This window comes from Hyperoodon ampullatus (assembly GCF_949752795.1).
Source record: "Hyperoodon ampullatus genome assembly, chromosome: 5".
Classification (NCBI taxonomy): Eukaryota; Metazoa; Chordata; class Mammalia; order Artiodactyla; family Ziphiidae; genus Hyperoodon; species Hyperoodon ampullatus.
Window position 1 is genome coordinate 86,812,294 of NC_136918.1, and position 288,358 is coordinate 87,100,651.

Consider the following 288,358-nt stretch of genomic DNA (forward strand, 5'->3'; position numbering starts at 1 on the left):
GGATTCAAAGAAGAGTCTGGGGGTAAAGTTTAAAATAGAACTGATTGTTTTTGAGAAACATAGCATGATAATTTCATCCAGAATTTGAATGATGTTAAATTGCTGTATTTAAAATGTCTATGTCTCTTTTTATAATTTAAAAAATTTTCATGAACTTGAAGTTTATGATGTCCTTTGAGATTAGCTGGCCTGGCCAGTTCAAGCACTTTCTAGAGGAGTAGGATCATGGAGTCCTTCTCAAACACTAAGAGGGGTGAGGAACTGGCCCTTTCACAAGGTGACCCCTTCTTTGGGGGGGCAAGTGTCTCATTATTAGAAAGATATTTCACATTTTAAATTGAAATCTGCCTCTCTTCCACTCACTGCTGTGAGTTCTGCCGTCTGGAGCCGTAGGAATAAACTTAATCCTTCTTCCACATGACAGCCTTGTAGGGATTTGAAGGGAGCTATGACCCTTCAAGAATTTATCCTAACTTTAAGTAATGAATTTAGAAGCAATTAGAACATACCCTTTATCCCATAGAGCCCAAAATATTTATTTTAAAGCCATTATAGATGATATCTATACCAGACAATTTGAGTGTTACATTGCAAATCAGGCTATACTCTGACTGACTCCTAACTCTAGCCCAGATCCAATGAATGACATTAGGTAATTAACCTCCCCAGGATTACAAGATCGCTGTAAGGATAAAAGGGGGGTGGGAGAAGAATGTATTTGAAATTGTATCAGTATTAGAAAGCATAAAATGTTATACGACCAGATATTATCATATGACTATATTGTTCAATAGATAAAAAGTAAAACATGGCCCATCAGCCAGGTTTTAAAAATATCTACAATGCCCAGCTTCCACCGTGAGAGACTAAACATACAAACAGACAATGCGCAGTCCATGTATGATGACAGACGCCCGACCCACAACCTCTGCAGCAGCCAGTCCAGGAAGCCAAACCACAAACTCTGTAGCAAATGGCCCAGAACAGTCAGGACTTGGTCAGTGACTGCCAGCTTCTCCAATTTTTGCTCCTGCTTCCAACTTAGGATCAGTCAGGGGAAGCCAAATATGTTCTACAAACCATAAAATGTGCCTGCTTCCAGCTTCTCCATGCCACCAAGATCCAATCAGAGCACTTCTGAAAACCTTCCCTTTTTTTCACTATAAAGCTTTCCTACTCCCCTGCCTTTAAGTCTGCCAAACACAAGTGGTGGCTTACTATAGCAAGCTCTGAATAAATAACTTCTGCTTGTCTTCCTTGGGTGGTCCTTGTTTCCATAGTGTTTCTGAAGGTCCCATTGAGATGTTGTCTGTACTGCCTGTCATCACGGACTCCAGCCTTCAACCAGGTGCAGTACCCACTGAGTCCACTTATAGGCGTTGACATGGTAAGTCAGCACTGGGTCTGAACTCTGCCCTTTGCTTTGAGTTCTTTGGTTATCGAGTCTCAGTTTGATACCCCGGTTTCGTTATTGGTTCCCATTTGTTCAGCATCTCTGGTGGAGTCAGGTCATTCCTTTTTTATCCTTTTTTTTTTTTTTTTTTGCTCTCTTTTCTACTTCTGTTTTATGTTATGTCATCTAAAAGTGTTGTTTATCACAGAGTAGAACACAGGCATAGGCCTTTTAAGCTCTTTGTTTAAGCTGGTCTCACAGACCAGTATGGTTCTCACTTGCCTGGCATTCTTTTGGACATATGTTGCTTAGCCTAGATAAGACTATCCTTGTGTTTCAATTTTTTTTTTTTTGGTCCCCAGAGTTTGGTTTTGATCCACAGAGAGCTTCCTCTCTGGTTCTACACCTGCCTAGAGGTGTAGCTTGTTGGGTCTACATTTGGAGGCAGTTACCATCACACTGGGGGCTCAAGACTCAAAGTGCACAGCATCACTTTCAATGGACTGTTTGTTGCCAGCTCTTATGGGGTCAGCTAAGTCTAATTCGTCTCTTCCTTCTGGAAGAACTCCTACTTCTTATATGTTGACTCATTACAGTTCTATTCTTGCACCTTGAATTCTTGTGTTTCAAATGGCATAACTTCCCCAAGGATGATCTGGGCCTTCAGTGGCCACTGTGTGGAACACTGGGCTTGAACAAAACTGTTCATTTGAGAGGTGCCTTAAAAAAGAAAGAGAATAAACTTCGACTCAATGGGCAGCATTTTTTTTACTGGTTTGCAGACACCTTGAAATGAAACTCTGTTCAAAATTGCTTCACTAAAAGATTCTTTGGTCAAAGCTAATGAACAATTAGCAAACTTAAACAACAATCTAGACTCATTTCCATAGCAAATCCTCTGCCTCCTTGTCTTCCAGTTGCCTTCCTGTAGCCAGTTCCCCCGTATCCCGTCCCCCTTATCTCTCTGCTCTCTTCCCTTCTGCCCACCCTCCTTCAAATTCCTCTTGTCCAGACCTCCTACCTTTTGTCAGCAACTCTTCTAAAACCCTCAAACGCCAGTTGCCTCTAAGAATTCATCCCTCCCATAAGCTAGATATGCAGACAAGCATAAAATTTAAACCTTGGACCCAGGGGGAATTAAGAGCTGTAATGAAAAATTTCTGTAAACCCAGGCAACACCAGCAAATATTCATGGAAGAATTTGGAATTCTTTGGATACATATGACCCAGGGCTACCTGACCTATATCAACTTGTACACATTGTGATCAGAACCTCAGATGCTAAATCCTGGATGGCAAAAGCTGATTGGACTGATGCAGAAAGGGACCTACAGGATCCCTCTTTCCACAATAAACCCCAGGGTCAAAAAAAGCCCATAAGATAGGTCATACGCTCCTAAAAGCCACACCTGAAACATTTCCAATAAAAGTTGATTGGACCATAATGCAATCATGCAACAAACAAAAAGATGAAACTATAAGAGATTTTGGGATAAACTAGAAAATATCTTCAAACAACACTGATCTTTCTACATCAACCCCTGCCATTGTCGTTCAGCCTCTTCTTTGGAGTAAACATAGCACACAGGTAGGTATTTCAGATAACCCACAGATTCTTCTTTAACTACAATCCTTGGGTCTTTGACTGAAAAACATTCCTTCCTGCTCTGCGATACCACCCCTACAAATTTATTATGGAGAGATATACTTTGCAAATGGAACTGTAATATTAAATGCACACAAGAGGGGCTATTTCTGGTTTCAGAGGACTCACCTATTCATAGTCAAGTTGTGTCTGCTCTATATAAACCTCCCCTTCTCCACTGTATTTGGTGTATACTCCCGATGAAGATCTTGACACTACCTGACTCTCTATGGGCTAAAGTTCCCATAGGAATTGACATAGGAAAAACAATTGGAATGAAATCTATTAAAGTTCTGATAGATCCTACCAAACTCTTATCCAAACTTCCCCAAAGCCAAAAGCTAGAGCAAAGGAAAGCCTCAAATCTATGGTCCAGGGCTTCATATCCAAAGGCCTTTTCATAACCTTCACTAACCCTTGTAACATTCCTGTGCTGCCAGTAAAGAAACCAAATGGACAAGGATACTGACTTGTTCAAGATCTCAGGGACATCAATACAATTATTATCACTTTCTTTCCATTAGTACCTAACTGAAACACTATGCTGTCATCAGTTGTTCCCCACATCACCTGCTTCACTGCAGCAGATTATTGCTCTGCCTTTCTCAGTGTGCATCTACACTGGGGCTGTCGATACATTTTTGCCTTCAACTGACTGCATGACACTCTGTGGACAGCTAGGCTCTAGCTGCCACTGCAAAACTTGTTGACGCTTCTGCTGAATTAGTTCTGGGCTCCCTGCTTGAACTTACGGTTCCATGTGGGGTAAAGACAGAACACACACTTTTTTTTTTTTTTGAATTTTTAAACTTTATTTATTTTTTTATACAGCAGGTTCTTATTAGTTATCCATTTAATACATATTAGTGTATATATGTCAATGCCAATCTCCCAATTCATCCCAGCCCCCATGCCACTTTCCCCCCTTGGTGTCCATACATTTGTTCTCTATATCTCTGTCTCAATTTCTGCCCTGCAAACCGGTTCACCTGTACCATTTTTCTAGGTTCCACATATATGCGTTAATATACGATATTTGTTTTTCTCTTTCTGACTTACTTCATTCTGTATGACAGTCTCTAGATCCATCCACGTCTCTACAAATGACCCAATTTCATTCCATTTTAGAGCTGAGTAATATTCCATTGTATATATGTACCACATCTTCTTTATCCATCGTCTATCAATGGGCATTTAGGTTGCTTCCATGTCCTGGCTATTGTAAATAGTGCTGCAATGAACATTGGGGTGCATGTGTCTTTTTGAATTATGGTTTTCTCTGGGTGTATGCCCAGTAGTGGGATTGCTGGGTCATATGATAATTCTATTTTTAGTTTTTTAAGGAACCTCCATACTGTTCTCCATAGTGGCTATATCAATTTACATTCCTACCAACAGTGCAAGAGGGTTCCCTTTTCTCCACACCCTCTCCAGCACTTGTTGTTTGTAGATTTTCTGATGATGCCCATTCTAACTGGTGTGAGGTGATACCTCATTGTAGTTTTGATGTGCATTTCTCTAATAATTAGTGATGTTGAGCAGCTTTTCATGTGCTTCTTTGCCATCTGTATGTCTTCTTTGGAGAAATGTCTATTTAGGGCTTCTGCCCATTTCTGGATTGGGTTGTTTGGTTTTTTTACTATTGAGCTGCGTGAGCTGTTTATATATTTTGGATATTAATCCTTTGTCCATTGATTCGTTTGCAAATATTTTCTCCCATTCTGAGGGTTGTCTTTTTGTCTTGTTTGTAGTTTCCTTTGCTGTGCAAAAACTTTTAAGTTTCATTAGGTCCCATTTGTTTATTTTAGTTTTTATTTCCATTACTCTAGGAGGTGGATCAAAAAAGACCTTGCTGTGATTTATGTGAAACAGTGTTCTTCCTATGCTTTCCTCTAAGTGTTTTATAGTGCCTGGTCTTACATTTAGGTCTCTAATCCATTTTGAGTTTATTTTTGTGTATGGTGTTAGGCAGTGTTGTAATTTCATTCTTTTACATGTAGCTGTCCAGTTTTCCCAGCACCACTTATTGAAGAGACTGTCTTTTCTCCATTGTATATCCTTGCTTCCTTTATTGTATATTAGTTGACCATATGTGCGTGGGTTTATCTCTGGGCTTTCTATCCTATTCCATTGATCTATATTTCTGTTTTTGTGCCAGTACCATATTGTCTTGATTACCGTAGCTTTGTAGTATAGTCTGAAGTCAGGGAGCCTGATTCCTCCAGCTCTGTTTTTTCCCTCAAGACTGCTTTGGCTATTTGGGTCTTTTGTATCTCCATACCAATATTAAGATTTTTTTGTTCTAGTTCTGTAAAAAATGCCATTGGTAGTTTGATAGGGATTGCATTGATTCCATAGATTGCTTTGGGTAATATAGTCATTTTCACAATATTGATTCTTCCAATCCAAGAACATGGTATATCTCTCCATCTGTTGGTATCATCTTTAATTTCTTTCATCAGTGTCATAGTTTTCTGCATACAGTACTTTTGTCTCCCTAGGTAGGTTTATTCCTAGGTATTTTATTCTTTTTGTTGCAATGGTAAATGGGAGTGTTTCCTTAATTTCTCTTTCAGATTTTTATCATTCGTGCATAGGAATGCAAGAGATTTCTGTGCATTAATTTTGTATCCTGCAACTTTACCAAATTCATTGATTAGCTCTAGTAGTTTTCTGGCAGCATCGTTAGGATGTCTTCCGCAAACAGTGACAGTTTTACTTCTTCTTTTCCAATTTGTATTCCTTTTATTTCTTTTTCTTCTCTGATTGCCATGGATAGGACTTCCAACGCTATGTTGAATAATAGTCATGAGACTGGACATCCTTGTCTTGTTCCTGATCTTAGAGGAAATGATTTCAGTTTTTCACCTTCGAGAATGATGTTTGCTGTAGGTTTGTTGTATATGGCCTTTATTATGTTGAGGTAGGTTCCCTCTATGCCCATGTTCTGGAGAGTTTTTATCATAAATGGGTGTTGAATTTCATCAAAAGCTTTTTCTGCATCTATTTAGATGATCATATGGTTTTTATTCTTCAATTTGTTAATATGGTCTATCACATTGATTGATTTGCATATATTGAAGAATCCTTGCATCACTGGGATAAATCCCACTTGATCATGGTGTATGATCCTTTTAATGTGTTGTTGGATTCTGTTTGCTAGTATTTTGTTGAGGATTTTTGCATCTATATTCATCAGTGATATTGCTCTTTAATTTTCTTTTTTTGTAGTGTCTTTGTCTGGTTTTGGTATCAGGGTGATGGTGGCCTCATAGAATGAGTTTGGGAGTGTTTCTTCCTGTGCATATTTTTGGAAGAGTTTGAGAAGGATGGGTGTTAGCTCTTCTCTAAATGTGTGATAGAATTCACCTGTGAAGCCATCCGGTCCTGGGCTTTTGTTTGTTGGAAGATTTTTAATCACAGTTTCAATTTCATTACTTGTGATTGGTCTGTTCATATTCTCCATTTCTTCCGGGTTCAGTCTTGGAAGGTTATACCTTTCTAAGAATTTGTCCATTTCTTCCAGGTTGTCCATTTTATTGGCATAGAGTGTTTTGTAGTAGTCTCTTAGGATGCTTTGTATTTCAGCAGTGTCTGTTGTAACTTCTCCTTTTTCATTTCTAATTTTATTGATTTGAGTCATCTCCCTCTTTTTCTTGATGAGTCTGGCTAATGGTTTATCAATTTTGTTTATCTTCTCAAAGAACCAGCTTTTAGTTTTATTGATCTTTGCTATTGTTTTCTTTGTTTCTATTTCATTTATTTCTGCCCTGATCTTTATGATTTCTTTCCTTCTACTAACTTTGGGTTTTATTTGTTCTTATTTCTCTAGTTACTTTAGGTGTACAGTTAGATTTGTAATTTGAGATGTTTGTTGTTTCTTGAGGTAGGATTGTATTGCTATAAACTTCCCTCTTAGAACTGCTTTTGCTGCATTCTATAGGTTTTGGGTCATCGTGTTTTCATTGTCATTTGTCTCTAGGTATTTTTTTATTTCCTCTTTGATTTCTTCAGTGATCTCTTGGTTATTTAGTAACGTATTGTTTAGCCTCCATGTGTTTGTGTTTTTTACGTTTTTCCCCTGTAATTGATTTCTAATCACATAGTGTTGTGGTCAGAAAAGATGCTTGATATGATTTCAATTTTCTTAACTTTACTGAGGCTTGATTTGTGACCCAAGATGTGATCTATCCCGGAGAATGGTCCGTGTACAATTGAGAAGAAAGTGTAATCTGCTGTTTTGGATGGAATGTCTTATAAATATCAATCAAATCTATCTGGTCTATTGTGTCATTTAAAGCTTGTGTTTCCTTATTTATTTTCATTTTGGATGATCTGTCCATTGGTGTAAGTGAGGTGTTAAAGTCCCCCACTATTACTGTGTTACTGTCGATTTCCTCTTTTATAGCTGTTAGCAGTTGCCTTATGGATTGAGGTGCTCCTATGTTGGGTGCATATATATTTATAATTGTTATATCTTCTTCTTGGATTGATCCCTTGATCATTATGCAGTGTCCTTGTCTCTTGTAACATTCTTCATTTTAAAGTCTATTTTATCTGATATGAATATTGCTACTCCAGCTTTCTTTTGATTTCCATTTGTATGGAATATCTTTTTACATCCCCTCACTTTCAGTCTGTATGTGTCCCTAGGTCTGAAGTGGGTCTCTTATAGACAGCATATATAAGGGTCTTGTTTTTGTATCCATTCAGCGAGCCTGTGTCTTTTGGTTGGAGCATTTAATCCATTCACGTTTAAGGTAGTTATTGATATTTATGTTCCTATTACCATTTTCTTAATCGTTTTGGGTTTGTTTTTGTAGGTCCTTTTCTTCTCTTGTGTTTCCCACTAAGAGAAGTTCCTTTACCATTTGTTGTAGAATTGGTTTGGTGGTACTGAATTCTCTTAGCTTTTCTTTTCTGTAAAGCTTTTGATTTCTCCATCGAATCTGAATGAGATTCTTGCTGGGTAGAGTAATCTTGGTTGTAGGTTCTTCCCTTTCATCACTTTAAGTATATCATGCCACTAACTTCTGGCTTGTAGAGTTTCTGCTGAGAAATCAGCTGGTAACCTTATGGGGTTCCCTTGTATGTTATTTGTCATTTTTCCCTTGCTGGTTTCAATAATTTTTCTTTGTCTTTAATTTTTGTCAATTTGATTACTATGTGCCTCAGCGTGTTTCTCCTTGGGTTTATCCTGTATGGGACTCTCTGTGCTTCCTGGACTTGGGTGGCTATTTCGTTTCCCATGTTGGGAAGTTTTCGACTATAATCTCTTCAAATATTTTCTCGGGTCCTTTCTCTCTCTCTTCTTCTGGGACCCCTATAATGCAAATGCTGTTGCGTTTATTGCTGTTCCAGAGGTCTCATAGGCTGTCTTCATTTCTTTTCGTTCTTTTTCTTTATTTTGTTCTGCAGCAGTGAATTCTACCATTCGGTCTTCCAGGTCTCTTATCCATTCTTCTGCCTCAGTTATTCTGCTATTGATTCCTTCTAGTGTATTTTTCATTTCAGTTATTGTGTTGTTCATCTCTGTTTGTTTGTTCTTTAATTCTTCTAGGTCTTTTAAAAATATTTCTTGCATCTTCTTGATCTTTGCCTCCATTCTTTTTCTGAGGTCCTGGATTATCTTCACTATCATTATTCTGAATTCTTTTTCTGGAAGGTTGCCTATCTCCACTTCATTTAGTTGTTTTTTGGGGGTTTTATCTTGTTCCTTCACCTGGTACATAGCCCTCTGCCTTTTCATCTTGTCTATCTTTCTGTGAATGTGGTTTTTGTTCCACAGGCTGCAGGATTGTAGTTCTTGCTTCTGCTGTCTGCCGTCTGGTAGATGAGGCTATCGAAGAGGCTTGTGCAAGTTTTCCGATGGGAGGGACTGGTGGTGGGTAGAGCTGGATGTTGCTCTGGTGGGCAGAGCTCAGTAAAACTTTAATCCACTTGTCTGCTGATGGGTGTGGCTGGGTTCCCTCCTTGTTGGTTGTTTGGCCTGAGGCAACCCAGCACTGGAGCCTACCCAGGCTCTTTGGTGGGGCTAATGGTGGACTCTGGGAGGGCTCACACCAAGCAGTACTTCCCAGAACTTCTGCTGCCGGTGTCCTTGTCCTCATGGTGAGACACACCCACTCCCTGCCTCTGCAGGAGACCCTCCCAACACTAGCAGGTAGGTCTGGTTCAGTCTCCTGTTTGGTCACTGCTCCTTCCCCTGGGTCCCGATGCACACACTACTTTGTGTGTGCCCTCCAAGAGTGGAGTCTCTGTTTCCCCCACTACTATCGAAGTCCTGCAATCAAATCCCTCTAGCCTTCAAAGTCTGATTCTGTAGGACTTCCTCCTCCTGTTGTCGGACCCCCAGGTTGGGAAGCCTGACGTGGGGCTCAGAACCTTCACTCCAGTGGGTGGACTTCTGTGGTATAATTGTTCTCCAGTGTGTGAGTCACCCACCCAGCAGTTATGGGATTTGATTTTATTTTGATTGTGCCCCTCCTACCATCTCATTGTGGCTTCTTCTTTGTCTTTGGATGTGGAGTATCTTTTTTGGTGAGTTCCAGTGTCTTCCTGTCAATGGTTGTTCAGCAGTTAGTTGTGATTCCGGTGCTTTCGCAAGAGGGAGTGAGAGCACGTCCTTCTACTCCGCCAATCTCCACACAACACTTTTAAGTCAGTCAGTTAACCTCTTATGAATTTCTGTTGCCCTCTCCCTCTCACATTACTATTAACTGCACAACACCCTCAATTTTGCCACTCTCTTGCCCTTACCAGAAAGGGAACCTCACAATCGTCTTATTTCAGCTAGGGACTTTCTGTACCTCGCTCAGCTTTATTAGAGAGGATTCTCCCTTTGAGAATTCTCCCTTTGAGAATAGTATTTGTTGATGGGTCATACTTCAAAATCGAAACTGGAGATTATCATGCCATCGCTAATGCTATCACTAATCTCAACTCTCCATTACAGGAGAGTCCTCTACCTGAGGGAAAGTTAGTCCAGATGACAGAATTTATAACACTTATTAGAGCTTGTCAACTAGCTGAAGACCAGAGAATAAACGCATATACAGATAGCAGGTATGCTTCTGGAGTAGTACATGCTGCTTTAGAAACAAAAAGTTTCTCTCACTTCTGCTGGAATCCCCATCAAAAGTGGACAACAAGTTAAGAAATTTTTAGATGCACTTCAACTTCCCAGTGAAATGGCTACTGTAAAGATTGAGGCCCATGGTAACAGAGACAAAAAGATTAAATGGAAGTTAAAGGAGATGCTCTAGTAGATCATTTCGCCAAACAAGCAGGCTTAACCAAGGTTATGATACTAACTAACCCCCTAAAAGACAAATCTCTGGATTGAGACAAAGAAGCCATTATCAAATATCCACATCAAAAATCCAGCCCATGATTTGGAAAAGGAAGAATGGAAGAAATGTGGTGTATACTTCACTTAGATAATCCTTGAGACTCTCAAGATGACAATTTGGTGGCACCAGATGATTTCAAATGGATATTAGCTGAATTTCTCTTTGAAACTACGCATCATGGTGAAGACATATTGCTTACTATCTTAAATCAATGTTGGTGGGAAAACTTTAAAAGACAGCTGAGATTATTTTGGGGACATGTGTTACTTGTGAACAACGTAATCCTGGAAAAACTGTAAAGATGAGGCATGGCCAGGAACCAAAGCCTCCAGGACCCTTTGAACACCTTCAGATAGATTTTATCCAGCTCCCACTCTCCATGGGATTTATTTATTTTTAGGATGAGTTACAGCATTTTCTTGCTGAAAATCTTCTTTGCTGAACATTCTTTGGAGTCTCTAAAAAGCTGCTTGACTTTGTGTTTCAAATCTGGGGTATACCAACTTTTATATCGAGTGACCAAGGCATACAATTTACATGAACTACTATAAAAGAACTTTGTAAGGCATCACTCTTTCTCAAAAAGTATGCTGTCCTTACCACCCACAAACTTCTGGAAAGATGAAAAGAACCAATGGAATCCTTAGATTAAGATTAGCAAAACTTTCAGAAATTCTTGAGCTCTCTTGGCTAGAGGTACTCCCACTAGCCCTTTTGGCCACATGTCTCAGTGACACATTGGTTATATCCCTATGAACTGTTAACAGGAAGGCACATACTTTTAGAAATTTCACCCCTGATATTAGACTCTTTTCTGCTGCATGCAGATGTGGCAAAATATTGCAAGTCCTATAATGGACACGTTAAGGCCAGCTTCACACAATGCTTCTTAAATTGGCTCTTCCTGATCATCAACTAGGAAATTTCATCTATTGGAAGAGACACTGGGAAAAACCTCTCTTGAATCTCACTGGAAGGGACCTTATTAGGTACTGTTAACAACTGTTGAAATACCTTTCTAGGCCCAAGATGGAGCCACTCCTGCCTGGGGTGCCACATTTAGTAAACTGAAACTTAGATAACTTTCGCATCCCTTTAAATGCTCCACTTGACCAGAAATGCAGTATATTTAGTCGGTCAATCCCCAAATGCAAGTTAGCTCTTGGCCTTCTCACCCAAACATGGTTGACAGTGGGGTCCCAGCCAATCAGATATTTTCTGTTTTTCTCTTTCCTTTTCTTTCTTTATCCTGTAAAAGCTTCCTTCCTTCTACCCCATTTTGCAGTTCTCCAAAAGGAGATTGTCTACTTCATGAAGTGTTAAGTAAAGTTTGTTTGTATCACCAAAGTTGTCTACTTTAATCATTTTTAACACAATAAATATATTAGTGAAACTTCAGTAAGTCAATTTTTTTTTTTTTTTTGCCGTACGCGGGCCTCTCACTGTTGTGGCCACTCGCATTGTGGAGCACAGGCTCTGGACGCGCAGGCTCAGCGGCCATGGCTCATGGGCCCAGCTGCTCCATGGCATGTGGGATCTTCCCGGACCGGGGCACAAACCCGTGTCCCCTGCATAGGCAGGCGGACTCTCAACCACTGCGCCACCAGGGAAGCCCAGTAAGTCAATTTTTGACTTAACTTTTCACAGCTAAATAAACAACTCAGAGTTCCATATAACTGGAAGTCTACTCCAGTAGGGGACTTCAAGCTGAGGATTATCACAGATCCTTTAGAAGCAGCTGATGTTTGGAAATAGACAATGGACTGAAGACCTTTGGAATAAGCACATGGCCTTGGAAAATGGACAGATTCCAACTAAGACATTGTACCAGGACCCCTGTCTAATTGTTGTTTTGTTTTTGGCTGACTTACTGATATTCTCCTTCTCTATTACTATATAGATCACTGATGTTTTCTACCCAGAATGCTCCCTTCTCTCCTTTTCCCTCCTCTTTATTATAATTGTTGGATCAGAACATAGTCACTCTTCTTAGATTGTCCCAGATAGGACCCTCTGCCCTCAGCCTTACTGACTGTTGGATATGCCATTCATCATTGGATTCTCACAGTGAAAACGTATAGGCTAGCATCAAGTGAGATCACAGAAAACTATAGCCAATGGCTATTCCACTTGCACCTACATGGACAAACTACATTAAACACATTAACCTGTGACTCTGCTAGTTTTCCTTCTCCCAGAGAAAGAATCAATTAGTACAATCTATTGATCAGACCCCAGGTAATTCTAGATTTGAATTCAACAAACTTTGTAGGGTGATGGGCCAAATACTTGCCACTTGGAAGAGACTAATAGAGATCTAAGTATGTAAGTTCTTGGTTTTGATTTCATTTTATGATAAAATCTTTTTTCTCGGATCTCCATGTGCCCCTATAGGCTACTACTTTCTTTGCAGGCAGAACACATAGTCTTGTTTGCCTCAGACTAAGATTTTATCCAATTTAGTAATAGCATCCCAAGACTTCTTTATACACCTAGACGTTAATTCTATAAACTACCAAGGATGGAAATTCTGGCTCAGATGCAAGCTACAAAAGGAGACCACCCTTGATTGTGCAGGTACTCTACCTGGAGGAATTGCTGACTCATTGTTTATCCTAATAATCAGAGCAGTCTTCTCAATGGTGAGAATTATACAAATACAAAAGACTATAAGATGAAGTTATCATTAACTTTGGCAGAAGTTATTAATGATACTACCTAATCTCTAGAAGGAATAGAAATCAGTCTCAACTCATTGGCATGAGCAGTGGTGGACAGTTGGATTGCTCTTGATCTCTTGTTTGCTAGTCATGGTGGTGTCTGTGACTGAATATTCAAACAGACAATGGGCAGATGATATATAACAAGAGAACTTGACCCACAATCTCTGCAGCAGTCAGTCCAGGAAGCCAAACCATAACCTCTGCAACAATCAACCCAGAATTGTCCTGATTTGGTCATGTTTGCCAGCTTCCCTATTTTTTGTTCCTCATAACCAACCAGAGATCTATATGATTTATATCCCAGTTTAGGTATTTTTACATTTCAAAAATCAGAATATATAAAAAGTATGATTCTTGTCATAGTAGTACTGAAGACGAATCTTCCCCATATTAAAAAAAAAATCAGTGTCATAAAAAATAGAAGCAGTTGTGGAAACAAAGACTACTGACATGAGAATAAACAGAAACTATTCAGTGTTTGATATAGGAAGGATCATCCACCATCACTTGCATTTGGCGGAGACTCAAAGACAAGAGGGGAGTAGGAAAGGTTTATAAAATAAATAAAGGGAAGACTTCAGAAATACTCTGATGAGAATTTGTGATGGGGGATCTGGAGGTGGACTAAGCAGAAGTAGAACATCTTATGGCTTGGGGAGCATATCTGGCTCACATTTGGACTGCCCAGAGAAAACTAAATAAATAGCTTTCTTGAGGTATAATTGACATACAACAAACTTCACATATTTAAAGCATATATATCACCTGTGTTATAGACACACATACTCATGAAACCATTTTCTACATATCCAACATCCTCTAAAGTTTTCTTCTTCCTTTAAATCTCTCTCCTACTTCCTCTCTGCTTCCTTTCTATTATCAAGCATCCAGTGGTCTGTTTTCTGTCACTACATTAACTTTCATTTTCTAGAGACTCATAAATGGACTCACACAGTATATACCCTTTTTAAAATTTGTTTGGCTTATTTCACTCAGCATAATTATTTTATTAAATGAGTTTTGTTAAAATTTTGCTAAGAATTTTTGCATCTATAATCATGAGGGATATTCGTCTGTAGTTTTCTTGTAAACTTCTCTCTGATTTAGATATCAGGATAATGCTGGCCTCACAGAGTGAGTTGGAAATTATTCCCTCCTCTTCAACTTTTTTGAAAGAGTTTCTGTAGAATTGGTAATATTTATTCCCCAAATGTTTGATAGAATTCACCAGTAAAGCCATCTGGACCTGTACTTTTCTTTGTGAGAAGGTTTCTTTTTTTTTTAAATTGCAACTTTAACTTCTTTAATAGATATAGGGCTATTTAGGTTATCCACTTTTCCTTGAGAAAGTCTGGTAATTTATGTCTTTCAAGGAATTTGTCCATTTTTTCCTATGATGTTGAATTTATTACTATAGGGTTGTTCAAAATATTACATTATTCTTTTAGTATCTGTAGAATCTGTCACCTCTCTCATTTCCAATATTGGTAATTTATATGTAATTTTCCCCTGATCAATTTGTTTATAGGTTCATCAATTTAATTAATCATCTCAAAGATTCAGCTGTTAGTTTCATTGGTTTTCTCTATTGTTTTTTGCTTTACTATTTTATTGATTCAGCTTTAATCTTTATTATTTCTTTCCTCCTTGGATTTAACCATTGCGGTCAGAGAACATAGCTAGTATAACTTGAATCCTTTTGGATTTATTGAAACTTGCTTTATGGTCCAGATTATTGTCCATCTTGCTAAAAATTCTGTATACATATGATAAACACTTGTATTCTGCTGGTTGTTGGAGTAGTATTCTATGTATGTAATCAGGTCAAGATGGCTGATAATGTTTTTCAAGCCTATTATAACCTTGCTGATTTTCTACCTACTTGTATTATAGGTTATTCAGGGAGGGGGATTGAAATTTCTGACTATAATTGTGGACTTTATTTCACATTGCAATTCTATCAGTTTTTGCTTCATTTATTTTGAAACTCTCTTATTAGGTGCATAAATGTTTAGAATTGTTGTATACTTTTGATTTAATGACCCCTTTACCATCATGAAATGATCTTATTTACCCCTGGTAATATTCTTTGCTCTGAAATCTACTTCATCAAATATTGATAAAGCCACTTCAGCTTTCTTTTGATTAGTGTTAGCATGATATATCTTTTCCCATCCTTGTACATTAAACTTACTTGTGTTTTTATATTATTGATAAATGTGTGTCTCTTTTTATAGGCAGCAATTTAAAAAATCTAATCTGACAATCTCTGCCTTTTAATCGAGGTGATTAGACTGTTTGCATTTAATGTAATAATTGATTTGTATCTATCATCTTGCTGTTTTTTTCTATTTCTCTCATCTGTTCTTTGTTTCCTTTTTTTTTGCACTTTTCTGCCTACTTTTAATCAACTATTCTTTGTTATCTCTTTTATAATATCTCTTTTTAAACATATCATCTCGTTTAGCTGTAATTCTTACTACTTTAGTGATAGCTTTAGGGTTTATAGAATACATCTTTAACTTGTCACGTTCTAACTTCAGGTGATTTTATAACGCATCAGAATAGTATAAGAGCCTACAACAATATATTTCCTCTGGACTTTATGTTATCGTTGCCATGCATTTTGCCTTTACATATATTATAAACATCACAATACATTTTTAGTATACTTGTTTAAGTAGTCAACTATCTTTTAAAAAGATTTAAATAATAAGAAAAATAATTTTGTATACTTACTCCTGTAGCTATTTCCAGTGCTTGTCGTTGTGTAGATCCAGATTTCCATCTGATATCATTTTCCTTCTGCTTGAAGTACCTACTTTAACATTCCTCATAGTGGGGGTCTGCTGGTGATAAATTTTATCAGTTGTGTGTGGAAGCATATTTATTTCATCCTCATCTTTAAAATATATTTTTGACAGATATAGAATTCTAGGTTGACAGGTATTTTTCTTTTAATACGTTAAGGATGTTTTACTGTCTTCTTGCTTGCAATAGTTCTGATAAGAAATATGATGTTATCCTTATTTTTGTTCCTCTGTAATGTCTTCCCTCTGGCTGCTTTTAAGAGTTTTTTCTTTATCACTGAATTTGGTTATTATGTACCTTGATGTAATGTTCTTCATGTTTCTTGTGTTTGGATTTTGTTTAGCTTCTGGAAGGCAGGTTAGTGGGTAAAGATGCTGACAGGAGGATTGAATTAGTGATGAGAGCTTATGGAAGTTCTCTTCAGATTGCTTCAGTGTTGTCAATGAAGTAGGGAGCAAGGTCACTGGCTGAGACTGAGGACAGAGGAAGAGATGTTGAGCACGAGAGAAGGTATAAAGTTGTCATTTGGGAGGGTAGGAGAATTAATAGAGCAGGGAATGGTACTGTGGTCTTCAGTCATTTTTAAAGGCCCACTTAAAATTAGTGATCATGAATTTAAAGTCAGCATGGCTGAGTGTTTTTCTCCTTCTAGTTTTATCTGGAAGGGTTCAGGCACTTAGTAAATACAGTGTTGAAATAGCCAGGATTGTGGTTTTGCCAAGTTTACAGTAACTCAGAGAGGGGCAGGGAGTTGAAGATGTATGCAGGGGATGATTATATTGACTGACCGTTGAATATAACTACATTAAACTTCCTCAATCAGAGTGGAAACTATTAGAAGGCAGTTCTTTGCACCTAGAAGGTGTTGAATGTGTATTTGCTGGCCCATGTATGGTTATGTCTTAACAGTAGAAAACCAGGACCTGAAGGAGGTTGTATTATTGGAGCAAATTAACTCTGTTTTCCAGTGAAATGCTCTGTGAAGATCTTAACATGGGATATGCAGCTTTGCCTGTCTTGGCTCCGCCCAGTTAGGGCAGCCTTCCTTACACCAACACCAGAGGTACTGGACTTCTTCCACTCCCTTGCACTTGCCACACACCTTTGCATATGTGGCTTCCTCTGCAGGAAGGCTTTACCTGTCCCTGGTAATTTACTCATCCTTGCTTTTCAGCTTTCCTAGTAATTCAAATATTCCTATAAGTTTAGTATCTAGTTAGTATGCCTAATTGTTAGCACTTGTCAGAGTTTTAATGTGACATTTGTATTGTTGGTAACTGTTTGCTATTACACAGTGAGCTTCCTGAGGACAGGGACTTCGCCTGTTTTTAGACTCCGCTGAATATAACATAGTCTCTGGCACATTGGTAGGTAGCAATAAATATTTTTTTATATTATTTTTTTAAAGAAGATGTTGGGGGTAGGAGTTTATTAATTTATTTATTTATTTTGCTGTGTTGGGTCTTTGTTTCTGTGCGAGGGCTTTCTCTAGTTGTGGCAGGCGGGGGCCACTCTTCATCGCGGTGCACGGGCCTCTCACTATCGCGGCCTCTCTTGTTGCGGAGCACAGGCTCCAGACGTGCAGGCTCAGTAGTTGTGGCTCACGGGCCTAGTTGCTCCACGGCATGTGGGATCCTCCCAGACCAGGGCTCGAACCCGTGTCCCCTGTATTAGAGGGCAGATTCTCAACCACTGCGCCACCAGGGAAGCCCAGTAATAAATATTTTTGAATAAACAGAGGTGAAAGCAAGTGTGACATGTTAAGTTTGGTGTGGGGAGCAACATCTTGCTTTCCGAGAATTCACAAGAACCTGGCTAATGATACATGCCTACCCTCCAAAGCTATGTCCGGAACCCTGCCGACAGGTGGCCAAAGCAAGACACGCAAGAGCCTTTCTATCTCATAGCGTAAGCCAGATCTTGGGAGGCGCCTGCGCACTGGCCTCGCCGGATGTACGCAAGGGAATGGGGCGGGGCTCCGGTAACCTAGGCAACATCCCGGAAGCGGCGGGCTGTGTTAACTTGTGGCCGGCCGGGTGGTTCTGGAACCTGGAGTTGTAGTCGTGGTGGAGGCAGCAGTCAGGAAACTGCAAGGCAGGTTGCGATGACGGGGCGGAGGCCTGCAGCCCGCCCCACAGAATCTTAGGGACCGGGGCTACAGGGCGGGGCGAACGGTCGTGGCGTCTTCCTCTCTGTTCCCTGGGGATCCAGGCGCCTGGGTTGAGAATCCTTACTACAGAAAGTGCACCCGCGACTCCATGTGTTTTGCGAGTGTGTGTGCGTGTCAGGATGCCTGTCTGGGTGTGTTTGTGTCTAGCGCGCTCCCCCAGGAGCATCCTGAGTGTGCGCGTGCGCACCGCTTTCGGGCACTTATGCGCAGAGCTAGAAATTGGGGTACCCTAATGGAGTTTTCGAGGAATTTCCGGTCTCGTGGGAGAGAGACAAACTAGCCGGGGTACCTGGGGACAGGGAGGGTCATTTAAGTCGATTTGAAGGTTAGGAAAGGGTTTATCAGGAAGGCCCGCCTGAATGAGTTTTGAAGAGTGAGTGGGAGTTAACCCCGTGGAAAAGGGAGTGGAAGTGTGACGGGTGTTCCAAGCAGAGCGTAAGGAACGGCTGGAACGATATGGGAAGGCGAGAGCTTTGTTTTAGGATGTGTGGGAGATGTGAGAGGAGAAATGACTGCAAAGAAAGGTCAGCTGGGCCGCACGGAGCGGGGAGAGTGTCTTGAGTGCCCAGCTGAGCTGGATTCCTCTCTGCAGGGGAGTGCTGTTAAAATCGTTTGAGGAAGGAAGTAAAGTTTTGAGAGCTATCCTCTATCCATATATCTGGGTAGGAGTGATTGGAGGGATAGTGTTTGGAAAGAGGTCTTGTTTCCCTTTGATCAATTTTCCACTAGCCAGAGTGGTTTTACTAAATCCCATCGTAACTGACCTTGCTTAAAACACTTCAGTGGCTTCCTATAGGTCTTTAGGTTAGTGTTCAAATTGCTGTGGCTCACAAGGCCATAATCTGGCCTCTGCCTTTCTTTTTTATCCTTTTTCTAGCCTTCCTGCCCTCTCACATCTTTGTTAGTCAAACTGAACCTCTCAAATCCTTTGTAAGTGCCCTCCCCCGACCCCGACCTGGAGCATTTTTCCCCAGCTTCTAACTTTTAGTCATAGTTCCGCTCTCAGCTTAAATATTTTTGGGTGAATTAGAGGGAGGAGGTGGCCTTTACCCACTGTGTAGAGTAAGTTAGGTATTTCTATGACAGGTGGCCTTTTCTCACTGTGTAGAGTAAGTTAGGTATTTCTATGACACTGACTTTACTTCCAACGTTAGCCTTTTATTGCAATTTCTTATTTAATTGCGGTCGGACAAACTAAGCTCTGTGAGGGTCCAGAGTTATTCTACTTTCTTGCTGTATCTGGTGCCAAGCTCTTGGCAGGTACTTTCAAAATACTTGTTGAAATAATAGATGGATGATGAAGTGGGAGAGCGAATGAGTGAAAGGAAGATTAATTAGGGGAAATAATGAGAACCTGGACAAAAACATTCATAGTAGAGATGAAAAAAGGGGGGACATGAGAGAGATGTTTGAGGGAAAGAATGATGAATAGATTCTGGTATCTGATTAGCTTTGAGACAAGAAGGGAGAGAAGGTGATGCTAAGGTTTTAAATTGGAGCAACTGGAAGAAAGGTAATTCTGTACTTCAGTGTTATTCAGCAGACATTTACTGAGCAAGCCAGTTATATATCAAGAACTAGACATTGGTGGGGAGGGGGCATGGATGCTAAGCTGTATATTGGCCATACTATATTTGAGATATTTGAGAGATGTGCACAGAAGCCGGTTGGAAATGAGCATTAGGTGTTTTGAGGAAAGGTGCGCATCCTTGATTTGGGACTAACTTTCACAGTGTATTTGTGTTCCCAGTACATTGATAGCTTTGCTCAAGGGAGTAGGTGAGATCACTAAGGGAAGATGTGAACTCCCCTTGGTGATCTAGAAAGTAAGCTCCATGAGAGCTGGTGCCATATTAGACTTGTTTACTATTGTATCTCCAGTGCCCGGCCAGTGCCTGGCATGTGGTAGACTCTCAAAAACAATTATTGGACAAAGAGAGAGGGTGTCCAATGGAAAGAAAAGACTGGGATAGAACTGAGTGAAGATCCTTGATTACATAGTATGTGAGTATTGTCTTAACCTGAAAAGGAGAAAAGAATAGGAGAGAAACCAGGAGAAAGAGTGTCATGGAAGCCAAGGGAGGGGCGAGCTTCCAGGAGTGGGCGTCTCTAGAGATGGAAAGGGCCTGAGAAATAAGGGACCAATAATTTTAGCAATTAGGAAGCTATTAGTATTTTAGATTTTCTCCCAATGCGCCTAGATTTTCTGGGTTATGCTAATGTTATTATTTGACATCTTGGCACTGTAAACCATCAGACTATCTTTATAGTCTCACATTTCAGCATGTAAACTATAGCTCCCTTATACCTGGTTCGTGTAAGTGGCACAAAATCCCTTCGTTAGACCACGAAGTCTGATCTTTGGTCAAGAAAAATATGGTCACCTTTACTGGTGATGTTCAAGAGAACACTTTTCAGTGCATAGGTGGTTCCTGTGTTATAAAAGTTTGAAGTATAACTGGGGCTTAGTAAATACAAGTGCTTAAATAGGCCTCTCCTTCATGAAGTTTGTTGGTGAAGGGAAGGTCAGAGATGGGATGCCAGCTTTGTTACACCATTGTGAACTTAACCTTTGCATACTTCAGATTCAGGGATGATTTTTCAGAATTGAGGCTGGTGGAAAAGTATAATATTTTAAATAACTTGAAATAAAGTATTTTAAGAGTAACATGAGTTCATTGTAGAAAGTTTGGAAAATATAGAACCAACCAGAGACAACTTAATTCTAGTAATGTTTTCTAGAATGTGCATTATTATAATTAGTCGTAATTAGTCAGATCTGGTTTTGAGTGTCAGCTCCCAGCTCTGTGCATTATTATTTCTGTGACTTTGAGCAATATCTCAAAAGCCCCAGTTTTCTCATTTGGGAAAGGAAGTTAATAATTGTTGCTGACATAATCATTAGTAATCCTTAAGTAGAACTTAGTATGTGCTAGGCAGGGGTTCTGAGCACCTTGTGCATTTAATTAGTTCCGTTTTACAGCTACTGGCAGAGCTGGGATGTGAACCCAGACAGTCTGGTTTTAGACTGTACTCTTAACTACTGTGCTCTAGTGTGTCTCAGGATAGTATGTGCCTCATCGGGTTGTGGGATTAAATGTGAAGCTTTTAGCACAGGTAAGTGCTTTATTAGTATTGTGTGTGTATTAATATCATGAGAATATACTGTATGTGCAGTTCTGTATTCTACTTTTTACACTGAACTTTCTATGTATTTTCCTATATTCTTCATAATATAATTTTAATGAATACATAATTCATCATTTAGGTATACTGACACTTTATGATTCCCCTTTGTTTCTGCCAAGTAAATCGAAGATCTAAGTGGTTCAAGAGTAAAATACATAAGAAAGCTTTTTTGAATAACCATTATATTTTTCCATATCTTTTTTTATAACAGCATTGTTGAGATATAACTCACAGACCATAAAATTTAGCCCTTTAAAGTATACAGTTTAGAGTTTTTTAGTATATTCAGTTTTGCAACCACTATCACAACTATCTAATTCCAGGACATTTTCATCACTGCCAAAAGAAACCCTGTACCCATTAGCAGTGGCTCTCCGTTTCCTCCTCCCCCCAGACCCTCCCAACCACTAATCTACTTTATGTCTTTATGGACTTGCCTATCCTGGACATTTCATATAAATGGAATCATATAATTTATGACCTTTGGTGTCTGACTTCTTTCTCTTAGCATAATATTTTCAAGGTTCATCCATGTTGTAGCATGTGTCAGTACTTCATTCCTTATTATTGCTAAATAATATTACAGAATATGGATATACAATATTTTATTTATCCCTTCTTCAGTTAGTGGATATTTGGGATGTTTCCACTTTTTGTCTATCAAGAATAATGTTGCTATGAACATTCATGTCCAAGTTTTTGTGTGGACATAAGTTTTCAATTCTTTCGGCTATATATGTGGGACTAGAATTGCTGAGTCATGTAGTAACTCTGTGTTTAACGTTTTTAGGAACTGCCAAACTGTTTTCCAAAGTGGCTATGCCATTTTGCATTCCCGCTAGTGATATATGGGGATTCTAATTTCTCAACATTCTCTCCAAAGCTTGTTATTTACATCTTTTTGATTATAACCATCCTGGTGGGTGTGAGGTAATATCTCATTATGGTTTTGATTTGCGTTTAATGACTGGTGATCTTGAACATCTCTTCACATGTTTATTGGCCATTTGTAGTATCTTCTTTGGGGAAATGTGTATTCAAATCCCTTAGCTATTTTATTTATTTATTTTTTCTTTCTTTTTTTAAAAAAATTTAAAATTTGTTTTTGGCTGCATTGGGTCTTCGTTGCTGCGCGTGGGTTTTCTCTAGTTGCGCCCAGTAGGGGCTACTCTTCATTGCGGTGCACAGGCTTCTCATTGTAGTGGCTTCTCTTGTTGCAGAGCATGGGCTCTAGGCATGTGGGCTTCAGTAGTTGTGGCACATGGGCTCAGTAGTTGTGGCTCGCGGACTCTAGAGTGCAGGCTCAGTAGTTTTGGTGCACAGGCTTACTTGCTCTGCGGCATGTGGGATATTCCTGGACCAGGGCTCAAACCTGTGTCCCCTGAATTAGCAGGCGGATTCTTAACCACTGTGCCACCAGGGAAGCCCCCTTAGCCATTTTAAAATTGGATTTTTTGTGTTGAGTTGTAAGAGTTTTTTATATATTCTGGATACAAGTTACTTATTAGATATATGATTTTCAAATGTTTTCTCTCATTCTTTTGGTTGTCTTTTCACTTTCTTGATGGTGTCCTTTGAAGCACAAAAGTTTTAAATTTTGATGGAGTCCCAATTTATTTTTTCTTTGGTTGCTTGTGTTTTTAGTGTCATTTCTGAGAAACCATTGCTTAACCCAAGGTTCATGAAGATTTATGCTTATGTTATCTTCTAGGAGTTTTGTACTTTTAGCTCTTACATTTAAGTCTGTGATTCATTTTAAGTTAATTTTTTTACATGTTGTGTGGTAGGGGGTCTTACTTCATTCTTTTTCATATGAATATCCAGTTGTCCCAGCACCATTAATTTAAAAGATTGTTCTTTCCCCATTGAATTGTTTCTTGGCACCCTTGTTGAATATAAACTGACCATAAGTTTAAAGTTTTGTTTTGGACTCTTGGTTCTATTCCATTCATATCTTTTAAAATGGCATATATGGCTCTGCAATTTACTGTGAGACCTTCCCAGTCAGTTAACTCTTTGTCCCTTAGTTTTCTCATCTGTAAAACGAATAACAAATAGTAAATACTTCATGGGATTAGTGTGAGGATTAAAGGAGATAATATATGGGAAGAGTTTAGAACAGTACCTGGCTTGAAGAAAGTACTTAGTAGCTAATTCCATCATTATAACCACCACCGCTGTCATCATCATCGCCATCATCACCATCACTATGATAACACTTAAATGTTATTCTCTAACTTGTATGTGACTTATCTCCTTTGCTGGATTGTACGTTCTGAAATTAGATACCATGCTTAAAGAGTGGATGTGGTTGCTAAGAGTTATAGGGCCAATTCCTGAGAAACACTTGCATTTAGTCATCTTTATTCACAGTAGACTAAATGATTTTTTTAAAAGATGTACTTAAGGAAAATACTAGAGTCTTTGTTTTAGGATAATTTGGAGTAAGGGGGTCAGCTGGAAAATTCTGTAATTATTTAGGTGTTAAAGAAGTTCTGGAATTGGAGTCATGTATATGTGTTGCTTTTTAAAAATCATATATGTATCCTCAAATCCTAGTGTTCAGGCACTGTGAGTCTTTTTCTAATTTTGTGTGATGTTTAGTCTAATGTCCTTAGCATTGTATTTTAAAAGTGCCAAGCATGTTGGCCATTTTCGTATTCTAGTTTAGTATCGATAATCACCCCCATTTAGTATTATGTGAAAAATATACTAGAGATCGTATCATAACTCATTCATTCTCTAAAATTTAGCCACCTTTATTTTAAGGTAAGTACGTATGTGTCTGGTAGTGATTTTGAGGGTTAGATGCTTAAAAAAGAACCCCAACTGTCTCTTGCTCTCCTTCTCTTACATTCACATTGTTCACATGTGATTGACATTTCCTCTATTCATTGCGAATTTGTGTAACAGGTGACAATGCTTATGACTGCTGTCAGATAGATCTCTGCTTTAGGTCATACTTGCTTCATTCCTAGGGTTCTTTATTAATCACATATATTTAATTTGGTGATTTGAAACCTCTTTTATCATAGTTATCAATATCAACTTTCTAATAATTACGAAGTGAAAGAACCAAGTCTTTTGGTAGCCTGTTCCTTTCATTATACTTAAAGTTCTCGTCTGATGTTTTAAAATTTATTTTCTTAGATATCTTTTTCCCTCTCTGGTGATGATTAATTATTAGTTTTTCATGTATTTTTAAAATTTGATATGATTATTACTCCTAGATGTCATTTGTCAGAGTGAACCGTTACGGTCCCCGTGGAGGAGGAAGGAAAGCACTGAAAGTAAAGAAGAAAATGTCAGTAAAGCAAGAATGGGATGTAAGTCTAGGTGGGATAATACATGGTATAACATTACATGGAAGGAATAAATGTGATGACCTTAGTCACTCAGGATGGTGCTCTGAATGGGGCTTAGCATGTGATATGGTGGAATGGGTTTCTGGGCATGTTATTGGGTTGGCCAAAACGTTTGTTTCATTTTAAGTAAAAATAAAAGACATTTTTCATTTTCACCAAGAACTTTATTGAACAACGTATTCATTAACCAAATGAACTTTTTGGCCAATCCAATATCCTAGGTCTTGGAGGGAAGAGCAGATGCCTTTGGGGAATTTTTATGTTGAGGCTATAGCTCTACCTCTTTTTAAGAACTGAAATCTTGGGGCTTCCCTGGTGGCGCAGTGATTGAGAATCTGCCTGCCAATGTAAAGGACACGGGTTCGAGCCCTTGTCTGGGAAGATCCCACATGCCGCAGAGCAACTAGGCCCATGAGCCACAACTACTGAGCCTGCGCGTCTGGAGCCTGTGCTCCGCAACGAGAGGCCACAACAGTGAGAGGCCCGCGCACTGCGATGAAGAGTGGCCCCCACTTGCCACAACTAGAGAAAGCCCTCGCACAGAAAGGAAGACCCAACACAGCCAAAAATAAATAAATAAATAAATTAATTAATTTAAAAAAAGACAAGAAGGGAAGGGATTTCCTTTCCCTTCTCTCCTTAAAAAAAAAAAAAAAAAAAAAAAGAACTGAAATCTTAAGTGGGTGGGGAGTGTGTTTTTAAAAAGTCCCCCACCTCTACTTTGAGAACTCACTGCTTTAAGGTAACTCTAGTTAACCTGAAATCTGAAATTTTGGGGTACATATTTTAGATTTTCCCATAGCAACTTGTGATATCATAATCATGCGAGTGGCATTTTTGACTGAAAAAGTGGGTGATCCTTGCTCTCTTACCCTTCAAATTGTTTTTTGCTCATCTCCAGAGATTTGTCAATTTCAGTACAAAGGTTCTCGTAAGGTGTAAGACAGGTCTCAGGTATCTGAGACATGATCCCTGGCTCCTACCCTGAGTACCACTTGGCATTATCACAGGGATTTTTATCTTTTGGAGTTGGGTACTTTGGTTTGGACCATGAGACTTTGGGTACTTTTACTTTCTGTTGTGAAGATTAACTGGTCAGGGACTAGTTTGGATCTTAGGGATTCTTTTGGACTTAGAACCTTCTGGGTTGTGGCCAACCACCTTAGCCAGGTATCCTGGGCAAACTGACAGCCTTAGAAAATGGGGCAGGGGGATTTCTCTATGTTTAGATTGCTTTGTTGCCATGTGATTGGCTATAAAATAGTATAAGGATATGACTCTAAGGTAATGACACTGATTAAAAGGTGAAAAAATGCACCTTAACATTTATGTTATCATAATGTTAACATTATGGTATCATGAAAAAATGATAACATAAGTTGTCCCCTTCAGAGTGGTTACTTTGGGAAGTTCCATATTTATTTTGATATGCTGCTGTTGCTCAAAACATAATTGAAAACCATTATTTGAAATTGCATTCAGAACCTTCCTCATTTACTTTATATTATCTCCAGTGGTAGAAAAAACTTTGTTTTCTGAAGGTAGATGGAACTTGAAAGTAGTTATAGGTCATTTGGTGTGAATAGTAAATGAGGAAGGAGAGATCAACTGAATAATATTGTTTTGATGAAAATATTGAGGCATTTTCTGAAATGGCTTGTAAATTAGATTTAAAGGCAATTTCAGAAGAAAATACAGTTGACCCTTGAACAACATGGTGGTTAGGGGAACCGACCCTCTGCACAGTCAAAAATCCACGTATAACTTTACAGTTGGCCCTCTGTATCTGTGGTTTTGCATCCATGGATTCAGCCAGCTATGGATCGTGTCGCACTGTATATGTATTGAAAAATATCGACACATAAGTGGACCTGTGTTCAAACCCATGTTGTTCAAGGGTCAACTGTAGTTTTAAGCAATAGTAGTATAAATGAAATTATATTTTCTCCCATGAAAACTAATTCCGAGCATATCACTTATATGCCCGAATTTTTATTATGATTATTAAAAACAATTCTCGCGGATTCCCTCATGGTCCAGTGGTTAGGACTTGGCACTTTCACTGCTGAGGGCCCAGGTTCAATCCCTGGTCGGGGAACTAAGATCCCATAAGCCATGTGGCATGGCCAGAAAACCCCTCCAAAAAACAAAAAAAACCCCAATTCTCATGATCTTAGCGTTGTATCTTGTACTTTTCTAAATCAACATGGAAGGAATAACAGTTTTAGTATATAAAAGACTTGAGCTAAATACAAACTATGGCCGAAAGGTTAAGTCTTTGAATACATCCGAAGCTATTTCACTAGGGTCAGTTCTCTGTATTTCTCTTAGAATTAAAAGTCTACATTGCTTTTTTCCCTGCCTTACCAAATCTGTATAACACAATGGCTGAAGTCATTTTGGAAAGGACCAAATTGCAGGGCTGCTACTCAGAGCTGTGCAGGCTGTGCACTGCACAATTCCAAGGGGCACTATTTACATGGCCTGTGATATCAACGGAACCACCTGGAGTTGTGCAATGTGGAAGCCCTGCCATTTGGTTTAGTGCCTTTTTACTTGAGTGACTGTTTTCACATTTTATGAAATTATACAATACCCTCAAAATTTGTCTCTCTGGTTATGATAGGTCCTATGCTTAAGGTGTTGGCATGGGCACAAATTGAACCTCTCTGTAGTGATCACACTTTATATTTTAGGAATCTTTAGAGTTGCCTTGTTCCATGAAATATAGTTCGAAAACTATAACTTTAGTTAAACTAACTCATTTTGAATTATGTACTACCCGGTTGTTTTCATTATTTTAATATAATGTATGCTTGCTTGGTGAATTTAGTGCTTAATTTCTGTGAGACACTTAAAAATAGTCAGTTATTTTCTACAAGACACCTAAAAGTAATCCATGTTAATATTTAAATTGAGAATTTAATTCTCAAGGTAAGACTTTTTGGTCTCAGGATTTTGAATCCGTTTTCAGCCATTAAAATTCAGCATATACTAATATTTTGTAAGAAACCTTTTGCTTTTTAAAGGAAGTTCATCTTTTTTTTTTTTTTTTGCAGAACACTGTAACTGATCTAACAGTTCATCGGGCAACTCCTGAAGATCTGGTAAGTTTACTATCGAAAGTTAAGTCGTTTGTTCATGTTCTTATTTGATATTTGATACTTGATACTTCTAACCTACAGAATAGAAACCAGAGGCACTTCTTGGAAGTTGTTCAGTTATTTTTAATCTTGCTTATGTCTATATAAAATCAAAAAGCATATGTCCTGGCCTTCCTTATTTTACTTAGGCACATCAGTTAGCATGCATTAGAATTTCATTAGATAGGTTTGGTTTACAGTTCAAATCTCTCTAGTCCAGTATTTTCCTGTACACATTTATCATCTTTTCCTATCTGTAGATATCACTAGCATTATTTACCATTACTTCCCTATACAAACATACATTATAATTTATTTCTTGAACATGCCACGTACATTTCCACATTTGAGCCCCACTTCATGCTATTCTCTTTACTTGGAACAGTTTCCCTACCTTCTTCTCCTCCTGTACAAATCTTACTTTACTTCCTTATCCTAGTTCAAGTTTTACTTTTTTTTTTTTTTTTTTTTTTTTTTTTTTTGGCGGTACGCGGGCCTCTCACTGATATCGCCTCTCCTGTTGCGGCGCATAGGCTCTGGACACACAGGCCTAGTAGCCATGGCTCACGGGCCTATCCGCTCCGTGGCATGTGGGATATTCCCGGACCGGGACAGGAACCCGTGTTCCCTGCATCGGCAGGTGGACTCTCAACCACTGCGCCACCAGGGAAGCCCAAGTTTTACTTTTAAAAAAAAAGCTTTTATTATAGGTTTGTTTGTTTTTTTAAACAGCTTTATTAAGATATAAATCACATAACATAAAATCTGCCCTTTTAAAGTGTACAATTCATTGCTTTTTAGTATATTCACAGAGTTATGCAACCATCATCACTTTCTAATTTTATAACATTTTCATCACTCCCCCAAAAGTAACCCTTTACCCATTAACAGTCACTCTCTATGCCCCACCCCTCCAATCCCTGGCAACAACTAATCTGTTTTATGTCTCTATGGATTTGCCTATTCTGGACATTTCATATAAATGCAATATAATATGTATTCTTTTATATCTGGCTTCTTTCTTTTAGTGTAATGTTTTCAAGGTTCATCCATATTGTAGTATCAGTACTTCATTCATTATTATTGCCAAATACTATTTTGTTTACGGATATACCATGTTTTATTTATCCATTTATCAGTTGTTGGACATTTGGGTTGTTTCTACTTTTTGACTGTTATAGATAATGCTGCTATGAATATTCATGTGTAAGTTTTTGTGTGAACATACGCTCTTAGTCTCTTGGGTGTATACCTGGAAGTAGAATTGCTGAGTCATATGATATCTCTATATTTAACTTTCTGAGGAACTGCCAAACTGTTTTCTAAAGTGGCTACACCATTTACATTCTTACCAGCATGTATGAGGGTTCCAATTTTTTCACATCCCTTGCCAGCATTTGTCATTGTCATCTTTGTGGTTTTAGTTCTCCTAGGGGGTATAAAGTGGAATCTCATTGTAGTTTTGATTTGCATTTCCCTAATGACTAATGACATTGAGTATCCTTTCATATATTTATTGGCCATTTGTAGTATCTTCTTTGGAGAAATGTCTCTTCAAGTCCCTTAGTTATTTTAAAATTTCCAGAGGAAATATGTGACAACTATGAACTGGGCTTGATGAAGAGAGGGACACAAAAAATAAAATTGGATTATTTGTGTTTTTATTGTTGAGTAGTAGGAGTTCTTTATATATTCTGGATATGTTTCTTATCAGATATATGATTTGAAAATATTTTCTTCCATTCTGTTGATTATGTTTTAGCTTTCTTGATAGTATCCTTTGAAACATAAAAGTTTTAAATTTTGATGAAGTCCAATTTATCTAATTTTTTTCTTTTGTCACTTGTAGCTTTAGTGTCATATCTAAGAAACCATTGTCTAACCAAGGTTCACAGATATTTACTGCTATGTTTTTGTCTAGGAGTTTTAAAGTTTTGGCTCTCATGTTTAGGCCTTTCATCCATTTTGAATTAATTTTTGTGTATGGTGTGAGGTAGGAGTCCAGCTTCATTCTTTTGTACATGGATATCCAATTGTCTAAGCACCATTTATTAAAAAGACTGTTCTTTTCACATTGAATTGTCTTGGCACCCTTGTTGAAAATCAATTGTCTGTAAAGATAAGGGTTTCTTTTGGACTCTCATTTCTATTCCACTAATCTGTATGTCTATCGTTATGCTAGTGCCATACTCTCTTGATTATTGTAGTAAGTTTGAAGTCCTACTCTTTGAAGCTGCGTAGCAGTTGCTTTCTTCTCTGAACTGTTGTACTTACTACCTACATAAGGCATTGAGTATATGCCATCTAATCCATGTCATTTATCTTTATATGCATATGTCCAATCTCTCTGGGCAGATTATTAATGTTTTTGAGAGATAGAGGCCATATCTTATACGTTTTTGTGGGCCTAGGAATCTAAATCGTAGTAGGTACTCATTAAATGTTTGTTGAGGATAATAATGATGCCCAAATGACTTAAAATTTTTTATTATGAAAAATTTCAAACTCATGTGAAAAGAGCGACAAAAGTATAAAGAACTCCCATATACTGTTCACCTAGATATAATAGTTATGAAAATTTTGCCATACTTGTTTCATTTATCTTACCCTTTGCTTCTTCACTGGAGCATTTTAAAGCAAAGCCCAGAGGACATGTCATTTTGTGCCTACATATTCAGTTTGCATTAAAAAAAATAGATATTTTCTTATATAACCACAATGCCATTATCATGCCTGACAAAAGTAACACTAATATTTTGGTATTACCTAATCCCAATCCATATTCAGATTTCCCTGACTGTCTCAAGAATGTCATCTTCATTTGTTCTTTGTGAATCAGAATCCTTACATAATATTTGGTTGTTAGTCTCTTAATGGACTGATTTCATATTTACATGGTGCAAACTCAGTAGTACATTTTATCAGATGACATACAAGTTTTGTTCATATTCATAGTTCTGAATACTAGAGTGCTTGTAAAGCCAATATCTGCTTTTGTTCCTTAGCCACCTTAGTGAACTCCTCCCTTCTAGCTCTTAAGCTGTGCCTCATATCTCTGCTTCTACTTCTGGAATTCCACTTCCTTGGAGTACTGCATCTCCATGGACCCACTTCCACATGCAGCCATTACAGGGCTATAAAAACACTGCATTGTGAGCTCTTGGTGATGTGAATATCATGGAATGGGTGTGCCTTTGCCAGAGATGACTTAGTGGATTTTGTGCCTTTTATGTCATACTCAGTCTGTGTGTGTGTGTGTGTGTGTGTTTATAATTGTACATGTACACACATATGTAACTGAAAAATTTAACAGAAGAATTTTTTTTAAGTTATTTATTTATGGCTATGTTGGGTCTTCGTTTCTGTGCGAGGGCTTTCTCTAGTTGTGGCAAGCGGGGGTCACTCTTCATCGCGGTGCATGGGCCTCTCACTATCGCGGCCTCTCTTGTTGCGGAGCACAGGCTCCAGATGCGCAGGCTCAGTAATTGTGGCTCACGGGCCCAGTTGCTCCACGGCATGTGGGATCTTCCCAGACCAGGGCTCAAACCTGTGTCCCCTGCATTGGCAGGCAGATTCTCAACCACTGAGCCACCAGGGAAGCCCCAACAAAAGAATTCTTAACTTTTATTATGTGCAATGTGTTCTTAATATTTTCTATTCTATAGTCTATTTTATTTTTTAAAAATGTTGGTTTTGATCCACTAATTTATTTTCCCACCCATTAAGTGAGTACCAAGATGCAGTTTGCAAAACACTACTTTATTGGATAGTCTTGTACAAAAGAAGTAGAAATTAATATTCTTTCATTTTGTGTTTTAGCTAGGTTTACTAGTTTGTTTTATTTATTTATTTTTTGGCCATGCCACGTGGCTTGTGGGATCTCAGTACCCGACCAGGGATTAAACCCAGGCCACAGCAGTGAAAGCCAAGAATCCTAGCCACTAGGCCACCAGGGAACTCCTTAAGTCTACTAGTTTTTGATACTTCTTTTTTAAAAAATCATTTTTGAAAATTTAGGAGATGGTGAAAATTTTGTGAATATATATATATATATATATATATATATATATATATATATAAAATGTACTTATACTGGACTAGAAAAAATAAAAAAAGATGAACTAGGTTAGGTTGTCCTACCATCTGAATAGGCAAGTTCTTTGTTCCTGAAACATTCTTTTATATATTTTTTCTTCCATATAGATCCGTCGTCATGAAATACACAAATCGAAGAATAGAGCATTAGTACACTGGGAGCTCCAAGAAAAAGCTTTGAAGAGAAAATGGAAGAAGCAGAAACCGGAAATTTCTAATCTTGAGAAAAGGAGATTGTCTCTCATGAAGGAGGTAATGCTAAACTGCATCATCTGTAGAGTTAGAAAGAAAAGAAGAGGTAAATAGGTGTCTCTCTTTTTCCGCGTATATGATTAACATTGGACAGACTCTAATCATTATCGTGTCCTTACGCAGTGATCTACAGGTAGACTTTGGAAAAGGGAGCAGAGTGCCGATTACAGTCTAGTTTCATGATTTGAATTCCCGCTCTTCAGCTTACTAGCCAGGTGACCTTAAATTATTAACTTCTCAGCCTGAATTTTCTTATCTTTAAACTGGAGTAACAGTATTTGCCTGACTGTATTGTTACGAGATTTCAGTGATAAAATATTACTAAAGTGATTAGGACAGTCCTTGGCACATAATTAGTGTCATATATATATATATATATAAAGCTGCTATAATTATTTTTCTCAGTTCAACAGCGATGCTGTTAGATTACTTTGCAAAAAAAAAATGTGTGCTTGTCCAACAAATTAGTAAGGCACTTGTCTTTGGCTGAATCTTTTGTCAGATGTAGGGTGTTTGAATAAGTAATCAGAGTGGGTAGGAATAAATAATATGGAAAATAAGAAGAAACTACAGCAAAACCCTTCTTTTATTTGGGCTGAAATCATTGTAAAAGAAATGCCTGTTTTCTTCTTGTTCACTGTTGGAGCTTATGGCACTTGGCTGTCTGGGTGACCTTCTGCTGCAGCTTTAAGTCACATTCTGTCTTTTGAGGAATTTGTTAGGCTTCTTAGTGAAATATGAAAGTCATGAGTTTATATATCATGAGGAAGAATTATTTCTCCCAAATAAATGTTTACATGAGCTTGTAAAAAGAACAGTGGATTGAGAGAGAATGGTTCTTTAGAGGTACGTATCTTTTGGTGATCTTAGGCAAGTCACCTACATTTAAATGTTACGTGGTAATTCTCCATGAAAGGCCTAAGAACACAGATCTGGCCAGGGAAAAAGGCAGCCCCTTTGAGGTGACTCTGGGCTTTTGTTTCCCGTCCCTAGTGACCCCTGCTCATGTCCTGAATCCCTTATACCTTGTAGATGTGGTAGAATTAGGGGTTGAAGAAGAGTGGTAAGAGAGGGTGAGTGTAATTTCTCTGCCTTCTTTCTGTAATGCGGCTTCCTCATGCTCTAGCGTAGTGTTTATCAACTCTGACTGATTCTAATTTCCATTTTAAAAATTCCCATTAAAAAAAACCAAACAGTATCTGGACTCAGACATATTTATACTCAGGTATTCTAATTCAGTGGATCTGGGATGCAGCCCCACTTAGGTATTCTTAAGACAGTTGCTATGTAATATTTAATATTTTGCTAGGTTTGAGAACCTCTGCTATTAGTGGGATTTAGGCATTTCCATTTAACAACATATTTTGGAGGTTTTTCTATGTCAGTATTTAGAAATCTACCTTTTCTTTTTTAATGGCCAAGTAGTATGTGGATATACCACAATTTATTTATCTAGTGCTTTATTAGTGGACATTTAGGATGTGTATCAGAATATGGTATAAGCATCTGGAAAAAAAAAAGACCCCAGAATATACTGGTTTAAACAAAATAGAAATCTATTTCACTTTTATGGAACAGCTCAGAGATACATGGTAGTGGGTAGGGGGATCTCTGGTCCTTTATTACAGGGCTTCCATGTCTGAGTTTGGAGTGGCTGTTCCAGCTTCCTTCAGATGTTTCCCAGGCAGCATGAAGTGGGGAAGAGAATGCATGTTACTCCCTTTACGTATCACCCAGAAGCTCTGGCTTCTATCCCATTGTCCAGAACTTCATCAGGTGACCACTGTCACCTGCAAGGGTGGTTGGGAAATTAGCTATGTACTTGGCTAACTTGGGAGTTCCACTGTTAAAGAGAAAACAGAAAGAAAGGATATTGGTGGATAAGTAGCAGTGTCTGCCACTGACAGATTATTTCCTGCCTTGTCACTATAAATAATGTAATGAATATGTTTCTGAGTACATGTATAAATATATTTGTAGGATAAATTCTTAAAAGTGGAATTGCTGAGTCAAAGCATTCATACATCTATTATTTCAGTATTGCTATATTTGTAATGTCTGTGATAAGGTATGTGAGGGGAAGGAAGAGTCCTCCTTGGGCATATCCACCTAGGTTTTATCATTATGTGTTAGAGCTACCAGGACCTGTCCCCCAGAAGCTGGGCTCCTAGATTAACGTAAATTAAGAGAAAAGCTCTTTGACCAGCATAATCTTAGATTTCATTTGCTGTATGATCCACTCATGCCATGGGAATCAAGCAAGTAAGGGTCCAAATCCAAATCAGAGAGAGAGTGGCTTTGATAAAGATTTTGTAAATTTTAAAAGTATATTAACTAACCTAGTCTCTTTGTACTTTCCCAATTCTGTCTGGTTTTTATTACCAGAGAGCAAAACTGCTAGCGTGACAAGTTTCTAATAATGGTTTTGAAGGGACCTTGACTGATCTTTTGAAAATCCAAGATGTATTCTGTTGTGCTCTTCGTAAGTTTGGTTTTGTGCTCTGCAAACCCATCTGGGGAAGTAATATATACAGATGGGCCTGCAGAGATTGATTTACCTATCATGAGGATGAGTTTTATCATAGAAGAGTGATAAAGAAATCCAGAAAGAGCAAGAGAAAGCCAATGCTCTGACCTCTGGCCACTCAACCTGTCTGCCCCAAGGAGCCTGGGCAGGGACTAGCAGGGAGAGGGCTGCAGGGAAGTGGGTTTTCTGGAGACCTCACTATAATTAGTATCAGGTCTTGATATGATAAAATTATTCCTCCACAATCTGCTTCTTTCAATTTATATCTCTTCATTTTGATAGCAAGTCAATACCTTTTTTAAAAATAGTAAACAAAACTGCTGCTAGGAAATACATTTTGTAAAATTTTTCTAGTATAAGTGGTAGATTATAATGCTCCATTTACTTTCTTTCCTAAACTCTGATTGCATGTGCTACAAGATGGCTAACCAGGGATGAAAATTTAAGTTGTAACAACATTCTCAAATATCTCTAGAATTGTATACAGATTTAGTATACAATTTTGTATCTCTTGACAGGGCCTAGGATGCCAGTCTGCTGACTCCAAATGTGCTCTTTGTCCTGTGCCATTCCAAAACTTACTCTTTGTGGAGAGAACAGATTCAGGACTTTATTCTCACTAACAGAGCCAGCCAACCTGCTTGGCTTTAGCAGGGGAAGAAGGGGGAAAAAGTCAAAACGTGACTCTGGTTATTTTTCTTCATGTCCTAAAACAGTAACTGAGGTCACATTGTATGCTTGTTTCCATGGTCTAGAGAAATTCTGGTAAGGGCATTTGTTACCAGATGTTTTGATTTGAGTCAGTGTTGGAAACTGGAAAATTTCCAATTTTGACACTCCTTTCAGCCTAAGAATGCGATCTGGTGGTGGTGGGTGTTGACTTGCTTTCACTCTAGCCTGCACATCCTTGCTTGTAACTGGGAAAGTTCTTAAGTTGAAAGCGTATAATCAGAGGCGCCGCCATATTGGTATTTTTTGAGTTCTCATTTCTCCAGGATAAAATTCAAGCTTGTTTATAAATGCAGAAGCATCACTTTTTTGTTTAATGCCCCCAAAGTTGTATCTCACGTCGTATTTTTTAAGTTGTGGGTCATGACCCATTAACGGATTATGAAATCACTTTAGTGGTTGAAATACCAAAGAGTCACACATCTGAGTTTATGGCTCAAAGATTCATGTTTAATCAGTGTTTTTCAAACTGTGGATCACAACTTTTTAATGGATTGTAAAATCAAGTTAGTGGGTTGTGACCATCATTTGAAAAAATAGAATAGAAACGAAAAAGAAAATATCAGAGTGGTTATCAAAGAGTAAGTTTAAGCAAAGCTTTTATTTTGGTGTTTGTCTACATTTGTGTGTGGACTGGGTCATAATTTAATAATGTATTTCTTTGGATCAAAGCCAAGCATTTGAAATCCACTAATTATTATAATAGCTCCATCTACTGGTACTTAATGATATTGCCGCTGAAGGATTTGAGATGATTTTTAAGCTCCTGCCTTTGTATGGACTTTTCCTTTGTGATTTATTAAGTATATATATTTTTTCTGAATAATAATAATTATCACTAACATGTGTCTAGATTCTTTCTGATCAATACCGGATGCAGGATGTATTGGAAAAATCTGATCATTTGATGGCTACAGCAAAAGATCTGTTTGTTGATTTTCCTCGTAGGCGCACAGGTAAAGTAGTCACATCAAACAAAAGTTTCTTTATCTTATTCATCATAGCCCACACCTGGCTATTTGAAAGAATTTAAAATCTTTTCTCAGGCATCATATTATTTCTTTCACATGTGTTCTAGGGTGGATAGCATACAAGAGTTGTTAGACATAGATTTATTACAATTTATTTGCTTTTCACTAAGAATATTAACTATTACAAATTACTCAAGTTAAGGAAAGGTAAATTGTTATTATTTACTAAAATATCTTGTGAAATGTATAAGATTTCATAATTTAAGGTATGATTTCATTTTCAGCTTATTAATATTAAATTACCATATAATTAAAGTATCTGCTTTGTATGTAATTTGAGTGAAGCTTAATTTGAAAACTAAAGCAACTTCAGTGTCTCTCTAAAAGGAACTTTGCCTCTTGTGAGATGCACAGCATTATTTACTTTAATGTGTATATAATCTGTTGTTTACCTTAATCCCTAAAAACAGATCATTAGTTTTTAGTTTAAGGTTTAAATCCTGGCTTGGCCACTCACTAATGTGACTCTGTGCCTGTTGCTTCACGTCTCTGAGTTTCAGTTTACCCATATGTAAAATAATGATACTAATAACCTCATAGGATTTTGTGAGGGTGAAACAATTTAATATATGTAAAAGCATTTAGAACAATGCCTGGCATATAGTAAGCACTGTTTAAGTGCGAGTTGCTATTATTATTATTTAAGATTTTCATACGATAATTCAGACCTATGGCAGTGTATGGTATGTGTGAAGTCAATTTAATTAAATGAAACAAAATCATCATGACATTTTCCTTCTGCAGGGTTTCCTAATGTAACAATGGCTCCTGATTCCTCTCAAGGTCCCATTGTGGTAAATCAAGACCCTGTCACCCAGGCCATCCTTAGTGAATCTGTTATTGAGCCTCAGGTAACGTACTTTGCTCACAGCCATAATGCTCATGCTGAAATTCAGTTTAAGTTGATGTAGATAGGTATAGTGGTAAACATTTCAAAAGCTTTACTATCTAAATACCAAGTTGTGGTTGCTAGAATTGTTCTTACTCAAGTATAGTGCACGTACTGTGAGTAATGCTTGTACTAAACAAGATAGGACTAGATAATAATAGCTAACATTTATTGAGTGCGTACCTAGGAGGTAGTTACTATTATTATCCCCATTTAGCAGATGGAAAAACTGAGGCTCAGAAAAATTAAGTAAGTTGTCCAAGATCACATAGCTAGTTAGCATGAGAGATGGCATTCAAATCTAGGCTGTCTGGCTCCATAAGACTGTGTCACCCAGAGATGTAGAGAACAAACGTATGGACACCAAGGGGGGAAGTTGGGAGGTGGTGGTGGTGGGATGAATTGGGAGATTGGGATTGACATGTATAGTACACACTAATATGTATAAAATAGATAACTAATAAGAACCTGCTGTATAAAAAATAAATTAAATTAAATTAAAAAAAAAAAGACTGTGTCACCATCTACAAATATGGAAACAGCAAGAGAGTCTTTCCACGTCCCACTTTGGAGTCAGGTGAATCTATGTTCGTATTCTGTTACTTACTAGCTGTTCGATGTTGAGTTGATTTCTCAAGGTATCTGAGTTGGCTCAGAGAGTTTTTTGTTAAATGGGAATAGAATATACCTGCTATGGTTGTTGTGAGGATCAGCTCAGATAGGTTATGTAAAGTGTTGAGCATAATACCAGATATTAGTTCTTCATGAAATCTTTGTCCCTTCTTTTTTTTAAAATAAATTTATTTATATTATTTATTTATTTTTGGCTGCTTTGGGTCTTCGTTGCTGCACGTGGGCTTTCTCTAGTTGCAGCGAGTGGGGGCTACTCTTCGTTGGGAGCTTCTCATTGCAGTGGCTTCTCTTGTTGCGGAGCACGGGCCCTAGAGCACGTGGGCTTCAGTAGTTCTAGCACCGGTGCTCTAGAACGTAGGCTCAGTAGGTGTGGCGCACGGGCTTAGTTGCTCTGTGGCATGTGGGATCTTCCTGGACCAGGGATCGAACCCGTGTCCCCTGCATTGGCAGGTGGATTCTTAACCACTGTGCTACCAGGGAGGCCCAAAAAGAATATTTTAGACTATATCTGAAAGTCAGTGAATTAGTCACTATGGAACAGACTTGAATATTTCTTTAAAAATACCTTTGTCCCTTCTAATGTATTAGTATGTTTAAAAAGCAGCTACCCAAGAAACTTTGAATTTATTGACTAGTTACATGGGAAAAGTATAGTAGTAAAACATTTATTAGCTGTATCTTAATCTAATTGGAACTCTTGATTAATCAAAATGTTTAGAATTTTGAGATAGGAAACATTTTTTAAAAGCCCATGAAGAATTTAATACTAAAATAAATCAACTTTTTAAGAATGACTAGGTCTCAGTACCTGTTTAATGCAATTTCCTAGGTTATTTGTATCTTTTATGACAAAAAGAAGAATCATCAATTAGATGGATGATCCTAGGGAATTACAAGGTCCAGAGTCATATAAATATACCGTTTTCTACTTATAAAGGCAATTAAGTAGAACGTTACACATATTTTTAATAGCCAAAGTCCATTAGCCATATCCCTAGCCAAAAGCCATGTATGTTTTGACACTTATTAAAAAGTTAGTTTTCGGGGCTTCCCTAGTGGCGCAGTGGTTGAGAGTCCGCCTGCCGATGCAGGGGACACGGGTTCGTGCCCCGGTCCGGGAAGATCCCACATGCCGCGGAGCGGCTGGACCCGTGAGCCATGGCCACTGAGCCTGCGCATCCGGAGCCTGTGCTCCGCAACGGGAGAGGCCACAGCAGTGAGAGGCCCACATACCACAAAAAACAAAAAACAAAACAAAACAAAAAGTTAGTTTTCAAATGATCATGGTCTCTATGATGAAGGTTGGTAGGTGGCAAGAGGCAAGGTAAGAGAGAGAAGAAGGAGCTGGGTCACGAAGGGCTAAGGAACCAGAAAGCAAGAGTAGAGCCACTAAAGGATTTTAAGAAGAGCACAGTCATGGCAAAATTGACAGTAACGTGGAAGATGGATTGGGGAGGGAGGGACAAGACTGGTGAGAGGGTCTGGTTAGAAGACTCACATTGGAATCTTAGCGAGAAGTGGTGAGGACTGACCCAAAGCAGTGGCAGTAGGGAAGGAGGTAGAGGGGAAGAGGGATAGATTTGAGAGATTAAGAAGGGATAGAATTGACAGGATTGGGTGATTGGATGTGATGGATGAGAAAGAAGGATAATTTCCAGTTTGCTGGCTTGAGAACCTGAGTAGATAGTGATGCTGTTTATGGTCTTGGTAACATGACAGGAACAAGGTTTCTGGAAGAATGATAGTAGAGGCTTAGGAAAATGATGAATTTTAGACATGTTGAGTATATGTGTGTAGGATGTTCTCCTAGGGGTATCTTTTAGGCAGTTGGATATAAATGTTGAGGGCTCAAGAGAGATCTGAGTGAAGCTAGAAATTTGGAAATTAACAGCATTTGGCTCGTAATTGCACCTTGGAATTAAATATAATCATACAGAAAATGAGTCAGATGAGAGGAGAAAAGGTCCAAAGGGAGAACCTTGAGTGACATCAGAAAAAGGGAAGGCTAGGAAAAGAACCAATAAAGGAGATTGGGAAGGAATGGCTAAAAGAAGAAAAACCAAGAAAATATGGTATCATGGAAGTGGAAAGGAAAAGTTTATCTTCCTCAAAAGAAGATTTTGAGGGAAAGAAATGAGTGGTCATTGATGTCTAATGAGTCAGAAGTAAGGGAAGGCAAAGACAGAAATATCCATTTGATTTGGGAACAGGTGTGTTGATGTCGACCATGTAGAGAACAGCTTAAATGGGGTGGCAGGGCAGAAGCAAAGTTGCAGGGCATAAATGGTGAATGAGAAGTGGCGGGCAGCTCTTTCAAGAAGTTTGTTGCACAGAAAGAGTAGATGGTAGCTCGAGGCTGAGTATAGGGTACGGATAAGATGGCAAAGACTTAGATTTAAATGTGGATGAGCTGAAGCCAGTAAGGAGAAGTTGAAGACGCAGGAGAGAGAAGGGGCAATTGATGGACTAGAAGGAAGTAAGAGGGTTTGGGTTCTAGACCACATGTGGAGAGATTAGCCTTAGAAGGAGGGATCTCTCTTCTGTTATGACAAAAAGAAAGGATGAGTGTGTATATAACCAACCTGTGTTATTATTTTATTGTTGTGTTGATAAAGGCTCTTAATGAAGTAGATGATGACCAACGAGAAGAAACTGTTAACAGCCAGTCAGAAGAAAGTGAGAATGAGTTGGATAACTCTCTAAGCTCTCAGTCAAACACAAATGCGGACATGTAAGTACAGATGGCATAAGTATCTAAGATGCTTCCCTTTTTTCCAAGGCCATTTCTTCCCCCATCCCTACTTTATTGAGATATAACTGACATATAATGTTGTATACGTTTATAAGGCATACAACATGTTGATTTGGTATACTTACATACTGCAAAATGGTTACCATCGTAGCATTAAGTGATGGATGGTTAATAGCTCTGTCACATCGTCTAATTACCATTTCTTTTTTGTGGTGAAAACATTTAAGATCTTCTCACTTAGCAACTTGCAAGTATAAAATAAAATATTATTAGCTATAATCACAAAAAGTTATTCATCTTATAACTGGAAATTTGTACCCTTTTACCATCTTCCCATTTGCTCCACTTCCCAGCCCCTGGTAACCACCACTCTGTTTCTATGAGTTCAGCTTTTTTATTATATATATATATTTTTTTTAATTAAAAAAATTGTTTTATTTATTATGTTTTTTGGCTGCATTGGGTCTTTGTTGCTGCGTGGGCTTTTTCTAGTTGTAGTGAGCGGGGGCTACTGTTTGTTGTGGTGCACAGGCTTCTCATTGTGGTGGCTTCTCTTGTTGCAGAGCACAGGCTCTAGGCTTGTGGGCTTCAGTAGTTGCAGCACACGGGCTCAGTCGTTGCCCCACGTGGGCTCAGTAGTTGTGGCTCACAGGCTCTAGAGTGCAGGCTCAGTAGTTGTGGTGCACGGGCTTTGTTGCTCTGCGGCGTGTGGGATCTTCCTGGACCAGGGCTCAAACCTGTGTCCCCTGCATTGGCAGGTGGATTCTTAACCTCTGCGCCACCAGGGAAGTCCCCTCAGCTTTTTTAGATTCCACGTATAAGTGATATCATACAGTATTTGTCTTTCTTTGTCTCACTTGTATTTCTTAATGTAATACCTTCCAGGTTCATCCATGTTGTCACAAATGGCATGATTTCCTTCTTTCTCATGGCTGAATAATATCCCACTGTATATGTATACAGTGGAATATGATACGTATCTATGTATCTCAATCACATCTTGTTCATCCATTCATGTGTTGACATATACTTAGGTTGTTTCCATATCTTGGTTATTGTGAATAGTGCTGCAGTTAACATGGGAGTGCAGATATCTCTCTGAGATCCTGTTTTCATTTCCTTTTGATATATACCCTGAAGTGGGAATCCTGGATCATATGGTAGTTATATTTTTAATTTTTTGAGGAACTTCCACACTGTTTTCCATAATGGCTGTACCAACAATGCCACCAATAGTGCACAAGGGTTCCCTTTTCTCCACATCCTCATTAACACTTGTTACCTCTTGACTTTTTGATGATAGCCATTCTTATTATAGGTGTGAGGAGATATCTTATTGTGGGTTTGTTTTTTTAATCATTTTTGTGTGTTTGTTTTATGTTTGCTTTTTTTTAGTTTGCTTTCTGTTTTTTTGTTTTGTTTTTATTGTTTGTTTTTTTTGGTTTCTTTTATTCTATTGTTTTCTGTTTTCTTTGTTTTTTTACTTTTGTTTTATTTTTTGGTTTTGCTTTTATTGTGGTTTTGATTTTCATTTCCCTTATGATTAGTGATGTCAGGCACCTTTTCATGTATGTACTTGTTGGCTATTTGTACATCATCTTTGGAAAAATGTCTGTTCAGTTCCTCTGCCCATTTTTTTAATTGGATGGTTTGGATTTTTTGCTATTAAGTTGTATGAGTTCTTTATGTGTTTTGGATATTAACCCCTAATTAAGTATATGACTTGCAAATATTTTCTCCCATTCCATAGATTACCTCTTCATTCTGTTGATTGTTTCTTTTGCTGTGCAGAAGCTTTTTGGTTTCATGTAGTTCCAGCTATTATTTTTTGCTTGTGCTTTTGGTGTCAGATCCAAAAAATTGTTGCCAAGATCAATGTCAATGAGCTTCCCCTATGTTTTCTTCTAGGATTTTTACCATTTCAGGTCTAATGTTTAAGTCTTTAATCCATTTTGAGTTAATTTTTGTGAGTGGTGTAAGGTAGGGGTCCAATTTCATTCTTTTGCACATCTTTATCCAGTTTTTGCAATGCTGTATATGTGTGTGTGTATATATATACACATATATATACACACACACAAGTATTTAAGTTGTTTCCAATATTTTTCAATTAAAAAATGCTGCAGTGAATAACTTATGCATATGTATTTTTGTATGGTTGAAGGTGTGTATTTAGAGTAAATTACTAGAAGTGGGATTTTGGGATTAAAAGGTAAATGCTATGTAATTTTGTTCTAAAATTACTGAATTCTGCTTTATGAGGGTTGTAGTATTTTGCACTCCTACTGTCAACTTACAAGAGTGTCTGCACCAGAGTGTGTTGTCAGACTTCTCTGCTGATTTCGTAGGTGAGAAATGTTATCTCAGTGTAGTTTTACTTTGCCTTTCTAAGTGAAGTTGATAATTTTGTCATATATTTAAGGGACATTACAGTGAATTGTCTATTCATGTCTTTTGCCCATTTTACTTTTAGGGTTTTGGTCCTTTTTTTATTAATTTGTAAGCATTCTTTACATATTAAGGATATTAGTCTTTTACCTGTGTAATATATTTTCTCCCAATTTGTTGTCTTTTGAATTTCTTTAACAAGTAAAAGATTTAAGAATATGTATATATAGCGCTCGCTTTGGCAGCACATATGCTAACATTGGAACAATACAGAGAAGATAAGCATGGCCTCTGTGCAAGGGTGACACACAAATTTGTGACACATTCCATGTTTAAAAAAAAGAATATATATATAGTTTGAATTTATCATTCATTGTTTTTACATGTGGATCTTGAATCATACTCTGAAATTCTTTCCTAAAACTGGTTTTAGAGGAATTCACTCATGTTTTCTTCTGATACTTCTGTGGTTTTATTTTTTATTTAGTTCTCTGATCCATTAAGAGTTTATTTTGGTATGTGGTATGAGGTATGGCTCTGATTCTTATCTTTTCCTAAATTGGTGTCCAGTTGCCCCAGCACCATTTATTACTGCCCCACTGATCTGAGATTCTGCCTGCGTACATTGATTACCGTGTGTACCTGGATCTACTTCTGAATTTTCTAGTCCACTGGCCTTGTTTCTGTAGTCATGCTCCAATACCACACTGTTTTAATTAGAGTTTATATTGTGTTAATAGACTTCCCTCATAGCCTTTTCCAGTTCAGAGTTTTCATAATGATTGTTACATGTTTATTTTTCTGTATGAATTTAGTGTCAACTTATTTAGCATCATAAAAAAGTTTATTGATATTCTTGTTATATTAATAAATTAACTAGAGAGACCTGACATCTTTATTATGCTGGGTTTTACTATCCAAGAACAAAGGATGTTTTTCCATTTGTTAATGTCTACCTTTTTGTTTTTGAGGAGTATTTTAATGTTTTTCTTATATAGGTTTCCTCATTTATTGTTAAAATTATTTCTGAGTATTTTTGTTGTTGGTTACTATTTTATTTTATTATTTATTTATTTTTTGAGGGAAGGGAGGATTTATTATTACTTGCAGCAAGTAAGATGAACTCGGGGGATCCTTCCCAAAGCAGTGTCTCCCCAAACAGCAAAACTGGGGAAGTTTTAAGCTAAGAGTACATGCATATTCATGAAGAGGCTTGAGCAGAGGAGAATTGGGACAAATGTTGACAGAGTCCAAGCTTTCGTTGATTGAAGTCAGGAGGGTCAACATCATCATTCCATCTTCCACCTAGGTGGGGGCCTTAGTTCCTACAGAGCTCAAAAACTGGATCAGATTGTTATGTATATCCCTTGAGGAGCAATTAGGACTCGTTTTATTGCTGAACTTTTGTTTCTTGACTGCGTTTTCTTTGTTACTGAATTCCCTTACTTCCCTTAAGATCATTAACTACTGAGACTGGTTCAAGGGCAAGAATTGTGGTCAGACTTAGATCACAAAATGGCTTAGGCCAAAAGTGGCTTCTCTCTCTCTCTCTCTTTTTTTTTTTTTTTTTTTAGTGGTACATGGGCCTCTCACTGTTGTGGCCTCTCCCGTTGCGGAGCACAGGCTCTGGACGCGCAGGCTCAGTGACCATGGCTCACGGCCCCAGCTGCTCTGCGGCATGTGGGATCTTCCCAGACCGGGGCATGAACCCGCGTCCCCTGCATCGGCAGGCGGACTCTCAACCACTGCGCCACCAGGGAAGCCCAGTTTTCTTCTTTTTTTTGCATGTTGGGGACAGGAATTTTCATTAGCTGAAATATTTCAATTTCAGTTTTCTGTTTTGATATACTGCCTTTGTTATACTGTACATTTTGTGCAGAGGTTTGGGAGTTTTAGGAGATTCTTTCAATTATGGTGAGGCACAGCTTATTTAGAGCCTTTTAAAAAAAAAAAGTGTTGGTGGGTTAAAGTTGGCTTGTCCTCCAATATCATGGTTCTCTTTTGTCTTGAAGGACTTTTGCATCTTTTCTCCTTTAGCACTCAGCCTCCAAAGGGTACCTCTCCCTTCCTGTTCACTCTCTTCTCCTTAAGAAGTGATGCCTTCCCAAGACTACCACCTTGGGTTCTACAGACTTCTTGGTGGTGTTATGATTGCCCAGGTTTTTCTTTTTTGTTTTTTTAAAGTATTTGCATACTTAGAGTGGACTTTTTCTTTCTAGAGGTGATTTTTGTCACCATTAGGCTCTCAGCTTTCCTTTTCTCTATGCAGTCATTTTGAACTGCCCCCATTCTTTGCAAAGGCTTCCTACAGGTGCTCAAGAAATATCTTTGCTGGAATTTGATGCTTATTTTTCTACCTACAGGTAGTTTGAAGTTAGTAGTATTCTCTGTCTTCCAATAATATAGAAGGTATGGGTTATAAGCTGTTTTATTTGCTTTTCTTGTTTCACTGTATAGTTTTTTGGAGGATGTGTAGAGTAATTCAAATTTAGTTGGTCACCATTTTGTTAGGAATACCTGGAAATACGTATTGTCTTTTAAGTACTTTTTCTTTCAGAGCCTAAATATAACTAATCTTGTACAGAATTACTTCTATTCTTTACACTTGAATCAAATAATTTTTTTCATTTGGTAGGTTAAGTTTAGTTTTATCTCATTAGTTGTTTGAAAAGGCAATTTCCAACTTACGAATACCTTATGTCTCAAAATGTTACTTATTGACTGCTGGTATTAGAGTATTAGAAGGTATTAGAAGGTATTAGAGGTATTAGAAGATGTATTAGAAGATGCATTAGACTTGGAATCTGGGGACTAAGCCTTTGGTTACTTACTAATTAGATAATCTGTGGGTCTTTATTTCCTCACTTGTAAAATATGAGGGGGGTAGAACATATGATTTTTAAGGTGCCTTCTGATTTGAAAATTTCTGTGAATTCTGTGAGTTCCTGTGAGCACTGAATTGATTTCTCATAGCAATAATATTATACATGATAAATATGTTCCTGACCCAATCCTCAAAAGCCTCTACTGAGTCATTGCTGTTTTTTGGGGGTCAGTACATTCCAAGTGAGGAAACAGTGATTGCAAGCATTTCTCTCACTTTAACCATTATCAATACCTACTTCCTCTGTAGATCTTTGTGTATAGGCTGGGGAGAGGGAAAAGTGATGTTAGAGCATCCATAGGAAAAAAGCGAGAAAGAATTGAGAGGAATAAACCCCTAGTGGCAAAAACTGAATGACAAGGAAAATTTCTTTTTCCAGTAGGCTTAGGTAGCTTCCTTTGGATGTGGTTTGTCTGTTAGGAATATAAATTAGAGTTGCTGATATTCCTAAGTTGTCTTTGAAATAAAGTCATTAAAATACTGTTGTGATTGATGCTGCCATAAAATAGAATTGGTGCTCATAAGTGGTCATCAGTGGAAATGGAAGGAGCTTGGATGTGAATCAATGCCCAAAGTAAATAAAATAAGTAAAATTGAGTTCTAGATCTAAAGGAGATTGTTGTCTTCAGATGGTGATAAGTACTTTAAAGTAATTTCTTATTCTTCCCATCATATTTCAAAAATATTGGGTTGGCCAAAAAGTTCACTTGGGTTTTTCCATAACATCTTAATCCGAATGAACTTTTTGGCCGACCCAATAATCCCTATAAAGTATTTTAAGTTTCTAAGTTGAAAGCTGCCAAATTCAAGGTAGTATGTTAGTTTCCTGGAGTTGCTATAAAAAATTATTACAAACTTGGTGGCTTAAAACAATAGAAATTTATTTTCTCACACTTCTGGAGGCCAGAAATCTGAAATCAGTTTCACTAGACCAAAATCAAGGTGTTGATAGGGCCACACTCCCTCCAGAGGCTCTAGAAGAAAATCTGTTCCTTTCCTCTTCCAGCTTTTGATGGCCCTTGGTCTTTCTTGGCTTGTGGCTACATCACTTCAGTCTCTGCTTCTGTCTTCACAACACCTCCTGCGTGTGAGTGTGTGTGTGTGTGTGTGTGTGTGTGTGTGTGAGAGAGAGAGAGAGAGAGAGGGAGAGAGAGAGAGAGAGAGAGAGGGAGGGAGGGGGAGGGGGGGGAGAGAGAGAGAGAGAATCTACCTCTGTCTCTCTTTTATAAGAATATACGTGATTTCATTTAGGGCCCACAGAGGATAACCTCACCATCTCAAGATCTTTCACTTAATCACATCTGCAAAGACCCATTTTTGGCCACTTTCAGGTTCCAGGGATTAGAGCATGGACATATCTTCAGGGACCATAATTTAGCCTACACAGTCCACCCACTGGCCCACATGCAGAATTTACATTCACCCCATTCCAATATCCCCCAATGTCTCAGCATCAACTCAAGTTCAAAATCTCATCTAAACATAAACTCAAACCGAATCTAATCATCTAAGTCAGGAATGGGTAAAACTCTGGATATGATACACCCTGGGCCAATACTCTTCTCCATCTATGGTCCTGTGAAACTAGAAAACAAGTTATCTGCTTTTAAAATACAATGATGGAACAGACATAGGATAATAATTATGGACATTCCCATTTGAAAAAGGAGAAAATCAAAGGAAGAAATGGGTCAGCAGTCCCAACCCAGCAGGGCAAATTTTATTAGGTTTCAAGGCCTGGTAATAATCCTCTGTGGCTTGACACTTTACCCTTTGGGTCCATGGTTCAATTCTCTGTGCCTGTGGCTCTGGCCTTGGACTCTGTCCATGGATCTAGTCTCTATACCTGCAGCCCTGGCTTTGAAATCATTATTCCTTTTTTTTGAAGCCTGTCTTTTCCCCTGAGTAATTTTATCAGCCTGTTTACTATCTGGAGAATTTTAGGAGTTTGACACCCTTCCTTCATTTCATCCTATCTCTGTCCCTTTCAGTAGTACCAGCTTGTAGTATTTCTGATGGTATAACATTGTCAAAAGATCTTATGGGTCTCCTGTGTATGTCATGGGAAAGCATGCCTTTAGATGAGAGCTCCTCTATTGATCTTTCCTGGATAATCCCGTCTTCGTTGTTGGCTTCTGCTGTGATCATTGAGGGGATCCAGGAGTCACATGCCTCATCTCTTTAGAAGTAGCAAAAAATTATCCAGCCGTACACTTGTCCTTCTCTCCAGAGCCTGCTTTCCTAACAGTGGCTCCTAATTTGAGCATCTATTGCAATCTGAAGAGTGAGAATTTCTCAAATCAAGTCCTGGTTCCTTTTTGCTTAACAGTTCTTCTCTCAATTTATCTCTTTCCTCTTGCATTTCACTGTAAGCAGCAAGAAGAAAGCAGGCTGTACATTCAGTACTTTCCTTGTAAACTTTGACAGCTAAATATCCAGTTTCATTGCTTACAAATTCTGCTTTCCACACAACTCAGCTAAGTTCTCTGCCACTTTATGGTAAGGATTGCCTTTTTCCCAGTTTCCATTAACATGTTTCTCATTTCCTTCTGAATCCTTACCAGAAGCTCCTTTAATATTCATATTTCTACCAACATTCTATTTATGATGATATGTTATTTTCTTTGATAATATAGGCTTTCTCTACCATGCTTCTCACTTCCTCTTGAGGCCTCACTGGAAGAGTCCTTAACATTCATATTTTTATCAATAGTCTTTTTAAGACAATCAGGCTTTTTCTATCATTCACCTAAAAATTATTCCAGCCTTTACCCATTATCCAATTCCAAAGCTACTTTCACATTTTTAGATATTTGTTACATAAGCACCCCATATCCAAGTACCAAAATCTGTATTAATTTTCTGGGGCTGTGTTAACAAATTTCTACAAACTTGGTGGCTTCAAGCAACAGAAATTTATTCTCTCACAGTTCTAGAGACCAGAAATCCTTAATCAGTTTCACTAGACTGAAATGAAGGTGTTGGTATTGCCACATTCCCTCTGGATACTCTAAGTTATAATCCACACCTTGCCTCTTCCAGCTTCTGCTGGCTGATGGTGTGTTTTTGGCTTGTCCACATCACTCCAGCCTCTGCCTCCACCTTCACATCACCTTCTCCACTTGTGTGTGTCAAAACCTCCCTCTGCTTCTCTCTTAAGGATGCATATTATTGCATTCAGGGCCCATTTGGATAGTCCAGAATCATCTCCCTATTTCAAGACCCTTAACTTAATCACATCTGCAAAGTCCCTTTTTAGTCAGATAAGGTAAAATTCACAAGTTCCAGGGATTAGGTTATGGGTATCTTTTGGAGGGCCATTCTTAAGCCTACCATAGATAGTATTGTCTTATTTTGTTGTTGTTATTTGATATAACCTAATTCTTAAAAGTATAAACATTAGAGATGGTAATGGGAGTTCACACTGGTTTGGATTTTCCCAACTTGTACAGAAATCTCATTATGACACTTTTCTTAGGACTTATCCTGAAGGTTGGACTTAGACCTAACTAACACTGTCTTATGGAGGAGTCTTTCTGATGCTTTGATAACTAGCCATAATGTGAATGGACCACATTACAGCCTTTTGTTAACTAAACTTTATATCAACTAGTGTACAGTGTGCTGTCCACAGGTTGCTTGAAAGCAACTCCTCTAGGTTGAGGTTTGTAGAGCCACTAAATAAGATTTCTCCTTTCCTCTGTCATTGTTGTTGTTGTTTTCCCATAACAGTTTTATTGATTTATAGTTCACATACTATACACTCTACCCATTTAAAGCATAGTATTCAAAGATACTTAGATTTTTAGTATATTCATTGAATTGTGCAACCTACAGTCAATTTCAGAACATTTTCATTACCCTCAAAGAAGCCCCATACTCTTTAAAGTCAGACCCCATTTTCTCCCAAACCTTTCAGCCCAATCTAATTTGTTAGGTGAATCTGGGTTTTTTTGTTTTTGTTTTTGTTTTAAATCTCTGTAGATTGCCTATTTGGACATTTCCTCTGTATAGAATCATGCAGTATGTGATATTTTGTGTCTGGGGTCTGTCACATGTTTTCAAGATTTATCCATATTGTAACATGTTAGCACTCCATTCTTTTTATGGCTGAATAATATTCTTTTGTGTGGATAGAGCACATTTTACTTATCCATTCATCAGCTGGTGGACATTTGGGTTGTTTCCACTTTTAGACCCTCTACGTCTTTTAAATATTAGTCTAGTTGGGGAATAGACAAAGAAATCAGACAACTGGAGATTGAAAAATCAGCTTTATCAGTGATAAAGATGATTACAGCAAAAGGCTTATCTCTCTCACCCCCTACACTGTAGCTCTTCTTCTCATTCCCTCTCCCCGCCTCCCTGAAACACAGGGGCAGAGTCTGCTCCAGTCACTTTACTTCAGTGATGAGCAGAGACTGTGCTCTGAGGACAAGCTCCTTCATAGAAACCATGTACTTTCTCTAGAGAAAGAGAGAGGAGGACATAACCTATAGCACAAAATTTCAGAAAGGGCAAATCGCTCCTGGTTTAGGAGCCAACATAGCTAGGAAACTGGGAGGGAGATGGAATGATTCCTTCTAACACCGAGAAGACTGGCATTTTAGATTTTTATCTTATAAGTTAAAGCAAAACATATTTCTCTTTGATTATGAAATATTAAAAGTTTCTTCAAATCAAACATGTAAACAGTTGAACAAGTTAAATGATAGTACTTACTAATTCTAATATAGCTTGTTGTCCCATAATTTATAGGTTTCTCCACCAAATAAAGGAAGATAATTCCGAGTTAATTAATAAACTATGGACTGATATTCAGCAGAAAGTAGCAACACAATCACAAATAACAACCTCTTCAGGAACTCCATCATCTGCTTCTCCATCAGGAGAACAAAAAGGTTTGGTTCCTGACTGTATTAGTTCTCCCAGAGTAGTAGCTTACTTTATTATGTTCTTTCTTAAGCACAGTAATTTTTTAAAGGAACGTTATTTGAGTTTTGACTGTCTTAGCCTGGTTGAGTAAATACTCATTGACCTGTCGATTGACATGCTTAAAATTTTTTTGTTGTTGTTCACTTGAGATACTTTTGGAAAAATTCTCCCTTTTAGCTGCTCTGAATGCTACCAATGCTGTTAAGAGAATCCATACGAGGCTTCAACTGGAAGAATCTGCTGAGACTCTAGACTCAAGCTATGTAGTGAGACAAGTGCTGAACTCAAGGAAGCAAAAACAGCTGCTAAATAAAGGTTCAGTCTCTTAATTGACAAATTGGGTTATTAAACATGTAACTTGACACAGCTATCTTAGTTTATTAGTGCATGTCTTCTCCCTTAAACTCATCCAGTTGGATCCTACTAAGTAAGAGTTTGTTGAATGGTAGCCAGGCAATGCCTCCTTTTATTCCATGTAACTCTAGAAGGATGGTTCTCATCCATTCATTACAGATAGTATAAGTCTGGTTCAAACAGTATAGATTCTTTATGAGAAAATGATGATAACTTCGATAAAAAACCTTTTATAAATTGTGAACAACAGTCAAACGTTTTTCTAGTGTAATTTTTCCCAGTCTTAACATAGAATGGCTTCTGTCATTATCAGTGAAAAGAAAACCAGATTTGCGTGCTCCTTCCAAACAGAAGAATAGCGTGTTATCAACCAGCACAGCCTCCACAGACTTACCGAATAGCAGTAACCCCAGCCTAGATGTCCTCAAACACATGATACATGAAGTGGAACATGAAATGGAAGAATATGAGCGGTGGACAGGACGCGAGGTCCAGGGGCTCCAGAACAGTCAGGGTCTCACCGGCTTCACCCTGTCGCTCGTGAGCTCCCTCTGTCGCCTGGTTCGGTACCTTAAAGAGGTGAGGTTATTAGAGTCTTCTCTTCTGCCAGACTAATGGCAGAAATGGGTAGGTTTTTCCCCTCTACACTTGAATTATTGCAATCTCCAAATAAAGTATAGTCAAATTTGAATAGCTTTGTTTAAAATACATCAGCTTTAGATTATCTGTAGTAAAGGTTTATCCTCTTAATTTTCCTCTACATCCTGATACAGATACATCAGATAAGTGATGTTGATTTTAATATGAGCTTTAGTAAAATATAATTAGTTAGGTAAATCTGCTATAAATAAAATTATATCTTGTGCTAATACTTAATATTACTGTTTGGCAGTTACAGATTAATTAGAACAACTAAACATTCTACTGCTTTTCTCTGCTTGCTATTCCCACTTCAGTTCACTTTGGAGAGTGGTATGCCTGTAATCTGTAGACACAGATTAGGAAAATTCTTCATATTATTTGTATCACTGGTAACTTGGGCTTTGCTTCAGTGTTTGAAGTGGGAGACATTTTATTGTTGTAAAAATAAGTTATAAGACAGGCAAGAATTGTATCTTTAATTCATTTGTGAATAATAATCAGTCCTCAGAATGCTGTGGGATTAGAAATGGTTATGTATTATACCTTTTTAAAAACCTATTTAAACTGTTATTTATTTTTTATATATTTAAATTTGTTAAGCAAATATGACCAAAAACTGTTTAAGGAAATTTTATCATTTAAAAAAAGTTGATTCACCACCCTAATTTACATGTATCAATTTCTCTGGAGATGTCTTCCTAAATTTGCTTTTTAAAAAATTAATTAATTAAAATGTTTACTTCTGTTTTTTATATATATGTTTTTATTTTTTATGTTGGAGTATATTTGATTTACAATGTTATGTTAGTTTCAGGTGTACAGAAAAGTGATTTAGTTATACATATACATATGTCTATTCTTTTTCAGAGTCTTTTCCCAGATAGTTTATTACAGAGTGTTGAGTAGAGTTCCCTGTGCTTTACAGTAGGTCCTTGTTGATTATTTATTTTATATATAGTTGTGTGTATATGTTAATCCCAAACTCCTAATTTATCCCTATCCCCCCCCCGCCAACCTTTCCCCTTTGGTAACCATAGTTTGTTTTCTAAGTGTGCTAGTCTGTTTTTGTTTTATAAATAAGTTCATGTGCTATACAGTAGGTCCTTGTTGGTTATCTATTTTATATATAGTGGTGTGTATATGTTAATCCCAACCTCCTGATTTATCCCTAGCTCCCCCCCGCAACCCCGCCAACCTTTCCCCTTTGGTAACCATAGTTTGTTTCCTAAGTCTGCTAGTCTGTTTCTGTTTTGTAAATAAGTTCATTTGTATCATTTTTTTTAGATTCCACTATAAGTGCTATCACATGATATTTGTCTTTCTCTGTCTGACTTACTCTACTTAGTATGATAATCTCTAGGTCCATCCATGTTGCTGCAAATGACATTATTTCATTCTCTTTTTATGGCTGAGTAATAATCCATTGTATATATATACAACATCTTCTTTATCCATTCATCTGTCGATGAACATTTAGGTTGCTTCCATGTCCTGGCTGTTGTAAATAGTGCTGCAGTGAACATTGGGTTGCGTGTATCTTTTCGAAGTATGGTTTTCTCCGGATATATGCCCAGGAATGGGCTTGCTGGATCATCTCGTGGCTCTATTTTTAGTTTTTTAAAGAACCTCCATACTGTTCTCTGTAGTGGCCATACCAATTTACATTTCCACCAACAGTGTAGGAGGGTTCACTTTTCTCCACACCCTTTACAGTATTTATTGTTTATAGACTTTTTAATGATGGCCGTTCTGATAAGTGTGAGGTGATACCTCATTATAGTTTTGATTTACATTTCTCTAATAATTAGCGATGTTGAGCATCTTGTGCTTTTTGGCCATCTGTATGTCTTCTTTGGAGAAATGTCTATTTAGGTCTTCTGCCCATTTTCTGATTGGGTTGTTTGTTTTTTTGATATTGACCTGCATGAGCTGTCTATATAATACATCTTGGAGATTAATCCCCTGTTGGTCACATCATTTGCAAATATTTTCTCCCATTCAGAGGGTTGTCTTTTTGTTTTGCTTGTGGTTTTCTTTGCTGTGCAAAAGCTTTTAAGTTTAATTAGATCCCATTTGTTTGTTTTTATTTTCATTACTCTAGGAGGTGGATCCAAAAAGATATTGCTGCGATTTATGTCAAATACTGTTCTGCCTAAGTTTTTCTCTAAGAGTTTTATAGTATCCGGTCATACATTTAGATCTCTAATTGATTTTGAATTTATTTTTGTGTATGGTGTTGGAGAATGTTCTAATTTCATTCTTTTACATGTAGCTGTCCAGTTTTCCCAGCACCACTTATTGAAGAGACTGTCTTTTTTCCACTGTATAATCTTGCTTCCTTCATCATAGATTGATTGACCATGGGTGTGTGGGTATATTTCTGGGCTTTCTCTCCTGTTCCATTGATCTATAAGTCTGTCTTTGTGCCAGTACCATACTGTTTTGATTACTGTAGCTCAATAATATAGTCCGAAGTCAGGGAGCCTGATTCCTCAAGCTCTATTTTTCTTTCTCAAGATTGCTTTAGCTATTCGGGGTCTTTTGTGTTTCCATGCAAACGTTAAGATTTTGTTTTGTTCTAGATCTGCAAAAAATGCCATTGGTAATTTGATAGGGATTGCATTGAATTGGTAGATTACCTTGGGTAGTGTAGCCATTTTGACAGTATTGATTCTTCCAACCCAAGAATATGGTATATCTTTTCATCTGTTTGTGTCATCTTCGATTTCTTTCATCAGCATCTTATAGTTTTAGGAGTACAGGTCTTTTGCTTAGGTAGGTTTATTACTAGGTATTTTATTCTTTTTGATATGATAGTAAATGGGATTGTTTCCTTAATTTCTCTTGCTGATTTTTTGTTGTTAGTGTATAGCAATGCAACAGATTTCTGTATTAATTTTGTATTCTGAAACTTTACTGAATTCATTGATTCCTCTAGTAGTTTTCTGGTAGCATCTTTAGGATTTTTTTATGGGCCATGCGAAGAACCATAAATGTTACTTACTCTGAAGGCAAAGGGAAATCCTTGACCTGTCCTCAACAAAGGAATGACACAAATAGATTAACATACTGAACCTACCCAGGTTCTGCATGGCGGACTCATTGTAGGAGAGCAGAGCTCCCACTGTTCTTTCCCCACATCATTGCAAGGAATAATGGTTCTGCTTTCTCTGAGAAAAAGCAAGGAGTGAAAAATACCTCCACCTTCATTGGGTCCAGAAGCTCCACCTGGGGAAGAACTTTTCACTAAATGTAATCACTGATTTCCACTGGACTGCTGATGAGATCTTTGTTAAGTGAAACATGTTTCCTCAATTCTTACACCTGAACATATCTCCTCTCCCTATTATTTTACCTAGAAGCAATAACAATGTCCAAAGATATGCAGTTCTAGCAGGAGTGATAGTGCACACGTTCTCAAGCAGGACACCTTTTGGAGTGATTCAGAAATTACAGCCACAGGTCTGTAACAAAGAGAAATGGATATGGTAGCTCTCTGAAAACAATAATGCATCATGCAAGTAAACATTATTACCAGGAGTTCAATACCAAATATGTGTAAACTAGGACAAGCACCTGCACTAAACTGCTTCTCATCACTTGGCCCATTGAGTCTCTATGTGTAAGCAAGTATCAGAAAAAGATGTTTGGCGCTACCATGACAATAAATCTATCAAAGTTGGAAGCATTGAACTATGTGAATTATTTCCCAAAATACAAACCTCAAGCTGGAAAGAGTTGTATTCACCTGAGGCATTTCTGTGAAAATAAATTAAATATTACATAAAAGAGACAATGGACACAATCAGTGTCTAGATTGATATAGGATTTTTAGTGACTTTCAGAAGACACTTATGATATGCAAAATTGCATTCTCTTCTTGTTTGTAATTATTATACTGAAATATATTGAGCAAACCCTTTGATGTAAATATTGAAGCAGCTATTTGCTTTTTAACTCAGTAGTGCAAGGTCATTTCTCCAAAGTGGGGGGGAAATTAAAACTACATGAGAGAGTAGCTCTGGAATGTCACACTGATGTTAAGGTTACTATTTAGATTAAAATATCAGTTTCAATGACTATGGAAAAAATTGAAAAGCATTTTTCCCATTTAAACTTATCAGACAGATAATACCAAAGTAGGGACACGATTTTCCCGTTGGCTCTGGTTAGTCTCGTATGTAGAAAATGTATGGATAATTTTTCAAGCTTATCAGGGCCTATAGACATACTGACTACATTGTTCTGCAGGGCACAGATCCTACTGGCTTGAAGAGATACTGCGGAAGCCTATCAGCTACATGAATGTACCTCTCATGTTTTTGTTTGCTGGTTGAGTACATAAATCAAAAATGTGGCGTGTCTTTTTTTTTTTAACATCTTTATTGGAGTATAATTGCTTTACAATGGTGTGTTAGTTTCTGCTGTATAACAAAGTGAATCAGCTATACGTATACATATATCCCCATATCTCCTCTCTCTTGCATCTCCCTCCCACTCTCCCTATCCCACCCCTCTAGGTGGACACAAAGCACCGATCTGATCTCCCTGTGCTATGTGGCTGCTTCTCACTAGCTATCTGTTTTACATTTGGTAGTGTATATATGTCCATGCCACTCTCTCGTGTTTGTGGTTTTTACAGTTTTTTTCTCGTAGTTGATTTCTAATCTCATAGTGTTGTGGTTAGAAAAGATGCTTGATATGTTTTCAGTTTTCTTAGATTATTCAGGCTTTCTTTATGGCCCACTGTGTGATCTATCCTGAAGCATGTTCTGTGTGTACTTGAGAAGAATGTGTATTCTGCAGCTTTCTGGTGGAATGTTCTATAAATATCAATTAAGTACATTTGGTATAATGTGTAATTTAAGGCCTGTGTTTCCTCATTGACTTTCTGTCTGGATGATCTGTCCACTGATGTAAGTGGAGTGTTAAAGTCCCCCACTCTTAATGTGTTACTGTAGATTTCTCCTTTTATGGCTGTTAGCATTTGCCTTATATATTGAGGTGCTCCTATGCTGGGTGCATGTATATTTACAATTGTTATATCTTCTTCTTTGATTGATCCCTTGATCATTATGTAGTGTCCTTCTTTGTCTCTGGTAACAGTCTTTATTTTAAAGTCTATTTTGTCTGATATGAGTATTGCTACTACAGCTTTGTTTTAATTTCCATTTACATGGAATATCTTTCAGTCTGTATGTGTCCCTAGGTCTGAAGTGGGTCTGTTGTAGACAGTATATATATGGGTCTTGTTTCTATATCCTTTCAGCCAGTCTGTGTCTTTTGGTTGGAGCCTTTAATCCATTTACATTTAAGATAATTACCAATATGTATTTTCTTATTGCCATTTTGTTAATTATTTTGGGATTGTTTTCATAGGTCATTTTTCTTCCCTTCCTCTTTTGTTCTCTTTCCTTGTGATTTGATTATCTTTAATGTTGTATTGGATTCCTTTTCCTTTTTTGTCTGTATATCTATTGTAGATTTTTGGTTTGTGGTTATCATGAGGTTTTGATATAGCAGTCTATATATATACAATATTGTTTTAAGTTGCTGGTCTCTTAATTTCAAATGCATTTCCAATATCCTGCATTTGTACTGTCCTCACGATTGTTGATTTTGATATCATATTTGTGTATGGATGATTTCCTACCTTTACTGTATGTTTGCCTTTACCAGTTAATTTTCCCATTTGTAATTTTCTCGTTTCTTGTCATGGGTTTTTCTTTTCCCCCTGGAGAAGTTCCTTTAGCATTTGTTGTAAAGCTGGTTTGGTGGTGCTGAATTCTCTTAACTTTTGCTTGTCTGTAAACCTTTTGATTTCTCCATCGAATTGCAACGAGAGCCTTGCTGGGTAGAGTATTCTTGGTGGTAGGTTTTTCCCTTTTATCACTTTAAATATATTTTGCCACTCCCTTCTGGCCTCAGAGTTTCTGCTGAAAAATCAGCTGATAACCTTATGGGGATTCCCTTGTATGTTATTTGTTGCTTTTCCATTGTTGCTTTTAATATTTTCTCTGTCTTTAATTTTTGTCCATTTGATTAACAACTTATTGACCGGTGATGTATTGATACATCTTTTGTTACCTGAATGTTATTGACCAGAGACGTATCAGTACGTTTTTAGAAAGTGATACAATTAATATCACCGTGTGAAGTTGTTAGGGCTTAAAATTGATCAAGGGTTCATTATACAACTTGTGATTGTCATTATCATTCATGTTTTGCTCCATTAGGTTTTTGTTCCAAATTTGTGTAAATTATAAAGACAAGTTTATTACCGTAAAATCTTCAAAAATTATGCATCATGAAATTTTGAGTGAAGAAGAATTTTTCGGTGAATTTTATGCAGATACTTTCTCTGATTGTTAGTGACATATATACTAGTGTCTCAGAAGATGATAATTCTTCAGAATATAGTTCTGATTCAGAAGATGTGAATATTAGAACAACAAAAAGACAAAAAACCTTAGTGATTGATTCTGATACAGAAAGTGAAAATGAAACTCACAGTGCTGGAGAATGCTTCTTTGCTTCTACAGAAGAGTGGGTTGAAGGCAACATTTCACAAAAATTAGAAGACTTTATGGGTGTGTCAGCTGTAACTATTAATGTAATAACCCACAAAGTGTTAGTGAAATAGCAGAATTAATTTTTGGTAACAACTTTTTCAAGTTGGTCACTTCTCAAACAAACTTGTATCACCAACAGAATGAAAAATCATATAAAAAGTATGATAAGGCTTTAAAATGGACTGATGTAAGCAATATTGACATGAAGAAGTTTCTTGGATTAATAATTTTGATGGAACAAATAAGAAAGTCACATTGGAAAGAATATTGGTCAACTGATCCCTTACTTGAAACACCTATCTTTCCAAAGATGTTGATGAGAGGAAGGTTCAAACAAGTAATGACATTTCTTCACTTTAGCGATAACTTGGAAACTCCATGTCCTGCGACAGAATTTCAAAAGTTAAATCTCTTTTGGATTATTTTCTACCAAAATTTCAATCGATCTATGTACCCAAACAAGAGCTGTCACTTGAGGAGGCAAAGATAAAGTGGAGAGGACGACTCAGATTCAAAACCTATAATCCCAGAAAACTTACAAAGTATGGAATTTTGGTCAGGATGGTTAGCGAAAGTGAAACTGAATATACATGCAGCCTTGAGATTTACACGGGTGAAGGAAAGAAGCTGCAAGAAAGAATATTATTGGTCCTACAACCTTATCTTGGTTCATGGCACCATATTTACAAAGACAGTTATTACTACTGTGTCCACATCTGAAATATTGTTGAAAAATAAAATCAGAGTTTGTGGGACTATAAGAGAGAATCGTGGTCTATTAAACCAATTAAAGGAGAAATCTAAAAATCAACAGAGGGGAGAAATGACATTCTTACAGAAGAGAGAAGTGATTCTTCTTATATGGAAAGACAAGAGGCTAGTCTGCATGGTGACAGCTATTCATGATGCCTCCATAGCATCTACAGGAAAAGAAGACAGGAGGACTGGCTATCAGATAACTAAGCCCACTTGTATATAGAGTATAATAAATATATGAAAGGAGTTGATCAATCTGATCAAATCTGTCAAACTTCAGTGTCCTCTGGAAAACTCAAAAATGGTACAAGAAACGGTTTCTTTTGAGTAATTGCAGTTTATTCAATGTGTTTAAAATTTATTTAAGCCTTAATGCACAGAATAAAATGACTTACAAGTAATTTTTATTAGCTAGAGACTGGGTAACTGACCATTCTGGTGAATGTAGTGGTAGTCCCACACCTGGTCCTTCTTGTGGCGTTTCTAAAAGAGCCCCCTGCAAAGATCCACCTTGTCAACTATCAGGTAAAATAAAAACATATTCTAGAGGAAATAGTACCCACAGGACTAAAAAAAAGGTGCCACCAGAAAGTGTAGCATCTGCTCTTTCAGGGGAAAGCACAGTGAAACACAGTATGTTTGCAATAGGTGTTCTGTTCCCCTGCACAGAGGTACCTGTTATATTGCCTAACCCACTCTAACAAAATATTAGAATGCTTTAGTAAGACATGTACAAAGTTTCAAATAAATACATTAAGTGCAAAAAAAAGTTGTCAATATTTACTCAAATGCTAGTGTTTCCATATTCACTTACATAACAAATTGCCGGCCACCAGCATTAGTTTCTGCAAAAATCCCCTGGTCAGTAATGTGTTAATATGTGTCTTGGCATGTTCCTCCTTGGGTTTATCCTATATGAGACTCTCTGCACTTCCTGGACTTGGATGACTGTTTCCTTTCCCATGTTAGGGAAGTTTTCAGCTATTATCTCTTCTCATATTTTCTCAGGCCCTTTCTGTCTCTCTTCTCCTTCTGGGACTCCTAAAATGCAAATGTTGATGCGTTTAATGTTGTCCCAGAAGTCTCTTAGGCCGTCCCCATTCTTTTCATTCTTTTTTCTTTATTCTGTTCTATGGCAGTGATTTCCACCATTCTGTCTTCCAGCTCACTTATCTGTTCTTCTGCCTCATTTATTCTGCTGTGGATTCCTTCTAGTGTATTTTTCATTTCAGTTATTGCATTGTTTATCTCTTTTTGTTTGTTCTTTATATCTTCTAGCTCTTAAACATTCCTTGTATCTTATCGATCCGTGCATCCATTCTTTTTCTGAGATCTTGGCTCATCTTTACTATCATTACTCTGAATTCTTTTTCAGGTAGACTGCCTATCTCCACTTCACTTAGTTGTTCTTCTGGGGTCTTATGTTGTTCCTTTGTATGGAATATATTCCTCTGTTGTCTCATTTTGTCTAACTTTCTGTGTTTGCGGTCCCACAGGCTGCAAGATTATAGTTTGTCTTGCTTCTTGTGTCTGTCTCCTGGTGGATGAAGCTGATCTAAGAGGCTTGTGCAGGCTTCCTGGTGGGAGGTACTGGTGCTGCCCACTGGTGGGTGGAGCTGGGTCTTGTCTCTCTCGTGGATAGGGCCATGTCAAGGGGTGTGTTTAGAGGTGGCTGTAGGCTCAGGAAGACTTTAAGCAGCCTGTCTGCTGATGGATCAGGCTGTGTTCCTGCCCTGTGGGTTGTTTGGCCTGAGGCATCCCATCACTGGAGCCTTCAGGCTGTTGAGTGGGGCCAGGTCTTGGCATCAAAATGGCAGCCTCCAGGACAGCTCATGCCAATGATTACCCAGTACCTCTGCCACCAGTGTCCTTGTCCCTGTCCCCGCAGTGAGGCACAGCCGCCTCCCACCTCCCCAGGAGACCCTCCAAGACCAGCACGTAGGTCTGGCGCAGGCTCCTCTGCAGTCACTGCTTTTTCCCCTGGATCCTGGTGTACACGAGACCTTGTGTGTACCCTCCAAGAGTGGCGTTTCTGTTTCCCTCAGTCCTGTGGAGTTCCTGTGATCAAGCCCCCCTGGTTTTCAAAGCCAAATGCTCTGGGGGTTCCTCCTCCCAGTGCCAGACCCCCAGACCAGGGAGCCTGACCTGGGCCCAGAACTCTCACTCCTGTGGGAGAACTTCTGCAATATAATTATTTTCCAGTTTGTGGGTTGCCCACCAGGCAGGTATGGGATCTAACTGTGTCGTGAATGTGCCCCTCCTACCGTCTCGTGGATTCTTATTTATCTTTGGAAGTAGAAGATCTTTTTTGGTAGGTTCCAGTCCTTTTTTGTCAATGGTTGTTTAGTAGTTAGCTGTGATTTTGGTGTTTTCGTGAGAGGAGGTGAGCTCAGGTCCTTCTCCTCCACCGTCTTGTAGAGATCTATCTACATTTGCTTTTTAAAGATTTATTATACTGTCAGACTTGTGATAGTCTTAACATTCTTCTACCCAGAAGTTAGGAATCTCTAGGAATGTACTTTTGGCTCTCTGAACGTATTACAGGCTTAGAAGCATGTACTTTTTAGTTAATCACTTGCTTTACAAAGCTAAATCATTTAAACGTTTTTTATTTTTAATTATATTTTAACAAACTTAATTTTTGAATTGGTGATACATTTACATGGTATGAAATTCAAAGATACAGAGGAATATACGATGAAAAACCTAATTCCCACCCCTAACTTCCATTTAACCTGTTTCCTTCCTTGTAGCCAACTATCATTACCAGATACCAGTGTGTCCTTCTGGAGATGGCCTACATACATTCAAGCAGCATGTATATGTGCTTCCTTCCACTGTCTTCTATAAAAGTTGTAGTTGTTTAATTCTACATACCATTCTGTTCATTGTGTTATATTTAAAGAAGGGAAGAGGATAAAGCAGCACATTATAATCAACTATAAACCTTTTAATAAAAATATTTCATTGTCATTACTGTCACACAATATATACTTTGTAAGTATTCTCTTCTTTGACAGCTTTGAATAGAAACTTTTAGTTTTCAACATGTGATGCTATGGATGGGAGTTTATTTGACATTTTTTTCTGTAGAGTGAGCTCCAACTGCGTAAAGAAGTAGAGACAAGGCAGCAACTGGAACAAGCATTAGGCGATCACCGAGAGCTGATTGATGCTCTGACAGCTGAAATTCTTCTCCTTAGAGAAGAAAATACTGCTACCCAGGTACTTAGATGAGATCCCAAACTTTTCTGTGTTTAGTAGTATAAAGCATTTTTATAGATGTATGAGATTCTCTTCTTTGCCTTTGATTTAGTTGTGCTGGCATGATTACTTATTGCTTCTTTATTATCATCAAGAGTAACTTTTATGGCACATTTATTATATTGGAGGTAGTATAGTAGAAACTTGGACTACAAATAGTGTAGAATAAGTCTACTGTCTTTAAGAAACTTACTATTTATTGGGGAAGACAGAATCTACATTTAAATGATAACTACCAATATTATAATAGTTTATCCAAAATATGAAGTGAGTGTTATGATAGCTACTTTTCATTTCAAAATAGCAGAGGATATCCTTTGAGGAACCCTCCTATAACATATGCTGTTTAAAGTTGTTTATAGTATCTTCAGTATCTTTATTCATCTTTTTGTTCTCAAATAGTGGTTATTATTACTTTTACTTAACAGCCAAAAGAGACTAGAAAATCAGTAGTTAGTAGACAAGTTATGTTTGTGTCAATGGACATTAGATATAAGACAAGCAATTTTTTTATTGATATATAGTTCACATACCATTTAACTCACCCTTTTAAAGTGTGCAATTCAGTGGTTTCTTAGTATGTTCATGGAGTTGTGTACCAGCACCATTAGCTAAGTCCAGAGTATTTTCATTAACCCAAAGAGAAACCCCATACTGATTAGCATTCACTCTCCATTCTCTCCTCCCCTCAACCCCTGGTAACCACAAATATACTTTATGTTTTTATAGATTTGCCTAATCTGGATATTTTATATAAGTGGAATCATGCAATATGTGGTGTTTGGTGTCTGGCTTCTTTCACACAACATAGTGTTTTCAGGGTTCATTCATGTTGTCACATGTATCAGTACTACATTCCTCTTTATTGCCCAATGATATTCTAAATATTATATGCTCTACCACATTTTGCTTATCCATTCATCAGTTGAAGGACGTTTGAGTTGTTTCCACTTTTTGTGTGTAATGAATTAATAATGCTGCTATGGACATTCATGTACAAGTATTTGTGTGAACATATATTTTCAATTCTCTTAGGAAGATAGTACACTTTTAAAGTATACTAATAGGTTCAACAAATCTTTATTGAGCACTTACTGTGGGCCTGGAACTGTTCTAGGTGCAGGAAATACAGTAATGAATGAAAAAAAAATCTTGGCCCTCAAGGAGCTTATATTCTAAATAAACACACCCCCAAATAGTGAAGTATATTGTAAGTTAGATGGTTATTATGTACTATAAAGAAAAATAAAGCAGGTAAGAGGCATAGGAAGTGCCCAAGGTGGGAAGGTATAAATAGGATGGCCCATGTCTGTCTGAGGAGGTGACATTGAGCAAAGGCCTGAAGGAGGTGAGGAAGCGAGCATGCTGATAGCTGAGGGAAGAGCACTTGAGGCAGAGGAACAGCAAGGGTGAAGGTCCTGAGGTGGGAGCATGGCTATTGAGCTCAAAGCCATCAAGGAGACCAGGGTGGCAGGAGTGGGATGTGGGAGAGGGAGCACAGGAGGAGACAAGAGCAGGGAAGCCAGATCCCATGGGGCCCTGCAGGCTGAGTGAGGACTTGGGCTTTTGTTCTGAATGAGATGGGAAACCACTGAAGGGTTTTGGATAGAGAAGAGATGTGATCTGACTTAAGTTTTAAGAGAATCTCTCTAGGCTGTTGCGTTGAGATTAGATCAGAGATCACTGCCCTAGCTCCATTCAAGCCCTTTGTGCCTCAGGAAACTCCTAGACCAAAGAAATACCCAACAGTTCCATTTATTAAGTAGTTAGGTTCAAACAACTTAATAAGCATTTATGTCTTAACAGCTTGGATGCTGTATGAAAAAAATAATACATGTAAATTGATAGAAAAAGTCTTATTTTTATCATGATTAAATAACCACAGTTATTTACTAATGGAATATGTATACATGTTGTACATGAAGCATTGTACAGCTTCTCATAGCCTAGAATCATATTGGACACCATCAGTCTTATTTCCTATTCACAGTCATTTTTATGCAGTGTTGCTTTTTAGCACAGCAACTAATGAAAACTCAGCCTCACAAAGATATGACATCATCAGAAGGAATGTATCTTGACCTGATGCTGAATCTGTAAACACTTTAATCTTGTAGGCAATGTCCCCTGCATTGGCAGGTGGATTCTTAACCACTGCGCCACCAGGGAAGCCCCTTAATATATTTTGAAGTCAACCAGTAGGATGTGCCAATGGATAGGATATGGGGTGAAGGGGAAGATGTGAGGGAAGAGTCAGAGTTTTGGCCTGAGCAGTTAGAAGGATGGAGTTGTTATTGATGAGGTGGGGATGTTCAGGACGAGTTTGGTTTTGTGTATTTTAAGTTTGAAAAGCCTGTGTGAGTTCCTGGTGGAGATGCTGAGTAGGCCACTAGATATATGAGTGTGGAATTTGGGGAAAATTTGGGCGGATATAAAAATGTCTAGTATACTTCATTCAGCAGTCCTACTAATAATATTTCTGACTTCTGACCACATCTGATTTTTATCTAATGTCTGTTCATCTTGGAGATATCTATGTCTGTTTGTGTATATACCATTGGCCCTTGAACAACACTAGTTTGAACTGTGCTGGTTCACTTATACGTGAATTTTTTTCAATAAATATGTACTACAGTACTACGCAATCTGTGGTTGGTTGAATCCACAGATGCAGAACCTCGAATATGGAGGGCCAACTGTAAAGTTATACACGAATTTTCACTGTGCAGAGGGTTGATGCCCCTAATTCCTGTGTTCAGGTGTCAACTGTAATATATATACATATATATATACCTATGTGGTATATATATACATATATACATGTATATATATATAGTCTTTTAACACTATTTTATATTCATTACCATAAATTTTTATAATGCTCATGTTTATCAGTTTAAATGCCTATATAATATTCTGTTGAGTTTCCTCCACTTGATGTATCTCTCAGGGTAGCTCGAGAGTCAGTAGTGTATCATCTATATAAAGAGATTTTGTAAATTGAAAGCCCTATGAAAATGTTAATTCTTATTGTTGTAGCAGTGTATTTATTAATGAATAATATTCCATGATTTATTAGACCATTCTTCTATCATGGAATTTAAAAATATTTATAATTATATGTTTTAATGAATGCATTGTTTTAGTATTTGAAAGTCTGAAATGATATAGTTATACATACCTAGGTGATGATTTGTTGTCTGATATGCCAGTGATATTATTTTGTTCGTTTTTCTCTAGGCAAGACTTCAGCGGTACATGATCACAACAGATGAGCAGCTTATATCACTCACACATGCCATTAAGAACTGTCCTGTGATAAATGACAAAGAAAGTCAGACATTAGAAAGGGGAGCCACAAGTAGAAATATGGACAGTCCAGGTGAGTGGAATAATTTTATTATCCCAGATTGGGATTAAAATACTTAGAGAGAAAACAAAACTGTAAACTTGTATGTAATTATTGGCTGTTTATGCATAAACAGCATTAACACTATTGCATTTGCCACTGCTACTTCCAGCTAATATTTATTGGATACTTGCTCTATGCCAAGTACTTTTACAGTGTTTTACATGTATTATCTTGTTTAATCCTCATAATATAGCTTTCATTTAATTTTCAAGAGTTCTTCACTCAGTCTTACGAGGTAGGTGTCATTGTTACCCCCATTTTTTAGATGAGAAAACCAAGGCTTAGAGAAAGTGTTGGTAATTTAGCAAAGTCACACAAATAGTAAGTAGAAGAACTAGCTTCCTAGACATGTGGGAATTTAATACCAGCACCTTTCATTATGGTGCCCCAGGTTCAGAAGGGGTCGGAATGGTCATGGAAAGAAAAAAAAATACTGACTTTCAGAAATTCATGACTTTAGTTCATTTGTGGTGATGCTTTGAAAACCTTTTTTTCACCTCATGCCATAGGCTGAATAAGACATTTAAGATTTTTTACTTCTAAGTAATATTTTGATGAGTGTCTCTGTGTGGAAAGAGTTTTATGTATTTAGGCACATTTTCTTAGAAGGGATTCTAAGAAGTGGCTGACTCTAAAATTTAAATTGCATGAGATAAACTCAGTGGTGAGGGTGGGTCTTCAAAGGCAGTGCTTTTCTCATAAACAGCCACTTCTTCCCAGTGCTGGCCCCCCAGGAGCTTTGCCTGTGAGTGACTGCTAAATGAGCATATGGACTAGAAAGTGAAGGCTCCGGAGGCCCTGTGATTTTGCCCTCTGTGGAAATGCATCTAAGTATTAACACCTGAAATGCGCTCATAATTCCTTTGAGTACTCATAGCCTCTCATCTTCTTCAGAGGGTCCAGCTGTAAATGCTAATGTCTCCATGCCATTGATGTTCAGAGGGGAAGATGTGGTTGAATTCCCACAGGAAGATTTGCCTGTTAAACTGTCTCAGGTGCCAAACCCTCCAGAAAGCGGGAATCTGGCCAGCAATTTTCCAGGGCATATATTTGAGCCAGCGGTATTGTTAACACCACCCAGGCAGAAGAGCAACTCAGAATTCTGTCCTTTGCAGGATGGTAAGCAGGCTTCTTCTAAAGCTATAAGGCAGCTGTTTTTTTATGCTTCATATATGTAAAATATTGTGTTCATTTTTCCCTGATAAACAGAATTTTAAAAGATACTGATTACCATACCTAATCTTTAAGCTGAAGGAGGGTCTTTCAGGGTGGTTTATATCATGTGTATTATACCTATGGTGAAATGTGACAGTGAATTTCATTATGTATCTGTTCCATCAGACATTGTAAATATTAATTGAACTCAGATCAAAGGACCAAAGTTCTCAGCAATAAAATGCAGAGTAAGGGGAATCCCATTTGTGTCTATGGTCCAGGGGCACAGGAAGGGGTAAGAAACAAGGGGAGATTGTACTCCAGAGAGTAAGGAAAGTTTAACCAAGGAAAGACAGGAACTGTGACTTGGAAGATTTTGTAAGTCAGATCTGATTATTAACCTCATTTTTAGCAAAAGTTTTTAGCTCAGTCAGCTTGGAGAATTTTATAATGAAAGCCTATGTATAATTAAAAGTAGCTTTAGAATTACTTTTGCAGCATATATAAAGAGAACTTTGAATAATATTTTTTAAATTTATTATTAATCCTTAGCTCATAGATTCTTAAAACTTGGAGCTCATGGATGGTCTTCAGATGTTCCATGGACTCCTTCACTGTTTGGAAAATTATGTTTATTTGTCCACATGTACGTTTTTCTGGAGCTATAGCTTTCATTTCATTTTCAGAAGAGTTCTTCAATCAAAAAAACTAGATGTTCCTCCAGAGCTTTTAGAAAAATGTTATTCAGCCCTGATTTGCCTAAATTTTTCTTTCTTTAAAAAGAGTGTTTATATATTTATGTAGAGGAACAGAAGAATAATTTTTATTGTCATTAGGACATACAGAATTTGTCAGATTTTCTGCACTTCGTTTCCCTTAGAGGACGTGAAAAGACCATAAGAGGTTAAAGAAAATGACAAATCCTGCTGTTATAAAATTTGTTTTAGCATTTACAGTGCAAATGTAGAGTTTGTCAGATCTTTGTGGTGCAGGGGGACAGCGCTAGGCTGAGGGTCAAAAGTGCTGGAGTCTTGGCCTGCCGGTCCAGTGACTAGCTGTGCGTCATGGGGCTAAGATACCTCTGCTGGACTTTAGTTTTCCTGTCTCTCAAATGAGAGTCTTTTCCTTTATCTTTAATGTCCTTTCAGCTCTACAGTTCTGTGATTTGATATTTCCTCTTTAGAGGTCTAGTAAGTATTATTAACATTGGCTAGATTTACAAAATATAATTTCAATTCTGATTTCTGTTCAAGTTAGCTTTTCATTCCTTAAAGTAATTTTTCAAATGTTTGCATGTTATTAATGGGCTTACCTAATGCTCTCTTATGAGATATTGTAAATTATTTTTCATTGGTGATAACAAGGTAGCTTGAAATCCTTTTAAATAAATAATTATAATAAATATTTTTACTCTGCAAATATATTAACTGTTCGTTAAAGCAAATTATTCAGGGATTGCTCTAGACAACATTTTGTTAGCACCTTCAGCAGGTTCTGCATTGAAAATAACACTGCACATTTCTTTTACAGTGTGCAGATATAACTACCTTGGAATATGTATTCTGAATTGGTGAAGTTTTATTAACATACTTTTCAACATTTTCTTTGGAATGCTCACATGTAAAGAGTTGTTCAGTTAAACTGAACATGCAGACAGAGATGAGAGGTACATAGGGTGAATCATCAGTGTTCAGTTATGCTCTAGAACAACTGTTCAGAAGAACTTTCTGTGGTGATAAAAAATGTTCTATATCTCCCCCATTTAATATGGTAGCCACTATTAGCCTTATGGGACTGCTGAGAACCTGAAATGTGGCTACTGTGACTGATGGAACTGAATTTTAAATTTTATTTAATTTTAATTAAAGTTTGAATATGAATAGTCACATATAACCAGAGGCTGCCATATTGGACAGTGTTGTTCTAGAATTTCCCATCATAAATACTTTCCTTTAGCTACTAATCAATTTCTACTTTGTTTTATAACCATGCTTCTTGAAAGAGTGGTATACATATGCTATTTTCACTTTCTTATCTTCCATTCACTTTTTAAAGTATTAATTTAATTCATATTTGCAGGTGGTTAAAAAAAGCACATACAAGGGTCTCCTCCTCCTCCTCCACCTCTAGGCCTACCTCAAGAGGCAGTTATTTTTATCCCAGTTTGATTTCTGTTTATCTGATGCTGGTCTTAATAATTAACATAAAATATTTTTACATCTCTTCTCTTGAAATATCAACTTTACACAATCATTATAGGCTCTCCCTTATTAAAGAAGAGGGTTTAATTCATCTTAACACCTGCCTCTCTTCTCTATCTAATTTGGATAATTATATTTTTATTTGTAATTCTTCTGTTGCAGAACTTTATGACTTTAAATACTTTCTATTTCTTTTTCATTAACTTCAGGCAGTACCTATTAGCTTTCTGCTATGAGAGGAGAACACTAACTCCCCTCCCTTCCTTCTTCCTCTCCTTTGTTTCCACCTCCCATCTTCAGTCACCTTTACCTTTCCTTTGGTAGTATCAAGTTTGATAACATTTACAATGTTCCATTACCATTATGTCTTCTCTGTCTCATCTATAGATGGATACTGACATTGAAAACAAATAACAATTACATTTTCTTTTTGGGTCCATTGTTACTGTCAGTCCTTGTGCCACTCAAAAGGAAAAAGTTCATAGTATGAAGATCAAGGTGAATTCTTATTTCACTTCATCATTTGCTCAGAATGTTGTACTTGGCTCTGTGTTTATACTGTGATTTTCTTGTTCTGTTTTTATTTTGCCTGAGGATTCAAATTGCTTTTACCATCTTGTTGACAAAAGTATAATGTGCTTTCACCCATTTCATTTGCTCGTCCTTTCGTCATTCCACCTTCACACCGGAGATACCTTCCCAGAGCCCACCAACCTCTGTTCCAGTCTTAACGGATTGCTTTCTGGGCCTGTTGCACAGCTCTTATCCTGGGACTTGCTGTTATCACACTTTAAAAAAATATTTTTATTTATTTATTTTATTTTTGGCTGCATTAGGTCTTAGTTGTGGCACACGGGATCTTCGTTGCGGCACATGGGATCTTTCGTTGTGGCGTGTGGACTTTTCTCGAGTTGTGGTGCGCAGGCTCCAGAGCACGTGGGCTCTGTAGTTGTGGCACATGGGTTCTCTAGTTGTGGCTCGCGTGCTCAGTAGTTGCGGCACGTGGGCTTAGTTGCCCCGCAGCATGTGGGATCTTAGTTCCCCCACCAGGGATTGAACCTGCGTCCCCTGCATTGGAAGGCGGATTGCTAACCACTGGACCACCAGGGAAGTCCCTGTTATCACACTTTTGGTTTGGATCCGCTGCGTTCTAGATTCCATTTCTTCCTCTTTTTTTGTTTTTTCCCTCAATTTTCTGAAAGAAGTCATCAGAAGGGGTATATAGAAGGTAAACTTTGAGTTTTTGAAAATCTGAAAATATTTTCATTTTTCTCTTATACTTGATTGATGATTTGGCTAGAAATAGAATTCTAGGTCCTTAGTCCCTTTTCCTGAGAAATTAAAGGCATTGTTCCATTGACTTTTAGTATCCAGTGTTGCAGTCGAGACGTCTGATTTCATATCAAAATTTTATTTCTTTGTATTTTTGACCTACTCTTTCTCTGTGGAAGCTTTTAGGATCCCTTTATTTTTATTCTGAAATTGCACAGGGTGTATCTAAATGTGGGTTTTTTCCTCATTATACTGTGAGGCACCCATGGGACCTTTCCGTCAGAAGACATGACTTTCTGCAGTTTGGGGAAATTATATGTTGACCTTCTGGATTATTTTCTCATGTATTTGGTCTTATATCTTCCTTCTTTTTTTTTTTTTTTTTTTTTTGCGGTACGTGGGCCTCTCACTGTTGTGGCCTCTCCCGTTGCGGAGCACAGGCTCCGGACGCGCAGGCTCAGCGGCCATGGCTCACGGGCCCAGCCGCTCCGCGGCATATGGGATCTTCCCGGACCGGGGCACAAACCCGCGTCCCCTTCATTGGCAGGCGGACTCTCAACCACTGCGCCACCAGGGAAGCCCCCTTCTTATATTTTGGAAGTATTTTTCACTTTATATTCAAGCCTGACTTTTACATTTTTGTATTTCACCAACCATATTTTTAATTTCCAAGCAAGGACCCTTTCTTATTTTCTGATTGTCCTTTCTTCCATTGCTGCTCATTATGAATGCAATATCTTCCAGAAACTCTCTTGCGAGGAAACCAGTTAAAATTTTGTTACATTTTCCTCTGTACCTGAATTTTCTTTCTTCTCTTCTTAGTCTGTTCTATTTATCTATCCTGGCTTTTCTTCTTTGTGCTGCTGGCTTTCCTCAATGTCTGGTCATCCTTTATTGTCCATTCATATTTAAGAATAAATGACTAGGTCGAATAGTATAGGTAGCTGGCAAAAGTTTTCTCCTCTATGATGTAGGTAAGGCTAGGTCTGTTTTCCCATTATGTTTTGCCCTAAGTAGTTGCTTTGCGCATATGGGCATGAGGTGTTAACTGCAGGCTTCCTGTAGCATATGGAAGCAGGATCCAGCTGTTCAATTGGGTCTACCACATTTGCTCTTCCCAACCCTGTTTTTTTTGTTGTTGTTGTTTTCAAGGATGGGTGTCGGAAGTGGGGAGCAACAGGTTGACTGACATAACTGTATAAAAGACAGGCTTTCAAGTAATTCCCCTGTTTAGCCCTACTTTTCTCTTTCTCTGTACCTGTCAGCTTTGAGCCTGCAGCCTTTTCAGTACTGCCCAAAAGAAACTGGTTTACCTGTAGCTTCCTTTTAATTAATAGACATATTCTGGACTGTAGCTTCTGCACAATTTCATTCTTTCACACACTTCCCATCCACTCTCAGTCTTCCAGAAATGTGTTGAAATATCTAGTTTGCTACTGCTTCTCCCCAGACCATTATCTTTACTGGTGTGAGTTTATTTGTGTTTATATTTCCTTACTGTCAGTTAAAGAAGGCGAGATAAATGTATGCTCAGTCTGTAGTCTTGAAATAGAAGCATCTATTCCCCCAATTCACTCCCATATTGGTCATTCTGCCTAAATCACTCTAGCTAAGGGCTCCTGTGGCCAATGTGTTGTTAACTCCACTGTACACTTTCTGTCCTTATGTTTCTAGGTCTTACAGTAATATTACACACAGTTACCCACTGCCTCTTTGTTTCCTTGAAACCACATTCTTGTAATATTTCTTTATCTTTCTGGCTGCTCCATTTCAGTCTGCTTTGCTAGCTTCTCCTCCTTTATCTGACTCTAAATGTTGAGTTCTTCATGTCTTGTTACTGGTTTCTTCTCTCACTCTATTCTTTCTCTCTAAATAATCTCACCCGTTCTTGTGGCTTCCGTAAGATGTTACGGAAAAACCCGAATGAACTTTTTGGCCAACCCAGTATGTGCCAGTGACCTCCAGTTTCGGATCTTAGCCTAGATAGTCTCTTGAGTTTCTGACCCATGTTTCATCTGCTTGGATGGATATATAGGCACCTTAAACTTAGCATGTTCAAAACAATTCTTAATAATCCTCCTCCCACCAAATCTGTTCTCCTTGTCTTCTCCATCTCAGTAAATGCATCACCATCCATTCACTTGTGCATGCCATCTTGCTCTGTGTGTTTCCCTCACTCCCTACTTTCAGTTCATCACTCTCAGTTCTATTGCCAAAGTATTTCTCAAATGTATCTACTTCTCTCCATCTTTATAGCAAACATACCTTAGTCAAAGCTACCATCATCTTTCTTCTTGACTACTACAGTTGCTTATTGGTCTCCCTACTTCTATTCCTGGACCTTCCAATTATCGACAGCATTTAAGAAATGCAAATTATGTAAATTGAGTCATTCCCAAACCTCCAGGTTTCATTGCTCTTGGATTAAATTATAAAATTTCTAACATGGCTTTAAAAAGCTCTGCAAAAAATGGCCCTGCATGCCTCTCTGGTCTCATATACTCCCAGTTCTGCCTTGTTGCTATGCTACAGCCAGACTGGCCTCCTTTCTTTGCTGTTTCCTATTTTGGGGCCTTCACATATGTTGTTCTCTCTGACTGTAATGTTCTTTGCTCTACTTTCTGTCACATATGTAATCATTTAAAAACTTTACTTCTTCAGAGATGCTTCCCCTGCCCGTCCTCAGTTTACATTATGTATCTGTACTCCCCCCAGGATTCCCAGGTATGAGTTAATATATGTGTTAAAATGTGAACTTGGTAGATGGTTTTTCACAAGGATGCCAATAAAGCTGTAAGGAATATAAAAGACTCTGTACTTGATTGTTAGCGCTGGTATTGCTGGTACGTTCTCTGCTAGAATAAATGAGGCATTCAGAAACCAAATCCTTCTATTGAAATATTTCTCTAACTACTAAGGAGGGCTAATGAGATGATTATAGTGCCAACTGTGGTTAAGTGGTACATGTTTCTTATGCTTTAATTTTATCTACAGTATTGAGGAGGACTGTTCAAACTCGTCCTGCCCCACGAATTCCTCCAACCGTGGAAATAATTGAGAAGGAACAAAATTGGGAAAAGAAGACCATACCTACTGGCACAGACATTCAGAATTCAAGTGAAGAGAGTCATCTCTTTACTCAGAGGTGGAGGGCCTCTCACATGGGAGAAGATTTGCAGAACAAAACCCAGGCTCCTTTTGTTAACCCCTCACAACCCCTCTGCAATTCCCGTTCAAGCACTCAGCAATCAAGAAACCCCACACTCTCAGAAGTACCCCCAGTATTGGGAGATGGGCAACAGCTTAGAACAGATGAGACATTAATACAAAGAAAGGACATCATGGCACGAATTGCTGAGTTGACACTGCAGAATTCAGCTATCAAGGCACATCTGAATAATATTGGGCCAGGGGGAGAGCAAGGGGATGGACTTCGGGAGTTTAACAAACAGGAGACGAGTCATGCCAGCGACATGACCTCTGTGAGTACCAGTGAAGGATTGCCTACAGACATATTGGTATTTCAGTATATTGCTGGAGCATCCAGAAATGACCCTGGATATCTTTGAAGCTGGTACTAGATGGCTTATGCTGTGTCAAGTCCTCATCACAAAATAAGTAGAGGTTATTTATCAGTTTATGTCACACATGCATTAAAAGAGTACAACATAAAATTTAAAACGAGGAAATGAATGAGGAAAATAGGACAAAAGTAAAACAGGTAGGAAAGCTAAAACTAAGCTAGGAATGAAGTTTTAAATATAATATATAGAATAAATATGTCTTGAAAGTTTACCACATAACTGTTTTAATTGAAATCATTTTTACTCTTAAAGGGCTCATAAAAGAGAATTATGTGTAGTTGGCCCTCAGCTCGTGAGTAGTTAATTTTTTAGGACACAGAATGCATTTTCCCTTAGAAATGATGTTTTAAAGAATATTAAAGTCAGACTTTAATGTACATACTAATGATCTGGGAATCTTGCTAAAATGCAGACTCTGATTGAGTAGGTCTGAGGTAGAACCTGTGCGTTTCTAATAAGTTCCCAGGTGATGTTGGTCCAAGGATTACACTTTGAGGAGCAAAAGTCTGCATGTTGTAGTGCTGGAATTTTGTAAGTTACGTAACTGAGGGCTGACCTGGCAACGTGAACCTTCATTTCCTTGTTTGCGGGGAGCAAAGGGATTCTAAGTTCCAGTTGTGGAGTGTTTATAACACACGCCCTCATGCAGATCCCAGTGACGGGAGAGTCTTCGTTTTACCCTGTCATGAGCCAATGTGGCGCCTCTCAGAGTTCTGATGGGAGGCGGGGCCGTGGGAAGGAGCTGGCCAGCTTCATGGATTAGGGGTTCCAGAGTGATCGCTTCCATAAGGGCTTTACCAACTGTGGATTGAGGGCTTCCATGAGGAAGGTTAGGAGAGGGTGGGGGTAAGGGCCACCTCTGTCAGCACTGGCTCATGGGCAATAAGGGCAATACGGGTATCGGGTGACAGCAATAGCAGTCAGAAGGGACTGGCAGAAGAAGCCGGGACGGAGATTAGGAGTGGGCAGCAGTGATTGTTACGGTTGTACGTAAGTACAAGCTGCCTCAGTTTTAGTCAACAGAGACATTTCTGTGTATGCAGAGCTTTGAAGATTATTTGAAACAGGCAACTCTTGGTTTAAAAAAGCCCACAGAATTAAAAATGGAGCTTGCCCCCTTTTCCAATTAGTATAACAGTTAGGCTAGAGAGGACAGTCTAGTACTATTGCCCTCACCACCCTTTTCATTATAATCAGAATTACAAAATGATTTTTAATTCATGCTGTTTTGCTTATCTCTTTTTTAACTAACGGGCATAAGCTACAAATTAGTGACTTCTAGTAGGAATTGTTTTTCCCCAAAGGGACATATTTACTAAATGAAATACTTAAGAGTGACATTCCTTTCAGGAATCTTCAAATCAAACTTACATTATATTCCTTGGGTGGCTCCTTTTTACTCCACCTCTCCTATTCCTTTCCAGTCACTGGCCTTCTGGAATTAGGTATATTAGGCCAAGAGTGGCCTGGGTAGGGTGACACATGGTCAGAAGAAGTGATAAGATTCCTAGAAATCTTTGCCAAATAGCTCATAGTGCATATATGAAGATTATAATTATAGAAGCATCTATTTCAACTATAGCAGGTCCTCTTTTGTATATTGTGATTCAAACTCCAGACCTGTCTTTAATAGGGATGTTAGAAGTCAGTCACTCGGAGTAGTGTCTTTGCTCGTGTGATCTTTGTGCAGCTCAACAAACGCTAAGAGATGCAGGAAGGCTTTGCTTTGTCCCACGGACACTGTCCATGGACAGAGGGGGACTAGAGGGCTTATGTGGCACTGATATTAGAAGGATTAGTATCCCTTTACTTTAGCCTTTATTTTTCAATTAAGAGATTTGTAAATTCTATTACTGTTTGCCCAGTATTCAAGTTCACATGTAGCAAAGGCTATGAATACTAATTTGCTGGCTCTTAGTGGAAGAGTTCGTTTTTACAAAAGGTCAAAATTGTTTGTATTATTTTTAATATGGAGTCTGTGTCCTTTTTTTTTTTTTTTTTAAGACTTTTCCAGCAGTACAACCTCTAACACCAAGTAGCATGGAGGAGCGGATTGCAGAACTGAATCGACAGAGTATGGAGACTCGTGGAAAACTCTTGCAATTCATAGAGCAGCAGAAACTTGTTGGTTTGAATCCTTCCTCTCCACCAGTATCACCTATTTGGTCACCTCTCGGAGCATGGACTGGTTAGTCACAAATTCATGATTTAAAAGCTTAGACACATGAAAATTTTCATTTTCTTGATTTTGCAAGTATATATTTAGCTAAAAGAAATCTCAGAGCGCATATATTTCAGTGTCTTCAATTTTATATAGAAAGAAACAGGCCTAAGTGACAGAAATGGGACTAGAAGGCTGGTCTCCTCTCTAGCTTCTAGAAAGCTATCCCATGGTGCCTGCAGTTAATCTTTGGTGTCTGAATTCCTAAGTTTCCCTACATGTAAATGGGATCTATTTCTGTATATGATTCGTTCATGGCGTATGCTGCAACTATTTATAAACATAAGCATCAAAATAATTTAGAATTTCATCAGCAACAAATTACAAGTTATTATTCTGTTAAAACCGTTGAAACATTTTCACTTGTAAGTTAAACTTCCTTTTTAATTGTTACTTTTAGGAATGTGGAAAGCTACAGGGGATTCTAAACAATAGAAAGTAACTGAAAATTTAGTTGTCATAGTGATCACATTCAAAAAGGTACTGATAAAGGAAGTAGACCTCAAGTTGCTCTTTAGCCAAAAATTGAATTATTAAGACCCTCAAGGGGTAGAGCTGCGTGAAGGTTCTAGAGAGACTAATTTGGGCCTGGTGTAAGAGAAGGTTCTAATTGTCAGGAATAGACAAAGCTCTGTATCAGTAAGTGGTGTGCCCCCTGAGGTGTTCAAGCATTGTTGTTTTAGAGAGATTCCTATGTCCTGTGGCTGGTTGAAGTAGGTTACCTATGAAGGATCTACCAATAAGACTTTTTCTCTCAGAAGTTATTTCCCTTTTGAATTACAGACCCAGAAAACAGTGATTTGAGGCACTTCCTGGTGGTCCAGTGGTTAAGACTCCACATTCCCAATGCCGGGGGCCCGGGTTCGATCTCTGGTCAGGGAACTAGATTCTGCACGCATGCTGCAACTAGAGATCGCGAGTGCCGCAACTAAGACCTGGTGCAGCCAAATAAATAAATAAATAAATAAATATTTTTTAAAAAGAAAACAGGAAAACAGAGTGATTTGGAAGTTACTGGAAAGTGATGGATAACGCATTTCCCTAAGGTCCTTCCTCTTTGTTTATCTAGGCTCCTTCACATTACAGCTTTATCTACCGTTCTTCATAGTCAGAAAGTCTAGAGGCAACTTCTGACTAGAATAAATAAGTGAAATCACTCAATATATGTGAATACCAACGATGTGCCACCATGTTCTGGGCACTGGGGATACTGCATCAGACAGGACAAGCCCCTGCCCAGCTTGACTACTCCGGGATTCAAGATGGGGAGCAGGCAATACAAATAAGCAAATAAATACATGAGACAATGTCAGTTAGTGCTAAGTTCAATGAAGAAAAAATAAAGCAGATCACTCGTAAGAATAATTTGTGATAAAATGAGACATCTGTTTCAGTAGTTCTTTGAGGTTAATACTTCCATTTCTGTTGGCTCATTTAGTTTTCAACATACCCTCAGAGTAGACAAAACTGATACAACTATTTGATAAATAAGTAAACTGAGGCACAAAGAGGCTGAGTGATTTGTCTGAAATTCTAAAGCAAACTGGTAGATTTGCAACCGTGTTCTTTCCATTCCAGTGCTTATTTGTCTAAGGTATTCTTTTCTTAAGTAAAATTATTGGTTTCACAGGAACCTCTGTGGGCTATAATGATAAAGCTAAAAATAAATCATATGTCATGCAGAGCCTCTTTTGTTTTCTAGGGTAACCAAGGAATATGTTATAAAATTGAATAGAGCTTCATTACCCCTTAAAGTCCAGAAATCACTGGTTTTAAGCAGTGATTCTTAGGAGCACTGCCTGAGCCTTTCATGAGTACATACTTAGTAAATATTTGTTGACTGATTATCTACTTCTGAAATATTGAAAATGTACATAATTATACTTGCCTTTGGCCATATGAGCTCTTCAGCCAACTTTCCCCTCCAAATTTAATGTCTTCAGTAACAGTAATAATGTAATAGATTTAGAAGATTTAAAGTTTTACTGCATAACTCCAGAAATTTTCTTTCTTTTTCATTTTTTTTTTTTTTTTTTTTTTTGGAAAGCTTTAGGTAAGTCGCTCTCACCAAGATCTCCTATTCTTTAGGGCTAGCTCTTAATTTCTGTTTTTCACTTGCAGATCTGACATGATACCACTTGTCTGAAGATTCTGGCTCTCTAGGAACTGGCATGCTCCTGAATTGACACTAAGAACTAAAGTTTCTTGTCCCACAGTTCGTTTTTTAAAAAATCCTTGAAGTGTATTTGTGGTCCATGATGATAAAAATGTAGAAAGAACCCTCAAATTTATAATGTATGATTTGCAGTAAGATAGAAATCAAGTTAAATTTTCATTTTATTGAAAGGTAATAAACTAATGTTTATTTTTATATTATAGAAGGAGGAAAGAGGACGATCGAGGTATCTATTCCAGTAGTGGAAGCCCCAGAAAGCTCAAAATGCACTATTGTCTCTCCTACCAGTGGGCTAAATTCAACAAGGTAGGGTTAAGATCAAGAACGTAGTTTGTGTTTTATTCTTTTTGTGAAAAAAGGTAGTGCATAATGTCTGACTTAGTTTCAGACAGATTCACTCATGTAGAGAAAATCAAGTAATTGGGGAGGAGAATTTTGGGGGAAAAAAGAAGAAGAGTGAGGAACAAGCCTTAATTAAGTAGAAAAGCACTGGATTGGCTATTGATGACAAAAATAGAATAATAGCACATATGTAGAGTGTTTTATGGGTTACAAAATTAGGAGGTAATATATGACAGGGTAAATTGACCAATAGTATTTTTCTCCTTTACAGTAAGTGAAACCAAAGCTCATAGAGCTAATCGGGCAATTTGCCTCGATGGGTTATGTAGTTGGTAAATGGTGACACCAAGGATGTACCTGGCTCTCTGTGTCCACTCTACATGCTAGTACTGCACTGCTCCATGTCTCATTACTCTTCCACGACCTTGACCTTCTTCCCCATACCTGCACATCCATTCTTCCTCTTTTAATGTTAAAAACTTATCTGTATGGTCCTCTAATGGTCTCTGTACATTCCATTCAGTCTTTCTGTAAACCTAAACATACTCTAAAAAAGAAAATCTATTAATTAAAAAACAAGACTTAGGTTGGTGAAAATATGTTGCAAATAATTTACCTCATTTGGACTTAAGTCAGCCATTCCTTTCAAGCTCTTCTCAGTATTGAGAATTGTGTCTTATATAATTTTTAAAGGTGAATAGTAATAGATTACACTCTCACCCTCTTTTATTTCTCATAAATAGATCTCCAGGGGCTACTAGTAATTCTTGTTCTCCATTAAATGCCACCTCAGGAAGTGGGCACCTGACACCTCTTAATCCAAGTGCAAAGGTATGTGATAAAATGTAATTGTGAACTGTGTCTAGAGGTTGGGAGGGCAAAGGTGGGAGGTGGCTGATTTAGTAGTTTCCAGCTTAATTATTATTCCTGTTATCTTAAAGATAACATAAAATTCTCAGAAGAAAAGAAATACTAATTCACCTTCATTAGAAAAAAAACAAATAAGCATACACTTCTTTTGTTTTCTAGGGTAACTAAGGAATAAGGTAAAATTCAATAAGATTTCAACAAAGATCGGACATTATTGTTTCAGGCAGAGCATTCCAAATAGTGTGGCAAGACACGCAGGGATGCCTTGAATGGGTTGTGGGCTTACTGAGATACTGGTTTCCTCAGTCTTTGCTGTGGCTGTGTAGGGCTTGGGATAACCAGAGCCCTGGGGCCAGTCACTTTCCTTGTCTCTCTGCCCCAGTGTGCTGTATCTGAGTGTGCCACAGAGAGGTTATGTGCCACACATAGAGAGGTTATGGCACAAAGGGTAAATAAATGTCTTACATATTTTTTATGTGTTCTGATTTGCTATAGGGATGTACAGAAACTAAGCATCTTACAGTATATCCAAAATTTTTGCAAAAGGCGTTTTTCTGTGCTGGTAATACAGCAAAATATAGTTCCTTTGACTGATTAGTCATAGCAAATTGTGAGGGTATCTTTAAAATCATAAACATTACATTTGCAAACGTGAGCTAACAACTGTTTGATGGGGTGGAGGGGGGAATCTTCCTTGCTATTCTTATTACTAGCTTCAGTAATTAGACCAAATAGTGAACGCCTCAATAAACATTGAGTATTTATAGTCCAAATAAATCGGTAGGCTCAGAATATTCCAGTTGCTCAGCACTGGAAAATTTGTCCTTTGTTGTTTCTTATATTCTTAAAAAGCTTTAACGTAAACTATTTTATATAATTTGCCCTTAATTTCTGGAATTTAGTAACAGATTTAATTTACCAAGGTCAAATAACTTTTTTTGTTATTTTAAAAAGTTGTACATTGAGTTGTATAAAATACCAGATTGATTCTTCTTTAAAAAATTAGGCCTGCCGGATCTGTTGACCAGGGAATATTTGGGAGTGTCTCTGATAGAGAATACAAATTTCTAGTAGCAATAATTTTTAGTACCATTCAGTGGTGTAAGATAACTTTGGTTCTATGTACTTGGTCTAAATAATTGTAAATCTTGAGTGGTTTCATGCTCCTGATTACTTTCTAAAGCCTTTCTGCATCTTTGTTCAACAGATTGAGAAACAGAATGAAGAAGGCTGGTTTGCTCTTGCTACCCACGTGTCATAAGTGAGGTCGAGTTGTAGAGTTTGTTCTCAGTAATATATTCTTGAGCTTCCACTCCCCTTTCCCTGCTCCCACTTTTAAGTTTCTATGTTCTTCTTTCAGATATAACTTACAAAGATCTCGTGACTTAGTACTAATGGAACAAAGAAACAAAGCAATTATTTTCATTTTTAACCTTTTCAAATAGATTTCCAACAAACAAACAACCTGTAACCTCTTGTGAATAAAATTTTGACTAGAGGGAAATAAAAGTTTTATATTCTAATAAATTCAAGGATTTTTTTGAGAAATATATTTTTTCTTTATCATCTTTATTCAGATTGTTTTTGGTCCAGTGTATCTCAAGTGTTGATCTATTTTATATTTATTTTATTTTTTTCTGAAGAACTAAGCTGCTTTTCCATATAACTTACAGTAACATGCCTCGGTGTGACTAAAGTCTGGCTTTCAGAAAAATTTACACCCCCTTTTGAGAGAAGTCACTGTAGTCCATCACTTTTTCCATCAAGTGAATATATAGTTTTAAAAAGTAAGTGTGGGAGTATTTGTTTGTATTTGCTTAAGCAGGTAAGGGTGGTTATATATATTATAAAATTCTTACATAGTCTTTACATGTGAAAATGTTATCAGTAGTGGTAATGTATATCAAAAAAATAATGATTGAGCTTAAATATCTGAATGCAGTAACATTGATTTATTGGTTTATTTAATGTTTGAAACAGAATTGAGTACAAAACGTTGCTATCAATTTTCCCAGCCTTGAATCTACAATGCATTCAGGGTAGATTTTTCTTCAAGGCACCTGTTTGATCTCACATATTGGTTTCTGTTTTAAACTTGGTTTTTGAATGGTCTCTGCTCCTTGGCTCTATGATAGGAATTCTCAGCCTAAGTGAGGTGGGAGTGGCGAGGGGGAAGCACACTGAAACTCCTTGGGGAACTTTCTCAGATAACACCTTCCCCCCTCCTGCAGTTGTAAGTCACTGTTGTAGGAAGTGTGCTATGCAGCTTTCATTGTTGTAGGGGCAAAATAATTATTATCTTTCGGTATCACTGATTTTATTTATGTGAAGTCATCTGTATGCATGTGCATTATTGCAGATTCTTCCATCTGTATTGCACTTTTTAAACCTTGGTATTTAATAAATACTATCCCTGTATGGCATATAAAACCATTTTAGTGTTATTCCTTCTCTTATTGAAATGTCAAGTTATCTGCTTGGTTTGTGAATGCATTCTTTTGACATGTATTTTCTTAATATTCTCCAACTGGTTGGCTCTTTATTTTTTCCCTCTATATTCCTTTCAACCTCTAAGATGCCTTGGCGTGGCATTTTAAAAAGCTGCTCATGGTGATTTAATGTGCAGCCAGAGTTGAGAACCAATGCAAAAACTTTTACCACTAGCTCACTGGCAACCTTTGGGACTGATATTGAAGTATTCATCCTGTTAATGTTTGTTTTTGCTGATAAAATACAAAGGTAGATTGTAAAAACTCCAAGAATAATAGATACAGAGAAAGGAGCCTTTCTTTCTTAGGCCTTCTGGAGTAGTGCTTCTCAACTTCAGCTGTTATTAGAGTCATCTGGGGACCTTCTAAAATTCCCAGTGCCCAATTCTCACTCCAGACCAATTAAATTAGAAGCTCTGGGGATGGGACACAAACATTAGTATTTTAAAAACCTCCTGAGATGATTCCAGTGAACAGCCAAGCTTGGGAAAATAAAAACATTTATTATCCCCAAGTCATAAATTAGTGCATAATTGCGTTTAATTAAGTTAAACTACCTTTATTAGCTTCTCTTTATCAGCTTTCAGAGCCAGCTGCATCAGTGGGTCTCAAAGCGTGAACACCAGCCAGCAGCATCAGTATCACCTGGGGTACTTGTTAGATGTGAAAATTCTTGGGCCCTACCCCAGACCTATTGATCAGAAACTCTAGTGTCTTTTTTAATAAGCCTTTCATGTGATTCGGTGCATGCTCAAATTTGGGAACCATGGATCTATAGCACTGCAGACAGGTGAACTCTGCTGTATTTGACTGTGATGTACTACATTTGTATTTACTTTTTAACGGTCCAAACTCAGATTACTTGTGTTTCTTGGTTTTAGATGCAAGTTTTTTGCTAACATATGTCTTGTCCGATATGTCCCAGAAAGCTGCTGTTCAGTTGCTAATAAACTTTAATAAAATTTATAGTTCTCCAAATTGCAGCTTGTGAGAGAAACTAGACTGATAGCTAAATCCATAGTTATGATAGAATCACTCCTACACTGTCCTACACTGTATAGCAAAATCATTTGGATTAGCAGAATTTAATAATGGTTTACTATGTGCTAAGTGCTAGGCACTGTTCTATCCACATGACTTCGTGACACCTTCAGGAAGTAAGTACTGTTATCCTTATTTTGCAGATGAGGAAATTAGGTCCGAGGAGGTAAGCACTCTCTCAAGGTCACATAACCAGGGAGTGGTGGCACTAGAATGAGAACATAGGCAGTCTTTCTCCAAAGCCTATGCTGCGCTGCCCTCTTATGGTGTGCACAATATGGAAGCACCATAATGGTAATAGCTGTCCTTTATTGAGCCGTTCCTGTGGCAGGCGCCGTGCTAAGCCGCAGTAGCCCGTTATTGCATTTATATCTCACAGTCAACCTATGAGTTAGATGTGTTTAAATGCCACCCACCCCCCTTACAGATGAGGAAATTGAGCTCTAGAGGTCGAATAAGCTACCCAACGTCAGAGTGTTTATAAGAAGTAAAGCCAGGACTTGAAGCTCTTTTTAAAAACAATTATTGGACTTCTACTAACTTAAAAGAAATAACTAATATAGCATAGTGGCTACGGGTGCAAGTGTTGCCAACAGAAAGCTTGGATTCATATGTCATCTGTGTTCCTTGGGCTGTGTCTCTTGGGCAGCTTAATCTCATTTTTCCCATTTGAAAGTCAGAGATAATACCTTTCTTTCAGGGTTGTGAGAATTAAGTGAGGTAAATAGGTGTAAATATGCTAAGAACAGCACCGGACTCACAAGCATTCAGTAATGACTGCTGACTTTTTGGTGTAGAAATAAATATACTATTCCCTCTGTACTTCTGGATTTTTAAAGACATTCTGTAGTGAATTTGTGTTTTTCTCAAATTAATAACTGGATCCACTGCTTTAACTTTAAAGATGTTTGGAGGTTGAAATAAAACAGGTTGAGCGTATTATTTGAAAATAACTAACATACTGTTTAAAAGTAAGTTTATCCTATGTTTTCTGACTTTTTGACACCCTGGATATACTATTTAATAATTAACAGCAGCGATAATGGTCTTGTTTTTTAATCCACAAGAATACTTGACTAAAGAGAACATTTCAATATTACCAGTAAATGCATGGTACAAAGTTTTTGGAAAATCATTGTGTAACATTACAGAAACCAATAAACACAAAATATAATACAGCCATTTTTTTCTTACCAACTTTACTGAGAAATAATTTATATACAACAAAATGTATCCATATATCCATTTAAAGAGAACAATTCATGGACTTTGGCAGTTGTATATACAGACAAAACTATCACCACAATTAAGACCATTTCTATAATCTCCAGAAGATTCCTCCTGTCTCTTTGCAGTGCATCTCTCCCTTTACTCCAGCTCTAGGGAACCACTGATCTGCTTTTGGGCATCATAGATTTGTTTGCATTTTATATAAATGAAATCACACACACTGTAATATTTTGTGCCTGTCTACTTTCACTCATCCCAACTGAGATTCATCCATGTTGTGTGTATCAGTTTCTTCCTTTTTACTTCTGAGTAGTATTCTGTTGTACAGATATTTATCCATTCACCTGTCAGTGACCATTTAGGTGGTTTCCAGTTTTTTGCTATTGTGAATATGGCTGCTATGAACATTCACGCATAAGGCTTTGTATGGATGGAAATTTTTATTCTCTTGGGAAAATACCTTGGACATGGACTCGCTTGGTAAATGTTTAACTTTTAAAGAAACTGCCAAACGTTTTTCCAAAGTGGTTGTGCTACTTTACATTTTCAACAGCATTATATGAGAGTTCCATTTGCTCCACATCCTTCCACATTTGGTGCTGGCAATTTTAAAACTTTTACCCATCCCAGTAGATATGGAATGTGTGCATTGTGGTGTGCATCTCCCTGGGGCCTAATGTTATGCATCTTTCCATGTGTTTATTGACTGCTCATACATCTGATGTGGTGAGGTATTCAAAGTCCTAGGTGGTTAGTTTTTTTGTTGTTGAATTTTAAGAGTTCTTTACATATTCCGGATACAAAATTCTTTGTCATATTATTGCGAGGCTGTAGCCATTTAAAAACAATGTTTTGTAAACAGTAACAGTTAGGTACTTTAAAATAATTAATAATGATTGCTGGCTGTGCCACAGAGCATTTGGAGAGCAAACTGCTAAACTGAAAAAATCTGTCAAGCTAGGCCTGTATTTTGTGCACCTAGAGTCCTGTGACCAAAGAGCCCACAACATAAAATACTTACTCTTAAAGTCAACAGAGATAACATAGCGTAAAATAAATAAATAAAACAAAAACCGCCCCGCGACGTATCTTTGCTGGTGACGGTGTGTGATCAGGGCTCCTTTGAGCCATTTTGTATTATTGGGCATATCTTCGAAAGTCATCAATGTATCATCCTTAGGATAATAATAATATAAACTAGACATAAAAATTAAATGGGGATAATAAGCTGGCAGAATGCCGTGCTTTCTGTTTGGCCTTGATCCTGAGTCATGGGCCACGAAATAGCCGGGCCAGAGGGCAAGCGAGACCAAGGGTACCGCTGCAACCGCCTTGTCATTTCCCAGAAAGCGGCCTTAGGGCGGCGCATGCGCCTCTCGGCTCGCCCGTCTCCGCCCATCCGGGAGGCGGGATGGCGTTGCCGTGGTAACCGCAGTAAACGGAGACCTGGGGCAGACGCTGTGACTGGGAACGCGCGGCGGATGTCGGTGCCTTAGGTAAGTTTTGACCCCAGCAGCCTGGTAGTTCCCACAACCTCCCCCTCAAATCTGTTGGCGAGTCAGGGATAAATCGACCCCATTTGGACTTCTCTTAGGCCGAACTAGGGTTCTCCGGGCTTTGCTGCGACACTTTCCTTCTCCTTTCTATGGACCAGTTCGACAAACATTTGAAGTGACAGCATTCGCAGGCATGGGGCTACACACTATAGATACAACGTGGACGCTGTTCCTGCCTGCAAGGAGCTCATGATCCAGCTGGGGAGGAAGACAGACGACGGCAGGAGTCCGAGTTGGTCCGGGCTGAGCCAGGAACAGGGAGTCGGTGGGAAAGTGCCTGGGTTCTGGGGTCAACAAGCCACCCAGACCTGTTAAGTGTGACACTTGGCAAGTTGACCTTCTGCACTTTAGATTCCTCATCTAGGTAGGGAAGGTGGTAGTGCTTACTTCATGGGGTTCCTGTTACAATTAAATAGGAGAATGCAGGTCAAGTAAGTGTGTAGCACATGCAAGACACAGTAGGTGCACAATAAATCCTTGTTGCATACAAGTAGATATAGTAGCATACAAGTACTCAGCATGCCCGGCCAATTGTGAGTTGTCCAAGGTGGCTACTGACTAAAACTTTTCAGAAGGAGGAGGGGCTGAGGAGGATCCAGGAAACGCGAAGGTGACAAGAGATGAATTACAGACCCTGAGATGAAGGACCTTTGTGCCACGCCAAGGAATCTGAGTTCTTGTTCTGTGGCAATGAGGAACCATTAAAGGTTTTAAACAAGAAGAGTGACACATTAAAAGCTGTGTTTTAGGAATATAAGAGGCAGTGTACAAATGGACCAGAGAAGGGAGAGAATGAGGCTGTGGTAATGGTAGAGGTGAGACAGTATGAGGACCAGAACTAGGATGGGGACAGTGGGACTAGAAGGGAGAGGATGAATTCAAAAGGCTTAATAACTGGACACTGGGCAACAGGACTTGGAAGTCAATTGCATGAGCTGGGTGAGAGGGAAGGATTCAAATAGTAACTTCTCTGCTATCTCATCTGTAAAATACACCTAACTCATAGAGTTTTGAGAAATATATGAAACAATATGTGTAAATCCTCAGAACTGTGCTCGACACGTGGTAAACATTAAAAAAACACGAGCTGTCATTCTCTCCACAGTTGTATTTCACACTGTAAAGTAAAAACTGAGTGTCTGTTTTTATACAGGAATCTCTTATGAATCTCAACGTGACCAGCTCTGGCACACTGCTGAGATAGAGTGTTTGAGTTTGTGAGAGTGGGGACCGACCCTGGAATCTAAGGAATGAATCTTGAGTAATGTCATCTTGGGGAGCCCTCTGTCCGGCTTCCAGCCAACCTCCTTCTAGCAACACACACTCTGCAACACTGTGTACTATAATTTTCTTTTTTCTTTACACTTCCTCAGGGTTGACTCAAAACTTCACAGTCTACCTAATGAGTTGGTTAACAGAATTAACCATAGGCTGGACCAATAAGCCTGAGTCTAATGAAAATAGATTTAAGGTAGTTCTGCAAATAGACTTCCAAACCCAGCTAGTTCAGTTGTATAAGATAGGACATGGTTAGGTATACAGAAATAAGGTTTAGTCATTCTAACTGGTTACAAATGGATTATTATGAGTCAGTATATGAGGAGCCTGCCCACCCCCACCCCCGACCCTGGCAAGATAATGTAATATTAGGCTGCCTTGAAAGAATATAATGTCCCCAACGGATAAAGTGATGGTTCATATCTTCTGGAAAGTGTCCAGATCCTTCAAAGGACATGCAAAATTGGGAGGGATATATGATGGATTGGGAATTAAGTTTTTGAGCTATCCAGATGCTGAAAAGAGTTGAAAACATGTTAGTGAGAAATAGTTGAAAGAATTGGGATGCTTTATCTGGGAAAAGAGAGGATCTGGGTAGGAAAGTTAACTAGCTAATTATTTGAATGGCTGTAGTAAACAGGAAAACTTGTTCTGTGTGTCCCCAGAAGAATAGGGCCAAATAGATCCAAGTTGCAGGGAGTAAGATTTCATAGAATACGAACTTCCTAAGAACTAGAGCTGAGAACATCAACAGAATGTGCTCACCCTCTTACCTGAAATGTTTAAAGCTGATTGTCTCTTGGTGTGTTCCTTCATTTGTTCCTTTATTCAGGAATTAAAACATTCACCCCTTCAACTATTTTACCTACTGAGTGCAAGGCACTGTTCTTTGAAAGCTTTACTGTATTAACTCATTGAGATCTCAGAACCACCTTGTGAAGTAGGTACTGCACTTTACAGATGAGAAGGCACAGAGAGGTTAAATACCTCTTGTTTAATACCTTGTTTAATACCTCACAACTATAATAGTAAGAGGAAGAGCCAGGCTTTGAGCCCAGTCAGTGTGATTCTAGCCAATACTCTTAGCCTGGGCTTAAGTTGTAGATGTGTGACTTACACTGGGTGGGAGGATTGGACCAAATTAACCCTCTTTCAACTCTCAAGATGCTGTGACCATATTTATTGAGCCCTATCTGTATTAAAGAGAATGTGTAGTAATTATAATAAAACTACCATTTTCCAGTACCTACGAAGAGTTTGATATAAACCTATGGTCCTTATATCTGGATCCTATTCTTTGGCTCCACAAAAGAATTATATAGGGAGTGAGACCCTGAGAATGGTACATTGTAAAAAGTTTTCCAAGTGATTCTAAAGTACAGCCAGAGTTGAGAACAGTGGGTATAAAAGATCTCATTTAATACTTACAATAACTCTGCCAGACAACCTTATCTTCCCCATTGTACATATAAAAGGACTGACAGGTTAAGGGATGCTAGGGGCTTGGCCCTTGGCCAAGTAAACCTTTTTTCTTGGCCAAACAAGTCTCTCTGACATCAAAGCCTCATCAGGTTACAATACAACTTCTCAATCCCTTAATTCTAAAAAAATAAAAACAAACACAAAAATCAAGATAGGGTATCATGATGTCAGTACAAGGAAACAGATGGTATAAACCCTAATGTCCAGATGAAGGTGGGTAGTTGTCATCCTGCACTCTCATGCACTGATTGTGCAGCGTAGATCCTGGCTGCTTTGGGCATAGTAGTCTTTCTTGAGAGACCAGGAAGGTATAATAATGCACTAGTTCAGTTAATTCACATAGCAGCCTTATACATAGTTTTTTCTTCACTCCCATTTTACAGTTGAGGAATTGATGTGAAGTAATTAGCTAGTTATGTGGCAAAACTGGGATTCAGACCTGAATCTAACCACAGATCTCATCCAAATAGAACTACTACTCTACTCTGCCTGCCAGCTGTGCCATAGAAGAATGTTGAGGAAACACGGGATGTTTAGTGCGGAGAAATGAAGACTTAGAAGGAAGACATAGTAGATGTTCTCATCTACAAGAGCTGCCATAGAGAGAGAGGACAGAGGAAACCTCTCGTGTCACTCCCCTCCTTAAAAACCTTCAATGGCTTTCAATTACCATAGAAATAAGTTCTAAACTCCTTAGCAAAGCTTAGAGACAATTTGATGATCTGCTACCCGCTTCCTCATCAACGTCCATTTCACTCTCCTGCTCTAGCCAATAGACTGCTCTCAGGCCTTCACAGACACAGGCCTCTCTTAGAAGCTCCCTCTGCCAATAATCTTTCCCATTTTATGCCTGGCAAACGTCTACTCATTACCTGTGTCTCAAATGCCTCTTCCTTAACCCCAGACATGGTTTAATCTTCTTGCTGTATGTGCCCACAGCACCCTATTTTTTTGTAGCACTCATTATATTTTAATTACTTGTTTAATACCTATATTTCTAAAAAACCTCCACTAAGTTAAGGATCGTATCTTTCTAGTTCAGTACTACAATTTAGTGCCTAACATAAGATTTGATACATAGAAGTTATCCTCAACAAATATTTAAAAATTGAACTTGATTAGTAACACCAGGGGACTTTGATGATGGGAGGCGGAAGAGGAGGGGATGAACCAAAGGAAGGATGGCAAAGGGTTAATTTTAATGTGGAGCCTTTAGAGAAAAGATAGGCTTGGGTGGTGTTTCACTGTGGACTTCTGGAAAACCAGAGGGCACCACGATGACAAGTTTGCCTGGAGGAAGGGAATATCAGACTATATTTTGCCATTCTACAGAGGTCTCTGATGATGGCTGTGCCCTCCAGCTGGTGAAGTCATTTCTGCTACCTTGCAAACATACAGATTGTCAACACACATGGTGTTTGGTGCTCATGGAATTTGTTTAGGGGGAAAATAATCTGTTAATGATTTCTATTTTACAGCTCTATCCCTTTCTCTGTCTCTATTTTGTGCTTACAGAGAAAATGAAGGAACCAGATGATCAGGATACTGATGGGGGGAAATCAGAGAGATCAAAGAGTGATGCAAGGCAGTCTCATTCTTCTAGATCTGCATCAAAGTGTGAGTAAAGATTATAATATACACTTAGGGTCTTGATTATTAAATTTAGGTAACATAATTTTTAAAGAGTGCATATCTAAGTTTATATGAGAGAAAGGTTGACTTGTTTAATTCCCTTACTAAACTCTAAGTTCTTTAAGAGCAGATTCTGTGTTTTAATCATTTTATCTCTAGTCCTGGAACACAGAAGTTACTATCATCTCTATGTTGATAATGACCCATCATCACATCTGGTCTGGCTCCTTCATGTAGGGTCTACAAGGTCTTTAATGGGCTTCTCTAACACAGTGTAGTGGAAAGAGAGCTGGACTTAAGTTTTGAGTCCTAGGTCTACCACTTAGAGATGCTTGATCTTGGATAAATTATTTCACCTTTCTGAGCCTCAGTTTTCTCACCCATAAAATGATCGTTGTGAGGTGTTTGAGGATTAAATTGGATAACATATGTGGAAGGATACCATAGATTGCAGATAGAAGGGAAAGTGAAGAATTTTGTAATAGGATTTTTAAAAGATGACTGGCTCTTTCTGTCTGGGCATCGTGGTGTTAGGTGGCTTAGTGGAATATTGACATTTTTAGTTCTAATCCTAAATATAGTTTCAGAATCTAATTTTTACTATTCACCTAGAAAAGAGCAGGTTCTGGGGAAATCAATTCATTTACAAAATGTACATTAAATTCTTTCAATTTATCTGAGGCACGTCTGGTAAAAATCCATGATTTCTCCGTATCGTATTTTATTTTAGAGGTCTATCTCCTCTTGCTTGGACTCTTACAACAAGGATTTCTGCTTAAGTCTTCCTGTCCATACCACCCTTAGAGTTATCTTTCCAAAAAATATGATTATATCACTCTCCTGAAAAACTTTAGTTTGCTTCTCATTTGTTTTTCCATTTCCACTTTTCTCCACTCCCTATGTTTCTGACACAGGATTGTCTACTTTTTAGTTTCTAGTGCTTTGCAGTATTTTTCTGGATGATTTATTTTTTCTTTTTTTTTCAAAAATTTTTTATAGATCTTTATTGGAGTATAATTGCTTCACAATACCGTGTTGGTTTCTGTTGTACAACAAAGTGAATCAGCCATATGCATACATATATCCCCACATCCCCTCCCTCTTGCGTCTCTCCCTCCCACCCTCCCTATCCCACCCCTCTAGGTCGTCGGAAAGCACCGAGTTGATCTCCCTGTGCTCTGCTGCTGCTTCCCACTAGCTATCTATTTTACATTTGGTAGTGTATATATGTCGCTGCTACTCTCACTTTGCCCCAGCTTCCACCTCCCCCTCCCTATGTCCTCAAGTACATTCTCTTCTCCCCTAAATGTTTGATAGAATTCACCTGTAAAGCCATCTGGTCCTGAACTTTTGTTTGTTGGAAGATTTTTTTTTTTTTTTTTTGCGGTACGCGGGCCTCTCACCATTGTGGCCTCTCCCGTTGCGGAGCACAGGTTCCGGACGCGCAGGCTCAGCAGCCATGGCTCACGGGCCCAGCCGCTCTGCGGCATGTGGGATCTTCCCGGACCGGGGCACGAACCCGTGTCCCCTGCATCGGCAGGCAGACTCTCAACCACTTTGCCACCAGGGAAGCCCCTGTTAGAAGATTTTTAATTACAGTTTCAATTTCATTCCTTGCGATAGGTCTGTTTATATTTTCTAATTCTTCCTGGTTCAGTCTTGGAAAGTTGTACCTTTCCAAGAATTTGTCCATTTTTTCATGGTTGTCCATTTTATTGGCATATAGTTGTTTGCAGTAGTCTCTTATAATCCTTTGTATTTCTGTGGTGTCAGTTGTGATTTCTCCTTTTTCATTTCTAATTTTATTGATTTGTGTCCTCTCCCTTTTTTTCTTGATGAGTCTGGCTAAGGGTATGTCAATTTTATTTTATCTTCTCAAAGAACCAGCTTTTAGTTTTATTGATCTTTGCTATTGTTTTCTTCATTTCTATTTCATTTGTTTCTGCTCTGATTTTTATGACTTCTCTCCTTCTACTGACTTTGGGTTTTCTTTGTTCTTCTTTCTCTAGTTGCTTTAGGTGTAAGGTTAGATTGTTTATTTGAGATTTTTCTTGTTTCCTGAGGTGAGATTGAATTGCTATAAACTTCCCTTTTAGAACTGCTTTTGCTGCGCCCCATAGGTTTTGGGTCGTTTTGTTTTAGTTATTTGTTTTTATGTGTTTTTTTATTTCTTCTTTGATTTCTTCAGTGATCTCTTGCTTATCTAGTAGCACACTGTTTAGCGTCCATGTATTTGTGGGTTTTTTCAGTTTTTTTACAGTAACTGGTTTCCGGTCTCATAGCGTTGTAGTCAGAGAAGATGCTTGATACGATTTCAATTTTCTTAAATTTTCCAAGGCTTGATTTGTGACCTAAGATGTGATCTATCCTGGAGAATGTTCCATGTGCACTTAAGAAGAAAGTGTATTCTGCCACTTTTGGGTGGAATGTTCTATAAATATCAGTTAAATCTATCTGGTCTATTGTGCCATTTAAAGCTTGTGTTTCCTTATTTCTTTTCTGTTTGGATGATCTGTCCATTGGTGTAAGTAGGGTGTTAAAGTCCCCGACTATTATTATGTTACTGTCATTTTCCCATTTCATGGTTATTAGCATTTGCCTTATGTATTGAGGTGCTCCTATGTTGGATGCATAAACATTTCTAATTGTTATATCTTCTTCTTGGATTGATCCCCTGATCATTATGTAGTGTCCTTCCTTATCTCTTGTAACAGAGATAAGGTCTCTGTTAGTCTTTATTTTAAAGTCTGTTTTAGAATCCAACAGCACATTAAAAGGATCACACACCATGATCAAGTGGGGTTTATTCCAGGAATGCAAGGATTCTTTAATATACGCAAATCAATCAACGTGAAACACCATATTAACAAATTGAAGGAGAAAAACCATATGATCATCTCAATAGATGCAGAGAAAGCTTTTGACAAAATTCAACACCCATTTATGATAAAAACCCTGTAGAAAGTACGCATAGAGGGAACTTTCCTCAACATAATAAAGGCCATATATGACAAACCCACAGCCAACATCGTCCTCAATGGTGAAAAACTGAAACCATTTCCACTAAGATCAGGAACAAGACAAGGCTGCCCACTCTCACCACTCTTATTCAACATAGTTTTGGAAGTTTTAGCCACAGCAATCAGAGAAGAAAAGGAAATAAAAGGAATCCAAATTGGAAAAGAAGAAGTAAAGCTGTCACTGTTTGCAGATGACATGATACCATACATAGAGAATCCTAAAGATGCTACCAGAAGACTACTAGAGCTAATCAATGAATTTGGTAAAGTAGCAGGATACAAAATTAATGCACAGAAATCTCTGGCATTCCTATACACTAATGATGAAAAATCTGAAAGTGAAATCAAGAAAACACTCCCATTTACCATTGCAACAAAAAGAATAAAATATCTAGGAATAAACCTACTTAAGGAGACAAAAGACCTCTATGCAAAAAATTATAAGAAACTGATGAAAGAAATTAAAGATGATACAAATAGATGGAGAGATATACCATGTTCCTGGATTGGAAGAATCAATATTGTGAAAATGACTCTACTACCCAAAGCAATCTACAGATTCAATGCAATCCCTATCAAATTACTACTGGCATTTTTCACAGAACTAGAACAAAAAATTTCAAAATTTGTTTGGAAAAACAAAAGACCCCGAATAGCCAAAGCAATCTTGAGAATGAAAAACGGAGCTGGAGGAATCAGGCTCCCTGACTTCAGACTATACTACAAAGCTACAGTAATCAAGACAGTGTGGTACTGGCACAAAAACAGAAAGACAGATCAATGGAACAGGATAGAAAGCCCAGAGATAAACCCACACACATATGGTCAACTTATCTTTGATAAAGGAGGCAGGAGTGTACAGTGGAGAAAGGACAGCCTCTTCAATAAGTGGTGCTGGGAAAACTGAACAGGTACATGTAAAAGTATGAGATTAGATCACTCCCGAACACCATACACAAAAATAAACTCAAAATGGATTAAAGACCTAAATGTAAGGCCAGACACTATCAAACTCTTAGAGGAAAACATAGGCAGAACACTCTATGACATAAGTCACAGCAAGATCCTTTTTGACCCACCTCCTAGAGAAATGGAAATAAAAACAAAAATAAACAAATGGGACCTAATGAAACTTCAAAGCTTTTGCACAGCAAAGGAAACCATAAACAAGACCAAAGGACAACCCTCAGAATGGGAGAAAATATTTGCAAATGAAGCAACTGACAAAGGATTAATCTCCAAAATTTATAAGCAGCTCATGCAGCTCAATAGCAAAAAAACAAACAACCCAATCCAAAAATGGGCAGAAGACCTAAACAGACATTTCTCCAAAGAAGATATACAGACTGCCAACAAACACATGAAAGAATGCTCAACATCATTAGTCATTAGAGAAATGCAAATCAAAACTACAATGAGATATCATCTCACACCAGTCAGAATGGCCATCATCAAGAAATCTAGAAACAATAAATGCTGGAGAGGGTGCGGAGAAAAGGGAACACTCTTGCACTGCTGGTGGGAATGTGAATTGGTACAGCCACTATGGAGAACAGTATGGAGGTTCCTTAAAAAACTACAAATACAACTACCATACGACCCAGCAATCCCACTACTGGGCATATACCCTGAGAAAACCATAATTCAAAAAGAGTCATGTACCAAAATGTTCATTGCAGCTCTATTTACAATAGCCCGGAGATGGAAACAACCTAAGTGTCCATCATCAGATGAATGGATAAAGAAGATGTGGCACATATATACAATGGAATATTACTCAGCCATAAAAAGAAACGAAACTGAGCTATTTATAATGAGGTGGATAGACCTGGAGTCTGTCATACAGAGTGAAGTAAGTCAGAAAGAGAAGGACAAATACCGTATGCTAACACATATATATGGAATTTAAGAAAAAAAAATGTCATGAAGAACCTAGGGGTAAAACGGGAATAAAGACACAGACCTACTTGAGAATGGACTTGAGGATATGGGGAGGGGGAAGGGTAAGCTGTGACAAAGCGAAAGAGAGGCATGGACATATATACACTACCAAACGTGGGGTGGATAGATAGTGGGAGGTGGCCGCAGAGCACAGGGAGATTGGCTCGGTGCTTTGTGACCGCCTGGAGGGGTGGGGTGGGGAGGGTGGGAGGGAGGGAGACGCAAGAGGGAAGGGATGTGGGAACAGATGTATATGTATGACTGATTCACTTTGTTATAAAGCAGAAACTAATTTTAAAAAAAAGACCTGGTGCAGTCAAATTAATTAATTATTAAAAATCCTTGGTCATAAAACAAACTTTCAGCTGGCTCTTTTTGAGATCTGTGGCTATGGTGTCTCCTCACCTTGGTTACCTCCCTTTGCTTCCTCCTGCACCCATCCTTGTTCAGTGTCCACTAATTTTGCCAGCCCTTCCACCAGCCAGCCCTGCCATCCATTTCTGATTTGAGGTTTTAGCAGCTTATGGTTCTACAAAAAATGGCATTTGTAATTTTAGATTTCATTTTCAATGTTGATTTTAGATTATTTCCAAGAATAGAAAGAAAAATGCTGATTTGTCCATCAAACCATAATCCTTCCACCTGTCTATTTTGGGATTATAAAAAGTATAGAAATCTTTGTTGTCACCAAGTTGCTAAGATCTGCTGCTTTGCCAATCTGATTTAATGTGTCTACTTCCTGTTAAATTAGTTCTTTCCCAAACTCCACTTTTCCTTTCAGTGGCACAACCCTTCAACCAGGCTCAGAATATTCATTTTTAGAAAAATGATTTACTCCCCTTCATTCGTATTCACTTCTGATTCCTGTATCAGTGATTCCCTCATCCTAGCTGGCAGCCTGAACTCATCTAATGGCAGCTTGAACTCTGTTCCCAGAGAGAGGCAGGCCAGCAGATAATATCCTAATCTTGAAATGGGGATATAATGTTTGATTGCAACAGTCACAAGAAAGAGCTAAGAAATCTCTTAAATGGTATTTCTGGAGAGTATTTAGCCAGGGCTCTCCCCTAGGGGAGTTCAAGAAGTGGGCCCCATTTAGGTGTCCAGGATTATTTTCTTTCCATCCAAATGCATGAATCCTACAGAACCCTGTCCTCTTATTCTGCTAATTGGATTGGCCCAGCTATCTCACCTCATTCATGTTAGTCTTGGGCCTTGGTCCTCTTCTTTTAGCCTCATCTCAGATAGACCTACTAGGGGGTTCTACTCTGTTTCTGACATACTTACCATTTCTGCCTTATTATTCTGAAAGTTCATCCAGCCCTTTCACCTGCTGGACATGGTATATGTGAACCATAGTCATGTTTGGAGTTGATCTGAATGTTGGCTTATACCTAGGTCTATTCTACTCCCATTCCAATTCTTTTTCTCTTCTAGCTTGTCCTAAAGCAAATAGTCTGATGTATTCCTAGGATATCATTCAGACATAGTCATACCCAGAGGAGTTTATTCTTGAATATACATTATTTATCTTTGACATAAAAGGTCCTTATAAATAACGTGTTGTTCAAGTGAAATTGAATTGAAAAAATGATAGCAACATACTAGCCAATCTTTTTTTCTCTATCCTTTACTTTCTTGTAAGTGTGCAGTGGTAGGAAATAGACTGCAAATGAAGTGAAAATGGAGATATACTCACAGGAAAATCTTTAAAATTTTTTTGTAAAGCTGCAAGAGTGACCAAATAAAATGATTTTTGTAGCAATTTTTGAGTTTAAAATTCATTCAGTTTAGAGCACAAATGAATTGGAAGTATTAGGTACTTTGGAAATAAGAAATGTTTAATTCAAATTTAGAAATTATTTAATGTTTAAGACAATGTTTAATTCAAATTTAGAAATTTGAAAATGTTTAATTCAAATTTAGAAATTATTAAAAGAAATTATTTTGAATAGCCGCTATGAAAGAGGATTACAAATCTGTTGAAGATACCACAGGCGAAACATTTACTGAAGGGGAAGAATCATATTTAGGGGATGATGAATCCTATGTGGAACATTTGGAAGGAAGTTCAAGTTTATTTCAAGATGATTATGTGGAAAGCATTGGAAGTAAGTATTACTAGTTTTCTATCAGTACTTGTCACTGTTTTAACTGAACAGTTGTAAATCCATAAAAGAAATGGTTGCAGGAAGTGTGGAGGTGATAAAAGAAAGAGCATCAAACATATCCTGATAGGGTGCTTTAGCAGCTCTGGAGTTGTGTATTCTGAGTATCACATACTCTCATACTGGGTTTTTCTGGGGAGTGGGATTGTCTAAGGAGTGATCTATCCCACATTAGTGAGACTAACTCTCCCTTAGAACTGACCGTGCACTGTTCTTTGAGACCGCCGGAACCATGCAGGGCTAGGCGTTCACCCCAATGCACACAGGCGTGTTGCCTCTTCTTCCATGCTCACTTGTGGGTGGCGTCCTATGTCTGGGCCAGAAGTAGTAGTTACTGCTAGAGTATCATGGGCTACGTACATTCCTCCTGTCTTCATGAAATACGATTTTAGGATTGACCAGACACTCTTCTTAGTTAAAATATTTTTAATTTTTTAGAATCTCAGTACATGGAAACTCCTGTTGCAGATGCAGAAGAGGCAGAGGAGGAAGTTAAGAAGAAAATACCAGAAAGCTTCTTCTACGATTATATGGAGCTTGCTTCGATGCCTTTTGTGACTCCAGATTCAAACATACCGCTGGATCTTCTTACACTTGTGTATCCACTCCATTTACCTATGTATAATCTTGGAATTTCAGCTTTTTAGGTCAGGGGTTGGCAAACTGCAGCCCATGGACCAAATCTGGCCTCTGGCCTTTTTCCCTAAATAATGTTTTATTGGAACACAGCAATACTCAATTATTTACATGAAGTCTATAACTGCCATCACACTACAAGGGCAGATTTAAGTAGTTACAACAGAAATCATCTGGCCCACAAAGCCTAAAATAGTTACTACCTGGCCCTTTACAAAAAAAGTTTGCCAACCCCTATCTTAGATAATTCTAAGAAGATTAAGATAGAAATGCTTGATCTTAATTTAAACTAAGCTTTTGTTAGCTTTTGTTAGATGCCAAATAACCATAAAGAGATATAATGCTTTTCTGGCTGTCCTTTCAGGAGATGTGATGTGAAGGAGACCAGGAGGCCTCTTATCCCCATTTATCTCTACCACATTGGCACCCCTTTTTCAATGCCTGTTAAGTTAAAATCATTGATCTCCCTGCTTGAAACGCTGACGTGGCCATTGTCAGGCATTAGTGCTTTCACATTATTTACCAGATGAGTTACAGAGAAGACAACCCTGAAGAAGTGAGCACAATATAACCCATTTTAATAGAAGAATAAGAGTCTGTGAAGAAAAGTAAAAGTGGGATGGTTAACAGGGGATTTAGGGTTTGCCATCACTTTATGATGTTAGGTTTGTGAGACGCTAGTTAGGAGACAATTTCCATTAAGGCCCTTGGTTAGCAATTTAGCATGCCTACCCTCAGAAGGGCAGTGGTTATGACCGCATGGCCTAGACACTGACTGGCCCCTTATAAATGGGGTGCTGAGAGGGGGAGGGCAGCATACTTCCTGACTCAGTTTTGCTTTTTATGTAAAAATAGAACATGTTATTGTTATTATATCTTCTAACTTTATTTCGATCCCAGGTGTAACTAAAACTAATTCACCCTGAAATTTGTAACCTGGAGTTTTCTCTCTTGAGGGCCTTTTTTTTTTCCTTTGTGGCCTTTGGACAGGTTACTGATAAAAGTTATGCTGTTGGCCTTCTAGCCGATTTTTCTCAACTGAAGTGGTTTATTAGTCACCTAGAAGCTTTTCCTGAAATGCACGTGCTCTGATAGCTTCCTGGACCTACTGCATTATTTCCATGTGGAGAGGGGCTTGGGTATATATGTACTCTGAAAAAGCTTCTCGGGTAATTTTGATTGTGCTGCCTTCTCCCAGCTCTCCACTGGGGATTTGGTGCTCCTGAATACAAGGATCTCTGTATTAGAGAGATATGCCTAGTCTGTAAATAAGGGAGTCAGAGCGATCTTGACGTTTGGCTCAGTGCATGAATCCTTTCTACTCATGCTGGAGGAGTGGCTGTATAAGCTATGGACTTGAACACTTTCAAAACCAGGGCAATTACAAAGCAGCTTATCCCATTTTTGAATAGCTTACCTTATTAGAGAGCTCCTCTAGGCCTTGAATTACAATCTACCTTTCTGGAATGTCCTGCATTAGACTTAGTCCTACCCTCTAGAGATGAACAAATATAATCTCTATTTCTTGTGAGAAGCTGTAAGAAGTCTGCTCTCATGTATCCCCATATACCCTTTTTAATTCTTTATCTACTTCAGTTTTAACATTTGTGTCTTCTAAATCAATCAAGAAAGTATAATTTATAAAATATCACCTAAACCACAGCATAATTTATAGAAGACACTAAACAGCACTTAAGACAGTGCTTAAACACCACTTTAAAGTGGAGGTCCTGGATGGACATGGACAAACAGCAAAGGCCCTGGGCCTCTGATAGGAAGTTAAGAATAGGTGCCAAAAGAGAGGATGAGATAAAACAGAAGGGAGGTGAAGGTATGTCAGAAAACATTTGAACATTTTCAGAGCTCTGCTTAGGGACTGCCTTGTCCTCTGGGGTTAAAAGGGAAAGATCAGACTCTAGTTATTCATTCATTCATTCATTCATTCAACCAAATAGGCTCAAGACTCTGTGGTAGGCATTCCAGGAAACAGATGAATGAGAAGCAGTCTCTGCCCTCAAGCATGTTGTGATTGATTTAGAGGGAGAGCGTTTGGCAAGCTGCAATCTAACCCATTTCTGCATTTGAAAGGGCCCTCAGTCAAAACAGCAGCAATAAGAGGGAGTTTCCCCCTGAAATTACAGATGATAATATTAGATAAATGATCATGTCTCTGATTCCCTACTGTCATCCAAGTTAGTGAAGGGATGGTAGCCCACTTCTACCCTCATAGACATTCTTCTAGCCCTTTAGAGTATTACACTGGCACCTGGGAAAAGGGAAAGGAGAGAAGGAAGAAGGAAAGGTGAGAACAGTAGTTTAGGGAGAGGAAAAAAGAGGGTAGGCAAAACTTCCTGCCCCATACCAGGCTCTGTAAAGATAAGGGGCTGTAGACTCTACTCTTTATTTGTGAGGCGGCCCCAGGTATTCTCCATGAGGGCAGAATAGCTTCATCTAGATCTTGGATCACATATTCATTTGCATTTCTATATAAGATTCAATTTTAGGCATTAATGTCTTTTAAATTTATAAAATTCCTTTTTCTTGTACAAATGCCCTGAAATGTTCTCTCTCTCTTTTTCAATTTAACTATGAGGCAATGAGATAGGTATAGTTACTTGTAGTTAGTTATAATTTATATATTCTTCACAATTCAAATTGCATTAATTAAAATTTGCTCTTCCTTTTTTACATTCTACATATCGTTCTTGTTAAAAGTTTTGTATAGTTTCTTTCTCTGAAAATATTTACTTACAAATAAGGGGAATCGTCTAAAATCAGACTGAAAAAACAAAACAAAAACAAGGGCTCAAGAAATAAGGATTGCTCCAGTGATCCTTCAACTTTTGTGTTCAGCAATGAATTATTGGAAGATAAGAATATATCTACTTAAGATACACTACATAATATATTTCTTTGGCAAACTATAATTTTTTAATAGGTTGATCTCATTTAATTATTACACTTATATCTTGGGTTATAGTAATTTGAGCTTGAACGTAATAACAAAGTACACTTAAAAAATGTTTTATAGCTCAGTTTTTTAAACCTCTGTTTTGAATTAATGCAGTTTCACTCTATAGCATAAACGCACACACACGTATATACTCATCTGCACACCCGTACATACTAACGATCTTGGAAAGGAAATGTTAGCCTATTTATTTTATATACTTATATATTATGTATTATTTAGTCAATTTTTATAATTTTTCATATTAAATTTCAATTATATTTATGTGAATTTATTACAGTAGTCACATTGTCACTGGTGTGTCAGAATTTCACAAACATGTCAGAATTCTAAACATCTTATCTTTCAGCATCAAGGAAGAGGCCTACATGATCCTTTTACTATGATCAGTCAACAAACTGGACAGGCTTTGGGAGTACAAAGATGGCAAAGACAGACTTTCTCTCACATTATAATGTGATTTAGTTTTAGCAGGAGAGAGGAAAATGAACTTATTTCGGGGACTACTTTGCTCTCTATAGTACCCAAATAGAAAGTTTATTTTTTATTGCAAACAAAATTAATGTGCTTTCAGGGTTTTCGTAGGAAAACTAAAATATTGACTGAATCAGAGTATGAGAATTTTCACCTAATTTAAAAACAAGATTACATTAGTAATACAGTAAATAACTCTGAGTTTCAGCATAAAATTCAACTACTTCAACCCTGGGTCTTTATCTAACTAAGGGTATGGGTTTTAAAAATATATTCATTTCGTTACTTTTCCCCTCTCTAGGACAGTTATGTTGTTTCACTTGTTTTCCTTTGCAACTTTCCCTCAGACATTCCTTTGGTTATGACTGCAGAAAGCGGGCCAACCTACAACTTCTGGACAGCAATATGGTGTTGTACATAGCTGGGAACCAGCTGATCCTTCTGAATTTGAAAACCAAGGAACAGACCTACCTGCGAAGTAGCAGTGGCAGAGGAATTGGTGTCATTGGGGTATGCCTTTAGTAACTTAGAAAACAAAAATCCATCCATGTGTTTGTTTGTTCTATGGACCAGCCAGGCTGTGAGGAGGGATTACATGAGATGCACAGCAGTCTTTATTCTAAGGCATTTTCAATTCGCGATTACAACCACTACGTTCACTGACATTAACTCCATGCAATATTATAATATTATATTAATAATATTATCATCTCATTTTGCAGATAAGGAAACTGGGGCTAATAGAGGTTGAGTGACTTTCCCATAGTCATGCAGGTTTTTCACAGTAAATGCTATGTTGCTATTCTGCAAAAATACTGAGATGAATAACACAAATGATAATTCACATAGTAATTAAAGCTAAGTGCCAGATAAAACAGTTGAACATTAGGAAATGAAGCATAAATTGTACATTCAGTAGTTTCAAGCAGTTGACAAAAGATCTGTGTGTGATTTCGAGTCTGTCTCTTCATTCCTCCTCAGGGTCTGTCTCCATCAGTCATATTCTTTCTTGTATCTTCAGCCTTTACTTCCTTAGGCATCCTCAGCATAAAAACATACTAAATCAACTTGTTCTCATTTTAAAAGGCCCCTCTCTGGGAATTCCCTGGTGGTTCAGTGGTTAGAACTCCACGCTTCCACTGCAGGGGGCGCGGGTTCAATCCCTGGTCGGGGAGTTAAGAAATCGCAAGTCGTGTGCACGGCCAATTAAAAAAAAAAAAGAGGCAAAACCAAAAAGCTAGGTATATATACACAAGTACATGCTACAGTGGCACCAGCTGTTGCAAATATTCACCGGCCCGACATGAAGGCTCTGTGGAGGAAGTCGGTCAGGACCATCTCAAAGTACCATGAGCCCTGAGGTCCCCCCCATCTGCAGAGGACTGAGCAACATCTAGCCTGCTTATTTTTCTATCACTTTTTGGCCAACGATAGTTTTGAAATGTCCGTTTTTCTATTTTGTGGAACGATTATTTGGTTTGAGGTCAGTAGTTAGGGGTGTAGTGTGAACAAGAATGCTAACCCTAAACCTCACCCTTCTGGACACTGAGCGCTTGTGCATTGGTGGGGCTCTTCTCCATGTGTGCTGAGGCTGCTGGTGCCCAGACAGTGACAGGGACCTTCCTCCACTGCCCATGTCACTTCAATTTTTCTGAAACAGTTATCCGTTTGTGGATAAGAAATGCTCTTGTGAGGCTATGAGAAAGCCATGAGAAATGTGGTTTGGGGGATATAAGCTCTCTTCCAGAAAAGACGGTGAATTTATGTGTTGAGTGTAAAGTAAGTGTCTTGCTTGTTCTAGGTCTCCATTAAAAATAAAGCAAAACACCAAACGCAGGGTAAGCAATTCATCTAACTTAGTTGTTCTCAAAGAGTGGTCCCCAGATTCAGCATCACCAGCATCACCTGGGAAATTGTTAGAAATGTAAATGCAGAATATCAGGTCCCAGCCCCAATTTACTGAAACTCTAGTGTTAAAGCTTGCAATCTGTGCTTTAATAAGCCCTACCTGTGATTCTGATGCCTGCTAAAGATTGGGAACCACTGTTCTAGCTCTTCTGATGGCAATTAAAAAAATTGTAGAGTTAAGACATGACTCTTAATGAAAGTAAAACTTAAAATGAGTATTCTTCTAGTTTTCAGTTTAAATTATATCCATTGTCAAGTATTTATTAGATGCCCAGTTTTGAGTTTTCTATTAGAGTGGATCCTAATAAACAAATTATAAAGTAACAGATGCTAAATACTGTATTAACTGAGTGATTTATATGATAATCTCCCTTTCAGTGCTTTAGTGAGATTTTATCTTTTATAGGTTCACCCCCAAAAAACTTACTTCACAGTAGCAGAAAAAGGAGTTTTCCCAAAGATTATCATTTATGAATATCCTTCTTTGAGGCCCTACAGAATACTTCAAGGTGAGTCTAGTAGAATCTTTAAAATATCTCACATTTAAGGTTAACATTTTGAAGATGTAACATTATTGTAGCAGTCAGGGTCCTCCAGAGCAACACAGCTGGTGGGAGATAGATGAGAGATTTATTTGAAGGAACTGGCTTATGTAATTATGAGGGCTGGCAAATCTGAAGTTTGTAGGGCAGGCCAGCAGGCTGGAAATTCTTGGGAAGGAATTGATTCTACATCTAAGGGCAGAACTTCTGCTTCCTCAGGGAAACCTTAGTTCTGCTTTAAGTGCTTTCAACTGATGGGATGAGGCCCACCCAGGTTACCAAGGATAATCTTAACTGATTATAGATGTTGACCACATCTACAAACTATCTTCACAGCAACATCTAGATTAGTGTTTAATTGAATAACTGGGTACTATAGCCCAACCAAGTTGACACATAAAATTACCATCACAATTATCTTACAATTCTGTTTTCCATATAATTAATTTCAGTAGTCCATTTTAAAAAAAGATTTTATTTTTCAGAGCAGTTTTAGCTTTACAATAAAATTGAGAGGAAGTTTCAGAGATTCCCACATACCCTCTCCCCTCACCCATGCTTAGCCTACTCATTATCAACATAACTCATCAGAATGGTACATTTTTTACCAAGGATGAGTCGATGTTAACAGTCACAATTACCCAAAGTCCGTAGTTTCCCTTAGGGTTCACTTGTGGTGTTCTGTATTCATTTAGACAAATGTATAATGACATATATCCATCATTATAACATCATTCAGTATTCTGAATAGGAGTTTTCCCAAAGCCTGTCCTAAACATCATCTGTGCTGTGTCTATTCATAACTGCCCTACCCTCTTTGGCAGCCACTGATCTTTTATTGTCTCCATAGTTTTGCCTTTTCCAAAGTGTCATATAGTTGGAATTATACAGTATGTAGCCTTCTCAGATTGGCTTCTTTCACTTAGTAATATGCATTTAAGTTTCCTCCTTGTCTTTTAATGGCTTGATAGTCCATTTCTTTTTAGTGTTGAATAATATTCCATTGTCTGGATGTACTATATTTTATGTATCCGTTCACCTATTAAGGGGCATTTTAGTTGCTGTCATTCATTTCAGTTACATATAAGCTTATATATAAGCATTCATTTCACTTACATAAAGCATATATACACACACACACACAGACATAAGCATACATAATCAAATACATTATTGCTTTTATTTTGAACAGTTATCTGTTACACAATCGAGAATAAGAAAAATAGAAGTTTTATTTTACTTTCATTTACTCCTTTGATTCTCTTCCTTTATGTAGATCCAAGTTTCTGACCCATATTATTTTCCTTCTTTCTAAGGAACTTCTTTTAACATTTCTTGCAAGGCAGGTCTCCTGGCAACAGATTCCCTCAGTGTTCGTTGGTCTGAGAAAGTCTGTCACCCTTTTATTTTTTTTGCGGTACGCGGGCCTCTCACTGCTGTGGCCTCTCCCGTTGCGGAGCACAGGCTCCGGACACGCAGGCTCAGTGGCCATGGCTCACGGGCCCAGCCGCTCCGTGGCATGTGGGATCTTCCCGGACCGGGGCACGAACCCGTGTCCCCTGCATCGGCAGGCAGACTCTCAACCACTGCGCCACCAGGGAAGCCCCATCTGTCATCTTTGAAGGGTAACTTTGCAGGGCGCAGAATTCTAGGTTGGTGTTTTTTAGGTAAGATTTTATCCCCCCTCTTTTTCTTTTTTCCCCAGTATTTTTTTTCTTTATCTTTCATTTTCTGTAGTGTTTCTGGGCATTTATCCTGGTTGGTGATCTCTGAGCTTCCTGGATCCGTGGTTTGGTGTGTGACATTAATTTGGGAAATTTCTCAGTCATTATTGGTTTAAATATTTCTTATGTTCCTCTTTCTTCTCCTTCTGGTATTCCCACCACACATACATTACACCTTTTTTATTTGTCCCACAGCCCTTGGATATTCTGTTCTGTTTTTATCAGTCTTTGTTCTCTTTGCTTTTTGGTTTTTGAAGATTCTATTGAGACATCCTGTAGCTAAGCAAGTCTTTCCTCAGCTGTGTCCAATCTAGTAATGAGCCCATCAAAAGCATTCATTTCTGTTACAGTGTTTTTTTTTTTTTATCTCTAGCATTTCTTTTTGGTTCCTTCTTAGGATTTCCATCTCTCTGCTGACATTGCCTATCTGCTCTTATATGTTGTCTACTTTATCTGTTAGAGCCCTTAGCATATTGTAGTTGTTTTAAATTCCCAATATGACAATTCCAACATCTATGCCATGTCTGGTTGTGCTGCATGCTTTGTGTCTTCAAACTGTCTTTTTTTTGCTTTTTGGTATGCCTTGTAATTTTTTCTGGGTAGCCAGACATGAGGTACTGGGTAAGAAGAACTGCCTTAAATAGGACTTTAGTCACCTGGTGGTAAGGTGTGGGGCAGGGGAAGCATTCTCTAGTCCTGGGATTAGGTCTCAGTTTTTTGGTGAGCCTATGCCTCTGCACTGTGAACTTCACAAATGTTTCTCAGCATTTTTCTCCCTGCTTAGGTAGGACAGGATGGCTGGAATGGGCTGGGTTGGATATTTCCTTCTCCAGGTCAGTTAAGCTCTGATAACACACCAGTTGGTCAGGCTCTGGTTAATTAGTTTCCCCTGAGGGCAGACCTTATTAAGAAGAACAGAGGGCTCCTGGGTATTTCAAAATGGTTCCTTTCCCCCTCCTTCTGTTGGAAGCCTGGGAGGATTTTTCTAGATATTTTTACTTTAGGAAGGAATCTGGTTAACTCCTGGAGGTAAATCTCACAATATTGTTGGGGCCATCTTATGACTGGGTCCCCCTGGAGTTTTTAATTCTCAGACTTGTCCACACTGAGCCTCCAGCAATTAGTCAGTTAGAGTTCATGTTTTACTTCACCGGCAGCGGTTCCTTGAGCTGTTCTGGCTGTTTCTGCTTGGAAGCCTCTGCTATGGTGAGTTGCAAATCCCTGTATTTACCTGGTGGTCTCTCCATTCTTGGGGGCAGGGGTTTGCCCTGGTTTCTTTCTTCTCGTATAGATCCAAGAAGAGCTGTCGATTTTTCAGTCTGTTCAGCTTTTTACTTGTTAGGATGGAATGGTGATTTCTTACCTCCTCACATGCATAACCAGAAACCTGAAGTCATCAATTTTTATTTCATGAAATTTTCAGTGACAGATTTTAAATTGATTTCTCTCTGCTGTCTAACATGCTTTTGTGTCACCCTTCCCCACTTCATAAAGTAGAATGTATTCTCAAAGTGTTTTTCTCATATGCAAAGTGTGATTAAGATTTCTTCACCCTCCCCACCCCCCCCCCCCATATCATGTAGTTCATTCTACAGCCAAGGGTGATGAGTGATTTTGGAATTGTTTCTTTAGGGGAGTCTTGGCATTCTTCCACCAATGCACACCACTAAGGGTGCTCTCTCTCTCCTTTTTTAAATTTAAATAATACACTTTTGTAAAGTAAGTGCTGTCTGTGTTCATTAGACTTGCATTCATCTTTTCACCCTTTCAGATGGGACTGATCTGGCCTATGCATATGTGGACTTTAACAGCAATGGTACCTTGCTGGCCTCTGTTGGTGGCAACCCTGATCACACGCTGACAATCTGGAATTGGAAAGAAGAGCAGCCCCTACTGAGGACAAAAGCTTTTTCCCAGGAAGTTTTCAAGGTTTCTTTCAATCCTGAAGATGACGAGCAACTTACTACATCAGGATCCGGCCACATCAAGTAGGTTGCGTGACTGATACAGGTGCTAGTCGTTTATTGTTAGGGTCTTTTCTAAGAGGATTGACCAGCTGGAGACATTTTTGCTGATATTGTTAACATTAGGATAATTTTTAAATGTGTTATTTTAAAAACTAACTGTAGTGCAGCTTTTCTAGTTGGGTATGGAGATTTTATTACTGAAAACAGCATAGATAAAAGAAGGGGTTCTGAATTTTGCTTGCTGCCTTCTTTGTAGGCTTCATTTCCTAAGAGAGTTTGTATCGTGTCTTACTAACATTGGCATGCTGTGTCCAAGTTCATATTGAGCTTTCATATCCACAGTTCAATGTGTTGTAGTGATACTGTGAGATGGATAAGTCATCTTGATGTCTCTGAACTCAGTCTTCACTTGTAAAATAAGAATTATAACAGAACCATTCCTGATGCAGGACCCTCAATACTAAATGGTAACAGAGCCTACTCTTGATCTCAGGTCTCTGGGTGTTTTCCACTATATTATACCCTTTTGTTCTTTGTTCAGGATGGAATTGATTTTGTCCTTTATTTAACAACCTTCTAGCACTACTCTCGAGCTGCCCTTAACTTGATTCCCAGTGTCTCTTTATGAGAAAGACATTTTAAAATCTATCTTAAATTCTTTTCATTCCAATTTAAGTCTGGTCCTTTTGAAATATAGAATAATTGAACAGATTTTTAAATCTTGGGGGAATTGTCAACTAACTCTCTGCTGGCTACAGGTTAAAAATGCTAATTTTTCCATTGCTTACTAAGTGCATATTTTCTATGTACTATGTCTTTGGGGAAAGATAGACCTCGAACAGTTTCATGTGTGGTGCGCTGTAAAAGAAACAGAGGAAATGGAAACAGATGATTAGGGGACCTACAACAGCCTTGGAGAAGGGTGTTGGTCATTTAGGCTCTTGGCTTCATATTATTGGCTTGTTGATACTGTCCATTATCTATTCTACATCCAGTTGGTAGGCCAGATTCTTTCTTTTTTCTACATGGTTTTCATCATTCTGACTATTCATTTGTTTAGATTATGAATAAGAAAATATTAGTAACTTAACATTTATTGACTTTATGTGCTAGGCACTGTTCTAAAAGAGGTTTTCAACAATTTCATGAGGTTGGTGCAAATAATATTCTCATTTTACACATGAGCAAATGAAAGTACAATGTGATCAAGAAAATCACTCAAAGTTACACAACAAGTAAATTAGAACCTTTGGAAAACTTATATCCTCTAAAGTGGTACTATGCAGTAGACATTTCTGCTAGGGTGGGAGTGTTCTGTGCTGGCCAATCTAATAGACAGTAGCCACATGTAGCTATTGAATACTTGAAACTGGTCAGTCTGAATGAAACACTAATGTTTAAATTTTATTTAATGTTAATTACTTTAAGTCTAAATTAAAATAGTCAAACGTGTGGCTATTGCATAGGAAAACACAACTCTAAAATGTAAGGTCTGCAAAGGCAGGGAATTTTTTCTTTTTGGGCTATTTTGCTTGATGCCAAATTCATATTGCCTAGAACTTTGCCTGACAGGTAGTTGATACTTAATACATTTTAATTGAATGAATGGATAAGTGAAATAATATGTGACTATGAAATATGTAAATGTTTGGGTGATATTAAAATTAAAATAAATCAAATTTCTTTGAGGTACATTCAGGCTCTTATTTGTTGGCAGGTTCTGGGAAATGGCTCTAACATTCACTGGTCTCAAGCTTCAGGGTTCATTGGGTCGATTTGGCAAAACAGCCACTAATGATATAGAAGGTTACATGGAGCTCCCAGATGGGAAGGTGAGTACAGCTACTATTCTACAATAATGAAATTATTGAAATTAAATGAAGTGATATACATATATGAAAGCAGTCTAAAAAGCACTGCCAATATTGGCAATAACAGATACTATAATGGCAAATATAATGAGCATTTAATTTTACCTTTTCAGATTATCAATTTTCATTCTGTGAAATTGTCATAATCCACATGTACATATCATTTTGTCTTTACTAAATATTATATACACATATAAAGTATGCGAGCATTTTCATATATTAACATAGTGACTTACTTGTCACTTTTAACTATGTCATGGAGTTGCAGTGTTTATAGTGTTTATCTTTCCCTTCTCTCTTCTTTGCCATGATCCTCCAAGAGGACTTACTGGGTCAAAGGTTATATACAGTCTTGTGGCTTTTGCTTTTATTACCAAATTATTGTTCAGGAAGATTGAGCCACTGTATAGTGACATCTACAACACTGCAATTTTAATCTGTTAGTTTCTTCTTCTTCTTTTCTTATAAAATTTATAGACATATTGCCTATAGGATCAGTTCTCCATTAATATTGTATAAGGCTTCCTATTAGGATGAGTTATATAGTATTATTTGTGGTCATCTCAGTTATAAGTAAATGCCAACATACAAATATTACTCTGAGGAACCAAATGGTCTAGTCATTGCCTAGTGGAATATTCTTAATTTGAAATCATGGTGTATGGTAGGAAATAAAAAGTCTTGGGTGCTGGCTAAATTATAAATTATATATCCAAACCTATAAGATGATAATAAATCATTCCAGCTTCAAATTCTGTAAGAATTAAGCTAAAGATCATTAAAAACATGGTATGAGATATATCTGAAAAAGGTTCAGTAGAGTTTGTGTAGAGGTAGGGGAGAAAAGAAGCCATTTTAAATGAAAGAGCCATAAAAGGAAATATTTAGAGTTAGGAGTAAATATTATATATTTAGAGGATTAATTGCAGTACTCATGTTGGGAAGGAGTGGGAAATGAGATTGAGAAGTATGGTGGGGCCCTCATGTATGAGGACTTGAACAGCAAGGCAGAACTATTAGGTTCTGGAAGAGTAGAGTTGCAAATGAAAGAAGTTATATATAAATTTGGCCCCAAATGCCAAGCATATTAGAAGGGAAATGTGGAGTCAAGGAGATGAGCTCAGAAGGAAGATACTGCTTTTATGTAAGAAGAGATGATGAGAGTCTGGACTCTTCTCAGGACAAATGGAAGAGGGAAGCTAGACATGAGTGACATTTCAGAAAGAAATGCCTTATAGGCTTTGGTGACTTTTGGTGGTTTTAGTTACTGGACAGAAAAAAAGAAATCTAAGTAAAGACAAGTGGGCTGAGGCTTAATAGGTAGAATAGATAAGCATAGGTAGACTGGAGAAGTAGAAAAGACTGAGTAAGGTCATAAGTTCCTCTAGGTGAGAGGAAAATGGGGCTGCAGAGTCCTCGAGCAGGCAGGCAAGAATTAGATCAGAGTTCCCCAAAGGGCATTGCATGCAACATTCTTTTGCACAGAAACTCTATGAAAAGACTTTCCTGGTCAAATTCCTTTGCAGCTAGAAATTTCTCATGGTGATTCCCAGTGAACACTTCTGTATTTAAGCTTCCAAGGGGTCCTAGAGAAAAGAAACTTGTTTGACTTTGTTTTTCCTAGCATATGTCTTCTGAGGCAGCATTAGTTGGAATGGGAGGTTTTGAGCCACAGTGCGTGGTTTAGAACCCTGACTCCTCTGAGTAATTTTGGGCAACGTACTTAACTGTTCTGTGCTTCAGTTTTTTTACTTTATAAAATGGGGATAGTAATAGTCAGGACTTCCATTGGCCTGGATGGTTCCTTTGTGCAAATGAGAAAAACTGTCTTTTCTGGGAAAATAAAATACCCAACCTATACAACAGCACATGGTATCCTTGGTTTTTAGGATTAAATAACAATATATGTTAAGTGCTCAAGCACTGCTTGGCATGGAGTCAATACTCAATTAGTATTACTTATTATGTTATATTAGTTAAACATCTTAAGAACTAGTGTTTGGTGGTACATACTTTGGGAAGTGCTGGATTAAGTGCATTAATGTGAAGTGGTTCTAAATGATCATCCTTATTTGAAATTGAATTATATTCTGCTATAATTTGCTGAGTTCAGTACTGACCTCACAATTATCAAACATAACATTTGATATTATCACTCTTAAAAAGTAGAATTTCATCTATCAAGGACTTGAAACATGTCTCTAAATTTTGACCTGGTAATTCCACCCCTGGGTTGTGTCCTTAAGAGATGTACAAAGAAATCTACAGCAGATATGTTTGAAAAATTAACCAACATACACAATGAGGAAAAACCATGTATAATGCTAGGAGCAAATATGTCAAAATGTGACAAGTGGTTGTTTCTGGGGTAGTGAATTTTCATTGCTGTATTTTATTTTAAAAGTTAAAAAAAATTTTTACTTTCATAACCAAGAAAAATCTTTAGAAACAAGTCTCACCAGCTCTTTGAAGCATATATACATGTTTGTCTGTCTTCATGCATGTTCTTTCCTTTCCACACACCTGCCAGGTGCTCTCAGGGTCAGAATGGGGCAACATGCTGCTTTGGGAAGGTGGCCACATCAAAGTCGAGCTGAGTCGAGCTTCAGGCAAGCCTTGTCATCAGGGTCCCATTAACCAGATAATGCTGGACGAGGGTGAAGTCATCACCATCGGGTCAGATGGATGTGTTAGGGTAAGTTTTCTTTACACTAGGACAGTAGCACCCATATCAAAACCTTGCAGATCATCCTGTGGATTTTATCAGATTTTTATTTCTCACAAAGGTCACTTGATGAAGGAGATCAGTGGTCATTTACTCCTAGGGCCAACTCATTTTAAATAATGCTTGTCTTGTAAATATTTAAATTCTAGTCAAAATTCATTTACATCTTGGCACTGAAATTTTCTGAGGGGACCTTTTGTTATTTTGATTCTTTTGTTGATATATCAATAGTAGCTTTGGAAAATGAATATCCATGTTAGCACAATATTAACAGAGGACTCAGATGTCCTTCCAAAATGCCTGGTATGAATGGGTCATTTTCTAGGGACAATGAGGCCAAACATTTGTTAGTTATTTTTTACTGAGTCTACCAATTAGAAATACAAAGGTGAACTGACAGGGTTTGCCTATGGATGCTCCTTCCTGGTGCTCTGTACACTAGTGAACTCGCTTGTCCTCACCTGTGGACACTGTCCTGCCCATAGTGTGGGCTAAGCTGGGACATTGCTTCTGCATCTCCATCCTTCTGGCTATTGTCACACCTCTTCTCCCACCTACCCATGTGTAGGTACCCTGCTGTTGCTGGCAAACCTGCAGTCTTCTGATTTGCCTTGTGGTCCCCACAGTATGTATTTCTACTGAGCCCTTTCATAAGAAAATATTCATAAAAGGGAGTATTCTCCAGACATTCTTTAGGAAGTAGTATTATCAGAAATAAGACTATTTTTTTTTTTTTACTAGTATGGTTACTCTGACACTTACTGAGCTTACGTATGGCTCAAACAATATATTAGACATGTCTTCCACAGTTTGTCCTCTTACCATGGGCTTTTTGAATCGTGTTAAATTTAATTTTGTTCTATTTTACTCATTGCTGTGAGAATCTTTTGTCCTTTATTATGTCGTACAACGTATTCACTATCCTTCCAAGGCATATGCCACCCCCAAATACATCAAAATACCAAGTGGAGGAAAACCTCAAGAGAAGAGAAGTTAAATACTTCACAGAGAAAGTATGGACATCACTAATTTGCTTCCCCTTTCAAAGTCTGCCCTTATCTCTTCAGTCCTCTATGTTGTAAATCTCTACCTCTCACCCTCTAGGAAAAACCTACTCCAACTCCCAGGAGTTAGTCTGACCCTAGGATCTGGGACTCTCCTCCACAAGTCTACTCTGTGGGACACCACCAATCCTCCCAAAGTCTGAGTTGTTGAGTCTAGGATGACGTAGCAGGATGTGGCTATAGAACCATCCAGGCTGGGCTTTGGCACTTCACAGAGGAAGTCCTTCCGAGTCTCTTCACCACATGAAGTGAAACTGTGCTCCCTCATCCTTCCCTAGTACTATTCTGGTCTCCTATCCCAAGAACAACAATCCTTATCTGAATAGTACAGTCTAAATCTATGATAAGGAAGAGAAACATTATCTCATGAAGACATTACCTACATCCATTTTTCTCTGCTTATAATGAAGATAGTGCTTGAATCATTAAGCAAGAAGGTCTATGTCCCCCTTCCAGGAGCCCACGGATCTAATGTAAGGCGAGGCTTGTCATGATGTCTCAGTGTATGACTGAACCATTTATTCCTTGTGGCCGCTATATATGCAGTAAGGCCTGAGAGAAACCTTGAAATAAAGTTTACTTTGGGCAAATTAGAATTCTTATTCAAGTCTGTATTTTCTCACTAATCTCCATAAATACAAAGGAAATTATAATAATTCATTATTCCCATTTCAGAGCAAAATCCCAGGGTTAGATTTTGTCTGGTGTTTTAATTATACCTACTCATTATTTTCCTGAAACAAGAAGAAATGACTTTTGAAAAAAAATGGGGCCTTTTCTGGCTTAGAAAATATACATTCAGAAACTGCTGATTGATTAAAGTATTTTCTTATTTTTTAAGATATGGGATTTTGAGACAATAGACACTGCTGATACTATAGACGAGACTGGATTGTTAGAGATAGAGCCCATTAATGAACTTCAAGTAGACAAGAATGTCAGACTCTTCTCTATGATAAAAATGAATGAAATTGGAAATAACTTTTGGTTGTCTCAGGTAAGATGCACTCTTCTCTCTTTGCTCTTTAAAGTTATCTGGACATTGGGACTTCCCTGGCGGTCCAGTGGTTAAGACTTTGCCTTCCAATGCAGGGGGTGTAAGTTTGATCCCTGGTTGGAGAGCTAAGATCCCACATGCCTCGTGGCCAAAAAACCAAAACATAAAACAGAAGCAATACTGTAACAAATTCAATAAAGACTTTAAAAAATACATTAAAAAAATAAAGTTATCTGGACATAAAATTAAAATAGTATAATTTATTGTCACTAAATCCATTGTACTATTAAGACTACTGTTGATACTACAATGAAGAGTTCCCTGAATTTTGATATTTAATTGACTTGTATTTTATACACAGAAAACAAATTAGCATTTTTATTATGTTAAACTGACTGTAAGTTTTATGAGATTGCTTCATTTATTGTGTCATTGTGTTCTAAGATGCATGGAAGTTGCTGTTGTTTAATTTCAATCACACTTTAAAATATATGTAAGTTTTTGGTATGTTTTATCCTTTAACTAAATCATAAAAAAATTTCTTTAATTTGATAAAAGTCTAAAATGATGAACAAAATATTATTAGGTATTTAATTTTTTAGGATTCCAATGGAGCCATATGGAAGCTTGACCTTAGCTTTTCAAATATTGTAAGTTGCCTATTTTTATTTTTTTCTAATTCTCATAGTAAAAAACCTTTGTTGTTATTCTTTAAAAGATACTCTTTTTCCATATTTGATCATTGTTCTCATCAAAAACTTGCTCAACATATCCAAAGAATTCATACTGTATCTGTCTCTTTCTCTCCTTATGACTTTACATAAAAAAGGATCTATCTCATAACAGAATTTACAAGAAAAGTGGCAATGACAATGCCTAACATTATACAGTGCTTTACAGTTTTCATAAACATATGGCATTTTAATGTATATTATCTCATATAATCCTCACAACTACTCTGTTTTGTAGGCAGGCAGTTGCCATCATCTCATTTTACTGATGAAGAAATGGAAACTGTCATTTGAAGTGACTTGTGCCAAATCACACAGCCATCAAGCGCATCATCTGTCTCTCCTAATTCCAAACTTCAGCGCCCTTTCTATCTTACTATGCCTTTTCTTATTTCTGTTCAGATAAAGTCACACATGATACAGGGTTCTAACTGCATTTCTTTAAACTTGGCCTTAATTCTGTGTTAACCTATCTTTGAGCTCTAATAGGATCTTTTTTTTGTTATCAGACCCAAGATCCAGAATGCCTCTTCTCCTTCCATTCTGGAGCCATTGAAGCCTTGGCCGTCTCTCCTCTCACTTATCTCATGGCCACTACTGGCTTGGACTGTAAGTAGGAACTCATATCTGGACCTTTGTGTTTTGTTTTCAATTCATTTTTTTAATGTGTTTGATTAAAGTATTTGAGAATTTTTCCAAAAGGGAAGCTTGTTGATGCAAGTGAGGTAAGTTTCAGGAGAGGGGAAAGGGCCCAAAATACGGCAACCATGGTTATTGCGAGAGATTAAAATAAAGACACATCAATAAGTTACTCGTGAAAATACCATTCATCTTGGTGTTATCCACATTCATGCTTTTCCTTTTCTTTCCATCTCCTTTCTTCCTTCTTGACTTACAGTGAATCTATGTGGACTGTGCAAGGTGAAATTTATCCACCAGTCAGTCATCAGTTGTTTCTTTACTACAGTCATCCCTTGGTATCTGTGTGGGGATTTGTTCCAGGACTCCACTGATAGCAAAATCCACAGATGCTCAAGTCCCTTATATAAAATGGCATAGTATTATTCATGTTTATAAATTACCTGATTGAGGGTATACATGTAAATTTTTAACTAAAGAAAAGCCATTAGATTATCAGTTGATTTAATTTTTATGATGTTTCTTGTTTAGTGCTTAAATGTGGAGTGAGTTAAAGTTATTAAAGATATTTACATATAAATAAATATATATATAAATAACTTGTTTCTTTTAAAACTGTCTTTCTGTAGGCTCTGTTAGACTCTATGATTTTGCTAGCAAAACTCCTTTGGTTCAGATGAAATTCAAACAAGGAGGTACTGCCCTTGCTTGGGTACCACGATTGGTAAGTTTATTGTTATAATGAATTTCTATTAGAATCTATTTGTAAATATGGTATATTTCTTAGAAACACAGATATTTTCTGACTCTGGATTTTAGAGAAGAACAGAAAATTTAGTTCACTCAGAACGTGATAGAAATCATATCATGACTTTGCTATTGTGGTTTTGGTTCTGTTTTAATGAAAATCTATTGTTATGCCACCTAAAGTTTAGAAATAGTTCCATGTTAAAAAGTAATTACCTGACAGAACTTTGTGTATCTGTCCTCTGTCTGACTCTGATTCATTCATTCTATATATTTCCAGCACGTCTGCCACGTGCCAGTCCTTTTACTAGATTCTGGGAATATAGCAATGAACAAAAAGAAAAAAATATTTGCCCTCATGAATCTCCCACTCTAAGTGGGAGACAGGAGGCAGAGACAGACAAAAAACAAGTAAATTTATGTGATATGTTAGATAATGATAAGAGCTATAGAAAAAATTAGAGATCATTGTTCTAGTTGTCTATTGCTGTGTAATAAACTACCCCAAATGTAGTGGCATAAAATGGCAATCATCTTATTTTGCTCACAGTCTCTGGTTTGGGAATTCGGACAGGTGACAACAAGGATGGATTATCTCTGCTTCACAGTATCTGGGGCCTCAGTTGGGGAGATTTGAATGGTTGGGGCCTAGAGTCATCTGAAGGCTTCTTTGTTACAGGTCTGGCACCTGGGTTGAAGGTTAGGCTAAGCTGGGATGTGAACAGCAGTGCTTACCTGAAGCCCATGCCACATGGAGAGGTCATTATCACAGCATGGTGGCCTCAGGGCAGTCACACACTTCTTTATGGAAGCTCAGGGCTCCAAGATCTAGTGTTCCAACAAATAAGGCAGAAGTTGCTGTCCTTTTATGACCTGGCCTTGGAAGTCACATAATGTCACTTGTATCATACTCAGTTGGGTGAAGCAGTCACAAGCCCCCCCGCTCCCAGATTCAAGGAGGGAGGGACTTAAACCCCACCTCTCCATGAGAGGCATGGCAAAAAATTTGCAGCAAAGTTTTTAAAATGTCATGGGAATATTTGGAATATTTTATCCTTATTGTTTTGGGTTGAAGTCAAAGAGAAAATGTTCCAGGCCCAAAGTAGATGTGGAGGTGGCTGGAATGGAGGGGAATTTCATGATGGGATCAAGACCAGAAGGAGAACTCAGGCCAGGGCATAGAAGCAGAACAATGATGAGGCTGGATTAAGTAGAAATGGCAGAGTATTTAGATTACCAAACATGGATCACTCTTTATCCTAATCTATTTACACTCTTACCTAAATTCTTTAAAATACAGCCTATGTAATTGAATCATTTTTTCAGATGCTTGGACAATGTCCATAGAATGTTTTCTTTTTTAACCTTATATCCAAGTAATGATCATATGGATATTATGCTTGAATTGCCCCTTCTTCATACCCTCTTGCCTTTCTGGAAAACTGCACATCATTGTTTACAATTTAGCTCAGGTCAGATATCATCTCCTCTCCATAGCCCTCCATGACCCCACCTTCAAATAGAGCTGCGTACTTCTTCGTGGTTTTTGTTTAAGGACTGTGTATATACCTCTTTTATAGCACTTATCACAGTGTACTAAGATGACTTGCTTTATTGACTGTCTTTCCCACCAGACTGTTTGTTCTTCATGACGATGCCATATCTTATTCTTCTTTGTACTTCCAGTGCCTCTACAGTTACTGGTACATTTAGACACTTACTAAATGTTTGCATAAACATTCAGTTGGAATTGAATGGAATATAGTTTTCTTATTCCCAAGATTTTCATAATTGCCTGGCCTCAGGGATGATCAGTCTTCTCTAAAGAATACCAAGGCTCTTGCCCTTCTCCTGAATGCCTTCTGAGATAGCAGGTTTAGTACATTAAGACATTGCTAGATTTATATCTCTGGCCCAGACTTCTCCTCTAAGCTGCAGACTAGGTCAACTTTCTTTGCTGTGTGCTCTCAGAGAATGTTTATTTCCTTTTACTTATTTCAGTTCATAATTCCATATTCATTTGTGTGGTTGATTAATGTCTGTCCTCCCACTCGACCATAAATTTGTGAAAACAGGTTGAGACTGTTTATGCTCACACTTGGGTTGCTGGTGATGGGTACCTGGCACATAGTAGACAGACACTCCACCAACTTTTGCTCATTGAATGCTTGGATTGTCATTGTTTACCTGTCTCATGGTCTGCAGTGATAAGGAACTGTCATAGAAGAGATGGAAGTTACCAGAAAGTAGTATAAGGAATTATTGATTAGCATTTATTTTAGTTAATTATTTAGTTAAATAATTTAAGTCTAAATAAAATACAGAAATCTGTTATGTAGTACAGCTTTCTTAATCAACTAATTTCAGAAAACTCGCATTTCTTTTTTGTCCAAGGTAAGCAATGGGGGAGCACAGATTACTGCAGGATTTGAAGATGGAGTTGTTCGAATTCTTGAACTTTATGATCCAAAAGGGCTTACAGTTTTTGTGGGACGGAAGAGAGTTTCAGATGCAGATATTCGTTTGAAACAGGTTTTCAAACCTCATACTTCTCCTGTCACTGCTTTAGCTTATGATCGTGATGGAGAAGTTCTAGCCACAGGGGTAAGTAGTAGATTTCCTTGTGTTTCCTATTGAATTTTTGTGGTTAACCCTGCCTTATTAGTCTTCCTACTTAATGATGCCTAATTTGCTTATATTCCTTTCTGAGAATATATCCATGTTTTGTTTTCTTAGTATTCAGATTCTTTCAGTGTAGTCTGTGCGTGACATTTTAAAATATTCTTACAAATTGAGTTGTAATGCTTATTTTAAATGAATAGAAATTTTCAACTGGGAATCATGCAACATGTTTTATGTATAATCAACGTTTTATAACCTAAGTATGTTCTTATATAGAATTGGCCTAAATGAAGAGAATAAACATGTAAATTCTTTATGCATAAATAGGTGAGCATATGCACTGTGGAATTTTTTGTGAATCTTATATACAGGTATGGTGATCATCTTTTCAGAAACACATACAAGAAAACATGGTTTGTCAAGTGTTCTCATGGGGAAAATGAAGCAAATATTTGAAATAAGAATGTTCCCAGAATAACCTGGGGAGATATGATCATTGTAGGTATACGTATACAGTGAGTGTAATATAGCTGTTAAATGCTTCTTTGTACTGTATGCAATGTTTCATAATAATATATATTTGGGTATCTCTCTTTTTCTTAGAGTAAAGATCAAACTGTATTCTTCTTTGAAGTGGAAAGGGATTATAAGCCAATCGGTTATATTACTACTCCTGGACCTGTTTGCCAGTTAACCTGGTCTACAGCCTCTCATGTAAGTAGTTATTTGTCTTCGTGTTTAAATCTCAGTTACTACATAGTGAAGTGATCTGGTAGATAGAGAATAGTGGGTGGAATTATTAGCTCCACTCCTGGGTCCTGCCGTGAGGGGCCAGGGAAGCTGCTCTGCTTTACTAGTGGAGCATTACTCAGGAGCTTCAAGCCCTTCCAACTACCTCCTCCTTCTTCCATAATCTAATTAATCTATTATATCAGACTTTGCTTCAACAATGGAGACTTCAGCCCAAAACACAACATGTCAGAATGTGTTGAGTGTACTTATCCTCATGTCTAATCTCTTTACTTCTCTTCTGCTCCCATTCCAGCTCCATTTTCTCTTCTAATCTTCCATTGCCTCTTTTCTAATAACAATTGGTGATTCAGTATTGATTACTAATCTTATTTAATGCCCCTAATTTCCCTAATTTTGAGCATAGGATAATTCAGTCACCTGAATATTGATTGAATGTCTAAACCAGGTACTGTACTAGGGTTCCAGCATAATAATAATGCTGATGAACTGCATAGAAGTACTATCAGGATTTTGGAGGGGTGGGGGGTAACATCTGTAATCTATTTTAAGCTCTTCTAAAGAAAATGGCTATAAAATATAGTAGTACCTAGAAAAAATATTTTTTAATTAACAAATACTCATTGTTTTCATCTTTGCTAGGCCCTGGCAATGGATTCAATAAGCAGTACATAACAGTATCTTCTGAAGGAGAAAAAAAATACACATGTTTAAGAAGTCATATTGATCTGTGATAGAATTATTTAAGATTTCACAAGGGAATGGGTGACTAAATTATCAGTGATATCAGTGGTATAGACAATACGTGCTGTGAATATAGAGCATGTATATCAAGAAAGGGAATATCAAGCAAGGGAGAAGTTAACATGTGATGTGAGTTAGTTGAGAGGAGGAGAGTGCAAGTTGTGTAGGTGAAGGAAAGAGAGCTGCAAAGGATGCTGTGTGTTAAAGCATGAGCTATTGTATCACAACATATAATACTTTGTGCATCCTTCAATCATTTCCCTATATAACAAAGTTTTAAAAAACCCAGCATTTTTCAGGGGTTGGGAATGATGGGTGGGAAGGGGGTGGGTGTGACTATAAAGGGGCAGCTTGAGGGAGATCTTTGTAGTGGTGGGATAGTTTATGTTTTGATTGTGGATGGTTGCATGAATCTGCACATGTGATAAAATGACATAGAACTATACACACATTATATTAATGTTGATTTCCTAGTTTTGATATTGTTACAGAAGAAGTAACCAATGGGAGAAACTGGGCAAAAGGTATAAACCTCTTTGTACTATCTTTGCAGCTTCCTATGAATTAATAGTTACTTCAAAATAAGAAACTAAAACAAAAATCAAGGCAAAAAAGACACGCCCCCCCCCAAAAAAAATAAAAAATAATTCAAAAGTCATTTCAGGCAGTGGTGCCAATTAGCACTTATATTTCTAGTATTATTTGGGTATTACTAATGTAAATTACTCTCCTCTCACAATATATACATGCACCAAATCATCCCGTTATGCACCTTAAACTTACACAATGTTATGTCAGTTATATTACAATGAATCTGAGGGGAAAAAGTAAATTAACATGTGTTACTGATACTGCACACTTCAGTTGTCCAAATAGCAATAGCAGTTAGCCCCTACCAGCTCACTGGTCAGACCTCCTAGCTTCCTGACTGCATTAAGCTTCTGCTCATTATTTTGGTTTCCAATAAAACTGCATCACACACAGAACCATTCCATCTTCAGTGGCCACTACCATGATCACTTAGGCAGCAGTGTGGAGAAGTTACAAGGGAGCCAAATGAGAGGCAGGTAGATCTATTGGACAGCTGTGTTCCAGAGAAGATGTGACCAAAGTGTGAAAGACTGTGTGGATAAGAGATAGGTAGAATTGACGGAACTTGGTGATCTTCTGAATTTCTGGGGCTGATTTTGATGTGTCTAAATGAAATTCATTAGAGTTTTTCTAAGACATGTTTTTTTTCCTCCTGCATTTTTCTGAGAACACCATTCTCCCTGTTACCTAAACCAGAAAATCTTTAGAGCCATCTCTTCCCTACCTCTAACCACCCTGCTTTGGTGGTTCACCAAGCCCCCCCATTGGTTATGCACCCTAAACATCTGTTAAATCTCTCTCTTCCTCTATATTGTCTTGTTCCTCTTTGTTTCATGCATTAAGCTTTAAACTTAATCTTCTCCGCCTAAAGTGACCTCCTTCTTGTCATCCTAGCACACATCAACTCACTATATTTTAACACACACATAATTTACTAATATTTTATTAAGGATTTTTGCATCTACATTCATAACAGAGTGATAATTTCCCCCTTTTGTAATGTCCTTGCCAGGTTTGGAATCAAGGTATTTCTGGCCACTTTTTTTTTTTTTTTTTTTTTAAAAAGGTCTTTTCTATTCTCTGGACCTGATTTGTTGTTTGTAGGAGGATTTTTAATAATGGATTGAATTTCTTCAGTAGATGTCTTCTTTTAGCAGTTTATAGTTCTATAACTTCCAACCCACAATTTTATACCCAGTGGTAGTATCTTTCATAAATGAAAGTGAGTAAACAATAATGTGACTTTTTGGATGAAATGAGCAACTCCTGTTCTCATGCAGCTTAGGGTTGTGCAAATGTTTTAAAGTCAAAGGCCCAGCAGAATGTCAGGCTCCCTTTTCTGCATTTCCCTTTTCTCTGGTATCATGTGCCATCAGGTCCTAACTTTCTTGTCACTTTGAACTTCACCTTGTGTCTATTCATCTCTGAGAGAATGCCTAAAGCTCTAGAACACTGCATTCTGTTTGGCTTCTAGGTCCCATGCAGTAAGTTGACCAATGCCCTTAGGAGAAAGAGGTGCAGAGAATGCCCAGCTCACCTCACCTAACTTCCCTTCTCTTGCTATCTTGGCTCTTAGAGCTGTGGCTGTACTGGTTTCTCTGTGTTGTCTTGAACTAGCTGATTTAGCAAACTTTCATGTGTCATTGAATTCAGTTTGCTAACATTAGTGTTTTTCATCTATGTTTATAAAAAAGATTTGGATAATATTTTCTGTCTTCATAGTTCATCATCAAGTTTGTTATTAAGGTTTTTTTCATCTCCTAAGATGAGTTGTAAAATATTCTCTCTATTCTCTTGAAGAATTTGTAATATATTAGAATTTTGAATTTTTGGCAGACTTGGTAGTAGAGCCATCAGAGCATAGGGTTTTTTTTCTTTTTGAGGTGCTTTTTAAAAAATTAATTTAATGCCTTTAATGATTATAGTTCTTCTTTTTAAATTTTAAAGTATAATTAAATAAATAAGTCTCAGATATACAACATGATTTGATAATTGTATACACTGTGAACTGATCACCACAATAAGTCTAGTTAACATCTGTCACCATACATGAGAACTTTTGAGATCTACTCTGAGCAACAGTCAAATATGCAGTACGGTATTATTAACTATAGTCATCATGCTCATGTACATTACATTCCCATGACTTATTTTATCACTGGAAATTTGTACATTTTGAACCCCTCCATTTTATCATCACCCAGCCCCTGCCTCTGGCAACCACCAGTCTGTTTTCTGTACCTAATGTTTTTTTCTTTTTTAAAGATTCCAAATACAATTGATATCATGCAATATTTGTCTTTCTTTTCCTGACTTATTTCACTTAGCATAATGTCCTCAAGGTCCATCCATATTGTTGCAAATGACAAGATTTCATTCTTTTTTGTGGCTGAATAATATTCCATTGTGTACATATAATCACAATGGAATATTTTCTTTATCCATTCACCCTTCAATGAACACATAGTTTCCATATCTTGGCTATTGTAAAGAATGTTGTGATAAACTTGAGGGTGCATGTATCTTTTCGAGTTAATGTTTTCATTTTCTCAGATAAATACCCTGAAGTGGGATTGCTGGATCATGTGGTAGTTCTATTTTTAATTTTTTGAAGAATCTCCACAATGTTTTCCATAATGGCTGTACTGATTTATGTTCTCACCAACAGTGCACAAGTGTTCCCTTTTCTCTACATCTTAGCCAACATTTCTTGTCTTTTTGATAATAGCTATTCTAACAGGTGTGAGGTGATATCTCATTGTGGTTTTGATTTGCAGTTCCCTGATGATTAGTGATGTTGAGCATATCTTCATGTACTTGTTGTCTGTCTCTGTCTTCTTTGGAAAAATGTCTCTTCAGATCTTCTGCCCCCTTTTTAATTGGATTCTTTGTGCTTTTTTTTTTTTTGCTAATGAGTTTACGAGTTCTTTATGTATTTTGGATATTAATCCCTTTTCAGATAGATTATTTGCAAATATTTTTGCTTATTCATAAGGTTGCCTTTCATTTTGTTGAGTTCTTTGCTGTGCAAAAGCTTTTTTAGTTTGATGTAGTCTCACTTTGTTTTTGTTTTTGTTTTGCTTTTGTTGCCTTTGCTTTTGGTGTCAGATCCAAAAACTCATCACAAAGACCAATGACAAGGTCAAGGAACTTACTGCCTATGTTTTCTGCAAGGAGTTTTATGGTTTCAGGTCTTACATTCAAGTCTTTAATTCGTTTTGAGTTAATTTTTGTGCACAGTATAAGGTAATAGTCCAGATTCACCCTTTTTCCTGTGGCTGTCCAGTTTTCCCGGCACCATTTATTGAAGAGACTGTCTTAACCCCCTTGTGTAGTCTTGGCTCCTTTGTCATAAATTAATTTACCATATATACATGGATTTATTTTTGGGTTCTCTATTCTGTTCCATTGATCTCTATGACTGTTTTTATGCCAATACCATATTGTTTTGATTACTATAGCTTTGCAGTATAGTTTGAAATCAGGTAGTGTGATACCTCCAGCTTTGACTTCTTTCTCAAGATTGCTTTGGCTATTCAGGGTCTCTTGTGGTTCCAATCAGATGTGTTCTTCTTGATTTAATTTTTGTAAGTACATTTTCCCCCCCTAGGGAACTTGTTTATTTCCTTTGAATTTTCAAAATTTTTGTCTGTAATTTTCATAATATTCTTAATGTCACAGGATCTGTAATGATGTTTCCTTTTCATTTTTTTATACTGGTCATTTTTTCCCCTTCCTCTTGCTTAATCTTTCTAGAGGTTTGTCAATTAGTGTTTTCAAGGAACTTTTCACTTTATTGATTTTTATTTTGTTTTTTATTTTATTAAGTTATATTCTTTTATTACAATCCTACATTTACTGTCTTAAGGTTTATTTTCTTGTTTTCTAATTTCATGAAACGGATATTTATATTTTATTCTTCTTCTTTATATGTATCTTTATGTGTACCTTATAAAGCTATAGGCTTTAATGTATCCCACAAGTTTTGATAATGTAGTATTTTTATTATCCATTTGAAAATATTTTCTCAGTTTCATTTTGATTTCCTTGACCTATGGACTATTTAGAAGTATTGATATTTTATTGTTTATTTATTTTTAATCTTTTTTTTTTTTTGGCTGTATTGGGTCTTCATTGCTGTGCACAGGGTTTCTCTAGTTGCGGCAAGTAGGGGCTACTCTTTGTTGTGGTGCGCAGGCTTCTCATTGCAGTGGTTTCTCCTGTTGTGGAGCATGGACTCTAGGCACGCGGGCTCAGTACTTGCAGCACATGGGCCCTAGAGTTCATGGGCTTCAGTAGTTGCGGTCCGTGGGCTTAGTAGTTGCGGCATGCGGGCTGTAGGGTGCACAGGCTTTAGTAGTTGTGGCTCACGAGCTCTAGAGTGCAGGCTCAGTAGTTGTGGCACACAGGCTTAGTTCTCTGCAACATGTGGGATCTTCCTGGACCAGGGAACGAACCTGTGTCCCCTACATTGGCAGGCAAATTCTTGACCACTGTGCTACAGGGAAATCCTTTATTTTTATTATTTAAACTTTATTTTTATTGAAGTATAGTTGATTTACAATATTAGTTTCAGGTGTACAATATAGTGATTCAATATTTTTATAGATTATACTCTACTTGAATTGATTATAAATTATTGGCTATATTCCCTATGCTGTACAATATATTCATGTAGCTTGTTTATTTTATACATAGTAGTTCGTACCTCTTAATCCCCTACCTGTATCTTGTCCTCCATCTCCACTGGTAGCCACTAGTTTGTTCTCTATATCTGTGAGTCTGTTTCTGTTTTGTTATATTCACTAGTTTGTTTCATTTTTTAGATTCCACATATAAGTGATAACATACAGTATTTGTCTGACTTATTTCACTAAGTATGATACCGTTCAGGTCCATCCATGTTGTTGCAAATGCAAAATTTCATTATTTTTTATGGTTGAGTAATATTCCAATGTGTGTGTGTGTGTGTGTGTGTGTGTGTGTGTGTGTGTACATACCACATCTTCTTTATCCATTCATTTGTTGATGGACAGTTAGGTTGTTGCCATGTCTTAGCTGTTGTAAATAATGCTGCTATGAACATTGGGGTGCACGTATCTTTTCAAATTAGTGTTTTTGGGTTTTGTCTTGTTGGGGATATATACCCAGAAGTAGAATTGCCAGATCATATGGTAGTAATATTTTTAGTTTTTTTAGTAACCTTCATACTGTTTTTTTTACAGTAGCTTCATCAATTTACATTCCTACCAACAGTGTACCAGGGTTCCCTTTTCTCCACATACTCCCCAACACTTATTAATTATGGTCTTTGGGTTGATAGCCATTCTGGCAGTTGTGGGATGATACCTCATTGTGGGTTTTGATTTTCAGTTCCCTGATGGTTAGTGATGTTGAGCATCTTTTCATGTGCCTGTTGACCATCTGTATGTCTTCTTTTAAAAAATGTCTATTCAGGCCTTCTGACCATTTTTTAAATTGGTTGTTTGTTTGGATATCGAGTTGTAAGAGCTGTTTATATATTTTGGATATTAACCCCTTATGGGTCATGTCATTTGCTAATATTTTCTCTTGTTTAGTAGGTTGTCTTTTTGTCAGTGGTTTACTTTGCTGTGCAAAAGATTAAGTTTAATTAGGTCCCATTTGCTTATTTTTGCTTTTGTTTCCTTTGTTTTAAGAAACAGATCCAAAAAAATATTGTATCGTTTTGGTCAAAGAGTGTTCTGCCTATGTGTTCTTCTAGGAGTGTAATGGTTTCTGGTCTTACATTTAGCTCTATAATCCGTTTTGTGCTTATTTTTTGTATATGGTGTGAGAAAATGTTCTAGTTTCATTCCCTAACATATAGCTGTCCAGTTTTCCCAGCATCATTTATTGAAGGGACTATTTTCCCCATTGTATATTCTTGCCTCTTATTGTAGATTAATTTTGCCCCTAAGTGTGTGGTTTATTTCTGGGCTCTCTATTCTGTTCCATTGATCTATGTGTCTGTTTTTGTGCCAGTACCATACTGTTTTGATTACTGTAGCTTTGTAGTATAGTCTGAAATCAGGGCGTGTGATACCTCCAGCTTTGTTCTTTTTTTTTCAGGATTGCTTTGGCTATTCAGTGTCTTTTATGGTTCCATATAAATTTTAGGATTATTTGTTTTATTTCTGTGAAAAATGCCATCAGTATTTTAATGGGCATTGCATTAAATCTGCAGATTGCCTTAGGTAGTACAGTCATTTTAACAATATTAATTCTTCCAATTCATGAACATGGGGTATTTTTCCATTTCTTTGTATCTTCAACTTCATCAATGTCTTATAGTTTTCAAAGTATAGATCGCCTACCTCCTTGGTTAAGTTTATTCCTAGGTATTTTATTCTTTTTCATGTGATTTTAAAAAGGGCTGTTTTCTTGCTTTTTCTTTTGGTAGTTCATTATTAGTATATAGAAAAGCAACAAATTTCTGTATATTAATCTTTTTTGCCTTTTTTATTTCTGTTTATTGTAAAGTTTATTTATTTTTACAATTGCTTCCATTTCAACATTTGCAAGGACAACCACAGAAACAAACTTTTTATTAAATTTGTTGTCATATCCTAGTATATGTCTAAATTCTTAGAAAATGTCATTTTATATTTGCAAACATTCACTCTGTTTAAGCATACTTTGGGGTGATTGATATGTTCATACATGTAAAATAGATTCTAGGTAATCAAGACCTAAAGCATCAGACAATCAGGAACAAAAGTTTGCAAATTAGCCTCGAATAAGATGTTTATAAATAACTATTTTATCAGTCTGGCATTCTGCTATAACAGAATACCATATACTAGGTGCCTTAAACAACAAACATTTATTTCTCACTGTTCTGGAAGCTGGAAGTCTGAGATCAGCCCCATGGTCAGCATGCTCAGATGCCAGCATGGTCAGATTCATAGTGAGGGCCTTCTACCTGCTTTCCAGATCACTGCCTTCTTGCTGATTCCTCACATGGAGAGAGAGAGAGCTCTGGTCTCTTCATCTTATAAAAGTACTAGCCCCATAATGGGGGCTCCACCCTAAGGACCTCATCTAAATCTAATTACCTCCCAAAGCCCCCACCTCCACATAGGGTTTCAACATATGGATTTTGGAGGAACCCAAATATTTAGTCCATAGTAAGTGGCAAGCAGTTATTCCCTAAAAATATTTGATTTCAGGAAGTGTATTTTACTGAAGATCACTTAGGATATGTTGTTAGTATCTAAAATATTTGGGATCCATTATCTAACCTTTCAATATCAGCATCCAACTTGTATCATTTCTTGAATAACAAGACAAGGGTAGACTGATTTTTTTCAAGTTTTGAGAGAGATTAATGAATCAAAAAGAATGACAAGATTAATAGTTGCTATATTCTTAAAGTTATGAGAATTAAAATATTCAATATTTTTCATCATGGGGAGAGTATGTTTACTAATTATCAAATTGGAAAATTGAAATGATACACTTCAGTTCATCCCCAAAATGCATTATTACTCAAGTGATAAAAGCTTAATAAATGTATTTTTTGAGTGCACTACTTGAAAATTTGAAAAAAATGCTCTCCTCCCCACAGTGAAGGGGCTTTGATTTAGCTAGTTCTTATTGGTAGTTTTTCCAATGTTAGTAACTTTGTCATATAGAGTAATTACAGAGTATAACCAAGTGGGTGACTATTACATTAACTGTGATTTCTCAATTGAATCTGTTAATTTAATAAGGAATAAATGTCTAGTTCTTAACAATAACAATGGAGTTCTTCACAAATACCCAGCCAACCCTTGTCAATTAATTTAATTTGCTTAGTGGAATTTAGATGACCTTCATAAAATATCCTCTTGATTTATCTAGTCACGTTGTAAATAAAAAGATTAATCAAGGTGTAATACAAAAGAAAATGAGTCTCCTTTTATAGAATTTCACTTGATTAGAAAAGGAAATAAAATCTATAAAATGTGGTAGAGAAGTATTAAAGCTCCTTATTCCTATAGGGCATATATTCTGCTGCTCTGATTCATTTTGGGGATGAAGTCTATAAATAAATGTATATGTAAGAAAACCACAGCATTTTCTCTTTAGATGATTCTAAAGTTTTCTAGTTACCTAGCAAAAATGACATGGCATGCATATATATGTATATATGCATATATGTGTATATACATAATATATGTCATGTTTCTGTATACATATGCATACTGTACATAAATATCAGTCTTCAAAATTTAAATAAATTTACCGGTTGTTGATATACAGCTTTTCATGAAGGAATTTTGTAAGACAGATTAAAGACAGGAAGAATAGAAACTGCAAAACAGTGCTTCTCTAACATCTTTCATCTCTAAAACATAAACTACATTCAGTCATCAAGGATACAGACCTTCATGAAGGATAGAGAAGTATAATGAAATTGAATTTTCAGGTATTTTAGAATTAACAATGTGATGAGAGTGACTTACTGTGATACTCACACATGATGGATGAAAAATATCTGGTTGAGTTATTACAATTACAGCGATGATTTTGTCATTTTATCACAAAAAAGAACCCAACATCTTCCACTTGAATAAGATTACTTAAGAATGTGTGCATAGAACATACAATTGGGTAAGGGTCTGCATTAGCTCATGGAGTACTAGGTGGCTCAATTCAACCTTTTCATGAGGATAAATAAAAGGTTTGACAGAATAACCAAGGCATCTTATTGGTGGTGTGAGATGTAGCACAAATACTGGGAAAACTTCAAGTACCGAAAGCTGATTCTGCTAAGAGGGCAGGCGTATTCTGATCAAAAGGAAAAAAAGAGAGAAAGAAAAAAAAAAGAGCCTCAAAAATTGGCTATCTTTTTGATGTCCTCCTTAGTCTATGGAGACTCATGTTCAAGATGAGGGCATAGCAAAGGAAGAAATTATGACAAACCTTCACTAACTTAAGCTTTTTTTTTTTCTTTCTTTTAAGGTTTAAACAAGGAACCAGCTAAAGAATCCATTCTAATTCACTATTTTTTTCTAAGTCTCCCTCCATCCAACTCCCTCTCCTCCTTGGCAACCACTAACTAAAGCTTATATCCCCCAAAACTATGTACTAAGATAAAGATGAACCATAAGTTAAATAGCTCTAAAATGCACACTTATGGCCCTGTGTTGGATCACCCAAGTGATTTGGAAATCTTCAAATATTAAAATTGGAATAATGTAGTTCTAGACTAATAGAAACCCCAGAAGACCTCAGGAGAAAGAAACTCTTTCCTCCTCTACAGGGGAAAAATATTCTAACATCAAGTAAAGAAAGGTTGATTGGAAATTCCAATAAATTGTTTCTCTAACATTATTTCCAATGTCTGGATGCTTGAAGGGAATAAGCTGATGAAGTCATGTAGAGACATGTGACCTTGATTTATATTTTGGGTATCTATGAGTCAAGATATTCCTTGGATAAGGAATGTTGTTGCTGCCATTGGCTGTATCAGGCAGACAGACAATTGTTAATGGCTCAAGATTTTATAAAAATATTGATGAACTAGTTGTTGGCCAGGGCATCCAGGGCTAAGATGACTACCAGAAGTATATCCAACTATGTTGACCCTTGGGTCCTGACCTTTATCATGGGTGTCTTGGTTAAGGGATATAAAACAGCAACTCTCCAGTGAGTTTATCATGCATGATTGTAGTTGATACCACGTGTACAGTGTATGACTGTATATTAATCTTGTATTTTGCAACTTTATTCTAATACAGACTTCAGGATTTTTCTATATATAGTATCATATCATCTGTAAAAAGTGAGTTTTACTTCTACCCTTCCAATTTGTCTTATTTTTCTTACCTGATTGCTGTGGCTAGGCCTTCCAAATACTATGTTAAAAATATTAATAGAATTGGTGAGAGTGGGCATCCTTGTCTTTTTCCCGATTTTAGAGGAAAAGCTTTCAGTTTTTCACTATTGAGTATGATGATAGCTCTGCATTTGTCATAAACGGCCTCTTTTATGTTGAGGTATGTTCCCTCAATGCCAACATTGATAAGTTTATTTTTTAAATCATGAATGGATGTTGAAATTCGTGAAATGCTTTTTCTGCATCTATTGAGATGATAATGTGATTTTTATCATTCATTTTGTTAATGTGCTGTATCATATTGATTTTTGTGGATATTGAACCATCCTTGCATCTCTGGAATAAATCCCACTTGATCATGATGTATGATCCTTTTTATATATGATCTTTTCTACATATTGCTGAATTTTGTTTTCTAATATTTTGTTGAGAATTTTTGCTATTGATCTGTAATTTTCTTTTTTTTGTAGTATATTTGGTTTTGGTATCAGGGTAATGGTGGCCTCATAGAATGAATTTGGAAGTGTTCCCTCTTCAATTTTTGGAACAGTTTGAGAAGGATAGGTCTTAGATCTTTTTATATATTTGGTAGAATTCCCCTGTGAATTCATAGACTTTTGTTTGCTGGGAATTTTTTGATTACTAATTCAATTTCACTGCTAGTGATTGGTCTGTTCAAATTGTCTATTTCTTTCTGATTCAGTCTTTGTAGATTGTATGTTTCTGGAAATTTATCCATTTCTTCTAGGTCGTCCAATTTGTTGGCATATAACCATTCTCAGTATTTTGTTGTGATTTTTTTGTGTCTCTGTGATGTCAGTTGTAATTTCTCCTCTCTCATTTCTTATTTTGTTTATTTGGGTCCTCTCTCTTTTCTTCTAAATGATCCTGGCTAAAAGATAATCAATTTTGTTCATGTTTTGTTAAAGAAAACAGCTCTTGGTTTCATTGCTGTTTTCTATTTTTTGGGGTCTCTATTTCCTCTCTGGTCTTTACTTCCTTTCTTCTGCTGATTTCTTTTGGCTTTGTTTTCTTTTTCTAATTCCTTTAGGTGGTAGGTTAGGTTACTTGACATTTTTCTTGTTTCTTAAAATAGGCCTGCATCACTATAAACTTCATCTTAGAACTGCTTTTGCTGTGTCCATAGATTTTGGAAAGTTGTGTTTTTATTTCCATTTGTCTCATGATATTTGCTGATTTCCTCTTTGATTTCTTCATTGGCCCTTTGGTTTTTCAGTGGTATGTTGTTTAGTCTCCACATATTTGTGTTTTTGCCATTTTTCTTCATGTAATTGACTTCTAATTTCATACCATGTTGTTGGAAAAAATGCTTGATATCATTTCTATTATTCTATTAAATTTGTTGAGACTTGTTTTGTGGCCTAGCATGTGTTCTGTTCTAGAGAAAGTGCCATGTGCACTTGAGAATAATATGTATTCTGCAGTTTGGGGATGGAATGTTCTATAGTTATCTATTAAGTCCAACTGGTCTAATGTGTCATTAAGAACCACCACTTCCTTATTGATTTTCTGTCTGGATGATCTGTCCATTGACATTAGTGGGGTGTTAAAGTTCCCCTACTATTATTTTATTATTGTCAACTTTTTCCTTCATGTCTGTTAATATTTGCCTTATATGTTTAGGTGCTCCTATATTAGGTGCATATGTTTTTTAAAAACATTTTTAAAATATTTATTTATTTATTTGCCTGTGCCAGGTCTTAGTTGCAGCATGCAGGATCTTTAGTTGCGGCCTGCAGGAACTTCACTGTGGCATGTGGGATCTGGTTCTCTGAGCAGGGATTGAACCTGGGCCCCCTAGATTGGGAGTGCAGAGCCTAAGCTGCTGGACCACCAGGGAAGTCCCAGATGCATATATGTTAATGAATGTTATATTATTTTCTTGTATTGATCCCTTTATCACTGCATAATGCCCTTCTTTGTCTTTTGTATAAAATTTGTTTTAAGGTCTACTTTGTCCTATATGAGTATTGCTACCCCAGCTTTCTTGTCATTTCCATTTGCATGAAATATATTTTTCCCTCCCCTCATTTTCAGTCTCTGTGTGTCTTTAGCTTTGAAGTGAGTCTTTTGTAAGCAGCATATGGATGGGTCTTTTTTTTTTTTAAATCCAATGAGCCACCCATAATTCTTTGTTGAAGTATTTGGTCCATTGACATTTAAAGTAATTATTTATAGGCATGTACTTATTGCTATTTTGTTACTTGTTTTCTGGCTGTTTTTGTAGTTCTTCTGTGTTCTTTTAGTTTCTTCACTTGTGGTTCATCCTGTTTGGGAATCTCTGTGCTTCCTGTACCTGGATATCTATTTCCTTCTGCAGGTTTGGGAAGTTTTCAGCCATAATTTCATCAGATAGATTTTCAACCCCTTTCTCTCTTTCTCTTCTCCTTCTGGGATCTCTATAATGGGAATGTTAGTATGCTTGATGGTGTCCCAGAGGTCCCTTAAACTATCCTCATTTTTAAAATTTGTTTTTCTTTTTGCTATTCTGATTGGGTGATTTCCATTATTCTACCTTCAAGATCACTTATGCTTTCTTCTGTATCACTTAGTTTGCTCTAATTCCTTCTAGTGTGTTTTTCATTTGTTACTGTATTCTTCAACTCTGAATTATTATATTTTTCTAGTTTTTGTTAAAATTCTCATGTGTTCATCTATTCTTTTTTCAAATTCAGTTAGCATACTTATTACTAATGCTTTGAGCTCTTTATCTGGTAAATTTTTTCTGTTTCATTAATTGTTTTTTTTAAGAGTTTTTTCCCTTGTTCTTTTGTTTGTAACAAATTCCTCTGTCCTCTCATTTTGTTTAACTTTCTCTGTCTCCTACTTTTTCCAAAATTTCACACTGGTTTTTTCTGTCATATAAATGACAGATCTTCCATATTTTCTAGCTTAAAAAAAAAATCTCTCCAGGCTGTATTTTACAGATTTCTTCTCATATTTTCTACTGACTAGTAATCTCTTCAGTTATCTGGTGTTAAAGCCATCCTTTGTGATCTTATTTTCAACTTCTGTTTTTTTTAGTTCTTGAAGTTTTATTTAGTTGTTTTTCATATTTGTTTTGTTAGTTTTATATTTTTTTGTTCCCTGTGGATACTTCTATATTCCTTTAAATATAGTAAGCATAATTGTTTTTTGGACTGAGTCTGATAATTTCAACATCTGAAGTCTTTATAGATTTTTTTGGTATTTGTTTTGTTGACTCTCACTTCTAATGTCTTATTTCTAATGTGTCTGGTTATTTTATCTTCATGGATATGGATTGACCATATCTTCACTGAATGAATGAATGAGTACCCTTTTCCGTATTCGAAAAAATTCTATTCCGAGGAGAAAAGTGTGAAAGGATACACATCAACTTCTTAGCATTCGTTATATCTGTTTGGGGTCAGGGAGAGAAGTATAATAGTTAACTTTTATTTCATTTGTGGCAATATTTATTACTTTTATGACTTGACTCATAAAATAGAAACACAGCTCCTCTGAGGCTCTTGTAACTTGGCTATATCACCTTCTGTCTTTTTATATTGCTGTTATCTTCTGACCACCTGGTCAAGCCTGCCCCTTTATTAAAATTTTGAGAATATGGTTATCTTTCTCTTTATCCAGAGTGTAAACAATTATACTGAATGATATTAACACCATGTGCCTAGTCAATCAAATCACATCAGCCTTTGAGCTTCTTGACCTCTTCATTTCCCATGACCTTTACAGTTTATCAACACACGTTCACAGCCACCCACTGGGCACTATTACCACCAGTTTATTAGTTTACTAGGACTTCCATAACAAAATACCACAGTCTGGGTGGCTTAAAGAACAGGAATTTATTTTCTCACAGTTCTTTAGGCTAGAAGTTTAAGATCAAGGTGCTGACAGGTTTGATTTCTTCTGAGACCTCTCTCCTTGGCTTGCAGGTGGCCACCTTCTCACTGTGTCCTCACATGATTGTCCCTCTGTCCTAATCTCCCCTTCTTATAAGGACACCAGTCCTATTGGATTAGGACCCACCCTAACAACTGTATTGTAACATAATTACCTGCTTAAAGGCCCCATCTCCAAATACAGTCACATTCTGACATACTGGGGGTTAGGACTTCTGCATAAGAATTTGGGGGGACATGATTCAGACTACAATGTCTTGTAAGAACTCAACTTTAAAAGTCTACTATTCAGATATCTCACATTCTAACCTCAACCTCTCTCCTATCCAGCCTGTTAACTTAGCTACTTTTGCTCTACTTGTTCTCTGAAGTCACAGGCACCCCTTGTTCATTCACCATTTGCTTTCCCTCACTCATTAGTCCACTCTTGTCTTAAGTTCCCCCTATATCCAGCTTAAATATCATGATTCTTTTCAGTAGGGTTCAATAGCACTCTTTCAATGCATTGAGCTCCCTTCTCTTTTTTTCATACACTTCTGGCAAAAATCCATCCCTGAATGCCCCCAACTGCTTTATATTTGCCTACAGTGATTACCAAGGGCAGCTGGAGATAGTCATACATCAGAGAAGATTAGCTTCTCCATATTTTAGTGACTCAAATGGCCTCAACACAATTCATGGTATGGCTTAGCAATCCTATGACATTGTTCTTATCAACTCTCTTTCACCCACAATGAACACTTAAAAACTCCCCCTCTCCTCAAAGCTTCAAGCCTCCCACTAGCTCGCTCACTCTCATTCTCAGCATCACTTATTTCATAAAGTAGGAGCCCTCTGCCAGGAACTCCTTTACCTTCCCACTACCGAATGTAAAATCCTGTTACCTCTTCATGTACCTGCTCCTCTTCCCTTTTTTTTTTTTTTTTTTTTTTTTTTTTTTTTTTTTTTACAATAGAGGTGCTGTATGCCTTCCTACTTGAGGCCAATTCTCCCTTGTGACCTTTGGATTCTACTCCCACTTTTTTCAATATTTCACACATTTATTTTCTCTTTTCTGTCATATAAATTTAACCTTACCTGTTAAATGGATTATTTCCATTAGTATTTAAATATATTCAAGACTCTCATGTATAAAAAATAAATTCCTTGACTTCATGTTCTCCTCCAGTCACTGCTCCATGTTTCTCCTCCCAATTTTCTTAAGGGGATTGTTTATTCCCACGAACTGCATTTCCTTACACCTACTCCTTCCTTTACACATTCTTACGAGTTTCTCGTGTCTCATAATTCCACCAGATCAGCTCTTCTAAAGATACCGGTGGTATCCATTTAACAGTTTTAGTTCTTATCTTCTTGCCCTCTTAGCCTCAGTTGACCTAGTTGACACTCACTTTCTCTTTGAAATACCATCTTTGATTTGGGGGACATTATGCTCTCCTTGTTCCTTCTCTTACATCTTGTCACTCCTTCTCAGTCTCCCTCACTCAGCCATTGAGTGTTGTTTCCCAAAGGCTCTGTCCCAGTCTCTCTGCTCACTCTGTTCTCTTCACCTAGGTGATACAACCAAGGCCACAACTTTCTTAAAAGCCCAAATGTGCCACAGGATATTTGCACATGGTATGTCCTTTACATAGCATGCTCCCTCAAACCCTCCCCTAAGTCATTATAAAAATATCTTCTACTCATCCTTCACCTTGAGACTTAGGTACCACCTTCTCAGGAAGCCTTGTACAACCTCCTTACTCTTGCGGTACCTTTCAACACTTATTGTGGTTATAATTTACATTTATTTATATAATTTGTTAAATGACAGGCTCTCCCATTGGAGGTAAGCTTCATAATGGCAGAGATAATCCCTATTTTTCTTATTATAATTTTGCCTCTAGCCCTCTACAAAATTCTGAACACATAATAGGTGTATAATAAGTATAGAATAGAATAACTGAATGAATAAACATTTCGAATAAACATTTTGAATAATGTTTCTGTAGACTATCAAGATGGGGATTTCCCACACATAGTTAAATACATGATTTTGGACTGGACTAGAGAGATTAATCAGGAGTCTAATTGCTTGTGAGTGGTAATGAAGTCTTCATTGGCTATAAGATTTCCCAGGGCATGTTTATGGAGAGAAAGAAGAAAAGGGAAGTGAACAAAAATCTTGGAGCCATCCGCATTAAATGAACTCAGGCAGAGAGAGGATGATCCATCAAAGGAGGCTGAGGTGATATATGCCATTCACATACTGCAGATTTTCCTTGGCAGTCCTAATTTTAATATTCTGCCCTTTGGGCTAACATTTCACAACCAAATTTTTGGCTCAGAAAATATGGTGTCTGTAAGGGAAATGAATCTAAATCTAATTTTAACACTTATTAATTAATGATATAATTGTGCTAATAATTGTGTATAATGATTAATAAGATTGACTAAGTTCCTCACAGTCGTTATTACTGGTAATAAGTATCTTTTAAAAATGGCTAATATACATAGCAATTATAGTTTCCCTGGTTTAAAATCGTTTTGAACTGTGCTTCTAAAAATTTGCCTAAATGTAAACGATATGTTTTAATTTTCTTTTTAGCCTGAAAGTACTTTACTGATTATTTGTGAGAATGGCTATGTTCTTGAAGCTCCATTTCCAACTATAAAGGAGGAGGAGGAGGACCATGATGTAGTTTCCTATGAAATCAAAGACATGTGTATAAAATGTTTCCATTTCTCAAGTATCAAATCTAAGATTCTGGTATGAAATACCCTTGAAGCATTGACTTCTAATTTTTTTTCTTTCTTAGAATATAAAATATCCTGTGTTAAGTGCTGGGAAAATACGAAGAAGAATAAAACATAGACTTTAAGGAGCTTATTTGGTAGAAAGCAGCTTATTGTATTAGAAGGTGGTAATGAGTAGATATTAAAATCACAGTGCAAAGAAAAGAATTTTAGGGGCACACAGAGGAAAGAATATATGATCCTCATAGAGTGGTGAGAGGAGGTCAAGGATGACTTCATGGAGGTGATATTTAGTATTTAAAGAATGGGAAGGATTTTGACAGGTTGAAAATGAGGAGGAAGGCAATAAAAGCTGGGAGAACATCCTGAGGGAAGGCAGAGTTGCAAGAGTTTTGGTGTTTTTGAGAAATGAAGAATGGACCATGAGGCAGAGGGATGCAATTTGTGGAGCGGTGTGACAGGAGTCTGTGACCACCACATGGAACCCCTTAAATATTAGCCAAGATGTTTTAATTTAATTTTTGGGCCGTTGGAATCCATTTTGAATTTTTAAGGAGGAGATTGATGTGATGAGATCATATAAATTTGGAAGTTAATTCTAAGAGGTAAATGGAATAAAGAAGTAAAAGATGGGAGGTAGGGATGCCAGTGCTAGGGGGCTTTTGCAATAGCCAGTTGATAGAGGCTGAGGGCCTAAATCACTGTACCGCTAAAGATAGAAACAGCTTCCCCCGTGGACTATTTCAGTCCACCAAATTCATGGATTGACAGTGATAGGCTCTGAGAGAAGCTATATTTAACTTCTCTATTAGGAAAAAAAAGGCAAAATAATTTCTGTAAAACCAGGATCAATAGGAGTTATGCAGAAAGTCATTCCAATGTTTTGAAAATTTTAACAATAAAAATATATTCCCAACTTGATAATAATCTTTAAATGACATTATTTGTTACATTAGAGCTGTGAATTTTTCTAGGACTCTATCTTCCTCCTACTTTCTTTAATAATAGTGTGAATGAATGAATTAATTACAGTTTTTTTAATCCCAATATCTCTTTTGCACAAGAGATTAATAGAAATTGCAAAGAGAAAGAAACAAAAGGAGTTGAAGGAGAAGGAAAAGGAAGAAAGGAGAAAAAGCCTAGAAGCAGAGATGGGAGAAGATGGAGAAAGGGAACTCCAGGGGGAAGAGGAGGAAGAGGAGGAACCATTACCCGAAATCTTTATTCCTTTAACCCCCTGTCACATCCTCTGTGGATTTTACTCTGGGCCAGGGAAGTTCTGGGTTTCTTTGGTAAGTAATAATGTAATAAATTTTTATCTCAACCCTAATCTAATTATAGGTATTCTTTTCCATCACTTTCTTAATTCCTTACTCTATGGTAAGACTTCAGCTATTAACTACTACGGAAGGTGTGAATTTTGATGAATGAATGTGAGTTTGTTTTTATATCATCTTAATATGTTTTATATGTCTACTTATTGTATCTGTTATCTATGACAATCACGTTTCAGAAGGTCAAAGGGGAGGAGAATTAAAGGTAGAAGGGCAAAGGGCTAAGGGGTTTTCCAGCCGTGTTTGTCGTTTTAAAATTTTGAATATGATGGCAGCACAGTCCACTAGACTTTTGCTTACATTTCATTATCTACAACTATGCTGTGTGGCTGCATGGAAGTCTGGGAAAGTGACTGTTTTTAGATGGTCACCTTGCCACCCTGAGTGAAATTGGGACTTGGCTAATAAGGAAGAAGAGAAAAATGCGAGACAAGTACCTGCGAACGTTACAATAATGTGACAATTACATCCCCTAATTATATATTTTCTACTCTTATAAAATATTTTATTGATCTATTGCAAAGCAAGATTTCCTTCATTATGAGTTTGTCACAAATTTCAATTCCATTCACCAAAAAAGTATTCTTTCACCTATACTTTTATGTCGATTGTTATCTCTAATTCATAAGTGGTATCAGATCTTTGGTCAGGCCAGGAGACTGCCTAACTGAGTACTGTTGCTATAAGGAGTGATGAGAGTTAACTCCACTCCTCTTCAACATTTCTTAGAAATACATCTTTGATAGCAACTTCTAAGGAGACAAGCAGCAAGAAGGATAGAAAGTAGTGATGGAGGCACCTTAGGATTCCATGTATTAGTGCCTTGACGTTTTATCTTCTGTGCTTTATGAAACAATTATCGATGGCTACTGTTGTGTGAGGTTCACGGGGTAAAGGAATAATTAAGACATGATCCTGCCTTCTGAAAGTTCCCTCATATCATGAGGGAGAGAGGCACAGAAACAACTGTACAGTAATATAATGGAGTTCTAGTGTCCTTGAAACATATGCAAGAATTATTAATTATTTGACAAACATATTTAATGCTTACCTTTGGGGGTGCCAGATAAGTATTACATGGGACATACTTATACTAAAAACATATTTGTTGTTTATCTGAAATTCAAATTAACTGTGCATCCTGCATTTAAAAACTTTTTTCCTGGTTTTACTGAGATATAATTGACATGCAGCATTGTATAATTTAAGGTATATAGCATAATGATTTGACTTGCATGTATCATGAAATGATTACCACAATAAGCTTAGTTAACATTCATTCTGTATTTTTATTTGCTAAATCTGGAAACCTGCTTATTCTATACCAGGCACCATTCTAAGTGACCACCCTATAAAATAAGCGCTCTTCATAATTTGCATTTTACATAAGAAGAAACCAAGGAGTGGAGAGGTTAGGTAACTTATCTGAGGTTGTATAATTAATGAGGGGGTGGAACCAGGATCTGGACTCAGGCAGTCTGGATCTAGAGTCCACGCTCTTAACCATTAAACTACACCAGCATACAAGGTCAAGGCATAGTTCAGAAGAAGTGACACTAACCCTGCTTGACTCAACTGTTTGCCAACTCTGTGCCTGCATCCAAGCCGGTGCTGCAGAAAACCAGTCTCATTTTGAAGGCACGACCACAGTTCTCAAATCAGTACTCACAGTGCAGGCTGGTTCTACTGCCCAGCCATGTTCACTTTCCCACTTTCCAAATTATTGCTTTAATTCTTCTCCCATCAATCATTTTGTACCTTCCCTCAATTTCTAATGATAACCTTATCTCACATTTCTTTTCTTTTTTTTTTTTTTTTTTTTTCTTTTGCCCCGCTGAGCGGCTTACAGGATCTTAGTTCCCTGACCAGGAGTTGAACCCCGGGCCCCGGCAGTGAAAGTGCAGAGTCCTAACCACTGGACCACCAAGGAATTCCCATCTCACATTTCACTGAGAAAATAAAAACAATCAGATGGAATTCCCTTATCTTGTCTTAATGAGATCTAATGTCCTAAGGAGATCCATACAAGTTTGTCTGCTACTGTTAACAGTTGGTGAATGGTCCCCTGCAACTTTCCAAGGACACTATTCCAAATGGCCTCTTGATCCCATCCCCTCTCACTTTCTCAAAGATTTTACTCCTGAAATAAACTAGCTGGTCTCCTGTATCTTCAACCTCTCTCTGTTTACTCAGTTCTTATCGTCAGCACATAAACATGCTCCTAGTACTTGAATTTTTTTTTCTTTCACATCTCTTTTCTTCTCATCCACTGCTCCTTTATAGGAGAACTTGAAAGAGTTGTCTGTAGTCACTGGCTTCATTTCTTCACCTCCTATTTGGTTTTTAACACATTCCAGTCAGGTTTCTAGCTCCACCACTTCAAGTCATCAAAGATTTTCCTACTGCCAAGCTCAGTGGTCACTTCTCTGTCCATTTGACCTCTCTGAAACATTTGATAAAGTTAATCCTCCATTCTTCTTAAAGCATTTTCTTTTTTGGCTTCCATGACACCACCATCTGCTGGCCACTCCTTTTTAGCCTCTTTTGCTGGCTTCTTATATGTTGAACTAGCTTTGAACTTTGAAGTACTTTAGGATGTGGTCTTGGGTGCCCTCTTTCTTGCTAGATGATTTTATCTGGTCCCAAGATTTTAAATATCAAATATATGCCAATAAATTTCATTTGTATCTCTAGTCTTGACCTCTCCTCTCATATTCGGACTTGTATGTCCAACTTGACATCACTACTTGGCACCTCAAAATGGACATTTCCAAAATATAACTTTTTAAAAAATATTTATTTTTATTTTGGCTGCTCTGGGTTTTAGTCATGGAACATGGAATCTTTAGTTGCGACATGTGGGATCTTTAGTTGCAGCATGTGGGATCTTTAGTTGTGGCATGTGGACTTCTTAGTTGTGGTGTGTGGACTTCTTAGTTGCGGCATGCATGCAGGATCTAGTTCCCCAACCAGGGATCGAACCTGGGCCCCCTGCATTGGGAGCACAGAGTCTTACCCACTGTACCACCAGGGAAATCCCCAAAATATAACTTTTAAATCACACTTGCCCTGTGCAAACCTGCTCCATCTCCAGCCCAGTAAATGGGACAACCATCCATCCAGTTACTAAGCCAAAACTCTGAGAGTTGTTAATGATTCTTTTCTTTCCTCTACCTTTGATATTCTTATTTCAAAGTATGTCTTTTGTAAGCAGTACATGGCTAGGCTTTTCTTTTTAATCCTGTAGTAAAATCTTTATTTTAATAGAACATTGTGTTCTTTTATATTTAATGTAATGGCTAGTATATTTTAGATTAAATCTACCATCTTATTATTTCTGTTTATCACACCAATTCTACGTTTGGTTTTTCACCTTCTATCAGATGATTAGGTAGTTTTTCCCCCAGTTTTCCTCCTCTATTAGGTTATTAGTTATACATTTTTTTTTACTATTTTGTTTTTAGTGGTGATGCTAAAGGTCATAGTATATATCCTTAACTTAATATAATTTGATACAAATTTATTCTTTTACTAGCCCTAGAGAAAAAAGATCTTAGGGCACTTTAGTGTTGTGTATCCTCCCCCTCACCTCATTGTCACATTTTATACACACACACACACACACACACACACACACACGTATATGTATATATAAGTTTGGGGGGGGGTTGCCTTATAGTGCCTATTTTGCCTTTAAAACTTTTAGTTTTTCTGTATATTTTCTTTTTAAAACTTTGATATCATCTTTTGTCTTCCATTCTGCCATCTATATCTTTTTTTTTTTAATTTATTTTTGGCTACATTGGGTTTTTGTAGCTGTGTGGGGGCTACTCTTTGTTGCGGTGCGTGGGCTTCTCGTTGTGGTGGCTTCTCTGTTGCAGAGCATATCCTCTAGGTGCGCAGGCTTCAGTAGTTGCGGCGCGCAGGCTCAGTAGTTGTGGCTTGCGGGCTCTAGAGCACAGGCTCAGTAGTTGTGGTGCATGGGCTTAGTTGCTCCACGGCATGTGGGATCTTCCTGGACCAGGGATCGAACCTGTGTCCCCTGCATTGGCAGGCGGATTCTTAACCACTGTGCTACCAGGGAAACCCTATGTACATCTTTTTATTGTTATTTTTTGTAACCTATGCATCATTTTTCTTGTTGCTTTGAAGATTTTGTGTTAAAAGGTGTAACTTCTTTACTTTTTTATTGAAGTACAGTTGATTTACAGTGTTGTGGCAGTCTCTGCTGTACAGCAGTGTGACTCAGTTATATACATGCAGGCTTTTTTTTTCATATTCTTTTCCATTATGGTTTATCACAGGATATTGAATATAGTTCCCTGTGCTATACAGTAGGACCTTGTTGTTTTTCCATCCTATATATAAAAGTTTACATCTGCTAAGCCCACACTCCCAGTCCTTACCTCTCCCACCCTCCTCCCCCTTGGCAACTACAAGTCTGAACTCTATGTCTGTGAGTCTGTCTCTGTTTTGTAGCTAGGTTCATTTGTGCCATATTTTAGATTCCACATATAAGTGATATTGTATGGTATTTGTCTTTCTTTTTTTGACTTCAGTTAGTATGATAATCTCTAGTTTCATCCATGTTGCTGTAAATGGCATTATTTCATTCTTCTTTATGGCCGAGTAGTATTCCACTGTACATATGTACTACGTCTTCTTTATCCATTCATCTGTCAGTGGACATTTAGGTTGTTTCCATGTTTGGGCTATTGTGAATAGTGCTGCTATGAACATAGGGGTGCATGTATCTTTTGAATTATAGTATTGTCTGTGTATATGCCCAGGAGTGGGATTGCTGGATCATATGGTAATTATATTTTTAGTTTTCTGAGCAACCTCCATACTGTTTTCCATAGTGGCTGCCCCAACTTACATTTCCACCAACAGTGTAGGAGGTTCCCTTCTCTCCACACCCTCTCTAGCATTTGTTATTCGTAGACTTTTTAATGATGGCCATTCTGACAGGTGTGAAGTGGTACCTCATTGTAGTTTTGATTTACATTTCTCTAGTAATTAGTGATGTTGAGCATATTTTTATGTGCCTGTTAGCCATCTGTATGTCTTCTTTAGAGAAATGTCTATTTAGGTCTTCTGCCCATTTTTTGATTGAGTTGTTTGTTTTTTTGTTGTTGAGTTGTATGAGCTGTTTGTATAGTTTGGAGATTAAGCCCTTGTCTGTCACATCATTTGCAAATATTTTCTCCCATTCCATAGGTTGTCTTTTTTTTTTTATGGTTTCCTTTGCTGTGCAAAAGCTTGTAAGTTTGATTAGGTCCCATTTGTTTATTTTTGTTTTTATTTCTGTCAACTTGGGAGACTGACCTAAGAAAACATTGGTATGATTTATGTCAGAGAATGTTTTGCTTATGCTCTCTTCTAGGAGTTTTATGGTGTAATGTTAAAAGGTGTAAATTCTTCATATATCTTGCTTGTGGGTCATTGCATTTCTTGTACTTCAACACATTTGTATTCAGTTTTAGAAAATTATCAGACATTTATCGACCACAATACTGCTTCTGGTCCATCTTTTAGTCTCTTCTTGTGGGATTCTAATTTTGTGTATATTAATCATTATCATTATGTCCCATGTAGATCTTATACTCCTTTTTAAAAATTTTTACATCTGTATTTTCTCTCTCCTGCCTTACTCTATTTTTTCTGATTCTGTTCCAGCTTCATAACTCTAGTTTTAGCTGTGTCTAGTTGCTTTTAAACCAATCTATTGAATTCTAATTTTTTTCATTTTATTTTTCAGTTCTAAAATTTTTATTTTTTCCATTATCTACTTTTTTATAGATCCTAGTTGACTTCTTTCTGTATTGCCTTCAAAGGCCTTAAATATATTAATCAGAGTTATTTTGAAGTCCATTTTGAAAACACCTCTATCACTATTTCTTGTACTTTTGTTTCTTTGGTCTGTTTTTTCTTTTGATTTTCAATCAAGACTTTTCTTTGTTAGTATACCTAGTTTTTTTTTTTTTTTTAATTGAATGCTGGATCTTGTCTGTGAAAAACTTTAGCATCAACTTGAGTCTCTGTTATATTGCTATTGTCTCCTGAAATTTATTTTTAGTTCTGGAAAGCAACTATAAATCCTAGATCAGTTTCATCCAGTCAGTGATTGAGATGACTTGAAATTAGGTTTTACTTCCTACGAGGGCCAGTCTATTTCTGGTTTATCCATACATGTGGGATATAGTGCTCCAGGGTTGCAATGGAAAGCCCAGTGGAAGGTGTGTTTACAATGGCTCCTTCTTCTTGGAGGACCCTGGGAATCCTTTGCCTTTCCCTAAGCCCATGACATTACAGATTGCTCTGCTCAATTTCTTAACCTCTTAGCTGCCACTTTCAGAACTGGCAGTTGCCTTAGGGAGAAAAAAATCTCCTGGACTGGAAATCTCTGAAAACCATGGTCTACAAAACTCTATTGTTAAATACTGCTTATGCCGAATAATCCTTAAAATAAAATGGGATTCAGTATGTAGATAGAAATGATATCTCTCATGTATTGTCTTTTTTTAATATTTATTTTTATTTATTTATTTTGGCTGTGTCGGATCTTTTTTGCAGCATGTGGGATCTTTCATTGCAGTGCATGGGCTCTTCCTTGCGGCACGTGAGCTCAGTAGTTGCAGTGCACGGGCTCCAGAGTGCATGGGCTCTCTAGTTGTGGGTGCACGAGCTTAGTTGCCCCTTGGCATGTGGATCCTAGTTCCCCAACAAGGTATCGAACCCACGTCCCCTGCATTGGGAGGTGGATTCTTAACCACTGGACCACCAGGGAAGTCCCTCTTGTATTGTCTTTTAAGTAGGAACAAATCATTGTAAAGTGTTTTATTTTTATAATTATGTAGTTGCATATAAATGAATAATAGGTTTTATAAAGCATCTCAATCTGTAACCATAGAAATCATACAAAAGTATATGTTTTAAGACACCTATTTTGTGTGTTAAAATTTGAAATAATCAAAAACTCCTCATGTGGTCATAGGTTTCTTATATTCAGGTACTACCTTCTATGTTATTTATCTCTTTTCCAGGGTGGCTATGATTCTGGTTTTCTATATCACTGTGAGTTTCCCCCATATGACAAAAGCAGTGATATCACAGAAAAGAAAGATGAACCTTTTGATTTCCGTCTTCTTGAGGATACAGAGGATAATCCCATCACAACTATCACTTTCAGGTGACCAGAATTTCAGAAAGCTTTAAAAAAACTATATCCCATTACTGTCTGTTTTTGTCCATCATTAATATTGTCAGTTTTAAAGATCTGTCCAAATGGAGGAGTACTCAAACAATGTTTAGTTAAATAAATCAAGTGACTAAAGTAGAATCTAAGGTACTCCTGAAACTACTTCAATCCCTTCTATCAAATATTCTGTCAGAATTTATCACACAGTTCAATTGTATGGATTTTCTTTCTGTTACTTAGGAGGATGCTACTGCACAGTCAGATAATGAAAGTTCTGGGTTACAATGATTCTGGAAAGATCACTAATTGAATCATTAGTCCTTTAATAATTAAGAATTAAGCATACATCCTGGTCATTCTTTTGAAGACCAAATATAATAGCTCCAAATTCCAAATTGTCTTTTTCTCCTTCTACTCTTTTGTATTAGTTTGCTAGAGCTGCCATAGTTTGTGAGGGCTTCAGCATATGAATTTTGTGGGGACACAATTTACTCCATAACATCTTTGTTTTTAAAACTTTAGTCATTTTTCAATTAACTTAAAATTAAACATTTTCAGATTAATATGAAGAACGATTTACTTTCCTTTTGTTTCATAGCATTAACCAAGAAATAATGTTTTGTGGAATGCAAAATGGAGCAATTCGAGTCTATATCCTAAATAAGAATGATCCTTCATTGACCAATATGGAGGACTACTGGCACTTCAGTATGCACGACAATAATTATGGATGCATTAAAGCCATCTCCACTAGCTTTGATGACCGTTTCTTGGTGACTGCTGGAGCAGACAGTAATATATTTGTTTTCAACATTTTTTCTGAATTTGAGTTAAAGGAAGTCATGAAAGCCAAGGTGCCATCGCCCAAGGTATGTAACTGACTAATAATAATAACTTTATTTTAATATTGTGATGTTAAAATGCTCATATTCTTTAAAAATGAAACTATTTAGCCACAAATACCTTGCAGTCTAATCTTCCTACCAGTACTATAATTTTGCCTTTCTGGTGTCTCTGTTATCAAATATTAAAGATGTTGAATTCACCTTATTACTAAAGGTGTAGAAGTCCCTCTACTAAAAAGACTGTCAACTTTTCTGTCTCCATCACTTTCACAAAGTTTTTTGTTTTCAAGATGCCCAACTTTTTTCAGATATATTTTGCTTTCTATTTATTCATTTGCTTATTGAAGAGGCATATGTGGGATGTATACCATAATTTGTACCTTTGAAAGGGGTTGTAAAAATATTGTTATCTTTAGTATTAGAATATGAGAGTTTCATCAAAGACTCAGGTAAATTATTGTATTCTTAAACAGAATACATTATTGGCTTTGTAATGAAGATTGAGGGTTTGAATCCCCAAATTATATCCCTTTGCCCTATCACAAGACCTAAATTTTCTATTATCAAAATGGTTCCTTTGGAGAGAAGAGCTAACACCTATCCTTCTCAAACTCTTCCAAAAAATTGCAGAGGGAGGAATACTCCCAAACTCGTTCTACAAGGCCACCATCATCCTGATACCAAAACCAGACAAGGTATCACAAAAAAAGAAAATTACAGACCAATATCACTGAACATAGATGCAAAAATCCTCAACAAAATACTAGCAAACAGAATCCAACAACACATTAAAGTATCAAAACCAAGATCAAGTGGGATTTATCCCCTGAATGCAAGGATTCTTCAATATATGCAAATCAATCAATGTTAATATATCATGTTAACAAATTAAAGAATAAAAACCATATGATCATCTCAATAGATACAGAAAAAGCTTTTGACAGAATTCAACACCTATTTATGATAAAAACTCTCCAGAAAGTGGGCATAGAGGGAACCTACCTCAACATAAAAAGGCCATATATGAATAAACCCACTGCAAACATCATTCTCAATGGTGAAAAACTGAAAGCATTTCCTCTAAGATCAGGAATAAGACAAGGATGTCCACTCTCACCACTCTTATTCAACATAGTTTTGGAAATCCTAGCCAAGGCAGTCAGAGAAGAAAAAGAAATAAAAGTAATACAAACTGGAAAAGAATTAAAACTGTCACGGTTTGTAGATGACATGATACTATACATAGAAAATCCTAAAGACAGCACCAGAAAACTACTAGAGCTAATCAGTGAATTTGGTAAAGGTGCAGGATACAAAATTCACAGAAGTCTCTCATTCCTATACACTAACAGTGAAAGATCAGAAACAGAAATTAAGGAAGCAATCCCATTTACTATCGCAACAGAAAGAATAAAATACCTAGGAATAAACCTACCTAAGGAAGCAAAAGACTTGTACTTAGAGAACTATAAAACACTAATGAAAGAAATCAAAGATGATACAAACAGATGGAGAAATATACCATGTTCTTGGATTGGAAGAATCAACATTGTGAAAATGACTATACTACCCAAAGCAATCTACAGGTTCAGTGCAAACCCTATCAAATTACCAATGGATTTCTTCATAGAATTAGAACAAAAAATTTTACAATTTGTGTGGAAACACAAGACCCCAAGTAGCCAAAGCAATCTTGAGAAAGTAAAATAGAGCTGGAGGAATCAGACTCCCTGACTTGAGACTATACTACAAAGCTACAGTAATCAAGACAGTATGGTACTGGCACAAAAGCAGAAATATAGATCAATGGTCCAGGATAGAAAGCCCAGAGACAAACCCACACACCTATGGTCACCTAATCTATGACAAAGGAGGCAAGAATATACAATGGAGAAAAGACAGCCTCTTCAATAAGTGGTGCTGGGAAAACTAGACAGCTACATGTAAAAGAATGAAATTAGAACACTCCCTAACAGTCTACACAAAAATAAACTCAAAATGGATTAAAGACCTAACTTTAAGACTGGACACTATAAAACTCTTAGAGGAAAACAGAAAAAACACTCTGACATAAACCATAGCAAGATCTTTTTTGACCCACCTCCTAGAGTAATGAAAATAAAAACAAAAATAAACAAATGGGACCTAATGAAACTTCAAAACTTTTGCACAGCAAAGGAAGCCATAAATAAGACGAAAAGACGGCTCTCAGAATGGAGGAAAATATTTGCAAATGAAGCAATGGACAAAGGATTAATCTCCAAAATATACAAACAGCTCATGGAGCTCAATATCAAAAAAAAAAAAAATCAAAAAACGGGCAGAAGACCTAAATAGACATTTCTTCAAGGAAGACATAGAGATGGCCAAGAAGCACATGAAAAGCTGCTCAACATCACTAATTATTAGAGAAATGCAAATCAAAACTACAATGAGGTATCACCTCACACCAGTCAGAATGGCTATTGTCAAAAAATCTACAAACAGTAAATGCTGGAGAGGGTGTGGAGAAAAGGGAACCCTCGTGCACTGTTGGTGGGAATGTAAATTGATACAGTCACTATGGAGAACAGTATGGATGTTCCTTAAAAAACTAAAAATAGAACTACGATATGACCCAAAAATCCTACTACTGGACATATACCCTGAGAAAAACATAATTCAAAAGAACACATGAGGGGCTTCCCTGGTGGCGCAGTGGTTGAGAGTCCGCCTGCCGATGCAGGGGACACGGGTTCGTGCCCCGGTCTAGGAAGATCCCACATGCCGCGGAGTGACTGAGCCCGTGAGCCATGGCCTCTGAGCCTGCGCGTCCGGAGCCTGTGCTCCGCAAACGGGAGAGGCCACAACAGTGAGAGGCCCGCGTACCGCAAAAAAAAAAAAAAAAAAAAAGAACACATGTACCCCAATGTTCACTGCAACACTATTTACAATATCCAGGACATGAAAATAACCTAAATGTCCAACAACAGATAAATGGATAAAGAAGATGTGGTACATATATACAATGGAGTATTACTCAGCCATAAAAAGGAATGAAACTGGGTCATTTGTAGAGATGTGGATGGAACTAGAGTCTGTCATATGGAGTAAAGTGACTCAGAAAGAGAAAAACAAATATCGTAAATTATGTGCAATCTAGAATATATGTGGAATCTAGAAAAATGGTACAGATGAACCTATTTCCAGGGCAGGAATAGAGACAAGGATGTAGAGAACAGACATGTGCACACACAGGGGGAAGGGGAGGGTGAGATGAAATGGGAGATTAGGATTGACATATATACACTACCATGTGTAAAATAGATAGCTAGTGGGAACCTGCTGTATAGCACAGGGAGCTCAGCTCTGTGCTCTGTAATTACCTAGATGGGTGGGATGGGGGGGGGAAGGGTGGGAGGGAGGTCCAAGAGGGAGGGAATATATTTATACATATAGCTGATTTACTTTGTTGTACAGCAGAAACTAACACAACATTGTGAAACAATTATACTCCAATAAAAAAAAAAAAAGGTTCCTTTGGGTAAAATGACTAATAACTGTTAGGATTGCTTCTAAAGAATAAGGAATTGTATTAGACCAAAGTTAAAATTCCTGTGAACACATTGGCTTCCTATTTAACGGTAGCCTGCTTCAAAAGAATATCAAAAGAATATGCAAAGAATGTAGGGAAGATTTGAGTAGGTAAATTTTCATTTCTATTAATAGCAGCAAAATTTGGAGAATGAACTGTTGTCTAATGAGGTCAAGCTAAGGAAGAGGAATTTTCCAGAAGGGAAAGTGTATGAACAAGAAGAAAATCTTTATCTTTCTACTTAGTTCCAACTCTCTATGGAAACCCATATGGGATAGAAAAAATCCATTCCACATTTGTATAATGGTCTCCTTTTATTTATGACTGCAATAAATATTTCTGAAGTCACTGAAGCAGCCTCTGCTTTTTAGAAGGCAAAATCAGAAAGAATTGAATAAACAAAATAAAAAACTAAGCTCTGCATAGGTCTGAGGTTCTTACCGTATTTTAGAATCACAGGGGAGCTCTTAAAACTATAGAAGCCTGAGCGGTTAAATCAGAATCTTGGAAAGTGAGGCCCAGGCATCAGTACAGATATTCTTCAACTTAAGATATGATGGGATTGTGCCCTGATAAACCCATCAGAAGTTGAAAATACCATAAGTTGAAAATGCATTTAATACACCTAACCTACCAAACACCACAGCTTAGCCTAACCTACCTTAAACATGCTCAGAACACTTGCTTTAGCCTGCAGTTGGGCAATATCTCTACCACAAAGCCTATTTTATAATGAAGTGTTGACTGTCTCATAATTTGTTGAATACTGTACTGAAAGTGAGAAACAGAATGGTTGTACCGGTTGTTGACCCTCATGATCATGTGGCTGCCTGGGAGCTGTGGTTGCAGCAGCTGCCCAGCATCACGAGAGAGGATCTACCACATGTCCCTAGCCAGGAAAAGGTCAAAATTCCAAACTTGAAGTATGCTTTCTACCAAATGCAAAGTCGTCAAGTTGACCATTGTAAGTAAGGGACCAACTGTATTTTATTAAATTCACCCCTCCCCCCAGCCCCCGTAGTTCTAGAGTGCAGTCAGGATTGAGAACAATTGGCAGGTGTTTTGGAACTCTTTGGAAGCACCTTTGTTTAACTCAAATTTATTGTAAACAGCTGAGGTCAGGAGAGAGTTGGCTGATATCAGTATCAAATCCTGGAAATCGTAACTGATATTGAAGAAGCAAGGGGCTTAACTCTGAGCAATAAAAGAATAGAGTTCAGTCAAGTTGTATCCTAAGTGATTAATAGTAACTAAAATGTATTAGCCATCACTTGTCTCTTACATTGGTCATGTTTTATGACTTCACTTTATGAAAATCATAAACCTTGTCTTACATAAATGTATATTATATTTTATGTATATAAAGACTAGTACTGTAATAAAACAACTTGATCAAAAGAGAATATTTCTTTACAACAAATGATAGCAAAACAGAGACCTATGTACTATGAAGAGAATAGAAAATAAGTTCAGTTTTACTTAAGAACTTGTTAGCTAGCAAACTAGGACTTTTTGTTTTATTCACTGGGTTATAAATCCTCTTCTTTAACAGCCTAAGACATTTTTCAGCACAGCACCTGAATAAACAAAGTACTTCTAAGTGATTTACTTCATAGTACTTCTTAATTTAAACTGATTTCCTTTCTAAAGGGAGAGTCATATTTCTGATTTCATATCTTTCTTTCTCAAGGAGAGGGATTATATTATTCTGTGTATTTCTCACTGAATATCTGTGATAAGATCAAGTGAAACACTTAAAATTTTAAAGATATACATAAATTTTTTCCTTGTATACACATGAGGTATTGTGGTGGGAATCAAAGCATGTATGAAAGAAATATGCTAAAAAAAGTACTTTAAAATAAATGATCTAGAGGATTTTTTTGGTGTATTTTTTGTTAGTAACACATGAATATTACTAATTCGTATTTTGGAGGGGAATATGGTGATATTAACATTTTGCATACATGTGATTTTCTTTTTCTACATACCTCTTTAAATGAAGTAGAAACAAATACGTTTTTTTCCCTAGTTTATTTTTTGTGACAATACTTTCCAGGCCTACAGTTGTTAGAAATTAGCAGAGAAAACCCCTCAATTTACTACTTATTAGATATTTTAAGGTAAATATGCAATTTAAAGGAGCTAAGCTTTTACTCCTTTTCCTACAGTTTGGAATAGAAACAGAGCCAATTCCAGAAGATATTGAAGATCCTAAAGCCTACAGGTATGGGAATTTTTGATCAATACCTAATAAGACTGGGCTTTTGCAAAACACACCAACATTTTACCAAAGCTGACCAAGTTAAATGAATTTCCAAATTATTAAATACTAATTTTCTCTGCTGTTTCTCTGTCTTTAACCTGTTACCTTTTAAAATTTCTGTTTTCAGTATTGAGAATGCCAGAAGAAAAAGAGAACATGACAAGTTAATGAAAGAAGGGGAAGAAATCAAGGCTGAGAAGAGAGAACGAATCAAAGCTTTAAGGAATCAATTACAGAAACTACTACAGATGAATGAAGAATTACCAAAACATATGCAGTTTAAACGGACAGTAAGCCTAAAATAAATTTGATTTTAATTTTAACATATGCTATTTCTGAATTGAGGCTGCTATTTTGCCAACAAGTAGGAACACTTAAAACACTTTAAATTTCCCTTGTCTGGTCGGTCAGTGTTGGCAGCAACTGAACTACTGTAGAACTTGTCATGCAACTTGGTTTGGATATAGATGAGCCTCTTTACACAAAGTTTACTTCTGGATTTAACTACTTCACATTTTTTTGGTAATAAGATATAAGTTTGAATCTGGTTATCAATCCTTACCATACCTAGCCAAGATATTTAACTGTTGGATAGGTACATACTATATAATTTGATTCTCTGTGGTTCCTTTTCCATAATTCATCAACTCTATTGAAAAGATAGTACCTGGTTCATCCACAAAGTTTCTAAAAGATGACTTAGTATAGTTGTAGCTATGGGGACAATCACCAAATTGTTTAAGCTAATATGGTATTAAATTTTTTTCTTCTGTGACTTGTTGCAAAGCCCCATCTACCTCCTAGTGATAACTTTTTTTCCTCATTTTTTTTACATTGTCTTAAATGGAATTACTGTCAAGAGCCTAATCAAATAAAAGCTCAGAATTTATTATCCTGACTATACCCATGGGTTACCCAGTCCTATAATTCCAGAAGCACTTAGCCAATTTCATATAAAAAAAAAAACTGTGGTGAAATCATAATGATTAACTCATTATATTGGTTAAAAGACCAATTTATAATGGTTAAAGGATGTTTGTTATTTTACTAAGAAAAGTGTTGACACTTGCAGAATATGGTTACATAATTCAAAATAAAGAACAACTGAGGTAAGTTCTGTGGCTAAGCATTTTACATACACCATTAGTTAAAACACCAACACACCTGGAAAGAATAATTACTTTCAATTTAGTGTGAATGAAGGCCCTGATATTTTTCCAGGAGTGAAGGAAAGAAACACGAGGCCCCTAAGTATCCTTATGGGGAAAATGGTCCCTTTGGTGAAGGATATTCAGCCAGAACTTGGTTATATCCGGAAGACACCAAAGACATTACTGTCTTTCCTAGGTGGGGGGGTCACATGGGAGGAAAGGTTCAGCTAATGATCAAGTGCCATGAACTTTTACCCCATGCCCAGGTGGTTATGTAATAGTAGTTATTCTGGGGTGGAGAGAGTTCCTCTTTTTTTTTTTTTTAAACTGTTTAAACTCTCCAAATATTCTGTTAGCATTCATTGTTTTTACTGTGGGAAAAATCTTTTAATATGTAACTGTATTTTCATCGTTGTTAATTATTTCTGGGAAGTTTTCTCCATATTTTGTGACAGTAAAATCAAAAGTATGTTGTTTTTTTCTAGAATGAGAGTTTATGATACTTAGGAGACAGTTATGATGTGGCATAAAATTGAGGACAAACCTTAAAAATCTGTATTTATGTATGAAATAGGATTGATAAAGTCCATCGATAAAGATACCCATTTTGATGAACAAATCTACTTATCTGCAGGATTTTGATCTAGATTCCAAAATTCGTGCTGAGATTGACAGGAAAACAGCTAATAAAATTCAACAAGTGGAAAAGGAATTAGCTTGGGAAAAAGAGAAACACCAACTTGGCCTAATGAAGCTACAGAATAGGTAGGATCCATATTTCCTGCAAGTTAAGATGTTTGAGAGCATATATTTGAAGAAAGTCGTTTCCAGTGGCTTTGTTGAAGTGGTCAGATTAAGAGGTCTCCTGAAGTACCTACTAACTCCTAAAATCTCAAGGAATCCTCTTGTCAGTGCTACTGATCTCCTGAGCTCACTCCTTCCTAGTTTAAGTCTGCGAAATTTTTTGCAAACCAAATTATGTCATACATATTTACTTTCGGGTTTTTTTTTTGTTTTTTTTTTTTTGCTGTACGCAGACCTCTCACTGTTGTGGCCTCTCCCGTTGCGGAGCACAGGCTCCGGACGCGCAGGCTCAGCAACCATGGCTCACGGACCCAGCCGCTCCGCGGCATGTGGATCTTCCCAGACCGGGGCACGAACCCGTGTCCCCTGCATCAGCAGGCAGACTCTCAACCACTGTGCCACCAGGGAAGCCCTACTTTCAGTTTTTAACAAACGATTTATTTTATAACTAACACATGAGCATGTATATATTAGAAAGTCAAAATTAAAATAGAGCCAAAGGGGCTTCCCTGGTGGCGCAGTGGTTAAGAATCCACCTGCCAATGCAAGAGACATGGGTTCGAGCCCTGGTCTGGGAAAATCACACATGCCCCAGAGCAACTAAGCCTGTGCACCACAACTACTGAGCCTACACTCTAGAGCTCACGAGCCACAACTGAGCCCACGTGCCTAGAGCTGGTGCTCCACAACAAGAGAAGCCACCACAATGAGAAGACTGTGCATGGCAACAAAGAGTAGCCCCCGCTCGCCACAACTAGAGAAAGCCCAAGCACAGCAACGGAGACCTAACACAGCCAAAAAAAGAAATAAAAACTCAAAAAAATTAAAAAAATAAAATAACTATTATAACACTCCAGAAATTTCCCTCATGGCCTCCTCCCGATAATATTTACTCTCCAAAGATGAATGTTTATCACCGTAGATTAGTTGTGTCTGTGAACTTCATATACATGGAAAGCTGCAGTATGAACACTTTTGTATCTGGCTTCTTTATTCAGTATCATGCCTAAGATTACCCATGTTGATGCAGGTAGCAGTACTTCATTCATTTTCATTGCTTTGTAATATTCTATTAAATGGTTATACCACAATTTATTAATCCATTTAACTGCTAATATTTGAGTTGTTCCTATTTTTTGGCTTCGATGAATAATGCTGACATTCTTGTGCATGTCTTTTGGTGGACATAAGCACTTATTTCTGTTTGCTATATAATCAGGAGTGGAACTGCTAGACTGTAGGTTCTAAGCATGTTTAGCTTTATTAGACACTGACAAACAGTTCTCCAAAATGGCTCAATTTATTTGTACTCTGATTATCAATGTATGAGAATTCCAATTGATTCCCATTGTATTCATTTTCTAGGGCTTCCATAACAAAGTACCACAGACAGGCTGGCTTACAATAACAGACATTTATTATCTGATAATTGTGGGGACCAAAATCGAACTGTTGACTAAATTGGTTTCTTTTGAGAGCTGGGAGGGAGAATCTGTTCCATGCCTTTTTGTGAGCTTCTGATGGCTTGGCCAGCAATCTTTGGTGTTTCTTAGCTTGTAGATGCATCACTCTAAATCTTCTGTCTTCACATGGTGTTCTCTCTGTGTCTCTTCGTATAATATTGCCTCTGTGCTTGTCCAACTTTTCTCCTTTTATGAGGACACCAGTCATGTTGGATTAGGATCCACCCTAATGATCTCATTTTAACTTGATTCCCTCTGTTAAGAACTTATTTCCAGATAAGGTCATATTCTGAGGTGCCTGGGGGTTAGGACTTCATATTCTTTTTGGGGGACACAATTCAACCCATAACACTCATGCTTGCCATCACTGGGCATTGTCAGCTCTTTAAATTTCAGCTATTCTGTAGTAGTGTCTCAGTGTGATTTAAATTGGCATTTTCCAGATGAGTGACGATCTTCAGTCCCTTTTCCTATACTTATTGGTTATTTTTATATTCTCTTTTGTTAGGGGTTTGCTCAAGTCTTTTGTTCATTTAAAAATTGGGTTGTGGGACTTATATTCTGGATGAGTCTCATCATACCCATGACATGTATATATGACATATCTATGTGTGTGTATGCATACATGTAAAATATCTTGCTCTACTCTGTGGCTTGTCTTTTCATCCTCATTATAGTATCTTTTTGAACAGAAGTTTTTAATTTTAATAAAGTTTAGTTTATCAATGTTTTCCTTTATAATTTATCAATATTTTCACTAACTTTTTATGGTTAGTGCTTTTATGTTGTAGTTAAGGAATCTTTGCCTATTCCCAATTCATGAAATAATTCTCCATTTTCTTTTAGAAGCTCTACTGTTTTGCCTTTATCTATCTTGGGTAATTTTTGTGGGTGGTGTAAGATAGAGATCAAGTGTCTTTTGTTTCTATATGGATATCCAGTTGGCCCACTGTCATTCACTGAAAAGACCATCCTTTCCTTACTAGATTGTAGTGATGCTTTTGTCAAAAATCCGGTAACCACACATATGTGGGTCTGTTTCTAAACACTTCATTTTATTCCATTGGCTGTCTGTTTTTGTGCTAGTGTCACAAGACCTTAATTATTCTTGACATCTGATATTATGAACCCTCTGGATTGTTCTTCACCTTCAATATTGCTTAGGTCCTTTGCACAGAATAAGTTTGTCAACTTTCACGACAAAACCTAGGATTTTGATTGGAATTACATTGAATCTATAAATCAACTTAGACATAAAAAGATGAGGAAATAATTGTGAACCAGCAAAAAATAACAGCAATTAAATTGATGAAGAACTTTTAAAAGATAGATGTCTATGAGCTATAAGAGAAAGTTGAACTGGAGAGTAGTACAGATTCCTGAGCTTAATGTTTTTTATAAAGACAAATAGGGTAATATGTACATACATGTATCACCACCTGTTATCTATCGTATATGTAATATATGAAATATTATATATAATAAATGAGATAATAGATAGGAAGATGAATTACATTTCCTCAGAGTTTGATATAATCCATTTACCTTTAAACTGCAGTCTGAAAATTTTTGACTCTTCATACTATCAAAACAATGGTATTATACTGTTTATAATGAGATGTTTAGTATTTTCATTAAGAAGAAAATTCTACTTGCTCTTTAACCAAGTCCTATTCAACTTCCACTACATCCTTGTTGGGTTGGTATATGCATGGTTGAATTTTGGATCCAGCGTGATATAATGGTATCATTTATCAGCATAGTACATTGTGATCTTATCATGTAATAATCATGCAGCATGATTAAAATGGTGATGATTGCAAATACTTTTTTTTCCTTCAGATTTCGTGATTCATTGGAAAGCGATACTATTGTGGTTCATGCCATACAAAGTGATCACAAGATATCCTCCTATAGGCTTGTGAAGCCCTCTAAATACTCCAAATCCAAACGGCCAAGTCAATCGGAGAGAAGAGCGAGCAAATTTGAGAGGTTTGAAAAAGAAGGAACTGGAAGAAAGGACAGTCAGAGAGATACAGGTAACCTAAATGACAAGAAGGCTTTTAAATCCCTAGTTATTAAAATTTCAAAGTTGAATTATCTTTTTGTGAGCACTTCCCATATCCAGCTGTTCTTAAATCTAGGATTTCCCCAGATGCTAGTTTTCCTAGGCAGTGTTTGTTCCCAGATTCCTGGGCCCCATCCCAGAGGGTAGGGCTAGAACACAGCATTTCACACTCTTTTCCAAGAGCGTATGCTTTAAACAGAGTGATGAGCTGAGAATACAGATGTGAAAATAGTGCCTCTAATCCCTGCGCCCTGCCTTTTGTGACTGCCTGCAGGATGACTGCAGGTGAGTAGGAGGAAGACAGGAATTCTGGGAATGGCTTGCAGAGCCCAGTCAAAGATAAAGGTCACTGTAGCCTGGCCAGATCTAGACTAGTGCCCAGGATACAGTACTGACCTTAATACTGGTTCACTCTCTTCATTGAGAAACCTTTAATGGCTTCTTTCTGACTCTAGGATAAAATCTGAAACCATTATCCCCATATTTAATCCTTCCACAATATCCCTAATTTATTTCCAATAGCTCATTCTCATACTGCGTGATTGGCACGTTTAGCTTATTGTCCTGCTTGTTGCTTCCTAATTATGTCTGAAACTTCCACATCCAGGTTCCTGATGGAGTGACCAATTCACTCCTCTCCCCTCTGAATTCTCCCCAGTCCTTGGGGATTCAGATCAAATTATACTTTTATTTTTTTAATTGAAGTATAGTTGATTTACAATGTTGTGTTAGTTTCAGGTGTACAGCACAGTGATTGTTATATTTATATTCTTTATCAGATTCTTTTCCCTTATTGGTTATTACAAAATATTGAGTATAGTTCCCTGTGCTATACAGTAGGACCTTGTTGGTTATCTATTTTATATATACAAATTACACTTTTACTATAAAGCCTTTCTGTGGCCACTCAGGCCACATTAAACTATTATTTTACCATGGTGCCATATATTTGAAATATGAAATGAAATGGTAGCTTGTAACTATATGACCATCCATATTATTTAACATTTTTGTGTATATCCAAAGTATATCTCTATGCAACTTGAACATAAATAGAGTAATTCCCCCAGTAGATACTTATAACTGATAAAGTCAATTATTTTAATTAATTAATTGTTATAGAAGTATAATTGACCTACAAAACTGTTAGTTCTAGGTATGCAACATAGTGATTCCATATTTCTATACATTACAGAATGATCACCATAATAAGTCTAGTTATCATCTGTTACCATACAAAATTATTACTACGTTATTGACTGTGTTTCCTATGCTGTTCATTTCATCCCCAGACTCATTTATTTTGTAACTGGAAGTTTGTACCTCTTGATCTCCCTCACCTAGTTCATCCCCTCTCCCCCTCCCCTCTGGCAACCAGCTGTTTGTTTTCTATATCTATGAGTCTGTTCCTGTTTTATTATGTTTGTTCATTTGTTTTGTTTTTTAGATTCCACATATTAGAGAAATCATGCAGTATTTTTCTTTGTCTGACTTATTTCAGTCTAATACCCTCTAGGTCATCCATGTTGTCACAAATGGCAAGATGTTATTTTTTTATGGCTGAGTAATATTCCATTGTGTGTGTGTATAACATATATATGTATACCACATCTTCTTTATCTGTTCACCTATCGATGGACACTTAGGTTGCTTCCATATCTTGGCTATTGTAAATAATGCTGCAGTGAACATAGGGGCACATATATTTTTTGAATTAGTGGGTTTTTTTCCCTTTGGAAAAATATCCGGAAGTAGAATTCCTGGGTCATATGGTAGTTCTATTTTTAATTTTTGAGGAACCCCCATACTGTTTTCTATAGTGGCTGCACTAATTTACATTCCTACCAGCAGTGCACAAAGGTTTCCTTTTCTCTATCTCCTCACCAACACTTGTTATTTGTCGTCTTTTTGATAACAGCAATTCTGACAGGTGTGAGGTGATATCTCATTGTGGTTTTGATTTGCATTTCCCTGATGACTAGTGATGTTGAGCATTTTTTCATGTGTCTGTGATAAAGCCCATAATTTTTAAATTCTAGATTTTTGTGTTTCTGACCAGTTTTTTGATTGGTCACAGACCACTGCAGTTGGTATATGTCACCTTAAATTATACATGTCAAATAGGACTCACTTGCTTTTCCCTTCCCCGATCATCATGTTACAGACACTCTTTCCCTGCTTCCCAATATCTGTCAGTGGTCTGTTATTCATTATCTTGTTCTCTAATTGTTATCTCACCAACTTTTTAATAAGGTTCGGAGGAGCAAAAATTGTGATTTAGATCTCTTTATTTTGGTATTCTAAAATACTTATGGGATTTAATTCATGGTAGTTGCTTAATATATACTGCAAATTATTATATATATTACAGATTCATTATATTCTTGGATTTTTAAAATGTGGCAGGTTAAAAACAATATTTGAAAGTTTTATTTTGATGTTTAAAAAAGATTGAAAAAAAATGTTGACTCTCTGTACAGGTGGGAGTATTAGTGTGCCAGAAGAATCAATCATAGAAAAAGGGAAGAAATTTCGACCTAAAACCCTAAGTGAAATTATGGTGGAAAATCAAATTGAGAAAACAAGGAAACTTATATTAAAGGCTGAAAGGGCCCAACTGAAAATTCAGCAGCGAAAAAAAGAATGGGAGGAAATGTAAGTTTTTTTACCTGAAATCTTTTGTTTTAATGAGTCTCAAAATGTCTTTTAAAATCTTTACATTTATTGACATTGGTATTTAAATAAAGAACTAAAAGAAATAGAAACCGATAGAGATATTAAAGTCAAGTTAGGTGGATCTTTCAGGGTGGTGATACTGTGGTGGACCTTCAGTGACCCCTTGAGTTTCAGGTCTAGGAATTTCATTTTACTAATATATTCAGTGATTTTTAAGAATTAAGAAATTATTTTCTATCCCAACATTAAGAAGATATTACTCCTGTACGTTCTTCTAACATCTTATAGTTTGGGCCTTCATCTTTAGGTCTCTAAAGGTACTTTCATTTAACAAGCACATCTTTTCATTTATTTGTTTTCCACCTTTATATCTTTGGTTAAATATCTCTTCATGTCTTTTGCTCATGTTCAGATAACAGTGTTTATCTTATACTGTTGACTTTTGAGAGTTCTTTGTATATTCTAGACATGAGTACTGTGTTGGATATTTTATTTGCAAATATTTTCTCCTAGTCTGTGGCTTGTCTTTTTATTCCCTTAACAGGATCTTTTTCAGAGCAAAAGTTTTTAATTAGGTTGAAGACAATTTATTGATTTTTTTTTCCTATGAATCTTGTTTTTGGTATCAGGTCTAAGAACTCTGCCTAGCCATAGGTCCCAAAGATTTTCTCCTATTTTTCTTCTAAAGGTTTTATAGTTTTACATTTTACATTTAAGTCTATGATCCATTTTGGTGTTCATTTTTGTGTAAGATGTGTAAAATGTGGGATTTAGATGTAATTTCATCTTTTTTTTTTTTTTGCCTGTGGATGTCTAATTGCTCTAACACCATTTGTTGAAAAGGCTCTCTTTCCTCCATTGAATTGCTTTTGCACCTTTGTCAGAAATTATTTAGGCATATTTGTGTGGGTCTATTTCTGGGTTCGCTTTCTGTTCCATTAATCTATATGTCTATCCCTTTGCCAATACCATAGTGTCTTGATTACTGTAGCTATGTAATAAGTCTTGAAATTGGGTAAACTGATTCCTTTCATCTTATTCTTCTTTTTCAAAATTATTTTAACCATTCTAGTTATTTTGCCTTTCCATATAAATCATATATTTACCCCCCAAAAATCTTGCTGAAATTCTTTAGGAATTATTTTAATCCTGTTTATGAGTTTGTGGAGAATTGACATATTTATTATGTTGTCTTCTAATCCATGGACATGGTATGACTCTACATTTACTTAGATCTCCTTTGATTTCATCAGTGTTTTGTTGTTTTTAATATAAAAGTCCTATATATATCTTGTTAGATTTACACACAGATATTTCACTTTTGGGACCAATTGTAAATGGTATTGTTTTTAATTTTGATACCTATGTGTTCATGGTATAGAAATAAAATTGTATTTTGTAGGTTTATCTGGTATTCTGTAAACTTGCTGAACTGTCATATTAGTTCTGAGAATATTTTTGTAGGTTCCTTGGGAATTTCTGTGTAGACAATCATGTAATCTGTGAATAGAGACAGTTTTATTTCTTTGTATCCAATCTGTTTGCCTCTTCTTTTCTTTTCCTTTCCTACTGCACTGGCTAAGACTTCCAGTACCATGTTGAAATAGCATAGGGAGAGCTGGTGTCCACAAGTTGTTCCTGATCTTAGGGGAGAAGCATTCAGTACTGATGGTGTAACTTTTCATTCTTTTATTTCAATCTGCTCATATAGCTACATTTGACTTTAGTGTGTTTTTGACAGCATATAGTTGGGTTATGTTTTTAAACCCACTCTGTCAATCTCAGTTCTTCACTGGGTGTATTTAGACCATTTACACTTAATGTAATTATCAATGTTTAGGACTTATATCTGCTATTTTATATTTTGTTTTCTATTCTCTATTTTTCATTTTTCTTCTTTTTCTTGCTTTCCTGTGGTTACTTGAATATTTTAGAGTTCCAATACGATTAATCTGTAATGTTTTTGAGTGCATCATTTTGTGTAGCTTTTTAGTGTTTGCTCTAGGTATTACATTATGAATACATGACTAATCACAGTCTGTTTTAGCTGACTTTCTCTGATTTCAGCAGGATAAGGAGGAGTGCCATCTTATTATGAGTATAGAAGTCCAGGTTACCCATTCTTCTCCAGTTGACACCTTAGGAAGGAAGGGTCTACTCGCTGGTCAAAGTTGGTGCTCCAGATTCCACTGGGCTCCCACTAATACCACTTTGCTCTCCAGTTGACCTCCACTGTTACTGTGGAGCATGGTGAAAATCATTACTCTCTACTAGGGCTCCTCACACACAACTGCAGCAGGGAGGGGGAGGGGTAGATCACCTTGTTACTGCTAGGCAGGAGTGGAAGTCCAGATTCCCTTTGGGGTCTCCACTCACACTGTGGTAGGGAGGTTTGTTCCACACACTGGTGATGAAAGTCCTGGTTCCCAGGACTCACTTTCTCTAACACCACTCTGTTGGGGTTGCGTTGCCTTGTTAAAGCCTGGTGATGGAGGAAGTTTAGACTCCCACTTGGCCTTTGCTGGCATGGGTGGAAGTAGCACCACATTTTTTTTTTCTGTGGAATTGGCTGGAGTAGAGAGTTTAGTGTCTACAAGTTTTTTCTCTCGCCATTCTGTTCTTGATGCTTTAGCTAGAGAGAGAAGGATTTTGTTGGGCTTTTGTTGTCTAAACACACTGGGGTTTCTGAGTTACTGTTTTCTTTCTTTTTTTTTAATTGAAGCATAGTTGACTTACAATGTTGTGTTGATTTCTGCTGTATAGCAAAGTGATTCAGTTATACATTTATATACATTCTTTTTTATATATTGAGACATTATGGTTTATCACAAGATTTTTTTTATAGATTTCTTTTTTTTAAATTAATTTATTTATTTATGTTTTTTGGCTGTGTTGGGTCTTCGTTTCTGTGAGAGGGCTTTCTCTAGTTGCAGCAAGCAGGGGCCACTCTTCATTGTGGTGCACAGGCCTCTCACTATCATGGCCTCTCTTGTTGCAGAGCACAGGCTCCAGACGCACAGGCTCAGTAGTTGTGGCTCACGGGCCTAGTTGCTCTGCGGCATGTGGGATCTTCCCAGACCAGGGTTCGAACCTGTGACCCCTGCATTGGCAGGTGGATTCTCAACCACTGCACCACCAGGGAAGCCCCTATCACAAGATATTGAATATACTTCCCTGTGCTATAAAGTAGGACCTTGTTGTTTATCCATTCTATATAAAATAGTTTGCATCTGCTAACCCCAAACTCCCTATCCATCCCTCCCCCATGCCCCCTCCCTTTTGACAACCACAAGTCTGTTCTCTATGTCTGTGAGTATGTTTCTGTTTCATAGATAGGTTCATTTGTGTCATATTCTAGATTCCACTTCTAAGGGATACCTTACGGTATTTGTCTTTCTCTTTCTGACTTAACTTCACTTAGTATGATAATATCTAAGTCCACCCATGTTGCTGCAAATGGCATTACTTCATTCTTTTTATGGCTGAGTAGTATTTCATTGTGTATGTGTACCACATCGTCTTTACCTATTAATCTGTCAATGGACATTTAGGTTGTTTCCATGTCTTGGCTATTGTGAATAGTGCTGCTATGAACATAGAGGTGCATGTATCTTTTTTTTTTTTTTTTTTTTTTTTTTGCGGTACGCGGGCCTCTCACTGTTGTGGCCTCTCCCGTTGAAGAGCACAGGCTCCAGACGCGCAGGCTCAGCAGCCATTGCTCACGGGCCCAGCCGCTCCGCGGCATGTGGGATCTTCCCGGACAGGGGCACGAACCCGCATCCCCCGCATCGGCAGGAGGACTCTCAACCACTGTGCCACCAGGGAAGCCCTGCATGTATCTTTTTGAATTATATTTTGTCCAAATATATGTCCAGGAGTGGGATTGACAGATCATATGACATGAGTTTCTGTTTTCTTTAGCTCCAAGTTCTGAGATATACAAGGCAAAAATAAAACCCGGAGAACTTGCCATCATATACTTCCTTGGGTCCCAAGGTTTTTTGTGGCCTACCTCCTTTTCACCTTTCAGAATCTTCTTATATTTACTTTATATATAATGTCCAGGGTTTTCTGCTTGCTGGAAAAAGTAGCAAAATGTGGGTCTATTCCATCTTCCTGGAAGTGGAACTCCTCTCAATTGATTTTTCTCATATTTATCTTTAATCTAATGATGTTGCTAAGCTTACTTGGTGTAGTAGCTTTTTTCCAGATTCTTTACAGTAGTTTACAGTAGTACAGTCATCTGGTCTCATGGGAGATGAGCCTTATCTTTCAGTCTGGCCTGAGATCTTCATTGTCTCTTAGACCTTTGTGATTATCCAAGGCATATTCTTTGTTCTTAATGACCCCCAGTGGCTGAGAGTGTGCCAAGATCCATTTCAATATGTGTATTTTTTCATTAACCAACGTGTGGGAATCATTCAGCTAGTTTCTGAACTTCTTTCAGAGGTAATTATACTGTGAATAGCTGTAGATTTGGTGTGTCTGTAGGAGATGGTGAGTTCAGGAGCCTCATATGTCACCACCTTGGACCAGAATCCTAAACCTGGTGTTGCCTTAGGAGAAGCTACTGAATTCTGCTTCTATGAGGTTTACTTTAGACAGCAGTTACTCAATCATTTTTGAGCTGCTCCACCAAGCTCAGGCATCAGTGGAAATTTAATCTGTGGAGATTTCAAAAGCTTACTAGCTCTTTTTACTCTCTGGCTCACTCTGTCTTGCTCTCTCTGCTTCCATCTCCCTTTCTCTCTGTCACACACACATACCCTTCTTTGCATCAGTATCCCTGATGAACATAGATGCAAAAATCCTCAACAAATTTAGTAAACTGAATTCAACAACATATTAAAGGGATAATATACCATGATCAAGTGGTATTTATTCTAGGGATACAAGGATGATTGAACATCCACAAATCAGTGTGACATATCACATTAACAAAAGATAAAAATCATATCATTTCAATAGCTGCAGAAAAAGCATTGACCAAGTTCAACGTCCATTCGTAATAAAAACTCACAGCACACTGGATATAGCAGGAACATAACTCAACATTATAAAGGCCATATATGACAAACCCACAGCTAACATTATACTCAATGGTGAAGAGCTGAAAGCTTTCCCTCTAAGGTCAGGAACAAGACAAGGATACTCACTATTGTTACTTCTATTCAACATAAGAATGAAAGTTCTAGCCAGAGTAGTTAGGCAAGAAAAGAAATAAAAGGCATCCAAAAGAAGAAGTAAAGCCATCTCTGTTTGCAGATGTCATATTATATAAAGAAAATCTTAAAGACTCCACCAAAATACCATTAGAACTAATAAACAAATTCAATAAAGTTGCAGGATACAAAATCAATACACAAAAATCAGTTGTGTTCCTATACACCAATTATGAACTATCAGAAAGAGAAATTAAGAAAGAAATCAAATTTACAACCACATCAAAAAGAATAAAATACTAAGAAATAAATTTAACCAAGGAGGTAAAATATCTGTACACCAAAGAGTATAAGAACAGTGAGATAGAAATAAAAGAAAACACAAATAAATGGAAAGGTATTCTGTGCTTATGGATTAGAAGACATAGTATTGTTAAAATATCCATAGTATCTAAAGCAATCTACAGATTCAGTGCAACCCCTATCAAAATGCCAATAGCATTTTCCATAGAAATGGAAAAAAATACTAAATATTGTACAGAACCAAAGACCCCAAGAAACCAAAGCAATCTTGAGAAAGAAGATCAAAGCTGGAGGTATCACACTCCCTGATTTCAAAACTATATTACAAAGCTGTAGCAATCAAAACAGTATGGTGCTGGCATAAGAAGAGATATATAGGCTAATAAAATAGAATAGAGAGCTCAGAAATAAACCCATGCGTATATGGTCAATTTAAGACAAAGGAGCCAAGAATATGCAATGAGGAAAGAGAGTCTCTTCAATAAATGGGGCTGGGAAAACTGGACCACTATCTCACAGCATACAAAAAAAGAAACCTAAAATGGATTAAAGACTTGAATGTAAGACCTGAAACCATAAAACTCTAGGGAAAAAATAGGTGGTAAGCTCCATGACATCAGCCTTGCAATGATTTGTTTTGGATTTAACATCAAAAACAAAGGCAATAAAAACAAAAAATAAATAACTGTACTACATTAAATAAAAAGCTTCTGTACATCAAAGGAAACCATCAACAAAATGAAAAGGCAACTCATGGAATGGGAGAAAATATTTGCAATCATATATCTGATAAGGAGTTAATATCCAAAATGTATAAAGAACTCATACAACTCAATAACAAATAAAATAAAATAAAAATGGACAGAGGAACTAAATAGACATTTTTCCAAAGAAGGCATACAGATGGCCAACAGGTATGTGAAAGTGTTCAGCATCACTAATCATCAGGGAAATGCGAATCAAACCCACAATGAAATACCATTTCACACCTGTTAGAATGTCTGTCATCAAAAGGACAAGAGATAACAACTGTTGGTGAGGGTGTGGAGAAAAGAGAATCCTTGTGTACTGTTGGTGGGAACATAAGTTGGTGTAGCCACTATGGAAAACAGTGTGGGGATTCCTCAAAAAATTAAAAATAGAACTACCATATAATCCAGCAATTCCACTCCTTGTTATATATACAATGGAGATAAAATCATTATCTCAGAGATATCTGTACCCCCATATTCATTGTATTTGTAATAGCCAAGACAGGAAAACAACCTAAATCTCCACTGATGGATGAATGGATTAAAAAAAGTTGTGGCACATATATACTGTACAACAGAATATTATTCAGCTATAAAAAAAGAAAGCAGCCCTGCCATTTGTGACAACACAAATGGACCTTGAGGGCATTATACTAAGTGAAACAAGTTTGACAGAGAAAGATAAATACTATATGATCTCACTTGTATGTGGAATCTAAAAAAATCTGACCTTATTGAAACAGCAGATTGGTGGTTGCTAGAGGCAAGGGGTGTTGGGGGGGATGGGAGAAATGGGTAAAAGTGGTCAAAAATACAAACTTGCAGTTATAAGATAAATAAGTTCTGGGAATGTAACTTACCACATGGTGACTATTAACAATACTGTTTTGTGTATTTGAGCTGAGAGAGTCAATCTTAATAATTCTAAGCATAAGGAAAAAATTATAACAGTGTGTGGTGATAGATGTTAACTAAATTTATTGTGGTAAATGTTTTGCTATATACACATATCAAATCATTATGTTGTATACCTTAAACTAATACAATATTGTATGTCAATTATATCTCAATGAAACAGTAAAATAAAATAGACTTGATATTTTCAAAAAATATTTTGCTGGATTTGATTTGCTAGTAATTTGTTAAGGACTTTTGTATCTTATTAATGAAGAATATTGTTCTCTAGTTTTATTTTTATGCAATGTCTTCTCTGGGTTGTTATCAGGATAACTGTGGTTTCATAAAAAGAGTTGAAGTTTTTCTTTTCTATTTTCTGAAAGACTTTGTTTAGGCTTGGTATTATTTCTTCCTTAAATATTTGATAAGACTTATCAGTAAAGCCATCTGGACCTGGAGTATTCTTTGAAGGAAGGTTGTAAATTATAAACTCAAAATTTAAATTATTACAGTGCTGTTCAGATCTTCCATTTCTTCTTGGGTCAGTTTTGGTAATTTGTGTCTTTCAAGGAATTTGTGCATTTCATCAGATTTATTGGCATAATATAGTTCAAATAATACTATTCCCTTATTATTATTTTAATTTCTGTAGTATCTGTTGTGTTTTCCTCTTTTATTTTTGACATAGTTAATTTGTATCTTCTCTCTTGATCATTCCAGCAAGAGGTTTATCAATTTTATTAATTTTTTTAAGCAACTAGCTTTTGGTTATAGATTAAAAAAATACTGTTTGTCTGATTTCTATGTCACTGATTTCTGTTCTATGTCATTTCTTTCATTCTAGTTTGGGTTTAATTAACTCTTTTCTTTCTTGTTGAGGTTTAAGTTTAAGGTGTAAACTTTGATTTTATACTTTTCTTCTAATGTAAGTATTTAAAGTAAAAATTTCCCTCTAAGCCCTGAGCTGCATTCCACTAGTTTTGATATATTTTCATTATTATTCAGTCCAAAATATTTTCTAGTATCCCTTGTAATTTCTTCCTTGACTTGTGGTTTATTTTAAAATGTGCTATTTAGTTTCCAAATATTTTGAGGTTTTAAAAAATATCTTTCTGTTTGATTTCTAATTTAATTTTTTGTGGTCTGTGTGAAAATAGTCTGTGTGATTTAAATTCTTTTAAATTTATTGGAAATTGTATAGGCCTGCATATAGTCTCTTAGTTAAAGTTCAATGTGTGCTTGAAAAAGAGTGTGTATTCTTGTATTCTTGGGTGTACTGTTCCATACGTGTCAATGAGGACAAGGTGATTGATAATATTGTCTAAATCTTCTGTTTCTCCTACTTTGAAGGCATGACTCTTTTGGGGTTTCTACTGAATGTCTTCTACATTTAACAAGGTCTCTTTAGCTGGTGGGATCATAAGCAAGTCCCAGCCATGTGTAAACTATGAGAATTAGTTGTCTTACAGCTTCCCAGTATTTGACTTTCCCCAGATGTTCTTTGTTCACCTTCATGGTATTCACATTACAAGTGTACAAATTAATACTCAGCCAAAAACTCAAGAGAGCTCTATATAGATTTCTTTGTGTAGCTCTGATAGTCTTTTCCACAAAATTCTAGCCATTCTGGCCTCTGTGAAATCTGATTTCTGGGATTCCAACCCTACTCCATAGTATGGTAATTTCCTCCATGCAGAAACTAGGAGACAGTAAGGATTACTTATTTTGTTTCACTTTTCTCAGGAATTACAGTCCTGTGCTGCTTATCATTCAATGTCTGAACATAGTTGTTTTACATATTTTTGTTCAGTTCTAGTTATTTGTAGCATGAGGATAATTATGGGCTGTGTTTCTCTCACATGGCAAGAGCAGAAGTATTTTGTTTCTTCCTTTCCTTCCTTTCCTTTCATTAAAAATATTAATCTTTCCTTTTAGTGCTGTTATACACAAATGAACAATTGTCAGTTAATACATTAGATGGCATGTGTTTCCTCTGCTATACGTATGTTTGCTTTCCCCTAAAGGGCTGACTGAAGCTATATGCTCATGTTGACTGACAGGCTTCACTTTAAAGAATTAGGTAGGTTAGGCTCTCCCAATGAAGATCTCCTCCAGTGGGGTGCCAACCCATACATAGCTACCTTAGTATTTCCCAAGCAGAGAGGTCAGTTTCTGTAGAGATTAGTTCTTCAGTTTTAGTTTATGTATAAGGTTGCTACTGCCTTGCATGTGTGTAGATGGGAAAGCTGGGAGGGCTCAACTGGTTCAGGCATTCCTTTTCAATCCTCTAATTAATTTTACCAAATAGTGTCTAACATTCCATTCCCTGCTCCATACCTGCTCCATCTTTTCTTGGAGCCTCCTAGGAACTCTATCAAGAAGACCCAATCCAATTCTTTTTATAGCCTTCTCCTGGGGGTATCTGGGACTAGAGTTTTCATTGATCTGGTTTATCCGTTAATACAATTTCATCTTCTTTCTGTCTTCTAGAAATGTATCTCTATCACTAGTTTGCTCATGGTTTTCTATCCCATTCTCAACTTTCCTAGTGATTTACTTCCTTTGACACCCCACAGTGCCATTTCCATGGAATGTGGGAAAAGAGAGGTAGATAAATACATATATACTCGTGCTATCATTTTGAATCACATGCCTATTTTTTAAAATGTTATGACAAACTTTATGACAGTCGCTTATGTTTTTTAAAAACTTTAACATTTTAGTGATTAAAAAACAACAACAACAAACCTGTATCCAAAGTGTAATTTCTATTGAGGGAGTAAATAACAATGTTGATCTAAATTACTTTGAAGTTAACCAAAGCCTAAGAATGATTCAGATTATTTCAGCACCATCTAGTTGTTTATTTTTTATTTATTACTTATTATTTTGCTTGAGGTGCTTTAAAAATAGCTATTAACATTAAAAAAATCTTGGGCTCTATAGGAAGAGGCAGCACCACAGACTCAGAATTATGCTTTTGCTTCATGATTAAATTTCATTATATGCCTAAAGTAGACAAATCAGAGTTTATTGTCACGTTTATGGCTGAGTTTTCTGTTTTTCTGATAGGTACAAGAGTAAACCTGATGATGACTATGAAGATCCCAAAGATGTTCAAGCCATCAAAGAGGCCCAATTGTATATGGGAGACTTCAATTTGAAGACAGCCCCAGACTATAAGATACCTGAACACATGAGAATAAATGCTGCCAAGAAGGAAGAGGAACTGGGATACCTCGACTCTATGGTACTTACCCATAGCTTTCATGACAATGAGGCACACACCCTGGATTTTCTTGGGGTTTTTTTTGTTTGTTTTTTTTGTTTTATTAGTTTCTGCTTTATAACAAAGTGACTCAGTCATATATATACATCTGTTCCCCCATCCCTTCCCTCTTGCGTCTCCCTCCCTCCCACCCTCCCTATCCCACCCCTCCAGGCAGTCACAAAGCACCGAGCTGATCTCCCTGTGCTATGCGGCTGCTTCCCACTATCTATCTACCTTACGTTTGGTACTGTATATATGTCCATGCCTCTCTTTCACTTTGTCACAGCTTACCCTTCCCCCTCCCCATATCCTCAAGTCCATTCTCAAGTAGGTCTGTGTCTTTATTCCCGTTTTACCCCTAGGTTCTTCATGACATTTTTTTTCTTAAATTCCATATATATGTGTTAGCATACAGTATTTGTCTTTCTCTTTCTGACTTACTTCACTCTGTATGACAGACTCCAGGTCTATCCACCTCATTACAAATAGCTCAGTTTTGTTTCTTTTTATGGCTGAGTAATACTCCATTGTATATATGTGCCACATCTTCTTTATCCATTCATCCGATGATGGACACTTAGGTTGTTTCCATCTCCGGGCTATTGTGAATAGAGCTGCAATGAACATTTTGGTACATGTCTCTTTTTGAATTATGGTTTTCTCAGGGTATATGCCCAGTAGTGGGATTGCTGGGTCATATGGTAGTTCTATATGTAGTTTTTTAAGGAACCTCCATACTGTTCTCCATAGTGGCTGTACCAATTCACATTCCCACCAGCAGTGCAAGAGTGTTCCCTTTTCTCCACACCCTCTCCAGCATTTATTGTTTCTAGATTTCTTGATGATGGCCATTCTGGCAGGTGTGAGATGATATCTCATTGTAGTTTTGATTTGCATTTCTCTAATGATTAATGATGTTGAGCATTCTTTCATGTGTTGTTGGCAGTCTGTATATCTTCTTTGGAGAAATGCCTATTTAAGTCTTCTGCCCATTTTGGGATTGGGTTGTTTGTTTTTTTGCTATTGAGCTGCATGAGCTGCTTATAAATATTGGAGATTAATCCTTTGTCAGTTGCTTCATTTGCAAATATTTTCTCCCATTCTGAGGGTTGTCTTTTGGTCTTGTTTATGGTTTCCTTTGCTGTGCAAAAGCTTTGAAGTTTCATTAGGTCCCATTTGTTTATCTTTGTTTTTAGTTCCATTTCTCTAGGCGGTGGGTCCAAAAGGATCTTGCTGTGATTTATGTCATAGAGTGTTCTGCCTATGTTTTCCTCTAAGATTTTGATAGTTTCTGTCTTTACATTTAGGTCTTTAATCCATTTTGAGCTTATTTTTGTGTACGGTGTTAGGGAATGATGTAATCTCATACTTTTACATGTCCCTGTCCAGTTTTCCCAGCACCACTTATTGAAGAGGCTGTCCTTTCTCCACTGTACATTCCTGCCTCCTTTATCAAAGATAAGTTGACCATATGTGTGTGGGTTTATCTCTGGGCTTTCTATCCTGTTCCATTGATCTATCTTTCTGTTTTTGTGCCAGTACCACACTGTCTTGATTACCGTAGCTTTGTAGTATAGTCTGAAGTCAGGGAGCCTGATTCCTCCAGCTCCGTTTTTCGTTCTCAAGATTGCTTTAGCTATTCGGGGTCTTTTGTTTCTCCAAACAAATTTTGAAATTTTTTGTTCTAGTTCTGTGAAAAATGCCAGTGGTAGTTTGATAGGGATTGCATTGAATCTGTAGATTGCTTTGGGTAGTAGAGTCATTTTCACAATATTGATTCTTCCAATCCAGGAGCATGGTATATCTCTCCATCTATTTGTATCATCTTTAATTTCTTTCATCAGTGTCTTATAATTTTCTGCATACAGGTCTTTTGTCTCCTTAGGTAGGTTTATTCCTAGATATTTTATTCTTTTTGTTGCAATGGTAAATGGGAGTGTTTTCTTGATTTCACTTTCAGATTTTTCATCATTAGTGTACAGGAATGCCAGAGATTTCTGTGCATTAATTTTGTATCCTGCTACTTTACCATATTCATTGATTAGCTCTAGTAGTTTTCTGGTAGCATCTTTAGGATTCTCTATGCATAGTATCATGTCATCTGCAAACAGTGACAGCTTTACTTCTTCTTTTCCAGTTTGGATTCCTTTTATTTCCTTTTCTTCTCTGATTGCTGTGGCTAAAACTTCCAAAGCTAAGTTGAATAAGAGTGGTGAGAGTGGGCAGCCTTGTCTTGTTCCTGATCTTAGTGGAAATGGTTTCAGTTTTTCACCATTGAGGACGATGTTGGCTGTGGGTTTGTCATATATGGCCTTTATTATGTTGAGAAAAGTTCCCTCTATGCTTACTTTCTGCAGGGTTTTTATCATAAATGGGTGTTGAATTTTGTCGAAAGCTTTCTCTGCATCTATTGAGATGATCATATGGTTTTTCTTCTTCAATTTGTTAATATGGTGTATCACATTGATTGATTTGTGTATATTGAAGAATCCTTGCATTCCTGGAATAAACCCCACTTGATCATGGTGTATGATCCTTTTAATGTGCTGTTGGATTCTGTTTGCTAGTATTTTGTTGAGGATTTTTGCATCTATGTTCATCAGTGATATTGGCCTGTAGTTTTCTTTCTTTGTGACATCCTTGCCTGGTTTTGGTATCAAGGTGATGGTGGCCTCGTAGAATGAGTTTGGGAGTGCTCCTCCCTCTGCTATATTTTGGAAGAGTTTGAGAAGGATAGGTGTTAGCTCTTCTCTAAATGTTTGATAGAATTCGGCTGTGAAGCCATCTGGTCCTGAGCTTTTGTTTGTTGGAAGCTTTTTCATCACAGTTTCAATTTCAGTGCTTGTGATTGGTCTATTCATATTTTCTATTTCTTCCTGAGTCAGTCTTGGCAGGTTGTGCATTTCTAAGAATTTGTCCATTTCTTCCAGGTTGTCCATTTTATTGGCATAGAGTTACTTGTAGTAATCTCTCATGATCTTTTGTATTTCTGCAGTGTCAGTTGTTACTTCTCCTTTTTCATTTCTAATTCTATTGATTTGAGTCTTCTCCCTTTTTTTCTTGATGAGTCTGGCTAATGGTTTATCAATTTTGTTTATATTCTCAAAGAACCAGCTTTTAGTTTGGTTGATCTTTGCTATCGTTTCCTTCATTTCTTTTTCATTTATTTCTGATCTGATCTTTATGATTTCTTTCCTTCTGCTAACTTTGGGGTTTTTTTGTTCTTCTTTCTCTAATTGCTTTAGGTGCAGGGTCAGGTTGTTTACTCGAGATGTTTCCTGTTTCTTAAGGTGGGATTGTATTGCTATAAACTTCCCCCTTAGAACTGCTTTTGCTGCGTCCCATAGGTTTTGGGTCGTCGTGTCTCCATTGTCATTTGTTTCTAGGTATTTTTTAATTTCCTCTTTGATTTCTTCAGTGATCACTTCGTTATTGAGTAGTGTATTGTTTAGCCTCCATGTGTTTGTATTTTTTACAGATCTTTTCCTGTAATTGATGTCTAGTCCCATAGCATTGTGGTCAGAAAAGATACTTGATACAATTTCAATTTTCTTAAATTTACCAAGGCTTGATTTGTGACCCAAGATATGATCTATCCTGGAGAATGTTCCATGAGCACTTGAGAAAAATGTGTATTCTGTTGTTTTTGGATGGAATGTCCTATAAATATCAACTAAGTCCATCTTGTTTAATGTATCATTTAAAGCTTGTGTTTCCTTATTTATTTTCATTTTGGATGATCTGTCCATTGGTGAAAGTGGGGTGTTAAAGTCCCCTACTATGAGTGTGTTACTGTCGATTTCCCCTTTTATGGCTGTTAGTATTTGCCTTATGTATTGAGGTGTTCCTATGTTGGGTGCATAAATATTTACAATTGTTATATCTTCTTCTTGGATTGATCCCTTTATCATTATGTAGTGTCCTTCTTTGTCTCTTCTAGTAGTCTTTATTTTAAAGTCTATTTTGTCTGATATGAGAATTGCTACTCCAGCTTTCTTTTGGTTTCCATTTGCATGGAATATCTATTTCCATCCCCTTACTTTCAATCTGTATGTGTCTCTAGGTCTGAAGTGGGTCTCTTGTAGACAGCATATATATGGGTCTTGTTTTTGTATCCATTCAGCCAATCTGTGTCTTTTGGTGGGAGCATTTAGCCCATTTACATTTAAGGTAATTATTGATATGTATGTTCCTATTCCCATTTCCTTAATTGTTTTGGATTTGTTATTGTAGGTATTTCCCTTCTGTTGTGTTTCTTGCCTAGAGAAGTTCCTTTAGCATTTGTTGTAAAGCTGGTTTTGTGGTGCTGAACTCTCTCAGCTTTTGCTTGTCTGTAAAGGTTTTAATTTCTCCATCAAATCTGAATGAGATCCTTGCTGGGTAGAGTAGTCTTGGTTGCAGGTTCTTCTCCTTCATCACTTTAATTATGTCCTGCCACTCCCTTCTGGCTTGTAGAGTTTCTGCTGAGAGATCAGTTGTTAACCTGATGGGGATTCCCTTGTGTGTTATTTGTTGTTTTTCCCTTGTTGCTTTTAGTATGATTTCTTTGTGTTTAATTTTTGACAGTTTTATTAATATGTGTCTTGGCATATTTCTCCTTGGATGTATTCTGTATGGGACTCTCTGTGCCTCCTGGACTTGATTAACTATTTCCTTTCCTATATTAGGGAAATTTTCAACTATAATCTCTTCAAATATTTTCTCAGTCCCTTTCTTTTTCTCTTCTTCTTCTGGAACCCCTCTAATTCAAATGTTGGTGCATTTAATGTTGTCCCAGAGGTCTCTGAGACTGTCCTCAGTTCTTTTCATTCTTTTTTCTTTATTTTGCTCTGCATCAGTTATTTCCACTATTTTATCTTCCACCTCACTTATCCGTTCTTCTGCCTCAGTTATTCTGCTACTGATCCCATCTAGAGTATTTTTCATTTCATTTATTGTGTTTTTAATCAATGCTTGATTCATCTTTAGTTCTTCTAGGTCCTTGTTAACTGTTTCTTGCATTTTGTCTATTCTATTTCCAAGATTTTGGATCTTGGAAATAGAATCTTTGATCATCTTTACTATCATTATTCTGAATTCTTTTTCAGGTAGACTGCCTATTTCCTCTTCATTTGTTAGGTCTGGTGGGTTTTTATCTTGCTCCTTCCCCTGCTGTGTGTTTTTCTGTCTTCTCATTTTGCTTATCTTACTGTGTTTGGGGTCTCCTTTTTGCAGGCTGCAGGTTTGTAGTTCCCGTTGTTTTTGGTGTCTGTCCCCAGTGGCTAAGGTTGGTTCAGTGGGTTGTGTAGGCTTCCTGGTGGAGGGGACTAGTGCCTGTGTTCTGGTGGATGAGGCTGCATCTTGTCTTTCTGGTGGACAGGTCCACGTCTGGTGGTGTATTTTGGGGTGTCTGTGGACTTTTTATGATTTTAGGCAGCCTCTCTGCTAATGGGTGGCATTGTGTTCCTGTCTTGCTAGTTGTTTGGCATAGGGTGTCCAGCACTGTAGGTTGCTGGTCGTTTAGTGAAGCTGGGTGCTGGTGTTGAGATGGAGATCTCTGGAAGATTTTCACCGTTGATATTATGTGGAGCTGGGAGGTCTCTTGTGGACCAGTGTCCTGAAGTTGGCTCTCCCACCTCAGAGGCACAGCACTGACTCCTGACTCCTCAATTTGGGATGATTCGTTGTCTATTCATGTATTCCACAGATGCAGGATACATCAAGTTTATTGTGGAGCTTTAATCCGCTGCTTCTGAGGCTGCTGGGAGAGATTTCCCTTTCTCTTCTTTGTTCTCACAGCTCCCGGGTCTCAGCTTTGGATTTGGCCCCACCTCTCCGTGTAGGTCGCCGGAGGTCGTCTGTTCTTCACTCAGACAGGACAGGGTTAAAGGAGCAGCCGCTTCCGTGACTCTGGCTCACTCAGGCCGGGGGGCAGGGAGGGGCACAGAGTGCGGGTGGAGCCTGCAGCGGCAGAGGCAGGCTTGACGTTGCACCAGCCCAAGGCACGCCGTGCGTTCTCCCAGGGAAGCTGTCCCTGGATCCCGTGACCCCGGCAGTGACAGGCTTCACAGGCTCCCTGGACGGGGGCGTGGACAGTGACCTGCGCTCGCACACAGGCCTCGTGGCGGCGGCAGCAGCCCCAGCGTCCCACGCCCGTCTCTGGGGTCCATGCTTTCAGCCGCGGCTCGCACCCGTCTCTGGAGCTCCTCCAAGCAGCGCTCTTAATCCCCTCTCCTCGTGCACCAGGAAACAAAGAGGGAAGAAAAAGTCTCTTGCATCTTCGGCAGGTCCAAACTTTTTCCCGGACTCCCTCCCAGCTAGCTGTGGTGCATTAGCCCCTTCAGGCTGTGTTCACGCCGCCAACCCCAGTCCTCTCCCTGCGTTCCGACTGAAGCCCGAGCCTCAGCTTCCAGCGCCGCCCGCTCCGGCGGGTGAGCAGACAAGCCTCTCGGGCTGGTGAGTGCTGGTTGGCACCGATCCTCTGTGCGGGAATCTCTCCGCTTTGCCCTACCTAGGTACGTGGGGAGTTTCTTGCCTTTTGGGAGGTCTGAGGTCTTCTGCCAGCGTACAGTAGGTGTTCTGTAGGAGTTGTTCCACGTGTAGCTGTATTTCTGGTGTATCTGTGGGGAGGAAGGTGATCTCCACGTCTTACTCTTCAGCCATCTTCCCCGGAAGTCTGGATTTTCTTGTTTTAATTGAATTCTGCTGAAACCACCCATTTTGTTAGCTGGTCCATAAAGATATATAGTCGTATAAATTTAGAATTGGAAAAGGCCTTCATGATTATTTAGAATAATGCCCCTTTTTACAAATGAGGAAATTGAGTCCCAAAGATAAGAGATTTATTCATGACTATTTAGTTAACATGGCAGAACCAACCTTCAAATTAATTACTTGGTTCAATACCAGTTTCATGAGTGAAGGCATTATATTTTATGAACTTTGAATCTCGGAAATTCAAACACATCTTTGTTGGCTATTGTTTTTGGCTGCTGTGGACCACCAAGACTTAGGAAAATAAACCACTGTATTTAGCCTTTGTTTGAAGGACTTTCAAACTTTTGTAGGTGACTCAATACTGAGCAATTAATATATTCCTGTTTGATTCTGTCTGCATTTCCCCAAACTGCTTCTAATCATCCTGATTTCTCATACCTGTTTTCATCCTAAAGTTTCCTCTCCCTGTTATAGTAATTCCTTGCTTTGAATTGACAAGTGACTTTTCACACTTAGAGGCTCAGAAGGCATCTGAGCTACCATTTTGAGGAGAATTTCGTATACGGCCACCTAGTATGGCTGTGCAGTTTGCCTATTTCAAGGCATCACATTGAAAAGAGTGCCAATCATACCACAGATATAGCATGTTTGAATATTTTATAATTTTCTGACAAATGGAAGTGCAAAGTATCTTGAGGAAGGAGTGTCTTTTTCTATTTCAGCAAAGATGCTGTACATGCCAGCACTACAGAGATCCTGGTATGGCAATTCATAGCCACAAGTAAATTTTCATAGCTCATAACTATAACTTTCTGATCAAATGGACATTTTGAACATTTTATTTGTGACCGTTTGGATTGTTTTTCTAGCTGTTTGTCTAAGGCAATTCTTGTTTCAACTATCATGTTTCATCCATTGTCATAGAGAAATGTTCTTTTGATCACAATTTGTCAGTCATCCCACCTGAAATTTTATAGCCCAGGTAGAGGTGATGGACAGGTGTGATGTCTTGAATGGAACTGCATTGTACTGAAATCTATTTTATTAAAATGACAGCATTAAATAATGCAGAGCACACAATTCTACCAGTCAGAAGATCAGAGTTCCGTTCCAATCTCTGCCACTTAATAGTTATATGAACTTGGCTAGTCATGTAACTCTCCCTAAGCCTCAGTTGTATTGTCTGTTTAAAAAAAAAGGTATTACTACCAATGAACAACAGTAAGACAAGACATGTCTAGTCTTCTTCATAGGGTTAAAGTAATGGTGAAAGTCAATAAACAGTCATTCTTATCATGGTTAAGTTCAAAGTCACTGAAAAGTATCAAGCATTTTAGAAGTCATGTATTATACATTCCCCCCCACTCCTCCTCCCCCACCTCTCCTGTCCGTGGCTAGTGTTTAGGTGTGTGGTATTTGGAAAATTAGAAAGAGAGGCTTGGTATGTAAATTGGGCTCCTAAAAGAGGTAGGCCTTACAGCCACCAGGCTGGTTTGGGTTTGTTCTCCGCTTAATTCTCGGTCCTCCAGGTACTTCAGAAGTGGTCCCCCACTCACCCAAGGGCTGGATTTTGAGTTTAAACCCTAATGCTTTAAAGGTTTTTTCTTAGGTATGTAAAACATCTCCTCTATCTTGTTACAGTAGGTAGTAAATATACAGGTAAGTTTTGTAAGACGAGTTGAAGAAATGTCTTTTGATCTTTTATTTTTCTTAACCTGTATATTTATGCAAAGTTACTCTTAACAGCCTTTGGGCCATCTAGTTGCCTAACTGCACACCAGGAGCAGGGTTGCATGTGACTGGAGGCTCTGGTCAGGGCATTTAGGAAACACAGCCTGGGGAGAGAGCTGGCAGTGAGGGAGCAGTGGGCCTGTTTGGCACCTGTGACTGCAGGCAGGGGCATTGGTGGGCTCGGATGAGTGGAGAAGGAACCAAGGAAGAGTCCAGGAACCTCTTAGTGTGACGTGGAACTGGAATTCAGGATCGTGACCTTGCCTGCACAGGAGTAACAGAAAGAATGTGGCCAAAATACAGAATGACAGCAGGCTAAAGTGGCCCGAGGTGGGCAACCCTAAGTGAGTCTAAGCCAATAGGATTTGAGTTTTCATCAGGGAAGGACGGTTACTGTGTGCTCCTGACCAAAGAATGGCCTCCCCCTCCCTGGGATCTGGCTGAGTACAGGGCTCAGGAAGGACTTCCATTGAGTGGTGGAAGGAGGATGGGGGAACTCAGCCCTACAAGCCAGCTGGGGGACACCAGAGGTCACATCCAGACTGTCTTCCCCTTATGGAGAGGTGAAATGGGGAAAAGCCTAAAAACTAGAGAAAATAACTTAGTAGTGAACAGGAATCATCAGATAAATTTTTATCTTGAATTTTTGCTAGGCATTCCAGTTAAGGGACAAAAGCAAATTGTATTTCAAGCTGCCCTTTGGGAGCAGGTTGTCATTTTGCTTTCTTCCTGTTCTTTTTATCAGGCCTATTCAAAGAAAATGCACATGAACAAGTGCATTGTCTCTCTTCGAGACCTTAAAGTGGCTGTCATCGAGGAAATACAGTGCCTGGTGCAAGAACTGAAGAACATTCAGTCGACTCTTCACGTATCCAAGCACATCCCCATTCCCCAAATCCCTCAGATACACCCAGAAGAAGTTCCAGAAAAGAGATTTCAGTATGATGAGGAAACCCTCCTAGCTTTTAAGCAGCAGCAGATGAAAAATCAGGCTGAAACGGCCCCTCAAGTGGAAAAGGCAGCGTCTGCAGGCTCAGCTGGAAGCTTCCTCAGACTCTCTTCTGGAAAGGATGGGGATTTGACGACACGTGATTCATTGTCTAGATCATCAAAAGCATCAGTGTTCAATCTAGATATTCCAAAGTTCATGGAATTTGAAAGAACAGATCCAACTGAAGTGGAGCTGGAGATTATGAAAAGGGATGAGATTAAACACTTGTACATGCAACAATATTTGATCAACAGGGTAAGAAATGAGACTGCTTATTTAAAGCTGAAAGAGAAGAGCAGGATAATTAAAATTAAATTATAATTTAATTAAAAATAATTAAAATTATTTTTAATTTCTCTACATTAATCTTCCCCAAACCCTGACCAGCCCACAACTCACTGATGCCTTGGCTTTCTCCCCATCCCTGGTCTTCTGAAAATCATTGTGCTCTGCCCAGAACTTTGGAGCTTTTCAACTTTTTTCTTTTTGGAAAGCTAAGAATTAAGGACAAATCCATGTTAATTGGTATCTAACTAAAGTCACGGTAAAGGAGAAGTGATGGAGCAGCCTTCAGATGATGGATGGAGCATAACTAAAAACCTTCCAGTGAAAATGGGGCACCCTCTGCTTTTCACCCCCTGCTCTTTCTCTAATGTGTGATTTGCCCCTTTAGTGAGAGTGTTCATGGTAATGACTAGCTTCAGAATTGTTCTGGAGCTGGAATGGCAAATATTTTTATTTGTAGGAAAATCAGGACCAGGGTGGGGCCAGTTGTGTGCAGGAGGTGTTCTGAATATGGAAGGAAAAGGTCCTTTCCTGGATGGAAGTTCCCTCCTGCCAGCCGTATAGAGTCCCCTTCCTCAGTGTGTCTGGAAGCAGCACCTATTACTCCCCAACCTTATTCTTCACCCATTATCTCTACTTCTTCCAGCACTGTTTTCTCACTCTTCCTATTTCTCCCCACTTACCACCCCACTTCTGAGTTTCATATCTGTGCTTTTTTCTTTGCTATTTCCTTCTGCCTACAATGACTTCTTCCAAAGTTGTCATCATTCAAAACTCAGCTCACTTCCAAACCCTCTCCAGAATCTCTGCCCACACTACATACTCTCCTTTCTTCTAAACTCCATTTGCACTTATAATCAGCACCTTAGGTTTTGTACTTATTTTTCTTGCTGTTTTATATGTGTTAGTTTTGTCTTACAAATTATACAAATTTTAATTGAAGTATAGTTGATGTACAATATTACATGTTACACATGTATAATATAGTGATCTACAATTTTTAAAAGTTATACTCCATTTGTAATTATTATAAAATATGCTGTGTTGTACAATATATCATTGTAGCTTATTTTTTTTAACATCTTTATTGGAGTATAATTGCTTTACAATGGTGTGTTAGTTCACTGCAGCTCATTTTATACATAATAGTTTGTACCTGTTAATCCCCTACCCTTATATTGTTCCTCCCTCCTTCCCTCTCCCCACTGATAACCACTAGTTTGTTCTCTATATCTGTGAGTCTCTTTCTTTATTGTTATATTCACTAGTTTGTTTTATTTTTTTTAGATTCCACATATAACTACTAACATATAATATTTGTCTTAACCTGGATGACTTATTTCACTACCCAAAATATCCCCCAGGTCCATCCATGTTGTTGCAAATGGCAAATTTTCATTCTTTTTTATGGCTGAGTAATATTCCATTGTATATATGTACCACATATTTTTCCATTCATCTGTTGATGGACACCTAGGTTGCTTCCATATCTTTGCAATATCTTGTAAATAATGCTGCTATGAACATTGGGGTGCACATATCTTTTTGAATTCGTGTTTTTGGTTTTTTTGGATATATACCCAGGAGTGGAATTGCTGGGTCATAAGGTAGTTCTATTTTTAGTTTTTTGAGAAACCTCCTTACTGTTTTCCACAGGGCTACACCAATTTACGTTCCCAACAACAGTGTGTGAGTGTTCCCTTTTCTCCACATTCTAGCCAAAATTTGTTATTTGTGTGTGTATGTGTGTGTGTGTGTTTTAATGATAGCCATTCTGGCAGGTGTGAGGTGATTATCTCATTGTGGTTTTGATTTGCATTTCCCTAATGATTGGCTATGTTGAGCATCTTTTCATGTTCCTTTTGGCCACCTGCGTTTCTTCTTTGGAAAAACGTCTATTCAGGTCTTCTGCCCATTTTTTAATCAGATTGTTTGTTTGTTTGTTTTTTGATGTTGAATTGTATGAGCTGTTTATATATATTGGATATTAACCCCTTGTCAGTCATATCATTTGCCGATATTTTCTCCCATTCAGTAGATTGTCTTTTCATTTTGTTGATGGTTCCCTTTGCTGTCTGAAAGCTTTTAAGTTTAATTAGGTCCCATTTGTTTATTTTTGCTTTTGTTTGCTTTAGGAGACAGATCCAAAAAAATATTGCTACGATTTATGTCAAAGAATGTTCTGCTTATGTTTTCCTCCAGGAATTTTATGGTTTCCCAGACTTACATTTAGGTCTTTAATCCATTTTGAGTTTATTTTTGTGTATGGTGTTAGAGGATGTTCTAAGTTTATTCCTTTACATGTAGCTGTCCTGTTTTCTCAGAACCACTTATTGAAGGGTCTGTCTTTTCTCCATTGTATATTTTTGCTTCCTATGTCATAGATTAATTGACCATAGGTGCATGAGTTTATTTCTGGGCTCTCTATTCTGTTTCACTGATTGATGTGTCTGTTTTTGTGCCAGTATCATACTGTTTTGATCATTGTAGCTTTGTAGTATGGTCTTGAAGTCAAGGAGCATAATTCCTCCAGCTCTGTTTTTCTTACTTGAGATTATTTTGGCTATTTGAAGGTCTTTTGTGTTTTCACACAAAAATTTTTTTGTTCTAGTTCTGTGAAAAATGTTATTGGTATTTTGATAGGGATTGCATTGAATCTATAGATTGCCTTGGGTAGTATGGTAATTTTAACAATATTGCTTCTTCCAGTCCAAGAACACAGTATATCTTGCCATCTGTTTGTGTGATCTTCAATTTCTTTTATCAGTTTCTTATAGTTTTCTGAGTATAGGTCTTTTACCTCCCCAGGTAGATTTATTTCTAGGTATTTTATTCTCTTTGATGTGATGGTAAATGGGATTGTTTCCTTAATTTCTCTTTCTGCTAGTCCCTTGTTAGTGTATAGAAATGAAACAGATTTCTGTATATTAATTTTATATCCTGCAACTTTACTAAATTCATTGATGAGCTCTAGTATTTTTCTGGTGGTGTCTTTAGGATTTTCTATGTATCATGTCATCTGCAAACAAGGACAGTTTTGCTTCTTCTTTTCCAATTTAGATTCCTTTTATTTCTTTTTCTTGTCTGATTGCTGTGGGTAGGACTTCCAATACTATGTTGAATAAAAGAGGCAATAGTGGGCATCCTTGTCCTCTTCCTGATCTTAGAGGAAATGCTTTTAGCTTTTCACCTTTAACACATTTTTAACCAGAGGCATATTATGGCCACAGGCATTCGTTTCTGCAAAAATCCCCCAGTCAATAATGTGTTTGCTATGGGTTTGTCATACATGGCCTTTATTATGTTGAGGTATGTTCCCTCTATGCTCACTTTCTGGAGAGTTTTTATCGTAAATGGATGTTGAATTTTGTCAAAAGTTTTTCTGCATCTATTGAGATAATCATATGTTTTTTATTTTTCAATTTGTTAATGTGGTGTATCACATTGATTTGTGGATATTGAATTATCCTTGCATCCTTGGAATAAATCCCACTTGATCATACTGTATGATTATTTAATGTATTGTTAGAATCCGTTTGCTAATATTTTGTTAAGGACTTTTGCATGTATGTTCATCAGTGACATTGGCCTGTAATGTTCTTTTTTGTGTGATATCTTTGCCTGGTTTTGGTATCAGGGTGATACTGGACTCATAGAATGAGTTTGGAAGTGTTCTTTCCTCTGCAATTTTTTGGAATAGTTTTAGAAGGATAGCTGTTAACACTTCTCTAAATGTTTGGTAGAATTCATCTGTGAAGCTCTCTGGTCCTGGACTTTTGTTAGTTGGGAGTTTTTAAAATCACTGATTCAATTTCAGTACTGGTAATTGGTCTGTTCATATTTTCTATTTCTTCCTGGTTTCGTTTTGGGAGATTGTACATTTCTAAGAATTTGTCCATTTCTTCTAGGTTTTCCATTTTGTTGTTATATAGCTGTTAGTAGTAGTCTCCTATGACCTTTTGTATTTCTGTGGTGTCAGTTTTAACTTCCCTTTTTCATTTCTGATTTTATTCGCTTGGGCCCTCTCCCTTTTCTTCTTGGTGAGTTTGGATAAAGGTTTATCCATTTTGTTTATCTTTTCAAAGAACCAGCTTTAGTTTCATTGATTTTTTTTCTATTTTTTTTAGTCTCTGTTTCATTAGATTATACAATTCTAGAATTCCCCTGAAGTGTCTAGGACAATGCCAGACATATGGTAGATATTCAGTAAAAAGTTTTGATTGATTTAATTTTATCTATTAATTTAACAAATGTTTATTGGACATTCTATGTGCAGAAACAGTGCTAGCTAGGTAGTAGGGATGAAACAATTGTCAAGTCATACATGTTCTCTATCCTATAAATCTTACAGGCTATGAGGGGTAGTGAGAATAAAACAAGCATAACCCTTACAACCTTGGACACCTATGTGGTATAGTTTCAGAATGGTGTTGCACTGAAGAAAACATAGTGCTTCCTCCAAAGAAATTTAAAAATAATTCAAATTTGTTGAACAAGGATTAAAGTGGAACCCACTTAGTCTACAGTCATACATTAGAAGTTTAATTTTTCTTCTCCTTGGTTTGTTGGGGTTTTTTGTTTTTGTTTTTTAGCTCTCTCAAATTCTCCAGCAGTTTCACAGACCCAAACCCACAGATATCTTCCTCTTTCTCAGCGCCAGGCTGAGCCCTCACTCATTATAGGCATTTGATAGTCGAGGCTCCCCATTCAAGTACAGCCTAATGAAAAACATGGAATGGTTTGTCTTTTTCCTGGTGTACTAGTTTCATTGGGAGAATCAGCCCTTTGGGCTCTCTGTTGATCTCTTCATCTCCTTTGGGATGGGGCAAGGGAGACACTGTGTCAAAATCAAAGTAAAACTGAGGATTTAAAATCATTTGAAATCGCAGTGGAATAAAGTCTAGACCAGGACATGAGATATTTGGGTTCTTTTTTTTTTATTTTATTTTTTATTTTTGTCTGTGTTGGGTCTTTGTTTCTGTACGAGGGCTTTCTCTAGTTGCGGCAGGCGGGGACCACTCTTCATTCACGGTGCGCGGGCCTCTCACTATCGCGGCCTCTCTTGTTGTGGAGCACAGGCTCCAGATGTGCAGGCTCAGTAGTTGTGGCTCACAGGCCTAGTTGCTCCGTGGCATGTGGGATCTTCCCAGACCAGGGCTCGAACCCGTGTCCTCTGCATTGGCAGGCAGATTCTCAACCACTGTGCCACCAGGGAAACCTGATATTTGGGTTCTTATCCAAGCTCTGTAACAAATTTGATCTCAGGGAAGTCACTTTTAGTCTCGATTTCTTCATCTGTAAATAAACCAAGAAGACTGAACAGGTTTTTTATGGCTCCACAATTATATTTATCTATTTAAAAATATTTACTGTTCTGTAGATTTGAAACTTTTCAAAATAAGAAGGTGAGGAAAATATTTTTTTAGTGCTTACTGTGTGAAGGGCAGTGTAGAGATACCATGGGGATAGAGTGGAGACAGACACAATACTACCCACAAAGAGCTCACAGTCTCTGATTTAAACCAGCAAGAAGGACATTCTTGATCAATGGCTTAATCAATGGTGAAGAAACAGCTCGAAGGACTGCAGTTACAGAATTCCTACCACTTAATAAACCAGTTCATCAATGGTATTAAATGTACATAAATTAAATTATGAGACTGTATACACACACGTGTGCCCCACCCACCCACCCTTGTAATTCTCCATCCATAATAAGGGCATAATAAGAAAATGCTTTTACCCAAACAAATCAGTATTGTTGGATAGTTTTTAAAATGCACGTTCCTGTTTTAAACTTCTAACATACCCTCAAATCTTTTTGCACCTCAGATCAAAGAACTGATTGTCACTTTTGATGCAGAACTCCGTCTCCTGAGACATCAGAAAATGAAACTAGATACTCAGATGAAATTATCTGACCTGCACCATGTCACATTATTTCAAGAAATGCTTCTCCTGAAGAATTTTGAGAAACAGGAGAACATACTTCAAGAGTGTGTTAATTCATTAGACAAAGAGGAACAGGACATGCAAGTATGAATGGGCAGAAGAGTGCTAGCTGGCTACAGCCTTCGTTATGGAGGGGACTTGACTCTTCTTTTCTTTCTTCTCAAGTTAATTTCCCCCCTTGTTCTAGTCCACATCTCTTTCTTGTCTTCTCTTCCTCCTCCTTTTCCCCGTTATTCCTGTTTGCTCTCTGTTTTGGGTAGCCGTGCTCAGGGAGAAGTGAATCATACTTTTTAATGAATTTGATCTGATATTTTGTAAGGTAGGAAATAAATTTTTCAAAAGTGACCCTTGGGCTTCCCAGGTGGCGCAGTGGTTGAGAGTCCGCCTGCCGATGCAGGGGACACGGGTTCGTGCCCCAGTCCAGGAAGATCCCACGTGCCGCAGAGCGGCTGAGCCCGTGAGCTGTGGCCGCTGAACCTGCGCGTCCGGAGCCTGTGCTCCGCAACGAGAGAGGCCACAACAGTGAGAGGCCTGCGTACCGCAAAAAAAATAAAAAAATAAAAAAATAAAAGTGACCCTTATGTTTAGTTTACCTATGGATTTCAAAATTAAAAGTCTGTTTTTGTTGTCAGTAGCTATCATGTGAAGTTGAGTTTTGATTATATATTATCCTTATGAATGAACATACTTGGAAAAGAAGTTGGTAAATTTCTTAAATATTATAGCTAGTTTCAGAGTAATAAATAATTGAATAGCACAGGAAATTAAGTTTATTTGTTACATATATGTTAAATTTAAAGAGCTTAATTAGACCATCTATCTTTGTCTTAAAAGAAGAAGGATTGTATTAAATAATACATACTCAGTAGTGACGTCAGTTTTTAGGTATATCAGTTTCACTAAGAGCAGATGTGCCTTTTTGTTTTAGTTATCTTGTATTGATATGAAAAAAACTTTTTTGAGACCATACATGGAAAAATACTAGCTGATATCCACATATCAGTAAAAATTTCAATTTACCTAATTTAATTTCTTGAGGAAGTTAAATGTTAAAGAATCGATCTTATCTGATTCTGAACTTAACTGATTTTTACAAAAGAATTATAAAATTTTAATCAAATAAATGAATGACTCTGCATTCAGAAACATCAGAAATATAAACTTCTATTAAGAAGCTTAAAAAATGTTTGTAGGCTGTAACCTTACATTGTAATGTACATTGTTCTCTGAACCTGGTTTATCAGAAATATTTTATTTATCATCTGTTCTTGTTTTTTGTTCGTTTAGTGGAAAATAAATGAAACTCTTAAAGAGATGGAAGAGAAAAAGAATGAAGTTGCCAAGGTCCAGGACCAAGAAACGGCACTCTATGCTGGTTTCCAAGCAGCCCTTGGAGAAAACAATAAATTTGCTAACTTTCTCATGAAAGTACTAAAGAAGAGAATTAAGCGGGTGAAGAAAAAGGAGGTTGAAGGAGTTGCTGGTTTGTAGTTCTTTTTACGTATGATCCTATTTTTTTCTCATTAGCATGAAATAGAGAAATAACTAAGGGACATAGTACACCCTTTTATTTCACTATAACATAGACAATGTAGAGGCACTCTGGGGTTACAGATAAGAGGATATAAACCTTTAGGTCTCTAACCATCTGGATTGTGTGTGTGTGTGTGTGTGTGTGTGTGTGTGTGTGTGTGTATCTGGTATAAGGTATCATAGGATAGTTTCATTTAACTAGCACATCTTTTCATATGTTTACTTGCCACCTGTATATCTTTGGTAAAATGTCTCTTCATGTCTTTGCCCATGTTTGAATAGGATTGTTTGCTTCGGTACTGTTGAGTTTTGAGAGTTCTTTACATATTACACCTACGAGTCCTTTGTCAGATATGTGGTTTGCAAATATTTTCTCCTGGTCTATAGCTTGTCTTTTCATTCCCTTAACAGAGTTTGCAGAGCAATGGTTTTGAATTTTGTCAATGTCCAATTTGTCCATTTTTCCCTTAAAATTTTTTTTCTTCTTTTAAATTGAAGTATAATTGATTTACAATGTGTTAATTTCTGCTGTACAGCAAAGTGACTCAGTTATACACATATATACACTTTTTTATATTCTTTTCCATTATGGTTTATCATAGGATACTGAATATCATTCCCTGTGCTATATAGCAAACTTGTTGTTTATCCATTCCATATATAATAGCTTACATCTGCTAACCCCAATCTCCCACTCCATCTCGCCCCCATCCCCCTCCCTCTTGGCAACTACAAGTCTGTTCTCTATGTCTGTGAGTCTGTTTCTGTTTCATAGGTAGGTTCATTTGTGTCATATTTTAGATTCCACATGTAAGTGATAGCATATGGTATTTGCCTTTCTCTTTCTGAGTTCACTTAGTATGATCATCTCTAGTTGCATCCATGTTGCTGCAGATGGCATTATTTCGTTCTTTTTTATGGCTGAGTAGTATTCCGTTGTATATATGTACCACATCTCCTTATTCCATTCATCTGTTGATGGACATTTAGGTTGTTTCCATGTCTTGGCTATCGTGAATAGTGCTGCTATGAACATAGGAGTGCATGTATCTTTCTGGATTAGAGTTTTGTCTGAATACATGCCCAGGAGTGGGATTGCCAGATCATATGGTAATTCTATTTTTAGTTTTCTGAGGAACCTCCATACTATTCTCATAGTGGCTGTACCAACTTACATTCTCACCAAGAGTGTAGGAGAGTTCTCTTTTCTTCACACCTTCTCCAGCATTTGTTATTTATATAGTTTTAATGATGGCCATTCTGACTGGTATGAGATGATACCTCATTGTAGTTTTGATTTGCATTTCTTTAATAATTAGTGATGTTGGGCATCTCTTCATGTGCCTATTGGCCATTTGTATTTCTTCTTTGGAGAAATGTCTATTTAGGTTTTCTGACCATTTATTGATTGGGTTATTTTTTGTTGTTGAGTTGTATGAGCTGTTTGTATATCTTGAGTTTTTCCCTTTTTGGATCTTGTTATGGTGTCAAGTCTGAGAACTCTTTGCCTAGCCCTAGGTCCCAAAGATTTTCTCCTATTTTTTTCTAAAAGTTTTATCATTTTATGTTTTACATTTAAGTCTGTGATCCATTTGGAGTTAATTTTTTGTAAGATGTGAGACTTTGGTCAAGGTTTTTTTTTTCTCCTAGGAATCTCCAATTGTTCTAGCACCATTTGTTGAAAAGGCTGTCTCTCTTCCATTGAATTGCTTTTGATCTTTGTCAAAAATCATTTGGGCCTATTTGTGTGGTTCTATATCTGGGTTTTCTATTCTCTTCTCTTGATTTATGTGTCTATCTCTCCACCAATTCTATAGTCTTGATTATAGTAGCTATTGAGTTCTGAAATCAGGTAGACTAATTTCTCCCAGTTTATTCTTCTTTTTCAAAATTGTTTTAGCTCTTTCAGCTCCTATATATTTCCATATTTTAGAATTGTTTTTTCTCAACCTACAAAAGATCTTGTTGGAATTTTGATAGCAATTGTGTTAAACTTCTATATCAATCTGGGGAGAATTTACATCTTTACTGTGTTGAGTCTTCCAATGCATGAACATAGTATGTATTTATGTAAAGCTTTGATTTGTCATCAGCATTGTGTTTTCAACATACAATTCAAGTTCATGTTTTGTTAGATTTACACCAAAGTATTTCCCTTTTTTTTTGAGTAATTTTAAAAGGTATATTGCTTTTAATCTTGGTGTCCACATATTCATACTAGTATATAGAAATATAATTGCTTTTTAGATGTTTATCTTATATCTTATAACCTTGCTTATTAGTTTTAGGGGTTTTTGATTGATTCCTTGGGAATTTCTATCTGTAAAAAGGGACAGTTTTATTTATTTCCAGTCGGTATGCCAATTACCTTTTATTGCCTTATTGCACTGGTTAGAACATCCAGTACTATCTTGAAATATAGTGTTCAGAGCTGATATCCTTGCCTTAGTCCAATTTTAGGAGGAAAGCATTCAATCTTTCACCATTAAGTATGCTACCTGTACCATTAAGAAACACCTGTGTTTCATAGATAGTCTTTATCAAGTTCAGGAAGTTCCCCTCTGTTCCTATTTTTCATGAATTTTTATCATGAATGGGTGTTGAATTTTATCAGATGCTTTACTGCATTGACAATTATGTGATTTTTTTTTCTTTAGCCCATTAAGATGGTGGATTATATTGGCTGATTACTGATTACCAGATCAGACTAGCATTTCTGAAATAAATCTCCCTTGGTGTGATGTAAAATTCTTTTTATATACTGCTGAATTCTACTTGCTAATATTTTGTTAAGAAATTTTATGTCTATATTCATGAGGATCATTGTACTGTTTTTGTACTATATTTATTTGGTTTTAGTATCAGGAGAATAATAGCTTCAAAATGTGAATTGGGAAGTCTTCTCTCCTTTTTGATTTTTCTGGAAGATATTGTAAAGAATTTATGGCAATTCTTTATAAATATTGGTAAAGTTCTCCAGTCAAACTATTTGGGCCAGTGGTTTTCTTCAAGGTAGTTTTAAAATTAGAATTTCAATGTTCTTAATAGTCACAGGACTATTCAAATTATCTATTTTATATTGGGTGAGTTGTGGTAATTTGCATTTTTTGTGGAATTGGTCTGTTTCACCTAAGTTAGCAACTTTATGTGCATAGAGATGTTCATTGTATTTCCTTGTTATCCCTTTAATATCTGCAGCATCTGTACTAATATCACCTGTTGCATTCTCAATATTGGTAAGTTGTTTCTTATCTTCCTATTTTTTTTTTCAGTCTTGCTAGAGGTTTGTCAATTCAGTTGATCTTTTTGAGAACAAATTAGCTCTTTGTATAAGTGATTTTCTCTATTATTTTTCTGCTTTCAATTTTATTGATTTCTGTTATTGTCTTTACTATTAGCTTCCTTCAGCTTGCTTTGGGTTTATTTTGTACTCCTGTTTTTAGGTTTTGAGGTGGGAGCTTAAATCATTGACTTGAGAATTTTTCCTCTTTTCTAGTTTAGTACTATAATTTCTCTCTCAGCACTGCTTTAGCTGTATTCTACAAATTTTCAGGTGCATTTTCATTTCCATTCAGGTCAATGTAGTTTTAAAATTTACATTGTGACCTCTGGGTCCCATTGATTATATACAAGTGTGTTGTGTAGGTCCAAGTATTTTGAGATTTTCCTGTTATCTTTCTGTTATTGAGTTCTAGTTTGATTCCATTGTGGTCAGAGAACACACTTTGTATGGTTTCAGTTCTTTTATATTTGTTGAGATTTGTTTTATGGTCTGACATACGGTCAATCTTGGTGTATGTTCTGTGGACACTTGCAAAGAATGTATATTGTGCTGTTTGTGTGAAGTATTTTATTACTGTTAGTTAGATTCTATTCATTGATTATACTGTTCAGGTCTTCTATATCCTTGCTGGTTTTCTGTATAGTTTTTGCATCAAATGTTGAGAGAAGGGGTGTTGAAGTCTCCAAATATAATCATGGATTTGTCTATTTCTCCTTTCATTTTTGTCAGTTTTTGCTTCACACATCTCTGTTGTTTTATGAATACACATTTAATATTGCTATGTCTTCGTGATGGATTGACACTTTTATCATTATATAAGGTCTTTTTCTGTCTTGGGTAATTTTCTTTGCTCTGAAGTCTATTTGTCTTATATTAGTATAGCCAGTCCTGCTTTGCTTTGATTAATAGTTGCATAATATGCCTTTCCCCTCCTTTTAATTTCAACTTGACTATATAATTATATTAGAAATGAATTTCTGATAGACAGCATATGGTCAAATAATGTTTTTCATCCACTCTGTCTTCTAATTGGTATATTGAACCACTTACATTTGATATATTAGGGCTTAAGTCTGCCATTTTATTTTTTATTTGTTCTTATTCTCTGTTTTCTGTCTTTGTTCTTTTTCCTACCTTCCTGTGGGTTACTTGAACATTTTTTTTAGAATTCCATTTTAATTTTCTCTAGCACTTTTTAATGTATCTCTTTGTATACTTTTTTTAGTGGTTGCTCTATATATTATTGATACATTATATATAAATAATTTATCCCGGTCCACCAGTGTCATCATTTTACCAGTTTAAGTCAAGTATAGAATCCTCGTCTACTTTTACATCTCTTTATCTTCCCTATTTATAATATGGTTGTCTTAAATATTTCTCTACATAAATCTAGAACCATATCAGACAATGTTATAATTTTTGCTTCAATTATCAAACATAATTTAAACACTTGGAAGAGGAAAGCCTATTGTATTTATCCATGTTTTTGCTCCAAGTTTCCTGTTTTAAAAAATAATTTCCCTTCTGTGTAAAGAATTTCTTTTATCCATTCTTTTAGGGCAGGTATACTAGTGGCAATTTTTAAAATTTTCCTATAATCTGAGTATGTCTTGATTTCTCCTCTTTTTCTGAAAGACATTTTCACTGGGTATAGGATTGTAGGTTGGCATTTCTTTTCTTTCAGCATTTGAAAAATATTGTGCCAATTGCTTCTGGTCTCCATAGTTTCTGATGAGAAACCCTCTGATATTCAAATTGCTTATCCCCTTTTCTCTGTTTGCCTTCAAGATATTTTTCTCTTTAGTTTTCAGAAGTTTGACTGTGATGAGTCTTAGTGTAGATTTTTTTTGGATTTATCCTCTTTGGAATTCATTCAACTTACCTGTAGGTTTATGTCATTTGCCAAATTTGAGAAGTTTTCAGCCATTATTTCTTCAAGTCCTTTTAAAGACCCCCTCTTTTCCTCACTCCTTCATGCGACTCTGATGGCATGAATGTTAGACCTTTCATTATGGTCCCATAGGTCCCTGAGGCTCTGGGGTTTGGGTTCTGTTTGTTTTTCCAGTTTGTTTTCTCTCTGTTGTTCAAATTGGCTACTTTCTACTCTTCTGTCTTCAAGTTCACTGATTCATTTCTCTGTCCCCTCCATTCTGCTGTTGAACCCATCCATTAGTTTCTATTCTAATTATTGTATTTTTCAGTTCTAAAATTTCCATTTAGTTCTTCTTTATATAAATAAACAAATAGGCTGAGACTATTTCTTTGAGGCATTGTATTTTTTCATTTGCTTCAAGTGTGTTCATAATTGCTCACTGAAGCATTTTTATCTTGCCTGTTTAAAGTACTTTGTCAAATAATTCTAACATTTCTGTCACCTTAGTGTTAACATTTATTGGTTGTCTTTTCTCATTCAGTTGGAGATATTCTTTTTTGGTTTTTTTTATAAAGCATTTTTAAAATTTTGTTTATTTATTTATTTTTGGCTGTGTTGGGTCTTCGTTTCTGTGCGAGGGCTTTCTCTAGTTGTGTTGAGTGGGGGCCACTCTTCATCGCGGTGTGCAGGCCTCTCACTGTCGTGGCCTCTCTTGTTGTGGAGCACAGGCTCCAGACACGCAGGCTCAGTAGTTGTGGCTCACGGGCCTAGTTGCTCCGCGGCATGTGGGATCTTCCCAGACTAGGGCTCGAACCTGTGTCCCCTGCATTAGCAGGCAGATTCTCAACCACTGCGCCACCAGGGAGACCCTGGAGATATTCTTGGTTCTTGGTATGGTGCATGATTTTCAGTTGAGAGCTGGAAACATTCATATTATGTATGAGATTCTGTATCTTATTTAAATCTTCTGGTTTACTTGGCTTTCTCTAACACTGTTCTGCCAGAGGAAGGAGTGGGTGCATCCTCCTTACTGCCAGGTGGAGGTACTCAGCCTTTTTTTTCACCCAAGGGAAGGGAGATCTCCTTACTATTGTTGTGTGCAGATGGGAGTCCCAGCTCCCCACAGAATTTCTACTGACAGCATGGTGAGGTCATTTGGCTAGAGAGAGCATGTTCTGGTTGGGCCTTTCTTTATCTGCACCTGTTGGTGTTTCAGGTTTCTTAGTCTTCTCCACCTCTAAGATACAGGGCAAAAAAAAAGGCCCAAGGAACTCACCACAGTGTTGTTCCTCAGGGTTCAAAGTGCATTAGTAGGCCTGCCACCTTCTTTCCACTTCTCAGAGTCTTCTTGTGTTTGTTTTACACATAATGTCCAGGGGTTTGGGCTGTATTTAGTGGGAGGAATAGGGGAAGTAGATCTGCTTCATTTTCTTGAAAACAGAAATCTATGTAAGAATTTTAAAGCCTAATTTTAAACTTTGCTGATTTATTTCATAAGGTGGTACAGATCACTTGTAGTCATTTTAAGAGACATTTTAATTTTTTAATCAATTAATTAATTAATTAATTATTTTTGTCTGCATTGGGTCTTTGTTGCTGGGTGCAGGCTTTCTCTAGTTGTGGTGAGCGGGGGCTACTCTTTGTTGCGGTGTGTGGGTTTCTAATTGCGGTGACTTCTCTTGTTGCGGAACACGGGCTCTAGGCATGCGGGCTTCAGTAGTTGTGGCTCGCGGGCTCTACAGTGCCGTCTCAGTAGTTGTGGTGCACAGGCTTAGTTGCTCTGCGGCATGTGGGACCATCCTGGACCAGGGCTGGAACCCATGTCCCATGCATTGGCAGGTGGATTCTTAACCACTGTGCCACCAGGGAAGTCCTGAGACATTTTCATTTAACAAATCTTCTAGTGAGTATAAGCTCCACTTCTTATCTCTAGTTTTTGATGTTCCTTATAATAGAATTGCCAATTGTTCACACATGGGCTCAAGGTGTTTTAAAAGAAAATGGGGTTAGAGTTGAGTGGGCGAGGTCTACAATTCCTTATCCAAAACTCTTGGGAGGAGATGTATTTTAGTATTCAAAAAATTTTATAAAAGATATTAAATATGACATTGTTAAAGGAAAAAAATCATTCATGATACTTGTTAAGAATAAGGCAGACTTTATTCAGGGTATCACTATAATGGGATTTTGTAGTAGGGGAGAGATCAGCTCAACTCTGAATACAACAAGGCAAGTGGAGATTTATAGCCAAGGAGCACGGTCAGGGTTAGTTGATAGAAAATTACTAAGAGGTAGGGTAATTCTTTGCTAAACTGACCTAACAGGGTTTCTGTTGAAGGCAGGCCAGAGTGATAAAATATTGAGGGTAGGGAATAAGGAATTTGACCAGCTATCAAGGGTGGGGAATTACTCAGCAGGACTCTTGCTAAAACTGAACTAAATGGGCCCAGGACAGAGCCCATTTAGTTCAAGGTCAAGGACTAGTCAGAGGACTCAGAGGAGTTTGACTCAAGTTTGGTTAAAGGCCAGAGTCTTTGTCAACTAACACCCCCAGCAGGGTTTGATGCAGAATCTCTAAATCAAACATCGTAATACTTCTGCAGCAAGACATGAATATTCACACTAAGTAGGTTAAGTGAAGATTATAAATGGTATTACTTCGGTTCAGAGAAGTTATGAAAATCTTTTCTGTTTTCAGAGTACTGTGATTTAGGAATTGTGGACCGTATAACCAAGCGTGTGTTAGGTGGGTCACAGCATAAACAGCTTGGCAGCTTGATCTCAACCCTCTCTGACTCAATGCATTGAAATTAATTACACAACCTTCTGCAGGCATTTGAGTTTGTGGTCTCTGTATCCGTAACCATTTTAAATTCTTCTAAAAATACTGAATAATTTCCTTATTTACCTGTTGTTTCCCTAGTGACTAACTCATTGAAAAATGATTTATTTTTAAAGCCTTAACACAGGAACTTCTCTGCTTATTAACAATGTTTCCCTCTCTCCATAGATGAAGATAAAGAAAGTGATGAATCAAGTGAAGAAGAATCCAGCTTGGAGAGTGATGAGGATGAGTCTGGATCTGAAGATGAGGTTTTTGATGATTCTATCTGCCCAACAAGTAAGTGGGATAAAACCATGCATTCTCTGTTATGTGTGACTATGGATTGATAATACCAAAAATTCCCTTTTTTTTGGTTTCTCGATTGTCTCATAATGATATTTAAGGAAAGGATGGCTTAATATGTATGAAGTGTAGTCTAATGAATACTCTTTGGGGCTCTCTGGACAATTAATTTTCTGTTTCTTGAGGCAGCTATTTATGAGTACCCAATTAAATAATCTGCAGACAATCTCTAGTTGATTCAGAGTCATAAATTATGCAGGAAGTTTCATTTTATAGAGAAACAGAAGATTTATATATGTGTGTATATATATAAAAATATATATTTGAGTATATTTTTATAAAGCTCTTCCTTTTTGCCAAGCCATTCAGTTTTCATATTTCAAACCTGTTTTGTAAGGGCAATTTTTACATTTCCTGGAGATGCTTGGCAATTTATATTCACTGTTTTCACTGGTGAAACCAGTCTGAAATATTCTTACAGTCCAATATTCTTATAGTCCAGACCAATATTCTTACAGGCTCAATACATGAAAAAATACATTTCTTCATCTGAAATTATTTTCCTAGATATTTCATATCAATTATAAATCAAATTTTAAAGTCAAATAAAGTTTAAATCTTGTTTTGATTTTGAAAATAAGAATCTCCTTAAAATCATATTTATGAGTGGAAGAAAGCTAGAAAATCTTGTAGTGCAGCTTGTTATTTTATAGCAGGATTAAATGGCTTGAACAAAAGCTCACAGTTAGTTTAGTGGTAAAACTTGGGATGGAGCTATGGTTCCTAAATTCCATTGTAGTGATCCATTATATTTTCACATTCTTTATCAATTACTCAGTGGATAAATGTGGCTGTCAGTGTGGTATAGTGGAAATTAATACAGAGGTACTGTACTTGAATCCCATTCTGTCACATATCAGCTGTGTGACCTCTCTGAGACTTATGGTGGTCGGGTGGTCGTGACCTATAAAATGGGAACAATAGTCTCTACCTTGCAGGGCCTGTGAGCCTTGAATGAGATAAGGTACATAAAGGACCCAGGACCAAGCCTGGCTCAGAGCACTGCTCAGAACATCAATACTAGTATCATAACCACTATCATGATTATTAATACCATTAATAATTTCTACCCAGAATAATTTCTACCTGGAGCCCTAAGTATGATGGAACCTTGCTGGAGTAGATGGACATTAATAATTCTGAAGCTCCAAAGTCCACGCTTATTGTATTACTGCATTCCCTAACAAATGGGGCTGCTTTACTGTTTTGACTGTCTTTTCAGATTGTGATAAGGGTCTCTTTGAACTGGCCCTTCAACTTCGAGAGAAAAGGCTGGACATTGAAGAGGTCTTAGTTGAAGAAAAGAAAATGATCGATAACCTCAGAAAGGAATATGATACATTGTCCAAAAAAGTATGTTGGTCTGCCCTTCTCAGGTCTGTTCATCCTCTCCCAACAAACTACACCTCCTTGCAGCTATAATATTGCTATTTCATAGCAATGGCATGAGTTAGGACTTCTTGTAAGAGAACAGACATTTCCCATGTTATATCCATTTACAGTTGTGGTTGAGGGGCCATTGCTCTTTTTTTTTTTTTTTTTTTTTTAATGTGGTACGTGGGCCTATCACTGTTGTGGCCTCTCCCGTTGTGGAGCACAGCCTCCAGACGCGCAGGCTCAGCAGCCATGGCTCACGGGCCCAGCCGCTCCATGGCATGTGGGATCTTCCTGGACTGGGGCATGAACCCGTGTCCCCTGCATCGGCAGACGGACTCTCAACCACTGTGCCACCAGGGAAGCCCGCCATTACTATTTTAATGACTGAGACTTTCTTTATCTAAATAATTGGCCTCCAAACTTTTTTGATTACATACTTCTATAAGTAAAAAAATTGTGGAGCACATATTCCCACAATAAATGTATATTTATTTATAAATTATATACATGAACTATTGTACTAATATATTTTATGTATTATGAAACATTTGCAAAAACAGAAACTGAAAAGAATAAGATAAAAATAAATAGAAATGGAAACTTCTTTCCGGACCCCAGTAGATGACTTTGACACTCTGGGGTGTATGCATTCCACGTGGAGGACACTAAGCTAAACTTCTGGTACAATTATAGTGATTTTTCTGCTGTATCTGCTCAGTTTCCCTCTTAGGTACTCTTTCCTAGAGCAGCATCACTTGACTCATATTCAGAAATATTTTTGATAGATTGCTTCTCGAAAAAGGAAATGATTTGGAAAACTTTCAAGTATTTTAGGAGATGAAGCTATGTGCTTTAGAAATACTGTAGTTAGTAGTTTCATTACTTTAAAGGGCTTTTTTCTCTAGTTTATTGATGTCATTATGACCAAATGAGATTTGAACCATCCTGACAAAGACATTCCAGGCTGAGAGATGCTTTTACTGCAGAAAACAAGAGGGAGATGGGGACAAGTCTTCTGAGTTTTCATTAACAAAACCTATACAACTCTGGGGTCATTGGAACAATTGAAAAAGTGGTGTGGATCATGACTTAGCAGGAAGAGAATAATATATATTGCTGGGCTGCAGGCTGGGATCGTCCGTTTAATCACAGCCCAACAAAGCAGATCCAGCTCATGCTTTTGCTTCCTCCCAGAAAGGCTTCATTTACCACCTCGGGTATATATTCAGTGAATCTTTTCAACATCTCACACACGGGGTTTTCCACAGGTAAAGATTGTGGCAACTAATCTGAACATGGCAGAGGAGGCCCTGGAGGCTTATCAACGTGAGAAGCAGCAGCGGTTGAATGAACTGCTGGTTGTGATTCCTCTCAAGCTCCACCAGGTGACGGGTCTGAGCGGTTGCCCCACCCTGTCTGAGCAGGAAAGCCATATGACACTCAGGCTTTTCCAGAGAAAAATTCATGGGCCACTAGGGGGGAGAAGTGCAGTCCTTGGCTGAGAAATCTACCTGTAGAATGACACCCCAACTTTTCTTACCCCTTCTGAGATTGTTATAAAAGCATAATATGAAAACATGTATATTTCCCTGTGGTCCATTATCACTTTGAAAGTTGAATCATTTCAAGTCTGAAGAAATGAGAAGCCTATGACTTAAGGGAATGGCTTGGAGGTTGAAATCTTGGCTCTTGGACACATGTCACTTTTCACACCATCTTTAAGTAGACATGAACTAATGATGCAAGAATTATCTTCACTTAATCTCTACTTGTTAATGAGGGAGGTTAAGATAAAAGGAAAATATTCTTTCTCTTTTTTCCCCCTCTTTGTTCATCTCTATATCCCACTCAAACTACAACTTACATTAAAATGCAGAGATCATATCAGCGAAGGCCCATTGTACCATGTTTTGTCACGTAAATAGAGAAAGCTGTATGTTAGAAGAAAAACCTAAGATCAGCCTTACATACATCTTGTTTAACCTGACCCAAACAGGATTAGCTTATCTGTAGCAATTTGCCTAATATGCCAACCCTGAAATGTCCGTTCCATCCTTATGCAGTAGATATCAAGCATGGTCTTTTTGGAAAGAAGTGCTGTCCCAGAGGGACATAATGTGATTTCTATTTGAAAGTGGCTTCCTGCTTTTACCTTACTCAGTGGTGACAAGGGACAGAGAAAGAAGTGTTTCCCTTATGCTTTCCATGACCTTAAATTTAGCTTGATCTTTGTCTATTTTGATTTCTGTTTTGTTTTGCTTTTGTAGATAGAGTATGTGGTATCCGGAGAAATACCTAGAGATCTTTCTGGAACTTTGGTCTTTTCGAACCACTCCTTGGGACGACTGCAAGAACGAATTGTCCAGCTCCACGAGGAAAATTCCCAGCAGCAAAAACTTAACAAGGAATACCGGGAGAGGCGTAAACAGCTCATCCGAGAAAAGAGAGAGATGGCCAAAACTATACAGAGTGAGTATTAAGACCGTGGCTTATTTAGTAATATTTATTGATTAGAGAGGAAACTGTCAAGTGACCATCTCCAACTCTGAAAACAGTAGGTCATCACAGATCGGAACCACTGAGAGGAAATAACACCTTCCCATCTTCCCACTTACTCTCTCTCCTGATTCTATCAAAAGGTCATTCTCCTATTTTAAAAGGATAAATATGTCATAGAAAGTTTCTCACAATTTTTAAAGGTTTTATGTATAATAAGTTATAGAATAATACAGCAATAGCCCCTGTACCCAGTAGCAAGCTTAATAAAGCATTGAAGATACAACTGAAGGCCCTTCTCTTTATAATACTGTTCTGCTCTCTCCTTCCCCAGGATCAACCACCAGGCACGTCCATACACATATGGATGTATCCACACACAGTATACAAAGTGCCTTTGTATGTTTTTAACTGTAATATAATATTATTCCTATCATTTTGCAGTTCACTTTATTAAACCAGTTTTTGAGAGTAATCTGTATTGCTACAGATAATTACTCATTTTAACTGGTACTACAATATTCCATTGTAGGACTATAAAAGAGTTTCTCTTCAGTCTCCTGTTGATGGATATTTAGGGTACTTGTAATTTTTCATGATTACAGTGAACCTTCTTGTACATGTCTCCCTGTACATGTGTGGAAGGAGGTGAGTCCCCAGGACCGGGGGCTCTGGGTGAGAGGGGTGTGTGTGCATTTTCCACTCTCCTGGGTGTGGTCAAGTTGCCCTCCAAAGTGGCTGTACCCTTTTCTCTCCCTTGGCAGTGTGAGAATTTCCTGGGCTCCATAGTCTAATCAACAGTTAATACTGTTAGACTTTCATATTTCTGCCAACCTCGTAGATGTTAAAATTGTATTTCACTGTTTCCTGAAGTCCTTGAGGTTGAATGTCTTCACATAGCTTATTTGCTGTTTGTGTTTCCTTTTCTTGCCGTCATACACTTTGCCCATTTTTTACTTGTTTTTTTAATTTTACTTATTGATTGTAGGGAGTTTTTTTTCCTATATTTTATGTCTTTCTTTGTCCATTACATTCACTTCGAATCTTTTCTAATATGTCTCGCCTTTTTACTTTATTTAGTGTATCTTTTTGGGATACAGACATTTAAAAATCTCAATATAATTAATTTTATCAATCTATTTATAATTTGTTCATTGTGTGTGTGTGTGTCTTAAGAAATCCTTTCCTATTTTGAGGTCACAAAGATATTTTTCTATTGTTTCTTCTATTAGTAGTGTTCCTCACATTTACGTTCTTAATTCAGATGGAATTGAGGTGTACAGTATAAGATGTATGGAGTAAGGACAATTCTTTTAAAATACCTTTTGAATATTTGACATATGGAACATATGTGTAAGTGATGAAGTATTCCAACTTTAATAACAATAATATTACCATACTATAATAGCATCCACCTTAATGCTACAGACCTGTATGCTTTAAAAGGATTAAAATGGTACATTTTGTTATGTGTATTTTACCACAATTGAATAATATTTTTTAAAGAAAATTTGAAAAAGAAAAATAATGGGAAGAATATAGCAGTCAGTCAATCCAAGTTGCTTGTATTTCTAGAGGTCAGTTTCCAATGAGTGATGATGGTTCTACCCTCATGGGTGGCTGGATTATAAAATTTTAAAATACACGTTAGGACTCTATGTTTGAATAACACTTATTTGAGACATAGAGTTTTCTCAGGTATAAACCTTGAGGCCCCAATGTTTCTCACGTACTTCACATTCCTTTGGCTTCTGTAGCCTGTGAATGTTGTTTATATTTTGAAATACTGTTTGTCAAACCAAGGAACAAACTAGTATGAAAATGAGGAAAGAAGCTTATTTCCAACTGAGTAACCTCGCAGTTTGGAAAAATGTGTGAAGAAAATGAAATGAAGTATTCACATTTCTGGAATGTTAGTTGAAATTAAAAAAAAAAAAGTCCCACGTGGTTCAAGTTTTATTCAGTGACTTTCAGTTCTTCTCCTACCCCCGGTCCATTTTCTGAAAGCAAGTTGTGAGTCTGGTTAAAGACTGATCTCCTAATTCTGAAGGTGAAGCTAGGAGTGGGTTCCTTTCCTGTATCTCAGAGAACAAATGCTTACCAGTGATGAGAAACACCACAGTCACTCACTGTTGCCTGCCTCCATCCCTAGACCCAATGGGGAAGAAGAGGAGAGTCTAGAACATGGGGTGGGGAGGTAAGTTCTCTCTTTTTCAAGGAGAGCACAGCTTGCAGCCATGGGGACAGAGGATAGGGAGTGTTCCAGAAGCCTTTATGTCCCCAGGGAACACTAGCTGGCCTAACTGAGTCTGCTGCAGACTCAGGGTGTTGTGAGGCTGGCTCCACAGTGGGAACGGCAAGGACCAGAGTCCATGTCCTAGTATATGAGGCTGCCTTGGGAGAGGGCACCCTGTCATATGGGGCTAGCTGGGGGAAGTCAAGGTTCTTACTGAGGGAGGCCAAGCAGGCAGCCACAGGCTAGCCACACATGTGCAAATAATCCAGTCATTTCATTTGCATCACGGATTATCATGGCCACCACATGACACAAGTCCATGGGGTGCCACTCACGTAGAATAGAAATGAATAACCCTCCCTGGATTGTGCAAAATGGCAGCCATGCTGATTATACCATTATCATTCAGCCATAACAATTATACCTGAATACAAATTCCTGTACTGTAACAGAATTGCATCATCTTGTTATACTTTAGGGCCTTCAGACTTCACTTAGGGGACTCTGGTGACTGAGAAAATCTTGTTACAAGATTATACTTTCTTGGGGAGCTCAGACTCCACAAGTAGAATTTTCTCCAGGTTTTCCAGTGTTCATGTGTTGAGGAAACACAGTAAACAAAAGTAAAACATGTTGCATGTTAGATGGAGAGGATTGTTAAGAAGAAAAAATTAGAAAGGGACTGGGAAAGAGTGCTGAGGTCCACAGGAAGCCAGGGAAGAGCTCCCTGGAAAGGTGATATACTTACTAAGATGTGGTTCTCCCTGGTTAGGGGACAAATTACACTTGGTTACACCTTCAGAAATGGGTGTTTTGGAAATGAGTCTTTCACCAGTCTCACAACTTGTTTTCAGAAAATGGGTTGTGTGGAGTGAGTCATGTGGCTATTTCGGGAAGAGAATTCCAGACAATTCCATACGAGAATATCCAAGTGAGCCTGGAATGTTTGAGAAGGTTGAGAAAAAGGTGTCTGGAGTAAATGAGGAGAGAGGTGTGGGAAAGGAGGTGGGAGAGATAATAGGGGCAGGGCAGGACAGGTAGGACCTTGTGAACCACTGCAAGGATTTTAATATTTTTACTTGGAATAAGATGGAAACTTCTGTTCAGTGACTGTTCTGTTCTCAACACCAGAGGTTATAGAGATCAGTAATAAAAAATTAAAAACTGAAGGCTTCATAATCCCATTTGGGCCCATGAATAATCTAAGGAGGGGCAGATCAGAAGGTGTAGCCAGTTAGGAAAGATGAGTCCCTTTTACACAGGAATTTGAAGTAGATGAAAAGACAATAGAGCAATGTGCATTCTAAGTGAGGAAAGTAGTAGGTGAAAAGTCACAGAGGAAAACCCAACTGGTAACGTAAAATCTCTTATCTTCTTGCAAAAGCTGTTCCTTAGAATGTTATTGGTACTGGTATTATTCGTTTAGTAACAGTGGGATCTGGTGAACAACCTGACAGTGACTGTCTTCTTTTAGAAATGGAAGAAACAGTCAATCAACTAATGGTCAGCAAGTTTGGCCGTGTGATCAACCTAGAAGCCCTTCAGACACTTTCTGTGAATACAACACTTGAAGAACTAAAGATCAAAAAACTTCGAAAGGAGCTGTCGAACACAAAGGAAATGAAGATGTGGGAGGTTAGGATGAGAGGGCAGGTGATCCACTGGGTGGAGGCAAGAACTCCTGGTGAGCTTTCAGTGGTTCCTGCGAAGCATCTGTACAGCTGGAGACACGTGTGTGAGCCCCACTTGGTTCCTCCATGATCTTAAGCCTGTCTCGGCTTTCTTACTATTCACTTAGTTGAGCCACTGGTCTATCTTGGGATGAAAGCACTAGCATTGGGTCTGGGGTCCAGGATTCATGTAAATATGATGGCAAAATGGCATGAAAGATTACAGAGAGATTCCACTCTGAGGTCTGCATTAATGTATAAACGTTCTAATAGCATTAGACATGAACTGCTATACTCTGAGGACCTAATTGTATTATTCTACATAGCTTTTGCATGCCATTTCCATTCTGGAAATTAGAAAAACATCTCTGAGTAATACATTTTATAACAAGGTATATACTGTTTAGCTGGTAGGGTCTTAGAAGGTATTAAATGCCTACACGGTTTCCGGAGCCATGAGATGAGGCAGTACCCCAGTTACAGCCTGATTCAGAGACAGGAACTTTTACAAAGATTTTATAAGCCCACAAATAATTATGGCTTCTCCAGTTTTCTGTCTTCACAGTAGATAGGGAAGGAGGAGAGGTTCCTAGTGCTCTCTCTTTTTAAAAATATTTATTTTATTTATTTTCCTTATTTTTTTTGGCTGCGTTGGGTCTTAGTTGCGGCACACGGGGTCTTTGTTGAGGCATGCGGGATTTTTTTTGTGACGGTGCAAGGTCTGCTCAGGTTTCTCTCTAGTTGTGGCGTGCGGGTTTTCTCTCTAGTTGTGGCGCGCCGGGCTCCAGGGCACGTGGGCTCTGTAGTTTGCTGCGCGTGGGCTCTAGTTGATGCGCGCAAGCTCAATTGTTGTGGTGCGTGGGCTTAGTTGCCCCATGGCATGTGAGATTGAACCTGCGTCCCCTGCCCTGGAAGGCAGATTCTTTACCACTGGACCACCAGGGAAGTCCCTCCTACTGCTAACTTGGCTCATCTTTTCTTATTGAAGATTTGCCACTGTACCGTGAAGAAACAAATTACTTCAGTGCTCGTGCCAGTGGGACTGGTCCCTATCAGGGTAGTGCTGGAGATAATATGTGCTATCTAAAATAATTTGTTGGAGTAATAGGAGAACAAAGGAAAGCCACTGGCAGATGTATGGCCATTCAAGCCGGTCACCTTGAGGATCCTGGGCCAAGACTGGGGAAAAAGCAATACAGGAACATTTCCTGCTTAAAGGATCATTCTCCCTTTTAATTAACAAATACCATCACCATTAGTATGCACACTAATGTCATTTCTCAACAATGGAGTGATGTCTCTTATTTTTACCTACTTTCGTCCTGCTTACATTCTTCTGTAATCAAACCAGACCCAGTGCACTTGCTTCTGATATTATTGGCTTTTTGTATTTTTCTATGTGCATATCACTCCATTTGCCTGATGGTGTTGATCAAATCCAGACATTCATTTTTCTCTGCTTCCTCATTCACTTAATCCATTTTGCATCTTTCTGCCCTGGTAGGAAAAGATTGCTCAAGTGCAATGGGAATTGATGATGAAGACAAAAGAACACACCAAAAAACTTCATCAGATGAATGATTTATGTATTGAAAAGAAGAAACTTGATTCTCAGCTGAATATTCTACAGAACCAGCAGGTATGTTCCTTTTCTTCAGACCTTTTGTCAGAATTGGGGATGTTCTATAAAAGGAATATCAAGTGCTGGCTTTTAAACAAACCTTGATCTTGGATGTTTCTGGCCCACTTGGGTCCCTGAGGACACTGAGTTGATACCGTCTACATTACAATGAGCCTGAGGGACTAGCTTTACTGTATGCCTACTGGGTACCATGAATTCATACAAGTACTAATTAAGGGATTTGCCTTGGCCCTTGGAGAGGTAAGGTTACTTAGGTATAAATAATGACATCAACATGCTTCCTGAATTTGGTGTCAAACATCCATTTCCAATGTTTACTTCCTTTGACCTAAAGGGGGCCTCCTGAATTATGGGAGGCCACATGTTACTTATTAAAACACTTGTTACTTTTTAGGGCTTTCAACTTGCTTTTATATAATATTTATTGAGGCTAACCTAGTAGTACTTAATACACAGTATGTGGTGGATAATACTTATTTATAAAGTTTCACCCTATTTAAGCCTTGCCTTCTAGGGATATAACACAGGTATGGCATATTCTGAACTATGTGCTATAACCTTTTAATAGTACCTGCAAAAATGCTGTGTTTTTTTTTCTCTTGGTTTTCTTTATGCACCCAGGAAATGTTCTAAGCCAGGGGTTCTCAAAGTGTGGTTCCCTGAGGAACAGGATCTGCCTCGCCTGGGGAACTTGTTAGAAATGCAGATTCTCGGGCTCCACCCAGATCTACAGAATCAGGCTCTGGGGGAGGGGTCCAGCAATCCAGAACAAGCCTTCCAGGTGATTCTGCTGCATGCTAGAGCTGAAGAATCACTGGTCTAAGCAAAAGTCCAAAAGAATGAATAGGAAGCTTTGGGAGGTGTACAACTAAAATAGAGAGGAAGACTAGAATCTGAATATCAAAGGCCCTTTATCCACTAAAGAATTATTGAGCAAAGAGTCACAGCAGTATTCAAGAGGGGTGATGCCTAGACAGAATCTTCAGAGTCGTCAGTGACTAAACATCTGTTGACTTGATGTGCTTTGAACGTCCAGATACCTTGGAGAGGAAAGAGTTTGGAGGCAGATCAGTTGACTGGGAAAGGAAATTAATTGTGTAGGTCCCTTTACATAGTATATCTTTATATATATAGCTTTACATGTATGGTCTCTTTCCATTGGCTGTCTCACTGAATCTTCAAAATACCACTTTCCAAAGCTCAGAGTGGTGAAGTAACGTGCCCATGCTCTAGAGCTAATACGTGGGGACGTTTCTTTTTTTTTTCTTAACATCTTTATTGGAGTATAATTGCTTTACAATGTTGTGTTAGTTTCTATGTATAACAAAGTGAATCAGCTATATGTATACATATATCCCCATATCCCCTCCCTCTTGCATCTCCCTTCCACCCTCCCTATCCCACCCCTCTAGGTGGTCACAAAGCACCGAGCTGATCTCCCTGTGCTATGCGGCTGCTTCCCACTAGCTAGCTATTTTACATTTGGTAGTGTATATATGTCCATGCCTCTCTCTCACTTCGTCCCAGCTTACCCTTCCCCCTCCCTGTGTCCTCAAGTCCAGTTTCTATGTCTGCGTCTTTATTCCTGTCCTGCCCCTAGGTTATTCAGAACCAATTTTTTTTTTTTTTAGATTCCATATATATGTGTTAGCATATGGTTTTTGTTTTTCTCTTTCTGACTTACTTCACTCTGTATGAGACTCTAGGCCCACTGACCTCACTACAAATAACTCAGTTTCGTTCCTTTTTATGGCTGAGTAATATTCCATTGTATAAATGTGCCACATCATCTTTATCCATTCATCTGATGATGGACACTTAGGTTGCTTCCACGTCCTGGCTCTTGTAAATAGAGCTGCAGTGAACGGGAAGTTTGTTTTTAAACTGAGGGCCCTCTGCCTCCCAAGCTGACTCCATAGCTATTACTCTTACAGCAATGTAGGCATGGATTGGGATGAAGATGGTAAGGACAAAAAACCAACAGTCAAAGACATTTCAAAGTAAGAAGAGCCAAAATTTGTTTGGATATGGTGGAGAGAATGAGGGAAAAGCTAAGGTGACTTCAGAGTGACCGTCTGGACTGACTGGGCATGAGGGGCCATGCATTTAGCTATAAGTAACCAAAAGCCCCACTTTTGGAGAGTAGCTTAAACAAATAGGGGTGCTTTTCCTCACTTAACAAGAAGTCTGCAGGAGATGACTGAGGGGTTTTAGTTTAGTGGGGCTGTGATGTCAGGGCCAGTATCTCTGTGACTCTCTCAGTGGCTGAGGTTTCCTTCAGAGTCACAGACAGCTGCCCCAGCTCTGTGGTTGCTGCCCAAATGCCAGTCCCTTGTGTCCCTTTCATTAAGAAAGCAAACGTTTTCTGCTACATCTACTTAGCCACTCCCAGCTGGAAAAGAAACTGGCTAAGGTTAGTGTTTAGTTTTCACAGCCCCTGAAGTGAAGGTGGGCAAGGGAGAAGAGGCAAGAAGGTACTGGGTAATGACAACCCCTACTTATGAGGAAGGGCTGCCATAGTAAGTGGGGTAACAGACAAATCATGGGCTTTTGGCTTCAGGTAACCTGGTTCTCATCCTGCTTCCAGTCCTTAATAGTATAGTGACTTGGGCCAGTTCATAAACCTCTGTCAGTTTCTGTATCTTTAAAATTGGAATAACACCGCCTGGTTCTGAGTTGTGAGGATCACGTGAGGTCGCAGACATAAAGCACCGGGCACAGAGAAGATACTAGGTGTTATGTCCCTTCCTTTAATGCACGTTCAGGTTTATTGAGCATCTACTTATGTAACAAGTTCTAGGGCGGATGCTGGGTAGAGTGGTGAGATCCAGGCATATTGGGCTCTATTTCTAAGGCACAGGATCTAGCAAGAAAGATATCAAACAAGCACTTAGGTCAAACCATAAGAAACTGCTACTTTTTAGGTTAAAAAATGGTCACATGTCACAAATTTCAGATGGTTCAGTCTAATAACTACAATGATGTGTGATGGATGATTTGACAGAACATAGAGCAGGAATCCTAACCCAGCCCATGGGGTAAAGAAATCCTCCTTAAAAATGATGTCTGAAACATGAGCAGGAATTGGCTGGGGAGGGGAAGAAATCAGATGAGGGAATAAAGATTTCTTTTTTGGAAAACAAGATATGGGCTGTATAGGAAAAGGAGGTATCTGGCCTTTTAGAATTCCAGCGATGAGCCCTGTAGGGTAGGAGTGATGGACAGCTAGCTTAATGAGTTACCCTCTAAAGGGCATTTGCATTTTAAGAGTTGCTTATTAGCTCACAGGGACACCTTTCCAATGGTAGGATTTCAGTGGAGGACTTGAAGGCTTAAGACAGGGGTGTTTCCCTAGTCCAAATGGTGCTTAAAGCAGGGAGGTGTTTTCTCTCAACAGGGCAACGCCTTCCAGGGCCCCCGGAAAGCAGATACTGTGGCAAGAGAGAAGGTCACTGAACTGATCCAAGTCCAGGCCCAAAGGATTCTGGCCTTAAAGGAAGAGGTTGTTCTTTTGCGTAAGAAAGGTGGCCTGGTTCTCCCCCCCATTCACTCTCCACAAGAGAATGAATGAAGCCCGTGGGCCTTAAGTTTGCTTTTTTCCCAAATCCAGCCAAGATTTCTGACACTTAGTTCAACAGAAGTTCTGTTTCCTTGTCGCCTGCAACAATCCTGCTGTTTTAAAGTGAACTTATCTGAAAGTCTAAAACCACATCCAGTCATGTCGTTTTAATAATTTCCCCCCAACTGCTTATCTTAAAACTGACTACAGCACCCAACAGCTACTTATTATTGAACTGAACCATTGCAGATGTGTTTGCAACCAGCTGGGTCGAATATGAAGTCTTAGGAGGCTGTTACCTCAAATCGCCAGAAACCATCGGTAATGTACCCTGTTTTAGGAAATTTGTTTTTTGGTTATCTGAATTCTTAGCCATTGGCAAGAAAATCGATCATTCAGCAAACCATGAGAAAACTTCCTTTTCTTGGTCGTTGGATCCTTGGAAAATAAGCTTTGATGTTATCAGGTATTCTCTGAGAGGACACGAGAACAACAACTATTTTGCCAACAATATCTGAGAAAAAGAAATGCAATTTAGAATTCTGACATTGTTAACTTCATAAAGCAGTTCTTTGAGGGGTCGGGATTCAGGAAATGCAGACAGAGCAGAGCAGTTTGCTGTAGACTGGCGTGAAGCCAAAAATAAACAGCTTCCTGAATCACCCATAGTTTTAGCAAACTCCTCAGCTCTGGGTGGAGCAGAGAAGTGTGTTTTGCAAAATGGTTAAGAAGGAGGCTCTTCTCTGAAGGTATCTGCAACTCTACCAGTATTCTAAGCATTTCCTGTAGTTTCTCATGTCCTGTCCATTTTCTTTCTGTTTCTACTTGAGTCATTTGCTGGTTTTGATATAGATCAGGAAGTAATGAAATAGATTCCATCACTGAGAGATCAACTCTAATAATCACTTTTGATTGTACATAACATTTAAACTGATTTGGGAGTATTCTTTTGGTTTGGGGGTAAGTAGTCAGTGGAATTCATCTAAGAGTGATTTCACTGATATTTGGATTCCTGTTTGTTAGTAATAGAACATAGCACTTTAAATTCCGTGCTCTATGGGTCCATTTTAACGAGCTACTCCCTTGAGGCCGTCCCAGAATATGAATTGGTTACCGAAAAGGAAAGGTAAAGAAGGCAATATTGCACCAATGTAGAAAGTGACCTCAGCAAGGTCAAGTTTTCGTAACCTGTCTAGCCTGCTGATCTGCCCCCCAAAATTACAGACAGGACTTGGGGTCTTTTGTATGTTGGAATATATATATGTTACAGGCGGCCACTTGTGTCTCTAAGATCCTTTCATACTCCTATTTGAGAGGTCCAAATAGCTTACTGTTTGAGCCTATCAATCACCACAAAGCTCTGATGTAGCAGCTTTTCTACTGGAGAGCACCCTTTATCACATTCTCTGCTGTACACCCTAAACTATGTGTGTATGCCCTAAACTATGTGTGCCCTTCAAGCATTTCAAAAAAATGTGCTAGTCACAGTTCTGAGTGTTTTACCTACTTATTTATTCCTGCATAAAAAATTACCCCAAAACATAGCTTAAAACAACATTCTCTCACCCAGTTTCTGAGGGTCAGGAAGCTGGGAGCTACTTAACTGGGTGTTTCCAGCTCGGGTCTCTTACGAGGTTGTAGTCAAGCTGTGAGCTGGGGCCGCGTCCATCTGAAGCTTGGCTGCAGCAGGAAGGGCTGCCACCAAACTTACGTAACTGGCTGGCTGGCTGCGACCCTGAGCGACCGCCTGGATACAGTGGGTGGTCCCGGAGGAGACACTATCCCCTTGTTGTGCTGAGAGCTAGGGTAAAAATTACATTATTTTCCTGGGCCTCATTATCAGACAAATGAGAGATCTGGCTAAGCTCTGAGGCTTCTTCCCATTCTGAATCCTGCGATTCTAATTGCAGCAAGAATGAATTTAGTCTATGGAAGAGCCATGTCAAGGAGTCCATGTGTCTATCAACTCTCTTAGAGTAAAACCAGTCAGGATAATTACATTTTCCCAAACTGAACTAGACAAAAATCACTGAAGTTTACAATATTAGGCTTTCATACAGCATGTTTGGGATTTGACGATACAGTTAATTCATTTTTATTTTGAATTAGATAAAAGATAAAGATAGCTTTCGTTTCATTTCATTGATGCCAGGCTTAGTCTTGAATCTATAGCAGCTGAGTCTTCGGGAGGCTTAATATCAAGCAGGAGAGCACCAGGGTGCAGCCCTGGCTGGGGATGGATGGAAAGCTGTCCTAGTCTCCTGATCTAACTGTTCTCTGCCTCCTGCTGTGCCCTTAGAGAAGGCAGCCTCACCTTTGAAAGCTGCCAAAAATCTGTCCGAGTTACTTGTGGATCAACTGTTAATGTCCCTTGGCTATTTTGAACCCTCGTCCATAGTATCATCAAATCTCAACACTGAAAGAAAAACTGTAGAGTCCAGCCCCTCTGTCAGAACTTCACAGGAGAAGGAGTTACTCATTCCTGCTGACTCAGCCTGTCCTGTTGGGCTGTCCTGAGCCACGAGCTGAACTTCACACCAGCTCCTGCCCAACTAGGTCTTACTCTTCCTTTTGATTAATTTATATAGCCATTGCTGAGTGAATCAGATTTTTAAAAGGCACTATAATAATTAACCTGAATCTAAAGAAATGCAAGGTGCAATGAAACTGAATATCTAGGCTGTTTCCTTTTCTAGGCTAAAATTTAAAGGCCTGATGCCTAACCTTTTCCTCCTTTCCTGCAATTGGCTAAAGTAAATATGCACATTTATCTCATTTAACCTGCCTCAGAAGTGCTTTTTCATTCCCAGGCTTTTTTTTTTTTTTTGAGAGCTAAAAGCACTGTTGTCACATAAAACTGCTTTCTGCACAGCACTGGAACCATACCACTTCCATAAAGTTCACCAAAACTCACTTTGACAACCACTGGGATCATCAAGTATTAAGAAAACAGGGGAGGTTTTTTTTTTTTTTTTTTTTCAAAAGCCAATGGGCTAGAAGTTGAATTATAGCCCAGATCTGAGAGGTGAGAGCTGTCCCCCTCCTGGAAGTGACCTCTAGGCCCTTGATGCCAGATTGTGTCTGAAGTCACAGTCTTATTTCTTTTCTTCCCTGCTCTACGTCTCCTTTCCTATCATTTCCATATTCCTACAGTCCTTCATTTTATTTCTTGAAATATTTTTAAAATACTGCTTTTCTGAAAACCATGTTCCAATTTAGCGGCTGGATGGAGAAAGGATGCAGGAATCTCTTCTGGCCAGCAGAGGGCGCACTTGCCCTAGACAATCAGTCACTTCCTGGGGCTTTCTTAGGACTTTATTCGGTTTGTGACTGGAGTGTGAAGCTAGGCTCTGCCACTGATGACTCGGAACAGGATTAAGTGTTTCAAGTGGCATTTCATCTGTAACTCAACTCTACCGAAATCTAGAAGGTACATTTCTCTCCTGAAAACAGTTAAAGTGTGGTAGGGCTCTCAGCAAAAAGCTTCAGCCTCCATCTACTTCCACTTGCCCGGACAAAGATTGATCCTGTGGTTGGACGGCAGTGAGTAAATGTTGATTTTAAACAACTAGTGAGTCAACTCCTCTGGCCACGTTGCTGTTTCTTTGGAAAGAAGGGAAGTGAATTTTACCAGGCACCATATGGTCACCTGCAGCACAGGTGGCATTTTGGAGAAAATACTTAGTCTTCAACACACACCTGTACAGAAAAGATGAGCCTCATTCCTTCCGATCTGACCATAGCTTTACCTCAAGTCCAGTCAGAGAACGGTGAATCTGCTTCTGCTCGCCCAGTGTACACTGTGTCCCTCTTGGACTAAACAGTTACCACGCATCTGCATTAATGAAAACACAACTGAGAGTCAATATTTAAAAAGACAAAATTAGAAACATTTGCTACCTTTTCCAGATTTCTCCTCGATGGATCTGAAAACATCACAAGTGGATGTTTCTTCAAATACTCAGACTGAATCCTAACATCTGAAGAGAATGCTGACTCATACATGACTAAGCTGTAGGTTACAGGGAAGACTAAACATTTATTTAGACATTTACAGTGTTTATTTTTACAGAGATATGTTGCCACAGATTATTGATTCTGGAAGGTTTGTTAATGCTTATAGTACTATACACATCTTAGTCTAGTCTCACGGGCATCTTGGGAAAACGTTTCCTGTAGCACCAGATCCAGCCACTGTCACGGGTGGCTGCAGCCTCTGATCGCATGGTCCTGGCCCTTCTCTTGCAGTCACTGTGGACAGTGTGCCTAGGAGTCCTCCTTCCACAGGCTTCTCTGTGGGCCTTCTGCAGGGGCCCAGGCAGCGGCGGAGGGTCTAAGGGACGGGCTGCCTCCTCAGTCTGTGCTGCTCTTTCCCCGTTGACTCCTGTTCCGTTGCGGCTTCTTTGCTTCCCACCTCAGACCTCAGTGGGGAGGATTCCCTATGTCTCTCCAGAATTATAAAAACATATACATTTATTTACAAGTGCATAAATATATAAATATGGCTATTATAGAAAAATAAATACCGATTTCCTCTCTTTTTTAAAGAAACAACAATATATAGTGTCTTTCTGGGATATCAGCTTCTGCCTAAATTGTAGGAGGTGGTGTTTCAAAAGACACGTGAACCGGTGGGCTGGGGGAGAGCCGCATCCCAAGTTCCTGCCCTACGTAGGCCCCCACGGGGTGCTGGGGACACCAGTCTCCTCTCCCCGCAGGGCAGGAGTCAGGACTGGCCACCTCTTCAACCGGTACGAGGCCCAAGCAGCACCGGGGCCCTGAGGGGAGAGAAAAGTGGGAAACGTTAGAATCTAGACTGACCAGGAACTAGTGCTCAGCAGTACTGGGTCAGCCTCTCTCTGGGACGGGAGCTGGTTACTGGCTTTAGAGGAGGGACAGAGACCTACAACCACAACAAGGACAATTACACTCCCTCTAAGTATGGGCCACTTCTTACCCACGTCCCACCTGCACATTTCAGTGGTGAAAGCGTGGAGACCCTCAGGCATCTACCCTATAACCAGGGGCAGATGAAGATGAAGTCAGCTGAGCCCAGGAACCGTGCAAGAAAGTTCTCTCTCCAGGAGTGGGCTGCTAGTCCACCCTTCTGCTATGCTTTCTGGCCATGATCATCCCACTCACAACTCATGCCCCCCGATGGAGGGAGTCCTGTGTGGATGCTACTGGGGTCTGGCTCTAGGAGGTACCTGTCTTAGAATTTCATCTCCCAGGGTCTGGGAGCTGCATGTGACCTGGAAGCCACACCATGGAGGCTAAGAAACATCAGCTAATTCTCTGAACCAGCCTGTGCTCAACCAGGTATCAAAAAGATGGGCAGAAAGAAGGACAGTGGGCTGGGCGCGCTGTGCGTTGAGTCCCTTAAGGGAGGGAAAGTTCTGTGGAAGCACAGAGTTCTGATGATGTGAGAACTTGGCTTAATGATGGATGCAACCTCACTCCTTAATTAAGAGACAAGACCCAACAAAGCAAGGTACTTCAGAGTGATTAGAGAGTGCCTCTTAGTGTGATGAGGACTGGCGGGAATTTGTGAGTGGCCTTGAAATGCTGAGACCAAAAGGGCTTCTTTCTCTGAAATGGAGAAGTGCCCGTTCTCTCAGCCTTTGAGGACAGAGCTTGCCACGTTGGACCCACCTGACACTCCCCGCAGATCTGCTGGGCCTTCAGCAGGGAAGGAGGTGGCCAACTCCCCTTTGCACCCCCATCTCGGATATACAAGCTGTGGATGGTCGTTACCAAGCACCGCCTTCAGGGACTGTTCTCGCCCCGCCTGCACGTCACTCCCGGGTCGTGGATGCCTACACCTCACCTCATCCCCAGCCTGTTCAACCGCCCGCCCTGCCCTCAGCACTGACCTGGGTGAGAAAGAGGGTCCCACGTGGCTTCTAGCCCAGGACCCTGGGGTACACGCCTCATGCCGGGCTGGCCCGTGGCTGCTGGCTGCCCCTGGAGGTGGTGGCAGTCCTGCTGAGGCTGGAGCAGCTCGCAAGCTGAGTCATCGGGCAGTGTGTATAAGAAAGAGCCCTCGTCCGGGTTAGACTTGGGAGCCCTGCGTGCACAAAACCAGGCGGAGGGGTGAGGTAGGGGCAGCATGGGCCTGGATCCCACTGCCCTGGCTGCTCCCGTCTGGGGCAGCAGAGCTGGGCAGGGCTCAGGCGGGGCAGGGGCTGCTCCCCTTTGGACATCAAGAGGTGCCACACCATCGCTTCCACAGGCAATTCTAGTCTCCTTCCATTTGACTCCATGTGTGTCCTGAGTATATGAGAGGATGTGGGGCCTATGGGCGGAGCCAACTGGGCGGGGCTGCTCTGGCCTGAGAAGCGAGGGAGGAATTGCTGAGCAGAAAAGGCATCATAACTGCAAACACAACAACTAACCCCCTTAGGCTAAGAGTCCAGGGGAGGGCTTCCCTGGTGGCACAGTGGTTGAGAGTCCGCCTGCCGGTGCAGGGGACACGGGTTCGTGCCCCGGTCCGGGAAGATCCCACATGCTGCGGAGCGGCTGGGCCCGTGAGCCATGGCCGCTGAGCCTGCGCGTCCGGAGCCTGTGCTCCGCAACGGGAGAGGCCACAACAGTGAGAGGCCCACGTACCGCAAAAAAAAAAAAAAAAAAAAAAAAAAGAGTCCAGGGGAGCAGTTTGTCAGATGAGGGGATCGTGAGTGAAGCACTAGTGCTCACCTCTCAGTGACTGATGCTGGGTTTGAGGAACTAGTGAGAGAGCGAGGGCTGGGGCTCACGGGTGCAAGGCAGGGAGGGGCCTGGGTACCTGGGAATCTGGTGACTGGGGGGGTCACATCCACTGCCAAGAACGGTCTGCCTCAGCGTGCTGTTGGTGTCATCCTGCTGCTTAAATGAGTAACGAGAAGGTCACGTCAGAGAGTCCAGGTAACTTCCCCATTCGTTGTTCAGCAGGCCCAGCAGCCCGGGGTTAGAGGCTAGAAGGGAGGGAGCCTCAGGAGGTGGCCCGCGGCCACGCCCTCCATGGTGACCCGTCCCTGCGTGCCCACACTCCCAGAACTACGTTACCTGCTGAAGCTCCCCTGGGCGGCGCTGCTGAGGCTTCATGCCTGGGTAGCCCATGGCAGCTGCAGGGCAGGCCCTGTTCACATGTACCCCATTGGTACAGGCCCGTCCGCTGGTGCCACTGAGGTAGGGCTGCCCATTGGCTCGGTGGCCTGGGAGCCCTCCCAGTGGTACCATAGTGTATTGGCAGGAGGAAGGCAGAAGGGCACTTCGAGGAAAACCCAGGTCTGTTGTATGTTCTGGAAGAACAGGATAGAGCTATGCTTAGGTCAAGGAGGCCTGGGGCAGCTTGCAAAAGTCCCACGTGAATCTCAGAAAACTCCTGAGGACTTAAGGTCCAATGAGGTAGGTGGGGAGTTGACATCGCGCCAGGGGAGAGAATATTCTCTCTCTTGGAAAATTCTTCCTGTCACCCACTTCTTCCTAACATCTAGGCTTTTTTTTTTTTGCAGTAGGGACAGGAGACCTAGGACCAGGATTTGGGAGAATGAAATGGCAAGTTACCAGAAGGAACAATATTTAAATGAAGCAAGTTGACCAGATGTGTTACCATCTGAAGCAGAAATCAGTGGATAAATCAGATTATTAACCCAGGATTAGGGGGAAAGCTCAAGGGAGCCACAGACCTAAAGAGGCGGGAAGAGGCGGCGTCAACTGAAAGTATGAGTACGTGGTCAGAGCTTGAGACAGTAAAAGAAAACAGAGCCAGCTAAGTACTGAGCTCCAGGGATGCAGAGAACACAGACCAACTCCCACTTCATCCTCTCTATCTGCCAAGGTCTATGAGCCGAAGGGAAGGCCCCATCTGTGAGCGCTCTCCGACTCTCTCCAAGCCCTCTGGGGGACCCACCAGGAACTTGAGCTCCCATGAGTGTGAAACAGGGCGCCTGGGATCCTGCCCTGGGCAGAGGCCTCCTTAGGGACTGGGAGACCCCTCACCCCCGCCCCAGGCTCCTTCCCCTTGGCGTTGAGGATGGTCATTCACTCACTTTGCTTAGACCAGGCCCTCCACAAGCAGAAGGGGATGAAGGCAACGATGATGAGGACGATGGAGCCCAGGACGACCCCGACAATCAGGTAGGGCAGGTCACTGGAGCGGGCCACCATGGCCCCTGTGCCCACCGGCCGCTCTATGGTTTCATGGGGTGGTAGCTGTGGCGGGGCCAGAGTTGGGGGTGGGAGTCGACCAGGCTGACCAGAAGACTTCCGGGCTGTTAATTGAGACAAAACTCATTTCAGCCTCTATTTCTTTGACATTTCTTTCATGAAAAATAGGAAAACAATATCCTGATTCCATGGGTGTGAGAAATGGGGTCAAACTTATAAGACAGGGCCTCTGGTGGATGAGTGTGGTATCCAAGCCCAGCATGAAATTGACATCTAATGTGAAATTGGGCGGCACTGAAGAGACTTGAGCCTTATACTTCAAAAAACACCCTGAGATATTTGTGCACCAAGCACTAGGGGCAGACTGGGTCTTTGGGGGCAGAAGTGGTGTAGGGGTTTTCTAGAAGCATAGCTGGGGAACTTTTGGAAGAAAATATAAAAAGTACCTGAAACCAGAAAGAACTGGTAATGGAAGAACTTTCCCGTGAATTTGCTATTCCTGGGTGCATCGAGAGATGTGAAATCCTAGGTCTGAGCTGGGGTGCAGAGCAGGGAGATGGGGTTCGGGGCTCACTAGGCCTGACAGTGCTAGAGAAATGTCAATCCAAAAGTTTACGAGGTGGCAACCTCGGCATCTGGCTTTTGCTGTTATCAGGATGCATCTGACATCGTTAACTCCTCTTCGCAGCTGTCCTCCCCCAATGACTTTCTGATACTACAGTCTTCTGGGTTTCCCGTAACCTCTCTGACCGCTGCTGCTTACATTTCTCTCTTCTTGCCCTTTTCTTCCTGTCTTTGCCTCAGACACTGAGAAGTCCTCCTGGTCCGTCTCAGTCTACACTCTGTCTTCTTCTTCCCTCTATTCCCATGATTTCAGCCTACATCCCAGTGACCGCCAAATACCCTTACTCAGGGTCCTCCCTGGGCAGGAGACCTGCTTCCCTCACGGGACACTTGCATTTCAACATCTCAGAAGAATCAGACTCAGGTACGCCTCCAAGTGGTTCACGTTGTTCCCTTCTTGTGGAAGCAAGTTCCCTGCTGGCTTTCCCCATTTCGAAAAATGGCACCACCACCTGTGTGGCTCTTCAAGTTCAAAACCTCAAGGTTTACGCTGAACTCCTTTCACTCTCTCCCAGCCTCAACACACTATCAGTCCCTGGTCCTCCCTACGCTCCCTCAGAAAAGAGGCTCAAACCCACCGCTTCTCTTCACCTTTCCTTCGCGGCCCTGGTTCTCTCCCCTCAGCCCGTTCCTGCCTAGTCACCAGTGACCCTTCCTGACCATCAAATCCAACAACGACCCTTCTCCACCTCACAGCCCACAGGGTCCCTGATGCCCGTGGCCTCTTCCCTGCGCACTGCCCTCTCTCGTCCTCCCACCATGTGGAGCTACGTGAAGGCTTGTCCTGTGCCCCAGGCCACTGCCTCCACCCTGCTGAAGGTTCAGTCCTTCCAGAAGACCAGTGTGAAGGCTGTGTGGAGTCTCTGTTCTTTGCCCCGGGCACTCTGTGTCCCGACACAGGACTGCTGGCTGTGTGTGCATCTGCCCCTTCACTCCACCGTACGTGACAGAAGAGGGCAGGAAGGGCACACAGGAGACAGAATGTTGCCATGACAGGAAAATGGATTGTTGTCTTGGCTCCATCCCTGCTCCTTTGGGATCTTCTCCTGATTACATTTTTTTGCAATACACCTTTCAGTATTTGCAAAATGGAAATGATATCTATCCACTTGACCAATGTGCAAAAATTAAGTTATTATATGAATATATTTAACGTGTCTTAGTGCAGGGAAAGAGTCTGGGCTTGTAGTTAGACAAACTTGGCCCAAAGTGTGCTCCACTGCTAACCAGTTGTGTGACCTTGACCTTGGTCAAGGTATAACATGTCCTGATGCTCAGTTTCTTTCTTTTCCCATGGGGTTGTAGTTAAATTAAGTAAACTAACCAATGTGAGTACCAAATGTTACTGTAGGAATAAAGTGTTTATAGAAAGCTCCCAACTTAAGAGTGGGTTCTAACCCATGAGTTCATGTGTGAGTTAATTCCCAAGCTCCGTGAAACCGTCATGATGGCAGCCCGCTCGTACTTAATACGAAGCACAGGCAAAGGAAGAGAAGGGTTAAGATGACAAAGTTTGGGGATATTTGGAAAATAAGGAGTCATTCTGGAGAAGAGATACCCAGCATGGCACACAGAGCAGTGACTTTGCCCTAGTCTGCTGGGAGGAGAGCAAGAGAAGATCAGAGAACCCAAAGAGATCACCTTTGGTTTCACAGATCATCACGTTGCTGAACTCACTCTCCCCTCCTTCGTTGAAGCACTGCATCTTAATGTCATAGGAGGTCTCTGGCTGCAGGTGGCTGATGGAGTGCCAGTATCTATCCCCTGGGAAAGACAGAGAGAGAGTCAGCATGATGATTATGCGTGTGGCTTTCTTGGCCCCCACTGGAGGCAATGTTCTAGATTCCCACCCATGTTCCTGTTGTCCCATCACCATGGAACGAAGCAAGTGGGTTTATGAACTCAACGACCTCAAGTGTGTCAAGAAAGAGCCAACGATGTGGGGCAGGCCAGCCCACATTTTCTACTTTCACCAACTCCTAGAGCCCCTTGCCAACAGAGGAAACTATCTCACACACGTGTTTCTCACCTTCTACCATATCCTTCTTGTAGTCACTATCATTGTCACTGTCCGTGGGTCGGTAATAGATATAAAAGCCATGGATTGGGGTGTTGTTGTTACTTGCTGGAATATACTACAGGGAAGAAAGAAGAAACAAGTTGACAATGGAGCAGAGAAATCATCGTGTGAGCAGAACCACTGGTGGATGGAAATTTTACCCTGGCCTAGAGTTTAAAACTCACTGGAGACCCCAACCAGGGGTTGGGCCCGGGCCTCCAGGGTGGGGACATAGAGTCCAGGACGCTGGATCACCAGAGAATTCCTGGGCCCAGGGAATATTAATTGGCATGCACGTTCCTGAAGGTATCCATATCAACACCAAGATTCAACCCCACACAACTGCCTGCAGGCTCCAGTGCTAAACACCTCACACCAAACAACCAGCAAGACAGGAACACAGGCCCATCCATCAGTAGACAGGCTGCCTAAAGTTGCAGTAAGTTCACGGACACCCCAAAACATACCACCTGATGCAGCCCTGCCCATCAAGAGGGAAAAGACTCAACTCCACCCAACAGAGCACGGGCACCAGGCGCTCCCACCAGGAAGACTGCACAAGCCCCTGGACCAACCTCACCCACCAGGGGGCAGTCAACAGAAACAAGAAGAACTACGACCCTGCAGCCTGCAGAAAGAAGACCATAAACAAAGTAGGTTAGACAAAATGAAATGACAGAGAAATACTCTGCAGACAAAGGAGCAAGGTAAACTCCCACAAGACCAAATAAATGAAGAGGAAATAGGCAAGCTGTCTGAAAAAGAATTCAGAGCAATGATAATAAAGATGGTCCAAGATCTAGGAAATAGAATGGGGAAAGTATAAGAAACATTTAACAAGGACCTACAAGAACTAAAGAACAAACAATCAGTGATGAACCATACAATAACTGAAATGAAAAATACATATGAAGGAATCAATAGCAGAATAACCAAGGCAGAAGAATGAATAAGTGAGCTGGAAGATAGAATGGTGGAGTTAACTGCCGAGGAACAGAATAAAGAAAAAAGAACGAAAAGAATTGAGGACGGTCTAAGAGACCTCTGGGACAACATTGAACACACCAACATTCGAATTATAGGGGTCCCAGAAGAAGACGAGGAAGGGAAAGGGCCGAGAAAATATTCAAAGAGATTATAGTTGAAAACTTCCCTAACATGGGAAAAGAAATAGTCAATCAAGTCTAGGAAGCACAGAGAGTTCCATACAGGATAAACCCAAGGAGAAACACGCCGAGACACATATTAATCAAACTAACAAAAATTAAATACAAAGAAAAAATATTAAAAGCAACAAATAACCTACAAGGGAATCCCCATAAGGTTATCAGCTGATTTTTCAGCAGAAATTTTGCAGGCCAGAAGGGAATGGCAGGACATATTTAAAGTGATGAAAGGGAAAAACCTACAACCAAGATTACTCTACCCAGCAAGGATCTCATTCAGATTCGATGGAGAAATTAAAAGCTTTACAGAGAAGCAAAGGCTAAGAGAATTCAGCACCACCAAACCAGTGCTACAACAAATGCTAAAGGAACTTCTCTGGGAGGGAAGCACAAGAAAAGAAGACCTACAAGAATAAACCCAAAACAATTAAGAAAATGGGAATAGGAACATAAATATCTATAATTACCTTAAATGTAAATGGATTAAATGCCCCAACCAAAAGACACAGACTGGCCGAATGGATACAAAAACAAGATCTATATATATGCTGTCTACAAGAGACCCACTTCAGACCTAGCGACACATACAGACTGAAAGTGAGGGGATGGAAAAGGATATTCCATGCAAATGGGAATCAAAAAAGCTGGAGTAGCAATACTCATGTCAAACAAGATAGACTTTAAAATAAAGACTATTACAAGAGACAAGGAAGGACACTACATAATGATCAAAGGATCAATCCAAAAAGAAGATATAACAACTGTAAATACCTATGCTCCCGACATAGGATCACCTCAATACATAAGGTAAATGCTAACAGCCATAAAAGGAGAAATCGACAGTAACACAATAATAGTGGGGGACATTAACCCTCCACTTACACCAATGGACAGATCATACAAAATGAAAATAAATAAGGAAACACAAGCTTTAAATGACACGTTAGACAAGATGGGCTTAATTGATATTTATAGGACATTCTACCCGAAAGTGGCAGAATACATTTTCTTCTCAAGTGCTCATGGAACATTCTCCAGGACAGATCACATCTTGGGTCACCAATCAAGCCTCAGTAAATTTAAGAAAACTGAAATCGTAGTCAGCATCTTTTCCAACCACAGCGCTCTGAGATTAGAAATCAATTACGAGAAAAAAACTGTAAAAAATACAAACACATGGAGGCTAAACAATATGCTACTAAATAACCAAGAGAACACTGAAGAAAGTAAAGAGGAAATCAAAAAATACCTAGAAACAAATGACAATGAAAAGGCGATGACCCAAAATCTATGGGATGCAGCAAAAGCAGTTCTATGAGGGAAGCTTATAGCAATACAATCTTACCTCAAGAAACAAGAAACATCTCAAATAAACAACCTAACCTTACACCTAAAGCAACTAGAGAAAGAATAACAAACAAAACCCAAAGTTAGTAGAAGGAAAGAAATCATAAAGATCAGAGCAGAAATAAATGAAAAAGAAGTGAAGGAAACGATAGCAAAGATCGATAAAACTAAAAGCTGGTTCTTTGAGAAGATAAAGAAAAATGATAAACCTTTAGCCAGACTCATCAAGAAAAAAAGGGAGAGGACTCAAATCAGTAAAATCAGAAATGAAAAGGAGAAGTTACAACTGACACCATAGAAATACAAAGGATCATGAGAGATTACTACAAGCAACAATATGCCAATAAAATGGACAACCTGGATGAAATGGACAAATTCTTAGAAAAGTACAACCTTCCAAGACTGAACCAAGAAGAAATAGAAAATATGAACAGACCAATCACGAGTAATAAAATTGAAACTGTGATTAAAAACATTCCAACAAGCAAAAGTTCAGGACCAGATGGCTTCACAGGTGAATTCTGTAAGACATTTAGAGGAAGAGTTAACACCTATCCTTCTCAAATGCTTCCAAAAAATTGCAGAGGATGGAACACTCCCAAACTCATTCTATGAGACTACCATCACCCTGATACCAAAACCAGACAAAGATATCACAAAACAAGAAAATTACAGGCCAGTATCACTGATGAACACAGACGCAAAAATCCTCAACAAAATACTAGCGAACAGAATCTGACAGCACATTAAAAGGATCATATACCATGATTAAATAGGGTTTATCCCAGGGATGCAAGGATTCTTCAATATATGCAAATCAATCAGTGTGCTACACCACATTAATAAATTAAAGAATAAAAACCATATGATCATCTCAATAGATGCAGAAAAAGCTTTCAACAAAATTGAGTACTGATTTATGATAAAAAAAACTCTCCAGAAAGTGGGTATAGAGGGAACCTACCTCAACATAATAAAGGCCATATATGACAATCCCGCAGTAAACATTATTCTCAATGGTGAAAAGTTGAAAGCATTTCCTCTAAGATCAGGAACAAGACAAGGGTGTCCACTCTCGCCACTATCATTCAACATAGTTTTGGAAGTCCTAGCCAAGGCAATCAGAGAAGAAAAAGAAATAAAAAGAATCCAAATTGGAAAAGAAGACATAAAACGGTCACTGTTTGCAGATGACATGATACTATACATAGAAAATCCTAAAGATGCCACCAGAAAACTACTAGAGCTAATCAATGAATTTGGTAAAGTTGCAGGATACAAAATTAATACACAGAAATCTCTTGCATTCCTATACACTAACAATGCAAAGGCAGAAAGAGAAATTAAGGAAATGATCCCATTTACCACTGCAACAAAAAGAATAAAATACCTAGGAGTAAACCTACCTAAGGAGGCAAAAGACCTGTACTCAGAGAACTATAAAACGCTGATGAAAGAAATCAAAGATGACATAAACAGATGGAGAGATATACCATGTTCTTGGATTGGAAGAATCAATATTGTGAAAATGACTATACTACACAAAGCAATCTACATATTGAACGCAATCCCCATCAAATTACCAGTGGCATTTTTTACAGAACTAGAACAAAAAATTTTACAATTTGTTTGGAAATACAAAAGACCCCGAATAGCCAAAGCAATCTTAAGAACAGTGTAGCTGGAGGAATCAGGCTCCCTGACTTCAGACTGTACTACAAAGCTACGGTAATCAAGACAGTATGGTACTGGCACAAAAACAGAAATATAGATCAATGAAACAGGACAGAAAGCCCAGAGATAAACCCATGCACCTATGCTCACCTAATCTATGACAAAAGAGGTAAGAATATACAATGGAGAAAAGACAGCCTCTTCAATAAGTGGTGCTGGGAAAACTGGACAGCTACATGTAAGAGAATGAAATTAGAACACTCCCTAACACCATACACAAAAATAAACTCAAAATGGATTAAAGACCTAAATTTAAGACTGGACACTATAAAACTCTTAGAGGAAAACATAGGCAGAACACTCTATGACATAAATCACAGCAAGATCCTTTTTGACCCACCTCCTAGAGAAATGGACATCAAAACAAAAATAAACAAATGGGACCTAATGAAACTTCAAAGCTTTTGCACAGCAAAGGCAACCATAAACAAGACGAAAAGACAACCCTCAGAATGGGAGAAAATATTTGCCAACGAATCAACGGACAAAGGATTAATCTCCAAAATATACAAGCAGCTCATACAGCTCAATATCAAAAAAACAACAACCCAATCCAAAAATGGGCAGAAGACCTAAATAGACATTTCTCCAAAGGAGACATACAGATGGCCAGAAACACATGAAAAGATGCTCAACATCACTAATTAGTAGAGAAATGCAAATCAAAACTACAATGAGGTATCACCTTACACAGGTCAGAATGGTCATTATCAAAAAATCTACAAACAATAAATGCTGGAGACGGTGTGGAGAAAAGGGAACTCTCATACACTATTGGTGGGAATGTAAATTAATACAACCACTATGGAAAACAGTATGGAGGTCCCTTAAGGAACCAAAAATAGAACTACCATATGACCCAACAATCCCACTACTGGGCATAATACCCAGAGAAAACCGTAATTCAGAAAAACACATGCACCCCAATGTTCATAGCAGCACTATTTACAATAGCCAGGACATGGAAGCAACCTAAATGCCCGTCGACAGAGGAATGGATAAAGAAGATGTGGTACATATATACAATGGAATATTACTCAGCCATAAAGAGGAACGAAATTGGGTCATTTGTAGAGATGGGGATGGACCTAGAGAGTGTCATACAGAGTGAAGTTAAGTCAGAAAGAGAAAAGCAAATATCATGTAATAATGCATATATGTGGAATCTAGAAAAATGGTATAGATGATCTTATTTGCAAAATAGAAATAGAGACATAGATGTAGAGAACAAATGTATGGATACCAAGGGGGAAAGGGGTGGGAGGGAGGAATTGGGAGACTGGGATTGACACATATACATTATTGATACTATGTATAAAATAGACAACTGATGGGAACATACTGTATAGCACAGGGAACTCTACCTAATGCACTGTGGTAACCGAAATGGGAGGGGAATTCCAAAAGGGAGGGGATATCTTTGTGTGTATGGCTGATTCATTTTGTTGTGCAGTGGAGGCTAACACAATACTGTAAAGCAACCATACTCCAATAAAAATTTAAAAAAAATTCACTGGAGACCCTGACACACATTTCTGATGATCTCCCCAAGGCTCTCTGGATAGTGCTGTAGCGATCATTCATTATTTTATTTAGCCTAGGAGTCCCCAACTTTTGGAGACAAGAAACAAATGGTCATTTCTTCAAAGACTTAAGTCCCCTCTGAAGCTTCCCGGGTATTGTGAGGTTGAGTCCCTCTGGCCCAATTCCCAGGTACGAAGGTGGAGGAACACTTAAAGGGGTGGCAGCCTAGGATGAGCCAAGGGAGAAAGGTGATTCCTTCCTGCCTGGGCTGCAGCGTCCAGCTCCCGCCCAACATGGAGCTCAGCACCGTCTTCCGCTGCTGGCTGCGCCAGGCCACTTACCATCCACTTGAGCATGATGGTGGTCTCGTTGATGGCATCGGTGAAGGTGATGTAAGGGCCTGCCACGGGCCTCTCGTACACGCGGCCGCTGTAGCCTGACACAGCGTAGGGCCGGGAGGGGGCGCTGGGCTCGCTCACCCCCAGCATGTTCAGAGCCCGGACTCGGAACTTGTAGGAGGTGCCTGGGGAGAGACACTCACTGAACCTGGGGGCTGGGAGACACCATCTCCCTCCCCTTCAGCCCATCCAGGCTCAGGACCTGGAGGGATCTTTTGGGCAGCCCTTCCCCAAAAGCAAGCCCCAAAGGACTCAAGCACTCCTACCCTCATTAGAAAGGAGCCACACAGAGAAAAGGGAAATCTCTTGCACTGTTGGTGGGAATATAAATTGGTATAACTGCTATGGAGAACAGTATGGAGGTTCCTTAAAAAACTAAAAATAGAGCTATACCATATGATCCTGCAATCCCACTCCTGGGCATATATCTGGAGAAAACCATGGTCCGAAAGGATACATGCACCCCAATGTTCACTGCAGCACTGGTTACAATAACCAAGACGTGGAAGCAATCTAAATGTCCATTGACAGGAATGGATAAAGAAGATGTGGTACTTATATACAATGGAATATTACTCAGCCATAAAAAAGAATGAAATAATGCCATTTGCCCCAACATGGATGGACCTAGAGATTGTCATACTGAGTGAAGTTAAGTCAGAGAAAGACAAATATCATATGGTATCCCTTATATGTGGAATCCAAAAAAAAAAAAAAGATACAAATGAACTTACTTACAAAACAGAAACAGACTGACAAGACAAGAGGGGAAGGGTGGGGCGGGGGAGGTACAGTTAGGGAGTTTGGGATTGACATGTACACACTGCTGTATTTAAAATGGATAACCAACAAGGACCTACTGTATAGCGCAGGGAACTCGGCTCAATGTTATGTGGCAGCCTGGATGGGAGGGGAGTTTGGGGGAGAATGGATACATGTAGATGTATGGCTGAGTCACTTTGCTGTGCACCTGAAACTATCACTACATTGTTAATCGGCTATACTCCAATATAAAATAAAAAGTTTTTAAAAAAATATTATGTAACCTAAACGGGAAAAGAATTTGAAAAAGGATATATGTATAACTGTGCTGTACACCTGAAACTAACAAACCATTGTTAATCAACTGTACTCCAATATAAGATAAAAAGTTAAAATTAAAAAAAAAAAAAAGGAGGAGCCACACAGGAGGTGGCTTGGGACCAATTATGGAGAGAGGGAGGGAGAAGGAAGGCCTTGTGGGACTGAGGTAACACGACCAAGAGTGGCCACAGGAGCCTGGTGGTGGGTGGACGACAAGCAGAGAGAAGACCCTCCAAAGCTTCCCTTCTCCTCCAGGGGGCCGGGGGCAGCCAGGGGACCAGGGAGGGCAGTGGCCAGGGCCCTACCTTTCTCTAGGCCTGTGATCTCCACCGAGAGCCGGGAGGGAGGGATGGCGCTGGTGGCCAGAATCCAGTCCCCCACTTTCTTCAGCTTCTTGTACTCCACTCGGAAGGACTGGATGGGGAAGCCGCCGTTCCCACGCGGAATCCAGGTCACATACACTGAGGTCTCAGAGGCCATGGAGATAGTGGGCCTGTCTGGAGCTTCTGGGGCTGCAGGAGACCATACCCAAGGGAGGAAGGAAGCGGGAGGAAAGGACATGATGAGAAGATGGTTGTAATGTGACTAGACCTGGCCTGTTCCTGATGGGGGCCAGCTTCACCCCACAGCCCTCACCCCCTGGTGGCCGCATCAGATCTTCCTAGGGCTCTCTGGGTCACTCTCTCCTGGGAGGAGCCCTTGAAAAGCTCCAATCCATATCTCCTCGCTGTGGTTAACTGGGGAGAGGCCAGGAAAATGTCACAAGGACTCTGGGACTCAAGACCCCATTCAACCTGCAGCAGTGAGCCTTCTGAGGCGGTGGACCTGGTTCCAGTTTTGACTGCTCGTCATCCCCGCCCTCGGGGCTGCCGGGGGCTTACGGGACAGGCGGCCGTGGTCCGGCTGGCTGCTGCTCTGGGGGCTGGCTCCAGGGTCATCTCTCTGGATCTGCTGCTCTTTGCTGGCCATGATTTCAGGTTTGGGCCGCCGTCCTGGGTAGAAATGGGTTGAGATCAGCACGAGAGGGAGTGTGCATTAGGTGTCTCTTTCCACAGAGTCCTTTCCGCCTAAAGCTCTGCCAGGGGGTCTAACAAGACCATGGAAATAATAGAGGACACTGGAAGTGTGGTCTGATTTCCAGCTCTGCCTGACAGTCATGGGATTGCACGTGGCCCCCAAGTGTGAAAGGGGCAAAGGGATGCCAGAGGCCAGCTGGTGCCTGTCCTGATGTGAGGTGGGACCTCAGCCTAGGCATGCAGACCAGAGGGAGGCAGGAGCTGAAAGGAAGATAAAGTTCAAGGTGAAAAGCTGGGGCAAAGTGAGCAGGACGCCCACCTGGCGTGGTAGGACTGCTCAGGCCCATGGAAACCCCAAGCTGGGGGCAACATTGGACCCTTACCAGTTCGGAAGGTGACCATGGCCGTCTGGCCTTTGCCTGCACAGTTGTAGGCTGCCATCTCTACTTCATACAAGCTCCCAGGGTCGAGTCTGGTGAGGGTCAGGCGGTGCTGGCTGGCTGGAATGCCAGAGATGGTCCAGTTGTCAGACGAGTTTGTGACCTGCTGGAGAAGGTGGCTGGTATAAGGACCGGCACCTTGGCCTGGAGCTACAGGTGGGCTGTAGGTTGCAAGGAAAGCAGAACTGAGCCCAAGAGGACAGAAGAAAGGGAGGGGAAATGGGCCAGGTTCGGGGAGAGGTGGCCCTACAGAAGGCAGACGGTTCCTGCTGGCTCTGGGATATCCATCCTCGCTGGGACAATAAAGTCAGGCTCCCTGACCCCTCATCTAATGATCTCATCAAAGAAAACTCTGTGGGGAGGGTCAAAAGGCCCAGCTGACATTGCTGAGAGTTTCTCCAAAGACCCGCTCTCTTTCTAAAAACCTCCCTATCGCTTCTCGGCCTTTTGGCTAAGATCAAGTGTAAAAACCTCCCTATTTAACTTTCTTTCTCCTTGATCTATTTAAACCAAACAAACACAGTACCTTTAGTTTAAATTCTAATGAGATGATGATGAGAATGATAAAAGCAGCAGCAGCATAGAAATGGCCACATTTTTTGAGAGCTTACTATGTGCTGGGAAATCAGCGACTAAGCACATTGTATGCACCATAACACGCTTCCACGACAACAGCCCAAGAGATGGGTGTTAATATTGTTCCCACCTCACTAACGCGGAGACTAAGGTTTAGAGAGATGAGTGATTTGTCTAAGACCACATTGCCAGTGAGCGTAGAAACCCTGACTTGACTCCAGAGATCAAGCTCATAATCGTAACCTACCCTAGAAAGGAAGTCTGGGAGCCAGAACATCCTGGGTTCAAATCTGGATTGTGTCTCTTACCACACACAGGTTACCAGCTGTGTAACCCTGAGCAAGTTCCCTAATCTTTCTGATCCCTAAGCTTTTCTTTTCGAAAATGAAGCAAATAAAACCTCTCAGGTTACTCCGAAGTTTAAATCCGATGATTTATGTGACGTGTGGAGCACTGAAGCTGGCACACAGTAGGTTCCCAACAAGTACATGCCGCCCCCGCTCTTCCTCCGCTCAGTGAGGATTTCAATCCTCCTTTTCCTGCTCCTGCCCTCAGGCCTTGCTTAGAACTTAAAAACCGTGGATGAACTGTAACCATTAGAGATTAATCTTGAATGGCTTCAAATTCCTGGCTCTTTAAAGAAAAAAAAAAAAAGGAGTTCCAGGCTTCCGGACAGGCATTGCTGAGAGGTTGCTTCATCTCACCCACCCACCTTTCAGGACACAGACTTCACTGCTCACTGTGCACATCTCCGAGAGCCTGCTGGGGCCTGAAGCTGTGGTTTGCTGAAGGAATTAAACAGCTGGTAGGAAAAGCTCTTATCCCCAAGCAGAATATTCCAAAATAGAACAAAACCTACTATTCAAGGGACAGGGATGGTCTGGGCTCATTCATGTCAGGCTTCCAGGACTTGTTCCAAAGGGAGAAGTTTTTACAAACTGAGAATCCCCAGTGGTGCTAGAAACCCAAACACAGTAGCCCAGGGTCTGCAGATGCACCAGGAAATGAAAGCTGGCTTCATGCATGTGAAAAAGTGAAAATGAGTTGAGTGACTCCCAGTCTCCAGCAAGAGGGGAGGGGCTGAAAAAACACAACCCAAATGCTGATTTTTGCTTTCAAAACCCTTTCTTGTGTGATGATCTTGAAGACACGTTAGTCCCTCAAGAATGAAACTGCTTTCAAGACACAATTGTGCCTTGGCAATATCCACCTAACAGCTCCAAGTGCCCCACGGGCCAGAGCCTAACAGAAGCCAGACCCAGCGGGGCACTGTCCTCTCACTTCCCCTGTGCCCCTTTTCTCCCTCTGCTTCCTAGCGCTGGCCTCACTTCCACTGGGCTCAGAAATGAAAATAAGAAATGGAACGGTAATTAGTCACTGTCACGCATACTGAGAGGGTGAATGCGGCCTCAGCCTGGCGTTTCCGGATCACCTCGTGTGGCCTTTGCCAGCCTGCCTCTTGGTGAGGCCGTTTCATGGCCACCTATTGGCCCGAAAAATATTATTCTTGCTCTCATGCTGGTTCTTGCCTCCTGGGGACCACGAGCATTTGGCCTGCCCTGATCTTTGTCTCCAACTCTGCGATCGAGGTGTCCAGTTACACGGGGAAGTGAGGATTAGGACCAGCCCTGCCCCATAACCTGGGCTGAACAACACTGCTTTTTGTTAAAAACTCATCCACCCCCTTTGCTGGCTGCCTATGAGGGTTAATTAGAAACTGCCCCCTCTCGACCCCCACCTAGGAGGCGGCTTTGCCTTAGGTGCCTCTGTGGACCTGGCCTGACTGGAGGTCTCCTCGGAGAGCGTGTTAAGAGGAAGACCAGAACGACAGGGCCATTGGGGTCCGGAGCAGGGGCACAGGCGGCACCTTTCACTGAGTTTCGCTGGTTTTGTTTCTTTTTGGAGAGGGAGGCAAGTTGACAAATGCTTTTCGTTCCGCATTCCTCTATTTTCCGTATTTTCTACCAAGTGCCCATGGCACTTTTGTTAGCAACAAGTAAAGAAATGCATAATAAAACTGGCATTTATGATACATTATTACTTATCAAATAAGATTTTTAAAAATCCATTAAGAACAATAATTTTCTACCGTCTAACGGCCTTAGGAAAAAAAACCAGCATGCACCTGGGATAAACAGAAATGTTTTCAAGGATATTTTCTTAAGGGGAATTTCATGTCCTTCTCCCCTGAGGGGTCACAGCAGGTGAGAGTGCAGCCTTGAACGGGGGTGGCAGCCTGGGGGCCGCGTCCTGCCTCAGAGGGCAGAGTGTCTAAGAGGGGGGGCCAGCCCAGCTCTGTCCCCGGGTCCCCCCAAGAGCTCCCAACACATCCACCTGGACAGACTTCCTTCTGCCAAGGAGAAAGAGCTGAGGTCTGAACAACACGATGTGCTTTTAGCTCAAAGGCCTGCTTGTCAAACCTGAGCCAGGAGGAATCCTGAGAACTGAGGCGGTATTTTGTAGCCCTCAGAGAAAACACTTGCTCACAGATATTTGTTTTCCTGGCTCTAGAGCTAGCTTGCCACGCCCAGGTTCCTGCAGGTATGCACCAGCAGAGCTTACTTAGATTCAAAACAAAACAAAACATCAACAACAAACGGCAGAGGGGAGGACGGGGGTGGTCACTCGGGAGCCTATGAACTCTCCTCGGGACTGGAAGCTGGTGCGCGAGGCTCAGACCTGGAAGCACACCCACAGCTTCTTCCCGGGCCTCTTAGGGCCCCAGATGCCCATCTCACAACCAGCTTCCCGGGAGGTGGTGGGAAAGCTCGCCGCAGGGATCAGAAGGTCACGATCAGCAGTGGAGACGACTCATCCAGGCTTCAGGAGCTCAAGGGAGGTGGGCAGCGGGCGGAGGCCCCTGCCCAGCCTCAGCGGGAGGTAGGCGTAACGCCAGACACCATACCTTGCGGTGTTTCACCACATAGTAGAGGATCGGTGCCCAGCCGCTGCCCTCGTGCCGAGGCCGCCACACCAGCTCGTACGAGTCAGTCTTGGAGGTGCGGGGCGAGCTGAGGATGACAGGCGCCTCGGCGGGGGCCGTCTGCCCCTGCTCTCCCAGGCACGACAAGGGCGCTGGCTGCGCCGACGCCGGAGGCCTCAGGACCCCTGGGTGGCCCTTTGGCATCTGCGCAGGGCTTCCGGGTCCGGGCGGGGGCACAGGAGGTGTGGCAGTGGCCGGCTTAGCATCCCGCCATGGCCACAGGGTGGTGCCTGGAGGACAGAGCAGGAAGGAGAAGGTAAGGAAGAGCCCTTAGTGCCCCGGCCACCTGCTCAGCTGTTGTCTCCACGGAGAGAACAGGGAGACGTCAGAGGGAAGGGCTGCCAGGGCAGGAAGAGCCCCTGGCTCAGGCCGTGAGGTGACCATCAGCCCACTGGACACACAGCCAGGCTCCATGGGGGTAGAGGGCTGTGCCCCAGCCTGGCCACAGGGAAAGGCAGCCGGACGCCCCTGCCTGGGCTTCTTGCCGCCGGCTTGCTTTCCTGTGTCTGCACCAGGTGCGTCTGAGCGAACCACCTCAGTGTGCTCCTGCGGTGCAGGAGCCTGAATCCTCTTTCTCACATTCTGTGCGGGTGTGGGGACGTGACCCCTTCACTGTGGGATCTACACCATGGGACAGTGTGGGTCTCTCCCTGCTCCACTGAGGGGACCTGGAGGTGTGAACTGTGAATGTAAATACGTCTGAGACTCTCAGAGGCAGGAGGGGCCGCTCCTCCTTCAGGAAGCGTCCACAGACTCCGCCAACACTAGCTTCTGCTACCTGACCTCCTGCGCAGGAGCCTGGTTCCTGATAAAGACGAGACAGCATTACTCCTTGCTGTATTTTTCTCCAGTTGCTTCTGCGGTAAGTTTTATTTCCTCCCTAGGAAAAGTAGGGTCTCTGCATCCCCCTCATTGCCTAGCCCAGTGCTGAGCAGATAGCAACTGCTCAATCCATGTAGATGTCAACTGAAAGGAATCAAACTAAGAAAGACAGAGGTGCTTTTCTTTGTGCTAGACCAGTGGCTGGCCAGCTGGGTTCCACGGAACTCTAGGAAGCCCCAGGTTCTGCAAACTAATTTAAAAGGTTTTTGTTTTTTTTTTTAATACAGTATTTAAATGGGTCATCTGCACTACTGAAAATCTGCACTTCTGACTTATTAGGAAGTCAATGTAAATTTAAACTTACAACGAAAAGCCACTTTTATTTATTTTATATACTGGGGTTTTAAGCTGGATTCCATTTGAGAAAAGGGTTCTATAAATGTTCAGCTGGAATCTCAGACCCTTGGGCTGCACTCACCTGGCCTGGCGGTCCTCAGCTGGACCACAGCGTGGGCGCTCCCGACTTCATTCTCGGCCATGCACTGGTAGACGCCTTCATCCTCGGGCCCTACACTGACCACCCGCAGGGCCCTACGGGACAGTCGGAGGCGCTGGCTGGAGGTGAGGGGCACGGCGTTCCTCAGCCACAGCACGGAGGGCGGGGGGTTCCCTCGCACCTCACAGGTGAGCTTGGCGCTCTGGCCCCAAGGGATGACCAGCTGGGACAGCTCCATGGTGACCTCGGGGGGTTCTGCCAGGAAACCAGAGCAGAGGTAAGAAAGGCTGAGCCCTTCCATCCAGGCCCAGACAGGCTGGGGAGGGGACTGCTGTTGGGCAAGGCTCCCTCCCTCCCCATGACGTTGGTAGAGAGAGAAAAGGTCCCATGTCGCCTCCATCAGAGCCTTGACAGGGAAGGGCGACCGGGCCCCTGCACCCTGGCCCCTGGGATCCAAGGCCTCCCACTCTCTCAGTTCTCCTCCATCACTCACTTGGCCCGTGACCTCTCACAAGGCACGTGACCCTGTCTGAGCCTCAGCTTATGAGCTTCTAGAGAGGCCGTGCAGATAAGAGAAGGCCGAGGAGGAGAAGGACTACAGAAGACACTCACCGAACACCTGGACGTTGTAGAGGATGACCGCGGCCCCGGGATCCCCAACCCCGTTGTCAGCCATGCAGCGGTAGGTCCCGGAGTCCTCCTCACTGGTGGTGTCGATGAGGAGGTTGCTCAGCAGGAAACGTGTCTTGTTGTAGCTGGCGACACTGGACCCATCCTTGGCCCAGGTGACCCTCGGGGGTGGGATCCCACCGGCCACACACTCTAGGATGAGACTCTGGCCTTTGGTGACAACGATGGTCTGGGCCTCTGGCGGGTAGATGATGCGGGCAGCCTCAGCAGTGGAGCCTGGAGGGGCAAGGAGAGGAAGGACAGCGTGTAGGACCAGGACGGGGTGCAGAGGATCCCCTCCGCCTGCCTCAGGTGGCCCAGCCCCAGGGGGCAGCCTGGAGACTGTGGATTTGGAATCCAACAGCTCTTCAGGGGCTTATGACCTATGTCAAGTGGGGCAAGATACTAATTCCCTTGGGCTCTGGTTGCCTTAGGGGAACCAAGGTCCTCCTGCAGAGAGCTGTCACGAGGAAGAAATGAGACAGCAGTGGAGCAGTAGCATCAACACAACACGTGCCGGATGCCCCGCCAGCCCCAGCCCCCCTCCATCAATGAGACCCTCCCCTTACGGCGCACGCGCAGCCTGTCACTGGTGCCCGAGGTTTTCACTTCCTGGGTCACTGGGTTGTAGGCAGCGCACTTGTACATCCCCTCGTCCTCCTGGCTGGCGTTCACAATCTGGAGGTTCCCCGACGGCATGATCAGGTAGTTATCTGAAGAGAGGACAGGGATGAATTTGGGCCCAGAATACTGCACTCAGCAGCTCCCGCAAAGGTCAGGGGCAGGTAGGGCACAAGTCAGAAGTTGTATATCTGAATTCCAACAAGCCCAAACTGAAAATGCTATTCTCCCCATAAAATCTCACACCTAGTGGGGCAGAAGTGTCAGAAGTGACACTAACCAACCAGCTACCAGACTGGCTGGATGACACCCCACCACCATCCCAAGTTCATACATAGGTCTGTGGAAGAGCATTTTATAACTTTTAAGGGAGCTTGGGTGCCATGGAAAGGGGGCAGGATTTGGGATCTGCCAGACCTGGACTCAAGCTCTGGATGGCCGCATACTAACTGTGTGATCTTGGGCAAGTTAATTAACCTCTCAGATCCTGTTTCCTCATTTGTGAAACAGCATGATGTGTGTTGCCTCAGAGCCATTTGTAAGGATTGAGAGGCCCGTGCTGCATTCAGGGGAGATGAGCTGATCATTCCTGCAGGCCACCAGGAAGGAGGGAATTGACCTCAGAATTTCCCATCAGTCTCTGTCATGGTCACAGTTCTGAGCCATCTCACCGTTGAATTTCTGCAGCCAGGGAGGGATATTCTAACCCCCAAGCCCCACCCTTCTCCATGAATACCACTGAAGCCCTTCCCCCTGCATCACTGGCCTACTAGGTTCTGTCTGCTTCTGGACCAGGGGTGCCATGGGGGTGGGGGTCCCAGGGCTGAGTTCAGCTTCTTTCCACAGGAGACAGATACACAGCGACTCACAGTACACTTGGTGACTGGGCTGGTGTTTAGCTTCCTGGCAGGCAAAGCACTGGTCATCAGCTTTGAGCTTCCTGGGGGCCTGCCCTTGGCAATCTGGATGTCCCTGCAGTCTAGGCTCATTGAGTCTGGTACCTGCCTGTCACTGGGCCGCCCCAGGTGTGAGCTGCTTAGGCAAATGCCAGATGGAAAGGAAAAAGCCCTTGACTCTTGTGGGATGGGCAGGCCTTCTCTAGGGGCTACTGCCAGGCTTCTGCTAGGGACAGTAGACATTCATACTCTTCTCAGTCTCCGGTTATTTCTGAGTGGCAGGATTAGGCTTTTTACCCTTAAAAAAAAAGTTTTTTGTATTTTCTATAGTAAACATATACTCCCCTTTCATAACCAGAAGGTTAACAAAGATATTTTAAAATCTCTAGGACATTTAAAAAGGTACACATTTTGAAGTGTCGGGTCCAGCCATAGGGTCTACTTGGCCTTGAGTGCAGGTCACTTGTGGAAAGTAGCTGACTTGGCCTTGAGAGAGCGCTTCTCTCCCCGCTGGCACTCTGTGGACGAAAGCTTGGTCGCCGCTGGACCAGCTGTCACGTCCACTTAGCAGGAAGCTGTGACTGTTGAGACGGTTGCGTTACCAGGAAGATGGGGAGAGGGAATATTTCAAGTTCCACTAAAGACTGCCCTGCTGTGCGGGGAAGAGCCCCTGTCTCCCACCAGGGAACCCCACAGCTCCAGGAATGTCTGGTCCGTCAGGCAGCCCTCCTGTGTGTGCCTGGTGGCAGGGAGCCTGCATAGGGAGAGTCTCAGCCCTCATCCAATGGCAGCAGCTCAGCAGCATCTGCCAGGGCCTCAAAGGATGAAGAGATTCCTCGCGACAGGTTCAGGGGACCTCCACAACAGAGGCCAGTCCCTTCAGGATCCCGCGGGGCTAAATATCAGGGCAGAAGACAGCTGACGAGCATGGGGACAGGGGTTTGGGAAGCCCTGCAGAGACGGCCAGCTTCCCTCCTGGCCCCGGCCGCGGGGCTCCTGCTTGTTCGCTCACCTCTGGAGGCCTCCAGCCACTCGTGTTTGACGCTGTATCGGACCTGGGCTTTTGGGTGGCTCTCAGGAAGGTGACAGGCGATGACCGCCGTGTTCCCCTCATCGACTTCAATCACATGCTGCACGTCTAACTTGAAGTCCTGGAGATCTGTGGAGAGAAGGGAAGGGGCCGGTTGGGCCTCGATGCAGGAGAGAGGCAGACAGGGCCACATTTCAGGGTGGGCTTGTGCCTCAGTGTCTTTAGTCACAATCAACAGCTGCAAGAAGCTCACACACTCGGGGTGCTCTGGGGGTGCTCCGAGTCCTTGCTCCAACCTTTTGGTGTCTAGAGGAGTTTACAGGAGGGAATGTGTGGCCCGTGTCACTGCATGGGGAGCTCAGCTGGGTGTATATAAGTTGAGGGGGCGGGGTGCAGACAATTCCATGAAGTGGTGCCTGTGACGCAGACCAGCCTCTTTTGTTATACTGACATGGGGGGCAAGTTGGCTAGGCCCATCGGCCCCACTGAGCCTGGCTGGAAATGGGTCATAGTCAAGGCACAGATGTCCCGGCACAGCTCGTGGAGACTAAAAGGAACAACGATAGAGAATGCTTTTGTCTGTTTTCCAGTTCAATCAAGAATCGCCTTCTCCTCAGACATCCACAGCGAAAAGTGAAAGGCCCGAGATTCTGCTCAATTGCTAACGGTGGTTACAACCAGAAGGCTGATTCCTGCTACCCAGGAGCTATGCAGTCCTCCCCAGTATCCTCGGGGATTGGTTCCAGGTACCCCAGTGGATACTAAAATCGGCGGATACTCAAGTCCCTTATATAAAATTGTGCTGGACAACGATTACAGTCGGCCTGCCGTATCCTCGGATTTTCCACCTGCAGATTCAGAAAGCCGACTCCATGTCATGTCATGGCTAATTCTTTCTCAGGGCTAAGGATGGGGATCTGTGGATGCCTGAAGGATTTTCTAAGGCAAAGAGGGATGTCCCCAGTGTGGCTTAATGGCAGTGGAATGCGGGCGAGCCGAGGGTCCTGACACCAGGCTGCAGTCTCTCCTGACTTAGCTCAGGGGCAGGAAGACTGGGATTTAAACTGGAGAGGATGGAGATCCATCTGGAACCAAAGCAGGATGTTTCCTAAACAATCCAACGGTCCAAACAACAAAACTCTCTTTGAGCCAAATCACTGCTGTTGCTGAACAAAATGGGCCATTTGTGCAACAAAACCGCATTCCAAATTTGGTTTTCAGGATTGTGGCTGAATTTAATTTAAGAGAGGAAATAAAACTAATAGAGAATAAGATAAGAGAGATGAAAATATTTACCCAGACACTCTCTCCATAAAGGTACTCAGAAAGCCCTGGAGGCACCATCTCTGAGTGCTGACCACACCACATTCTGATGGCTGAGAACTGATACCATCTCAGTGTAACTGCAGTTCACGGCAAGACTCCACCTGCCTGTGTGGTTGGTTCCCAGACAAGGCAAAAGGAGCGGTGGGAATCAGGTTTCTCACAGAAGACATGAGCTAATTACCAAAAACAAACTACTGTCACCAGAGGAGAGCTCAGCAATCAAGGCACTCAGTGAGGTCAAGAGGTTTCCCATTTAATGGAACTTTCAAGAAGTTCTTAGTCAAGCCAAGCCAGAGTGGGGCAGGAAAGCCCTTTTATTTCTGTGAAAGGATCACTGTCCCCTTGATTCCAATATTCAACTGTGAACTTTTTAGGGGCAGGGACCAAGTCTTCTTCATGTATATGTCCTCTGAACCTAACCAGTACCTGGCGCAAGTAGATGCTCAGTGAATGCTGAATGACCAATGAGTGACTATCTTGGAGCTGGAACACTCAAGTCAGGTACAAGATGCCCATGCATGTTGCCTGTGAACTCAAATTTCATAGTTGAGTTGGGTCTATAGTATGAGCTCAAGGGCTTAGCACAACAAATTTTCCATGAACCTTTTATCCAAATGTGGCCAACCTTTATCTAAGTTTGGATATTTTGAAAATAGAATGTTTCTTGAGTGATTACTTCCAGGGTCACAGGAAAGAGGTAAAATAGGTGTAATAAATGTGGAATAAGAAATACATGCTGTTGGTCGGGACAAGGTGGCAGAGTAGAAGACCTTGAGCTCACCTCCTCCCACGAGCACACCAAAATCACAACTAACTGCTGAAGAGCCATCAGTAGAAAAGACTGGAACCTACCAAAAAAACATATTCTACATCCAGAGACAGAGAAGAAACCACAACAAGATGGTAGTAGGGGCACACTTGAGATATATTCAAATCCCATACCCCCAGGTGGGCAACCCACAAACTGGAGAATAATTATATCACAGAAGTTCTCCCACGGGAACAAGAGAGAGTTCTGAGCCCCATGTCAGGCTCCCCAGCTTGGGGGTCTGGCATCGAGAGGAGGAGACCCCAGAACATTTGGCTTTGAAGGTCAGTGGGGCTTGATCGCAGGAGCTCCACAGGACTGGGGGAAACAGAGATCCACTCTTAGAGGACATACACAGGTCTTGTGTGCACTGGGACCCAGGGCAAAAGCGGTGACTTCATAGGAGCCTTGGCCAGACCTACCTGCTGGTCTTGGAGGGTCTCCTGGGGAGGCAGTGGGTGGCTGTGGCTCTTTCTTGGGACATAAAAGCTGGTGGCAAACGTATCGGGATTACTCATCTGAAGGCTGACATCTTGCTTGGGTCATTAGCACCATGACCTGACCCCACCCAACAGCCTGCAGGCTCCAGTGCTGGCACACCTCTGCCAAACAACCAAGGGGGCAGGAACACAGTCCCACCCATCAACAGACAGGCTGCTTAAAGACTTCCTGAGCACACAGCCACCTCTAAACATGCTCCTTGACACAGCCCTGCCCACCAGATGGCCAAGACCCAATTCCACCCACCAGTGGGCAGGCACTGGCACCTCCCACCAGGAAGCCTGCACAAGCCTCTAGACCAGCCTCACCCACCGGGGGGGCAGACACCAGAAGCAAGAAAAACAGTCACATAGCCTGCAGAACTGAGTCCAAAAACACAGGTCTGGACCTACCCTGGGACCAGCTGGTCCCTGGCCACGAGGTGACGAGAGGGGAGTGTACTGCTGGGATACATAGGATATCCCCTACTGAGGGTCACTTCTCCAAGGCTGAGAAACATACCTAACCTTCCACATACATAAAAACACAAATAGAAGTTTAGACAAAATGACACGACAGAGGAATATGTTCCAGATAAAGGAACAAGATAAAACCCCAGAAGAACAACTGAGTGACGTGGAGATAGGCAATCTACCAGAGAAAAAGTTCTGAGTAATGATCGTAAAGATGATCCAAGAACTTGGGAAAAGAATGGATGCATAGAGCAAGAAGTTACAAGACGTTTTTAACTAAGAATTAGAAAATATAAAGAACAACCAATCAGTTGAACAATAACTGAAATGAAAAATACACTAGAAGAAATACATGCTGTTGACTGAGTAGTGTGGCAAAAACAATGACAGAATGCCTGATTCATCTCTATGGCCCCATTTTGCTTTCCAGCCTGAACCAGTGGTTCCTGCGGGTCAAGGTGAGCTCTCTCATGGATTCCTTCCTTTGGGTGGGTGCAGGGCCTTCTGGGCTTTTAAAGAATTATCTCATCATTATTTAATTTTGTGTTGGTGATAACCAACCCAAACTAAATTGCAAATTCCTAGCGGGCAACCTATTAATTTTGCACTCCATGCCCCCGCCCCAAGCCCCACTGCACCGTCTTCAGGATGCACCATGCTCACTTAGTCCTTGTTGAGTGACTAGTTTGGAAGGCTGTGCCCAAGGCCAGCTTGGTGGGCATGCACACTGTGCAGCTGTGCCGGGCCCTGTGCTTGGAAGACTTTCACCTTGCACTGAGCCCCACAAAATATGTAGCCCAGTCTTGGCTGAGCCTCTCAGCCAAGAGAGCGGATGTGTTTTCTCCCAGAGAGAAGGAAGGTATGGACTGTGGGAAGGGGGGACTGCCTGTGCTCAGTGTGTTCTAGCTGGATGTTGCTATCTGCTTTCCCAAGCAAGGCACTTCAGCAATGCAAAGGCCTTAACCCTCCTCAGCACAGGGTGTGCCCTACCTGCCAAGTCAGGAGGCTCCCCACAGTGAGCTGTGAGCGACTGTGAGCTCAGGGGCACCTGGAAAATTCCTCAGTCACTGAGAAGCACTCTCATGCATGCTCTAATAAATCTAAAAACTACTCCACCAAGAGTTTCTGAGTTTTTGTTTCACCCTCCTCCTTTACCTCATTCTAAGAAAATCTGCCTCAAGCAAGAATGTACTTAAGCCTAACAGATCATTTTGCAAGAAAGATGTGAGCAACTGAAACGTGTCTGGGATCAGAACGCCATCTCCAGCTTAGCCCTTGGCTTCTGCCCAATTGTAACTGAGGTCTTATCTGTGCACGGAGCACGCTGTCCTCCATGTACCCACCTCAGTGCCCCAACATTAGATAACACTATGCACTCCCCCTTAAGCCCCTCTCTTGGTGCCTTCTGCACGCTCTGACAATCCACTGCTGCCTTGGAGACAGCAGGCTGTGTGTGCGATAGCGGGGGCGTTGGTCAGCCATGCGGCAGACGGCCCCTCTGTTCTGATGCCAACATGGGCACGACAGCCCATGCGGGCAGGACCCAGGACACCCCAGCTGGGCTTCCAGCTCTCCACAAGGGCCGACTGGCAGGCGAGCCTCCTGGCTTCAAAACAAATAAGCAGCAGTTGGGTCCTTGGCCCTGTCCTCCCACCAAAGCTTAAGCTTTAGCTGTTGCTTCACTAGACAAATGCTCCCAATTTGGCTGCTGGAGCAAAAGTTGAGTTTCACTAAAAAGGGATCAAAGGCAGAGTAATGAAGTGATGGACGATCTGAAAATCAGAGCACCCCCTTTTCTAGCAGTTTTGGGCAGGAAGGAGGCCAGGCAGGGTCAGAGGCTTTGTGATCAATAACAGCCTAATCAGCCACCAGACGAGAGGCAGATGCAGGGAGATCCAGTTGGCTGCATATGAAGGAAAGCAGCCTGTTCTCAGGCCCCTTTGTCTGCAAAGCCAGTTTCCTGGTGAGTCCCTGGGCTGCTCAGAGCACCTTGCTGGGAATAAGGGGGCAGGCCCTTCCGTTACAAATGGGGTTAGCAGGCCTCAGGCCTCGCTGCAGAACGTTGGATCAGGTTTCCTGGGGGAAATGGCTTGACAGGACACCTGCCCTTGCCTGTTGGCTGGTGTGTTTGAGAAATCCATTAGAGGAATGTTTTTGCAGCTTTAATCCTCTTACCTTCCCTCAGACCCTTCTTTTGCATCCCCTCTTTGTGTATTCTTCCAACTATTTTATTAACTTGTCGGCACTAATCAAATGCCAGTAGGCTCACTCCTGTTTCTCAGCTCTCAACAGGTCAGAAGCCCTGGTCTTTGAGGCCATCTCTGGGTTTATGGACCTTCCTTATGTGTCACAGAACTTCGTGCTTTCTGAGAAAGCCCATAACATCTCAGGCTCCATATGGAACCCTGCCCAGTTCCTTGCCTTCTAAGCACTCAATTTCTTAACGGAACATATATCTTCTGATATATCACTTCCGTAGGAGCCTTGGATACACAGACTACAGGGGTCTGTTCAGACACAAATCATGCAATATGCTCTGAGTTTCCTCTTCACATTTACAGGGTACATCAGGCTCCTACCTTCTTGGCTGTGGGGAAAAAAGAAGGAAAATAAAAACTTTCCGAGGCATGTCGGGGTGTGGCTGCCATCACCAGGATCATATGCGAAACCACAAATTGACAGGTTTCACCTTGGGCCCCTTTTGAGTTTCTTTCTCTCCACCTTCTAGCCTGGATCCTTCCTTTATGAATAAAAGGCTCAGTAGATCTATGAATTAAATGACAATATTCATTGTATGTCTGTTCATTCTCATAACACAAAATTGTCAAATCTTGATTGTAGGCTCATCCTCCAATTTTTATAGACTCCACCTGTCCTGTTACGTTGTACACTGTGCCTCAGCAAAATGCCCCCAGTGTAATCAATAAACCTAACTTTTACTTTCAGGGAGTTTCCTTATTTGATCGTCTTCTCCCTGAGTCCTCCCTTAGGCTGAAAATTAAAGTTCGCTTCTGTTTAAGAAAGAAGTCAGGTAAGACGGTGCCTTCAGGTGGAGGCTGCCTGGATTTACCAACATCCCCATCTCCCTGAGCGCTGCTGAGCGATTAAAAACACATTCCGGCTTTCAACGCATCCAGGCATTTCTCGTACCTAGTCAGTCCCGTCCTACCCTCCTGCCTGTTCTCAGGGAGCACAGGACAAGCCTGCATGCATCTGCCGAGGCTTGGATGGGACCCACCAGATCGTGAGGCGACTGAATTGGGCTCACTTGGCAACGCTGCCGGGTGGCTCAGCAGCCTCGTGGCCGTCGACAAGTTTCTAGGCTGACCGATCATTCTACCCCCCAACTGTCCTGGCCGCCAGGCCTCAACTTGCCCCTGTGCTGGTTTGCTGCGTCTACGGCCAGTGTTACAAAGCATAGAAAGAGCTTGCCTCATGGAGTACCCCAGTGACATGCTGACCCTGTGGCCCATCCCTGCATGTTTTGAAAGGCAGCAAAGGTGCAAAGGAAGCAGATCCAAGAGCCCGGGGCTCACCGCTCTACCAACGGACTTGGAGGCGCTGTCTGAGCAGGTGAAGGGTCCTAGGCCTTGCCTCCCTGTGTGGGCTCTTGCAATGCAGGGGCTCTCCAGTGCCCTGAACTGCTTCGCGGATGGGCAGAGAATCACAGCACGACTTGATCTCCAAGTCACCTGAGGAGCCATGGCCTGGCACGACCCCAAGGTCAAGCCTCTGAAAGGAAGTGCGCTACAAGTGGAAAACCCTGGTGGTGGACTGCAGAAGCGGAGTGGAGGCTGGATCCTGACGGTGTTCCTGTTAGAGGTGGGACTGCCTGGATCCTGGTGAGTGGATGGGGTTTACTGTGGGATGGGCAGGCCTCTCAGACGCCACGCATTCTGGGTAGTGACTAAACCTATTACTAGTCCATAGCCCTGGCACACAGACCACTGAAGTCAAACCCAACTGCAGCCCACAAGGCTGGGCAAAATCTGCATATTCTGCAGTTGGCATCTGGCACAATACCATCCCTCCAGACACCACTGATTCATTTACTCAGCCAGCCAGAAGCTGCAAAGATACCAAGAAGATAAAGACATAGTTCCTAACCACAGGAGCTTTACTCTAATAGAAAAGACAGTTAAAACAACACACAAGGCAGGGTACAACAATTCGAAAGAGGGGTGTCCCCAGGCGTAGTCCCCGCCACCTTCACCAGCATTCCAACCTCAGTCAGGTTACCTCGATCTCCAGAGCAACTTAGAAAGGGGGTTGGTGGAGTGACTAACCCTCCCTTTGCAGGCTGGAAGAGCGGACAAATACATTTGCTCTCTTCAGGATTTTTTTCTGCCTGTTCAATTGCATAATTTTGGCTCCAGAGCCATCTCCTGACAGCCATGGAAACGTGACATGAAATTTCTCACACACACTTTCTGATGAAAGCAAGGCATGCTCTCTTTTATTTAAATAAAAAGTTTCTATGGGGGAGAAAAAAACCTTGGCAGATGCCAAACATATTAGTTGTTAAATCTTGTGTTTCTTTCTTTTCTTTTGAGTTAAGGTGGGGTGTGCACCTAGATTGGAGCAGTGGGAGGAAGCTGAGGACGGGGAAGAGATGAAGAGTCAGAGGGAGGAGAGCAGAAGGTCAGAGTCGAGACTGGAGGCGGGCAGGACAGGAGAGGGGGCATAAAAGGAGGGGTGCGTGAGGAAGGAGGAGGAAAATAAAAAGAACCTAGTGTGCAATGTCATTAAATGATTTGCAGTAAACTGGCCTAATGCTTCAGGAATTTCTTGGCTTGAACCAATTAAAAATATATATATATATTTTAAAAAGACATGAGAATGAGAAATGTTATTAATCCTTGAAACCAAATCAAGGATGGGAGCCATTTCTCCACTGAGTCTGGCAGCCAGATGAACAGAGAAGATGTCTGTAGACCATCCCATTTATTTGACTCCAGCGCTGCCGTGAAGGAGGGCTGGCTAGCAGAACTGGGGAGTTTCTTTTGGACTAGATGAAGGAATAAAATGGTTTGAAAACACACACTGGGGAAAGAGAGAAGAAGGAAAAAAAAGATTGACTTGCCAGCAACCCACATCACACATATTTCTCTGATCAACCAAATATAAACTAGAAACTTAGCAATGGGAAAAGTAACGTGAATCCCGGTGGTCTGGACTCATCAGAGCCAGAGCTGGTTCCTGGCATGGCCTTTGGCAGGTTGGCGGCCTGCACAGGAAGAGAGAGAGGAGAGAAGACAGAGGCGTTCGGAGGAACAATGGACATGAACCCTTCAGCGTGGCCTTTACAAACCGAATTCTAGGTGGGAGAGGCAGGGGCACAGTCTGAAGGCCGTGGGACCCACAGTGGTTCTCACTTTCCCCTCCACGCACCTGGGAACTACACAGTCCTAAAAGCAGTAATGACTACCCATGTCGTCTGCCCACCCTCTCTGACAGTGTCCCGTGAGGCGCCTGGTAGGACGTGGAGCCACTTCCGCGGGCGTCTCCCTTCAAACGTTCCAGAGTTTCCTCTAAAAATGCTTCATGCTTCTGACGTCCATCAATTTTTCTAAATCCTTCCTGAATCTATTTGTATTTTCAGCCTGTTTATATCCCAAGATGTTGCTCCATCCTTTCTTGTTTACTTCCTCAAAATTTTTACTATGTCATAATCTGGTGAAGAAATCTTTGTTCACCTTCTGCATGCCCTTTCTGATCTTCTAGACTTCAAACACATCTTATCTGGGAGTCTGCCTCTCCCTAGACATTCACCGAAGGCCTAGCCTGTGCCAGGCCCTTTGTGCAGCAGTGTGGCAGTCACAGAGGTGAAGGGCTAAGAAACGGTGGCAGGAGAGGCCTAGAGAAGTAAACTCGGGATGGCAGGGAGCCGGGAAGAGGGGACCCCACTCCAGACGTGGGGGGTCGAGGGGGTCAAGAAAAGATTCTTAGAGGAGAAGATACTTGAATCTTGAAAACTGAGAAGGAATTTACTAACCCAAGGGAGGTGGCAACTCTCTGGGAACGGAAAGGAGGTTGTTACAGGCGGACAGAGCACCATTTCAAAAACCAGGGCTTCCCTGGTGGCGCAGTTGTTGAGAGTCCGCCTGCTGATGCAGGGGACATGGGTTCGTGCCCCGGTCCGGGAAGATCCCACATGCCGCAGAGCGGCTGGGCCCGTGAGCCGTGGCCGCTGAGCCTGCGCGTCCAGAGCCTGTGCCCTGCAACGGGAGAGGCCACAACAGTGGGAGGCCCGTGTACTGCAAAAAAAAAAAAAAAAAAGAAAAGAAAACCAGTGCAAGACTAGCTGAGGAAATGGCAGGGTTGCTGGGTCTAGAGTGGGAGGAGGTAGGGCTGAGAGGGAGGCTTAAGTGTCACGCTGCAGCCTGAGTCTTACTCTGTGATGCCTTTTCAATGTTTTTAAGTAGAAAAGGAGCGCAGTCACCAAAAATGAAGCACAATTTTCCCTAAAGAAAAAAAATGCTGTTTCTGCCTCAGCAAGTTTTTTTTTTTTTTTCCTTTTGCTTACCCTTTTTTCCCCTCAGTATTAAGTGATAGTCTTTTATTTAGATTTGAACATTGTGTCCCATTTGCAGGACAGACTCACTGTTCTATAGTTCCTGGGACTATTACCAGATTCCAAAAATGGTTGAAAGTCTAAAAAACAAGATCAGGGTAGAAATCCCTGATCTCTTCTATACACACACACAAAAAAGGAGAGCCAAGGAACTCATTTGCTCTCTTGATGCTTTTTCATTTTAAAGGAACCATCTTGCATCATGTTCTTTAGAGGTTCCAGTGATTTCAAGCAAGCTAATCAATCCTTCCCCTTGTCTTCCTATGCAAAAGGCTTCTTAAAGTCTGTTCTGGCTCACTGAATCTATAGTTGTACCTGCTTAACACACTGTGTGGTCCTTCCCTTTTCTCTCAGCTTAGAAAATGAACCTAGGATTTTATTTAAGCATATGGGTGTGCGTGCAAAGAACAGACTGAGGAGAGGAGTGGGGTAGGTTAAGAGTTCTAAGCATGTCCCTGGGAGAAGATGCACTGTGGAACTGAGTCCTCTTTGGGTAAATATTGACCGTTGCTAAATAGAGAATTGGAACCCTGGCTGTTTGGGGCAGTTGCTGCCATGATGCCCTGAGCTAACTCCACACATTTGTCTGGGCACCTGTGCCAGGCGTACTGGGATTAGCATTGCCAAAGCCATTTGAAGATTTCACCAGAATACCAGGGGAAATTCTTGTGAGGTGTGAATTTCTGCCTGTATCCAGTAGAAAACAGAAAGGGTTAATATGACTTTGGCCTAAAGCTGTAAGGTATTCCTTAGTCATCTCCTATTTAAAAGGTACTCAAGCTGCTTAGTACCTTTTAGGTTTAAACTTTCAATAATTTTCTTGTCCAACTGGCAAAGTAAAATACACAACGCTTACGGCATAAAGCAGTTGGATTTCAAGGTCAAGTTAGTTCTCCTTTTCCAACTATACCACCATGTGGAGCTGTCTCTGCCTCTGCCAGCAAAGGCAGATTCACACTCTGCCTGGTGGGTATCTTCAGATCCAGCTTTCAGCTGCAGACTCCTTTCCCCTCCTAGGGAAATACAGCCACTGGGTGATTGTCTCTCTCTTGCTACCTCATCCTAATTTCAGGATCTGAGTGAACTCACTATGGAATTATCTGCACCGTCCAAGAAACTGCACTGGGCTTAGGTCTAAGTACACAATGTAGAGAGCTGAACTTCGTTGTTGAAGGTCCGAGAAAGGGATGTGAGGACTCAAAAAATTAGAGATAAAGGTTGTCCTGCACACATTCAAGGCTCAACCCTGAGTCTTCCTCAATCCCCTGAAACTGAAATGAATCACTGTTCACCAGAGCTCCCATGAAAATCTGTTTATATCTCTATTAGGCAACTCATGGGTCTGACTGACTTGCTTTATGGCTAACATGTAAATGCAGTCCACCTTCTCCATCAGACTAAGAGATCCTCAGCAGGACGGACTAGGTCTTACTGTGCTGTTGGAAATTCTAAACACTCCCCAATTCTCAGGACACCAATCTCCAAAACACCCAGATATTGAACTCAAGAGAATGGTTGGTTGGCTGGTCCCCTAGCGGGACTCATGAATCGCCAGCCTGCTGGCTAGCCCTGTGGGTTTTGGACTTACCAGCCTCCACAATCATGTGAGCCAATTCTTTAAAATGAATCTTTCTCTCCCTTTCTTTTTTCCTTTCTCTACTCCTCTTTCTCTCTCTCTCTCCCCATATGTATGTGTGTGTATAATTATATATATGTTCTCCATAAAATTACATGTGTGTATATATAATTATATAACTGTATATATGTGTGTATATATAATCATATGTATGTTCTCCATAAAATTATATGTGTTTATATAATTATGTATGTGTGTATATATACATACATGCATTTTATATATATATGGAGAGAAGGGGCGGGGAGAGAGATTGGCTCTTCTTCTCTGGAGAACCCGGACTAAAAGCAAGGATAAAGGAAGCTAGAAATATTTTTTAAAAATGTTGACAGCAATCCTTAATGGCCTATTCTAATTCAGGGTCACAGCACAGAAGACCTTAAGGAAGTGTCTGATGGGAACCAGAGCTGGGGAGCTGAGTAAGAAGAGTCATGGCTTCTGTCTGTGGAACTCACAAGGCCAAGGGCCAGGGTCGGCCCATCCTGCCAGCGCAAACCAGCACTGTCTCCTTGGAACAATAAGCAGCAGTGAACCAACACAAGCATAAATGGGCAGCTCTGTGGGCTACACTGACAACATATATGCAGTGACACTATGGGCTGCTCTCAGAGGTGGCGGGGAGGTGGGAACCCAGGTTGGAGAACATGTGTGTAGGGGAAGCTAAGAAATTCACAGGAAATGGGTTTGTTCTCTCTTCCTGATAAGCCAGTCCTCTCTCTTGGCTCTGGCTGTGATGGAAGCTTTGCCACTCCTGGGCTCTGTCGTCCTAGGGCTGCTCCCAGAATGGAGTTGGGCAGCACAGGGTTGGGCACAGGCCTCAGAGCCTTCTGCAAGAGGACACTCCACAGATATGTGCTGACCAAATGGGTGAGTGAATGAAGTCTGGAATTCATAAAATGCCTCAAAATATTCCTATCATATACTCTCTCATTTGATTCTCTAAAAAACAAAACAAAACAAAACCATAAGATGATGATGTAATCATTACTGTGCTCATTTCACAGTTGTGGCAATCTGGGAAATCAAGTGACTTGCCCAAAGCCACATTAACTCTTAAGTGGCAGAGTTAAAACTTAAAAAAAAAAAGAAGAAAAAAAGATCCTCGGTTTAAGTTGCTTGTTTTTTCCATTACACCAGTTTGGCTCTTCATTTCACTCATGGGTTAAATTATGGTAACAAAGGGCCCCTGTCCCCTTCTGACCTTTCCTCAAAGGCACAGAGTCATGGACACAGCTGCCTAAGGGGAACTCCTTCCTTTCCTGTCAGCTGTCTTGCCTCTGATCTCTCATGCCAGAGAAGGATAATTCAGGAGTACGTGACTGGTCCTAGGGCTTAAAGACCTTATGGAGGGGTTACAGATCGGCTGTCAATTAAACCAGCATCAGCATAAGACTTCACATTAGCCTGAGGACTAAAATCCCCAGATATAGAATTACTACCCAGTTACAGCCTATTTTATTTCCAACTATGACTAGGACCTAGGGATTATAGGATAACTGGAAGAATTAACTGAAAAGATAGAAAGAAGGTAAAAATGAAGAATTATTAGGAGTTTATCTGAATGGTAGATGACTAGTGGTAAGGGGTTGGAAACAGCTTTCACGCTGTGTGCCAGCTCTGAACTGGTTGTGATTACGTGCTGTGCTGTGTGGAAAGCAACGCTAAGGATGCCTCGGGGTCCAGGAACAAGGAATGTGGTGTCCACGGGCAACATCCGCTGTTGGTTCAGGCGCACAGAGTGGTTGGCACCCGGGTGTAAAGCTTGTGAAAAGAGAGGTAAGAGGAAGAGAGGTAAGAAAGGAGAGCAAAGCATTTCAAAAAGAATTAGACAAGATGGTCTGAAGAGAGGCATCAGCAGCAAGAGAGATTCACCACAAAGAAAGCTTAAGTGAAAAGGGAAAAATAATCTCCACAAAAGAGAGTGGGAAGGGCACCTCCACAGAGAGTGCGAAAAGCAGTTCTCCACACAGCCAGGACCACCTGGAGGAGAGGGTGGGAGTGCACAGGTGAGACTTCAGGTGGTCCCATTTTACCTGAAGAACACAGGCTGATGTCACCAGGCAGGGGTAAAGTACAAGTGCACCCCCTGGCATCAGAGTAAAAGCGGTCTGGACCAGGGAAGTTCTGCTAGCAGCCTCCTCCACATCCCTGAATCCGCAAGCCAGGTCTTAGCCCCCATCACTGAAAGCCCCCATCACTGCAAGCCCCCATCACTGAAAGCCACCAGTGATCTCTAGGGGTTCACGGAGATGCAGGAGGCAGCGCCCTGCCACGGAGGCCCAACAGCAAGTGCCCTGCCTGAGGATGAACATCTGAATGCACTGGGGAGAGGCCGGAGGAGAAGGAAGCCTGAAACACCAAGTGTGGGTGTGCGTGCGTGCGTGCGTGCAAGCGCCAGCACACCGCTGCCGGTCTCGCCTCTGAATGCAGAACGTGCCTTCGATAATCCCTTCTGCCGCTCGGCCTCCCTCGCACACCAGCCACCCAGAAAAACACAGCCCCCATTCTGCTCAGGAATGTGCTCTGGGAAACTTAATCTAGCTGCTGAGTCTGGGCCAAATCCCCCACGGCATTAACCCAAGGACAGCACCCCTCTCTCCCGCCTTCCCACCACCCCGTCACTGCCTCCTGCAAGTTTGGGAGGCTGTAGTTCCAGTCCACCAACTCCCTCTCCCCAGGACCCAGACCCTCCAAGCCCGCTCTCCCCATTTCCAGCACTTCTCCATCCATCTTCTGGTCAGGCCCAAACATTTCTTTTCTGATTCATGCCTACATGACACGCCAATGGCTCTTGGTTTTCAAACAAGACTCGCCTCAGCTTCTGCACAAGCCCCCTCTTCTCTCACTGCGCCTTCTTGGGTTGCAACCAAACCATTCCCTTTGTGCTCACTGCCAACTGCAGATCCCTTTGAGCACCAGAGAAAGAAGCGGCCAGGAATTTTTTAAAAATAAAGGCTATAAATTGTCTCTCCTCACACAGATTCACCTTGAAGTAGAAGGAGGGCTCCAAAATAAATCTTCCACTCTCCAGCTCTCCTGTTCTCCAAACAATGAGAGGTTCAGGCTGGCTCGTGATTAGGCCAAGTTAGGGAGTCTCCCAAGTCTTCACAGACGAGGGCTGACCATTTGCAGGTGAGCAAACCTCCTGGAGGAGCGGCGTTGCTAAAGGCACAAAGGCTGCTAAAAGGCACCTCTCCTTTGTAATAACGAACAACAGGCAAGGACCCGATTGCCCAGCCCTAGGAAGAGCGTTCAGGACACTGTGGTAGAGCCACTCTGGGATGTTCTAGGGCCATGAGCAACTGTGCTCCTGCTCTGGAGGGGGATGGGGGACAGATTAACTAGAAGCGTGCCAGAGCGGTGGTTACACGGTACGTACACGTGAAAAACACATTGGGCTGTTCACTTAACATTCGTGCATTTTGTGTACTTTACTGGATGCATTTTATACTCAATAAAAAAGAAAAAGTAAATACGGTCCTATGGCCAATGGAAAACGCTTGTCATACGATGTCAAAGGGGAGAGAATAAGGACAGACACTGTATATTCAGTCGTGTAAAAATATAGGTAGGGATGAAGACCAGAAGGGTGTACTCCAAAATGATGATGGTGGTGGTATGAGGATGGTGGGGAGACATTATGTTCCACATATTCTCAACTTTCTAGAGTCAATTGAATTATAATTTAAAAATCTACGAGAGAAGTATGATGGTAAGAAGTGTAGCTCTGGCCTCAGCCCTTCTTGTTATGACGAGATGACCCCTGTCACCCTCCTCACCCAGCTCTCCCAGCACCCTCCCCAAGCCCACCAGCACACCTGGGGGGGTGGGCCCAGCAGGTGGCCCAGGGCCTGCCTGCCTCACTAAACCCAAACCCGAACCGTAAGCCTGCTCCCCAGAGGCCTGGCACTCAGATTCAGTGAGTGCTGCTGCGGCCAGAGGCAAAGTGGCTCCAAGATGCAGCCCAGGCTTGGCCTCCCCCACTAGGGAGGTAGCTAGGGACCCACCCTGTCTTCCGGCCTCCTCTGAGAAGAGGGCAGGGCTGCTAAACGGGTTCCTCAGGAAACAGGAGTACCGTTGCCAGCCTCCTTCTAGTCTCTATTCTCCCACGGGAGTGAAGTCCCTCTAGGGATCTGGAAACCAGAGGGCGGGGCGGGGTCTTTTCTCCCCTGCTTTTCTACTCCCCCTTCTCTCACCACTTTCTCCCCAGGACTCACGCCTCACACCTCAGGGACCCCAGCCGACGCTTAAGGAGCATCTTAGAAGCTTGGCTGCCTTAGGTGTGACCTGTAACATAAGGACCACCAACCTCCTGGAACCACATGGTCCAGGAGGTTGATAACGATGGTGACACGGAAGCAGGGCTGTCCGGGATAAAGAGGCACAGCTAAGTCGTGAGGGAACAAGCTCAGGAGACCTTCTCAAAGGTTAAGCCCAAACACCATGGAACTCTCAACAAGATCCCCTGTTTCCTAGGCTTCAGCCACCAGGAAGGGGAGGTTAATTCTTAATACTGTTGACCTTGAACAACATGGGTTTGAACTGCGTGGGTCCACGTGGCTGGAGATCTTTTCCCCCACAGTAAATACTATGGCACCGCATGCCCCGAGGTTGGTTGGACCTGTGGATGCAGAGGACCCCTTATGAGTTATATGCCAATTCTCGAGTGCCCAGAGGGTCGGCGACCCTCACCCTGAATTGTTCAAGGGCCAAGTGAATGTCCTGGCTATAGACTCCACGTATAAGAGCAGGTGTTGCGGCTGAGCTTCCAAAATAAGCCTTTGGAAGTTTATTTAACCAGTCAAGTCTCATTTCCCATACATACCATGGGTAGAAAATCAGGTAATGTGTGTACTGAGCTTGGGCACAATAGTGTATCCAAGTGGTCATTATATACAAGAGTAGCACGAAGTCTTCTCCCGGCATCCTCCTTGGACCAAAGTGTCACCTCACTTCTTCCTCTCTACCCTCTGTCCCACAGTTCCCTTTTCATTGTGTTCCACTATTTCTGTTTCAGGAATTTAGACTATGCCTGCCCCGCAGAGAGGCAGGAGGCCAAGGGGGAATGGGCGGGCTCTGTTCAGACCACACGTGGCCCTGTACATGCTCTGACTGCAACTGCTTCGAGGATGGGGGGCGGGGGCACAACAACATTGAAGACCACAGGGCAACCAAGTAGAAAGGCACGGCGTGGCCCAGCTCTGGGGCCCACAGAAACAGCTCAACCATGTCAAGTTTCCTTCTTTCTAGACGCTCACTCCAAACACTGCCTCTACTCAGAGAGCACAAAGGTCCCCAGCCACTGGAGATTACTGGGCAGCCACCACTCTGATTGGAAACGTCAGCTGGCAAGGCCCCTTTTATGGTGGGACTGATGACAGGGGGTTTGATTGGGGTGGGGGACAGAGAGAGGATGGGAGGGGGCAGAGAGGAGCAGTACTCACTAGCTAGTGTCACGGTGGCTGGCACGCTGGCCACAGCCCCTGCAGGCATCCGGGCCACACACTGGTACCGTCCCACAGTGTGGTTGTTGAGGGCAGTGATGACGAGGGTCCCGCGGGTGATGAGGACGCCCAGGGCATCGTCCGAGCCATTCAGCTCCTTCCCGTTCAGGCGCCAGGTGGTGTTCATCCAGGGGGGCTCCACCACGCAGCCCAAGATCACGGTTCCTCCGAGCTTCTGGACGGTGGAAGAAGGCTGGACAGTGACCTGAGGAACCTCGTCTGGGGGAAGAACAGGGATGCAGCGATGAACTGACACCCCCAAGAAACCAACAGCATGACATGCTCAGAAGCACAGCACCCAGGCAGCCTTTCAGAGTTGAGCAACCCAGAGAGGAGTTGACTTTTCTCTGAAGAACTCTGCTGACCTCGGGTCCATTTCCCCAACCTGGCCTTTTCCCCAGAAAGTAGACTGGAGTGGCAGTGTGGTATGAAGGCAAGAGCTCAGGCTTTGGACCTGAACAGGAGCTGCGTCTGAATCCCAGTGCCACTGCTTCTGAGCCAGGGAACTTTAGCCTTTTGGGGTCTCAGTTTCTTATCTGTAAAATGCGACTAATAATATTTGTCTCACAGCGTCGCTGGGAAGCTGACAAACAATGCATGTAAACTGCCTGCTGTAATGCCATATAGTAAGTGCTCAATAAAAGGTAGTTCAGTCATTATCATTACTTCCTCTAGTATAAGTTTCAAATGATTAAAATATCAAAATACAACCAATATGATGTTATTGAGATCATTTCTCATCTTGTATTATTGAGCGTGTCCCTGAAGGTCAGTGGGAAGGAAATGCTCTTTGAAATCCAGGAGGAAGGAGGCCTTTTTAGAGGGTCCTTGTAGAATGCTTGATGCTTCCCTCTGACACTAGGGGCAAAGTGTTCTTCCCAGAAGGGCCACTGAGAAGGCAAGGAAAACACTCACTCAGGTTTGCGAAGCAGCCCGCCATGGCCAAGAGGAGGCAAGCAAGTGTGACCTCGGACCTCTTTCCTCTCTGCGTTATCATCATCCCACGCGGCATGGTGTGTCAACGTCCCATAAGCCAAAGGAGTCACTCAAAGAGGTACCGCAATCCCCTGCTACACTCTGTGGTGAAAAAGAGAGAGAAACGGCTGTGGTAAGAATGCCTGGGGCACCCCTGTGGTAGCCATGGGGCCTGGCTTTGTCCCCATGCCCCCTGCTTCCATCACACAGGTGGTAACATTCAAAGTCTTGACCTGGCTGGCTATTGGAAGACTAAAGAACACTCTCATGCCATTTCTCATCTAACATAAGCTGCTTCTAAGTTGCCCCTTTGAGCTAGAAGGGGATGTCATGGTAAGAAGGCCAGAGCCTTGCCCAGTGCACCCATAGCAACAAGGACAGGAGAGCCCAGGACATGGAGAGGCGGAGACCGGCCGCCATGTCCCAGGCTCAGGGCAGTGAGTAGCCAGCACAGATGCTGGAAAGGATGCAGTTATCTTTACCATTTGCTTGCAGGAGGCTAGGTGCCCAGGGCTACGTGGCACACCATGCTGCTAGTTTAGACTACGGTGCACAGTGCTGTCATAGTACACTGAATGCATGCTTCATCCCTCATTTAGGGGATGTTACTAATTAATGAATCCTAAAGTCTCAGAGGCTCATGAAAGATCTCCTGTTTTGACTCACCCCAGCCCTTCACCTACCTCCTTGCCAACATTCTTTGATTTCCTGGAACCTACCAACCCTCCTCAGTTTGTCTAACCTCTGCAACTCCAGACAAACACAGACAAAAGTCACACTCAGCCAAGGCCCCTCTTCTTCTCTCCGTCCCCTAGGGCTGAAATTCTGGTATTTTCCATCTCTACAAAATCTGTACTTTTTTTTAAATAGACAATTTCATTTTTATCTTGGTCTTCTGCCAGATCATTTTTTTTTCCCAGAGGCTCTCCTTTATATGCATTCTTTTTGACCCTGAGTCCTAATCAGATTATTTTAAATTTTAGTGACATAAAATTTTCACATAGTGAAACACACACATCTTGAGTGTATAATCATAAATGTGCATATGCCTAATACATTTTTTTAAATGACAGAATTAAAGTGGAAACTAGGCAGTTTTATAATCATAGTGGCAATTGTTACACTCCCTTCGTAGTGACTGACAGAACAGTTAGACGAAAAATTGTAGGGATATAGAAGATCTGAACAACAATGTCAACCTTCTTGATCTAATTGACATTCATTAATCATTAGAGCCAACAACAGTATTCTTTTTTTTTTTTTTTTTTTTTTTTTTTTTTTTGCGGTACGCGGGCCTCTCACTGTTGTGGCCTCTCCCATTGCGGAGCACAGGCTCCGGACGTGCAGGCTCAGCGGCCATGGCTCACGGACCCAGCCGCTCCGCGGCATGTGGGATCTTCCCGGACCAGGGCACGAACCCGTGTCCCCTGCATCGGCAGGTGGACCCTCAACCACTGCGCCACCAGGGAAGCCCACACAGTATTATTTCTTTATGCCTCATTTAAGCTATGGTGTTTAAAAGATTCATCAAAATCACAAAGAGGCAAATGTACACACACTTCTGTCACAGCCGAAACCAAGATCTTGCCTCTGTGTTTTCACTGCTGTACCTATAGAACATGAGACCAATGAGGAAGGTGTGCCAACACCCTGCTAGGCAGGGAGACAGTAGAGTGAGATTCAGGTAACTGAAGGCAGCATCACAGTGATCTAGACAGTGGATGCATATTCCTGAATCATGCACATGCGGCGATATTAATAGTATATTTCCAGGAGGGTGACGTATACTCAAAATGAAAACACTTTTGGACCAGTTTATCTAAACCAGTGACTCTTTCAAAAACTTATAGTCATCACTGAAAAATCATAGGAGGTAGTTAAGCTGCCCAGCTGACAGCTGTACGCTCTCCAGTCTCTGGAGTTCTGGCTACTTGTATGGTCTGTTGTAAGAGCCGGTCTTGGGCCTCTCAACTCCCATGGCTCCTTTCACAGAGGACTGAAGGCTGGGCTTTGAGGCTCTTGCTCTGTGCTAGGGAGTGCTTGAGATCTGCCTAGACCTCTCCGTTCTCCAAGCTCCTCTGGTTTTTCACCTAGCTACTTAGAGAGTTAAGAGGGCTACACTGCTTTGCCAAACAAGCACCCCTCCAAACCAGATCTAGGGCCCGGCCCCACACTGATGTTCGGAACGGTTTCTAGGGCAGAGTCCTTTCCCCTTGATTTTTAATCCTTCCCTTTGCCTCGTGTCTTCAACATCAGAGGACCTCCACTCTTCTGGGGAAGAACAAGGGGACATTTTCTAAAAGAGGTTTGAAAGAAAAATTTTAGGCTTTTCCTGACAAGTTTTTCCCTCTTGGGGTAGAGAGAGCTTTTGCTCCTTTCCAGACAATCCAGGAAATCAAAGGGTCGTGTTATTAGCAAAGTGAAATCAAGGGAAGCTGCAAAGGATGTGAGTATGGCAGGGCAGGGCAGCCGTGCTGGGAGGGAGGGCATGCCTGTTACCACGATAGGTATCTTGCTAAGCTCTTTGCACAAGGTATTCTTTTAATCTTCAGAACAACTCTACACGGTGGGGACTATTATCCCCACTTTACAGGTGAGGAAATGGAGTTCCACAGGGTAAGTAACTAGCCCGAGGTCATACGACTGTAGGCCTGGAATGAAACCCAGGTTGGGCTCATTCCAAAGTTCTGTGCTTTTCACCACAGTAGTAGCCTTTTCATGTTTTTCTTCTACCAGCCCTCCGCACCAAGTGGGCGCTTGACGAACAGAGTTGGAATAAGGTGACGCGGAACAATGAGGAATTTTCACAGTGGTTTCTTAATCACTGTTCATTAAGGAAACGTTCATTAATATACTTCCAGACGAACAGCAAAAAGCAAGCCTTTGGTGTCCCCTCCATCGTCCAGATACTAGCTTTAATTCTCTACTTTCCCCCAATGAAATAGCGTATTTATCTAGAACACTGCATGAATGACCAGTTACAGGATTTTAGGGAACTTGCTTGCTCATGACTTGCTCCTCTTTCCCCAACTCCTTGAGGAGATTGCCCACAGCGGCTCTACCCCCTGCCCCAAGAAAGGAAGAAGGAAGGAAAGGAAGGAGGCAGCAGGGAGACGGAATGAATACAAAGTAATAAAGGGCAGAGAGAAGACAAGCAGACAAAGAGGGACAGGAGGGCTGTTTCTTATCCCAGCACCGAGGGGCCACCGAGGTGTCTGGGTTGTCAAGTCGACAAAGGTTTTACTGAGGAAATTCAGCCCAGACCCCCTCCTGCTTAACGAGGACCAGCCAAACAATTCCTGTTACTTCTGCACCCTGGGTAATTTATAAGGTTCAAAATGGAAACAGACCCCACTGCTGCTGCCAGCTACCATCCCGCTTTTAAAGGAGAAAAAAAATGTAGCTGAGGAGGGAGAGGGAGTGAGGAAGCAGGTGTCCAAAGAGGGAGAAAGGAGTTAACTCATGAACTCCCACAACAGAGCTGTAAGCAGATACCACTCAGAGAGCCCAAAGCAGGACACATGGGGTCTCCGTCACGGCAAAGCAGAACCGTGGCAAAAATACAGAGGTGGGGGGGATCACCGTAGCTATGATGCATCTTATTTAGCAGCTGGGGAAACTGAGCTGCTTCCTGGAGGAAGTTACCTCGTGAGCTTGGTCTAGAAAAATAGTTCCAAAAATGCAGGTTTCTGAGAGCATTTTTTTAATAATAAAAAAAGGCAAGTAGGGCTTAATTGGAGTACCTAACTGCAGTGTAACTTTGTCCCACTGTGAAATGAACAAGGTACAATTTCAAAATTGGGTGAAGGCAACAGTAAGGCCTGTTATTTTTCTTGGCAATGCAAGGTAGGTCTAGATCCTTATTTTTTCTGCATATTCTCAGAAAAAGAGATCAAGAAAAAAAAAAATCAAAAGCAGAGAGAAGGGAAAACGAATTCTTGACATGAATTCCTCATTGAGACCTAGGTACTTTCTATTTTTAAGGGTTACTTGGACACAAAAAATAAAAGAAAATGCATCTGAGAAGTTGAACTGCTGACATACATGTTCCCACTGAAATAATCTCCAAGCAGACGTTTTTAAAACCTTCCAAAAACAACAGCAGCAGAATACGCGTCTAAGGTTGAGACCAAGCACTAGAAATTACAGCCTTAGAGTATTTATTTTGCGAGAGAAAATTACAAACAACTGAGAGTCGATCATCAGCAGGAGTAGGCTAGCTCCACCTTCTCCCGAGAGGGAGGCAAGGGCACCCGAGGCCACATCTCATCCCCTGATCACCCAGGCCACTACAGCTCTCTGAGACAGAAGCCTCCACGGTCTAAAATGCCAAACACAACCTGTGGATGTCCTATGACCACTAACAAGATGAGCTACACAGAAGAGCATGTGATCTAGCAGGTAGCACAGAGGGTCTTTCTTAAAAACATTCTTCCAGGGGCAAGAATGAGATCCAACAAAATTCTTGTTCCACTGGCTGAGAGGGGCTGGCTAGGTGAAAAAAGGAATATTTCTGACCCCAAGTTACATGGTTTTCACATGTTCCCAATTCTGGGGAGTAAGACTGGCCTTTTCCAAGGCAGAGAGAAGTTTTTCCCCCGAGAAGGTGATGCCAAGTGACTGGAGGGGGAGGGCTGGCAGCCCTCTGGCCTCAAGAAAGAGGGTGGTCCTCCTGCACAGAGGACTGACATTGGGGGAAATCTTGGGCAAACAAGTGAATTTAATTCTCAGCTGAATATGTGGGTTTAGACAGATCTAGGAGAAGGATGTAAGAAAGGGCATTTTTTTTCTAATGTAAAAAGTTTTTACCCCCAGACGTAATTAAAGGGAAACATTTTAAATCAGGAGGGACCTCAGAAAAATGAATAGCTTTGGATAACACCTAACAGGTACCTAGTATTATAAATGAGGAAAGCAAGGTGCAGAGAGGCCGAGTGATTTGCAGAAGGTCTCCCAGTGAAGAGGGATCCAGGGCTACAAGTCAGGTCTCCTGACTCTTAGTCTGGTTCTCTTTCCACTACCCTGACACTGTCTCCCAGAAGATTGTTTCTGGGTCATATTAACCAACTGCTTAAAACTGCTTTTAGAACTAAATTTAGAATGTCCTTAAATTTACTTCCTTAGGCATAAAAATGTCACCTGGATCATTATCTGTAACAGTAACTTTCTGTGTGGTCATTTTCATTCTTTTACCATTTAGATTCTAATCTAGAAGAATCTCTTACTGTTCTTTACATGAACGTCTTCGATAAAATTTTCTGCAATGATGAAAATGTTCTATATTTGCACTGTCCAAGATGCTAGGTAGCCACTAGCACTTGTGGCAATTAAATACTTAAAGTGTGGCTAATATAACTAAGGAATTGAATTTTTAATTTTAAGTTAGCCAACAAGGGCTAGTGGTTACCACATTAGGCAATACAGTTCAAGATTAATATCTGGAACATCTACCCAGACCACTCTGACATTACACAGGGGAGAACAACAATGGTTTGATGGTCTTAAGTATGAGCCATGCTCTAGCCAGCCTCTAAATATATTTCTAGCCTATTCCTTATCCAAAGTTTGTGTATGTTTTCTATTAAAAAACTATGTGTAGGGGACCTCCCTGGTGGCTCAGTGGTTAAGAATCTGCCTGCCAATGCAGGGGACACAGGTTCGATTCCTGGTCCAGGAAGATCCCATATGCCTCAGAGCAACTAAGCCTGTGTGCCACAACTACTGAGCCTGTGTTCTAGAGCCCATGAGCCACAACTACTGAGCCCACGTTCCACAACTACTGAAGCCCGCGCACCTAGAGCCTGTGCACTGCAATGAGAAGCACACGTGCCGCAACGAAGAGTAGCCCCCACTCGCAGCAACTAGAGAAAGCCCGCGCTCAGCAATGAAGACCCAACGCAGCCAAAAATAAATAAAATGAAAAAAAAAAAACCAAAACAGTGTGTATTGTGATTTTATTATTATTATTATTATTATTGGGAAGAAAAAATATCACTGTGATCTACCATATAGAAGACAGTATGCAAGGCACTGTACTAGAAGATGGATCCTGTCCTGAGAAGCTTAAAACAAAGCTTGGAACGTAAGTCAGCCAGTGCTCATCAAATATCCATAAGCTCCCCACTTCCCAGCCTGCTCTGCAGTTGGCTTAGGGCCAGGTGACAAGTGCTGGCCAATGACATGTAAGTGAACATGTTCTGGGTCACTTCCAGACCAAGACAGTTAAGAGAATTGGGGGGCTGCTTCTCCCTCCTCCCACTGCCAGTGGGCCACATCCCATGTTTCACAAGGCAAAGCTACGAGATGGAAGAAGACAGCACAATCTATGACAGGAGAAGAAATAAATCTTTGTTGCATGAAACCACTGAGGTTTTGAAATTACTCTCATCTAACAACTTTAGCATTCTTTACTCTAGAACCTTAATTGATATCAATTTAGTCACAAATGGGAAGTGGAAAACGAGCAGAGCGGGGAGAGCATTTTCAACTTCAGGCCTTCAGGAAAGGTTTTTCTGGATAAGTGGGTTTGAAACTGGGCCTTCTGGAATACGTGCACGTGTAAGAGCCGGAGGGCACTACAGAGGGTGACGCTGACCTGGTGGGAAAGTTCTGTATGGAAGGTGGTACATCAAGCAGATGCTTATCTTGAAAGTGGTCTCCTAACCTTTCTGATTTTGCTCTCTCATGAGAAAAATACTCTGGGCAAATCTCCCAGAATATCCTAATACATGCATATTTATTTATAAATTAAATGCACATACTGCCAAACTAAAATTTAAGAGTAGGTAGAAGTGAAACCACATTTTAATGACTTGTTAATCACGACTGTTTTATAATATCATGAAGCTAATATCTTAAAGGCAGAAAGCCTATTTAGGATCAGATTCATCACTAATGATATGGATGTAATCTCTTTCAAATGGTCTGCTTGAATGTTAATTAATTTGTTCACTTCTCATCAGATGTGATTCCATTATTATTGTTTCTACCTCCTAATGGGACTTGAAAAGGGTCAGCTCTGCTGTTTTCATCCTGTTTGCATGTGCCGGATTATCAGCACGCTCTTCAACCCAATTTCTTTGCAGCAAACTTTTTAAGCTACTTGTCCTCTTGTGAGAGTTAATTTAGTTAAAACTAAATAACATAATCTATAAATCCACTTAACAGAGAACAAGGAAACTGGGGAGTGAATGATCAAGCGAGTGAGGTCCCCACTGTCAAGCCCTCCGAGAAATGCAGATCTCTCTGTTGCAACACGTCATTGCCCGACATACAGACTAAAGACTGTCAATCCCAGTATTAAATATTAGGAAAGCTGAATTTCTTTCCTATTCCTTTTGTAGATAGAAATAAACCATAAGAGAATCTCTAATATTTTCTTCCACTGCCCCAGTGGAATATCTTATATTTCCCCTTTGGAGCCCCCAGTTTGGAGACCATTCTAGAGGAATGAAAAGAGACAAGGGAGGAAACTGAGATTGGGTGATACCTGGAAGACTAGGAAAAAGAGTGTGAAATTAACACCATAGACACAGGGGAACTATTGGTGGTTTGAGAAGGGAATATATAAGCAAAGACGCATTCTGGGGAGATTAGCTAAACCTGGGCTAATTCACACTGAACCGCACATTTATAACAAGCTGCTTAACAACATGGGCAGAGCTTATTTCTTCTCAGGTAGGTAAACTCCTTTACCATCCAGGCAAGGGGAAAGGAAAAGTCTGGACACAGCAGCTTAACTCTGGGGAGGAATCCCCCCAGAGAGAAGCCCCCTCTGCCTTCGAGTAAAGAGAAGGTCTGGTCTCTTGATTTGCCCACTAGACAAATCTAATCCTCTCCCCCACCTCCATCACTTAAGGAAAAAGTTACCAGGGAGTCTTATTTCTTCGTCGTATATACCTCTTCCTGAAAATGGCCTCATCTCCTTAAAGAGGTTTTTTTTTTTTTTTAATCTACCTTTAAAGAGAGAAAGGCGAGAAAAAAAACCCCCACAAACCTTGTTGCTGAAATGGCAAAAAGAGAGAAAAGAAAAACCACTTGCTTTCTTCTACACTCGCTTCTCAATCCCCCCGCCCCTATTGCATATAAATTCAACTTGACAACCCTGCTAATTGGATAAACGCAGCTTCTACACTCCTAGAAGGCCATTCCCTTTTCTTTTTTTTTGTCTTTGGAGGGCTCAAGACAGGGTGATTGTGCTGTTCTTTACCACGAATTCCATCTGCTTTCTTTCTCTCTCCCCATTCAGCGCTCCTCTTGCATATTTATGAGGCCTCCCCCCTTCCCTGCCGCCTCTACCGCCTTCCTCCGCAAACCCCCGCCCGTCTCCTCTCCCTTCTCTCAGAGCAGCACAAACCCTTCCAAATGGCCCCCCCTCCTTGCTTTAGATAAACACAGGCAGTGTCAAGTGTGAGGAGTAGGGGGGGGTGGGGAGGAGGCTCAACCGCCAGTCACGCCCCCGGCCTTCAATGAGGCCCAGGGGCCTCCCCTAATCTGCTGCATGCCTGCCATATGGGGGCTGTGTTGCCCGGGGAAACACTAACAGGCAGAACGGAGCTTAATAGAGTCCATATTCATTGTAATGCAGTGAGATAGCTCGAGGCACCACTGCCTCTTCGGTCCAGTTTCATTCTTCCGTTGCCTTCTTTCTTTCTGTTTTTCCTCTCTTTTCTTTACTTCTTCTTTTTAAAAGGACCAGGTCCCTAGAGAGCTCTAATCTGGAGAAGTCTGGGCGGGCAGAAAGGCAGGACTGTGGGGTAAGGAGTGAGGAAGGTGAGGTGATGCTGAGACAGGGGCTTGGAGTTGGCGGGGAGAGGTGAGCAGTGGGAACTTCGTGGGCAGCACAGTGGGGAGAGCAGCACAGCACCTGCGCGGGGGCCGGGGCACGTGGTGCCGCAGGTGTGCGCGGTCCATCGGGGCCTTGGCGCACACAAGCCTTCAGAGCTATTCAGCCTGCTATGCCTAGATATCCCAACCCCTACCTACCTACCCCCAACACCCACCCCAGCCAATTGAAGGGCATTCAAGCCAGCAACACCTACCTCCCGGAGGTGTCAGGCCTGCGGTCAATTCCTAGCTCCCCACAGTTGCATGGAAAAAGTCACAGGTTTTGCAACGAGATGAAACTATTTTAGAAATAAATTCCTGTAGGGGCAGGGGACCCACCAGCCTGCCAAGCTGGGGCCCTTTCTCCTCGGGCTGCTCTGCCACAGCCAAACTAAGGGCATAGGGGGCTTCTCCGAGTTGCTGGAGTGGGTTGTCTAGCAGAGGAAGCCTTGTCATGAATATATATGATGGAAGTGAGACTTAGGGCTCCCTGAGGTCAGAGGTGGTCTTTCCCCAGGGCCAAAAAGGGAAGGAGGGGAGAGACGTGGGGAAGGAACAGAGTACATTTCTCCCAACTTCTCAGAAAAAATAAAATTGGTAACCAAGCTATGATAGAATTCCTAAAGAATAATCAGTTTTGTAAGTTGTGAAACATAGTTTTTTGTTCTGTGACTAAAAAAAAATCACACGTTTTAAAATCAAGACAGAAGATAAAAAACGAAGAAAAACTATAAAAACGTTCACATACTCTCCTACAGTTGAAACTTTAATCCCAAGGTCTGGTACACAGGAAGAGCTCAGTAAATGGTTGCTGAAGGAATGAACCATGTACACGCTCCTATAGTTGTTCTGTTGCTGATCAAGAACTTGAAACTCTTTACCCAATTGACAACTACAATCAGGGTTCTGGTGGGTGACAATGGCTTCAACAGAAGCAAAATGCTGCTGCACCTTTGCTAGGAATGCCCCTGCCAGAGTGATGCTAGCACCTATTACACGGGCCTTTTGCCTCGCCCAGTGCCAGAGTCAGGCAGGCTAGGTCAGATAAAACTGCTCAAACCGAGGCAGATTCTGGTGCTTGCTGTGGTTTGTTTTTTGCTCTATTTTTGCTCAAACTTGCTCTATTCTACTTTCCTTGCTCTTACCTGACTGAAATGCATCTTGAACCTGTGGTTTCCTAAGCTCAACCCCCGGGGCCGGAGGGGAGGGGGTGGGAGCGGGCAAGACTGTAGGAGAGTATATAAAAGTGCTCATAATTTTTCTTTGCTTTTATCCTGATTTGAAGGCCCTATATCCCAGCAACCCTTCAGGAAAAGCTACAGTGGATATTTCGAGAGCCAGGTACAATTTCAATTCCTAGTTCTAAAACCAAAACAGCATTTGGGTACCTGAAACGCTACCCAGAAGTCTATCTCAGCGTCATATCCATTTACATCTATTAGGGAACCACAAAGATCTGAAGACCCCAAACCAGAGTAGGTGAAGACACACAACCGACCAGGGCCTAACAGGACTCTGGACACTTACGCTCCCTGCAGAGCAGGTTTCCCCTCCAACTTCCGTGTTTGTATCGAGTCCTAGTCCCGGTCGTTCTGACCCCACATATTGCGTGTGTTACCAAGAAGTGCGTGGGATGATGACCTGGGGGGAGACCACAAAGGAGCAAGTGGGAATACCTGGGGCTCCGGTACAAACCAGTGCTGGAGCACTCTGGGAGCTCAGCAGAGCAGCCAAGCTCTTCCCAGCCCTCCCGGCAGTGAGCACTCTGGTCAGTAATCTCACCACGGATGTGTGTGATGTGGTGACGGCCAGAATGGCAGCTCTGACGGAAAGCAGGGACAGCTTCTCTGGTCGAGACCAAATACCTGCTTTTCATTTCACTGCTCAGAGGACACCCACTAATGACCTGCTTCTACAAACACAGACTCAAACCCATCTACTCGTGCCCGGTCTTCCCTAAAACTATGTAAAGATTCACCATCCACTCAGCTGCCCAACCTGGGACTCATCCTTGTCTCCTGGCTGCCTCTGATTCTCCACCCCAGTATCTGATTGGTTGTGTGGACTCAAACTCTGGCCGGAGCAACCAGAGAAACACAATGCAAGCCACATATAGTGTTTAAAATTTTCTAGTAGTCGCACTGAAAAATCAAGTGGAAATCATTTTAATAATCTTTTTAACACAATATATCAAAACATACTATCATTTCAACATATACTCAATATAGAAATCATTAATAAAGTTTTATATTTTGTTTTATACTAGGTCTCCTAACTCTAGTGTGTATTTTCTAGTTACTACACATCCCGGCACAGACTAGCCACATTTCAGGCGCTCAATAGCCACATGTGTTAGTGGCTACTGTATCAGACGGTGCATGTCGAGGGCCTTCAAACTGGCTCCCTGATTCTCCTCTCCCCAACTAATAAGCCTCCACATTGTCACCTACCTTCTTTCTAGAATATCAAGCTCAACCGAACAGTAAAGATGACAAATGAGCAGCTACCATTCACTGAGCAATGCCTCCTATAGGCCAGAATCCATAATTTGCCTAATTTAATTCTCACAATGGCCCTGTAAGGTAGGTGTACAACCAACCCATTTTATAAATGAGGAAATTAAAGCTCAGAGTGATTAAATATTTTGTCCAAGATCACATAGATGGTAAACCACAGAGTCAGGATTTGAACGAGGTCTGGCTGACGCTAAAAACCTTGGCTTTTTTCACTCTACCACACTGCTTTAAGTTATGGCAGAAAAATCAATGGATTATTATGCAGCCATTAAAAGTAATAATTAGAGCAAGCAGCAACATGAAAAATGTTTAAAGGATATTAAGGAAAAAAGCAGATCGAATTTTGTAAAAAGCATGTAAACAGTTGGGTAAGGCCTGGAAGGAAATAGGAAACAAATAAAAGCAGCTGATTTGAAAATGTGAAGGAATTAGGAGTGATTTGTGTGTGTGTGTGTGTGTGTGTGTGTGTGGTATGCGGGCCTCTCACTGTTGTGGCCTCTCCCATTGTGGAGCACAGGCTCTGGACGTGCAGGCTCAGCGGCCATGGCTCATGGGCCCAGCCGCTCCGTGGCATGTGGGATCTTCCCAGACCGGGGCACGAACCCGTGTCCCCTGCATCGGCAGGCGGACTTTCAACCACTGCGCCACCAGGGAAGCCCAGGAGTGATTTTTTTCCCCTTTTGAGGTCAGTTAAAAACAAACAAGCAAAAGAGCTAATAGACTCACCTTTGATAGCTCCCCAAACAAGTATGATTAAATAAGGTTCAAACTTCTTCACACAACCTTCCAGGCTCTGTATTAACTGGGCTGCAGCCAACCTTCCCCTTGTTTTCCTCCCACGAGCCCTAAGTCCCGGGCAAGCTGCTTTTTCACACCTTCCTTCTCCCAGAACCATCTTCTGCTTCTCCCTTTCTTATCCTTCGAAACGTACCTGCAGCATCACTGTATAATGCCTCCAGTGATAATTCCTCATCCCACTTTCCACAGCGCTGTGCACACCTACTGCAACATTTCCACGATGATTTATGCCTGTCTATAATATGCCTCTTTTCCCAGACTCTAAACTTCCTGAAGGCAAGGAGGCGTCCACTTCATCTCAGTAACCCTAGCACCTAGAAAAGTCAATGTCTGCTGAACTGAAGGGTCTATTTGGATTAGAAATTTGGGATTGGGAAGGGATGTTACTCTGACCCGTGGACCTATAAGAGGAACGCAAGCAGACACACTTATCGGTGGTGGAACCAAAGTGTTTTTCTAGGGGGAAATGACTAACTGTGGCCTTTATTTTTCAAACCCAAATGGCCCTTAGATGAGTTGGCAGCCCTTGGGGAAGGCCAAGCTGCCTGACAGAAGTCAGTGCCTCTGCAGATGCTCCTATGGCTTGAGGTTTCATTCAAGAACCTTCTTTGTTTTCCTTCTTGTCTCTTCTCCCAAAACAAACACCCAAATAAGCTTGAGACTTCAGGCTTCCTGCAGCCACTGAACTGCAGGGAACCTCATCTAGGATGATACCGTGACTGGCTATCATCTAGCCAGCGACAGCATGGCCCTGAGCTCGAGGCCAGGGTGGAAGGAGGCAGGCAGAGAGGGATGGGAGAAGGAGAAAGAAGAAAGCTGTAAGTGAGAAAGAGGACAAGTTCAGGCCTGAAGAGAGAGCGTGGGGAGGGGAGTAGGGATGAGAGCACTAAATATGCCAAGCGCCTACTCTGTGCCGAGCCCAGGGCTGGGGGTGGACACACATGGTCCACTTTTCATCATCACAGCCCAGGGAGTGTTATTGTCCCCTTTACAGATGGGGAAAGAGGTTATTAAAACACTTCGTGATGCTTTAGCACGTAAGGATTTTAGGGCTCATCTCAAATTTGTATTACACACATAGCTTCTCTACTAAGTGACAACACTGAAACTCTGCAGGATCAGGTACTGAAATACCGTGAGCCTTGGGTTTGGATAAGAGCTCTGCCACTTCTACCTTTGGTAGAAGGTGACTTTGGGTAAATTACTTAGTCTTTGACCCTCAGTTTACTCTCTGTGAAAATGCGAATGATAATACCCCCTTTGCTGAGCTGCTAATAAGAGTTAAGGAGGGCTTCCCTGGTGGCGCAGTGGTTGAGAGTCTGCCTGCTGATGCAGGGGACGCGGGTTCGTGCCCCGGTCCTGGAGGATCCCACATGCCGCAGAGCGGCTGGGCCCGTGAGCCATGGCCGCTGAGCCTGCGCGTCTGGAGCCTGTGCTCCGCAACGGGAGAGGCCACAACAGTGAGAGGCCCGCGTACCGCGAAAAAAAAAAAAAAAAAAGAGTTAAGGGGATTACGTGTGAAGGCAGCCTGGCACATAGCAGTGAGGGGGACAGGTGTCGTGGAACTTTTCTACTGAAAGCCGCTCACTGGAGGTCTAATTTCATACTGTGGCACTGGTGGGCTTTGAGATTCATGTCCTTTAAGACTTAAGGACTTGTTGCATTTGAACAACTCCAGACAGATGTGCTATCCTCTCTTTGCTCATTGCTCCTCATCAGCTGTACACAATTAAGCAATGGCCTGATTTTGCTGCCCTACAACACATGCATCAGAAGTTCAAGAAACATTCTTTGTCGAAAAAAAGCAGTAACACCTACATTCTATACAGTGTTTTACAGAACCTCACAACAGCCCAATGGGACAGGAGATCCCTGGGTGGTACTAGAGTGTTCCCAAGTTTGAGGCAAGACAATTGCTAGCCTCTCAATCTCCACCCAACACTAGTCAACATTTATATCACTTAAGCTAATAACCTCTCCCACCATCCCACCCTGTTTATGCCCTCTCTCTGCACTCTCTTGATGATGATAATGATGATCATTTCTCCGTAGTGTCTCTACTTGTTTGGAGAGAAAGGGGGAAGATCCCTGTCAGACAGTAGGTCATCTGGACAAGAAGTTATGGAGACGTGTTTATAGAAAGGAAAACACACTCCCAATCCCTCTCTGACCCACCCACCCCCCACGCCCAGCCCCAGTACGGAGCTCACCTCCAACCACATCGGTGAGCTCACAAAGCCACAACAGACCACCTGCTCTTTTTACACCTACCTGTTTCTGATTACAGCCTATGGCCAGGGCTATAGCCACACAGGTAAACAACAAAGTAAAATGGTAACAGTGACTGGAGAGGAAACAGGAGCATTCACTTCCAAGGCTTCTGGTGCACACAGCTGATGAGAGGTCCAATGTGAAAGGAATTAATTAGAGTGTGGGTAGACAGCACAAACACAGTACATAGGCAAACCAGTCCCAGGACCTGAACTGCACTTAAGGCGGACCTTAACAGCTTAAGTCCTATCTCTTAGGACAAAGGATTTTGGACAAGTGAGCCGTGCGTGAACACAAACCTTGCCAGAAGAAGAGTAGGACAGACAAGGGTGTTTTGCTTAGTGATCATGGTAAGCTGAGCAGACAAAACAGCTGGCAACTCCAAAGTCACTCCTGATGAGAGGTGCAAGTCCCTGGGTGGGCTCAGGGCAGAATTCAGGTCAGTTCAGCAAAACCACACTTGGCACCCACTAGGTGCCACACACTGAATGGAGGGTGGAGGGGACATAGAGAAAAGTAGGCAGTTTCCCGTCCTTAAAGAACCTGGGACCTAGTTAACCTCCGCTTTGACACCATCTTTCTATTATACCAAATGCAGCACGGCCTCAAGAAAAGATCAAAGACAGGCTGGATTTTACAAAGTACAGGCAAAGAACCAGAACCACCAGCAAAGGCATCAGAGGCATGACAGAAGAAATGTGGCATACATGTGAGCACACGCACACACACTCACACTTGTACACTCAGGCCCTGCTCCGCACAGAAGGTCAGTCCTCTTAGTCCTCTTCGCAAGTCCTAAAAGAAGCCTCCTTTCCATCATCCACATTCACTCCTACTATAGTCCCGAGAGAGTCATCAAAGTACATCACTGAAGGTAGGTAAGAGGCTTAGAGCTAAAGGAAGCCTATGAGGACTGCTGAAGCCTCAAGCTTTGTCGTTGTCACTTCTCACACTGTGTTGTACCTTATTTATATACAAGTCTCTCCTGGACACATAATAGATACTCAGTGAATGTTTGCTAAGCTGTAAAGACCTACCTCCAAGATCTCTTCCAGGCCTGACTCTATTTGGTCCTTGGAGTTTGGATCCGGTGAACCCCCAGGGCTGCTTCTGATGCAAAGCAGAGCTTGAGCAGGGGAAGGTGATGCATGGGTGTCCGAGATCTCCGTCCCTATCGCCCTGCCTCTGGGGAGCCCAATGGGGTTCTTATTCAGGGGAGAAGACAAGCAGGACACAGGGCTTCCCTTCTCAGCGCCGGAGCATGACGTGGGTGAGGGCAGGCTTGCCAAGGAGGAGACGGGGGAGACTGTGGGGAGAAGCAGGCGCCCAGGGAAACTCGCTTCCGTTCGCTAGGCAAGCTCCCAGCACCCACTCTACATCAGGCAGCAGTTGGGCCACCAGCTCTTGTCCCCTGGAGTCCTGCACTTCCCCCATGGAAGCGCCATCACGCTAATTATTTATGGTCTGCCCGACCGCTAGACCAAACGCTCAGGGAGCAGGAATGGCGGTGATCTTATTACAGGGGCGTCTTGAGCGTATAACACGGTTCGAGGTATTCAGCAAACACCCATTGAGTGAACGAATTACAACCCAAAACACAAAAGTGAAAGGTCATGGCAGAGAGGAGAGAGAACTGTAGTCACATAGTCAAGAGGGAGCTTTTTCTCAGGAGGGGAAGCTGGGCCTTTAGGGAGTTTGAGGATTGAAAAGACTGATTTACTCTGTTAGGCAACATGATTACCACCAATTCCAATTAAGCTGTCACCTGCAGCCATTTTCTGTGCCCCTTCCTCATGATGACTAAGCAACCAATGGCACCAGGCCCATACCCATACCCTCCCCAGGACTCAAAACCGGTCTCCGGTTCTGTGACCCAGAGTGAATGAGGATCAGGCTGCCACTTCTTTTTTTTTTTTTTTTTTTTTTTTTTTTTTTGCGGTACGCGGGCCTCTCACTGTTGTGGCCTCTCCCGTTGCGGAGCACAGGCTCTGGATGCGCAGGCTCAGCGGCCATGGCTCACGGGCCCAGCCGCTCCGCGGCATATGGGATCCTCCCAGACCGGGGCACGAACCCGTATCCCCTGCATCAGCAGGCGGACTCTCAACCACTGCGCCACCAGGGAGGCCCCAGGCTGCCACTTCTTGACCTGTCCACTCCTGGGGCCGATTCAAGCAAATGCTGGGCTAAACCAGCCCCAACTCCAACTCGTGGGCATACCCACACCTCAACCCCTCACACTCACACACACCTCAACCCCTAACACACACACACACACACACACACACACACACACACACACACACACACACACACACACACACACACACACACACACACACACACACACACACACACACACACACACACACACACACACACACACACACACACACACACACACACACACACACACACACACACACACACACACACACCCTAACCCTTAACAGGCTCTTGCATGCTGGCAGGAAATCTGAAGCACTTAAATGAAAAGCTAAGCCATGGGGCAAAATGGCTGAACTGCTAAGTCAGGGCCAAGATGGGATCAGAAGCTGCCTCTCTTTAGCTGGCACCTGACCTGACTGCACTGTGACACAGACAGTGTCTCTCCTAGACTTTCCTTCAAGCAAGAAACCCTTAACCCGGACATTTAGGAGGAACCACTTTGGTGCAGGACAGTAACTTCTCTCACACAAGCATATTGAAGGGGAAACAGATCACATCAGTAAATTATCTAGAACAATGACTGGTTCAAAGCAGTTGTTCATTAAATGACAGCAACTTATTCAATTTGAGTCACTTCCTTTAGGGTTACTTGTAGAAGTACCTTCATTAGTCTGATCCTTGTTACAGATTTATCCCCAATATTTCAACAAAAGAGGTTTAAGAAGAGGTAAATATCTCAGGGGCCAGACACCTCTACCTAGGCTTTCCAGGCATCCTGCTCTGGGCATGTACACGCACTACCTCTAAGAGAGACGAACAAAACACGCACACGCACGCACACACACACACACACAGGCACACGTGTGCACATGTGCTCACACAGCAAACAACTCCAGCTCTCCAGCTCCAGCTGGGAAGTATGATTTAGAATCATGACAGTTTACTTTTTTCCTGTCTGACCTCATGCAAACCGACTTTCTCCACCTCTCTGACCCCCAAATATACACATTCAGTCCCCGACCCACCCCCAATCTTCCTCACTTAGAAAGCTCTTTTAAACCATCTAAAACTTAAAATAAATACCAGTTTGGAAACCTGAGGCATGCTCCAGCCCGTCTGTCCCCACCTTCTGCTGGAAGCCTCCGACCCCAACTCCTGTCAGCCCTCCCCAACTTGGGAAGCCCAGTGGCCTCCGTGCAGGGCTGGCACACGCAGAGAAAACAAACACATGGCGTCCTGCCAGCTGGGTCAGGCACCACTATTTATAGCAGAGTGAAGTGTGGGGAATTGGAGGCGTGATGAAGGGTGGGGGGCGGAGGGGATAGATAGGGATAATTCCAGACGCTCCTCCCAGGCTCCACAGCTGCAGAGGATCCCTGCTGATGGTCTGCCGGCCCAGGTGCAACCCATCCTGTGTGACTAATACCTTCGCGGAGCCTCCCAGGGTAGAGGGCCTGTTATCTTGCTCATTACTGTAGCCCCAGCATCTAGCTCTAGGAGCACAGTAAGTATTTGTTAATTAAATGAATAGATGAGCTTTTTTTCTTCCTGCCTACCCCACAAGGCTGCAGATGGAGGAGCTGTTGTAGGTGGAGGGGAGGGGAGTGAGGAATGCCTAGAACAGCGCTTCTAAAAATCTATCGGTTGTTAAAAAGTGCTAGCAAAAAGAATGTAGGGAAATGCTCTGTTAAGAAAAGCAAATTAGGTTTCTTTAGTGCAGGCCTTTTCAGAGCCTTTAATGGGCTGTTACGTATTGTGAGTCACTGAAAGGGGGGTAGAGTATGCACTGAAAGCTGAACTCACTCAACCACAGGCCTGGACTTATTTGACCACAGGCCTGGACTGACTTGACCACACTACTCTTTTTTTCTCAGAGTACCATTAGTGGGGAGAATTTCATCAAATACACTTCGGGAAATGTTGGCCTAAGAGGTTCCTGGAGAATATCCCAAAAACAACTTGTAAAACAGCATCCCATGTTTGTAATTTTTAAAAATTACATGTGAATATGTGGTGTACAGTTATTTGGATTGTCATAGGATAAGGTCAGGAGACACTTACATGTTAACATCAGTTATGGTGAAGGGCCGGAAATTTGCACTTTTTATACTAAACACTTCAGAAATATTCCAAGTGAGTGTGGAGTTATTTTTGTAATTAAAAAGGTAAATTAAAAAAAAAAAAAAACTATCCCAGGGCTTCCCTGGTGGCGCAGTGGTTGAGAGTCCTCCTGCCGATGCAGGGGACACGGATTTGTGTCCCGGTCCGGGAAGATCCCACATGCCGCGGAGCGGCTGGGCCCGTGAGCCATGGCCGCTGAGCCTGCGCGTCTGGAGCCTGTGCTCTGCAACGGGAGAGGCCACAACAGTGAGAGGCCCGCGTACCGCAAAAAAAAAACAAAAAACAAACTATCCCCAAATATTATCATGTCATCACTGAAATTTTATCTTCCTATAGGCCCAGGGGCCTCATTTCCTAACAACTCCTTGGGCTCTGAAATGTTGCTCTTTGCTCCACGATCACATCTAAAGTGTTTCCTGTGTCTATATCCAACAGTCAACTCCTTCGGCTTATAAAGAACCCTCCCCTAATTCCAGGATTCTGTTGCATCCACACAATGTGGGCAAGTATTTTGGAAAAAATGAAAACACATTTAATATTCTTTTAGCAACCTTTACTAATCTGAAATTACTTTGTTTAGTAAATTGTATAAAATATCCACCAAGCACTTCGTTTGCTGCAATTACGATGTTGGGCATATTAACATTTAAGGACTGCCTTCTTTTCCTGCTAAATCACTAATTTCCTAACTTAACTGATTTGTAAATGTAATTAAAAGTCATTCAGATTCAGTGAATGTAACACCAGGTTTTGTTGTAATACGAGATTAAGGCAAATATTTAGAATTGGAAGAAATATTCCATCTTAGCATAAAAGAGAGTATGTGACCATTTGCTGAGTTACTATGTGTGAGATGATGTGCATGTATTATCTTGTCTAACCTCTAAGTAACTCTGTGAAGGAGGTAGTATTGTCATCTCCATTTTACAGATGCAGCAATTGAGGCTTAGAGAGGTTAAACATCTTGCTCAAGTAAAGGATTCAAAGCCAGGGTTACCTGCTTTCCCTGCCTGCTGGTCTTGGTGTCCTTGGTAGATTCAAGCAGACAAACCGAAAAAGGAAACTGAGGAAGGCTGAAAAAAACAAAATCAGCCTGGGTTGGAGTCATGCACTAGCCACCATGTTTCGGGAGGGACTGGTTCGTCAGGTCCCACAGTGCACTCTGTAGCCAACTCATGAGGATGCTCAGTCCCCCACCCCAGCGGGAGTCAGCCCTGAGTGAGCGCCTCAATCCCATCCACAAGTTGGCCATGGCCCTCTGAGTCTGGATCCATGTAATATGCACCAGCCTGTAGTGAGAGACAATAAAATTCTTCCATTTCTTAATCTGACCTCTCTCATCTTCCTTCTGTTCTTACATAAGCATAAGATTGGAGGTTCCCAACGCTGGCTGCATGGAAAAATCATTCGGGGACACTAAGACACATCAACACCTGGGCAGCACCTCAGGCAAATTCACTTAGAGCCTGTGGAAGTGGGGTCCAGGTATCAGCATTTTCAAAACCCTTTCCTGGAAACCGTAATGTGCAGCCAGGGTTGAGAACCCCTGGGAGTCTCCGCCATGGATTTGTGGGTCATTTTGACAGAGAAGGTCTGCCAGAAATGCCTTGGTTGCACTGGATGCCACGGTTGAAATTGCGAGTTTTGAATAAAGATGTTCCCTGCTCTATTATTTTTAGTGAAATTCTTGCCATTTTTAAAGCTATTTTCTTTTATTCCACAAATTGAATATCTTAATACACTTTAACGAATAAAACATTTTCTCAAAGTTTCTCTCAGATATCCCCAGATATTTTCTGGACTTTCAGATTCCTAGTTTTCTCCTCTTCACAAAGAAATAAAAACCCAAGAAGAGACCACCATTGCAAACAGCACCTACTTTGGGGGCCAAGACGGCTTCCAGAGTAGCAAAGGTGACACTTAAACAGGTCCCTGGGCCACAGTCACCCCTGCTGGGGCCACCACCACTTCTGGGGGGCAGAGAGCTTAGCAGGAGACAGAAGTTTTCCAAGCATATGCACATTTTAGCGTTTGCACATGAAAACCTGAAGTGCCCGTCAGTGATTCCCTCAACAAATTGAGAACAGTCTCAGGGGCTCACAGACCACCAGGAAGTAGAACAGGTGTTGGCTGTCCAGGGGTCCCACATCCACTTAACACCAGATTGCACCAGTGGGCTTTGGCTCCCCTGGAACTGGCTTTTTGACATCCCAAAGGGTTAACAGCTCAGCCTCTAGCTTCCGGCCTTCCCTTCCCCAGGAAGTGGATTTTCAGTTTGGTCCCTGCCGGGGTGGAAGCAGCACCTCACCCCAACCTTAGAGACTTGGGTCCCGCCCAGCCCCTCCCCACCTGCGGCCCTCCCACTCCAGGAATGAAGCTGCTGCTACCCAGCGTATACCAAGACTGGTTTCCTCTCCTTCCAAATCCATTTTGTGTCTTAACTTCTGCCAAGGATAAAAATTAAAACACTCACACACACATCACGCGTGTATGCGAGGACAGAGCTCGAAGTTTAAACTGAAAAAGACCAGGCAGCGAAGGGAGGGGCAGGTCGCTGATCCAAGTCGGGGCCTGGAGACTTCCCTGGGGTCTGTGTGGGCCCTGGCACACCCTGCCTGAGGCCCCTGCTGGCTACACCCAGGGTCAGACCTGAGCCGGGGTTTGCAGCATCTCCCCTCCTGTTCCTCCAACACCCATTTCATACCACCCCAAACGCTGCCCAGGGGGCCACAGAGCAGCCGAGCTGCCCAGCACTCCACAGGCTGGAAGCAGACTCTGGTCCTCACACTTGGAGGAGCCCGTTCCTTGCCAACTCCAAAATGAATAAAAACAGTGCTTGGAATGACACGCGGGCCCTGGTGGCATAGGTGGCTTGCGGACTGCTTCTGGCCACCCAGAGAAATGGGTCTGGAGCTGGAGCCTCTGTTCTTAGACCCCTGTCCCCCCATACCCGGTCTGCAGACACCTGAATCTGGGGACCAGGCAGAGAGCAGCTCTGATCCAGCTCTCTCCTGTCATCTCTTGCTGCTGACTTCTTCCTTCTTGGCCAAACCAGGAGCCTCTGCATTGCAGAATGATCACGCCTAACCTTTCACCCATTCAGGATCCCCCAGAGTTCAGATAATGGCCCCTTACTCAACTCTAAACCCCATCAGCTGCCCCTTTGCCTCCCCAAATGGTGAACTAAGTACTCACATCACTTACACCTGTCCACTCTGACTCATACAATCCTTTGCCTTACAAGTCAATAAACACTTATTGAACACTCATTCAATACGAAGCTCTGTGGATCCAAAGATAAAGTTCAAGCTTTCTCTAAGAGCTCAGCATCTGGTAAAGCAGACACACAGAAACATCTCAGAGCACCGTGGAGCAACTGAGAATCAAACTTGAGGGCCCTGGGCTGGGGTTCTTTCTTTTTCATGCCCCTGTTAGGAGGGCGTGGGAAGACTGGATCACACACTTCTTTTGGAAAAAGTACCCTTGTGGCGTTCACCCTTGTCCTATCTGCACACAGAGCAGAGTAAGGAAAACAAAGTAGGATTTAAAAAAACTCTTTTGTCTTGATAATTGTTGAATCTGGGTGATGGGTACATGGGGCTCATGATACTCTTCTTTCTGCTTTTGTGTAGTTGAGTTTTTAAATAATAATGAAACTTGCTTTTTCAATAGGATGACTAGCACAAGATCATCCCAAACCTTCTCAGTCCTGCACCAACTTCCAGGACGCCCGCACCACCCCCCCACCAGCCCCCCCCCATGTCATCTCAGTTAAGCCAAATAGCACTGTCCGGCAGGTTTCCACAAGCGCCCAGGTTCTGGTAACGGAGGGCAGTATACCTCTCTTTAACCTTTAAAGGCTCCCTAGTGTTGGGCCAAAGAGGCAGCCCCACCCCCTGAAAGGGTACTGTTGGCCGCAGCCAGAGGAGGCCCTGAGAAGCCTATCTCCTTGGTGCTCTGGCTTGGGATCCCAGACCCTGTTGGCTGCCCCCCATGCCCTCTGCTTCTTTTCTGGGTTCCCTGTCCTGGATGGGCCTTCCCCAGAACCCTGAGCATATCTCACCAATGACAGGTCCCCAGTGTTGGCGGGCTTTTCCCTGATGGCAGAACCAACCAAGTGCACAGGCTTCAAGGTCCAAGTGAAAGACCATCACTTTTCTCTGGACCTCCATGTCTCTACCTATAAAATTCCCAAACATACCATAGGTGACACAGGTCTTTAAATAGTCAAATTCTCCGAGAATATGGGCTCTTGGGAAGGAATTATAAATCAGCACCTTATCTCAAAAGCCAAAGTAATAATAATCGTGATGATAATAATGGTGACATCTAGCACCTCCTCTGAGCCAAGGGCTCTTCCAATGAGAGAAGGTAGATAACGCAGTTCAACGTGAAGTGACCTCTTGCTTGGATTTGGGAAATATTCAGAATCCAAGTTATAAGTGTCTTGAGGGCAGCAAGCATGGCGCTCAATAATCTGTTGGCTGATCAACTGAAAGGCCACTCTTGAATGGTTACAAACATGTCTTTGGGGCCACGTGGAAAATGCCTGAAGACGCATGAACAGCACTGCTCTAGGCAAGGTTTTTTGGGGTTTTTTTTGTTTGTTTTTTTTGCGGTACGTGGGCGTCTCACTGTTGTGGCCTCTCCCATTGCGGAGCACAGGCTTCGGATGCGCAGGCTCAGCGGCCATGGCTCACGGGCCCAGCCCCTCCACAGCATGTGGGATCTTCCCAGACCGGGGCACGAACCCGTGTCCCCTGCATCGGCAGGCGGACTCTCAACCACTGCGCCACCAGGGAAGCCCTAGGCAAGGTTTTTGCTGGGTCTTTGGATAACCAGAAACAGCTCAGTGTGGAAGCTCAGTGACTGAAGGGAGGCTGACTGCAGCGGGCATCGTGATTTTCAGAGGGTGGGGGACTGGTCAGAACCCCCTGCCCGGGGAAGGGTAACACACCTCATTTTGGCTGAGGTTCAGAGAAACAAGGCCTCACTGCCTTTCCCCCATCTAGACCACGGGCGTTAGCGCTGGCACTTTGGTTAGTGTCCTTGGGGAGGGAAAATGAGTTCTGCTGGCTAACACTCCATCACAATGGGGCAGGCTGGTCCTCTTTACCTCGTGACTTTGAAAGCTGTAGAACTTAGCTGTTCAGGAGCCTCCCTGTTCCACGGCCATGGAGGCTTTTTCTAGAGAGGGGAGTCGGGCAGTGGTGGGTAAAATTGGGATGCTGCCCTGGTTTCCCACAGATTGTTCTGTAGAGAAAGTGCCAGAGAAAACCCAGACTGCCCTGGAGACTTCCTTCCACCAACACTTGCTGGAGTTTCACACGTGTGGTGGGGCCACGCCACGTTTCCCTGCACAACCTGCCTTAACAGGCGACCACACCGCTGGGAGGTCCTGGCATGGCCCCCAACTGGACAGAATGCCATTCCTCGTACTAAAGGGTTATTTTTTAATACATCACAAGATATTTATAAACTCAGCGTTTCTGAGATTCCCCCCCCCCCCCAAAATCAGGGGAAAAAGTCCCATCCAAAGGCTTTGTCAGATCATGTATTTATCTTTTGGTTTACCAGACGTGGTCCCTGCTCCTTGACACACACTGCCTGGCTGCACCTACAGAAGCCGGTCCGGGATTCTCCCACAGGACCTCCTGGGGGGACAGCACGTGAGGAGGTGACTCAGGAATGAAGGCTGGATCTGGCAGGGAACATGGGTCTCACCCTCCCATGTTCAGCAGTTCTCTATCCTTAGCCTCCACAGGCAAACTGTGACAAGGGCCAAGGCCTCCCATGTGTTGACGGTCAATCGTGTTGACGGTCAATCATCAGTCACAGCCTTCCAGATGCTGGAGCGAGACCCAGGAAGACAAGAGGGTGCCGGGCACACCACCCTGATTCCACAATTAACGACAAAAGCAAGGATGGCTTGCCTGTAGACGGTACTTCTCTGAAGAGTTTAAGGAGCGTTAAACACTCCACTGCATTAGCGCTCATAGTCTTGGTGACACACCTGGGATAAGTACTATTAGTCTCCACTTACACAGGGTGCAAGTCGGAAGAACCACCGAATGGCAGCCCAAGAGCTCTCGGCAAGTCCCTGAACAGGATACAGATGGGAGGGTGGGCTAGGCAAAGAGCAAACCAGAGGACGAGGTGGTAAGGACTGGGATGACTGGCATGGAGTTTCTACCGTCTGAGAGCTGACTTTCCAAGGAGGCCATGTCTTCTTTCTACTTTTTACTGAACTCTGAGGCACCTGCCTGGTGTCCTTCGAAGTGAGGAGGTGCCAGCTGGCCTCAGCTCTTCGTTTACTCCACATAGAAGCAACAGAAGCTGGGGTCTAAGTCTCAGTCCCTGCTCCTCAGGGTTGGAACCCTCTTCACCTAGTACACCCCTTTCCTCTCAGCCCTGGAACGTTTCAGCCTGCTTCAACCAGATGGCCCACGTGACCCCCATTCACATGCACTTCTCTTTCCTCTAACTGGGGTCCAGAGTTGGAGCCCGGCTGGAGGAGGTCCTCCTTCCGCTCTAGTTATAAAATCCATCGTTATCCCTCATCCCCCGAGAGCCTCACTGTTTAATGACTGGTGAGGGCACTGAATACTGGGGTTCCTGCCACCCCCCCACCCCGCCCCCGTCAAGGAATCCTCGTTTGTGAGGCTGACTGAAGAAAGAAGCACTTCTTGGCAGGGGAAACGTTCTCACTCTCTTTGTGCCTGATCAGTCTTCCTGCTTAACGACCACAAAACAAGCCCTGAAGCTCAGTGCCTCCCAGGGCTCAGCACAGACACCACTGGGGCTGAGACAGCAACTTCGGCGGCTGAGGGAGCTGTGGCTGCCGCCGGATGCGGCGTGAAGGAGTGTTGCCTGCCCTGCCTGCCTGGGAGGCTCACTTCCCCGCCGCTTGTCCAAAGCTCCAGAGCAACTAAACCAAACTAGCAAGGAGGAAGGCAAACGGCCCGGTGCTCCTCTTGTCTCTCTACTTAAGAGCGCGACAGAAGGTCTGCACAGCCGACACTTCCAGATGTGGAACCAAAACACAGGCAGCAACCGACAGTTTTACCAGCCTGGGCTGAACTCCAGTAGCACCAGCGCCAGGCATGTCCAGTGGATGACGACAGAGAAGCAGCACTGCAGACCCGTGGGCTCTGGGCAGGTGGGTCTCAGCACTGGCTGCGGGCTCCTCCATTGTCAGCGCCTTGCACCCCAGCTGGATGTACGGTGTGAGGGGGCATGGCGTGGAGAAGGCCATGTTTAAAACTGGAGGAGATTGCTAAGTGAAAGAAGCCAACCTGGGAAGACTATATATACTGTAGGATTCCAACTACATGACATTCTGGAAAAGACAAAACTACAAAGACTGTAAAAAGAGCAGTGGTTGCTGCTCCACCAAATAGGTGGAGCACAGGGGATTTTTAGGCAGTGAAACTATTATTCTGTCTGATACTATAATAATGGTGGATATGTATCATTACGCATTTGTCAGAACCACAGGCTGTATAATGCAAAAAATAAGTCTTAATGTAAACTATGGACTTTAATTAATAACGATGTGTCAACATTGACTCATCAATTCTAACGATCGCATTACACCAACGTAAGATGTTAGTAATTCGGGAAATTGGTAGGGGTGGAGGGGTATGAGGTAACTCCCTGTAATTTTCACTTAATTTTTTTCCATAAACCTAAAACTGCTTTTTTTTAAAAAGCCTATTAATTTCTTTCTAAGTTAAAAAAAAAACCTGGAGGAGGAGGTTTGGACTATTCCCCAGCTCCCTGAGATGCTGTAGATGTTGGGTCTGGGGATCTTGGTAGTGTAATTTCTCAGGCACGTTTGTTGTCAGCAGGAGACCTCTTGGGATATTTGCCCTTATTTGTACTCTTCCTTAGCTTCTAAATCTAGAGCCAAGCTAGAAATGACTGAGATGCAATTTGAAGTCAGATCTATCCCCCTGTGGGCAGACATCCAAACCTCCTATTCCTTGTATTTCAGGCTGTCAACTCTCCAACCACAGAGACAATTTCTGTCACCTGTGTGCCTACCATGGGGCCTGACTCCACCAGGCCCCCATATGTAGGGAACTGAGCTAGTCTCAAATTCATCCCGTGTTCCTCACGTCCCAGATGCAACAGAACTCCCATTCAACTGTGCAAAGAGAAGGGAGCGGTACAGGCACACTTAGGAAATTCCAGATGAACAACTAGACTATAAACTGTTGATGGAGTGAGGATGCCCTGGGCTTCTCTGCAGCTCCCAGCCTGGCCTAGCACAGTGCTGGACACAAAGTCCATGCTCAGTAAACTCCTCCTGAGTGATGCAGAAGGGCCAGAGAGGCATCCATTCTCACCCTCCCCTTACAGATGGAACAGTGGCGCAAAGGCACATCCACGGACATTCCTGAAGTCAGTCACCTTGAGGAAGACAGAGGAGCGGAGCTACTTCTGCTGCGGCCTGGCACGCTGCTTTCCAGCTTCTCTAACACAGACGCCCTCATAGCATGAGAATTCCCTGCCCCTCTCCCCCACAGTCCCCCGTACACATATACCCAGAATGCATTTTTCTGATATAAATCCTTAGGTAATTATTGCATTCCGTTAGAAACTCTTGTGATACTCATTTTGAGATTCAGGAAAGACCTGTAGACTAGTAAAAAGAAAAACTGAGTACCAATTACATCCCAGAGTCTACTCCAGGCACTGGGGAGGTGGTGAGGCGCAAAATGAAGTCCCTGACCCCGTGGATCTCTCCTTCTAGAGGCTAAGCAGGCAATAAGGAGATGAACAAGTAGAGATACGTCAGCAGGTGTAACGTTGAGAAAGAACAGATTAGGTTGAAGGAAGAGAGAATGACAGTGGGAGTGTGATTTAATAAAGGGCAGTCCAGTGAGGGCGGCCACGAAGCAGACACCTGAATGAAGTGAGGGAGGGGCTGTGCAGCTATCGGGGAAGTACCTCCCAGGCAGCAGGCAAAGCCCCGGAAGGGAGGCTGTCCTGCTTAGGCGGAGGAGCAGCAAGGAGGCCACTGAGGCTGTGGAGCGAATAGGGGAGGTGAGGGCACGGACAGTGTGTGGCATTTTCTCTGCATGAAAGCAAACCAGTTTTGAGCAGAGAACTGACCTCGCCTGGCTCCTCTTTTGGAAGCTGACACTGACTTCTCCATGAAGAACAGACTGTGGGCAGGGAGGTCAGGGCTGGGTGGAGGCAGGGAGAACGCTTAGGAAGCTACTGCCATAGAGCAGGTAAGAAATGTTGCTGGAAGACAAGGATGGTGAGAAGTTGCAGGATTCTGAATACATCTTAAAAGTAAAGCCGGGCTTCCCTGGTGGCGCAGTGGTTGCGAGTCCACCTGCCGATGCAGGGGACACGGATTCGTGTCCCGGTCCGGGAGGATCCCACATGCCGCGGAGCGGCTGGGCCCGTGAGCCATGGCCGCTGGGCCTGCACGGCCAGAGCCTGAGCTCCGCAACGGGAGAAGCCACAACAGTGAGAGGCCCGTGTACCGCAAAAAAGAAAGAAAGAAAGAGAGAGAGAAAGAAAGAAAGAAAGAAAGAAAGAAAGAAAGAAATAATAAAGCCAACATCATTTGCCAACTTAAAGTGGAGTATGAGAGAAAGAACAGAGTCCAAGGTGACTCTCAGTTTTGGGGCCCAACCAGCAGAATGGAATGTGCTGCATCAGGGAGGAAGCAGAGGAGAAGGCCGGGTGGGAGCTGTCTTCCCAGTGACCAGGCCTGAAGATTGGTACCTACGGGGGCACCTGGGGCACAGCCTTGCCCCACTGTGGGCTCCTCTCTTTCCCCATCTTCTCATTCCCTCATCTCTATAGAGCCTTGAGCCAGTGGGGGGTTCCATCAGTGCAGCCTTCCACCTACTCCTCTTTCCAGCTGCCCAATCTATCGATAACTCTCCTTCCAGTCTGTTTTTCTTTCCTTTCCTTTCCTATCCTTTTTTTTTTTTTTTTGCGGTACACGGGCCTCTCACTGTTGTGGCCTCTCCCGTTGCGGAGCACAGGCTCCGGACGCGCAGGCTCAGTGGCCATGGCTCACGGGCCCAGCCGCTCCACAGCATGTGGGATCCTCCCGGACCAGGACACGAACCCGTGTCCCCTGCATCGGCAGGCGGACGCTCAACCACTGCGCCACCAGGGAAGCCCTTTCCTTTCCTATTAACCGCCACCTTCTCCTGAATGTTCACAATGCATTTTGTGTGCTTTATATGCAGTATCTTGCTTTCCCTTTGCAACAACTTTAAAAAACTAGGGTTTCAGAGTGGAGGTGACTAGCCCAGGTTCATACGCCTACCACCTGGCAAAGCTATGTTCAAATCCAGGCCTGTCTGGTTCCAAAGCCCGCCCTTAACCAGGATGCCACACCATCTCCAACCTGGAAGTGGCCCCAGAAACATGGCTCCCTCCTGCAACAACCGTCTTTCTCCAGCACTTCCCGCTTTTGCTGATAAGATTCACTCCAAGCCTCTGCTCGCAGATGGGGTCACCCCAACTCTCCTCAGACTCCCCTGTTCCTTCTCCTCTCAGGAAGAGTGCAAACCAGGATCCTCTTGCCACGAGAGCTTTTCTTCTCCCTGAGGCCTTCACTGTCTCTTCCAACAAGAGAGGGAAAAGCAGCTTATCTGGCAATAGGACCTAACTGCCTTCAGTTCAGGCCTCCGCTCTTAGAAAACAAACACAACCACAGAAGCAGATGCAGCCCTTGTGCCTAGACTCTGACCTCTGGCCAGTTCCCTCAAATGTCTTATCTCCCAACTCATCTTGGGTGAACACATGCCAGAGGCTTTTGAGGTGGGCAGGAACCTTCTGCATCAAAAGTGTTCCCTTGTGCCATTTCTCTGCATCCCCATGGTGCCCTGAGAAGGCAGCTTGCGAGGATGGGGAGAGAGAGGCTCAGAGAGTTTCCATGATTTCCTCTGGGTTACCCAACTAGTTGGTCACATAATTATATCTTAAACCCAGGTATCCTGTACCCCACCCCCCCCACACACGCAAAGCCAGAACATCCTGGCTTCAGGCTTTCCACATTTGTTAAAGAAAAACAAGGAACTGAGGGCAACTCCATGCTCATGGCAGCCAAATCTCCCCACTCTCTGAAGCCAGCCGGGAGACTTGGTTTTGCTCTGCAGGTAACGGCCTGTAGCATTCTTTCTGCTGGCTGCCCTGTATTTGCCTGGAAGGTACCATCTCCTGTCAGTTACCTGTCTGTCAAAGTTGCTACTTCCTTCCCCAGGGTATTTTTCTGCACAAGCTGCCACTTCTCCTGACCAGGAAAAGTACCTTCTGGGCAGAACACCTTCTCCCCGCTCAGCCTGCCGAGGCTCAGAGGACCTTGATCAGACTTGCAGAGACCCAAGGAGCATGTGGATTCAGCTGGCACCTGTAGTGGAAACAGAGACTCAGACAGCCAATTCAGATGATGTCCCAGCGGGGAGCAAAAGCCAGGAGACACGTTCCAAGAGGAGACCCAAGATAGAGGCAGCTTTCAGCAATGCCTACGAAGTCAGACATCAGCTGGGCCTCAGGACCCAGCTTCCCTCAGGCTGCTGCTGTGGAGCCGGTCAAAACCTTCCGGTTGTGGCCCCGGTTTTCAATTCATGTCCCTTAAGGCAAGTTTCATAAAGGCCGCCACCTGCCCCTTGCACTCTGTTAGTTGCAAAAGAAACAGTTCTCCCAAGCTAAGGGGGCTCTACTTAGAGAGACTGAGAGGAGACATTGTCTGGATACTTTTTTTTTTCTCAAAGCCCGAGTTCTGGAGTCAGCAGCCCTGCCACGAAATCTTGGCCCTGCCACTTACCAGCTGTGAGACCAGAACAAGTCCCTACAATTACTTAGGCTTTAGCTCTCTTATCTGCCCAATAGGATCACGCTGCCCACCTTCACAGGACTGCTGGGGGGTTGCAGGGACAGTGCTCACAGGGCTTAGCACAGGGCCTGGCACACAGCAGGTCTCGCTAAATGGCAGCTCTCGTTCTCCCCGTCATCAGAAGGACGACGGAGGCAGGCGCGGCTGCCTCTTTGGCACTGGGATCCGCCGGTCTCGGCCTTCTCGGCCTGCCCTTTAGGTCCACAGCTGATTCCCTGAGAGGGTAAGGGAAGGAAGGGTACGGGAACGTCCGTGACGGAGGGCACCTGCTGCTCATGTGTGCTCACCCTCTTGAGGGAGAATCACCACATACGTGTAAGGCTTGGTTTGTAAAATCAGGGGAACAAAAATGAACTCCATCACAATACTGCTTTCAGCAACCTGTTCTGTCTTTTTCACGCACACTCAGGACCTTTGTGGTGTTTCAGTGACGGGGTTGGTTGCCAACCTTCTCGTTCCCCTTTGGTGAGGACGGAGAGCTGAGCTCCCCACCCCTCCCATTGTTGAAGACCACCCAGTGAAACGCGCTGGCAAGCTGCCACCGTCCAGGCAGGCGAAAGCCGGGCCTGACGACCCAGCCTCCATCTCTGCAACAGAAGGCTATAGAACGACAGGCACCTGACCGCGGGGCTTTCACCTGGAGCCGACGCGGCCCTCACGATGGCCAGACCACCAGCGCTGTCCAGAAAGGGCTGCAGGTGATTGCTTGGAAGGCCTGTACATTGCAAAGAGCCATTAGATTCTAACCCTTGGCTATAACACAGCAGATTTTTATGTAACTTGTTCACTACAAAACATCCATTCATAATGACACAAGTAAACAGCCGTGAATTTCCATCACTTTATGTGGTCTCACTTGCAAAAGTGGGTACTGTGCTGACTGACTGCATGACGAAATCCCCTCACGTGGGCGCAAGTATGTAAAAAAGGACAAGGTACCGTAACACCTCTGTGGGATGACAGTCATCAGGCAGAAAAGCAGAGAGCCAAGTCGGGGGGCGGGGTGCGGGGAGATGCTTTGTGAAGCAATTAGGAGCAGCCTCTGCTTTCACAGAAAAGTAAGAAATCCAGAACCCCCCAATTTTCCTCTCCAATTAACTGTGACCCATACCTAATAGACCTGCCGGGATTGCAATGTTAGGTAAATTCAGACTAGTAAAGGCACTTGGCTGGGACTATTCTGGAAAAATATTGGCAGGCCGGGAGAGGTGCGGAGTGCTCTCTTCAAGAGTCCAATTCCAGCCCAGCCTCCAAGGCCAACCACTTCTACACGCCCTTCTCCTCTTACCTGTAGCTCCCATCCTGTGTGACAGCCACCTCTTAGCAGCCAAGGAGGTTCCTGGGCAACTGGAGAGCCCAGCAACTTTTATTTGCCCCTAAAATAAACGTCTTCTCACTTGTTACTCTGGGAATAATTTCAGAGCCAAGCAAACCTACCCCAGACAGCAGAACAAAGGGCAAATGGAATTTAAAAGTGAAAAGCTGAATTCAGGCATGTGTTTCTAGCATTCTCAGCTAAAATCTGACCTGGCTGAGAAAGAAAAGAAGATCACAAATTTCTCCTTTTTCCCCTGAAAGCTACTCAGTAACTGCTTTTAGAAACTTGTCGAAGACTCGCATTTCTGAGGTTCTGTATTTAATGCAGAGATTCCAGTTTTTAACTTTACTAAAATTTAAAAAAACACTCTGAACTTGAAATCTCCTGTCTTAAGAATACTTCAGTCTATTATCCTCTTAGGAAAAGTAAGTTTGCAGGGAGAAAATAATGAACCACATGCGGGCAGAGGTAAAAAAAGAACGTTTCAGTCCTGCCAGCCCCATCTCTGCCTCTAGGACTTAGCCTGAGAGGCTCTCAGGCTCTCCTCCTTCCAGGAGCCTTTCTTCATGACCCAGTCCAAGCGCTTTCACAATGGAGTTTGCATTGCCGTGCCCTGCATGTCCCCTCCCCTCAGTCATGGAATTCTGGAAGGCGTGGGCTCTGGTATGGATACTGAGCACACAGCGAGCGCCGAATAAAAGCTTGTTGAAAGGATGAAGGCTCCAACCTCCAAATGAGTCATCACCCTCATCTTGTCCAATGCTGTCCAAACTCATTTGGGAGAAGAATAAACATTTCTTTTCCATATTTTCTGCTGCTCAGCTCCTTTTGGATGACTTTTTATTCAACCCAAAATATGTACTTTCCTGTTACTAACTAGGAGAACTAGTTGAGACTTTCCTCAACATTTTCTCTGGCAACCAAGTTAAGTTGACTGTGTATCACTGGCTCTGATCTGTCTCCTACAATTTCCTCTACTGCCCAATAACCCCGTCCCAAACATCAAAGGCCTTCTTTGAAGATAAG

At 40.5% G+C, this 288,358-nt stretch overlaps 3 protein-coding genes across 6 annotated transcripts; 2 read left to right on the plus strand and 1 right to left on the minus strand.

Moving 5' to 3' along the window:
* Positions 1-24,513: 24,513 nt before the first annotated feature.
* SPICE1 (spindle and centriole associated protein 1) lies at positions 24,514-81,044 on the plus strand (the record flags this gene model as incomplete). The annotated part of the gene is made up of 17 exons (XM_079704929.1): positions 24,514-24,609; positions 27,708-27,755; positions 31,995-32,138; positions 36,248-36,350; positions 37,170-37,276; positions 40,563-40,678; positions 50,730-50,872; positions 51,084-51,221; positions 51,574-51,839; positions 62,324-62,455; positions 65,735-65,876; positions 66,801-67,025; positions 73,529-74,016; positions 76,123-76,306; positions 78,719-78,821; positions 79,601-79,688; positions 80,935-81,044. The coding sequence occupies 17 exons, from the start codon at positions 24,514-24,516 to the stop codon at positions 80,986-80,988; spliced, it is 2,577 nt and encodes an 858-aa protein (XP_079561055.1). The 3' UTR covers positions 80,989-81,044.
* Positions 81,045-90,317: 9,273 nt separating this feature from the next.
* Positions 90,318-210,045, plus strand: CFAP44 (cilia and flagella associated protein 44; the record flags this gene model as incomplete). Its single annotated transcript, XM_079705553.1, has 34 exons — positions 90,318-90,420; positions 97,352-97,507; positions 98,003-98,162; positions 101,993-102,155; positions 103,960-104,062; positions 107,591-107,807; positions 109,504-109,618; positions 112,188-112,352; positions 114,288-114,443; positions 115,046-115,093; positions 115,684-115,783; positions 116,443-116,537; positions 118,955-119,164; positions 119,786-119,896; positions 137,604-137,765; positions 138,817-139,044; positions 146,133-146,278; positions 146,886-147,156; positions 152,878-152,933; positions 153,100-153,262; positions 154,758-154,888; positions 158,233-158,429; positions 160,939-161,113; positions 171,321-171,498; positions 180,692-181,192; positions 187,055-187,258; positions 188,462-188,657; positions 196,877-196,987; positions 198,276-198,406; positions 199,699-199,815; positions 200,698-200,899; positions 204,637-204,797; positions 206,337-206,471; positions 209,872-210,045. The coding sequence occupies exons 1-34, from the start codon at positions 90,324-90,326 to the stop codon at positions 210,043-210,045; spliced, it is 5,535 nt and encodes a 1,844-aa protein (XP_079561679.1). The 5' UTR covers positions 90,318-90,323.
* A 4,578-nt stretch (positions 210,046-214,623) lies between these two features.
* BOC (BOC cell adhesion associated, oncogene regulated) lies at positions 214,624-255,478 on the minus strand (the record flags this gene model as incomplete). Of its 4 annotated transcripts, none has more annotated exons than XM_079705518.1 (18): positions 214,624-214,811; positions 215,907-216,100; positions 216,818-216,894; positions 217,078-217,313; positions 218,064-218,285; positions 220,447-220,569; positions 220,835-220,940; positions 226,977-227,158; positions 228,422-228,628; positions 228,998-229,108; positions 229,516-229,675; positions 233,054-233,361; positions 234,432-234,704; positions 235,062-235,355; positions 235,688-235,831; positions 237,648-237,794; positions 254,407-254,685; positions 255,382-255,478. In XM_079705518.1, the coding sequence occupies 18 exons, from the start codon at positions 255,476-255,478 to the stop codon at positions 214,624-214,626; spliced, it is 3,348 nt and encodes a 1,115-aa protein (XP_079561644.1). The 4 variants fall into 4 exon arrangements, with proteins under 4 accessions (XP_079561644.1, XP_079561643.1, XP_079561642.1 ...); XM_079705517.1 differs by having other exon boundaries at positions 216,818-216,891; positions 229,516-229,678; XM_079705516.1 differs by having other exon boundaries at positions 229,516-229,678.
* Between the last annotated feature and the right edge of the window lie 32,880 nt (positions 255,479-288,358).